The 248,706-nt window shown below is 44.0% G+C and overlaps 11 protein-coding genes and 1 long non-coding RNA gene across 26 annotated transcripts; 3 read left to right on the forward strand and 9 right to left on the reverse strand.

Annotated features, from left to right (window-relative positions):
* Positions 1 to 24,924: 24,924 nt before the first annotated feature.
* Positions 24,925 to 33,348, reverse strand: LOC111850144 (mycolipanoate synthase-like). The gene is made up of 6 exons (XM_072701125.1): positions 33,291 to 33,348; positions 32,827 to 32,980; positions 32,211 to 32,371; positions 31,765 to 31,968; positions 30,769 to 30,950; positions 24,925 to 30,663 (listed from the first exon to the last, which is right to left on the reverse strand). The coding sequence occupies exons 1-6, from the start codon at positions 33,346 to 33,348 to the stop codon at positions 25,075 to 25,077; spliced, it is 6,348 nt and encodes a 2,115-aa protein (XP_072557226.1). The 3' UTR covers positions 24,925 to 25,074.
* Positions 33,349 to 35,569: 2,221 nt separating this feature from the next.
* LOC111850027 (ATP-dependent zinc metalloprotease YME1L1) lies at positions 35,570 to 45,668 on the reverse strand. Its single transcript, XM_023823434.2, has 18 exons — positions 45,476 to 45,668; positions 44,025 to 44,144; positions 43,260 to 43,425; positions 42,987 to 43,088; positions 41,015 to 41,124; positions 40,631 to 40,781; positions 40,292 to 40,375; positions 39,583 to 39,756; positions 39,323 to 39,475; positions 39,092 to 39,224; positions 38,932 to 38,994; positions 38,480 to 38,592; positions 38,242 to 38,397; positions 37,851 to 38,002; positions 37,615 to 37,741; positions 37,449 to 37,522; positions 36,955 to 37,041; positions 35,570 to 36,799 (listed from the first exon to the last, which is right to left on the reverse strand). Exons 1-18 carry the CDS (start codon positions 45,506 to 45,508, stop codon positions 36,656 to 36,658), a joined length of 2,142 nt encoding a protein of 713 aa, XP_023679202.1. The 5' UTR covers positions 45,509 to 45,668; the 3' UTR covers positions 35,570 to 36,655.
* A 429-nt stretch (positions 45,669 to 46,097) lies between these two features.
* Positions 46,098 to 53,941, forward strand: mastl (microtubule associated serine/threonine kinase-like). 2 transcript variants are annotated; one of them, XM_023823432.2, is made up of 13 exons: positions 46,098 to 46,456; positions 46,672 to 46,852; positions 46,954 to 47,091; positions 47,199 to 47,338; positions 47,434 to 47,522; positions 48,009 to 48,115; positions 48,266 to 48,431; positions 48,681 to 48,838; positions 49,537 to 50,643; positions 50,751 to 50,889; positions 51,761 to 51,874; positions 52,024 to 52,125; positions 52,248 to 53,941. In XM_023823432.2, exons 2-13 carry the CDS (start codon positions 46,676 to 46,678, stop codon positions 52,403 to 52,405), a joined length of 2,595 nt encoding a protein of 864 aa, XP_023679200.2. In that variant the 5' UTR covers positions 46,098 to 46,456; positions 46,672 to 46,675; the 3' UTR covers positions 52,406 to 53,941. The 2 variants fall into 2 exon arrangements, with proteins under 2 accessions (XP_023679200.2, XP_023679199.2); XM_023823431.2 differs by lacking the exon at positions 46,098 to 46,456 and having other exon boundaries at positions 46,465 to 46,852.
* Positions 53,942 to 54,114: 173 nt separating this feature from the next.
* Positions 54,115 to 64,130, reverse strand: acbd5a (acyl-CoA binding domain containing 5a). Of its 2 annotated transcripts, none has more exons than XM_023823448.2 (13): positions 63,976 to 64,130; positions 63,486 to 63,601; positions 62,900 to 63,020; positions 61,698 to 61,770; positions 61,492 to 61,609; positions 58,214 to 58,360; positions 57,917 to 58,132; positions 57,685 to 57,779; positions 57,076 to 57,295; positions 56,802 to 56,995; positions 56,306 to 56,356; positions 56,044 to 56,153; positions 54,115 to 55,552 (listed from the first exon to the last, which is right to left on the reverse strand). In XM_023823448.2, the coding sequence occupies exons 2-13, from the start codon at positions 63,559 to 63,561 to the stop codon at positions 55,540 to 55,542; spliced, it is 1,434 nt and encodes a 477-aa protein (XP_023679216.2). In that variant the 5' UTR covers positions 63,562 to 63,601; positions 63,976 to 64,130; the 3' UTR covers positions 54,115 to 55,539. The 2 variants fall into 2 exon arrangements, with proteins under 2 accessions (XP_023679216.2, XP_072569216.1); XM_072713115.1 differs by having other exon boundaries at positions 63,891 to 63,990.
* A 354-nt stretch (positions 64,131 to 64,484) lies between these two features.
* abi1a (abl-interactor 1a) lies at positions 64,485 to 96,588 on the forward strand. 10 transcript variants are annotated; one of them, XM_023823445.2, is made up of 12 exons: positions 64,485 to 64,686; positions 73,223 to 73,390; positions 82,070 to 82,246; positions 85,825 to 85,839; positions 87,039 to 87,139; positions 87,743 to 87,883; positions 89,259 to 89,362; positions 90,068 to 90,163; positions 91,509 to 91,724; positions 92,526 to 92,612; positions 94,053 to 94,235; positions 94,471 to 96,588. In XM_023823445.2, exons 1-12 carry the CDS (start codon positions 64,570 to 64,572, stop codon positions 94,644 to 94,646), a joined length of 1,581 nt encoding a protein of 526 aa, XP_023679213.1. In that variant the 5' UTR covers positions 64,485 to 64,569; the 3' UTR covers positions 94,647 to 96,588. The 10 variants fall into 10 exon arrangements, with proteins under 10 accessions (XP_023679213.1, XP_023679215.1, XP_023679204.1 ...); XM_023823447.2 differs by lacking the exon at positions 92,526 to 92,612 and having other exon boundaries at positions 90,068 to 90,136; XM_023823436.2 differs by lacking the exon at positions 90,068 to 90,163.
* On the reverse strand, positions 96,560 to 104,567 carry pdss1 (prenyl (decaprenyl) diphosphate synthase, subunit 1). Of its 4 annotated transcripts, none has more exons than XM_023823450.2 (11): positions 102,569 to 104,309; positions 99,396 to 99,457; positions 99,149 to 99,281; positions 98,765 to 98,895; positions 98,517 to 98,658; positions 98,175 to 98,286; positions 97,905 to 98,014; positions 97,736 to 97,816; positions 97,488 to 97,601; positions 97,138 to 97,218; positions 96,560 to 97,056 (listed from the first exon to the last, which is right to left on the reverse strand). In XM_023823450.2, exons 1-11 carry the CDS (start codon positions 102,851 to 102,853, stop codon positions 96,916 to 96,918), a joined length of 1,392 nt encoding a protein of 463 aa, XP_023679218.2. In that variant the 5' UTR covers positions 102,854 to 104,309; the 3' UTR covers positions 96,560 to 96,915. The 4 variants fall into 4 exon arrangements, 3 of the variants coding, with proteins under 3 accessions (XP_023679218.2, XP_023679221.2, XP_023679219.2); XM_023823453.2 differs by having other exon boundaries at positions 100,019 to 102,710; XM_023823451.2 differs by lacking the exon at positions 102,569 to 104,309 and adding an exon at positions 100,084 to 100,185.
* On the reverse strand, positions 104,459 to 121,134 carry apbb1ip (amyloid beta (A4) precursor protein-binding, family B, member 1 interacting protein). Its single transcript, XM_023823435.2, has 14 exons — positions 120,665 to 121,134; positions 116,933 to 116,992; positions 115,596 to 115,692; positions 113,889 to 114,142; positions 113,359 to 113,436; positions 111,907 to 112,066; positions 110,853 to 110,974; positions 110,129 to 110,203; positions 109,654 to 109,797; positions 108,691 to 108,801; positions 106,017 to 106,115; positions 105,644 to 105,758; positions 105,427 to 105,515; positions 104,459 to 105,024 (listed from the first exon to the last, which is right to left on the reverse strand). Exons 2-14 carry the CDS (start codon positions 116,990 to 116,992, stop codon positions 104,590 to 104,592), a joined length of 1,839 nt encoding a protein of 612 aa, XP_023679203.2. The 5' UTR covers positions 120,665 to 121,134; the 3' UTR covers positions 104,459 to 104,589.
* Positions 121,135 to 125,641: 4,507 nt separating this feature from the next.
* On the forward strand, positions 125,642 to 132,068 carry nell3 (NELL (neural EGFL like) family member 3). Its single transcript, XM_023823430.2, has 5 exons — positions 125,642 to 126,827; positions 127,175 to 127,840; positions 128,598 to 129,112; positions 129,271 to 129,337; positions 129,623 to 132,068. Exons 2-5 carry the CDS (start codon positions 127,192 to 127,194, stop codon positions 131,143 to 131,145), a joined length of 2,754 nt encoding a protein of 917 aa, XP_023679198.1. The 5' UTR covers positions 125,642 to 126,827; positions 127,175 to 127,191; the 3' UTR covers positions 131,146 to 132,068.
* Positions 132,069 to 137,161: 5,093 nt separating this feature from the next.
* Positions 137,162 to 138,990, reverse strand: LOC140591706 (uncharacterized). The gene is made up of 3 exons (XR_011992013.1): positions 138,744 to 138,990; positions 137,802 to 137,861; positions 137,162 to 137,675 (listed from the first exon to the last, which is right to left on the reverse strand). It is a non-coding gene; the product is annotated as an uncharacterized lncRNA (long non-coding RNA).
* A 4,190-nt stretch (positions 138,991 to 143,180) lies between these two features.
* On the reverse strand, positions 143,181 to 159,808 carry gad2 (glutamate decarboxylase 2). Its single transcript, XM_023823751.2, has 17 exons — positions 159,383 to 159,808; positions 158,634 to 158,872; positions 158,151 to 158,213; positions 157,807 to 157,947; positions 157,046 to 157,279; positions 155,880 to 155,970; positions 155,051 to 155,163; positions 153,486 to 153,601; positions 152,847 to 152,926; positions 152,688 to 152,742; positions 152,112 to 152,228; positions 151,014 to 151,078; positions 150,642 to 150,720; positions 150,050 to 150,199; positions 149,140 to 149,247; positions 147,833 to 147,922; positions 143,181 to 145,991 (listed from the first exon to the last, which is right to left on the reverse strand). The coding sequence occupies exons 2-17, from the start codon at positions 158,704 to 158,706 to the stop codon at positions 145,818 to 145,820; spliced, it is 1,749 nt and encodes a 582-aa protein (XP_023679519.1). The 5' UTR covers positions 158,707 to 158,872; positions 159,383 to 159,808; the 3' UTR covers positions 143,181 to 145,817.
* An 871-nt stretch (positions 159,809 to 160,679) lies between these two features.
* Positions 160,680 to 207,813, reverse strand: myo3a (myosin IIIA). Its single transcript, XM_023823466.2, has 34 exons — positions 207,634 to 207,813; positions 205,870 to 206,004; positions 196,791 to 196,895; positions 195,396 to 195,495; positions 191,976 to 192,052; positions 190,638 to 190,783; positions 188,736 to 188,801; positions 186,942 to 187,097; positions 185,345 to 185,444; positions 183,565 to 183,681; positions 182,987 to 183,091; positions 182,823 to 182,906; positions 181,843 to 182,045; positions 181,034 to 181,132; positions 180,817 to 180,931; positions 179,776 to 179,902; positions 178,983 to 179,193; positions 177,237 to 177,384; positions 175,515 to 175,668; positions 173,716 to 173,804; positions 173,474 to 173,603; positions 171,533 to 171,612; positions 171,184 to 171,261; positions 170,349 to 170,554; positions 170,149 to 170,260; positions 169,878 to 170,040; positions 169,209 to 169,289; positions 168,962 to 169,085; positions 167,716 to 168,688; positions 167,444 to 167,588; positions 165,671 to 165,762; positions 165,073 to 165,113; positions 163,021 to 163,170; positions 160,680 to 162,681 (listed from the first exon to the last, which is right to left on the reverse strand). Exons 1-34 carry the CDS (start codon positions 207,799 to 207,801, stop codon positions 162,567 to 162,569), a joined length of 4,995 nt encoding a protein of 1,664 aa, XP_023679234.2. The 5' UTR covers positions 207,802 to 207,813; the 3' UTR covers positions 160,680 to 162,566.
* A 21,779-nt stretch (positions 207,814 to 229,592) lies between these two features.
* anxa13 (annexin A13) lies at positions 229,593 to 238,545 on the reverse strand. Its single transcript, XM_023823693.2, has 11 exons — positions 238,338 to 238,545; positions 236,673 to 236,748; positions 235,836 to 235,930; positions 235,374 to 235,544; positions 234,973 to 235,006; positions 234,504 to 234,583; positions 234,240 to 234,308; positions 233,878 to 233,979; positions 233,464 to 233,539; positions 231,573 to 231,685; positions 229,593 to 230,708 (listed from the first exon to the last, which is right to left on the reverse strand). Exons 1-11 carry the CDS (start codon positions 238,350 to 238,352, stop codon positions 230,589 to 230,591), a joined length of 951 nt encoding a protein of 316 aa, XP_023679461.1. The 5' UTR covers positions 238,353 to 238,545; the 3' UTR covers positions 229,593 to 230,588.
* Positions 238,546 to 248,706: the final 10,161 nt, after the last annotated feature.

Here is a 248,706-nt window from a genome sequence, read left to right on the forward strand (position 1 = left end):
ATATAGGAACACATTCTTAAACATGAATAAAATTTACTGGTAACTGAAGAATCTAAATATCAATTAAAATTTAAAAATGCCCTTCACATGCCAATTCATAGTTTGTTACATGTGCTGAGGTACAGTGGCTTACATCCACATCCTAATTACAACTGTACTCATTTATAACCTTCTTTCCAAACATGCTTGTCTTCTCTTCCATAGAAGTGAAACATAAAATCATTAACTGAAAGACACTTCCTTCTCGGAACAGTTCCTGGTCATAAAGGATTAGGAAGTCGGAGGAACCTCCACGTCAGTAACATACTCTGGCCCCATCCCTGCTAGACGTGGCGACGAAATGTACAGCAGATTATCGTCGCTGCATCGCTGGCTGTCGGAATGGTGCCTGATAAATGGTGTGGGTTATATAGACCATTGGCGGACATTCTGGGGTAGGCCTTGGCTTTTGAAGAGGGACAAATAAATATACAATCAAAATTCACACACACCCCCCCACCTGTACTCCCCGATAATCTGCTCTACATGCCAGGTAAGTGTGACGTGATCCATCAGGACAGAAGTCCCGTAATAAATCATAGAAAATAATAATAAAATAAAAGTCTCAAAATTATATTTTAAACAGTCTTCCAAACAAATCTAGTGTATCCAAAACACTCTGGTACATTAGCACCTATGTACTATTTGTGGCTCTTTAAATTGGTCCTACACAGTACTGACCAAACATTGTCTGTGGACTTGTTGCTACAGTGTTTCTATGTGCAAAATGAAATAAATGGATGATACTTTATTGATCCCCGTGGGGAAAGTGTCTTTACACCTACCCCATCTTGCTCTCCATGACACACATGTAGGTGAGAACAAACCTGGCAACGAAGGGCAGCCACCTACGGAGCTAAGGTTTAAGGATCTTGCTGAAAGGCCCACAGACACAGACTATTCTGCTAAGGTCTTGAAGCAGTGACCTTCCACAGGGACAAAGGCTTAGCCCACTGAGCCAAACACTGTCCCCAATATCAGCTAACAATGGATAACAATGAACTCCATTGAACCTGCTGAGTAGCTGCACTTGGCCTGTTCCTTATAAAAGCTCATAACAGATAATACATATTATCTTGGCCTGCAGAATGACAGGTAATACAGGAATTCAACGTTTCGATACTTCATATTCAGCTTCCTGAGAACATAATCTTATAGAAAGTTCCAATTCCTTTTTACCATATCTATGTCACGTGACCCTTCTTACAGAGAAAGTACTTGTAAACATAAAATCATTAACTGATTCAAAATAAGTTAAATTGGGATTTGTTCAAGCTAGTTGGTTTGACAAAACTAGAAATCCCAAATCTGGTGTTTAACAAATCTCTTGCTGCTTTGTCTATATATTTTGGTGTGCATTTACATAGAAACACAGCTATAAAAAGTGACTTTGTTCATGAAAAAAATAGCAAACAATCACAATAAATGGTTTGGAACATTTCATGTAGATCATCCACATTTTGACAGCATTGATTTTCTTTTAGAGTTTAACACAGAAATAATGGTTTGTCTTAGAATCGGTTCGTGTTTGTTCCCTGTCTGGCCAGCCTCATGGCATCCATGACAAAAGGGGAGCCTAGAAGACAGCCACCCACTCTTGCTAGAAAATGCTGTTTCTATCCCGTTACAGCAACGGAAAAACTTCTTTATAGTCGACTCATCTTTTTTGAGCTCACAACAAATAGATATCTTACATAAGAACATAAGAACATAAGAACTATACAAACAAGAGGAGGCCATTCGGCCCATCGAGCTCGCTCGGGGAGAACTTAACTAATAGCTCAGAGTTGTTAAAATCTTATCTAGCTCTGATTTAAAGGAACCCAAAGATTCAGCTTGCACTACGTTATCAGGAAGACTATTCCATACTCTGACTACACGCTGTGTAAAGAAGTGCTTCCTTAAATCCAGTTTGAAATGTTCTCCCGCTAATTTCCACCTATGGCCACGAGTTCTTGTATTTGAACTAATGCTGAAGTAACTATTCGGTTGAACAGCATCCAAACCTGTTAGAATCTTATAGACCTGGATCATGTCCCCCCTCAGTCTCCTTTGCTTGAGGCTGAACAGATTTAGCTCAAATAACCTTTCCTCGTATGACATTCCTCTAAGACCAGGAATCATTCTTGTGGCCCTACGCTGCACCTTTTCTAAGGCCGCTATGTCCTTTTTAAGATATGGTGACCAAACCTGTACACAATATTCTAGGTGAGGTCTCACCAAGGAATTGTATAATCTTAGCATTACCTCCCTTGACTTAAACTCCACACACCTGGAGATATACCCCAACATCCTATTGGCCTTTTTTATTGCTTCCCCGCACTGGCGAGAATGAGACATGGAAGCATCAACATACACACCAAGGTCTTTCTCATAATCAGCTACCTTTATTTCAGTAGGTCCCATAAAATACCTGTACTTTATATTTCTGCTCCCTACATGGAGTACCTTACATTTGTCTATGTTAAATTTCATCTGCCAGGTGTCAGCCCAGTGTTACGTGCCGTAAGTTCGGGTTACGTGCCGTAAGGAATTTGTGCCGTATGTTTCGGGTACGTGCCGTAAGAGTTACGTGCCGTAAGTTTAGGAGGATGCCTGCAGGTCCTTCGGACGTCCTGCCCACTCGCCGATTGGTCAGCCGCCCCCTCGACTCCGCCCTCTGGACCTGACCCCGCCTCCCTTGCCCTCGGAGCCGTTTCCGGTTCATCGGCTGAAGAGATCGCCGATTCGTCCCTTCGTCGCCCGCTACTTGCTTCTCGTCTGCTAGCTCGCTCTTTGTTCGCTTAACTTTGTTTGATTGATTGTGTATGACTGTTTTGCCCTTGACTTTCGATTCTCGCCTCGCCCTTATTTGTACTTTCGCCTTGGTTTCTGATTGCTTGGTTGGTTTTGGACTTTCGCCTGTGTTTCGACTTCGCCTCTCGGTTTTCCCTTTTGATACCTTTGCCTCGGCTTGGTGTTTCGTGTTCACTAGGTGTGTAGGGAGTGTCTGCCTTTTTGGTTTATTCGTTAACGTGGAGATTATTGTTTGTTTGGTCAGGGAGATAGATTTAGGCATTGTTGTTTCGTTTCACCATTTTCTTTGTGTTCACTTAGGTAGTTCAGCTTGGGTTACTCGGTAGATGTGCTTTTGTTTGTTTCTTTGGTCTTTGTCACTCCTGACGTTCGTTACACCTAGTGTTTGTACTGTGTTTGTGAAAAACTATAAAAAAAACTATAAAAAAAGACTCCCTCTGTGTCCCGTGTTCCCTTCTCCTAGCCCTAGTTGTCCTGTCCTCCCCAATCCCTCCTTCCCTTTCACTTTGTTGCGGTCCAACCCTAGACTGGATCGTAACAAAATTGGGGGCTCGTCCTTTCCTTCTTTCCTTTTCGTGCTTGTCTGGCGGATTTTTTTTTTGTGGGGGGGGGGGGTGTTGTGGTAATTGCAGTAATCGTGATGGCCCAATTCGACCTTGTTGCGTTCACCCTTTACCCCACACTCGAACAATTTGATGTGTGTCGCAAGGATGATCTGCTACAGATAGCAGACTTCTTTAACATTTTGGTTCCCGCTGAGGCTTCCAAGCGGGTCGTTAAGAAATTTTTGCTCGATGAGTTGGTTCAGCAAGGTATACTGCCTGAGTTGGGTGGATCCCCTAGTGTTGCTGCCACCCCGGTTCGGATGTCTGCTGTAGCGGAGGCCAGCAGCGACGATCCAGGGAGTGGACACCGCATGGATCTTGGGGATCCCCGCTCAACTAGGGAGAACCTACTGCTGACGATTAAGCTACGGGAGCTCGAGCTTGAGATTAAAAGACAGGAGTACCAGGCTCAGCTACTCCGTGTCCGGGCTATGGAGATGGAGGCTGAGAAGGAGCTGGAGTTACGTTGGATGAGCATGGGCGACCAAAAACCGATGCCTCTTCCGCGTAAAGCACCCACACCAGGTACGCCTCCACCCGCAGCTCGCTCCGCCCGAGACCAGGCTGACGCCCAAGACGCTCCTAGACCCCGTCCCCGGTCTCCCTTGAGCTCGCCTGTCTCCCCGGAAATTGGTAGATCGAGCTTTGATGTGAGCCGACACATCGGTCTTGTTCCTGTGTTTCGGGAAAACGAGGTAGACGCCTACTTTTCCATTTTTGAGCGCATTGCTATGACATTGAACTGGCCCAAACACCTTTGGTCACTGTTACTGCAATGTAAGCTTGTGGGTAAGGCACAGGAAGTTTGTTCGGCTATTGCGTTAGAGCAGAGCCTGGATTACGACATTGTGAAGGCTACTGTACTTAGGGCTTATGAGTTAGTGCCGGAAGCTTATCGGCAGAACTTTCGAAAGCTTCCCAAATCCGCCAGCCAAACATACGTGGAGTTCGCACGCGAGAAAGCCGTCTTATTTGATAAGTGGTGCGGCGCTAGTGGTGTGTTTAGTCACGACCAGCTTAAGGAACTGGTCTTGTTAGAGGAATTTAAGAACTGTGTTCCTGATCGAGTGGTAGTGTACCTGAATGAGCAAAAGGTCACTTCGCTAACTGAAGCTGCCACCCTCGCTGACGAGTTTGTTTTGACCCACAAAACTGTGTTTGCTCCGATTCCTTTGCCTCGTAAAACTTGTCCGATTGTAACCTCCCCTTCGCAAGCGTCTCCACCACCTGTGGAGAAACGCGAGTGCTTTTACTGCCACGAGGTGGGCCATATCATTTCTGTGTGCCCTGCGTTAAAGCGCAAGGAAGCTCGTACAGCAGCTAGAAAAGTGAATGTTGCTGCCTGCCCCGACAGTTCTTCGCCCTCGTCCTCTCGTATTGACGCTGCTTTCGAACCATTTGTATTTCCTGGGTTGGTTTCGCTTAGTGAGACAGATGCTCGGCACCCTGTGACTATCCTGCGGGATACGGGAGCCGCTCAGTCCTTCATGGTGGAAGGAGTTATTCCCCTATGTGACGAAACGTACTGTGGTACGGATGTGTTGGTGCAGGGAATCGATTTGTGTGTGGCTGGAGTTCCCCTGCACACCGTTTATTTGTGTACTCCCGATTTCTCGGGATACGTGCGAGTAGCTGTCCAGCCCCAGTTACCTGTCCCAGGCATTACGTTTATTCTTGGGAATGACATAGCGGGGAAGAGAATTGTTCCTCTACCCGAAGTCGTTCCGGACCCTGTGCTCTGTGAAAATGATGTAGCGGTGCAACACCCGACGGTGTTTCCTGCATGTGTGCTTACTCGTGCACAGCGGCGTCAGCTCGCCGACATTGACCTCGAGGACACGTTCATGTCCGTGCCAGTGTTGGACAAACCTTTGAAAATTGAGTCTGTGGCCCCGGTTCCTGATAACTCTGTTACCTCCCCTGAAGTTCCGTTCTGTTTGTTTTCTTATGTTTATTTTGTGGTTTTTGTTGTTTTTTGTTTGGGATCTGTGTATATTGGTGACCCGTGTGGGTTCACTCTTGTGTGGGGGGGTGTTACGTGCCGTAAGTTCGGGTTACGTGCCGTAAGGAATTTGTGCCGTATGTTTCGGGTACGTGCCGTAAGAGTTACGTGCCATAAGTTTAGGAGGATGCCTGCAGGTCCTTCGGACGTCCTGCCCACTCGCCGATTGGTCAGCCGCCCCCTCGACTCCGCCCTCTGGACCTGACCCCGCCTCCCTTGCCCTCGGAGCCGTTTCCGGTTCATCGGCTGAAGAGATCGCCGATTCGTCCCTTCGTCGCCCGCTACTTGCTTCTCGTCTGCTAGCTCGCTCTTTGTTCGCTTAACTTTGTTTGATTGATTGTGTATGACTGTTTTGCCCTTGACTTTCGATTCTCGCCTCGCCCTTATTTGTACTTTCGCCTTGGTTTCTGATTGCTTGGTTGGTTTTGGACTTTCGCCTGTGTTTCGACTTCGCCTCTCGGTTTTCCCTTTTGATACCTTTGCCTCGGCTTGGTGTTTCGTGTTCACTAGGTGTGTAGGGAGTGTCTGCCTTTTTGGTTTATTCGTTAACGTGGAGATTATTGTTTGTTTGGTCAGGGAGATAGATTTAGGCATTGTTGTTTCGTTTCACCATTTTCTTTGTGTTCACTTAGGTAGTTCAGCTTGGGTTACTCGGTAGATGTGCTTTTGTTTGTTTCTTTGGTCTTTGTCACTCCTGACGTTCGTTACACCTAGTGTTTGTACTGTGTTTGTGAAAAACTATAAAAAAAACTATAAAAAAAGACTCCCTCTGTGTCCCGTGTTCCCTTCTCCTAGCCCTAGTTGTCCTGTCCTCCCCAATCCCTCCTTCCCTTTCACTTTGTTGCGGTCCAACCCTAGACTGGATCGTAACACCAGTCACTAATTAAATTAAGATCCCGCTGTAGCTGCTGAGCCGCTAGTTCAGTATCTGCTACACCACCCACCTTGGTGTCATCTGCAAATTTCACCAGTTTACTGTATATATTGGTGTCTATATCATTTATGTAAATTAGGAACAAAAGTGGTCCTAAAATTGAACCCTGCGGTACCCCACTATGAACGCAGGCCCACTGTGACATTGAGCCTCTTATAACTACTCGCTGCTTCCTATCCGTTAACCAGTTATCAATCCAGGTCGCTACAGTTCCTAAAATACCTGTCGCTTTGAGTTTAAGTGAGAGCCTCTTGTGGGGAACAACATCAAAAGCCTTTTGGAAATCTAAGTAGATGACATCATAGGCCTTCTTATCATCAACTTCCTGAGTAGCTTCCTCAAAAAACTCCAACAGATTTGTTAAACAGGATCTACCTCTCCTAAATCCATGCTGGCTATCCCTCAAAATGTTATTTGAGTCCAGGTAATCTACCATTTTCTCTTTGATTATAGCCTCCATAACTTTACCAGTTATACAAGTTAGACTGATTGGCCTATAGTTTGACAAATTACTTCTATCCCCTTTTTTGAAAATGGGCGTTATGTTGGCATGCTTCCAATCAGAAGGTACCACACCTTCAGATAAGGATTTTTAAAGTGTTTGAGCAGGGGAGAGGCTCCGGCAGCAGGGCCTTCGCAGCAAGGCGAGTGGGTGACGACCCGGCGGCATAGCCGTAAGTCCAAACAGGACTCACACCGGCACCATTCACCCATTCGCGTTTCCAACAGGTTCTCCCCACTCAGTGAAACACCCACTGAGCCGACCTGTTGAAAGTACTCTGGTAATCGGCGATTCTATGCTAAGAAATGTGAGAGTAGCGACTCCAGCGGCCGTAGTTAATTGTCTCCCTGGTGCCAGAGCAACCGACATCTTATCAAACTTAAAAGTGCTGGCTAAGAGTAAACGTAAGTATTCGCATATTGTTATCCACGTCGGCACTAATGATGTCCGATTGAGGCAATCGGAGATCACTAAAGCAAATTTCATAAAGGTGTGCAGCCTTGTGAAGAAGATATCTGCGTCAGTAACATGCTCTGGCCCCATCCCTGCTAGACGTGGCGACGAAATGTACAGCAGATTATCGTCGCTGCATCGCTGGCTGCCGGAATGGTGCCCGATAAATGGTGTGGGTTATACAGACCATTGGTGGACATTCTGGGGTAGGCCTTGGCTTTTGAAGAGGGACGGTATTCACCCCACATGGGCTGGTGCCAATCTCCTGTCAAAAAGCATAGCTCACAGTCTTAGGGCAGATCGCTGACTAACCAGAGCCAAGCCAAGGCGGCAGGCAAAACGGCTTAACCGACCGCCTGCTAGTCGCTTAGAGTCGTCACCCAGGCTTCATATTATTGAGACTGTGTCTGTTCCCCGTGGTTTTAATCGTGGGGGGTCATTCCACCGTAGTTCGTGTCTTAAAAACCTTAGAGAAATTAGACCTATTTCAACTCTGGATAGTAGGTGTAATGCAAAACTAAAACTTGGACTCCTGAACATTAGATCGCTAGCTCCTAAGACATTGCTCGTAAATGAAATCATTACTGATTCTAATCTTGGTGCCCTATGTCTTACTGAGACTTGGCTAAAACCGAACGAGTTCTTGGCACTAAATTAATCCACTCCAGCGGAATATAGCTATAAGCATAATCCTCGACCCAATCGCAAAGGTGGCGGGGTTGCTGCAATATTTAAGACCGACCTAGGAGTGCGTGAAAATACTGGTTATAGCTTTAGTACGTTTGAATTTATTATTCTAAGTCTTGCTAACACAGCGAAGTGTAGTTCTACACCTCCAATCACCATTGCTATTGTGTATAGACCGCCAGGCCCCTATAGCAATTTCCTTAAGGAATTTGCAGATTTCTTAACAAGCTTGGTGGTTACTACTGACAAGGCCTTGATTGTTGGTGATTTTAATATTCATATGGAAACTGAAAGTGATCCATTAACAAAAGCATTTACTGCCATTATTGACTCTGCCGGTGTACATCAGAATGTAACTGGGCCAACTCATGCCTGTAACCACACCCTAGACCTGATTCTTAGTCATGGTGTCCTGGTAGAACACATATCAATTATCCCTCAGAATCCTCTACTTTCAGATCATTACCTTTTAACATTTCAAATACAACATAACCCCCCTAAGGCCCCAGGCCAGAGGTACAATACTAGACGTTCCATAGCCTCATTATCCGCTGCAACTTTTCTGGATCAGCTCCCACAGTACTTTAACCTAACCTCTGAAGCGTCAAGTGTAAATGAACTTGAACAGGTAACCGTGAACATAGTGGAATCATTCCGTACCACTCTTGATCATGTAGCACCACTCAAGAAAATAAAACATAGAGATAAGAAACCTGCCCCCTGGTACTCTAACCGTACACGTGAACTTAAACAAGCTTCACGAAAGCTAGAACGCAAATGGCGGTCAACAAAATTAGAAGTTTTTAGATCTGCCTGGAAAGAGAGCCTGTCTAAGTATAGACATGCACTAATGACTGCTAGGTCTATGTATCTCTCTAAACTAATAGAAAATAACAAAACCAATCCTAAATTCCTGTTTGAATCTGTATCTAGGTTAACAAAGAATCATTCAATTTTAAACTCACAAGTCCCAGAAGCTCTTGGTAGTGATGCCTTTATTGGGTTTTTTAATAATAAAATAACCACGATTAGACATACCATCACGAGCACGCCCACGGCTGCACACAACCACCAATCCTCTGCTAGTGCTAGTGTTATTAGTACTAATGATAATACCTTTGAATGTTTCACTCCTGTAGTGCAGACAGAACTCCTTCAGTTAATTTCCTCTTGCAAACCCACTACTAGCCTTGTTGACCCAATACCCACCAATCTACTTACGGAAATTGCACCACTGATTAGCACTACATTGTTAAACTTGTTAAACTCATCTCTTAGTCTTGAATATGTTCCTAAATCTTTTAAAATGGCTGTTATTAGACCTATCCTAAAGAAACCAAATCTTGAACCTAGTGACTTAGGAAACTATAGACCCATCTCAAATCTTCCCTTCATTTCTAAAATTCTAGAGAAAGTTGTTGCTCACCAGCTGTCTTCCTTTCTTCAAAATAATAATGCTAACGAGCTATATCAGTCTGGTTTCAGACCCAATCATAGCACAGAAACGGCCTTAGTCAAAGTGATAAACGACTTGCTTATGGCTTCCGACCGTGGCTGTATATCGCTATTATTCTTACTGGATCTAACTGCAGCATTCGATACTGTAGACCATAATATTCTTTTGGACCGGCTGGAAACATTGATTGGCATTAAAGGGACAGCACTACTGTGGTTTCGTTCGTATTTAACTGATCGTTTCCAGTTTGTCCATGTAAACAATGAGTCATCCATAGCCACTAAAGTAAGATATGGTGTCCTGCAGGGATCAGTGTTGGGCCCACTACTGTTCAATCTATATATGCTACCACTTGGTAACATTATTAGAAATTACAGTGTTAATTTTCATTGTTATGCTGATGATACACAGTTGTATCTATCTGTCAAACCTAGTGACGCATCCCAGCTTTCTTCTTTAGTCGACTGTCTGCTAGACATCCATTGTTGGATGGCAAGGAATTTCCTCATGTTAAATACCGAAAAAACTGAGGTTCTTTTAATCGGTCGTAAGGATGCTCGCAATAAGTCTGTAAACCCCAACCCTAGCGGCCTCCCTACTCAATTTAAAACAGTGGTCAGAAATCTTGGTGTCCTGGTAGACTCCGACCTCTGCTTCAGTGCTCACATAAATAGCATTACCAGTACGGCATTTTACCATCTACGGAACATAGCCAAGCTTCGGAAGATGCTTTCCTTTCAAGATGCAGAAAAACTAATACATGCCTTTATAACTTCTAGATTGGACTACTGTAATGCCCTCCTTTCGGGTTGTCCATCTGGATCCCTACATAAACTTCAGTTAGTACAAAATGCAGCTGCCAGAGTTCTCCCAAAAACTACAAAATTTGATCACATTAGCCCTATCCTGTCCTCCCTACACTGGCTACCGGTCAAGTTTAGGATTGACTACAAATTACTGCTATTGACCTACAAAGCTCTGAATGGCCATGCACCACAATATCTTAATGATCTTCTGGTCCCTTACAACCCTTCTCGCCTGCTTCGATCGCAAGGAGCAGGATATCTATTAGTTCCTAAAGTAGACAGGGCTACGGCAGGCTGCAGAGCATTCTCTTACAGAGCTCCGCAGCTGTGGAATGGTCTCCCGGCGGATGTGCAGGATTCAGGCACACTCTCGCTTTTCAAGTCTAGATTAAAGACGCACTTGTATAGCTTAGCATATAGGAAACCTAGTTCTGGTTCCAGCTAGTCGCTCACTCCCAGTCAAACTAACAGTATGAGGTGAAGAGCTGGGTGGGGATCGGTGTCATTGGCTTTGGATAAACTGATGCGTCAGTGCTGTCACTCTAGCTTTACACTAGAGTGCTGATGTTCAGGGAGTCCCCATGCCTGTGTTCCCGCCTGTCTCTCCCTCTTTCTCATGCTGCTATAGCCAGATCTGCCGGAGCCTAGACGAATATTGCACTCGATCATTTTGCTTGCATTGCCTCTGGTTTCCTCAACTCTGGCTAATACACTATTTTTCTTACTTCCTCCCTCACCCCTTCTGGGGTGTGCTCCCTGGAGCATCATGTCATTGAAGAATTTATGCCTCTGCTGCCTGCAAGACAACTACCTCCACCTACGGCAACTACCCTCCGAACCTGCCTGCCCTTGGCTCACGCGATGCCTCTCCATCCTTCCCTGCGGCTGTGCCATCGTGCATCAAGCCCATCAATCCTGCCATCGTGCATCAAGCACCACGTGCCTGCACCGGTCGGCCGCTGCATTGAGACTGATCTTTAAACCCCTGTATTAGCTTAGTCATATCATCTTGTTTTGTTTGACTCATCTGCCGGCCCCTGGAGCCTGGCGGGGTTGCTGCAATATTTAAGACCGACCTAGGAGTGCGTGAAAATACTGGTTATAGCTTTAGTACATTTGAATTTATTATTCTAAGTCTTGCTAACACAGCTAAGTGTAGTTCTACACCTCCAATCACCATTGCTATTGTGTATAGACCGCCAGTGTCACGATCCGCTCCGTTTGATCCCGATGTGTGCCACCCCCACCTCGTTACCTCGTGTGATTCCCTGATTATTCTCACCTGTTGCCTGTTTCGTTTGCCTAGTCTTTTGTATTTAGTCCGAGTCTCATTCCGTCTTCCCCAGATCCGTCATTGTATTGTCAGTGTAGTGTTGCTGTGTTTAGTCCTGTGTGCTCAATTAAAAACCGTTTGCCCGTCTCACCGGCTGGACTCTCCTGGTTCACCTCTCGCCCGCCGGCAACCGTGACAGCCAGGCCCCTATAGCAATTTCCTTAAGGAATTTGCAGATTTCTTAACAAGCTTGGTGGTTACTACCAACAAGGCCTTGATTGTTGGTGATTTTAATATTCATATGGAAACTGAAAGTGATCCATTAACAAAAGCATTTACTGCCATTCTTGACTCAGCCGGTGTACATCAGAATGTAACTGGGCCAACTCATGCCTGTAACCACACCCTAGACCTGATTCTTAGTCATGGTGTCCTGGTAGAACACATATCAATTATCCCTCAGAATCCTCTACTTTCAGATCATTACCTTTTAACATTTCAAATACAACATAACCCCCCTAAGGCCCCAGGCCAGAGGTACAATACTAGACGTTCCATAGCCTCATTATCCGCTGCAACTTTTCTGGATCAGCTCCCACAGTACTTTAACCTAACCTCTGAAGCGTCAAGTGTAAATGAACTTGAACAGGTAACCGTGAACATAGTGGAATCATTCCGTACCACTCTTGATCATGTAGCACCACTCAAGAAAATAAAACATAGAGATAAGAAACCTGCCCCCTGGTACTCTAACCGTACACGTGAACTTAAACAAGCTTCACGAAAGCTAGAACGCAAATGGCGGTCAACAAAATTAGAAGTTTTTAGATCTGCCTGGAAAGAGAGCCTGTCTAAGTATAGACATGCACTAATGACTGCTAGGTCTATGTATCTCTCTAATCTAATAGAAAATAACAAAACCAATCCAAAATTCCTGTTTGAATCTGTATCTAGGTTAACAAAGAATCATTCAATGTTAAACTCACAAGTCCCAGAAGCTCTTGGTAGTGATGCCTTTATTGGGTTTTTTAATAATAAAATAACCATGATTAGACATACCATCACGAGCACGCCCACGGCTGCACACAACCACCAATCCTCTGCTAGTGCTAGTGTTATTAGTACTAATGATAATACCTTTGAATGTTTCACTCCTGTAGTGCAGACAGAACTCCTTCAGTTAATTTCCTCTTGCAAACCCATTACTAGCCTTGTTGACCCAATACCCACCAATCTACTTACGGAAATTGCACCACTGATTAGCACTACATTGTTAAACTTGTTAAACTCATCTCTTAGTCTTGGATATGTTCCTAAATCTTTTAAAATGGCTGTTATTAGACCTATCCTAAAGAAACCAAATCTTGAACCTAGTGACTTAGGAAACTATAGACCCATCTCAAATCTTCCCTTCATTTCTAAAATTCTCGAGAAAGTTGTTGCTCACCAGCTGTCTTCCTTTCTTCAAAATAATAATGCTAACGAGCTATATCAGTCTGGTTTCAGACCCAATCATAGCACAGAAACGGCCTTAGTCAAAGTGATAAACGACTTGCTTATGGCTTCCGACCGTGGCTGTATATCGCTATTATTCTTACTGGATCTAACTGCAGCATTCGATACTGTAGACCATAATATTCTTTTGGACCGGCTGGAAACATTGATTGGCATTAAAGGGACAGCACTACTGTGGTTTCGTTCGTATTTAACTGATCGTTACCAGTTTGTCCATGTAAACAATGAGTCATCCATAGCCACTAAAGTAAGATATGGTGTCCTGCAGGGATCAGTGTTGGGCCCACTACTGTTCAATCTATATATGCTACCACTTGGCAACATTATTAGAAATTACAGTGTTAATTTTCATTGTTATGCTGATGATACACAGTTGTATCTATCTGTCAAACCTAGTGACGCATCCCAGCTCTCTTCTTTAGCCGACTGTCTGCTAGACATCCGTTGTTGGATGGCAAGGAATTTCCTCATGTTAAATACCGAAAAAACTGAGGTTCTTTTAATCGGTCCTAAGGATGCTCGCAATAAGTTTGTAAACCCCAACCCTAGCGGCCTCCCTACTCAATTTAAAACAGTGGTCAGAAATCTTGGTGTCCTGGTAGACTCCGACCTCTGCTTCAGTGCTCACATAAATAGCATTACCAGTACGGCATTTTACCATCTACGGAACATAGCCAAGCTTCGGAAGATGCTTTCCTTTCAAGATGCAGAAAAACTAATACATGCCTTTATAACTTCTAGATTGGACTACTGTAATGCCCTCCTTTCGGGTTGTCCATCTGGATCCCTACATAAACTTCAGTTAGTACAAAATGCAGCTGCCAGAGTTCTCACAAAAACTACAAAATTTGATCACATTAGCCCTATCCTGTCCTCCCTACACTGGCTACCGGTCAAGTTTAGGATTGACTACAAATTACTGCTATTGACCTACAAAGCTCTGAATGGCCATGCACCACAATATCTTAATGATCTTCTGGTCCCTTACAACCCTTCTCGCCTGCTTCGATCACAAGGAGCAGGATATCTATTAGTTCCTAAAGTAGACAGGGCTACGGCAGGCTGCAGAGCATTCTCCTACAGAGCTCCGCAGCTGTGGAATGGTCTCCCGGCGGATGTGCGGGATTCAGGCACACTCTCGCTTTTCAAGTCTAGATTAAAGACGCACTTGTATAGCTTAGCATATAGGAAACCTAGTTCTGGTTCCAGCTAGTCGCTCACTCCCAGTCAGACTAACAGTATGAGGTGAAGAGCTGGGTGGGGATCGGTGTCATTGGCTTTGGATAAACTGATGCGTCAGTGCTGTCACTCTAGCTTTACACTAGAGTGCTGATGTTCAGGGAGTCCCCATGACTGTGTTCCCGCCTGTCTCTCCCTCTTTCTCATGCTGCTATAGCCAGATCTGCCGGAGCCTAGACGAATATTGCACTCGATCATTTTGCTTGCATTGCCTCTGGTTTCCTCAACTCTGGCTAATACACTATTTTTCTTACTTCCTCCCTCACCCCTTCTGGGGTGTGCTCCCTGGAGCATCATGTCATTGAAGAATTTATGCCTCTGCTGCCTGCAAGACAACTACCTCCACCTACGGCAACTACCCTCCGAACCTGCCTGCCCTTGGCTCACGCGATGCCTCTCCATCCTTCCCTGCGGCTGTGCCATCGTGCATCAAGCCCATCAATCCTGCCATCGTGCATCAAGCACCCCGTGCCTGCACCGGTCGGCCGCTGCATTGAGACTGATCTTTCAACCCCTGTATTAGCTTAGTCATATCATCTTGTTTTGTTTGACTCATCTGCCGGCCCCTGGAGGATGGGCTCCCCCCTTTGGGTCTGGTTCCTCCCAAGGTTTCTTCCTCTTAGGGAGTTTTTCCTTGCCACCGTTGCCTTTGGCTTACTCACTGGGGGGTCCTTACAAGGCAGAAATGTCAGAATCAGAATCAGAATCAGAATAAGCTTTATTGCCAGGTATGTTGACACATACGAGGAATTTGTTGTCGTGACAGAACTCTACAGTGCAACAGAAAGACAGAAAGACAGTGACAAGACAAGACACAGGTAATAAAAAGAGTTATATACAGATATACAAAGATATACAAAGTAGCGTGCAAAATAGCAAGAAGACATTCCAGTATGATGTGTTTGTATAGGTATGTTGATATGTGAAAATATGAAAAATAAATAAGCGTGTGTGTTAAATAAATAATTTGTTTTAGTGTTGTGTGTACCACGTGTATTGTTAAGTGTACATGACATTGTTAAGTGTTCATGACATGAACTGCCTGGGGGAAGAAACTGTTCCTGTGTCTGGTCGTTTTGGTGCTAAGTGCTCTGTAGCGTCGACCAGATGGCAGCAGATTAAAGAGGGAGTGTGCTGGGTGTGAGGGGTCCAGGGTGATTTTCTTAGCCCTTTTGCTCACTCTGGATAAGTACAAATCTTGGAGAGTGGGGAGGGATGTTCCAATGATTCTCGCAGCAGTCCTGACTACCCTCTGCAGTCTTCTAAGGTCAGATTTGGTAGTTGAGCCGAACCAGACAGTTATAGAAGAGCAGAGGATGGATTCAATGATTGCGGTGTAGAACCGTATCAGCAACTCCTGTGGCAGGTTGAATTTCCTCATCTGACAAAGGAAGTATAACCTCTGTTGGGCCTTTTTCACAATGGAGTCAATGTGAGTGTCCCACTTCAGGTCCTGGGAGATGATGGTCCCCAGGAACCTGAATGACTCTATTGTAGCCACAGTGCTGTCCATGATGGTGAGTGGGGGGAGAGCAGGGGGGTTCCTCCTGAAGTCCACGATCATCTCCACTGTTTTGAGCGTGTTGAGCTCCAGGTTGTTAAGACTGCACCAGGCAGCCAGCTTTTTTGCCTCCTGTCTATAAGCAGACTCATCGCCATCCTGGATGAGGCCGATGAGTGTAGTGTCGTCTGCAAATTTCAGGAGCTTGACAGAGGGGCCTTTAGAGGTGCAGTCGTTGGTGTACAGGGAGAAGAGCAGTGGGGAGAGAACACAACCTTGAGGGGCGCCAGTGTTGGTCATACGGGTGCTGGATGTGATTTTACCCATTCTCACTAGCTGTTGCCTATCTGTCAGAAAGCTGGTAATCCACTGACAGACAGAGCTAAGTACAGAGAGCTGGGTTAATTTGGGATGGAGGAGTGATGGGACGATGGTATTAAAGGCAGAGCTGAAGTCCACAAACAGGATCCTCACGTAAGTCCCTGGTTTGTCCAGATGTTGCAGTACATAATGCAGTCCCATATTGACTGCATCATCCACAGACCTGTTTGCTCTATAAGCAAACTGCAGGGGGTCCAGTAAGGGTCCAGTGAAGTCCTTCAGATAATCCAACACCAGTCTTTCAAATGATTTCATGACCACAGACGTTAGAGCTACAGGTCTGTAGTCATTAAGTCCAGTAATTTTGGGTTTCTTTGGGACAGGAATGATGGTGGAGCGTTTGAAGCAAATGTAAAGCGCATTGAGACAATGTAATGTTGTGATAATGCGCTATATAAATAAAATTGAATTGAATTGAATATTTTCAACCTTCAGCTAATGACAGGAGGAAGATCTTACCTCCATTGATTTGCGCGCTTAATTGTATTCTTCAGTCATCCAACATTAATTATAGTCTCTCGATCTTGTCTCTCACCGATCCCGTTCGTGATGCCAACTGATAGATTTCTTCAGTGAAACCTCAGGTTGTTTTGGTTGAATGATGAGGCAGGTTTCTTAAGCTTAAGCAGTTTATTAAGATAGAATGAAGATGTTACAGAAAGATGTTTCACACTGTCACATCGGAGAGCGCTAGGAGCGCAGACAAAAGCACAGGACGCCAGGAGTCGAGGCAAATACGGGGTTTAATCGAGGTGGAAACAAAAGAACAGGCGGTAACGCACCGCGGTAAAGATAGTTTGCAGTTTGCGATTCGGGATTCCATTGAGTTTATCTCGACAGTGCGGTGAGGTAAACTAACAAACACAGTGGCATTTTGTTATTCGTGATTTGTGAATTCGGATGACGTCATTCCCCAACCAGAAATCTGCCGATATTCTACTTTGCCTTTTTATTGTCAAACGCGAATAATATAAGACTTCACCATATAAACAGGTCCAGGCAGGCTCATTCTGACCAGTCTGATTTGTGATTTTTTTCACAGCCCTCAGTACGTCTGCCAGTGACTGATAAGCGCTGAGACAGAAGGGATTAAAACAGGGCTGGACTGGGACCAAAAAATGACAGGACCACTATGATTATTTATAGGATATGCGAAAGCACATGACATACCAGAGGATATATGTGCACGTTGTGTGATTTCAAAAATTTAAATAAAGCGCAGCAGCCTACAAGGAAAAGAGTAACTATGTTTAAAAATGTATATGCTCTTTCACTACTCAGGGATTCATCTTGGGAGAGATGGCCACAGTGTCACAATTCCCACCTTGAAGTGAAAGTGGATGTCAAAGAAACACAGAGCGAGAGAGAGAGAAAGAGAGGCAGGAATGTTAATTTCACTAGTTATGTCTCTGATTACCTATCAATGATAAATCATCCATTTCAGCAAAGCAAAGTTTTACTAATATTACATGAAAATAATAACTGTATGCTGTAACAGCTGCAAATTGTAACTTTATGGCAGCTAAAATACCATAAATAAAGTTAGACACCAAATCTACTCATAGCATTATTTTAAAATGAAGGTTATAAAGGCAAATTTCTCTCTCTCATACACACACAGTTTTTGCATACCTCTCGCAAACAAGGTAGGGAGATTGAAGCAGCACCGGATTGGTGGAGCGTAAGAAGCATGGGTTTTAAAATGGAAATGGTATGTAAATGACAAGGGCTATGAGTAAGTGGCGGATGTTGTAGAGAAAGGGGAAGAGATTGTGATATTGACGGTGTTGGTGGAGTCCCCTATATCGTGGGGGGGTGAAGAACAGAAACAGCATGTGTGGTGTACGAATGGGGCGGCTAAGTATGTCGATGGTAAGCGAAAGTGAAAAGCTGCGGCATGTAATCCATGTATGCAGCAGATGTTGGAAATGACCGGTGAAGGTAAAAGCAGTCAATGGGCTGAATTGCGAGCAGTGGTTTTGGAAGCAAGAAGGGATGAGTGATTGCTATGTTTATACTGATTCCTTGTCAGTAGCGAACGGTATGGCTGTTCGGATGCCTACGTGGAAAAATCAAAATTGGAATATTAGGACCAAAGAGGTTTGGGGTAAGATCGAATTGTGGGAACAAATCTGGAAACAAGTAAAGAGCATTAAAAACACAGGTATGTGGGTTCAACAACAAGTCAACCCACCGAAGCCTGCAGAGGTGATATAGCTGTGGGACGAAATAACACTGTGGCTGTTATAGAGCCAAGCGCCGAAGGTGGCGACATGTCCCAGCTAATGAATGTTATCTACGAGAAAACTAATGTGCATGTGAGTTCTTTCCTTATGTGTGTGAAGGATGACGCAATGGTTCTGTTGATTGGCTTGGCCGACGCTGCTGACGACCTTCGGCTATGCTGCAGTCCCAGGGACCGAGTTGGAGCAGACTTCTACTTTCAGGATCGGATGGAAAGACAGCACGACGGAGCGGCAGCAAGACATCTTCACCTGACCAGCAAACCAATCATGCTTCGTCATTGAACTGACCGCTACTAACGGAAGCGAGATGTACGTCTGTCGAGGATGCCACAACGGGAAAGAACATTCCCATCCTTGCGTCTGCCGGAGTGCCCCTCAAGTGGGTGTAGGAGTGTGACCTAACTCAGTGGAGGAGTTGGACTGAATGCACCATGACTATGTTAAACACCAAAATTCAACGAAATAATGTTCATCAAGTGTTAATGACATTTAATTCTAATGGGAGAAATTCTGGAATATTGATTCTAGTATATGTGATTACATCTGAAGCCTGAAATAACTCAGTGTAACGAGACTTTGTGTACTGGGCAATGGGAAATGTATAATGTAACTACTCCCCAAACTTTATGTAGGTTCCATGTGCTGCCTGTAATAGCTGGAGGGGCATATTGGACTTTAAAAGGAAGGGGAATGACTAGATACCTATACTAACAAAACGTATGATGTACGAGATACAGGATATATATGCATTACGAATACGTTTAGCTATTGGCTGTGTGGAACACCTGTTTATGTATCTATACCCGCAGGTTATATGATCACATTTCTGCACGGGTTATATATTGGTGAATCATGGCCGAGGGGCCGAATGTATTAGGATGAATTCACGGACGATTACGTCACCCACGTGGCACAGAATGAATCCTTTTACCATATATAATATTCTGGGAGGTTGTAATTGTTGATTAATTCTGATCGCGTGTGGACTGATCATCCTGAAATTCAGATCAATCGTCCATGATTCACCCCGAATGTTACTAAACTGCACGAACATGTTATTTACCGATCCCCTGTAAAACCTAATTTTGCCATAAATAACTTGGGTTCATAAAAAGAAGCCAGGATGTTCATCGGGGCCATTAGATCGGCATACAGGATGCTTATCTTGGTTTCGGGAGATAGGGCGGGGGGGGGGGGGGTCGGTATACAGCACCCTATATTGCCTGGGGGGAAGGGGTGAGCCTGGCCAGCTTACCCCCTGCCCACACGCAACACTAAATTTAGTATAAAGGAAGGGGGAGATTCCAGTACTGACCGGAGCTCAGCCGTGGGATCGAGCGCGCATCGCCCGGCACTTTCTCGGGCCTCACGTGTTGGTCTCCTGCCAGGACTGAAAAGGGCTCCCCAGTCCGTGTGTGACGGTGGGTGATGATGGCACGTCCGAGTGTAAATAGTTTTGCAGCTGCTTATACGTTTAATTGACTAATGGGGATTAATTATCACCGCTCGTGATAATAATTTGCATTGTCTATATTTTATTATTTGTTTTCTATATATATTAGTTCGTATGATATATACTATTCTATATCCCTTGTAGTACGAGGTTATTTTGTATTACATTCGATACGATAGCTTGGTATTGATGTTAATGCGAGGTTATTTTGTACTAATTATTAAAGTGTTTTTTTGAGTGAACCTAAGCGTGCCTGTTTGTTCCTTCGAGAGCCCTATATCCTTCTCATCCAAATTTTAATACACACACACACACACACACACACATTCTCCAGCCCTTTGCACTCCCTACATGAAACGTCCATTTTCATTAACATTTCGGATACTTTTTAACGGGCTGGACAGAAGCTAATCTGACCTCTTTCCTCTTTTCCTGGGCCACGTCTCCCTCCTCAACCTCCTCCTCCTCCGTATCTCCCTGAATCGCTAATTCTGCCTCCTCCTCCGGCCCTGCACCAGCTGCTGCAGCAGTAAACTTGTGGTGGCAAACATATTGGTAAGTTGTGCGCATTTTACTGCGTCCACTTGAAGGCTTTTTTTTGCCTTTTCTCTGAGCTTTTCTGCACCCCCCTGTGCTTTTTCGGTTTGTCCATAGCCACTCCTCTCCAACTCCAGTCAGCAAAAATGGCAAAATTTGATAACTTTGGTTAAAAAGGGGAGGCAGGGATGGGCGGGCCGAGGGAGGCTGAGAGATTTCATTGGATTAGCCCAATGTACTTCAAGAAAATCAACCAATGGGACGTCGCAGTCGATAAAAATTATTCATAATATACTTTTTTGGGTAAATTACCGGCCCAAAAATGTGCGTCGGCCCACCGAGCATTGCCCGGTACGCCAGATGGCCAGTCCAGTCCTGGATTAAAACACATGCCACATGCCATAGCAATATATGGGCTACATCACATTCTAGTGGCCAAAACATATAAACGAAGTGGCCCAGAAGGACCGAACTAGGCTCAAATTGATCAGTTTATATTGACAGAATATAAATATTAGTCCTTCATGCTGTCACGTTCTGCATATTTTAGTAGTTTAATATATATTTTTTATTATATATTTTAAGTATAATATACATACCCAAAGTGATTTCCCTGCTGTCTCTTTCAGGTCACACAACTGGCAAACATCATTAACTGGCTCTGTTATTTGGAAGATGGTATATCATTTTTGACTTAATTTCTACTTTTCTATTTCACAGAAATTGAGACTAAATGACCAAGACCAAGAGGACTAAACTAACTATTCTGTAGTTTTGTAACATGTATAATTTTATTTAAAAAAATTCACAAATCAGACTGATCAATTTGAGCCTAGTTTGGTCCTTCTGGTTCACTTTGTCTGGGTGTTTTGGCTACTGGTCTGTGATGTAGCCCATGTATTGCTATGGCATTGGCCATATAAGTAAAAATATGGAATTTAATCGAAGTGGAAACAAAAGAACAGGCAGAAACGCAGGCTGACATTACAATGACCGGACTGGGGAAACAAATGGCAACACAGACTAAATACATTGGGCTAATGACAACGATCAGAAACAGCTGGTAAACACGGGGAATCCACACGGGGTTAATGAGGGGGCGTGGCACACGGAAGGAGCGAACGATCGGGGCAGGACACACACGACCGGTTCAGTGTCTGTCTGTGTCTGTCTCTGCCCCCACTGAGGGCAGCAGGCCCTTTATCTATGGTCTTCGTACAGTTTTCTAGAGCCAGGGGGTCAGACGGCCTTTGTGAGAGTAAGTTGCATGGGATAAGCAAAGAACATAATGAGCGAGTAACAAGGACAGAATGAAATGTAAAAATAAGAAATATGAAAGCCACATGGCAGCCAGGGGAACAGGGAAAATAGGAGATAAGCACAAAGGATGGCCAGCAACATCTGCTTGGCAAACAGAGAACAGCATACTGAACGGAACAGGACAGGGACTGATCCTGACAGGTTTGTTTGTCATTTGTACAAGTATATTGGAATGTGTTAGTTCTCGCATGTCCGTCTTGAGTCCCGTCGGCACTTGACTCCCATCGGTTTTGGCCAGTTTAGCAGGTTGAATCATTGTCAGAGGTAGGCGGTGAAACTTAGCTCTTTGATGGGGCTGTATGTTAGCTGTCACCTCTAATTGTTGGCATGGCGGAGTGATAGACGATCCAACCTGCGGTTTACAAAACAATGGTCTTTACTGGAAGCTGAACTCAAAAAACAAGAAACAAAAAGGAAGCACAAAGGGTCTAACAAAGGCGGGAGTAAAAGTAGAACTACACATGCTATAACTGACACAACAGAAAACTAACACTACACACATTTGGGGAAACAAGCAAGAACGGCACACAGGAACCAAGCAAGGAGTGACGCAGCAACACAGAAACAAACACAATGACCGACAGGGAACGAAAGTGAGGGTAGGCACTTCAATACAGATAATGAGGGTTACATGAGGGACAGGTGCAGACTATAACAATTAATCAAACACTGGAGCTGGGAACAACAAGATACAGGTGAGAGTCATTAACAAATACCAAGGGTTCAAACACTAGGCAATATCAGGATTACAAGACTTGCAAAACTGGAACATAAGCAGGAATAAACTAAAGTACAAAACAAGGAACCATGTCAAAACAAGAAAATGAACAAAATATAGGATATAGGGTACAAAAACACAAAAATATCCAATAACCAATGATGAAATGCTCAGTGGTAACTGTCCACTGCACAGCAGGCTGAAGAACTGGGGAACATACTAGGAACAGAATATACCTGGAAAATGAGAGATGGGATGGCCAGTGACACCTGCTGGCCAAACAGGGAGAAAACAGACTGAATGGGGCAAGATGGGGACAAATCCTGACAGTTCCCCCATCTCTACATGCAAACTTCAGGCATGCAAGGTACTGCCAGAACCAGAACAGAGACAGGGAACATAAAACCAATGACAAGGAACAACAGAGCTAGACAGAGAGACTAATGAAACTGAGGGACAGGGCAAATTGGAACTGGAACAGAGGAGCAACACAGATAAATGGAACACTAGGAGTTGGGTCTGGGCAACTAGACAGGGGAACACCTTGTGGAACTGAACTCGGGGATCAGCGCCACATAGAGTAACCACAGGATGCACAAGTGGAGGACAAACAGCATGGATGTGACCAGGGGGCTTAAATGAGGAAGACAACTGACTCTGGAAAACAATGGGAAACTGACCAGAAGGCATAAGGCAAAGCCAAGGTTGACGGGATACCAGGGATTTAACAACAAATTGGGAGAGAGATACAGGCTATGGGATGGTCGGCTGGGCTGAACGACAGCACTTCAGGAATGGACGAAGATTGGACAGGAATGATCAGAGTGCATGCCACAGGCCCATGGAGAACCAAGGAGGGCCTGTGGACCCTGGGATGGTTGACAACGGTGTCCATGCCCCAAGCACAGGCCTGTTTATGGGACACTGTTGATGCTGGGTTGGAGCAGGGGTTACCAGGGTTGGACCCAGAATGATGCCCATTGGGTTCCACTCCTTCTGAAGGGTCATCCTCTGGGTCAGACTCTGTGACACTTGCCATTGGTCCAGATTAGGACCTGGCGGGGCAGCTCGGAAGACAGGTACAGGCGGGGCACCCTGAAAAACAAGCGTAGGTGAGGCAGCCCAGGAGACAGGCGCAGGTGAGACAGCCTTTTCAGAGTCTGGAGCTGAAAGCTCTGGGTCTGGAGCTGATGAACATGAGCCTGGCGAGACAGGTGCAGCAGAGGCAAGGATGAGGAACCAGGGTCTGGTGGTGCAGCAGAGAAGTCAGGTATTAGCAAAGCGGCCCCCTCTTAGGTACTAGCAACACGACCCCTCTGGGTTGGGCACTTGGGTGAAGTGTCGGTCACCCCTGGGCAGGGTGCTGGAGTCTCAGGTCCAGTTACCATCCCCAAACCAACGGGCTAACGAAGAGGACAAACGAGGAGGTTATGAAGACCCCGTGACTCCTGTACGCTGCCCATCCTACCCCCTAACCCTATATCTTCCCTGGGAGAGTACTAATATATTTTTCCCCAAAATGTATCCTGGAATAGTCCTTAGTAGTCAAAAATGAAGCAAAAAGGACATTCTCTTACTTTATGAATGAATGAATGAATGAATGAAAGTTACATTTATATAATACTTTTCAAGGCAGCCAAAGCACTTTACAGTAGCCATTATAAATGACATACACACAGCACGCAGGTGCACACAGGTGTTCTGTCACCATGTACCACATGCATTTTCTTGGTAGTGTTTGGAAGTGGAGAATCATGCACTTTATTGATGTTATGGAACAGGCATCGTCAACCCGTTCGTACATGGGCAAACTGATCAGTGGTAAAATGTTTCGACTGAGGAAAAATCTATGTAGCCTACATTTTTAAATGTCATATCCATAAGTAAAAGTTGCATTTTGATCAAAATGTTTATCAGAATGGTGTGTCTAAGACTTTGTGTATAATAAATTACACAGTGGGGGTGGTAGGGTGGTGCTTGGGTTAGCACTGTTGTCTCACACCTCTGGGACCTGGATTTGAGTGTCTATCATGCCTCCATGTGTGTGGACTTTGCATGTTCTCTCATCATGGGATTTCCTCTGGGTACCCTGGTTCCCCTCCCCCACTCCAAGATCAGGTTAAGGTTAATTGGTGTTACCAATAGGAATAGGAGCAGAATGGCTCCATAGTCTGAGGTCAGACCTGCCAAAGATCCCACAATGAAGCACAATTAATTCATCAGAGTAGCCATTTAAAATGCATGCTTGACATGACAGTGTTTGCAGTGATGCTGTTTTCCTTGTTCTGTCATGGAGATTGTTATTGGTGCAAAAAGTTTCAATTTCACTTTCTAGATAAAACTCAAATAAATGACACAATTTTTCCTCTATTTTTGAGATATACATATTTTTATTTTTGTGGTTAAAATACAGATGATGCATTACTAATTTGCACAGTAAAGTCTAACGACTGCACTTGAAGAACGACCTCCACTAGGTGGGGATGTGGATACATACAGGGGAAAGCACCTGACCACAGTGCCGATTTCCACAACCTTTGTTATAACACAGCTCTCCCTGCATCCTGATTACAAGTAATTATCTTCTCATCATAAATTAACTTCTATTTATTTACATGTTTCCATCACTGTTTATGTTTCCCTTCATGGTTAACCCAAAGTCCTGCTCGTCATCTAGTTTATTTCCTCTTTCTGAATTGATGATGGTAATCAGGGTCAAAAGTGTACTATTTGGGTCCAACAATTTAACAAGGGGAATGGTCACTGCTTGTCCCTGGAAGAAGACATTCTGCAGGGTCATGGCCAGCATTGAGTCGATGCCCAGGGCAGAGAGAGCAGTGTCGTCACTCATCTCCTGCAGGTCCATGTTGCACGTTTCGCTCAGCACGGACTTCACATATGTTTCTGCTGAGAAGGGAAATGTGGGCTGCTGGAGTCTGGTTTTTGTTACTCGCCTGGTTTTCAGTTCTAGCTCTATGAGGGTAGATAAGCGTGCCTGTAGGGAGATGTTCTGAGAGAACACGTGGCTCTTGAGGTTCTTGAAATTAAATTTGCACACTACCTGTTGGGCTTTGCCGAGCAGCAAACAATGCTCCAGGCTCTCGTGAAATTCTGGCACGCCCATGACCTCCATTCCCTTGGACTCCAGGAACCTTTGAAAGTGCTGCCTATTTAGCAGGAGGCCCAGGTTCAAAGCGCCCCAATTAATGGACTGACCCGCAAGCCCATGGTTCCTCCGGTAATGACAAAACAGGTCCAGGAACGAATTAGCCGCAGCATAATTCGCTTGGGAGGCATTTCCAATAACTGATGAGATAGAAGAGTAGCATACAAAGTAGTCTAACTGAAAGTTTATCGTCGCATAATGCAAATTTAAAGCACCAGTGACCTTTGGCTTAAGCACTCTCATGAAGGCGGACTTGTCAAGTGTCTCTATCAGCCCGTCTTGCAAGACCACGGCACTGTGGAACACTCCTCTGATTGGGCAAGTAGGGAATCTCTGTCCAGTGACTGAGATGGCTTTCATAACTTGGTCTAAGTCAGAGACATCGCACTGCAGACACGTAATTGACACATCATATTGACTCTGTAGAACATTAATTTCAAGTTGCACTTCTGTAGAAAGACCCCTTCTGGACAGCGTCACAATACATCTACCTCCTCTATGTGCAATGAACTTTACTGTCTCAAGACCCAAACCTGAAAGGCCCCCAGTCACTACATATACAGAGTCCTTCTTGAAAAGTTGTTTTGATGACACCAAAATTGGAATGTCAGATTTCATCCCATTTGTACCATTATCTAGCACAACCACAGATATTGCCTTCGATCTAAAGTAGGACTCAGGACTCTCAAGAACTGAGGAGTCACAGTCTCTAGATACAGATTTTTGAAAAGTAATGGCTGGCAAGTTTAAAGATTCTTCATACAAAAGCATTGATTTCAGCCATTGATCGATCTTGGTTTTCTGCCTTTTTAGGTAGGCTTTTTGGAATATATTGGCCACCTGAATGTTCTGGATGTAAACATTTTCATTGTTAATTCTCATGGTGTTGTCTGAGAGGGGACTTGACCCTTTCCTGTCACAAACAAAAATTATATGTTTCATGGTGGAAATACTGCACATTTTAGCTACTAGGCTTGGGTTGAACGGAGGCAAAAGAATTAACACATCACATTCATTCACATTGTCTATTGCTCCATAGTGGTCTGTTCCTACAACAGTAATCCACCCAGATTTTGTTGCTGTATGCACCAATATCTGGAGGAGACTTGAGTAAGGGTCAGAAGAACCAATGCCTAACTTTCTCCCTGGTTTTACCCCTGGCATCGCAATATGCAAGATCTCCCATGCCAAGACAAAGTAAGACATGCACGGAACTTTCTTGAGAAAAGGCAGTTTCTTTGTTCTGTAGCATACAGCTTCAGGAATCACGACTTTAGATGAAGCAACAACAGGGTAGCATGAAACGACATGATCTCCCACCTTCAGCTTGCTCACATCCTTCCCTACAGCAGTAACTCTGCCGCTGAAATCTAGGGCCATAAGCTTGTGATTCTGAGATGTATGTTTGTTCCAGTAAATTGTCTGACCAAAATTCAAGTCAGAGTAACTGACAGGGAAGAAATCCGAGGAATGAACACATACTTTATCCAGCTGAACCTCAACAGTTTGCTCAATCACACTGTTATCCATACTATGGGAGGGAATAGCAGACAGAGTTGTCACTGTATACGGATCAGCAGTCTGCAGAGTGAAAGACTCGGAAGTAGAGATCTTTTTCTCAAAACTTTCAGTATTTTTGAAGAGGGTTCGAGTAATAGTAGTTGAATGAATCTGCCCTTTCTTTATCATGACTTCTGGATACTTACTGCTAGGATATGAGTAAATAACATCAGCAAGGGCACCAATGTCCTCACTAGATACAGATGCAAGATCGATTAATTGTAAGGAAATATCTGAGATTTCAACGGCACACGACCTTGTCATACCAGAGAGCACAAAACCTGGACTGATGTGGTCCACACTATTCTCTGCTGATCTATAGGTTATGACTCTGACCGTACAACAACACTTGTCCTTCTTCGTCATCAGGACAACCTGCCGGTAAAACTCACAGCAATCAGCCAAGCACTCCAGAACCTCCTCTGCTGTCAGTGGACTAAGGTCCTGCATGCCATGCATGAACAGTACATTGTCAAAATCCCAACTGACACCTAAATGACTGATGGTACGAAGTTGCGAGCTTAACCATTTTCCAGAGTCAGTATATGAGATAAAAGTGGACTGCGGGTCCAAATGATCCTTCAATGCTTGAACCAGTCCCATTTGATCTTCAAAAACTAGAGCTTTTGGCTTGTTAGGGAGGATTTCATCCTCAGAGATAACATGGATCTCATTGTGATAGAAGCATTCCTTAACACCACCAGAAGCATCACCTACAAATGTGATCCTCACACTTCTTAACTCAACCAGAACATTGCCTTCTTTGTCTGCAAAGCAACCACATATCTCAAAGTAGTCAGCTGTCTTTCTGGTTCTTCGGAAATACACGACCATCTCCTCCAACATTGGCTTAGAGATTATCATGCTGCCTATTTCAGAAGGGAAAGCAGGTCTAGATGTGAATTCACTGAGAGCAATGACAGCTGTCATTTGCAAAAAACAGTCCAGTAGCACTGGATGGACACAGTACTCATGCAGGTGTCTCAGTGTTTCTCCAGATGCCTTAATAACTGACACTGCTTCCACAAGGTCCTCTCCGTAGTGGATGCTTTCCAAGCATTGAAACACAGAGCCATACTGAAACCCTGCCTGGGAAAGAAGTTCATAAATCTTCTCTGTCGTTATAACGGACTTACATCTTCTAAAAACTGATTCTAAAATGATGTGCTTCTCATCAATGGAATCTTTGGTGCATTTATGCCCAGCTAAGCTCACATGACGAATGACACCTGATGCATATGTTGCTATAGGAGAATGAATAGTAAAGTTTGTTTTTCCCTTTTCGGATTCAAGCCTTATTTTCATTTGCCATGAATTCTTGTCAAGAACACATGGGTTCTGGAAAGTAATACTGAGCTGCAGTGAGCAGAGGGCCATTTTGGGCCTCACACTTGCAATAAGGGATGCCAAAGCCAGCTCTACATAAAGTGCACCAGGGACAACAACAGTGCCATTGTGTTTGTGTTCCCACACATATGATGCTGCATCAGATGAAAGGTTACTGACTAGTCCCTCTGCATCCTGTCTAGTCTGTATTAGCAGGGGGTGATGCGACTGACTAGTTATCTCATTGCCTTGCCTGACAGCCTCAAAGTACACCTTCTTATTTTGACGGTCAAACTGATAGACTGGGAAAGGTGTTGGCACTGTCTCACACCCTTTGTATAACTGATCCCAGTCGACTTGCACGCCCAACTCAAAGAGTTTGGACACAAGAGTGAGGAGTGTCTCGTGGTCTTTCTCTGGCTGCACAGAGGAGAACACTGGGGTGTCATTTCCCAGTATCTCCTTGATGTTCCTTTGTAGGACTCTTTTTGGACCTATCTCTACAAAGACAGCATTCTTCTTCTCCCTTGCTGCTGACCTTACAGTTTGCTCAAATGCAACTGTTTGCCGAACATTTCTTGCCCAGTATGTCCCTGTAGTAAAGTCCCCTTCACCATATGCCTCTCCGGTCACAGTCGAAAACATTTCTGTCTTCATCTCATTGCCTTGTAAATTACCTATATTTTCCTCTATTTGTGAGAGAATTGAGTCCATCATATGGCTATGATATGCAGCAGGAACATCCAAACTGTGGAGGAAAAGATCCCTATTTTCTAATGAGGTTTTCAAATTCTGATGGAGACTATCCACAGCATTTGAATCTCCAGACAGAGTGCAGGACTGAGGACTATTGATGGCAGCCAAGCAAATCTTTCCTGAATAGGCAGGGAGAAGCTTCAAGATTTCTGATACTGGCATGTTGCTGACAACAAGCATTTTCCCACCAGTGACTTGACTCTGCAAGTTACTGCGAATGTAGATTACCTTCACTGCGTCCTCTAGGGACAGCAGACCAGAGCAATGGGCAGCAGCAACCTCTCCAACAGAATGCCCAAGAATGGCATCTGGTCTCACACCCCAGTGCTTTAACAGACTGCAAATAGCAACTTGAATTGCAAAGAGGAGAAGTTGCACAATATCTGGCTTAGAAGAGTCATCGTTGTCATAATCACTTTCCAGTTTTTGCAGGATGCTCATGCTATTGTACTTCTGTAAAATGTTCTCAATCTCTAAGATTTTTTCTCTGAAAATGCTCTCCCTTTTTAGCAACTGCTTGCACATGCCTCTGTAAGTAACCCCATTTCCACAGAAGACAAAAACTAATTGGGGGTCTGACTTTAATGGCAAGAACTTTTTGTTAAGGGATGATTTAAGTTCAGCTTGTAGTTCACTAAGAGAGGAGACCATGAAGACTTTTCTGAACTTGTGCTTTGCATGGCTCCTTCTGCAGGCTGATGTGTATGCAAGTCTGTTCAGATCTACTGTTTTGTTTGCTTTCAGCTTTTCAAAAGTATCTACAAATGCCATAACAACTGATTTTTCCGAGGATGCGGAGAATACAAATAACTTCAGTGATTTCTCTAAGTCTGGTTTAGAAATACATGGTTGCAGATACTGTTTCACAATTGCATGTGCATTAGTCCCACCAAACCCAAAACTGTTGATTCCTGCGACCCTTCCAGCTGGACCAGAAATTTCCCATTTCTCTGCTTTGGTAGGAATTTTTATATTCAAAGCTTTGGCATCTATACTGGCATTATCCTCAGAATAAAAGACGGAGGGAACTATGGTTCCATGGTGCATCATCAGAAGTACCTTGATGAGTCCCGCTACTCCAGCTGCAGATTCGGTGTGGCCGATGTTACCTTTGACGGAGCCAATGTAAAGTCTTGCTGATCCTGGTGGTCTGCCTTTGGCAATAACTTTAGAGATGCTGCTAGCTTCTGTGGGATCTCCCACTGGAGTTCCAGTCCCATGAGCCTCTATGTACTGAACCTGTGATGGATCAGTCTGTGCAGAATAAATTCTGCGCAGAAGCTCTTCCTGCTGAACCATGGATGGCTTGGTGATTGGAGTGACGGAGCGGCCATCTTGATTGACCGCAGTTTTACTAATGATCCCCCACACATGGTCGCAGTTCCTTAGAGCCTGTTCATAAATGATAACATATTTGCATCAGCAAAATTGGTAGGAAATTTCTTCTGCTTATTCATCTAAGGTTACTGATCATACTGAATAATTTTAGCATATTACCTCCTTCAGCGGCTTCAGGAGGACAATCCCACAGCCTTCTCCCCTTCCATATCCATCTGCTCTACTGGAGAACGGCTTGCTGGTGCCATCAGGTGAGATCATTTTTGCTTTGCTAAGAGCAACAAAGACTCGTGGTTCCATGATACAGCTGACACCTCCACACAGCGCCATCTCACAGTCCCCTGGAAAGATATAGAGTATGTCTAAGAAGATATTGTGCGTAATGCTTTAGCAGAAATATACTTAGATCAAAAGATATATACACAGTATTGTAGTGCGGGGCAGACCAAGACATCGCAGGAGCAGGACAAAGATATTTGCTTGCCAGGGAAAATGCACTCTTTAATAGCAGTCCTTAACAGGATTATAACAAGCACCCAACAAGTACCGAACCAATTACCCAGAGCAGAAAAACAAGGTAAAGTAAGGTGCACACATGGTGGGAAAGTTATACAGGCTAAGAACACACGAGGATCATACAGGGTACACACAAGACATGGGCAAACGCATGCGCAACAATAGGGAAATGCAACCATTAACAACAACAATACAATTACAATTAACTACATGCGGGCCATGTTGGCACATGCTGGCGTTACAGTATTATAAACTATAGTAATTTGGGACCCCTTGGCATCTAAAATTTTTCAGCAGGGCTTACTCAACTATGTTTCACAAATTCCACTCTTTCCATTATTATTTTTTGCTCAATGTAAAAAGATATTACCGGCATATTCCCTATATCTTAGCTCCTGTAACTTAAACATGAATAGATCCCTAAAATTATAATATTTTCCTAATTCCTATGATTCCAAACAGCTTGATATAAAGTTCAAACCAAAATAAACCTGCCAGTTGAACTTGAGACATTTAGCCATCCCCGTTGGGGTATTGGTGTTGCCATCTTGGGAGAAATATTTAATGTTTACAGTTTGAATAAACTAATTTTCCCAGCATGTAAAGAGGACAGAGGAGATTGTGACACAGTATGGTTACCTTGTCTTATGGCTTGACAGGCAGAGTGGAGAGCCACCAGGGAAGAGGAGCAGGCACAGTCAATGGCGAATGACGGCCCAGTGAGGTTGAAGGTGTAGGAGATCCTGTTGGCAGCTATACTCATAGCTGTCCCTGTGCTATTATAGTGAGTTATTGTGCTAGGACTATTGTTCAGAAGTGTTTCATAGTCCCGGTTCATGAGACCTGTTCAAGAGATCAGTACACAGAAAAGAGCTGAAGAAATATCCAATTTAATAAGCTGTTCAATATCTTTAAATAAAATATCAGGGTGTATAAATCATACTATATGAGAATTTGTGATAGAACCCACATTTTAAGGTCATTGTTATTAGACAAGGTGATAATTATAAAGTTGAACTATTGACAAATACCAGTAGAAGAGATGACAGGTATTTCTGTCTAGCTGAAAAACCTCTTTTCATTACCTAAAAACACCCCTGTCCTGGTTCCGCTGGCCTTCTCCATCGGTATCCCAGCATCCTCTAGTGCTCTGTAGCTACACTCCAGCAGGAGCTTCTGCTGAGGGTCCATGTAGTCGGCCTCTGCCTCAGTGATGCCAAAAAACTTGTGGTCAAACTCATTGAACCTAAAAATAGGGAGAATTAATGTCCAAGAGGTCAATGAGTTAATCCCAAACCAGAAGATGTTAAGAGAGATGAGGTGGAAAAGTCCTCGATTAATGGTAAAAGACTGAATATTAAGACGCTAGGAGGGGAAATGCTGTATTACCCATGGGAACCTCATTTTATTAATAAAATAAGAAACTTAAATTTCACATGTTTATTCCTGCAAGTGGGTGTAGCACCAGCATCAGCCTCTATGGTATAAGAACATGCATAGATAGATGTATGTTCTTGCAAGAGCAGAAATCAAAACATCGGAAATACAGATTTTTTACATGCTAATCATACTGAATATGGTGAATAGCCAGAATTAATAACTTAATTTATTATTAAACTATTACATTTTTATTAACTGTATTATATTACATTATATACAGTATTTAATGAATTTCAACTTCAACAACACCGCCTGAGGTACCTGTCGATAAGCGCGGCTTTGGCTGTGCGTGATCTTCCAGCCTTGCTCTCATCAGGATCATACCAGTGTCTGACATCAAACCTCTCCTCTGGAATCTCAACAGCACAATTCCTCCCTTCCAGTAGAACTTTCCAGAAGTTCTCAAGACCTTCACCTTAAAATGAAGCAAATCATACTGCCTGATCTCACAGAAAAACGTACAGGACTTGCACGCCATTGTGAAAGTGAAAAACACAGTATGTACAGATACTACATTCACATCCATCATGCACACCAGCCAGGAGCAGTGATCATGCATGAAACATATGATAGTTCTCTGTAATGATTAATAATAAGTCTTAGTGTGCCATGACAATGTTTCAATAGCTGGTTTAATTATTTCTTTTCAATGCTACGTTCAATTTAACTTTGCTATTTTACACAGAAGTACTAGCTTCACTCATTAAAAAGGTTCACAGTCTGACCTCCAGGGAAGTGGCACCCAATCCCAATCACAGCGATGTCTTGTTCGGCTTCCCCCATTCTTAATTTTCCATGATAGACAGAAGCTACAAGACAAACAAACCATGATCACATACGTTTTCCAATAGTTATTTCAGGTGAAGAAAAAGCACCTTTGTAGAAATTGCACTCAACTTCAAAATGCATTTTATTACCACAAACTGCGTATCACACTGAGAATTTTAACAACCAAAATTACACTATGAAGCTGTTATTTAGACATCAATGACTGGAAAATTATACAAATACACATATAAATATAAATATATAAAGTACATGTATATACAAATTATAAGGGTATACCTCTTAATCAAATCTGCAGATACAAAGGTAAAGCCCAAGCTGTTTATCCATTACCTGATGTCTTTGCTCTGAAAAGTCCATCTTTTCAGGGAGCGCTTTATATAATTGGACCCCACAACCACAGTGGGGGTGGGGTCCAAAAATAACATGAAAAAAGGGGGGGATGAAAATGATGTCTAACTGAGGCCATTCTTTTTCATTTTGGGAAGCACAGACATAGCATCCTTGCTTGTAGTATAATGGCCTTTATTGTATGGAGGGCAGCCTCTGTTTCAGTCCCTAAAGATCTTGCTCATTATTCTGTGGGTCTATAATTTGACCATGTGTAACAAAAGAGCTTAATCGAGGCCTGGATGCAGCTGTGTGGTCAGTCCCTGGGGCTCTAGTGCATGAATGGCAAACCACAGGCTGAAAGGTGGCCACCTGTCTTTCTCATCAGGCAGTAGGGTTTTTCCTGTTCGCTTGTGCATCAGCTCGATCAGGCTCTGGGAACAGGGTTCCACAAAGGCATTAATATTTCACTACTTCCAGGTCCATTTTAACTTATTCCGTGGATGGATTGTGAGTCCTGGTCCGATGACCCATCCAGGTTGTACATAAGCTGACTGTTTCCTAGGACAGCAGATAGTATGACCCATACTGAGTATGTGATTATTAAAAGCATACAGAATGATGGATTATGGGATATGTTTTTCAATTTAAGATCTCATACTTAATTCAGCTATCATGCTTTCAGGCAGGGGAGTTTCCAGCTATTAAAAGTTTACTTGGGGCTTGACTTTTTTTTTCTGAAGGAAGATTGGCATCAGGGATAAAATACTCGGGGCTATAGCCTTGGGTGCTCTGACCTAATGACATCCATGCTTTCAGGTCACTATAAACTGCTTTCATCCCAGCACTGGCAAAAAGAAGCAGAAATTTCCAATGGGCAGGAAAACCAAGTCAGGTAGTAATATGCTTTCAAAGGATCAAACCGTCCTCCAGAAGACACGGCCCGTGGGCGGCACGGGCCATTAAAGTCACCAAAACCAGGACCAGAACCACCAATTAAACTTCTGAGGACTCACTGAATTGAATGAATGCTTCTTGTTATTCTGAATCACAAGCCAGTGGTTTCTTTTGAAACTCCAAGAACTTTCATGGAACTGATATGCTTGATGGTCAACTGGAACATTTGCATGTGATGACAGAGGTGGAAAGTGACTGTCTTCCTATCTGAACGTGGTAAATGAACACAGAAGACTGGAGAAGCCCAGTCTGTCATATAAAACTGGCATGAAAATCTGATTTTAACATTTCTTTGAACGTTAAATTTGGTTTAAATGCACTGGCATAAAAACTAACAGCTTATGGGCCTTTCATAATTAGGGCGACTAAACCCTAATCTGTATGCATTCCTTGAGCTTTCCTTAAATGTACCATCACGGTATTTGAATAAAAAAAAACGACTTCAACGAGGAGGGAAAATGCATGCACGCATTTCTGTGGCTTTAACTTGAAATTCTTTCTAATACTCAGAAAATGCTATTAAACCCTGCAAAGTGCCATTACCCAAAACACTCCAGCACTCTTTTCTTCACCATCACATTACAAACACGGGGGCTCTGAAAGACCATCACACGTCCTCCATCTATGCAGGTGCTATGCAGGTATTGGGAAGCTGTTGGCTAACACCCCATCCTTAACCATTTTGCAGTTTGGTGCCATTTTGACTGTAAACCAGGTTTACATATGGGACAGCAGAGATTAATTCACCGTGAGAACAGTTTAAGAAATGCTAATCATCACTTCCTCAACTTTGGATCATTATTCCATTATTTCCTGATAGAGTTCAAATAAATCTTACCATTTTAAGATTTAAGAGTGTAGCTACTCATCCCACCTTCAGTGCAACATCTGGAGTAATGTTTATGGGGTATTAAAAGAAACACACCAAACATGCTTTGACTTTTGTTTACTTTAACAGTTTCAAAGAATGCCGAAACAGTTTAAAATCCATGGGAAGCCTCCCTAAATTCCAAGTCATACATTATATACAATAGTCCCATACACATCCAATGTGTACCAGAGCAGAACAAGAGCAAAGAAAGATGTTCGGTTTGGATAAATCCTATAGTACTTCATAAAGTACATAAATAGGTCACAGGTTATTACAGAATAGTTCTACACCTAACAGTGTCAAATGCCTAAAGCGAATATACAAATATAATTAAAATTCAGAGAAATTCACATATACACCAAATTAATCCCATTCCTGCATTGCACTGGTAGGGCATTTCTGTCACAACCTTCAAAATTTACCTTTTAAAAATCAGTAATGTTACCCACTCCAGGCACACGAAAACCCAAGTCTTCAAGCAGGACACTTCTCCCAAACCAAACATGAGCAGCCGTATCATGACAATACTGCCCATTTACAGAATATGATCTGAGAAGAGGAGAGCGCATGGAGTTCCCCTTCAAGGTAGTCACACCAAGCTCTTGATTTGGGACACGGTACAGATTATCAACTGACCAATCATCAGCTGAAATCAGTGCCAAACTTAAAACAAAAGCAAAGGAGCACACAAGGCTTTGCTTAAAGGAATATCCACATAGTGAAGGGCCTGGTGTTTAAAGCCCCAAGAACCTCAAATCAGCCCAAGTAGATTGTACACAGGCAGGGGACACATGTAGGACGAAAAGGGAGATCAGACAGTATGCTTATGCTACAATATTCAATAAAAGGGCCAATTTTGCTAACCAGAAATGATCAATTACTATATAAGACCTCAGAGAAGACATGTGACCCTTGAGGAACTGGAGGGGCTCAAATTTTGTGCCCCCAATATACTCCAAAAGAGTGGGACAGCTTCTGAAATTAGTGTCAATGGTTGAGAATAAATAAAATCCAAGGTGACTGAATTTCAGGTAAGAATGTGCTCAGCATGACGTCAAATCAGAATTAGTTTGTCTGGGTAAAGGCCACTGCTCCTCATCGTGCCTGCATATTGACATGGAAGGAAAGGACAAGTCTCTCAAGGCATCATCTGGCCTCCAGTTCCTTGCCCTCGAGGACCATCTGGATTTCTTTGGCATCGAGGGTCTCGTAGGTCAGCAGGGCATCGGCCAAGATCTTGTGCTCCTTGCTGTAGGTCTTGAGGATGTGTTTTGCACGCTCATAAGAGTCCTAATTTAGGGGGAAATTTGTTGAATAAATAAAAATCAATTCCAGGCACATTCAAATGTGCCTCATCACAAAGTAATAAAGCATGAATGCGAATGACCAGTTGACTATAGGTACAGTTTAAGTGGCCAGGAGGAAGGCAAAAGAGTTAAGCCTACCTTCAACAGCTTCCTGACTTCCTGTTCAATAGCAGCCTGTGTCTCTGGGCTTTGCTTAGACAGATCCCCGTAAGTCATGACACCCAGCTGTGTTACCATGACAGAGAAAAAAAAAAAACAATAAACTCATCGACTTCAATCAACTGTAGCATCTATTTGTGACCTTTGTTTATATACGACTTGCAAACACCCCATTAGCTACAATGGAGCTGTCATATACAACAGAGACTGTTAAAAATGGGGGAAAACCAGCAATGCAAATCGCATGCCATGTGACCTGAAATGCATATTCGCATTATGATTACCCAACAGATCAGCATGTCAATGAAGAGCAGGATTGTGGGGATTAATGTTTAATCTTCATGTATGTGACCTTGGAGACCTAGCACAGTGTATTTGTTTAGAAGGAAGTATTCTAGGAAATCCTGCGGTACACTGGGAAAAGCAATGCAGGCGAAGCGGAAAAGAAGTGGCTTAAACGAAATAAATGTCACCTTGTCGCTCATCCCAAAACGCGTCACCATCATGTTGGCTATCTTTGTGGCGCCATCAAAATCGCTTGATGCTCCTGGAGAGACAGAGGCTATGTTTCAGGGTGATCAGAGAGACACGCTGGCCGGGGGGGAAGCTTGACCTTCAGCAAGTTCATTGAGGCCCTACCGGTGGTGACGTTGTCGTTCCCGAATATGAGCTCCTCAGCCACCCTGCCGCCCATGCTAACGTCCAACTGTGCCATCAGTTGCGACCGGGTCTCACTCCAGCGGTCATTCTCTGGCAGCAGGGACACCTAGGGGTGGTTGGTTGCTTAACTAATGTGTCACATGACTATATATAAAAATAAATGCACCAAGAGCTGTCACTCATCCACCTGCCCATTGACATCACAGGTGACTCACATGGCCTAGGCTGGGTCCACGAGGCATGATGGTAGCTTTGTTGATGGGCATAGCATCTTTGGTGTAGTAGGCCACAATGGCGTGGCCAGACTCGTGGTATGCAGTGATGGTTTTGTTCTTCTTGTCTATCTCCACGCTTCTGCGCTCAGGGCCTGCAAAACGGTGTGGATGGAGAGGGAGGGCATTCATTAAATCCAGGCTATCAGTGAGGTCAGCTCTGGTCTGAAAGTAGTATGTATTTTACCAAGATGTTCAAACTACAATCTCAATTCCAGCACCTATACTGCATAAAGGAATCAACTTCATACCAACTGAAAATCTTAAAGTATCCCTTTAGTCACTAAAACATCTTTCAGATTTTCTATTATGAGTTGCTATAGCAACTGCTGACCCATGAGAATCTTGTCCTTCGCGAACTCCAGCTCCTTCATGGTCACCATGTCTTTGCCATCAACCGCTGCCTTCAGAGCTGCCTGGTTGACCAGATTCTCCAGCTCAGCACCAGAGAAGCCAACTGTTCCCCTGGCGATGATCTCCGCTTGGACTGCTGCAAGGCCGTGACATCACACATTACCATCGGCACTGTCAGGAACCTCAGCTGTGAGTCTGCAACGGCGCCCTCTACCTACCAGAGTCTACTTTTATTTTTTTTAGGTACCAGTTGAGGATTTCTGTTCGGCCCTTTATATCAGGTCTGGGGACAGTAACCTGCATGTCAAACCTCCCAGGTCGGACCAGAGCACTGCGTGAAGACACGTGATCAGAAGTTTAAGTTTCCATAAACCTCGGTGTAGCTGGAAGCTTCAAATACAAACTGCAGAACAAAGCTTGACAAAAATCAGCACCTTTATAAAACTCTCTACAATAAAAGGCCCAGGTCTCTAATTCATGCAAATAATCATAAAACAGGGAGGAAAAAAAAAACAAAAAAAAAAAAAAAAACACACCACCATTAAGAAAATTACATTTCCATGTGACTGACTAAAGGGTTAAACCAATGATGTTGGAAGCAGAGTGACACTTATGAGAAAGACTGAGCTAGCTTCAGCCCTGGGAACAAGAATACAAACAGTTAACGTACTTATCAAGAGCTTCTGGGAAGTTTGTGGCCCCAATGATGATTATGCCTTCATTTGGCTTAAATCTGTATAAAACCAGAAGAATCAATGTCAGTGATCTCAATGCATCAGAGCACTAATTCACTGTGTGCTTCAGAAGTGTACTTCTCATGACACACATACCCGTCCATCTCTGCCAGCAGCTGGTTAATGGTCTGTCTAGAGTACGGGTGCATTGGAGATTCAATTCTCTTCCCACCCACGCTGTCGAGCTCATCAATGAAGATCACGCAAGGGGCATTAGCTTTTGCCTCTTCTACAAAAAAAAAAACGAAACACGTCACAGAGCTAGCCAATGCACACTGTGGTAAACCAAAGGAACATTAGAGCTACACTGGTTCACACAAAGCTTACTGAAGAGATTCCTGATGCGGCTAGCTCCCACGCCCACAAACATCTCGTCAAACTCTGAACCCGAGGCATAATAGAACGGGACATCAGCCTCTCCGGCAACTGCCCTCGCCAGGAGGGTTTTGCCAGTGCCCGGGGGTCCCACGAGCAAAATTCCTGTGGAATGTGAATGGGAAAGTGTCATTCTGACGTGTCAGGTCTCCAAACCAAATTCCTCGAAAAAACCTTTGACACCGTGACAAACGACTTAGTGGTATTCTCACCTTTGGGCAGCTTCCCGCCAAGGACGGTGAACTTTTGTGGGTTCCTCAGGAACTCCACGACCTCCTGAAGCTCATTCTTTGCTTCCTCCACCCCCTTCACGTGCTCAAAAGTAACGTTCTTCATCTGGATTGGATCCACTGCAGAATCCAGGCCCGAAGTAGTCCGGAATCTCACTGTTGGAAGCAACAAGAACAGAGCTAACATGCAAATACCACCTACCAATGGTCTTGTTACTAAATTGACATCAATGAGCAGGACAAAGCAGAAGGTTCTCTAAGACGCTAAGAACCAAAATGTAAACACATCTGTCTTCAATGCGGCTCTGGTAAAAGGACACTCATCTAACTTAGTGCTAATGCGGCAAACCCAAAGTTTATCCAATTTTCCAGAAGTTTCAAATAGTTGTAGAGAGCTGCCAATGCTATAAGCACGTTACAGCCCATGGACCTCAAATGCTAACCAGAACAAATCTCTTGACGTCAGAGGGTGAAATTTTTCTGAAAACCTACAGCTGCTTCATGAGATAAATCTGCATCAATATTTAGAAAAGAGCGTGGAGATTTTTTGGCGGAATCCTTTCATTACTTAAGGGAAAACCTCAAACTATACTACAATGTGTGGTGATTTATAAACGTGTAACGTGATCTGCACATGCAAGGAAAATTCAGTAAATCTGAAACAAACCAGTATTAGAAAATGAGCCTTTACCTGATAAAAACGGGGTTCTCGAGAGGCCATAGATGCCCACCAGCAGAAGGACAAGCAGAATCAGCCGCGTCCTCCTCAAAGAGTCTTTCAGGAAAAAAACCATAGCATGAATAAAACAGAGACAACACACCCAACAAATTCTATTCAACGGCACCATCTAGTGGCAGGTTCTTCAAAATATTTTGAAAACGTTTATTATTCACAAAGGGTTCCCATTTTGCAGTAAAATATAGCAACAAATTTCAGCTTTCATACACACACAAAATTTTTCTCCCTTGGCAACCACTGGCCTAACGTGACACACAGCCCTGAAGCCCCCCAGGCACAGATACAAGGTACCTTGTGTCCTCTGGGTCAGTGCTTGAGCTTTCAGGAAGCCCTCTGTGAATCCCGTCTTGAAGGCATCTCTCTGTGCCTCTGGTAGGTTTTTGTTCTGGATAATCTTATCTAGGCTCTCCGTCTCTGGGGCTTTATCCCTCATGAGGAGCCCCTGCAGAGCAGCACACGAGAACTGGCATCAGAAACCACCTGGAGGGGCCAACCTCACAAAAGTGGGGCCATATTCACTAACCTGATTCATTTACCATTCCCTCAGACAACCGTACAGTAGCCATTGAAACATTTACAATATTGAAAATAAACAATTCTTTGCCCCGAGGGCAGAGAAACCTAAATAAAGCTTTGAGTCTTGTGCCATTTTGGGAAGTGGCAGGGAGGGCAGACCTTGAAGAAACTTGGAGTGAAGCTTTCGGGTTCAGGGGTGCCCTTATAACCGGCTTGCAAGCGCCTGGTTCTGGATCTTAGGGTTTTAAAGCCTCTTCTTTGGATCCAACCTTCATAGTGTGAAAGGAGGGAGAGGGAGACAGTTTTGAAAACCATACACTACCAGTCAAAAGGTTGGACACATTCTCATTCAATGTTTTTTTTTTTATTGTTTTCTACATAGTAGATTAATATTGAAGACTTCAAAACATTTAAGTGACACATGTGGAATTATTCAGTAAACAAATAAGTGCTAAACAAACCAGAATATCTTTATTTTAGATTCTTCAAAGTAGCCACCTTTTGTGTTGATGACAGCCTTGCACACTCGTGGTATTCCCTCAATCAGATTCATGAGGTATTCACCAGGAATGGTTTTCCAACCACGAACTTGAAGGAGTTCCCAGAGGTGCTGAGCACATGTTGGCTACTTTGCCTTTACTCTGCAGTCCAACTCATCCCAAACCAATCTCAGTTGGGTTTAGGTTGGGTGATCGTGGAGGCCAGGTCATCTGAAGCAGCACTCACTCTCCTTAGTCAGATACTCCTTACATAGCCTGGAGGTGTGTTTGAGGTCATTGTCCTGTTAAACAAATGCTGGTCCCACTAAGAGCAAACCAGATGGGATGGCATGTCGCTGCAGAATGTTGTGGTAGCCGTGCTGGTTAAATGTGCCTTGAATTTTGAATAAATCACCAACAGTGTCACCAGTAAAGCACCCCTCCTCCTCCATGCTTCACAGTGGGAACCACACATGTAGGAACCATCCGCTCACCTTTTCTGCATCTCACAGACATGGCGGGTGGATCCAAAAAACTCAAATTTGGACTCATCAGACCAAAGTACAGATTTCCACAGGTCCAGTGTCCATTCCTTGTGTTTCTTGGCCCAAGAAAGTCTCTTCATCTTGTTCTTCCTCAGTAATGGTTTCTTTGCAGCAATTCGACCATGAAAGCCTTCTTCACGCAGTCTCCTCTGAACAGTTGATGTTGAGATGTGCCTGCTACTTGATCTCTGAAGCATTTATTGTGGGCTCTAATCTGAGGTGCTGTTAATGTGTGGTTTCTGAGGCTGGTAACTATAATGAACTTATCCTCTGCAGCAGAGGTAACTCTTGGTCTTCCTTTCCTGGGGCGGTCCTCATGAGAACCAGTTTCATCATAGCGTTTGATGGTTTTAGTTGAGTGGCTCTTGCCATAGAACAGTAGTTGAATAGGGCTATTCACTGTAGAACTGTGTACCGACCCTACAACACAACTGATAGTCTTAAACACATGAAGGCGGCAAGAAATTCCACAAAATTAACTCTTGACAAGGCGCACCTGTTCATTGAAAACCATTCCAGGTCAATACCTCATGAATCTGACTGAGAGAATGCAAAGAGTGTGCAAGGCTGTCATAAATGCAAAGGGTGGCTACTTTGAAGAATCTAAAAATAGAAAAAATATTTTGGTTGTTTAAGACTTATTTGTTTACTGCATAATCCCATGTGTTTCTTCATTGTTTTGAAGTCTTCAATATTAATGTACTATGTAGAAAATAATAAAAATAAAGAAAAACCATTGAATGAGAATGTGTCCAAACTTTTGACTGGTAGTGTACATAAGCAGGAGAGATAAACCATGCATAATGTCTAACTTCTGAAACAGAAACCAAAGGGAACATCACATATTTAAAAATAATACACTGAATGAAATTCAAATATAAGCAGAGGGGTTGGAGCGTACAAACACATGACTGGAATGGTAGTCAGAGAAACATCCAGAATAAGCATTCATTTGGTTTCTTCTTCCACCATTATAAATCAAATTATCAAGGCAATTTTCGCCTTTTGATCATATACCAAAGTGTCATAACAGAGCCTTCCATTCTATTTCAAAGCGATATCTGCCCTTGAGCTCCCCTGTGCACGTTCCTGGGCTCCTATACCGACCTGGCCAGTGTTGAAGGTCTGAGCAGACTGCCTGCAGAGGACCGGGACTCCGTCTGCACGGGAGCGGGGAGCTGAAACCATGCCCAGGTCTCAGGGAGAAACCTGGCAATAAAAGAGCAGCAGCCAATGTGAGCCTAAACTGCATGAAATCATTTAATGAAATTTCCTTTTAAGAGGGCAAAAAACAGCCAATTACGAGTGGGCTGACATTTGTTTAACTCATTGGTCCTGGTTCAAAGAGGAGGAGGGGTAGGCAGACAGCCAGGTCCTCACCATGCTTGTTTTCGAAGAAGGATTCTGAGGAGATATGGGACTCCTTCCAGGAACTGGAGCCAGGGTCCTGTTGAAGGGGCAGCCCGGGCAGGAGGCTGTTCACCAGCTCATCCAGCTGAGCTGACCTAAGCTCCAACAAACCAAGGTCCCTCAGGCTGAAGGTGGACTAAAAGCAGACAATTCATGATGAATATAATGCTTTAAGAAATTATATCTATTTACACTATGAAAAACAGAGTGTGGTTTCCCTTATTAACTTTAAATTTTATAATAACTTTATATTTTCCTTTCACAAACACAAATGAATACAATCCTAAAAATCACAATCCATTATTACCCTATCATCTTCTACATCAGGGGTGCCCAACTCCAGTCCTGGAGGGCCGGAGCCCTGTGTAGCTTAGTTCTTTCCCTGTTCCACCATAAATGATTCAGCTCAAGAGCTGTGTGGTAATTAGCACAAGGAGTTGAATCAGGCATTTTAAATGAGGGGAAACCCAAAAATGTGCAGGGCTCTGGCCCTCCAGGACTGGAGTTGGGCACCCCTGTTCTACATTTACACCTATGTAGTGCATTTGCTCCCTCTAGTGGTCACTATTAAAGTCTTAGATGTCAGACTTCTAATCATTTCGCAGTGTAAGCACTCATTATGAACGTGCTAAAGGACATACGTCAGGACTACTGGTCTGCCACAGCTACAAAGCAGAGAAGAAAGCATTTATTTCCCTTAGATGTGCTGAGGCTTGTGTTTTTCAGGAAGCCCACCTCACTGATTGGCAGATCATGTTCTAAATGATGGTCCTTCTGCAGACTCCGGATAGACGCACTGGCTGAATTCTTGAAGGAGTGAAAGGCGCCGAGGAGGTGACCAAGTGGAACAGTTACCTATGTGGTGGAACAAGAGGGTGAACATATTTAGAAAAGGAAGCTCCTCTGTAAACATTCACCTCACATGCCATTCACATGTCAAACAATTCAGGCTGCCCCTTTTTTCAAATGTATTTGCTTCTCTCCCCCCATAAAAACAAAACATAACATTTAGATAAGTTTCGTTTATAACAAGAATACCATATGACTAGAACAAAATGTTCTAGCAAATGAGAGAAGCACAGTACTTCAGACAAAGACATACATATGACACACCTCCACAGACACGTGTATAAATACAATACAATACAAGCCTACAAAACGAGGTGGCCAGTCATAACCTACAACAGGATCAGATTAACCATCACTTGGAAATTAAGCAGTGCCTTGATTTTCCTGCTCGCAAATCATTGACTGACTGGACCATATACTCCAAGGTTTCAGGTGTACTTTCCATCCAAACAGCGAATTTGTATAATCAGTGCAGGGATGACACAGAACGATAGGTCTGGGGTTGCCAACTTTGGTCAGCTGGCGGGCACACGTATTTACATGTATTCAATAGTTTTAAACCTTTATAACATGTATGTAAGTTTTAAAGCTTGAAAATTGTCTGTAGGGTTTGCAAACTGCCCCCAACGCTTTTGATGCAGCTAACTTTAGGTTTATAATGGAATAACACGGATTTCTTGCGTGAGCGTGAGAGTGTGAAAGCGTCAGTGTGGATACAGAAAGTGATGTAATACAGAGGCAAACGTGCAGTTCCAAGTCAATGACGATAGTTCCACCAAGGGAGGTAGACACACCGGTATTGGAAATTTATCAAGAACTCATCTTAAAAGATAAAGATTGCGTACTGACAAAGACTGCGAAACATTTATCACACCATCATGCAGCCCTATTGAAAACCAATTTCCTTAACATATTACCCATATGACAGCCTGTGCTTATTAATCATAACCTACAGAAAATAGACAAAATAATATGGTAATACAGTAGACAATCAGCCGATATTGTTGGTTATCGCAGTTAAAGCAACAACCCTCATCAAAATGACATCTTCAGATTGCCATTTGGGCTACAGGGGGAAGGTGTTAAGATAGGTAGCCGGGCACCATGTTACCCTGCTAGCCAGTTAGCCGGCCGACTTCCATTGTACTGGAAATCCTTCTCCATTAGACACAGATTCTTACACAAACTTTCATTACATGGTGTTATTAGCCGTAGTAAACAGCAAAATAAAACCGCAACAAACCGGTTAATTCTGAACCTCACTCTCAAGCTAACGTTATGCCGCAAAAACACGGTTAGGTAACGTTGTCGGCTATAAACAACTATGAATGACTTACTTGCGGCTGCAGCGTAGTCGAAAGGGAGAACATGCTTCCAATACCATATATTTTGGCCGACTCCACTTAGTTATTATGTGTTACCCGAACGAAACAAACGTGTTCCGCTGTCGTCCTTTGAAAATTCCCTTCTTCTACAGTGAGTTGTGAAAATGGCTTCCATAGGAAGGTCGACCGGAATCTGTCGCAGCTTCACTACCGGTTTAAATAATTACGACATGACGGTGATGGAAAACCAACGTAGAAGACATCAATATGGCGGCAACTGCACCCAAACCTTTTCTTTTCTATTAATTCTACACGGAACACGATAAGTTTATTTTAATTTTTGCTTTGCATCTCAGCATGTCTGGGACACCTGTGGAAGTGGATATTACAGCATCGCCTTTGTCAAGAGCCCATACTCATTAATTCCTTTATGCGGTCTACAATTTTACGCATCAACATAGTATTTTACTGGAGAAATCCAAAACACCTTCAAACAGGCTCCCTTTTGGACATGAGCACCACCTTTCAGTATACAAATCAGCATTAGGAATAAAGTTCAACTATAGAGTACCAATATCAATTTTATCTAATTAGCAATACATAATTAAATTCTCTACTTGCAGCCTAGTACAATGTGTAGTTACCTTCATATAGTGAATTATGTCACGTTTAACTATGTAGTTCTAATATCCACAATATTGAATATTTCTGGGTGGGTCTCAGCAACTATCACGTTTTCGAAGAAGCAATGACGCACGTCAGGATACAGTAGATCATTTTTGGCCGTAGTTAGGTGTCCATAGTACTGCCTATTTTTATTGCGCGTTAGTTCTTTGGAAACTCTTCAAAATATTTACCTAGGGTTTTAAAAAGCGTTTACAAATATCATATATTACTTTGTGCCGCGAAATACGTTTATACTAAAAATTCAAAGTCGTTAATAAGGCGGGGTTCTGGTCATGAGGCAATTGCGTCATGAAGGACCTAAGCCTGGTACGGATTTCAAATTTTCAAAACAAGTCAGGCAGCTGTGTACTGAGAGTATGAACGGTGTCTTGCTTTTTTATTCCATTAAAATCCAACCTAAACAGTATATGTGGATGACGATCGGCTTTTGTCATTGTTTACTTTTTAGAACAGGGATTTATCGTGCAGTTAATCAGAAATAAACTCAGTTCGTTTTTACGTTTCTGACGTTGGTTGGCTAGCGACATGGAGGGAGAAGAAAAGGCTGACGATGGTTATCCACCCTGCTCCGTCAGCACACTGCCTGTCTCTAAGCCCCCTTCCATCGAAGATTTCGTTGTGATAAAGCCGATCAGCCGAGGGGCTTTTGGAAAAGTGTATCTAGCGAGAAAAAAGGGCAACTCAACATTATATGCCATCAAGGTAAATTTTAGGTCTTGTAACTATTTTGCGCGATTACATTACTGCCAACGTTTACCCAACGAATATCTTGCTCTTGTAAATTATTATTGTTGTTTTTTAAGGTAGTGAAGAAGGCAGACATGGTGGACAAAAACATGACCGATCAAATGAAGGCAGAGAGGGACGCCCTGGCTCTTAGCAAAAGTCCGTTTATAGTGCACCTGTTTTACTCTCTTCAAACGGCTACTAAAGTCTACCTGGTAAGATGCGCTGTTTTGTCCTGCATAGTGAAGTCACAGTGAGAGTGACTGAAATATACGAAAGAACATGTATATATAATGTTTGTCTTGTGTCCTTTGTCTCTGAGGTGATGGAGTACCTCATCGGTGGTGATGTCAAGTCTCTTCTTCACATCTATGGTTATTTTGATGAAGACATGTCAGTGAAGTACATCTCGGAGGTGGCTCTTGCTTTGGACTATCTTCACAGGCATAAAATCATCCACAGGTATCGGAAGACGGTGCACTCTGTGCTGACATCCTAATATATAGGTCTGGTTTGTTTTCTGTGGACGCTTCCTGAAATTCTTATCGTCCATTTAGAGACTTGAAACCAGACAACATGCTTGTGTCCAACGAGGGACATATCAAGCTTACGGACTTCGGCCTCTCCAAAGTCAAGCTTGATAGAGGTCGGTGTACACGGACGGATTTTATTCTTCTGTGTAGAATATCAACATTTTACTGTGGTTTTTCTTTCTATTGACCCTTCAAGTTAATAATGTATTGATGATACATTATTACTAGATTTTATGTGGTTTAAATTCAGTCCCCCCTAATTAATTACCACTGATCTGGTACCTGGACACCCTCAAGATTAATTTTGCTACTAAATTATTTTGAACCCGATTCCACTGTGACAGAATACTCCTCCCGTGATGTTACGTAACAATTTGCTTATGATAAAAACATGCTATTTGATGTTTTTGAGTCATTTGATTAACCTTATTCTTTAATTATTCAGTATGGCTAGCACTAATGCAACTATAGAAAGACCTTGGGGAGTGTAGCATGTTTATTTTAGCCATCATCCTGACAGATCTGTGTTTATAAACAATGCATGTAATTTATGCAGTTCATTAGCTGCAATCTTCCATGTTTTTGAACTTCTTCCTCAGAGCTGAGACCGGCAGACATCCTGACGACACCTTCGTTAGTGAAGCCCAAGAAAGATTATTCCCGTACTCCCGGTCAAGTCTACTCCCTGATTAGCTCCCTTGGCCTTGTGAGTACTTGTGTTTTAGGTGTGAATATAAATAAAACCTTGTAACAAACCGTGTATATATTATGGCATGCTGTCGTTAATCATCAAATATTTTAAGTCTTTGGTAACAGCATGTATATATGATCTACCTTTTTTATTATTATTTTAAAGAACACGCCAGGGATGGAGGCCAATTGTCGCAGGACCTCCTTTGGCATGTCCAGCCCCATGTCTTGTGGTAAGACACAGCAGTTCAGGAGGTCCTTCTACTCACCTGTGTTGAAGAAAGCACCTCTGGACTCCCCAGCTTGCTCAGCCCGGACACAGCACGGCTCCCGTGAGTGCTGACGTCCGGATCATAGTCTGGTTTTAGGCATTGGGGTGGGGGAACTAATTCTCAAATCAAGCTGGTACCTGGGCCTTGGACATCAGCTGTGAATGGTTGCCTGGGAAATTCCTGGGTTCCCTGCCCTCTTGCAGCAGGGCAGAGTCCTTCACGGCAACTTCTCAACAAACCGAAAAAACCGAAGTGTCGGCATTAAAGCTTTAGGTCAGACATGGTCTTGTGTTTTGGTTTCTCTTTCAGGTGTGTTTAGTCCAGCCATTCTGGCTAAGAGTCTGACTCCACGGCTTCTAAAGTCTAGGAAGCGGTTTGGGACGTCGAGTGCCAGCAGTCAATCCTGCCTCTTCCCATCCACCACGGATTCAGAGGCCTGCGTCAGCCCACTGTGGGAGAATGAGCAGGTTGGTGCTATTGCGTGCATGCTGGGAATTTGAGTTCTCCTGTGTGAGATGCATCCTTTGTCAAATTTAGGTGTGTTTAGTTAATTTGTCACTTTAGTATTTTTACAGAGGTGGACTTTTCAGGTCTAAAAAGTAAAAAACTAGACCAGTACGCAACTGGTTGGCTGAAACAAAATCTTGGACTGTGTTTTTACTTTCTGGACCTGAAATGTCCACCTCTGATTTTATGAAATTAGTGTTTGAACTAGTACTGTCAAAATTAACACATTAATTATTGTGATTAATTTAACATAATTAATGTGTTAATGTGATTAATGTCATGGCACAGTGTATTATGGGGCAGCCATAAAAACCATTTAAATGGTTGCAAGAGACACTTATTTTTGTACTGTTGTTATCCTTGTGATTATTCTACATTTAATTTGGTGATTGATTTTTACATTTAAATATGCATCATAGCAAGTTTTTGTCTTAAGAAGAAAAGTTTTTAATTGCAATTTATTCATTGCATAATGTGCGATTGACAGCCCTAATTTGAACTCATTCACATTTTAGAAATTTGTTTTGCTTTCCTTCATAAAGATTAGATAAATATAATACATTTAGAAGGCCTTTTAAATAAACTATCCCTGACTAATACTGAATAAATCAACACGACAAGTTGGTGAAATATTGAGGGAGTGGTGATGTTTTTGAAGGAAATCAAGGATGTGGAGAACCTGCTGGAGAGTGATGTATTTGACAAAGGTGGCAGATCGGCGATCGTGACCAGTTTGCTGGGAAGGAGGATGGCCAGTGACTTTCACAGGCCGGGTCGAGATCCAGCCCTCTGTGCTCTGGACAACATTGACATGAATTTGTGTCAAAGGGGACAGCCGACACCTGTGTCTCCAAAACCGGAAAACAGTGCCAAGCTGGAGCCTTTGGCGGCAAGGAAGCTGTCGTCATTAGTGAAACTGATAGGCGAGAGAGCTTCTCCCACAGCCAGGGAAAAAGGAACGCTGGGAGTCCTGGAGAAAGCCGTGGGCAAAGCGTCCATGAAAAGAGGGTTCGAGCAGTTGGAAAAGAGTCCTGATCAGTACGAGGCACGAGCTAAGAAGAGCGACGACTCATACAAGCGCTGTTTTCAGATCCCGAAGAGCAGCAGCTTCAGCACCGGCCTGACAGCGGTGTTTGCCACCGTTCAGGTCAGCGCGTCTCCAGCGGATGTGGAGTCAAAGCAGTCTGGACCAGCTTTCATGGTGAAGAACCTGTTGCACGAGCTGGACGGGCCGTGCGAGGGTGGTGGTTGCAGCACCGGCGGTGAAGTGACTGCGGACTCCAGTTTTACATTCATTGAGAATGATCGTGAGGACATGGGTCCAATAAGGAATTTGAGCCTAGACTCTGATGACTCCCTTCAGGACATGTCCATCATTCCTGACAACGCGCAAGTCGCGGAGCTGGATGGCGCGAAGGAGTTGTCTGAGCAGGCTGAGGAGAAGGATATCTTTTTGAGCTTGCAGGACTGCTGCACCTCATCAGGGGTGGTGACCCCCAGGCAGCATAGAGAAGAGCGGTCCAGGGATCTCCTGCCTGTGGAATCCAGCAACTCTTCACCATTCCTCAAACCCCGGAATGTGGTGGCCTTCAGGAGCTACTGCAGCGCCATCGACCGGTCCACCGCATCAGGCTGCTCGCGCCGGAGCATGGGCTCTGTCGACATGATGGACGTCTCCAGTTCTGCCTCCTTCTATAGCTTCCCTGCGGCGGTAACCCCGGTACAAAAGAGACGGGGCCCCAGTTCCCGCAGCTCGCCGTACCAGGTGGGAGGCCAATTTCCAGAAGTTTCTGTACTCTCCAGTACTTCAATGTGAATGTGTGTCTTTCCATGGATCAATACAAGGTTTTTTATGTTGGGGGGGTTTATTAGACGCCACAGCAGACGACCAGTCACACCCCTTTTAGGACCCCAAAGAGTGTCCGCAGAGGGCCTGAACCTGTAGAGGGGGGCCCGCTCCTAGGGACCCCTGACTATCTGGCCCCGGAGCTACTTTTGGGAAAACCTCACGGTAAGTGGAAGGGAGCTTCCTTTAGCCCTGTTCCAGACTCAGATCAAAACATGCTGCCATTGTATACCTTGCAGGGGTGAGTTTGCTGTTTCTGGGGTCCCACTGAAAACATCACTTCAGTGTTCCCTGCCAGCCCCTAGTGTAGTCACTATTTGTGGCCCCATGCAAATGTATGGCTTGAGTGGTGGTAAACAGCACCACTGCCTGCTTGTACTGTATGTGTTGTTTGGCTTGTTTCGTTTTGTGGGAGGCCCTGCGAGAAGTTTGATACTTCTCCTCTCTAAGTTTCAGGGTCCAGTCACGGTAAGTACGCAGCTATCAGGTTTGGTTGCTCAGTGCATGTTTGAGACTTCTCTTGCTGCAGGACGTTTTGCCTTTCTGCATTTTCTGTTTAATCTACACCCCCCCCCACCACCATATTATGGGTCATGCTGGGTCCGCAGCCACCTTCAGGTGTGGCCAGTAACACCTTAAAACCCTCATCCCTTAGGGTGCTGTCACAGGCGATTGGACCCATTTAACTCCAAGGCAGTCGATTCACTTCCGAGTGAATCGTTCATTCGTTCATTTCGTTTTAATCTCCTAAAATCTGCTTGAGGAAACTTTTCAGTGCTCTAAGATGCAAACTAGTGTGGCAATGCTTAATAATAATGAATAACAGTATTCAAATAATGCAAAATTACCTTAATTAAACTAATTTGTAGCTTTAAGCACACTCGGCTCAATGTGATGTTAACGTATATGTATCAATGTGAATTTGTGTAGATTTTTAACCAATTTCCATAAGATTATTATTTTTTTTGTAATTGGCGGGGAGGCCTGAACAAATTGAGGATGACAAATTCAAACATTTTTGCTGCCATTGTTTCAGACTTCATGGTGGACTGGTGGGCCCTAGGAGTGTGCCTATTCGAATTCCTTACCGGGGTGCCCCCATTCAATGACGAAACTCCACAGCTGGTGTTCCAGAACATTCTTAACAGGGGTGGGTTTCCCCTTTTTCTTATCTCTGACTATGGCGTCCTGTTGGTGTAGATGACAACCTGTCTATTGGGGAATTTATACAGTTAACAAAGATGTCAGCTTATTCGGTGTGTATTTTTCATGGATTCCGATCATTAAATGCCATCTAAGACATTCCCTGGCCGGATGGTGACGAGGCGCTGTCACAGAACTCGAGGAGCGCCATAGAAAGTCTCCTGACGACAGACGTCACCAAACGGGCCGGCCTTAAAGGTGACCACGCCTCCTTCAGATAAAAAGCTCCTTGACATTGGTCTCTAAACCTTACCATGCGGTCAGATGTGTTGAGAGCTCTGATTGGATGTTTGTGAGCTTAATAATAACTTTTGTTCCAGAGCTGAAACAGCACACACTGTTGAAAGGCCTGGACTGGGACAACCTGCCGAACCAGCCCATGCCGTTTATACCTCAGCCGGACGACGAAACAGACACCTCTTACTTCGAGGCAAGGAACAACGCACAGCATCTGTTCATGTCCGAGTTTAGCCTGTAGGGGAAGCCACCCCTGCTCACCACCTGCCCTCCTTGTTTGGGGGCTGTTGGGGGGCGGGGCGGGGGGCAGCTCAATGGAATGTGTTGAGTCAGTTAGGATATATCTGTACCTATAGTTTAAATCACTAAATATGCAAAAATACAGAATGAAGGTATTCATCAACGCTCAGGAATCACTGCTGCTCCTCTGTTATGAAAAGATGCTCGCTCTACACTAGGGATGCCTGAGACTGACCCAGGTCTATGCAAGCTAGGCAGGTCACTAAGTGGTTGGTTTTGTCTAAAACTCTTAAATCATTAACTATTTCTGTGGGTCTTCATTATGCATGTTCGGTCTGTTGGTTGCTTCATGTTTTAAACATTTTGTGGGGTTTATGGCTTAGCCCGTGCTGATGTGGTTTTAGACTGATTTATCGCTGGTCAGGCATGCGGCTTCTTTTGAAGCAATAATGTCTTTTATTTATTTTCTCTTAATTTTATTGTAACACATGGCTGCTGCGTCTTTATAAATTCACTGTAAGCCTCTTAATGGCATAATTCAGTTCTCATTTTATTGCAGAAAACGAATAAAAGGTATGTAGCATTTAGGAACCAGTTTTTCCCACATTTAACGAAAACAGCATCTAACCAGACTCACTGAGTACTTGGAAGTGAATGTTATGAAATCCGATAAAAAATATCCAGCATCCCCCTGCAACTCATATAGGAATTATTGCGAATTATAAGTAAACAAATGTAAAATCAGACATCTAGGACATCTGGTTAACTGAAAGCGAGGGATGCGTGTGGCATGTTCTGGTGTAATGGCCCCTGAAGATGAAGCTCAAGGAAATGAATGGAAAACTAGCTGACAAACCCCCATTCCCACCGAACAGACTGGTGCATGGAGCACCATTCTTCATGGAGAGGTGTCAACAGGCTCGGACCTGAGAGGCTATTGGCTGAGCTGTTAGGACACCTAGGCGCTACAGTTCACTGATTCCAATCACAGTGGGTTGTGTAGCCCTGCTGCCCATCATTACTAATTCATTAATTGGCTGATTTTCTCCAATAAGGAATCACAGTGCACAGATGATTGGTTAAGTAATCACTTTTGTATTTGACACACTTTACTCACTTGTTAGATTTCCAGTCTTGGGAGAAAATGGCCAACTTCCCTTGATGACTAATACTGACCACATAATACTTTGTGTGTGTGATACAGATTTATTGGGTGCCTGCTATTTTTTTTTTCCATGTGCATACCATTATCAGAATTCCATATTAATGTTTTATTTATGTATTTTAGGATTTTTTTTTTAAATGAAAGGTGAATTGTGACTGATGGACAAAAAGGCTCTCAGTTGAAGCGTAATGAACAAACGTACATAGAGCAGTAATTTTATAAACTGCTTTTTCTTGATATTCGGCCTTGTAGTACATTCATGTTGTAAATTGTGTGTGAAGTTGGTATTTTCTAACCTGTCATTTTAAAACGTGTTTAACCCTGCTGTTCAAATTTATTAAAACCTTTAATTAAAACTTTTGAATTATAAAAGGTGCTACTGATAGGTTTTTGATTATAACCAAAGCTCTGCGTATCCTAACTAAATAGTTGCCCGATTAGGTAATACATATACTGTACAGGAATTTTAAAGACGAGCGCTACTGCAATACAACTATAATGATCAGAAGCCATTTGTTTCCTGCAGGCAAAAAAAAGGTAGAAAATTACCAGGTGGTTCAAGGAAATTTTATTCATGCTTCAGGCTGCACTAATCTCATGCTAGCCGCCCCTTTCTGAAGGCAGAGAGAGAGAGAGAGAGGGAGGGAGAGATGTAGTTCATTTCAACAGAAACGCACTACAAGCATCACTTAAAGGGAGGCTTTAAATCGATACATCTCCACTGCCAATGCAAATCTTATATTACACAAGTATAAATGCTCATACTCTGCTAAGTCAACAGTAAAGTGCAATGAAAATATTGCACCTTGTTTTAGAATCAACTGTACAGCTATTAACAGTAATTAACGCTAAAAGAAAAATTATGTTTTAAATCTAAAACAGTATTAAAGACACTGCAGAATCGTATTGCCCGTTAGGTTCAATCTGCCACAGCCGTTTTACCCACTGCTGTTTTTTGGGGGGATTTTACAAGTTTCTTAAATCAGTATTTAAGAAATGGACTTTAACTGAAAAGTACTGGGAGAACAAAAACGACATACTGTTGTCGTCTACCTCATAAAGCATCCCCCATATCCTGCCCCAGATTCATCACATCTTAGCAGAAATAAGTCCAGTAGTACATCTGCTATTAGGATGATAGCGATCATCCAGATATCACCCAAAACAAACTGGTTTAAAGAACGATTCAAAAACCGTTCAGCCTGAAACCAATGACTGACCACAGAGGTCCTCTCACATCCCCCTCCACATACAGACATTTCCCCATTTTAATTCTCTCCAGCCCAAAGCCGTACCGGCCCACAGAGCCTCCTCCCCACCCATAATAAATAGACACCGATCGGATCGAATGTACCAGCTTATCGAGACAAGCCCCACTTCGCATTTAACTGCAGAAATGTTGGTACGTTAGCAGCAATGTCAGCGAAACTTCAATAAAATGCTGCATTTTGTTCCCGGCGCAGCTCGTACCCACGACCATACAGCAGCTGCTGCAGGACCATAATGCCCTTTTAACGTTTTAACATTTTTTTTTTTTTTAAATCCCTTTTTTTGCATGCTTTAAAAAAAGTTGGAAATCAAAATTAGGGCCATTATTCTGTTAATGTTGCTGTGATCAAACCATGGAAACCAAACATCTCTACTTCCAATCTGTCAACTACCATCTCAAAGAAGGAAAATTAAAAGATGTAACCAACTACCTCTACTTCTGTTTACAAAAGCTTGCGTGATTATGATTCGCAATTCCGTACATTCCCGTTTTTTCCCCACCCCATTGTAGGAGGATCTGTTTTTAGTTTATCTAGGTGCTAAAGTAGTCGACATGTTACTCATAGTGTGGTCATTTTAGTGCAAAAGCTAAGGTTAGACGAGTGATGAAGCGGTGACCAGCTACGCCTCGCAGGGAAAAGACGACCCTGAAGCTTTCATCCCGGGACGGGTCCTTCCTAGGCGATGGGCGGGACATGTGCTCAGTTCATTCTTCTGCAAGGAAGAAGAAACAAATTAAACAGAGGTGTACGGCTCTCTGTCCATGTCCAGAAGGTCGCCAGTTCAAATCGTAGCCAGCAAGGCCCATACCCGCCCCCCCAGTTGCTCCTTGGATCATCCCTGCTTTCACAACTGCACAAAAGTGTCTGCTAAACCAACATAACGCAATTATTCTTCACAGGAAGCATGTCAACAACCCATCTAACCACCTTTCCTCCATATCACTTCAGGTGGTGCCTATCCCAGGATGCCCTGGGAGTAAAGCAGAGGTTCCCACTGACCCTGAGGGGCAACTCAGATGCCAGTTCACATAGCTACCCGACACTATTTGTTCACCTCTACAAACCCTGATAAATGGCCCACCCTGTCCTCTTAATGTGCTTTTATTATTATGTTTCTTTTTTACTGGGGTGTGGTCTCCAGCCCCAAGTCCCCCCTCCCCCACCTTGGTGGACCGGGTCATGCAGGCGTGCCGCCACACTCACCGTCTCCTCCGCTGCATGTAGAGACGCATCAGCCACTGTGCCAGAAAAGGCCAGAGCACGGCAAAGGCCACCGTCGCCGGGGAAACGTCAAAGGGCCACCATGACGGCTTCTGCAAGGCATCACTGCAGTGACGCGTTTGTTCGGTACTTATTGGTAAACGGAAGGCAGAAGTACTGCTAGAAGCTTAATGTCATCATTGACAGTCTGGACATGACAAGTCTTTCAAACCTATTTAAATCCGTTAAAATCATACTTGCCTACCTTATTTGCAGGTGGTGATGGATAATTTGGTTGAAATGCTAATGACCTTGCCTTTGGAACAAAGGAAAAAATAAGGTGATATCTAGACATAAAACACAATATTCAAAAACTGCACTGTCTTAGTAGTTATATAAAGAGGTATAAAAAGTAGAATCGAGTTCTACTTACACATTGAATACATTCAATTGAAAGAGGAATTATCCTAAAGATCAATTAAAAAAAACTCATGAAATCCTATCACAAGCACATTCTTATTAAGATGTACAATGGCATTCTGGACCACTTGACAATACATAGTCTTAGACTATAAAATATACTATAAACTAATGTATTGCTTGGCTGTATGACTCAAACAGTAACACTTTTCACATTCACATAAATCTGAAGAAATGCAGGGCAAGTGCCTTTTCTCAGATGATACTAGAGCCCCTCTTGGGACTTGATCCAACAACCTTCCAAATAAGTCCTTAATTGCTATGCCACCCCCTGCCCTCACCTGAGTGGCGGTGAGGGCCTCCAGCGTGTGCAGCCGCTGCAGCACGCTCTGCATGTCCTCCTGGAGCCGCGCCAGGGCCGTAACAATCTGCTCGTTCAGGCTGCCGGCGGCCCCACCCTCGGGTCCCCAGCGCTCGCCGTCCCCGCCGCCACCGAGCAGTCCCCCGCGGCCCCCTTCGCCAGGCAGCCTGGAGCCTAGCGGAGAGGAGCCACCACGTCAGATGCAGATGCTACACTGAAGCTTTAACTGCTAAGGAAGTCGACCGGAGGCTTACTCTTTCCTCTCCTGCTGAGCGAGGTGTCCATTTGGCCTGCGCTCAGCCTCTCCCTGGGGGGCCCGCCCCACTGGGCACCCCCGTCCTCGCCGCCATGCTGGACCCCATGTCGGTCAGGGCCCCGCTGCAGGTCGCCCTTCCCTGGCCAGTCTCCCAGGGCTTCGGGCTCTTCTAGGGTGCTGCTTGTTACCGCAGAATGGCTAAGGGCGATTTCAGAGCCCTGAGGAGACAAGCGGCAGCCCCCAGGTTACAAACGAGATCTGTTCCCTAAGTCTGACTAAGTCAAACTTGTATGCAAGTCGGAACAGGTGCAGTACATATGGTTCATATTTAGTGTCAGTTAATCAAATGTTTGTCTCAGTATATAGTAAATATTTTACCCTTCTATGCATATAAAACACTTAATCATAATATAGTGCAAAATAATACAGTAATAGTGCAGGTAACGACATATAGCACTGTACCTTGAGCATATTGTAATATGTCTTAGGTTGTGTAACTGCTCAAACTGTGTGAGTATGGGTTGTTAGTAAATCGGACATTCTTAAACCAAGGATGGCGACTGCCTTGTACTCTACTAATAATCCCCCCTGCTTGTGCATGACCTACCTCCTCGAGACCAAATTGATCCATCGAGTCACAGTACACCTCGCTGTCAGAGTCACTGGCCAGATGATGGTGGCTTGATACATCCTCATTGTGATCTGGAGATAAAACCAAGGAGATGAGAACTTGAAATGAAGTAGAAGCCACCGGCACTGGGAATCAGAGTCCATCTCGTTAGTCATTAATACCCCCTACTGGTATCAAGAAACAGAAGGTAACGAGGCATCATACATACCGCTGAGGTGGCCGTTGAGCTCGCTGCCGCGTTCCTTGACCTGGGAGGCTGGGGTGCTGTGGGCGAGCTCCTCCTCTGATTCCAGATCACCGTTGAGGTCAGACCTGGAGCCGTGTGTGCCGTTGGTCAGGGACAGCACTTCCTGTTCCATGCTGCCGTTGGGGATCAAGGGGTCGACTGATTGCCCGTTCTGCCTCACAGTCTCGGCTTCCTTCTCTGGTAATTAATGTAAACACAATAGCTGGTTAAATGCAGGTATTGGTTATCATTACTCAATATATGAATGCACAAGCTTACCAGCCACCGACTGCTCCGCCTTGGTGTTCCTGCTCTCCAGTTCGGCGCAGTCCCCGTGGTTCTGCAACGTGCCATTCATCGCCAGGCTCTTCACTATGCTTTTGGCGACGCTTTTTGGTGCTGGTGATGCCAGCATGTTCCCAAAACCTGAGAACAAGCCATCATACAAAAATTGGCCTAATTTTCCATAATATATGTATAGGAATTAATAGGATATATGTATTTAATATGAACACACAAGAAAAACTCTCAATCTCTGAATAAAGCAACAGGGTTGTAACAATTACAAAATTAATTAGACACTCCTCACTTAACGACCAAGTTCCCTTCCAACAACGACGTCGTTAAGTGAATTAGTTGATAAGTGAGGAGCTGCTCCTTACCGATATTTCAGGCATTACTATGTCAACCATCTTTACATATTGTCTTAATGTTTTAATTATCTCAATGATTTCATCAAATTGATCAACAAAATTCTCTTCTGCTTCTAAATCTGCACTTGCCACCTCACTGCTGATACTCAGATCTCCAACCATACAAATTTATAAACAAGATATGAAATAAGCCAGTGCAGGGAACTGCAGGAACAAAACAGACTGAGGAATGGTGGTACGAGATGAGATGCTTGACGCTGAGACGCCAGGCTGCCATTTCCACAACCAAAGTTCTTGTACAGTGTACGATACCGACTGGTCAGAGGGCTGGTCCAAGGTCCAGGCAGTCGGTAAACAGGTAGGTCATTAAGTGAGGACTGTCGGCACAAACATTCAACTAAAAAAAAAAAAATCATGATACACTATTCTAATAATTTCACAAAGGCTGGTACTTTCATATGGCGCATTTCCACTGCCACCAAGAACCGGGCCATACCATCAATGTAAATTTTGCGAGCTTTACCCGACCTTTACCTGCACTGACATAGTCCTGCTTACTATCAGGGCCGAAAGCGTGAGCAAACCCAGCTGGTTGCGTCACCACCATCTGATTGGTCGAAATGGATGGAAGTAATCCATGTGCTGAACATGAGTATCTGAAAAACGTATATTCTATATATTATTCATTAACAGTAATATCATACATCGCCATGTATTGACGCTTTCCCGATAACTTGGAACTTGAACATTTCCAGCCTCCTAAAGTACTATAGAACAGCTGAACGGAATGGATTTGTAATGCAAATTTATGCAAGCGAATGCTAATTCTGCTAGTGTTTGATACGGCAATTCTCACAGACATGCTACCTGAAATTAGCACACAGTAAAAAATACATAAATGCACATAGTAAATCATGATGTACACCATGTGAACAATAAATGAGCATCTCTTTGGTTTTATATCACTGTCACTCCAAACCCGGCAACGCTTTTATCGAGCTGGATCGAAGTGAGCTGGAACCGCACTGGAACTAGTCTCTCTTTGCAGTTTGTCTCAGGTACACGTCAGTTTCTGTATGCCAGTGGAAAAGCGCCGGAATAGTCTCTTCTAAGCTGTAGAAAAGCTAGAAGCAGCACTGAGGATTTCACAAAGAAACACACTTGCCTTCCAGTGACCTAGCAAATTGTTCCAATCGTGCTGAACAAAATTAAACGGAAAAAAAATAATACAGAGCAGCATTATTTTCAATTTTCATTTGAAAAACATTTTTTAAATTACATATATAGAGTGGTACCTCAGTTCTCAAACTCATTAGAACTCAAATTTCTTAAAAGTCGAACCAACCAGTTTGAAAAAAAAAATTACCTAGAGCTCGATCTGAATCTCAGAAGTCAAACCGTGAACGCCAACCTAAGATAACTTGTACGCGCAGGGAAATGAGTCACGCGGCACATCTCTCAGCGGAAACAAAGGGTAAAGCTTCAGTCTCAGCCTCGCATTCGCTGTGATAGCATCGTGCATGTTTACACTAGCTGAATACATATATTTAGACAGTAAAAATACATTTAGACAGTGATAGACAGTAACAGTAATTATTATTATTATATAATAAAATACATTTTAAAATAAAGATTTCTTATTCATTATTTTAATATTAATAATAAACCATTAATAGTTTTAATTATAATAATATTGTCGTGCCCAGCGGGACGGAATGGAGACAAAGGCGCAGACGTCAGGGTATCAGGGAATACGGGGTTTAATTACAGGTAAGGCAGGCAAAACGCAGACGGACAATACAATGACCGGACTGGGGAAACAAACTGAAACGCGGACGAAATACAGAGGACTAATGACAACAAACAGAAACAGCTGATCACACGGAGATTCCACACGGGGTTAACAAGGGGGCGTGGCACACGGAAGGAGTGGATGATTGGGGCAGGACACATTGCTTGGATACATTTATTTTCTTACTTTACAAATTACTGTTTTGATAAATGTGCTTAGATGTGTTTAGTACAGTATATGCTCTTCTTGTTTTATCCGGTTCATTTTGTGTTTAAATGTTAAAAAAGAACAAAAAAATAAAAAACATATTTAGGTGTAATTTTTTGGAGCCGGGAACCAATTAATTGGTTTTCCATTATTTCTTATGGGGAAAATTCGATCACAACTTGAACTTTTTAGGAGTTCTGAGGTACCACCGTTGACGTAATCTTCAGAGAATCATATATGAATATATGTACTGATGTCCGAAAAATGGATATATATTTGATGTTACTTATATATTCTTTATATCTTACTTCAGCTTATAAAAATCTTTTTATGTACCTAGTTTTAATTTTTTAAATTTTTCCATTAACAATAATAACCCTGATAAAGAAGCAGAAAATACAGAAGAGAATAAACCAAACCAAACAGCATTAAAACATTTTAACTCCTTTATACCTAGTATTTGTTTAAACCCTTCTGCACAGCGTGCACACTGCAACATTGTCATTATCCAGTTTCTGGCATCTATGAATAATTCCTAGACATCTTATAAAAGAACTTTGTACTATTACTTTCAAAGTTAAATGTAAGCTAGCCGAGAGGCGATCGGATCATGTTACCGGTATGACGATGGACTCCATTCTCAGGATACATTTACACTTAAATTTTTTTGTCTGGTTACACAGGGCTGTCAAGCCGACATTAACACAGAGCAGTAGCACAGGGGGGTATTCCACTTCTTCATTAGCCAGATAACTTGAGCCAAATGTAAGGATTGCCCAATAGGAATGCCACTTACCCATCTTCCTATTTGACAATTTTCAGGTTTGGCTTAAGTTATCCAGATAACTGGGAAATTCTACTTTGTGGAATAGCCCCCAGAAGAGGTACATGTTCGGCGCCCATACCTGTGGTCAGGTCAGACACCTGGCTGATCTTCTTTTTCTCATCTACAATCTCGTAGAATGGTCCCAGGACCTGCAGCAGTTCCTCTACCTCGTTGGTGACCGGCATGCTCTCCAAGATCTGTGTGGTTGACGCTCGGAGTGGATTCCAGCACATGATGACAACAACACACAACAACAACAACAGGTAGCCACCTTTGAACACTTACTAGCTTCAGCTCGTCCACATACGCCACCATTGCCTCCTCCCTTGGCATTTCTCCTAGAGAATTCCATGCGTCCCTGTGGGCATGGAATGGCCATGTGTTAAATTAACTGAAGCTATATTCCACATCTGCACAACTATGAGTACAGGCACATTGGAATGCTTGTTTTTGCATAACCCATCGTGTTTTCAAAAAGGAGAGCAAGATATGCAAAAACAAGCATTCCAGTGTTGGAGACATTCACACACACACACACACACACACACACACACACGTATATACAAAGCTTGGGATCCGAGAATTGGGTCAGCCATTTATCCGGCACCCCTGAAGCATTTTGGGGGGGGGGGGGCTTAAACGGCCTTCTCCACTGCCCATCATGTGACTATTTTGCTGATCTGAACCAGCGATCTTCTAATTACAAATACAGAGGCCTAACCCCCTGAGCCACATGGCCATTCCCTGTTTTGCCATGTGTCAAATGTGTCACTGTGTTGCTAAATGGTTAATAAAGAAACTCCACCCACTCTACATACACATAAACCAAATTATTTCCCTGTACAGCTACCAAATGGATAAACAATAATCAAACAAGGTAGCTTCCAAAAGCAATTCATTCAAAACAGCAGCAGAACACAACGACAGCCACAGCACCACCATGTCCCTGACAGCAGTACTGCGGCAACTGTGACCTTTGTCACATTTAGCAGTTTTGGCAAGTTCCGAATGTAACATTCTGAACAGTAATGACACTCCATAGCACTCCTCGAAGGCAGGTCTCTCACCCTAAAGCAAAAGGAGGGATCCATGTGTGCTCACCAGTAGGTGAAAAAGGACCTCAGCCTTTTGTGAAATTTATTAACAAAGACTCCAGCTGCACTCTTGTTCGGTCCATATAATGATATTAGTCAGTTTTTTTTCCTTTACAATTGATACCGCTTTTCCCACAGCTTCTAAGAATTCATAAATTTGAATTCATTACATATGGTTTCCCAATATATTGTTGAAATACATGCTAGAAATTTCCAGTTCCATATTTTAAACTAGACAGACAATAACAAAATAAACGCAGTAGTCAACAACTACACTGTGATGAACGGCACTGGAGTATTTGGGGTAAGAAGGTGCTTATTATTTAAGCTTAAATAATAAACTTACTGGACAAATAGTTTAAGCATACAATATCCCCCATTCTAATATTTTACCATTTGACTTTGCCAACAGGGTCCCAGAAGCCTGGCCTGGGAATATCACATGGGCCTCGGGTGGCCTGCTTGTAGTAACTGTAGAACTTCAGCATCATCTCATTGGAAGGCTGGAAGGAGCCTGTGATGGGCATGAACATCAGAGGAGAAGCAGAAAATGATGCGGACAGCCTATTCAACATGTCTCCTCAACTGGCTTTCCTGGAAAAATTACTGGATCTAATAATCGAATTATAAACTCATTCAGAGCATGGCAAAACACTGCGCTTTCGTAACACGTTAATTTTGATTAAATATTTCTTTCTTTGTCAACAAAGTCAGTTGTTTCTGGTATCAACAACTAGGGACAACGCCAGGTGCTTATTTCAGAGTAGCGGCTAATCATTGCAGCTAATTCGGTGGAAAACACGCCACTCATATTGCAGCTAATTATATAACATTTATTATAGATCTCATTTCTAATTTCTAAATGGACCCAAGTATACGGCGTTCAGTCAATGCATCCAATTAATTTTCGCGAAAACACGCAAAACAATAACAAGTGAAGGCATAAGCATACGTGAAATTTGCACTGTTGATAATTTACCGTTTGGAGGTAAACTCTGAATCACTTTAACCGCGGCGTTAAACCTCCGTTCCTGAATCGGCTTGTCATCCGCCATTATGACACAAATGCAAAGTGTCAGCAGCAAATCTTTGGACCTGGAGATTATAAATAACGTCTGTCAATTGAATGCAGCGCTCAGCGGACGTAATCGTCCACGAAACACAAAAGGAATACGATCATTCACAGGTATGGACACACGCAGTTATCACGGACATGGAGCGATCGACAAAGTTTCCAGAAGGTGTAAATGTCGAACATTTCCTATTGCAAAAACGCATAATAACGTAAGCTGTCAATAGAATAGTCTTTCACTTCGTCGTACCAATATATCCAACACTAATACAATCACCTTACATATGACACCAATACAAAATCACACTTAACTGGTTTAAGTGAATACAAAGCTAAAACAACCTGCACCAGAGTATTTACTTGTACTTGTACCCTACATAACAATTTAATAATCTACCTGCTGTAAGTACGGTGACCTCTCAAATACGTCCCAAAACATAAACGACACGGACTGCGATTCTTCCTGTATGCTCAGGGAACTGTAGTTTAAACATTTGTGAAGACGCGTTTATTTTGCTACGGCTTTACCGAACAGAATCACTTCAATGCCCATAATGCTTCATAGAAGGCGGGGCATTTTGGGAGCTGTAGTACTTGGGACGTAAGTCTTTAAACCATCCAATTATGACCTTAACATGTGTTTCCTAGTAGATAAAATAGTAGAAAGCAGAATTCACTCCACGTTCTAAAACTTTCTGGCATACTGAATTAGATATACGTGACAAATATTGCAGTAAATGTAGACATTTGCGCACCAAAACACTCCGTTGGTTGCGGAAGACCAAAGACCGAGAGTCTCTGGGCCTAGACTTTTAAAAGACTACATATCCCGTGATGCAATTCTTGGGTTTTGCGTCTTGTGAGGTCAAGAGTCGTCCTGACAACGAGGTTCCAAATCCCACAATACTGTGCGGCGGAGCTCCTTTTTCGGGGGCAGAGCTTGCGGTCTCAATCGATGTGAGGACTGAGGAGCGATGCTGAGGGATGTAAGATGGCAGAGCTACAAATGTTGTTAGACGAAGAAATTCCAGCCGGGAAGCGAGCCCTGGTGGAGAGTTACCAAAACCTCACCAGGGTCGCGGAGTACTGTGAGAACAATTATGTCCAGGTAAGGGGCGAAAACAGTTAATTGTGTGCTGGTGACGGTTTACCGGGGATGTTTTTTGGGGGTCCGCATGGGAAGCTGGCGACAGGAAATGTGGAGTATTCTCGCTGGGCAGACAAGGGAATTGGAAGAATCACGACCAGGCAGGAAACACGCTATGCCGTTAAATATGTCACTCTTAATGTCGTGTCCATTTGCCGTCTGTAGTGCGTAACCCCCTCCAGCGCGGCATGGAAACGGGGAGTTATATGTCTCCCATTCATTTCATGTTTGGTCGCGGAGGGTGAGCCCGAAGAGGGTGTGTCTCTTATCAGGTATTGTCGTTGCTCGACCGATCGCCCTCCTTCGTTGCTACAGCCCACATGGAGATCACCTAAAGCCAGCTTTGCAAAATAGACAGGAATCGCCTTCCTGTGCCAGGAAATCACATCCATATACTGGTTAACTTGATTTACATAGGAAAGCGCCCCGCAGAGGACATCAGATAACCCCCCCCCCCAGCGTGTCACAATTAAGACACAATCAAGATCGATCGTTCACCAACTTGTAACTTGTGTATCAATATATCGCCTGCTCGTGAAAACAATGGGATTTATGTGTGATCTTTTTTTTGTTCAGCAATTCGGGAAATCATTGTAGAAAAATCTCGTTAATTTGATCGCTGTCACATGTGGTTTTCCTGGCGATTTTCTTGCCAGACTGGGGTATTTATTTAGAAATTGTACGAAAAACACCTTTGCAGACGTTAATTCCCTTGCATTTACCAAAGCCGGTATTTTTCATGCGGATATTTCGATATTTGTGCGTGTGGGGCAGCTGGACCACCTATGTGTGGGTTGATCGGTGCTGTATTGTAATAATGTAATGTAGTAAATCCTAGAGCACTATGACTATATAGTGCCCAGGGCACACAGTTGATCATGTTTTCACTGTAGTATCCCAAGGCAATATTCGAGTTACAAAGCTATGTTGTAGTAATTACTAATGTTTTTTGACAGACTACTATGCCAGGCCCTTTCAGGCTATACCGGTTTTTTTCTGCAGTGGAAAAAAAATTCCGTGTCTGGATTAGTAAAATTTATCTTACGGGAAAGATTCGCACTTCCTCTGCTACCGCAGAAGTTGCCTGTGTATTTTTCAGCGCATGGTTGAACTTAAAGTCTGTGATCCTGTACCGCAGACCTGTAACGACACTCAGAGACCGTATGATACGGTCACGTCCCCAAACATACATTTATATGGGCAGATTCGAAGAGAGAACGCGATGCATTTAATCAAAATACCTTTTGAATGTGCAAATGACCTAACGTCACCAGACTTTGATTTTTTTTAATGTTATGAAATGTGATATTTGTTCCTGAAACGGTGTTTTCAAGGCGTCTTATGAAGGCAATCAAACAACTTTCTGGGCTGTTTGATTTGATAAAAGCATTTTATTATGTTGTCCTGTGATAGACAGGTATCCTGTCCAGGAGACACCCTTGTCCAATACTGTCTGGAATAGGCTCACATCCCACCCCCTAAATAACCCTTCCTTGGGTAAGTGACTGGCAAATGGGAGGGATTTATTTTTACATAATATGCATATTTACACTAAGATACTGTACATAAGACAGCAGTTAGGTAAAATAAATGTTTAAATATAAATATGTAAATGTATCGCAGTGTATAAATATGGTATGGAAGCTATACTGTACATGCATAGCAGCATGAAGATTCTGCAGCTGTTTTTGAGGATTAGTTCACTGTGGTTGGGGACTTATTTTATGTCTCTTTGCCCCTAAGTTTGGTTTTGTGGTGATGAGCACTGGGTTATAGAGGTGAAATGGACCGATTTTGTCATTTTGGTCTGTTTCACTGCTCAGAATCTCAATGCGACATGAGTCAGCCACACATAAAGAGATCAGACGTGAGGCGTGGTCAGTCCACTGCATGCAAGGCACAGTGGGGCGTAGATGGGTATTTCACAGTTTGTTGCTGTTTGGCAGGCCCCACCCGGGGACTGAGTCTTCGCTGGAATGCAGTGGCAGAACTCTGTAAGGTGTGACTGTTTGCGGTCGTGCGCGGTGTGCCACACTGGCAGAGAACCTGAGCAACGCTCCTGTTTGCTGCGTGCAGTTTCGCTTCTCCTTTTGCTTGCAAAAAAAAATCCTCTGTGTATGGATGGCGCTTAACCCACTATAGCCTGTTTATTTGGACTTTATGGCCTTCTTAAATGGGCTGGACAAACTATATCAAAGTTTTATTCCTCGGATTTAAGTGTTTGAAAAGCCACAGTTGCGGAGAGTTCACAGGAATCTGCAGGACCTCAGCAAGTGTGTTTACGTGACGTGTTTCTCACTGCAATCTCCCTTTTTAAATGCCACACATAACCGCCCTCTTGCTCTGGAATGAAGCAGCCTCAGGTCGACATGCCCCTGCTTGCTCTTCCCCATCTAACACTCATTCTCAGGTTTGAGTCTGTTTCCCGTCCCCCCACACAGCTGGCCGCCTGGGGGCTGTGTCTCCTCTGTCGGGGGGTTAGTGCAGCTCGCCGCCTCTGACAGCAGTTTGTTTATTATTTTATACATGGCGCTTTAGAAAACTGTAGCTTCCCCCTGTGAGTCGTCACGGTCAGTCCCTTTTTCCTTCCTGTGTCTGGAGGGACAGGTGGGGTCACGTCAGCGACAAAACACAATGTGTCACTTTCCACCACAGATGTCTATCTAGCAGCTCCCTGGGTGATCGTGGTGGTTGTCTGCAGGGCAGGAGAAGTGAGACCTTCTCCCTTACGACTTGTGTTTCCAGGGTTCACTGTAGGTTGATTTCTGCTACCTTGAGGTACTGCTCTGGTGGGGGGCTTACAGGCCATGGCCCCTCCCCAGAAATATAACGGGGATGACAGACCACTTAGGAAGGAAGCTGCCCCTCACCGTTTTTCTTGGCCTTGTTCTTCATGACGGGAGAGTGAACTTCCTCGATATGGAATGGCTCAGCTTTGTGTAGCTTTGGGGCCCTGCTATACTAGCCCGGTGATGATGCCCCCCCCCCCCCCCACCACCTGCCATTAACACCTAGCTGGGCAGAGTACTTTACACAGCTGGTGTTTTTAATCTGCCTCTTGTGTATGTCAGGGAGATGTCATCACAAAGCAAACTACTTCAAAAAACACCCTCAGACCTCCTGCAGGTCACCTGGCAGTTCAGGTTGTCTGATTTTAAGCAGTAGGTTGCTGGTTTGAATCCTGTGGGTTTGGCTTTGTGGTGTTAATGGTGACCGTTATAGAGGAGAAATGGACTTTAATATTCATAAACATGAAATATTTTCATAGTTGATATTTTGTCATGTTTCATAAGTGTTCAATTATGTGATTGGGATCCTGCCACATCCAGGTAGCTGCTTCGGACATTTTTCTTTCTCTCATTTGGTCTGTGCCATGATAGAATGTGGCTTTTTCTTATTAGCTAAAGAATTGCATAAAACATGCAATGTTGGCACCAGAGTGAGGCAACGGCTGAGTGTGAGAAGCCCTGGGTGAGGCTCCACCCCTTCTCCCTCGGACAGGCTGTTCATCTCTATCGTAACCTGTGTAACTGTATCCATCATGGAGGTGGGCAGAAGTCTGTGATTGGTTGACAATATCTGATTGAAGTATGGTTCAGCGAATCAAGTGCAGACCTTTGTAAAGTGAGTTGTAATTCCCCAAAAATGTTTTCCCCAGTCAATCCCTGGAAGCTCACTCGAGCTGCACTTGCACCAAATTGTCCCCTTTGACAGCTTAATGCTTGTTATGCATTATCTGCCTTTCTTGTATGTCGCTTTGAACAAAATCAACTGCCAAATAAATAACTACCAATGTAAGAGACTCTCCTGTTCTATACCTCAATTTTTGGGCAGTGTGGTGTTTTAATGTTTAGTTTTAATTGGAATATCAACACTGTATCTTTCTATCAGATTCATGAGGTTTCCTGTTTCACTCTGTGGGAACTCGTGAAAGATCTTAAAGTTACCAAAGAAGAGGATCATTCTGGTATGTTCAATAAACCCACACTAAGCCATTTTGCAGGTTGTGCAATTACGCTCTGCCCTTGCATCACCTTTCTTCATTAACAAAAGTTTAATTGGCGGCAAGCTTTGTAATGCAGGCCTTGTTAGTGTGTGCCTCTAGAGTGGAGGAGCAGGAACCTACCAGCTTGGCTCCCGAGCCAAAGCGTGATCACGCTCAGTGATGCCGACGTCGTCAGGAAGCCACCGCATAAATGCAGCATGGCTGTGTTTTTGAATAATGGGCGGATCCCCCTGCTTGTCCTATGTTTAGCTGATCGCTCATGGTGATCTGTACACAGCCATCCTTGCCCTTGCCAAGGCTGGGTTTTATGTCGTCTGACCTGGCTTCGTTTAATTTGGATGCTCAGTTCCTCACTGGACCTTGAAGGTCTGGGGAGGTAGCCTTCTTTAATCATTTTTTTAAACTCCCCCCCCCCCCCCCCCCACCCAAACAAAGGGGTTTTCAGAAGGTTGCATCATGCTGAGATTCGGAACGCAGGCCAGGCGGGCGCAGATGGCCACCCGCCGCAACGGCGGGGTGTAAATCAGGGATTTTCAATAGCTGGCTGACAGGTCAGATGGAGGCACGCTTTGGTTTGTCCCCCCCCCCCCCCCCCGAATTTCCAGCATTCAAAGCAAGAGACCCCAAAGACTAGCAGCCTCCCACCTTCTCCTGTGCCTGGATAGCCTCATATTGTCCCTGAAATCAGGAAGAATGGGCCACACGAGACATTTGGTGCATCCTTGATGCTGCAATCTGCTTAGGGGTTGGGAACAGCCAAGAGGTGGTCAGGCATCTGGTACAATTAAAAATTTTTTTAAAATAAATGACCAACATGTAGTTTCCCACCCTGATTCCACTGAATCCCTTTCTGGTGGCTAGTTCCCCCCTCCCTCAAAGCCAGGGGTCCCCATGTGGATCGATACTCGCCAGACAGCTGGCCCTGACTGGGCATGTGGAAGAGTGTCTGCCCAGCTGTACCTTGGTGGGTCATATTAGACCCCATGGCACCACCTTCATGTGGCTGTAGAAATGAGGGTGTAAAATGGCCCTGGGATATGGAGGCTATGGGCAGATCTGATATCCAGTGCTGCTTCTTCCTCTTATTTGGAGTCATGTAGCTACTAGTGAGTTTCGAGACATCATGTCCCCACCTCATTCTGTAAGGCTCAGACCTATCTGGGTAGCTGTGGTGCGTCTAGCGAGTTTCCTTCCAAATCTATTTTATTTTTAAATATTGTTTTTTGCGGACAGTGTGTAACTTTACTGGCAGCTGACTAACTGCAGTGTACATCTCTGCCAGCTGGAACCCCAGTCCCTCTGACTCAGTCCTTCCGGTGGGCCGGGTGGGAGTTGCTGATTTTATACTTTTTTTTTTGTGTGTGGGGGGGGGGGGCAATTTCATTTTGGCTGTGATTTCCTCCCCCTTTGACCTCTCTCCCTGGCATATGAGGGTTGTGTTGGACGACTTCCTTAGCATCACAGTTTGGGTCCGGACGGAATGGTGCCTCTGTTTAGGGTAACGAAGACGTGGGTTTCATTGTTGCTGATCAGCTTGGCGTTAGCCTGCTGACTGTAATGCAGTTTTAGTTATGTGGGCTTCCGATTCCCACCCCTCCCCCAGGATGCTGTAAAGTTTAGAATAAGCCTGTGATGCTGCACTGATGTTGCCACTGTGAGTAAAACCAGCATAGGTGAAGAGGATAAACAATAGTGGTGATGGGATGCAGCAGTCTCTGTGATCTGGCCTAGTGTTGGTGTCTTGTCCTGATAGCCACCTCGCTGGCAGCTTGTAATGAGTCTCGACTTTGGAAGTCCTGGTTCCTCATATTTGGCATTTGGGAGGGGGGGTAACCTAGCATTAGCATTAGTCATCGCCTTTGTGTTATATGTAGATTTTTGCTTTTGGAAATGGGTCTTACGTTTAGCATTGGACCTTGTCCTGGTTTGGGTGCTGTGCTGATCACTGGCAGGGCTTCTGTATCGCTACCCCCCCCCCCCCCCCCATCTGTGTTGTAACAGAAACTGCACGCCAAAGTACACCTTGTGGTTAATTATTACCCGGCTCAGGTAGTCTTTTTGACAGACTGATTTATATGTATGCCTGTAATAAGACTTCAGAATGTTAGTCTGTCTATATGCGTGACTATATATGACTACATTAAACATGGATTCTTTGTGATGAAGATATTTTCTGTATCCACTTTTAAATCAGGCAAAGTGAGGACGGGGTTGTTGCCCTGGGTCACTTTTCCCCTCCAGGCATGGTGTCTTCAGGCATGAGTTTCACCATTTTAGGAGTTTAGTCACGGAGCTCTGCTTCAGGTCATAAGTTGGGCTGTCACCAATAACCAAGGTTGAGATCCTGAGCAGCCCCCTCCCTTCCAACGCCCTTATCTCTGTAGCTTGCAACGCTCTGTGAATTGGTTGTTCATTCTGACCCTCTCCACATTGAATTTCACCTAGGGCTCTGTCCTGCTTGCTCTCTCCCTGGCTTCTCCCTTCACCTTCTCACAGTTTGCCCTTGGAGATTAAATGATCATGCTTCATTGGGTAGCGTGTCGGCTGGGCCTAAACTGGCGTTCTGGCTGTCCGCGTCGATGTGACAATAGTCTTGGTGGATCCGAACCACGTCTTCCCTCATGCGCTCTGCGTGGATTCCCTAATGCTTGGCCCTGTGAGTAGCTGTAAATGATGCGGCAGATCGTAGCTCTTCTAGTACGTCGTGAAGAGAGTATGGAACAGAAAGGAGACATTTTCTGTGGCTTTTAAAAACTTGCATTTTATTTATCTTTCTATGCTGTCAGGGAGTGAGGATGCTAGAACTGTTAACGGGCTTGTGTACGTCCAAAGGACTGGGTGATCACAGCCCACTGGTTCAGCCCACCTTCCTTCCAGAGGCCCTGAAAACACATCTGTTATATCACTCCTCTCTGGAGGAGGAGCCAAAGTGTTGTCGTTTTCCTGTGGCGGTAGGAGACATGAGGATCCGAAACCCACGGTGGGCATTGCTCACTAGTTTAACCCATTAGGACCCAATTGGCTGATATGGTCGATGTTTCAATGTACAGCTTCAAGAGGAAAATGACCCAAACTTTTTTTTTGAACCACACGCACAAGTAATGGCGTAATAACAACATAAGTGTTCCAAATCAGTGTGGCAATGAGACGGCTACTGGTTTACCCACTTCTTGTTGGTTACGTTACTTGGTCTATGTTATCTCTGTGACCCTGCACACCACTTGTTTGTCATCTCCTCAGTTTGGTTTCATACCCTTTTCGCCATCATAAGTCGCCACGTATAAAGCCAGCAGCCGTAATAGCCGAGGACCTTCACTGGGAGTTTCCCCATTCCCCATTTCCGACTAGCTAGTGCTTCTGCTTGGGTCTGAAGCCCCACACTCTTAATTAGCGCATTTTTTAACTGTAATTATCCAGCACCCTGAGTTGCCCAGTAACGCGTTCGCTCTGAAAGCCTGGCACCCATTAAAAACATCCTTCATTTTTATTTGGCTGCTTTGAAGATAACTCCTCTCCTTCTTAACTCCCTAATTGGCTTCCTGTCTTCCTGGCTGATGTGTGAATTTGATTTACAATTTTATACATATTTTTCCCCCGGACCTAGGGAAATCAATCGCAAAATAAGGTCCAATCACATTATCTTCATTGTTTTCTGTACCCCCCCAACCCCCCACAATTACACGCACATTACATCAGTCCTCCTTTTGGGGTACTTCTTTAAGTTCTTGTTGATGTTAAGTTTCGCAATGCTGCTGGTTTGGCATGGCGCCGATCTCGGGGACAGCAGCCGCAGACAGTCATGTCTGATCACATGGCTGTGTTCCTGTCCACTCAGGATCTTACATTACAGGAATTCTTTACATTCTTTGGAAGCTGCCATCTGCCGCCACCTTTGTGACCTCCCCCGCCTCAGACCCTTAGTTCTCGGAGGCTTTTCTGACTTACTTTGGAAGGTTTCACCTCCAGCTGCCTTATGGGTGAAATGTATTTGCCTCGCAGGATTCCGAGACAGCAGAACATCTTCCTGGATCTGGATTCCAAAACTGTTGTCTGCAGTTGGATTATCCGTGAAGGGAGTGAAGGAGCCAAGACTACAGGGCTTCTTGCCTTTATAGCTCCATGCTGTTTACACAGTTATAATTTTAATTCAATTTATTTGGTAAACACATCCATCCAAAGAGAAAACATGGTCAGACAATCCCTGGAATTTGAACCAGCTACCTTTCCATCATGGGCATAGAATGCTAACCCACCGAGTCACACATTGTCCCATAATTATGTATATTTTGCTGCTTGTCCTGTAATTACTCAAATGACTTGTAATTTTTATCCAGCATATAGACCCAGATGATGGATCAGGTTACACGAAGCACCTTCTCTACTTCAGCTTGCTGGTCTTTAGGTCTGCAACTGTTGCCATTCCCAACCATAACACGACACTCTCTGATCAACATGTGCTGATTTTTGCCTTCTTCCACCCCCTTTCCACAGGCCCAGGACAAGAAGGCGGCTCTGGAGGAGACCAAGGCTTACACCACGCAGTCCTTGGCCAGCGTCGCCTACCAGATTAACGCATTGGCCAACAATGTGCTGCAGCTGCTGGACATCCAGGCATCGCAGCTGCGCCGGATGGAGTCCTCCATCAACCACATCTCCCAGGTGGGCCTTTTCTTACAAAGTCCACGTGGAAATGCAGCCCCCTGCACTGCTGTGCTTCTGGACAACCGCAAGTTGGACAGAAAATTAATGTATTGTACACATTCTAATGTGTTACCGTAATGTACCTAGTTTGGCCAGAAGTATGTTTTTGGCTGGTCAGGAATAGAATCAGAGGGACAGCTGCCCTTTCTTCTCTGAAGAGATGGATGCCTTCCTCCTTGAAGGTTTTTAAAATCCACAATCTGGTAGTCTGGTGGGTGGGGGCAGGAACCTGGCTGCATTTACAGTCTCCGTGGAAACAGTTTGAGGAATCCCAGACAGACATGGATGTGTGGCAGGCAGAAGCCTCTTTCAGCACTGTTTCTATGTGTGTCCTCGGCAGAGCTCAGCTCCTGATCTCCCAAGAGTCTGGTGTCTCTTTTTAATAACAATAATTTCCAATATACAGTCTGGACAGTAACCTACTTAGCTGTTTGACAGCTGTTTTAGCTCATAAGATACCATGGATTTGTTGAATCCCTTGACGTCTAAAGTGATTACGATGATGGTCACCATCATACTGCTTCTCCTGGTGTGGGTTGCGGTGGGAATGTGCCAAGCAGGTCAGAGACCATAGCTCATCCTGCAGTATCCACAGATGTTTTATGCTTGGTCAGAGAGAGAAAATCCCCCCCCAATGTGTCCTGGGTCTGTGCCGGGACCTCCACCCAGTGGGACATGCCTGAACAGCTCCCTAAGAAGCCTTCCAGATGGTGTTCATCTGTAGATATGAAGTTGCAGCGGCTTTATTTTGATAAAACTGCGTTCCAGTATATACCCGCATGAAAGGTACCAAGAGTAATCTGCCCCGGACAGTTGGGTTCCACCCCTGAGCCCGGCCTGGGGATGGTGTTCAGCATTTGAGATCACATTATGGGCTCACCACCGATAAGGTGAAGGGCTATGTGGATGCCAAGCATGAATGGAAAGGACCCAAATCCATCTAAAATAACTCTATAAATGTGATATATTAAGTAACAAAAATGATTCTGTTGTGAGTTGGGCCTCAGTGGAACGACGTTTGGCTTTGCTAGCCTTTGAATCCATTAAGCTATGTTTTACAAAGCATGAGTCTGTCTGTCTTGTCTTGATGCCCCATATGTGAGGAGTTTTAGTGGGTCGGAACACAAGGCAACGACTTGCCGTCAGAGCAGAATGGCTGTTTGATTCTGAAGGTTACAGGCACGTTTGCGTGTGACGGCGGTATCCATGGTGATCTCGAGGTCGGTGGAGGCCAGGGCTTTCTGGGAGATGTTTGCCTTTCATCTGCTGGCCTCCTGTGTTAATTGCTGTCAGACGATGCTCCATGTCCGGGGATGACGACAGGTTCTCCTTTTGCAGAATAATCCTTAATTGCCTTTGTTGTCCACAGCCCTCTGCTTTGTTCTGTTGGCTTAACTTCAGCCCAGCGAAAATGAATATAATTAAATGAACCCCAGCCTGGTAGCTTTTTAAATTGCTTTTCGTAATGGTGGGTGCCATCCCCTTCTGCCTAACTGTTAGAGGCTGCCGTGTACCAGTTTCTTCCTGTCTAAGGCTACAAGAGCAGAACAGGCCCTCATCTGACCCTCCACCCTGTGACCCATGCTGTGACAGCACATGCCTGCCTGTCAGCTAAAATCTACCCATGCCTGTCACACTCTCTAAGAGTGGGATTTAAAGCCCTTAAAAGTTTGTTTTGTTCACTCTTTTCCTGATATTTACGTGCTAATGAATCCCTCTCTCTCTGGCACCATCTGAGTGTGTGTGCCTGGTCATCCCTATCTGGGTGGTTTTGAGAATGAGGCCGTTAACTTAACATTTAACAAATATCAATCAATGAAATGGACCCTGAATGTGGAGCTGGAAGGCTGGTGTCTTGTGCTGGGTGTTGGCGCCGCCGTGCCCATTGTCCAGCTGACACTGCCGCCTCTTTGGATGTAGGGCCTGGTAGCCCATCCCTTTCCCAGGGCACTCCGCCAAAGCCCTGGGTCGCCAAGTGTCTCCCCTCTTTCCACAGCCCGGCTGCCACAGGAGATCCGCTGTGAACAGTGGGGGCTTTGTTTACCCCTCCATGGGATGTATGGTGAGGAGGGGGTCAGACTTAAAGCATTGTGGGTGTGTCTTGACTCTGTCACCTCATTTTTTTAATATCCGCTGGGGATTTTTTAGTGGGAATTGGGGCTGGGGGAGAGACCTCTGAAAAGATACAGGTTCTGGGCACCTCTACACAGTTGGTTTGGGTGACATTGTGTGACATCACATGTCAGCCCCTCCCAACCCGATGATAATGGCTGTCACTGGCTCTAGCGCATCTGGGAGCTGCTTAATTGTACCTGTTGTGACGGCTTGTACGCTCCAATATTGGGAATTCCATTTGCTTGCCATGCCAATTAGGAATATGTTTTGGCATGGTGATCTTGTGACCAGGTTTAGGTAGGTATTTGATTGGTCTACAGAACCCCTGAGGGACATTCTGAGAATAAGCGACAGGTCTTTCTGACAGTGCGAAGGAAAAGCACAGACTGGTAACCTGATTAGTAAATGAAGCAGTTTCAACCTGGAGAACGGATTCACATGGAAACCAGTGACCACACACAGCCTGTCACAGGGCAGCTGGAGATCACCGGACTTCCTGTTGGTAATAGGAAGCTGGTTTTGACATTCCTCTGGTCAGCAGTCGGTTATCTAATGCTGCCTCACTTCCAGTGAAATCGCTCTGCCCCTGTGTTTGTGTAAACGTGTAGATGCCACTCATAGATGAAGAACAACCAGGCTTTGGTGTCGGTCCTCAAAGCCGGTGGTTGACTGTGACGTGGGAGGTGGGTGGTGGGAGTCAGGCCGGCTGTTGTGTTGAGGGTTAGGTTGGCGTCTTGGCCTCTAGCCCACATTGGCGGACTCACTGTGCTGGCCTCCTGGTGACTTTTGGAGAGCTTATGGTTGGTGTGTCACCGCATGCTTGGATTTCCACTGTGACTCACCGCTCCCTCCACCGATCCTCGTTTTAGTTTGGAAAGGTTGACCAATGGTCCCTGTGGTGTCTTCCCTGGAAGCCCAGAGTCATCACACCAGTCGTTCATCAGTGTTTCTTCAGCCAAGATGTCCGTCTTCTACAGGAAATCCTTTTCGTTCAAGAGAATATCGGCTTGAGTTTCCTCTCTCATGCAGAAGCCAGGAAGTCTACGTGGGTTTATCTCTCCTTCATTCTCGTCACCGATGGACCTCTGCAACCTTCAGGTTCTTGAAACTGCTGCCAATTTTTTAAAATGTGAGTCATTAGTTGGCAACACCTTAACAGAACAAACTCCTTGATTCAAGTCCTGCGTTCATTTGGCCCAGCCATTCTGTCTTGGCTTATATTTAATGATTTCTTTGCTGTGAGCATCAAATCCACAATCTTCCCAACCCTGGGAGCCCTTCAGGAGCAGCGCAGATCGCTTAGCCCCCTCTTACTGGCAGCCGCTAATGCTGCCGTTGGTCATTTCAGGGCATTTGTAGCGGCTGACCCCTCCCTCTCCCAGCCCCGACCATCTTGCAGGGTTGGACCATCCCTGAGGGCTTTTGCTTGAAAACACATCCAGGAAGTGGGTGGAGGGGATCCTATTTGCGCTTGCTTTTCTGGCTCCTTATTTTATTTGCCATTGTTTTGTGGGTGGGGGTGGGGGATACCACCGTCACACACAAAAGGTGCCCACCTTTTCCCTCCTTACTTTGACACTAAATCAATTTATTAATCTTACTATTTTTCATTGTGTAAGTCCAGATGAGCGTGAGGAATTGTGGCTTCTGAACCTGGCATCCGGAGAGCTGTTAGTGTGGGATTTTGTTGTCTTCCCTTTGTTTTTTCTTCCCCTTGAAATGCTGATTGCTAAAGGAGGCACGTTCTGGATTAAAATTTAAAATCTGACAGGCCCGCCCCTACCCATGAAAGTCGCCTCATGCTTCTTAAACCTTTTGCTGTCTCTGCTTGTTTTTGAAGCCTCCTGAGAGCTGTGTTAACGGGGTCTCTGGTGGGGGGTGGTGTTTGGGGGGGGGGGGGTTGAACAGATGGACCTTCTAGAACGTTCAGCAGGCCCCAGGGCAGCGAAGCTGTGAGGTTGTTTGTCTGCCCTGTTCCCGGGACAGAGGTGTGTCTCTGCTCGGCTCAGCTGCAGACAGTCCCGAGGATGTACCCCCCTACCCATGAGGGGGCTGCCCCTCATTCGCACCCTCAGCCTCGCTGCTCTCGTCATGGCAGGAAACTGCCGTCATCGGTTCCACCCTGTCAGTTGCTGGAACCCCTGGGTGTGACTGCGTTCCCCCTTAATTTTTTTTTGTGTGGGTTTTTTTTTTTTTTATTATTTTTTTTTTTTTATAAATGTTCTAAAAGTGCTTGTGTTATTTTTTACCCATCACCATGTTTTGCTTGCCGGATTAACTGCACCATGACATTCAGAGAGCGTTACTCAAGCTGTAAGCATTTTGCGATCCTGTCTCCCTGGAGAGTGCAAGGCTACACTTTGCGGCAGTTTCTGTGTGTGTGTGTGTGTGTGTGTGTGTGTGTGTGTGTGTGTGTGTGTGTGTGTGTGTGTGTGTGTGTGTGTGTGTGTGTGTGTGTGTGTGTGTGTGTGTGTGTGTGTGTGTGTGTGTGTGTGTGTGTGTGTGTATATATAATGTATGTGTGTATATACAGATGGGGGGGGAAATTTTTTTTTTATATATATATATACACACACACATACACACACTCACCTAAAGGATTATTAGGAACACCTGGGATTTTCACGCACAACCATTTCTAGGGTTTACAAAGAATGGTGTGCAAAGGGAAAAACATCCAGTATGCAGCAGTCCTGTGGGCGAAAATGCCTTGTGGATGCTAGAGGTCAGAGGAGATTGGGCCGACTGATTCAAGCTGATAGAAGAGCAACTTTGACTGAAATAACCACTCGTTACAACCGAGGTATGCAGCAAAGCATTTGTGAAGCCACAACACACACAACCTTGAGGCGGATGGGCTACAACAGCAGAAGACCCCACCGGGTACCACTCATCTCCACTACAAATAGGAAAAAGAGGCTACAATTTGCACGAGCTCACCAAAATTGGACAGTTGAAGACTGGAAAAACGTTGCCTGGTCTGATGAGTCTCGATTTCTGTTGAGACATTCAAATGGTAGAGTCAGAATTTGGCGTAAACAGAATGAGAACATGGATCCATCATGCCTTGTTACCACTGTGCAGGCTGGTGGTGGTGGTGTAATGGTGTGGGGGATGTTTTCTTGGCACACTTTAGGCCCCTTAGTGCCAATTGGGCATCGTTTAAATGCCACGGCCTACCTGAGCATTGTTTCTGACCATGTCCATCCCTTTATGACCACCATGTACCCATCCTCTGATGGCTACTTCCAGCAGGATAATGCACCATGTCACAAAGCTCAAATCATTTCAAATTGGTTTCTTGAACATGACAATGAGTTCACTGTACTACAATGGCCCCCACAGTCACCAGATCTCAACCCAATAGAGCGTCTTTGGGATGTGATAGAACGGGAGCTTCGTGCCCTGGATGTGCATCCCACAAATCTCCATCAACTGCAAGATGCTATCCTATCAATATGGGTCAGCATTTCTAAAGAATGCTTTCAGCACCTTGTTGAATCAATGCCACGTAGAATTAAGGCAGTTCTGATATATATATATATTATTTTTTTCCCATCTGTAAACTGCTGAAGTAGCTTGTAAATTGACAAAACGATCCATCCGGAGTGTTTTCTGGCGTACGGCCATGTGGCATATGAGGATAAAGCCTCATTTCCCGTGGCTCGTAAATTCCATTCTTTTGTAGTTTTCTTTCGCTGGTGTGATTGACCTTTGACCCCTCACAGACGCGTGTAACTCGAGTCTGAGCGTGCGTGTGCCCAGCCGATCGCCGCAGGCGTGCGTGGCTTACACCAAATCACAGGTCCAAAACCGTGACATGGGAACTGTCTCGACTGACACTTTAGGCCAGAAGTCTTGTCCGAGAAATCTAAAAATGGCCTCACGCAAACAAAGCCCTAGATTGTTGGAGATCAGCTCAGAGTCCTGTGAGGCTCTGTGTCGTCATGTGACCTTGGCCCAGATGGAGCCGCTGAAGAAGTTCCGTTTACTTGCTGGGGCGGGGCCTTGAAGTCCCTGGGCATCCAGGAATGGGGAAGTTTCCCCAAACATTCCGCAATCTCCTGCCCCCACACACCCACCCTCCAAGGGGATAGAGGTATGGGGGTAGGCTTGGGAGGGTGGGCTGGGAGCTGGACTGAGATGAGGATGGAGTGGGCTGAGGCAGGACAGCTGCTGGAAGGCCTTGGCAGTGCTGGTATGGGGACGGCAGCTGCTGGTGCCCCCCCCCCCCCCCCAGCCCAGTAAGCTTCCCTGTGGAGGAGTGGGGCATTCATGATGTCAGTGTTGCTTGGAATTCTGGGAGGAGATGAATCTCAATGGCCGTGCCATTTAAGAACTTGATATCTCCCCAGAATTTTAAATCTCAAGTGTGTCTCTTCGCTGTAACAAGGAACATGTTGTACTCTCAAGAGAACAGTTAGTTGGTTTCACATTTTCCCCCCAGGATTTCAGTATCTTCTGGACCCATCTACCTTTTCATTCACAACAAGGGTTCATGGGAAACGGGGTGGACAGTAAGCAGGTATCAAAGGACAGAAACACTTGAGCAAATTGCAGCATGAAGGACAGGCTTTCCTCTCCACCTGTGAGGAGAAACGCACCCACCTAGATCTAGATCTTTCACTTCCTCCTGCTTCTAGCTGTGCAGATGCTCACTGTGGGTTTGGCTTAACCCTGCTGAGTGCGGAGGTGTTTGAGGGGAGCCTGGGGCTGGTTGGCATCCTCCCTCCCCATGTGTCCCTCCCCAGAGCCTCTTTAGTATACATTTACTTTTGTAGCTCCTGTGTTGTAGCTGGCTTTGGTGCATAGGCTGGCTCAGATGGGGGGGGGGGGGGGGCGGCATCCCACCTCCCTTCTGAGACTGTCATTTACATGTTTCTAGGTGAGCTCTTTTGATTCCTCAAATCGAACTGCCACCTTATTCCTTTGCTCTGGGTGGGGTGGGTGCAGGGTGTGTGGGTGGTGTGTTCCAGTTCAGTGGCTGCCATTACAGGGGTGTATGTCTGCAGCTGTGTCCCATGGAGGTCTGTGGTTACACCCAGTTATGTCACTGGACTTCAAGAGTGTGGAGGTTTGTTTTCAGTCTGAACTTCCTAGTAGCTCTGAGTTGAATGGATAGAGTCTGGCTGTCTGGTAAAGTGAATTTACCCCCACCCCCCACAACAGAAGCAAACATTAACTGGGTTATAGCAAATTGGCATGCCAGGTCACTGATAGGAGGTGCATATCTGCACGCGAGGGCGGTGGGCGCCAGGGCCATCAGTCAGTGGTGAGACCATGAGGCGTGTTGAGGGATCTTCCCGTCTTGAAGAGACAGTCATAATTTCTCTTTGAGCGCCGTGGTGCTTAATGAGACTTGGTGAGGAGCTGGCCTCGGCATCGAGCGGCCCTGCCTTAACGTGACTTGGTGAGGAGCCGGCCTCGGCATCGAGCGGCCCTGCCTTAACGTGACTTGGTGAGGAGCCGGCCTCGGCATCGAGCGGCCCTGCCTTAACGTGACTTGGTGAGGAGCCGGCCTCGGCATCGAGCGGCCCTGCCTTAACGTGACTTGGTGAGGAGCCGGCCTCGGCATCGAGCGGCCCTGCCTTAACGTGACTTGGTGAGGAGCCGGCCTCGGCATCGAGCGGCCCTGCCTTAACGTGACTTGGTGAGGAGCCGGCCTCGGCATCGAGCGGCGCTGCCTTAACGTGACTTGGTGAGGAGCCGGCCTCGGCATCGAGCGGCCCTGCCTTAACGTGACTTGGTGAGGAGCCGGCCTCGGCATCGAGCGGCCCTGCCTTAACGTGACTTGGTGAGGAGCCGGCCTCGGCATCGAGCGGCGCTGCCTTAACGTGACTTGGTGAGGAGCCGGCCTCGGCATCGAGCGGCCCTGCCTTAACGTGACTTGGTGAGGAGCCGGCCTCGGCATCGAGCGGCCCTGCCTTAACGTGACTTGGTGAGGAGCCGGCCTCGGCATCGAGCGGCCCTGCCTTAACGTGACTTGGTGAGGAGCCGGCCTCGGCATCGAGCGGCCCTGCCTTAACGTGACTTGGTGAGCAGCCGGCCTCATGCATGTAGATGCTCCCGCGTCCGCTTGGGTTTGCCCTCAGCTCTAAAATATGGCGTTTCAGTGATATAGGGTAGGGCTGGCATCCAGCCCATGGTATTCCCCTGCAGAATTCCGGGAAATGCTTCAGGCTATATTCACTCAGTAATGTGTAAGGTACAATGGATGGATGGACGGATGGTTGGATGGATATTCTTTGGATGGAGTCCTTGAAAACGTACATGAAAGAACAAACTTGATATTAAAAGGTATAAGCCTGTATTCAAGGTAAAACTCATGAGGCCATTGTGTTGCATTTTCTTTTTATAGCTGTTTTATGACCTGTGGTTTTACTCTGCCAGCATTTGTGTATGTTATGGGGCTCAGAAGTATTTGAAGAGTGTATCTGTCTGTTTGTATGATTTAGTCACTGTAACATCCCGTATACCCCCAGCTCTCTACATGTCATGTTCAAGCCCTGTTCTCTCATCCAGACGGTGGACATCCACAAAGAGAAGGTGGCCAGGCGAGAAATCGGCATCCTGACCACAAACAAGAACACGTCCAGGACCCACAAGATCATCGCCCCCGCCAACGTGGAGCGGCCTGTGAGGTACATCCGAAAGCCCATCGACTACACCGTGCTGGACGACGTGGGCCATGGGGTTAAGGTGAGTGCTTGGGGAGTCACGCCACTTAGCAGCTAACATGCTAAATGCATCTTTGCAATCCTGTTGACCTGAAGATTTTTAACATGCCTCTATATTTCGGGCTGAAGCTTTTTTTCTGAAGCTCTACTTTATTGAACCTGGACTCAACAGCAGTTAGTTTCATAATTGAATATTTTTTTGTTCCTTTCGCATTTAATTACACAGTCTCGTGTCCACAGTAAGACCTTGTAAGCTTTTAACTTTGTACATTTATTTCAGGGTTTGAATATTTACTCCCAAAAAAAAGATGATGCGATAGCTAATGGAGTCTGCATCTCGATAACGGGAGTCTGGTTTGCCTGCCACTCGCGGAACCAATCTGTTGTCGTTGTATTGAATTAAGCGGCCAGGCTTTGCCCGGGATGGCCGTTTTATGGAAAGATAAGCGGCGGTAATGCCAGTGAGAGCCAATCACAGGTCAAAAAGGTCTCCGGAGAAGATGGATGCTTATTGTATTGTCTCTTGTAAAAAGTTTGTATGCATGCATTTCAGTGGTATCTGGGAGTGCATTCCTAAATTAATGAAAACTGTTTTACTAAATTAAGATGAATCTGTCCCTAAAACGTGGACTGGAAATATTGGCTGATGCTTTGGTGAGGTAATGTGATCTTGTGTAGAAGGATCCCCTTCGAGCAGAGCTGTAGTGCTGGTGTGTGGTGTCTATGTATACCAGTGCTGGCGGCTATACCGATTTTAATGTCCTGTACGGTATGAATTTTATATACCGCCATACCATAGCATAACTGAAACAAGAGCTTTAACACTTCAGTAGGCAGCAGATGATATATTGTTCCCTGCTACAAACATTATGGATCGCTGGGCAGAGAGTATTGAGAGCATTATTTCAAAATACAGTACAGCTGTTTCAATGCTTTTCAAATTACTGTACTGTACAAATTAAATTACTTAACTGTGTATAATTCAAATGCTATAATACTATACAGTACTGTATGTAAATATTCAGTTCAGTTTAATTTATGCAGTGCATTTTTACATTACATTGTCTCAAAGCGCTAATTGTAGTTTCGCTGCTGCATCTCTGTGGCTTGTTCTATATTTGTCATTGAGAGAAAATAACTTTCTTTTTCCCGTCATGCTTTCTGTGTACGAAGCATTAGCCTAAGGTAGCTAGCCAGAAGCAGACGGGCTACCGCAAGGCAATGTAGGTAAAAGGAAAAAGAAGAATTATAGCAGTTTTATTTTTTTCCATATGTTGTCATTTTTAAAAAGACCAAAAAAGAACACCGCTATATACTGTATATACCGCGATATACAGCAAGACAACCAGAATCTTAAATACCGTGATACAAATTTTTGCTTATACCACCCCACAACTACTGTCTGCCCATCCAAAATGTTGTCAGAAATGCATATCAGTCAGAGGATAAGTGTGTGTACACAATTATACGGTATAATAGTATACCTACATACCCAGTCACCACTACACCACTGCCTTAGAGACACAGATGACTTGTCTTAGGATCGAAAGACGTTTTCCCAGCTCGTATTTAATTCTGGGCCAGCGTTGGTTATCCTGCGGGAGAGCAGAAGGAGGAGTTTCCCTCTCCATTTGAACAAGCCACTGCAGTTCCCAGTTTTAATGAGAATTTCCCCGATGTGTTAATGAATGGTCCCTTATAGCCCCCCCCCCCCCGAAGGGCTATTCCCTCCCCACTCGCAGGCCCTTCATCGTGCGGGCTGGATTTCAGAGGGGCAGCGAGCGTGAGAGTGGAAGCCAGTCTGTTCAGCGTAGATGCTGATTGAAAAACGGGCCCTGTCAGGGGTTTGACAGGCCCGGGGAAAAAAGCTTCATTTATCGTCTGTCGGCGTTTCGGAAATTACATTTCGAAATTAGCTCTATGCCTCCTCGGGAAGAACGCTTCCCATCGTCAGCTTGTGTAGGGCCGTGCCGAAAACTCGCCCGAATGCAAAAAGCCCTCCGCTGGCTCCGTCTGCTGTGTGGTGTAATCACGCCCGCCACCCCTTAGAGCCAAGGAAAGGGAACTGTACATGTGTCCTGGTAATCCTGCGAAAATATAATTCTACTTACTGAAATCCCTGCAGCCTGCCAAGAGTCGTCCAATTCAAGGATTATCAAGCCCTGCAACAGTAGCCGTGGCATTTGCAGAAGGGTTTATTTTATTCCATCAGCTCTTAAAGAGCATGGAAGGGCTGGGGTTGTTTCTAAGGTTCTGAGAAGCAGTTACATGCATTATCAATAGCAAAGGGATTAGCCTCAATGCAGACAAACTGGACCTGGAACAGTAAACATACTCCGACTGATCTCTCTCTGCCTCAGTGTGATGTTCAAGTCCACTGTAAGCTATTCCAGTTTTCCTTGGAATTGCGAGTCCTCCTCTTTGTATTCCTGTGGTCGTGGCCAAGGATGCTGCACAATGTCTCTCCACACCTTAACACGTTTACACAGAGCTTTTAACGCTTTAACAGGCTCAGCAGTTGCCATGAGACTCTCATTTTGCCTTCTGATATTAGTTTTGTCTCTAGCACCTCTGTACCCAGCATTTGGGAAGCTGCTCGGGTGGCCCCAGGTTATATGCCCTCCCTAGGGTACCACACCTGGCCCTTCCATGAAATCTAAGGCTGCCCCAGTCACACCTCGGCTCATTCTGCTGCTTGTTTTGCAAGTGTGAACGAGGACACTCCTCCCACAGGCTAGAGAGATTGTTCAACCGCCGTAAGCTGTCACATTCCTGACCTGGAAAAGGTGGCCCCCGCCCGCAGGGGGGTGTGGGAGCGTCCCTGAACCTGTCAGGGCCGGTTCTGCCAGGCGTTGTCTCCTAGGCTCTGAGCACCGGTGCGTCAGGCTGTGAGCAGCTGAATTTCCCAGGGAGGTTTTGCAAAAATTTAATGCTAAAATGTATCAAGTGGTGATTCAGAGGAAGTGCTTATTATGGCTTTTATGGTTTATTTTGGATGTGCTTGGATCTCATACCTATATGGACTTTGAACACTGTGTCGTCTGCCCCACTCGCCTACTGTCTTCCCCATATCTCAGTTGCGTTGTTTCTGCTTTATCTCCTGTCCTGCTCGAGCACGCTCGCCTTTCCATGTTACCCCTTAGTAATCTCTTTGCCGACGGCTGCTTCTGAGACGTTGTCTGTTCGAGGCCACGGCCGTGTACTGAGTCACGGCCATTCTCACGGCACCCTGGGTGTTGAGTAAAGCAGCCTGGCTGTGAGCACCAGGCTTCGCGTTTGTGTAGCGTCGCTGTAATGTTTAGATGCCCTGCTGGCCCTTTAACACGAGTCACTGCTGCTTTTATGCACCGTGTTATATGTCACCAGTGCCCATCTGGGGGGCTACAGCCAGGTCCCTGCCCGTGCCAGTGCCACCTGCTCCCTGAATTGTCAGGTGTCCTGTCTGTCTGATCCGACCTCCACCCTAAGACAATTTCTCCATCCGTGTCTCCAGGACCATTCAGAAACTTGTGAAAAATGAATGTTTACCTTCCACTGTACCTTCTTTTTTCCCCTTTCCTTTGACATGTTCTTCTTTCTTTCTTTTCTGCCCACGTTAAGTGGCTGAAAGCTAAGGTAAGTGATGTTTGACTCATGCCCCATAATTCTGTAGCTCACTTCTGCTGCTGTCTCTGTAGTGTGGCTCCTCTGCCTCTTAGTTCCTCATAGATGCATTGTAGCCATACTAGAACTGCCATGTTTCACTCACCTCTAAATGTCATTAGTGTAATGACTGTAGTCTATACCACTCTAGTAGTACCTATAAAGGCTTTTCCATATACAGTCAAACCTCGGATTGCAAGTAACTTGGCTTGCGAGTGTTTCGCAAGACGAGCAAAATTAAAAAATAAATTTTAACTTGATAAACGAGCGAGGTCTTGCAATAAGAGTATTATGTATACGCTTCGTCTGTCTAGCGTCACGTAATCTGTTTAACGACAATGCAATGTCCACATTTCCACGGAATCGAAAAGGAGGCAAAAGCAGCCGTCATTGGATGGGTTCCTTGTTAGTCACACAAAAAGAAAAAGATTCCAGTGAGCCAACAGATAGCAGTGATTCCTTTAGTTGTAGTGAAAGTTGCCCTACAAAATAACCCTCCTCTTCTCCTCTTTCGTCTCCCTCACACCATCCACGATTCTTTTCATAGGTAAAGTGCAGGTTAATTTGTTTCATGTACTTTTACTTTATATTTTGTATTAATTTTTAATGAAAATTTTGGGTTGTGGAACAAATCATGAGTTTCCATTATTTCTAATGGGAAAATTCGCTTTGATATACGAGTGCTTTGGATTACAAGCACGTTTCTGGAACGAATTATGCTCGCAATCTGAGTTTTTACTGTATTTGTATTTCCCAGGTTAAAGTATTTTAAAAAGTATAAATAACTGCATGAAACTGTTGTTCTCAGTGGCAATTAAAATTTCAATCTGATCTTCTTGACTGGGCTGTGTTGTGAAAATGGCTGGGATTCAGAATATTGTGCTTTTTTGTTAGGCTGGGCCTTGTACATTGAATTTTATCATACGGAATGAGACTGAAGATTTAGCTTGTTTCAACGTTTAATCTGACCTTGAATTATAAACAAACCCAATTTGTGTAATAAGAAGGACTGCCAGTTATTGTATAAGTGTGTGTAAGAAGTATAAGTGTTTATAAGAACAAAATGAATTTTAAGATTGCTTTATATCTGGGAAGTACCATTCAGTTATCCGTATGGGCCGCACTAAACTTTTGGGTATCACAACATTATGTCCTTGATGTTTGCATTGCAGCATGGAAGCAACCAACCGGCGAGAGGGGGAACGCTGTCAAGGACCAATCCGCCGACACAGAAGCCGCCCAGCCCGCCTATGTCAGGCCGTGGAACCCTGGGGTAGGCCGTTGCTATGGGCCGTCTCTCTGCTGCCGCTATTGTTGTGGGAATAGCAGTTTGCCTGGTGTTGATCAGAGATGCCCGATGGGCCAGCGAGTGGGGGGGCTGTGGCTGGTACCTGTTAGGGTAGCCAGGCTCGTGTGTGTGTGCGTGTGCGTGTGTGTGTGTGCGCGTGTGCTGAGCACAGGCTCCACACATCTCTGCAGGATGTGCTGACTAAAAATTCTAAGATGCTAATTTTGTCTGCCTTTGCTGCTGGTTGCTGGTTAAGTGAGCCCACCTGTGCTTTAAGAAGAACGGTCCGTGTGCGACGCACCAATGCACGCTCATATTTGCATCGCTGTTCATTTTGGGGACGCATTCGCTTGTAGTTCGATGCGGTTTGGATCTTATCTCCTCTCAAACCCCAATTCAAGTAGGGCTGAAAATTAACGGGGCACTTTGTTCTTTGGGGGGGGGGGGGGTGTACAATGCCCGTTTTTCCATTGGCTGTCTTTGTGCGGCCATTTTCCCGCAGCAGGAGCTTCACAAAGACGGGGAGGCTTTTTTTTTTTTTTTGGGTTTCCTTTGCATGACATCGCTGAAACCCCCCCTCCCCCCCAGACGCAACACTCCCTACAAAACCCTGGAGCCCGTCAAGCCCCCCACGGTCCCCAACGACTACATGACAAGCCCTGCCCGTCTGGGCAGCCAGCACAGCCCGGGCCGCACCGCCTCGCTGAGCCAGAGGCCCCGGACTCACAGGTACCCCCCCCCCCCCCCCACGGGCTGCAGCCTGTACGTCTTTCCGCAGTCACTCTGCTGTAGTGATGGATACGTGTGTATTCTGAGAATGCGATACCTTTAGAGGAAATGGGTTTTCTTAGCGTTGCTGCCAGATGAAGTAAACGTCAAGTAAGTCAAATGTTGTCACTGTTGGGGAAGTTACAAAAATACTCCATTACAGAAAGAGGTGGGAAAGTTCAGGTCACTTGAATATAAAGAGTCACAGTCACTCAGCTGGTTGGTTGAAACAGAACCTGGGTCTGGATTTGTACTCTCTGGACCTGAACTTTCCACCTCTGTATGTAATGGAGTATTTTTGTAATTTGCCCAACACTGAGTGTTGTTACTGGTTTTCATGTCACACTGCTTTGTGTATGATGCTCCTCTCTATCGTTTGGGGACTGCTGGGTCTCAACAGATCAGGAGTGTCTGCAATAGCCTTTTATTACTTAATTAGCTTAGCTGGTGAAAGGTGTTACAATGACTGTGCAATGAAAGGCCTCCCCCCATAAGAAACGGATCATGGATTCATGCTCCTCCGTAGTTATGCTTTTCTAACGTTAGGAGTGTGACAGCAGAACATTCATTCATTAAAATACTCATTCAGTGATTCATGAAGGATGTTTAATTGAAGGGGTTTAGCATGTCATGGGACTTGAATCACCAACATGTAAACAATAGCAGTAAGGAGTTCAGCTCTGAACGCAGCCAGCTCTGTGTGATTACAGTGTGACTGTCGGAGTGCTCTGCCTGCCCCACCCTGCCCAACCCCCCGCCCCGGCATTACCCCAGCCTATGGAGGCTGCCTCACTTCCTGTTCCTGCCATAGAGATACGAGTGCGTGGAGAGGCAGGCTGCAGTGCACTCTGCATCCGGGGGCGGTCAAACTGCGGTAGAAGAGCAGGGATCGGTGGTGATTCTCTTGGTTTAGTGTGGTTTATGAGCTCTGTTTAACATACCAGCTCTCGTTTGGAAGAGAAGAATCCTGTACCTTGTATTATTGTCCAGACCCTCCACTATTACCCTTCATTTAAATATGTCCATTTCTGCATTAAGTTTAATTGTATTACACAGTCCCTATTGTTTTATCTCTGGGTGTATTGTCTGCATTCGACTGCAGATGATCTACTCCATTTGTGCGTCATTTAGAAATGTATCCAGTGAAACACCCTGCTGGTTAGCAGCCAGGCTGTGAGTTCATTAATCTCATTTACCGCTTTCAGTAGAGCACATGTTAACGGAGGCTTTCGGCTGGCTGTGAGTTATACGCCTCGGCCGTGATGAGCTGCCGGAGGTGGCGGCTCTCCGCATTAGCGACACCGTCACTAACGACTCTCTGTATCCCCAAACGCAGTGGCAGCAGCGGGGGCAGCGGCAGCCGGGAGAACAGCGGTGGCAGTGGCAGTGTGGGAATCCCCATCGCCGTGCCGACGCCATCCCCCCCCACCATGGGACCAGGTGAGACCCGCCTCATTCTCCTTTAGCCAGGTGGAGGCGGCAGAGGGCCTGACTGCATTCGTATACCATTACTGCACCAAAATACACCAGAGAATGGAGTCAGATTATGAGATAGACTCATGCTGTGGGACATCCACCATTGGATGAAAGAGCAGCCAATCAGATTGCCCTTTGTGCCCGGCATGACTGTTTCTTTGACTTTAGAGTGAACTTCCCCTCGCCTCTGCGATGGGTACATTGCTCTGCAGGTGATGTCAGAAAGAGGAACTTCAATTCCCATCGGCTCATTCACACCCTGCCTGCTCTGTGTCGAGGGCATTTATGCAATAACATCACGACTCCTGCATTCTGGAGGTCATTTGTTTCGCTTGCTCTGCCTTTGCTTAGAGTATAATAGTGTCACACTTCTTGCTGGATGGAAATGTGATGGAGGAGGTGGCACTATTCGGTGTGTTGGCCATCACCAGGGGAACACATGGCGATATACAGGAAAAGGAAAGCACTGATGCTGAAATGGGACTTTCGGAGAGCGTGTTACTATAGCAACACCCCCTTATGTTTACTCACAAAGAAGTGTGTGTGTGTGTGTGTGTGTGTGTGTGTGTGTGCGCAGGTAGAGGAAGTATACATAAATGTAATAAACATTATGAGGCTTTGTGTTTTTTTTTTTATCATTTATTTATTTATTTTTTTGACACTGCCCAGTGCCGCCCATGTTCATTCCTTCCGGAGCCCCTCCACCTCCCCCTCCCCCACCCCCACTGCCTGGGCAAGGTCCCTTCATGGCAGCGTCGCCGATAGGTGAGCCCCGCCCACACCATGTGGACTCCGCTGGGATGATGGCGTCCCCGCGGCCGCCTTCTCGTCCAGCTGTCTGAATCGGGGTCTCCCAGGTGTCTATGGTGATATGTCTGTCCCTCTGCCACGGTGAAGTCTCTAATGGCACGCTGGCCCCTTAGATGTGGCCCCGAGCAAGTAGCATAGTAGCAGCATTGGTTGCCCTTAGCCCTGTTGGCATATCGGCAGTGGTGGTGGAATTTTGACTAGGTTTTATTGACCAGTCATCTTGATTCATGAGACTTCTCCTGAGGTTACTCACGCGGTTCTGGGGCCTCTTATACTTTCTGGGTGATTACCAGCATGATGTTTGCTTGGTGGAGGGCTCTCCTACGCCTCGGATCTCTGCCATGTGTATGTTTGGGAGGGATTTGGCAAAATGGGCTGGTCAGCTGGAGAAGGTTGTGCAACATGACACCTTCAGATCTTTCTTTCATTTCTTTTTTTTTATTTTTATTTTTTAATTTGTGTCATTTGTTCAGATGTGTTTTTAAGTCAGACAGCCAACGAGAAATCTTTGTGACAAATGCTGGTAATGTGTCTTTCTGTCCCTCCTGGATAAGACGCTCTCCCCCAACAAGCCTCCCCCCCCCCCCCCTTCTGTTATCTGTGAGTGTAAACAGGAAATGTTTGATTGGGGCGTGGGGGTGGGATTCGGCATCTCCCTGATGCCCTGAAGTTAATCTGAAAATCTGATGAGGTCTGGTCCTACAAGGGTCTGCCACGTGAAGCCCTATGGGGGGGATCTGCAAAAGGGGGGGGGGGGGGGGGGGGCTTTTTTTGGTGTTGCGTCTTAAAGATCAGCTCGCAAATCCAGGCAGGTCCTCCGTCACCCTCCAGGCCGGGTGTCTCCGCCACCATACCTCCTCATGACCGTCCTGCACACCCCCCCTCCGACCCCCACCCCCCCGTGCTTTTCCACCTTGCTGCAGAGCAGTTGACCTTTTCGCCATTGCAGGGCCTTGCGCAGCTGCCAAGATACAGCTTCCCGCTGTTGGTGTGCCTGCCTGCAGCCGGCTGCCCGCTCTAATGGTATCGCCTCAGCTGGTGGTGGGGATGTTGGGGGTTGATGTTGCAGCCTGGAAAGTGCTTGAATGTTGCTGTTTTTTGTACTTTCCACACCTCCTCAGCAGTCCTGTCACCTGTTGGGTGGTAAGCTGGCTCTCCCCCTCTTTGCTGCTGGATCAGTAGGTCCTCTCGGTGGCATGGGTTGGCTAATTGTCCCCTCCTTGCTGCTCTCTCTCTCTCTCCGCTCCTCCCCCGGCTCCTCCCGTGGCCCCTCCCCCGGCTCCTCCCCTGGTTCCTGCAGCTGCTGCTATGGGCCCCGGCCTTGGCCCCGCCCCTGTGTCACAGTTTGGCACCGTGTCCCGACATATCTCCCGGCACGGTTCGGCCGCCTCATCTGTCTCCAACGTGTCGGCGACAGGGACATACAGACGGGCGCCGTCTGTCTCTGCCCAGTTCCCCCCGCAGCAGCAGCAGCCGCACATTAACGGGGGTCCTCCTCTGTACCCCCCGAGCTCAAGTAAGCAGCCTCACCCCACCCTCCTGCATGCCCCTTCCCCGCCAGACTGCACACAGTCATCCACCCCAATCCAGCAACCCAGAGCTGCCTGTTTAGGTTGGATCGCTGGCTGTTCGGCCATGTTGACTGAAGACCAGTGGGAATATAACCCCCCCCCCCCCCCCCCCCGTGACAATTTCACATACTATTTAATAATACACAACAAAAAATAATCAATGTTGATGAACACTATTATTAATCTTACTAAATCCCCTAAGAGTTTTACACAAACTCAGATGATATAAGATGTCTTCTGAATTTGTTGCTACAGTTTTTCACCCCCCACTGATACACCTCCCTTCCCCCTACAACACGTTCTCACACACGCGCACACACACACACACACACACACACACACTCCTGTAGGTCGGGACCAGTATGATGGACAACTCGGGTATGACACCGACCCTGAAATGAGCTCCCTAGCGCGCTCTACACCAAACTCGCAGTGTCTGCCTTGTCTGGGTACAATAAGCCTATGAGCCTTTGCTTCCCCTGCTTGAGCAACAGCGATTTAGTAGAGAAATGGCTGTGCTGAAGCCTATCCTGCCTGCCTGCCCCGTGCTCCTCGTCTTACTGTGACTGACATCTGGTTATGTTTGTCTCCTCCCAATCCCTCCTGATCTGTCTTTCCTGTGTGTGTGTGTGTGTGTGTGTGTGTGTGTGTGTGTGTGTGTGTGTGTGTGTGTGTGTGTGTGTGTGTGTGTGTGTGTGTGTGTGTGTGTGTGTGTGTGTGTGTGTGTGTGTGTGTGTCTCCCCCAGTGTCCATTGCCCCCCCTCCTCCCCCAATGCCCCAGCTGACCCCACAGATCCCCCTGACAGGCTTTGTTGCCAGGGTGCAGGAGAACAGTAAGTCTGCATGCTCCCACCATGCCTTGCCACGTCACGTCCCCCTCCCTTCCTGCCCCAACAGGCCAAACATTTCCCTCTGCCATCAAACATCCCCCCCCCCCTCTCGGGTGCCTATTGGCCGTTGCTGCTGACAGCCGACGGACACACATCGGTAACGGCGTGTAGCTTCCCCATGCCAGGCCGTCCACCTCCTGTCCAAATGGTGGTGGGTAGGTGGGGGCTGGCAGCTGGGACGTCTGCAGGGGGCCCAACAACGTATCAAACCTTCTCTCAAATGCTTGAATGGAAACGTGAACTGCTTTTTGTAGGAAAAATTGGAAAGTTTAAAAAAAAAAAAAAAAAAAAAAAAAAAAAGAATACAAATGATATTTGGCAAACAAGTGCTGTGGATCTGGCAGCCAGAAATCCTGCCTTCAGAAGATGCGGTGGTGATGGCGCATGTCGTGTTGAGCCGGCCATGTGATGCACTTTCCTCATGGCCCATCAGTCATCTCTCTTTTTCAGTCTTACACTAATCTGAATGCTGCTTCAAGTGTGATGGGGCCTTAGGGAAAGCTGCTCTTGCTGCCACCGCCACCTACTGGCTATTCAGAGAACTGCTTGATAAATTCACAGCAGGATTTTGTGGCTGGGTGGTATTACTGTGTGATTTTGTTCAGGCTGTTAGTGTGCCCAGTGGAAATCCACACCCTGTTCTCTGACGAAATACATTTCTGGCTGTTCAGGGTGCAGTTCTGTGTGCTGACACTGCCATCTGCTGGTAACAGTCCAGTACTTCATGTCTACCTCTTTCACTAGATCAGTGTTTCCCAACCTGATACTTGGTGACCCCAGACAGTTCATGTTTTTGCTCCATCCCAGCTCCCAGTAGGACTACAGCTTTAAATGCAAGTCTGTAAAGCATAGGCACAGATGTTTTCACAGTCTGATTTTGCCGAGTTAAATTAAAGTTCAAGTGCCATTCTGATATTAAGTCGTGCCAATTTTTTGAAAAGGTAGGCTAGATTTTAAAAGAGAATTTACATATAACTATGTTGGTTTTGCTAGTCAATGATGGTGATAGATGTTGCACTTTCTTGTCCATTTCATACAAGGGCGTAGGTTTGGTTTCAGCACTGGTAGGGACCGAATCAGCCCCGCTACTCCTATGGTATTAGTAGGGGCGTGTCCCTACCAACTATACCCAGGTCTACGCCCTTAATTTCATAGGTATCGCTCCAAATGCCCTCCTCCCCCAAACTGTTAGTGTAGCATTAGCTGCATGCAAACCCTTTACTAACCACCCCTCCCGCTGAAATCAAGCCTGCATGGTGACCGCATGGAACAGAGTATGCAATGCATGACCTGCCTCTGTTCCGCCCACACAGGCCTGCTCAGGCCGGCCTGGCCTAACAATCAATCTGACTCTCGTATGCCTCGAACGCCCTCCCTTTGCAGTCGCGGACACCCCGACTCCGCCCCCTCCCCCGCCGCCTGATGACATGGGCATGTTTGATGACTCCCCACCCCCGCCACCCCCACCAGTGGACTATGAGGAAGAGGAGCCAGCCGTGGTGCAATTCAACGACCCCTATGCTGAGGGAGACCCGCAGTGGGCCCCCAAGAACTACATTGAGAAAGGTGACCAGTGCCATACAGTAATTAGGGATTATTAGGGGGCTGCTGCTACTCCATTTTTCCAAAAATATAGGGAGCTGTTCTGGGTGGGTTCCTGGTCCCTGGAAGTTGCCAGACTCTGGCCTGGTGTTTGCATTGCCAGCCTGTGTTAGCATAGCATGGGTAAGTGTCTGATCTGCCTTTTCTCTCCCTGCTCCTCCCTCTCTCTTCCTCTGTCATCCTCGCCCCCGGCCATCAGTCGTTGCAGTTTATGACTACAGCAAGGACAAGGACGACGAGCTGTCGTTCATGGAGGGCGCCGTCATCTACCTCATCAAAAAGAACGACGACGGCTGGTACGAGGGCGTCTGCAATGGCGTCACCGGCCTCTTCCCCGGCAACTATGTGGAGTCCATCATGCATTATGCCGACTGAGCAAACTCCGCCAATCAGACACAGAGCACCAATCCACAAAAGCATAGACAAGTGCATTAAGATGAAAGCTCGTTTTGTAATTGCATCTGAGAATAACAATCTTTTTTATACGAGGATAAATATGATAAAATGAGATGTGAGATGTTTATTTGTATTCTGACCGTAGATAGCTGTCAGTTTACTTTACTGTACTTCACCTCACAGGTTGCCCTGGATTTTGTGTAGTGTGTTCCCGTGAGTGTCCATCCTGCCATCTCTTTTAATTATTTTTTTACCAGAAACAGGGGCAGACTGGGATAGGTGGGATTCACATGTTTTGGATCATAAATTTTCTGACTGTGCCATTCCTATAGCCTTTTACCGACCGACCAACACTAGGCGAACATTTTTTCAAATAGGTTTTCCAATAGAAAAAGTACATCAAGGTACTACTGGTCTTTTTTGATTCCTGAAACGTAAATTTTAGTGCAAAGCATGCGTACAACTTGCAAAACATGAGAACTGTATTGTAACATAAGTACACTTATGCTTCTGTTGTGTCGTAATGCGTATCTTGAGCGCTGTTTTAAACAAAAGGTTCAAATTATTTTTTAATGTTTTTTTTTTCTAGATGCTCTCATTTGTATTTTTTGCATTTAGTATCATATTTACACCATGAATTTGTACATCTGGCCCTGATTTTAAACAGTCTGCCAGCAGACTGAAACTCCTGCTTGGGTCTGTGTGCTCAGTGTTGGGTTTGATATAAAAATATATATATATATATATATTAAAAACGCACCTTCACAGTGATCAGTTACTGCTCTGTAAAGAGGATGTAATCCTAAATACTGTGGGACTTTTGGATGTCAGTACCAACTGATAATTGCAAATGGCCAGTCTGGTGACTCTAAAGGTGTAGTTTTATCATTTTTGATAATGTTAACTAGAGCCTGACCAATACAGAATTTTCCAATGATATTTGAGGTTTTAAAAGTCCAATAATCGGCAATATTTTTTTTTCTCTCAAACTTGTACAGAAGATTTTTCCTTACATTTATGTGTAGTTATTTAAATTCCTCACCAAGATAACATGACATAATGCAGTTTTTGTTTTATTGTCATAGATAGTACTTTGAACAAAAATGCAAGAAAATATATAAAAATTTTGATTAAATGACAGTTAAATATATGATCCGTCTGTTTGTTTTTATCATTTATCGGCCGTTATTAATGCTGATACTGATTTATCTGCAAATCAGCCGATAATATTGGCAAGCTGATTTAATCCGTCAGGCTCTAATTTCCACAACCAATGACAGTTGACCAATGCAATGGGAGTGGGAGGACATTGTTTTTCCATGTCAATCAGTGGACTAGCCAATCATTTCTTGTATTCATATATATTCATAGAGAATTTTTCTTCATGACTTTAGGTTGTCATAACTCAGGTTTATTGTATAAAAGTTGGTCCCATTCTTCAGTAGTAATTCTGAGGTGTATGTACAGTGTAGGTTTTGTGAATTTGGCATTTTAGCAGGCAGGCCAGAAGCTGGAGGAGGCTGGGTTTGTTCAGCCCCGGAGATTTAGCGTGATGACTGTCGGTGGGCCGCTGTTTTGTACAGACACCTACTGGGGTGTCTTACTGGATCTGTACCTTTTTAATACATGTCCAGCCTTTTGGCCACATTTCTTCCCAAAGCAATGAGGACCATAAGTGAGGCACTTGGTCATGGATCCTTTTCAGAACTGTGTTGAATGCCTTAGCTACTGGTCAGCTTTGGAAAACGCTGGAAGTGTGGAGCTACATGGGAAAAAAAAAAGTGCCACTGTCCCCCTTAATTTGTATATATAAGTGTTGAAACTGTATGTACAGACTTTTATAATAAATAACCCTTATATCCAAATGTTACTGTAGTGGATGGAGAGACAACTTAATAAAAATCATTTTTATTCGAATACATGACAGAAGTGTATTAAGGCCTTGAATATCGAAAACATTGAGAAGCACCGCACCCTCGTCATACAGGTCACAGCTGAGTAATCTCTCAGGCCTTTGACCACACAGCTCTCCAGGGACTTCGAATCCCCAGTGACATTTCCACTCCTGTCAACCCCTGGAGTCAAAGACCCTCCCCAGTCATGGAGGACAGAGCATGTAGTACCGTGCTGCCTTAATCATCTTTCGTTCCTCGTTAACCTTTGGCAGGTCAAGCAGGGCGGGTTCCCCCTGCTCCGCCACACGATCCTGGAGCTGCCTGGGTTGTCGGTGGGATGGAGGGGGCGGCGATCACTTGTCCCGGCTCAGGACCAGCCCCGTCAGCTGGATTAGCGCCTCACGCTCCGAGGATGGGCGCAGCTGGCTGATCTGCCGGATGGCCTCTTGGCAGTAGCTCTGGGCGAGATACAGGGTCTGCTGGACGCCATCGCTCTAACGAGACGGCATATGTAAGTGGCCTGGCAGACCCACCCCCTCAATAAAAACAATCTGATGTCACGAGTTTGACCTCACCTGAAGAACGTACTGCCAGGCCCGGTCCACATCCCCACTGGAGCCAAATCTCCTCATGATCATGGCATGCAGCTCAGGAAACTGCCAGTGGTGGGAAATATTATTTGTAGAGCTAATCAAGTACATATCACTATGCAAAACGGATTGCATGCCATCAGAATGTGGTACATCCAGGTCAAACTGATAAGCCAGTAAACAATTCTGATATTTAGACAAACCAAATTAAATTTAGCATTTCAAATCAGTAAATGTCAGCTTTGCATATTAAGTACATCTGGACCTTGTGGTGTGCCAGTACTGCTCAGTTCCAAGATGACAGATCAGCAAGTCACACGCACACACAATCCTACCTGCTGACAGGCAAACAGAACTGGTCCTGTGGCCAGGCCAAGCTTGAGGTCAGCAGCAGAGGGCTTTCCTAGCTGGTTTGCACATGATGTGAAGTCCAGTATATCATCCACCAGCTGTGGGACAAACCACCAAGGTTATGTACCAAGACAGACAGAAATTTAAAGTCTTCATGGTACAGCCATCAAAGCCTCCAGGTAGTACAATTCAGCAGGGCACACTTATGCTGTACAGCTAGAAACACAATTACCTGAAATGCGATTCCGATGTTCCTTCCGTACTGATACGCAATTTCATGGATCTCAGGGTCAGAGCTAACAAGAATCGACACCTAATGCAGGAGAAAATGGCCAAGTTACTACATTTGACACCGTGCCCACCAATCCCACACGGTCACTGCAATTACAGGACGTACATACTGCTTTACAGCTGTTCGCGATCAGACTGGCGGTCTTCTTGAAGGTTTTCTCGAGGTAGTGTTTGAATCGCTCATTCTCGTTTTCTTTGGATCCCAGCTGCATGAATTCACCTGCGAAGTTCAAATCTGGTATAAATCCCAGCTCTCAATGTCAGTCTTGTCCAGAGGAAAGGGGATAGTGTTGTGATTTTTGTAATTATGTAAAGTATAACCGTCACGCAGACTAGAATGAAGTCCTTTCCAAGCATAAGCACGAAAGGGGCTGAATTACCTCTCACCAAGTCCTCAATGACTTGAGACAATACTGCTACCACGGTGTTGTTGCCAATCCGGGCAAGAGCCATGGACGCTGCAGACAGGATGAAATCTCCAGCCAGAATCGCCTGCAAAGCACAAGAGAAGAAAACCCTTGGACCAAATCTGTCCCTATAAAAACCAAGGATTTAAGCCCAGTTATAGACAGTATCGGATCCACTTGGTACTCAGAGACAGGTCTCTCTTTTAGCCAATAGAAACTGTGGTTTCGGCAGTAAATTTGGAAACACTGAGAAGTTGTGGAATATCTGAGGGCACTTAGGAAGCCAGAGAGATGACCACATGCTCACAGGCTGACCTTTCTCTCGCCCCAGACATTGTTGATGGTGGTTTTGCCTCTCCTTATGTCAGACCCGTCGATGACATCGTCATGCACCAGACTTGCCGTGTGGATCATCTCTGAGATCATCGCTATAGAGCGCTGGGCTGGCAGAAGATCACTAACAAAACCCAACGGGCAAAATTATTTAGTACCATACGTGGGTATTTGAACCCTTCTAACCCTCCCACCCTATAGCATTTCACCTTGCTTTACTGCATACCTACCCATCTCGGTGGCTGTGGAGGTTACAGGCACGAGCCATCAGTACCACTATCATAGGCCGGAAAGCTTTGCCCTTCCCGTCAAAGTAGTAGTCACACAAAGATTTTAGCTCTGCAACAGATACAAACATCTCCTGCAAAGGGCACATTAATCAACACACAGAAACACTAATTAGTGCAATGGATTGTAAAAAGAGTACTTGAGTATTAGATCTGAGTCAATCACAAAATGATTACTTGTGTATTTAAAGTTACATAAAATTGCCTCGATATAAAATGTACAACAATAAATGTCACAGCTATATGCTTTATTCTGTACACTTTCACCTGGAAAAATTATACTACATCAAGCAAATGTTAAACTTCATTAACACCAAAGACACTAACCTTCTTGATGTCATCGTACAAGTTCCTCAAGTCTTTCTGTGCGAGCGCAAATGGGTCTTTCATTTTGGCATCGCTGTGAACCTCGCTGCAGGTACAGGCGCTTCCTGAACTGGGGAGCGACCGGAAATTATCCCTGAGTGATACAGGGAATCAAATTAAACCCACGGTAAGACCCCCCCCCCCCCCCCAACGTCACCTTTGCTACATTTGGAGGAAAAAAAGAAGCCATAAAACGTCGTGAATTTACCTCGAAAGACTCCTGAATTTCTTGACTGACGCTAGATTCACAAGCCTGTCCCCAGACAAAATCTGAAATAAATTAGTTATATGAAAACCGATCATTTGCCATAACCGCCTATGAAATGATTTATAAGACCACTAAATATATATTTATCAGCAAGGCTTGGTGCTGTCCAACTACATGCAGAAATGAATGGATTTTTTTTTGTCAGCGTGAAATTTACTTTGAATTAAACCAGCCGGCTACATACAAGTTGACACCGACTTCACCTGGTTAGACTAGCTGTCTAAGCCAACAGCCACCGAAGAAACAATTTCAAGATATTAGTGTTGACCTTCCTAGTTATAAACAGTAATAACGTTGACCGCCAGGTTGCTGCCTAAAAAATCTCTAAACAAATTAAATGAAGCCACCTAGCTAGAAGACAAATATTAATACTCAGCGGTTATACTGCCGCGATTTTAACACATGCAGGTAGTCCCATAAGCAACTAATAGCTGCATAGTATTGCACTGATACTAGCTTACTACCAGTTGACCTTCTTGGGGCTGACAGTACGCCTAGTGAATGTCTTGCACTTTCCTAAGTCAACTCGTTCCCCATATTAACTGTTTAACCCTTCTCCTCACCGACGCGGTCGCAATAGCAGCAGGACGTCCATTACCGCTACATACAGTATTTAATAAGGATATACCGGTACTACTCCCTAAAGTCCACCTCCAGCAGCGGCTCAATGGGAGCGCCATGTTGCCCGTAAACGCTCCAGTGCAGGTTACGAGAAGGAAACGGAATTCACGTTCGGAGCGTGACCAACCAGGAAACAGAAAAGTATAAACTACGCACCAATCACTGACAAGAGTAGTTACGACACAGCAATCCCAAACAGCGAAGCATTTAACTGTACCAATCAGAGAGAACGATACAAAATGTGAAACCAACGGAGGACGGTGGAATATTATTAGGCGTCAATCAGGGATAGTTGAATATAATGCGAGTAAATAATATTTACTCGCTCATGAGGTTTGAGTGACATTTTGTATGTTTTACACAGACTCGCCTTTGAGAACTTAATAAACCCATTAGAGTTAATTGTCTCATTGGCGTTAATCGTCAATAAGGAAGTAGCGACATATATTCTTAAGCATGTCGTTTTAAAAAATGCTTTCCCATGACAATATTGGGCGTTAACTTGATGAGTAGAGTAGTAATTCAGTTGTAATAATTATCTTTAATAATGGTCCCTAGGACGATCTATAGGTTGGAGGATTTCATTCACTACTTAAGTAATAGTGAACTACTACAACCCCCTTACGCTCCGATATTAATGCCATCAGGTATGGTACAGCCTGTTCCACAGTTTTTTTACACCTGTATTTGTTCTTTATGCACTGAAACCATCTTCAGTCTCAAATGTATTTTTTTTCCTCATAAAAGTTAAGCTGGGAGATTAAGCTGGCCCATTTACTTGGTGAATACACCAACACATAAGTAGCATTGTAATCATACTTACAAACCATTATCTCCCGAAGGGGTTTGTATGTCATAATTTCTCAGGCAGCCATTCACCTGGGAATCTGGAAATACTGTGCTAGATTATAAACCGAATGTAAATGTGAACTTCATCAGTGCAACTGACCTTCTTCATGCCATTACACAAATTCCTCAGATATTTCTGGGCAAATGTGAAGATTGGAGTATACAACCCTTGGCAAAATATTCTGGAGTCATCACTCTTAGAAGATGTTCACTCAGATTTGTTTATACTTTGTAGCAAATAAACAAATAACAGGACAGAAAACGATTTTTGTTTAACTGAAATTTTTGGCTTTATGGAACATACCTCAACAAAAAAATGTTAATTTTTATGGAAGGTATATTTTTGTCAAGATCGAGTAGAGGAAAAAAATATGGAGTCACCTTGTAATTTGCATTTCTAAAACAATGCAAATACAAATTAGTCTGCAGTTAAAAGAGAATACTTACAGACCTTAATTAGCTGTTGGACTTGACTAATTGAAAAGAAACATGGTCCCAATAAGATAGCTGTCATTTAAAACAATGGAAAAGATTATAAAACTTCAAGAAGAAAATCCAGAATGGTGTATGGCAAAAGATGTTGGTTGTTCCCAGTGAGCTATGTCTAAAATTTGGTGCAGTTATAAAAAATGGGAAGATTATTCATTTAAGAAAAATATGTGGTTAGGCCAATGAAGACATCAAAGTGTCAGGATTGAAAATCAAAGCAATATGCCTTAAAAATAGAAAATGCACAAAAAACAATTGAGAAACAAATGTGCTAAAACAGGAGTCAACGTTTGTGATAGAACTGTAAGAAATCAGCTGATTTACATACAGATAAGCCAAAAGAATACCATACAAGGTTACAGTGGGCTAGAAGCAGTCATGGACTGTGGATGACTGGATGAAAGTGATATTCAGTGATGAATCACGAATCTGCATTGGCCAAGGAGGTGATGCTGGAACTTTTATAAAGATGACTGCCTGAAGAAAACAAGCAAATTTCCCCAATCACTTATGATATGGGGTAGTATGTCATATTAAGGAGCAGGGGAGATGGCAATCATTACCAGTCAATGCACAGATGTACAGCGATACAATTTTTTTTTTTTGGTGATGATTCAGCGATTTTTTAGGATGATAATGCATCTTGCCACAGAGCATAAAGTGTTAAAGCTTTTCTTCAGGAAATGCATATCATCTCAATCACATGGCCAGCAAACAGTCCAGATCTCAATCCAAATGAAAATTTATTGTGTCTCCTTGGCCAGCAGATGTCGTTGGCCATTTCTTAAGCATCTAATTATCATCAAAATAATGTGTCAAATGTCTGCACCTGTCTCTACGCTTTCGGAAAAAAAATCCTTGTCACTAGGGTTGTACCCTCAAGGGTCTGCCAATTCTACCTTAGTTGTAGATATTAATGTACCTTTTCGTCTAATTTAAGGTACCAGAATGGACGCTGAGGAACATTTTTGTACTATTGGGGGTACATTAATGTTGTTTGTACCTTGGGGAACAAAACTATACCAAAGCTACAACCTTTTGTCAGACAGTAATCGTGCTCCATGTGTATATTAACCTTCCCTCACTGTATTCCCCAGCTTGGTCATGAAGGTCAGTGTTATTGTCTTCGTCCATGTAGTCACCCCTGTATCTACCTGTGAGAGTCCTCCGTCTATGGGTCCTGCCTCGTACCTCCTTGTATTCAGTTCTTGTTCCCTTCCACCTTTATTTTCATCCTTAGTTCCCAGTTTAACCCCTCGTGGTTCTGTTTTTTTTCTGGTTCTGTTTTGTATAATAAAACCCCTTTGTCCTGGGTCCACGGCTGGATTTGGGTCATTCCTCTCTCCCTGAACGTGGAAGAATACCGAGCTCTGTAATCGACCCAGCAGTCCACCCCCTTGGATCCCCCTGCGGGGCTCCGTATTCCCAGCAGATGGCATTCCTCATGTCCCAAGCCCTGAGAAGTTCAGAGGGACTTCTGAGGCTCCTCCTGAGGCAGTTGCCCACCCTTGACAGGTTAGGAACAGGCTGGCAGTCCTCTTCCCTGATTCAGATCCCCAGAAAGTTGAGAGGATCTGGGAGAACCTGCTGGAGTTCTACCGGCTGCTCTCCCGTGGCTATAAGCCGTTGCCGCTCCGCCCGCTGCAATCCCGCAACCAGAGGTCGCCGCTCCGCCCACTGCAATCCCGCAACCAGAGGTCGCCGCTCCGCCCGCTGCAATCCCGCAACCAGAGGTTTTTTTTTTTTTAAATGGATGATTACATAATTTTTCCCTACTTCATCTGGACAAAAATTTAAGGTATGTTTCCCGAAGCCAGAATGGATGGATGGATGGATGGATGGATGTATTTCTGCAACATTTTTTTAACATCTGTGGAAATGTAGATGGACTGTATTTCACTTTGCAGACAATTTGAATACCACTTTTTCATTATTATTATTTTGTTTTAATGTATTAATGTATTTAATGTATTTTACTGACCAAGTCAAACCCTTACATATACATGTAAAGACACAGCAGTCTGGTTATCCTGGAGGGCTATTTCCACAACCTGCTAAGCAATGTCACCAATATGTTATACTGTACAGCTTAAACATGTGCTTTAAACTCTGGTCTCAATATTTTTCAACTTAATATGCATTCTGCAATATATCTTTGAATCTGTATTGGACAGTTATAACACCAGTCTATCGTTTATAATCTGTCCTAGACAAGATGCAGCGAATATGGATATTTTTGTGATTAATTAACTACAGACTGGAAATAATGCCTGGATCAGCGCAGTAAGTCTGGATGGTTCTGCTGCAAAGTCGATTTGAAATTATAGTCAAGGGGGAGTGAAAAGTGGGATATCAGTAAATCAACAGTGGTGACATCAGGTTACGGAAGATGACATCAGGAAAGCACCTCCAGCTGTTGAAACAGTACTTACAGCTTGTGAAGGGTGTTATTGCTCCAGCAGAAAGAGGGCCAAGCGCAGCGGGTTTATACGGTCCAGTCGGAAATCGGGAGACAAAACTGCCTATGGTTATCATTGTGATGAAACACAGACCATGAAAAATGTTTTGTTTTGGTCTGTATACTCATGGTTGGCGATGAGCCTGTGCGCTCAGCCCAGCTATATGATGGGAGGGGTAAGAAAGAGGGAGGTAAGGCTGGGGGGGTGGTTATTATTAGTAGACTTCAATCCTTTGTTGAGTTTTTAAAGATTTGGATTACTGGCACACATTGTTCATTATAAACTGAATCGTCAGCTGTTCTTCCCATAGAGATCTGATTGGCTGTTGATGAACCTTTTCTTCCCCACTGACCTTGGGGTCAGCGGATGTATTTGGCCCATAGACTGATGATGCTGGTTGTTTAGTGGTCACTCGACTTCAGCCTGATGGAGTGAGTTTTTTCGCCTGGCACAGATGTAGTGGATCGTTCACATCCAGGAAAGCAAATTGACTGAGTGTCTTTACTTGGAATATTGTCTTCAAAATGTATATACAATGACTGTCCGAGTTATGTTAACAGATGTATGGTAATTTAATGAACTGTGTATGATTTAAATGTTACATTTTATTTTCAGTTTTCTGCGTTTTCCTTTTTAAAAATGATACATGCTAATTATCATGTTGTATTAAAATATGTATAAATATATTTCCCAGACCCTGAACATCCTGACCTCCTTTATAGGGGTTTTCGCTTCTTCTGCATCGCTAGCATCAGTTCTGACATTAAGTCTTCACCGGCGGGCGCTGTGGCAACAGGGGTCATCCTCTGTGGGGGAGCAGGGCTCATCTTCTTTGGTGCAGGAGCTGGATTTGGCACCACTGCGGGTGCGGGTGGGGGTGGGGGAGGGGGTGGCGGAGGGGGTGGGAGAGTATGGGATTCCTGTTCACCAGGGGCCGGAGGAGGCGGTGGCAGGAAGTCGGGGGGCAGCTCAAGCAGGTGGTCTGGAGGTGGGGGCGGAAAGTCCATGGTTGGTGGTGGCGGTGGGGGGAAGTTTCCGGACTGCGGCTGTATGGTAAGTTTGTCTTTCTTGGGCAGAGCCGGTGGGGGCGGTGGCGGTGGTAGGGTGGGGTCCGGAGGTGGCAGTGGCAGGGAAGACAGGTCACTGTGATCCTGTTAAGGTGGACGAGAAGTGCATTCGCCGTTAGATAATGTCATACTCGCAGGGGACTGGTAATCTGGCAAAAGACACCGGCACGCCCTGAGAGTCACAACTGGAGTGAAACTTTGACTCGAAGTGGGAGTCCTAACTGTAGCAGTAGCTGAAACTAAACTGAGTCACGGCCTACTGATATATGACACCCTGGGCCTCTCCTTCTGCCTGGCATTAAGGAGCATCTGAGGGGGGTCGGCGGAACAGCCCCAAGGTGACTTTTTCAATGGGGTCCCAGAAACAACAACCCCCTCCCTGGCAATGTCAGATGTCTCACTTCATGGAAGCTTGTGGATGCATAGATGTATTCAGCATAGAACCAGTAACATTTCATTGTCATGCTGTAACAACGGTCCACTCACCTTATTCTCAGCCTGGGTCCAGGCTTCAGAGAACGCCGTGGCGAGGGGGGGCGGCCCTGCGTGTCCGTTGGCCTGAGCCGGGGTCTTAGCTGGATCAGGAGGGAAAGTGAGCTGAGAATCGCCCGTTTTGAGCAACTATATCCATCCATAGATCTCAAGAGAGTGATAATATTGAAGCAGGGTGTAGAGAGGATATTGGGAGGAGGTAGGATCTTACCAGCCGGGGCAGCAGAGGACGTGGAGGTGGAGGGGGCTGCACGGTTAGCGAAGAGGGACGACGTCGTTGCTTTCGAAACAGCGGCCTTGTAATTATCGTACAGCTTCACCCCGTACTGAGAAGAGGGGGGAGGTAGTTCATCAGGTCATGGGAGTGTGACTCTGTACTGAGTATGACTCATTAACACTTTGTTCCTTTCATTACTAAAGTTTTAAATGTTTTAGATGAGTCGTACGTTTGCATCTGTAAATCTTGATAATGCATGAACCACATCCCATGAAAAGCGCATGTATTTTGGGCCTCAGACAGCCAGGGCGTGTTCTTAGTGTCACATTATCGCTGCGCAGGTCTCGGTTCCAGGTGTCGGGCTAACCTTAGCGATGCGAATGCCGGTCACCCAAAGCGTCATGGTCCATGCATCATCACAGCACAGGTACTTGATGTACTGGGATTCTTTCTGGATCTGCGGGTGCTGGGAGGGGAAGATTTGAGTCACTAAGGATGGGAAACCTGCGGCGACATGCTAGCGTGACACCCTGCGATGGCACCTCCAGCACTGGCGATCACTCTCGCAGACCGCTGGACCACTAATCGCTAATGTGGGTAACACCCACATCGTCATGGTTCTGCAGTGACATAGCTCTTCTTGACCTTTTTGAGTAACTCTCTTTCTGAGACAACCCCCAATATCCCCCCCAAAGATCCTTATCTCTGAAAACCACATTGCTGCTCTTCCCCATAATGACCACCAGATGGCGCAAAAGCGTCGCGGTTTAGCCCCCAGTTCAGTCAAATCCGTAGAGATGGAAGTATAAATATTGTTTGCGCCGCCACTGAGATGGTTCCGCGTACTGGAGCTCAGTGAGTACGCTGAGCATGCTGGGAGCACTGGTAAATAACCCTTGTATGTGTCCTGTAATGCATAAACGTTTGTGCTCCCGAGTTCGCGTGTACCCTGACCTGTGTTGTATGTGTAATCCTGGTGTGCTCTAGTGATGTGTAATTATCCGTCGTGTGTGCTCTACTATCCTTAGCGTCACTTCCCCGTGTTTCTCGGCCGTTCTGTGCTTCTGTGTATTGCTACTTTGTGCACAGTCCTTTTCTGGACTATATAAAGAGAAACTGCGTGCAAAATCATCCCTTCTCGTCTTTCTCCATCGCTGCCCCGATGCGTCGGTATGCCAAGCGTCACAATATAATGCCGATGTCAGAAAACGAAGTCTCTTACTTAAGTTAAGCTTTCAGTATTTATTTCACCGGTTTTGATGTACCCTCCCCAAAACATCATTACTACAAAGCGATTTCTCAGAGTGCGTGGGTGTGGTTCCGTATGACGCATGCTCATCAGAATGACGACGGCGAGACGAGAATGGACTAGAATCAAAATGATTCCCAATTTGGTCCTTAGGGACCCACAGACAGTCAATGTTTTTGCTTCCTCCCAGCTCCTGGTAGGGAGCAAAAATGTGGAATGTCTGGTAAGGAGCTCAGAGGGAGCAAACACATGGACTGACCGTGAGTCCCCAAGGACCAGATCGGGAAACACTGATCTAAATACATGATTTTGATTCTAGTCCATTCTCTACTCATAGCAGTAGTATTGATGCTTCGGCGGGTTTTATAATGAGCACCAGAGTAATACCAAGTACAAACTTTCTCATCACCTCAGGTTTGTAGCAATGTAAGAAAAGTATATTAGAAAAGAAAAAAGTACATTCAATTTACCCCTAATGCCCCAGTAAAACTGTGACTTTCATTATTGCAAACATACATGTTAACATCTTTATCATAGTGTTGGGTAGAAGTTTTTTTCTTTGAAACAGAGAGCTGGTAAATACGCCAAACATTTGCCCAGCAAGCTTGCGAGTCGTAGGTGTTAACCATGCTGTGAAGCGTGCATTGGTGTGGACCGGCATCCCCGGTTGCCCTGCAGTTCTGTGAACTGCGTGTGGTGTGATTGTGTCGCCCTTGGACCCACAATGGCAGCAGGAAATGTCATCAGCCTTTCAACCGTCTTGTTTTTCTCAGACTGCGATGAAGCAGCACAGGCCACGTCATAAACGGCGATTCACAGTCTCTTCGCACCAGAAACAGAGTGTATAACCCATTTCTTAGCCCTGCTTTTTTGAGCGTTTGTGTAGGATGAGATCATTGTTTGTTCCGGCACCCCTGTACAGGTGACCGAACATGCTTTTGGTGTCCTGCTTGACAAAGTGATGCCCACACTAAACTCGAAGTAACCCAGGGTTTCTCAAACGCACAGTAGGAAAAAAAATGGTGTTTGGAGGACAGGGAAGGGGTCATACTTAATACTGATGGTTCGTGCCTTTGGCAACATCTGTGTGTATCAAACCTTCCTGCATTTTGTTTTTGCTGTAAACTCAACCTCAGTTTCATTGTTGTAAACTGCAAGAGCAAAGCAGTTCAGATTGTTGATCTGGTTCACATCACCCTTTTGTTACCCCCCCCCATCAATATTATCACATCCTTCAGTGACCCTCGCCAAAATCGTCTTGCAGATATCAGTCTGCTTCAAGAGAACCTGACCAAGGGTTTCAAAATCTTACTTTTCAACTGGGCTGAAGCAGACTTGGTAGCACGCCATGTTTATGCAGTGAAAAACCCACCACCAAGGAGTTAAAGCAGCTCTATAGCAATGCTGCTTGCATATGAACAGGAAATTATTTTGAATGGTATTATTAGCTGAGGTATCCTGTACTTTGCTTATGCGTGGTGGAGAGACCCCCCCCCCCCCCCCCCCCCATGAGGAAGAACTTGTTTAACAGTGACATGATCTCATCGTGAACTTTTTGGGCATTTGGTTCATTTATTTATTGACAATCCACAAAACAATAGTATGTGTGTGTGTGTGTGGAGGTGGGAGTTTGACAATTTTACGAACACGTCCTGGTAATTCTTCATATTACTAAACTTTATATTCTTTCATATTGTTTGTCCATATGAAAAACACATTACCAAATCTATCAGTTATGCTGACAATAGGGAATGAGGTGGACTAGTGGTCTTGCTAAGGAGGACTGGCTTACCTTGAGGACAAAGCAGAAGTCCGTGGGCGCCTTGTACTTGTTCTTGTACTCCTTGCCATAGTAAATGTTGACGTTGTCGAACTGCACGAAGCACGCCAGGTCACGGGAAGTCTGTCCAGAAAGAGGCAGCAACTCTATAAATCGCTATCAGTCCCACAAATCTCCAGAAGATTGTATTACCAGCAGTGCACAGCCCCTGTTCCTCCAGTGCACGCTAATGTCTGCACACATTGCGTGGTTCAGCCAACTTGATGCTAAAATTATGTACTCTGTAGAAAGCATAAACTAAGATGATGATGTTCAATGTAAATGTAATGTAGTGTGACTCTGGTATCTTAAAAGGTCACTTTAAATCAGCCTCTGTCAGGCTGTCCTCAGGGGTCATCTCAGACCAATAATGGTATGACCCTCTCGGTCCTCCTCTGTGGTGTCTGCTTACACTGGCCCCTTTAACCCCCCCAGGACAGAAAGGCGGGGGCTTTGGGGCAGCACAGTGCCCACGGCAACCAACACAGATCTTCTCACTCCTGTTTGTGAGTCTTTTATTCGAGCAGCACCACCATATGGAACATCATGGCAATTACAACTCAAATTGGTCTCTAAAAAAAATCAATACTCATTAGGTTTAGGGGAGTATAGCTGTCCCAGCAAGGGCAGGACTGGTAAAACCTAAAAGTGAACCTGGATTCTTGGACCTTGATGTTTTTCAATATGCCATACTACTCTCAGTGTCTGATATCTAGTTTGGGGGGAAAACCGAGATGTTTTAATCAGCCTTGGGCTAGAAACACCCTCCTGTCAATTCCACAATGTTCTTGAGCTCATGGCTAATGTTTATACAAGTGTTTTTGTTTGGGGATGGGGGTAGGTTACGATCCTGTCAACCGCAATTTGTGGGGGGTGGAGGGGGGGGGGGGTGTAGGTTTATACCCGAGCTGGGGGCTACACGAAAGTGTTCCTCACCTTGGTTTTCCCTTTTGGAACATAGTAAATTCCGGATGCCCGTAGCAGAAAGTATCGCTGCTTCCACGATTTCTTCCCATCCTCCTTCAGATAAAGGACTCCCTCCAGGTCTGGTACAATAATGGAGGTCCCGCAGAAATTCTCCTACATTGGGAAGCAAGCCGTGATGTGGCAGCTCACTTGACATTTATGTTCCTGAGCCTCATAGTTCCACTATACCAGGGGTGGGGAACCTGATCCATGGAGGGCCGGTGGGGACCCACTGTTATTGGCTGATTGAGAGGTCATCTCAAAAATCTGCACCCACACCAACCCTCCATGGACCAGGTTCCCCACCCCTGCACTATACCGAAGGTCATATTCTTCATGACCCCCCATTCTTGGGGTGATAGACGTCTGTTTTAAGACTAAAGAGAAAATAAGCCCTCTGCTTTCTAGATGTGTCTCCAGGACGACGAGCAATGGGAATCCTTACCTTCAGGAGTAACTCCTTGTCTTTGTCTTTCACGTCCTGGAGAGCTTTTTTGTCTTTCTTCCAGAGGTAGAAGTTCTACAGAGATAAATGAATGAAACAACATGTGGCCACTGTGTGAAGAACTTCACTGAAACAAAGGGCATGATAGTGACCGATGAACGGACATCATCCTCGCTAGTAACCAGGAAGCACTAATGGAATCTATAATCATCTATAATCACCTGTGGTATAAATATCCAGTAATGTGCTGCATTAAACCTGATCATACTTGTTGTTAATTATACAAAGAGTTGCTTATGGTTGTTGTGTTTATCATCACTAGTTGCCAGCAAGTATACCGGAAGTTATAGGCATGGTCAGGTTTAATGGCACTGAAATGTATATTCTTAATGGTTAAAAAATGTTCTTCTCTTGCCAAATTTTGAATCACCCTCCTGGATTTTCCATAAGCCACCACTGGAGGACATCTGAAACATCACTCTGGCAACCATATAGCACTTTCAGAGTTATGAAAGTGGAGAAGGTGGAGCTGTCTGCAAAAGCTTAGAAGGAGGTCTATGTAAAGGGAGGGGCTCTTCCACGCTCTTCTTAAGGGTCAGAAATCACTTGTGTCAGAGGGCTTGTAGCGCGTAATTCTCTGTACGAACGTGTTCCATGTCTGCCCCACTGAACACGATTTGGGCGACACACTTTCAGTACAAGAAAAAAAAATTAGAAAGATTACCTGTGGGTTTTTAAAGACTGCATATTTGTCAACCTTCTCCAGGAAATAGATTTTGTTTTCGCTGTCTCTCGTCCATGCGGACAAGGTCTCCACTAAATGTTCATGGTCTTCAAATCCTCTTTCTGATAAAAAAGAAGGTGATGTTATTATTTTACCCTCCAACAACTATATCAAGTACACACACCAACTGTTCTGAGGGGTGTCTATTAAGGCACTTCCCCCCCCTCGCCCTGCGGTTCACCACAGAGACTTTTTCTGACTTTACAGCATCAACAGGGGGGGGGGGGTTGGGCGTGGTGCCTCTTATACTCAGTGCATAATGTACTAAACTAGTGGTGGCTCAATCAAGCCCTGTGCTTGTGTCGACACCCATAACTGCTCATTGCCCATTAGCAGAAGACAATAAGGGGCAGCTTTGGAAATTTCCACAAGGCTCTGGGATGGAAATTAGGGAAATTTATCATTGGGTGGTGACACTCATGGTGACACGGCAGCCTTAGCGTGCCACTATGAGTAACTCAAGCTCCACCCCACCCTGCCCCCATTCCACTTATGGTTCAAGTATGAAAATGGGGCAAAATGCTGTTGTGTCACACCCATAGATAATCTTGTAAATAGTCACTTTAATATTCAGCTCACAGACCAAGCCCCATCTTCCTTCCTATAGAAGAACATTGACTTTAGCAATTGTGGGCAGAGTTGGGTATTTCAGGTTCAGAGAGTAAAAGTCCAGACCGGGATTTTGTTTCAACCAACCAGTTGAGCATAAAGAGTCACAGTCACAGAGTACTCAAGTGGTTGGTTGAACCAAAATCCCGGTCTGGACTTTTACTCTCTGGACCCGAATTACCCAACTCTGATTGTACGACATCATTATGTCATGCAGTACAAAGTAGAGAGTTCTAGCTGTGGACATTTACCAGTCACTTTTATCCAAAGTGACTATTAGAGGGGAAGGTTACAATTATGCATGTTCTCAGGGATTCGAACTCATGATCATTATTCTCTTAGCAAAATGTTCTACTTGCTGAACTACAGGAGCGAGTCGTCTTACCGGTGTTTAGCTCAGGGTTGGTCTCAATCAGGGTCCAGTCCACGCTGCAGTTGCAGTGTGTCTTCTCAAAGAGGTTGTCCAGCACATCTCGCACCATCTGCCTTTCGTCCACCATCAAGGTCTTGGAAGATTCATCGCTCATGGTGACCTTAGTGACGAGCTACGGCGAGATGTCAGGGAGACGTGGACATGTGGAAACTGGAGGTATCCTTTGACATTGCTCTCCTGGCTCATGTGCTAGTTAAGATCATGACCCTCGAGGGAGTCATCCACTCTAATACGGCCCACAAAACCCCAAAGAGCTACTCAAATGGAGGGACCTTAAATGATAGGGGCAATATTTCAATGTAACATTGAAAAATAAGTATCCTCTTAGTCTGGAGACCAGTGAGCTGGGTCGTTTGATGGAGGAAAATGTGCCATATAAAAGTAGATTATGTCACATGATAACTGATACTGATAACTGGACCCTCACGAGGAGAAGAGGTGGGATGATGGGAGATATTCCTGGAGGGCTGTTGCAAGTGTATATTGCTTCATTGCAAACAGAAATGGTTACTAAACAAGTAGAAGCACACAGACCGAAACTACACCAAGGAAACATGTATAAGAGATTAGAGGGAATTTCTTCTGAAGAAGCCCTTTCACAATAGAAACTAGGTGTGCTTTAAGACAACGTGTGGGGACCCAGCTTCCTTTTTCTTCTACTTCCTGTATTTCCCAAAACTGATGTCAGCCATTTTCATGCTAAGAGTCCAATGAAATTCATTCACAATGACTTGTGAGTGGTTCTTGCAAAAAAGATAAATATTTTGAGCTTCTGTCATATAGCATTATGTCACACTTAAAACCGCGTGCCAACTCTTCAGCCATGACCCAAGAATGACATCACCATGAACGATGGGACTTGGGGTGAAGGAAGCTGGATTCTCACTCATTCCCACTAGGCCTCTGAATTGAAAGCGATGTGAAGATGTGGCCCCAGGACTGGTCATTCCATGAGATCACTGTGATCATATAAACATAAGGTAACAGATGCATTTTCTTCTTGTGATTACTGTGATTGCAACCCTGAACTACCATTTGGGTTACATTATTTATTGGAAGCAAATTATCTACTGTAGCATTTCTCAACGCAGTCCTCAAGGACTTCCAGGTTGTCTACATTTTTGCTCCCTCCCAGCTCTCAACACACCTGTACCAGGTATTTAGTGTTCTAAGTGGGGGGAGCCAAAATATGGACTGACTATGCATCCCCATGCACTGGGTTGAATCTAACCTGTTATAGAAGTTGACTGTTCCATTGCCAAAGACGCAATGTGCTACCAAGGGTCCGTCCAGAGATGCCTGTTTTATTTTCACATGCCAGCCGACTGACTCCCCAGGCCAGAGGTGCCAGTAGGACCCTAGCACACACTGATGTTCTCCCCCACGCCTGGCCCCCATGCTCACCTTCTTCACTTTGGCCTCCTTCAGCTTCTCCAGAGCCTGCTTTATTTTATCTGCTTTGGCCTGAGCCTCAGCATCCTCCTGGAAAACAAATAACCGTGGAATAAAATGTGTGTTTTACATTCACCTGTCACAGAAGATTAAACAGCACTTTCCCAGTGTTTGGGATATGATCTCTTCCACCACCACTAAGGATTAAATTTGTTGCTAACAATAGAGGATTTCTTTTGAGATCTATATATATTGAGATTTAAATATGATCAAATACTGCCAACAGATCTTTTCTATTTTTCCCTTCTTCCGTATATTAGTGTTTCTTTACCATAGTTCTGGTTTACTGCACTGTGATAATCATTACGCTACTTTACCATAGTTGGCCAGCATTGCTGTTTAAAGTCACAGTGTCTTCTCTGGAATGCAGCATGTGAATGACAGCTCCATATACATGCTCTTAAGGTTTTTTGTACCATCTCTTTAAAGATAGTACCACATCATATAAACAGCACCGAACAGGAGCGAGGACCCCAATTTACCGGCAGTTGTGGTTTGAGTGCCGGAGATAGGGTGGTTAAATCCGGGGAGGGCGCAAAGGCCGGGATGCTGGGGCCGAGGTTGTTCTGCACAGCAGGGTGAGGGGCTGCATGGTCTTGAGTCTTTGCCGGGGGTGGCTTAGGGGCCCCACCAGCACTCTTTGCCTGCGCCACGCTCTCCTCCACGGCATTGATCTCCGCCACCAGGTCAGCCATCAGCGCATCCAGGTCATTGTCCTCCAGCTCGTTCAGGGATGCTGGTAGGGTGTCCAACACAGGATTGAACGAATAATGAATTAGAGACTTCAGGGCACAAGACTTCCAATTGCTTGGGTCAGTAAAGACCCACAGTCCAGGTTTTGTGTTATTTAGCACTGTCTTGTATTGCTCTGCACTATCTGCATCATTTTTTAACTTTTCTAAGCGAGTAAAGGCCTTTTCGCACCAAACGCGGCACAAAAAATTGAGTTGAATTTGTGAAAAATTTGGAAGCGAATTTGACACATCGAAATCTTTCACACAAAACATAATGTGAAATTTTCACAATTGATTTGAGAAAAGTTTGTGTACCAAAAGGAACTGTCAAACTAGCAAGCAGCACTGAGAGCAGTGAGAAAGTTTTTTTCTTCTTCTTTTGAGTAAACAAATAAAAATAAAAAGACAAATATACTGGATACTTCCAATTCAAAAAAGGTTTATACTTTATAATGACTGGTTCACATGGGAATAAAGAGCTTTGGGTGTATCGATCTATTATCAGTTAAATAACTTCAGGGAATATTCCAGAAAGCGGGATTATCAGTATTTCAGGCTAAGCTAAATTAATAATAAGAACATGGCAGCAACATCATCTAACATCAAACATCAAAACAGAGTTTATTGACTATTTTTAAATTGATTTTATTTAATATTGATTGCATACATGTCTATAAATCAAGCAAAATAAAAATATTAATAAATAGCTACAGTCTAATATAATCCAAGGCACATATTATAAAACCTTAAAAAAAATAAAGAAAAATCAACAGAAACACAAGCAGCCAGAACAGCTGCAAACAGCATAAGCCTCATGTCCCCAAAAGACAGGATAGTATGGATTCTTTCGATCTTAGAATATTAACATTTTTAACTTTGTAAGTTATAGATTTATATTATTATATGGGGCAGGATATGAACCACTACTGGCCAGGGCCGCCCATAAGCAGGCAGAAAGGGATGTCAGTGGTGTGTATGGCTTATCATCAGGCGTGGGTTTTAAACCAAACCAATGGTTTTCTTTGTATTCAAAAAAAAAACAACTGATCATGTGTAAAAACCGACATCCTATTGGTTGTTTTTTTTATAACACATCTGAATACTGCAGAAATTGAGCTCTTTCCGAATAAAAAAATCATGGATCTCGACAATGCAAATTTGTCAGACTTGGTATGAAAGCCATCAGAGAAATATGTTTATTCATTTCAGAATAGTGTCGTCAGGCTTGCTGTGAAAAGGCCTTAAGGCTGAACAGCATTCCAGTGCAGCTGATGCACATAACCAATAAAGCTCCTTTATACTTAAATCTTCAAGTGCTATTGAAATTGATAATCTAGGCCCTGTGTTCTAAGATAGACTATATCACAGTCGAGAGAAAACACAGGACTGCGAGGTGTCACTCCCCTTTGGGAAGTAATACCACAATGGAACTTGGTGAGCTGCTGTGCTGTTTACCTTTGAGGTCTGTAAAACCCACGGAGAAGTCCATGTCTTCGGATGAGGCAGGCGGAGGCTGCGGGGGCTGCGGCGGCTGGACCTCAGCGTCGAGACTCTGCAGAGGGAGGACAGGGACGCTCGTCACAAACCCATAAAACCAGCACCGTTCCCATTGGAATCAGTTTTTCTTCTCATCATGAAATACAGGAGAAACTCACATGGGAAGGGGCACTTCCAAACCCCCTAACACCATACTGAATGTCTTCCCCAATGAGAACAGAACTATAGCTACAACATACTCATGATTTTTGATTTGCTGTATCCTAAAAATCAGTGTGTGATTTTGAATGACAAAAATATATTACATATAAATGATGTAAATTGTGGTATGATGGTATGGACTTGGATGCAACCTTACGGCAGTGTGAAAAAACTGAGGATAAAGCTCTACTAGCCTGACCCCACTCTGTGCTCCCTAGATGTTTGCTCAGCGAATAGCAGCCTTTTTGGGTTCCTGCTCTGTTTGGAAGGTGCTGGGTAGCTTTCCTTACCATACTAATTACACTTATATCTGGGCATTCATTGGAAGCTCAGCCTATCCGCCTTTTGCCCACTCAACTCTTTGACAGCACATATGTTTGTAATGTGCTGTTTGTTTCACTTGCCGTTTGCTTTAGACAAAAATGTCAGCTAAATAAGAATAAATGGAAACGTAAAGCGATTTATTATGTGGGGGGACTTAAAAAACCATCACCCAACATTCTTCTGGACGAACTCCTGAATTCAGTAATAGTGTAAGTTCAAAAATTGCATGTGAATTAATGGTCTTTCAAAGGGGAGTAATGGACGCAAGTATTTTATGTGTCATTTCAATGAAAAAGTAAAATTGCCTCAAGATGTTTCTTTTCCCCTAGTGGAAGAAGAGGAACAGATTCACACAGTACTTTTCCACTTCTCATGTCTCAATTTCATAGGAAAAAAAACACAGGAAATTTGGGTATTGGAGGCAATCAGAGCAGAGTTCAGAGCAGCGTCATGTGTTAACACTCAGCTACAAACGGAAGCGTTAAAATGTGAGTTTGACCCCCCAACCAACTGAGGAAAGAGGAGGATATATGATGATCTGTCCCTACTGAGCTCTTGGTTGTATCTGTAACTTTTTAAGACGCCCAAACATTATCAGGAGAAACAAGACACATGGAAGATGTCAGTTTGGTCACTAATTCTGTTACAGTCATAAATAATGGAAGGTGGTTGAATCTGATTTGAAGCTCCTTTCTGTTTGGCTGCATTCCCATTGGAGATCTGCCCAACCAATCGCGTCATCTGAGGCCAGCCGTTCCCGTGGAGCTCACCTGGGTCAGGGCATCCATCTCCCCGAGGAGGTCGGAGAACATGGCGTCGATGTCTTCCATCTGTCAGAGACAATGAAAGGGGTGGAAGGTCTGCTCAGGTCTTCGTGTTCATGAAGACCATCATTGGGAACATTGGGTGACGTGTAAAAATACCCAGGATAGATTTCTTATATACAATATGCTGGTCACTCTATAGTAATCAAATCAACAACTAGCTGTAGTCATGGTGCATATCAAAACTAAAGCTAGATACTAAGAAACAGGATCTAGCCTTGACCACAGAGCAGGAAGTCTAAGCACCTGGACAGGGACGAGATACACTGAGCCTTAGATGCATTAATCAGATACCAGGTGAAATAACCAGCCTCCCGCAATCTCACTCTTCTGTAAAGCTCTGCCATCGAGCTAGGAAACTTGCATAGTCTTGCTATGCTCTGTTAAGACATGTAGCCTTGGAGAAAATCCTATTGCTTATGAAAGATTTAAGCACGCAGGAAACATGATTTTCGTGAAGCCACAAAGACCTGTTTGAGCACAAAAAACAGGAGAACAAGCTTTTCTGTTAACATTTCAGGGGTGAAAGATAATGTGTTGTTTTGCTTGTCTACTGAGACAATTTTAGGGCTTTGGTTGTAAATACGCTGCCCAATTTAACAGGACAAACACTGCGATGGCCACTAAAAGCAGCATGAATGCGGTTTTGTTTATAATAGTCTAGTAGCCTCTTCTGTGCATTGATGTGATGCTGCCCTCGGTCTCAGAAGTTCTCAGGAAATAAATCAGTTAACTCTAGATCACCTCCCTCCCCCCACCAGGCCCCTCCCTCCTGTCACAGCCTCTCCAGGGCCACATATGTGGGACTTGTGCTACTTCACCATTTCCACAGACAGCTCACAGTGCCCGGGGCATCGAAGGACACTGGATCTGAACAGACTACAATGGTTCTGACAGTGTAAGTAATCCTAAAGTGGACCTGGAATGACTGAATCACTCGAAATATTCCCTGGAAAACAGCTCAGATTATCACAAGGCCCAGACAGTTACTCTGTTGACAATAATCACAGGACTCAGATCGCCACTGTGAAGACACTATTTAGAGTTCTTTTACCACAAGGTGTCAAATTTCACACACCATGATAGCCAATTGATGCCATCCTTATATTCCAGAACAGATATGCTTGTTGTCCTGAAAAGCGTTGTGTCTTTGTATGTATGTAAACAGTAATGCTTTGCATCGCACTGTCAGCCAGTCTGAACAACATGCCCTCAGGAAGTGGTTTTGTCACACAGCTGGAGGAGCAAGAAACAGGAAACAAAAGATAAGTAGAGTATGACTAAATACTCAGAAAGTGAAGAAATTTGAAAATAATTAGTGGATTTTTTATGGATTCTTTTTAAAAGAATCCTGACAAAATCATCATCACAAACAATGGAATGTATAACTTTGATGTCTTGTACCTTTCTGCCTCTACTGATTAAATTGAAGATAATAAAATGACATAAACAAAGAAACAATACCGCTTATGGTTTTTCCACCTGGGCTGAGTGAGAACCTAATTTTCCTTCTCGAGTAGAACGCCATAACTTCTTCTCAAGACACTTGGTGTGCAGATGAGGTATGACATGCAAATCAAGATTTTTCATATGGTTGTACAGAACCACATCAACTACTGGCCGGATGAGTAAAACCTCGGCCGAAGTTAAGCACCTTTTCACAGCTAAACTGTCTGCAGCAAATCCCTGCTAGAAAAAAACATTGAAATCTTAAATAATAGAGACTTATGTTCTACAAAACAAAATCAAGACTGGACAACTCAGCAGACAGGATGGAGAAGCAGCCAACGACTGAAAAATCATGTAGAGAACAGAGATTGTTACAGTTTGAGAGCCTGCGGAGGAAAGGACACCTCTATGGTAGCCATTTGGGTGCTTCTTCAGAGCTTCAAAGGAACCACCATTCTCTCAGCACGTTCAGTAACGCAAATACAATCCAAGTAGAAATTATTTTCCTTGAGGGGAAAACTAAATGTATTTCATGTGTTTTCTGACTTTAATATTGGGGAAAAAAGCTAAATATTTTTATGGACACATCATGTTTTCATATATATTTCTGACAAAGGCTCTCCAAATGGCGTGTTTAGATTTAAAATTTAGTAAATCTAGCCTCATAAAGTGGCTCTATGTGGGGATTTTTAAATGCTAACAAATCAACTGATCCGAATCCGTAGTCACCAGTATGCTGACAGTCGCATGCATGCATGTGAAGTTCTGCTTGCAGCTGGTCTGCAGATCAGGGTTGCTGCTGAACCAGAATGTGGCACGCCGAGGTTGTGCGAGAGACGCCTAGATGGGTCACATCCGTCGACTCTCCACATCAGCATGCAGCCAGCCAACGACTCACGGAAGGGGGCTTTCATGGTGGGGGGGCACACTGCCATCCCTGATTCAGGAGGGAATTTTATACAATGTGGGGGAATCTGACAACTGGCTGTGAGGCTCGAGCAACTTAAAGATGGACGGAATTTTTATAATTTGGGTGTTTTAGAAAAGGAGAACAACAGAAAAGAACGTAAGCAGGAGAAAGGCTTTTCTGAAGATCTTCACAATGCATCCCATCACCTGTTAGGTGAACCGTGATCAACAGAGGTTGCGGTGGTAAGCCGATGTGAAACGGCCTCCAGTGTGTTGTGATAACCCTCTGCTGAACTCACTGCTTGTCACTGAAGAAAGGCAGGGGGCTGGTGAACGTCTTCCCCAGCCCACTGAGGGTTCCCGGTGGGACAGTCCACAAACCCAAACTGAAACGCGTGTCATTGTCCTTCCCGAGGTTTGTCTAGATGATCTACGCCCCATGGTGATCACAGCGACTGTTGGTGAAGTCAGCCTCATGACAACGTGCCAAAGTACAGGTAAGACACACGACCGGACAAAATTAATGAATAAATCATCCTTCTGAGCTGCTTATTCTGCACGGGCCAGACTGACACCTGTCTCAGGAAGAACAGGATTTCCAGCACACTGCATAGCCAATTATTATTATTATTAATAATAATAATAATAATAATAATAGACAAAAAGTTCTAGAAAAATATAGATGTTGGAAATTTACCATCCAGCTTGGCGAATGTTCATGAATGCGGGTTTTCAAAATGTCGGCATGAGCCCTGAAAACGTGTCCCGAGGGAAGGGACATGCACAGCGCTGTCACATGACCGCGGGCCGAGTTCACACGTGCCGGCTTTGGCACAGAGCAGATGGAGGGATGCAGCTTTTTTGTCATGCAGCATGCAGGGCCACATGCATCACCAACTGCAGCCATGCATCACTGCTGACAAACCCCTGACCAAAATAGTAATATTTACCAGCTAATTTTCTCTCCCAGTTCAACTTCAAATACATCCCCACCACCCCACCGCAGTAAAATTCATGACACCTGCTTCATACATGCAGTTATCCAGTTATCACACCGCTAAGCTTCCCCCGTAATTGTTAACTTTTGCAGTGGCCCATTTCACTGCACAAGGGCATACCGTTACCTTAGTTTTAATCTTTAGGTATAAAATCACACTGCTGACCTGCATGGTCATGCCAGTGCTGAGAGAGAACATCTCAACATCGAAAGCGATAGCCCAACCAGCATCAGACGCTCCGAAAGTCGCACAACACATTATCTCACAGCATGCCAGACACCAGAAGGCAGAAAATGTTCAAAAACTATAATTTCACACTTACCTTTGATGTGAATCTTCTTGCTTAGCTATTTGAAAGTCACATATAACAAGGTATCTACTGTGTGTATATATATATATATATATTTTAAGTATATAAGTTCACCACCGAGGCGTAACACCACAGTGTTCTGTGTCTGCCTGCCAACGGTTAGCGATCAGCTTCCTGTATTTTGCGGAAGTCAGGTCTGGACCTGTTCACATTCCAGCAGAAGCCTGAAGCTGCCCATTCTCAAGGCGGGGGGGCTCTATCTCTCATGAACGCATTCCCATCCCTCTAACCAGTGAGCCAGTGAGAAGCTGGAAGCTGGAGAACCGGGAAGCCATGGAGTTCATGCGTTCGTTGAGAGACCTCCTCCTCTTTAAACAGAACGATACCCCCATCTTAAAAAAAAAGAAGACATTTATCTTTGTTGACCACCCAGCTTTCTCTGCGCATAACTGCTTTCTTTGTTTTTAGGTCTGGTACACTGAGATAAATGCTTCTGACAGCTGAAACAGCAGCAGGAAGGTGGGGGGGGGGGGGGGGGGGGCATGCAGAGATACGAGTGTGATTTATTACAACACACTTACATGTCGGTCTGTTGCGACACAGCCAGAGCTGTGCCTCTCTGGTCCAGCCATGTCAACTACTGCAGAGCACTGGATTGCAACAGATATGTCGCATTAATTGCACATTTTTCAGCTGGTCAGTGGAAGAGGAACAGGGGAAAAATGATGAAATGGAACAGAACAAAAATCCCCAATGAGGGGAAAAAATAAGAGAAACAGCCAATATATTAACTCAGTTTCATTTTAGTTTTTTTGCATATTTAACTGTAAAACAGAAAGGCTACGAATGGCAGTTTACTGGGGTAGAAGCTAAGTAGTAGTATCTAAGTAATTAGCCCATCTAATAAGGGAATATTAAAGACATCAGTCATCCCTCCTGTGATGTCATGCCAGCACAACCAGCAGCATGTTTCTGGGATCTAGCCAGTAATGGACAAACCCCCCCTCTCTTCCAGAAGGCACTTTCAAACTATTCATTAAAATATATAAATTTTGTTCAACATTAAGGAGGAGAAAAGAGGAATCTCACCAGCACATTTGCTGTCCATTAGATATCCATCATTAGCTCTATCGTTCATTGTTAGGGTTTTCAGTGAGCCCTCCACCTCGGAGGACAGGCAGACCATCCTCTGAAGAAGCAAGCTGTCAGTATAACAAGGCCCAGCCATGCCACAGGGGCAACTCAAACATCACCAGGTCACTGGGCATTGACACTTTAAAAAAACCCTCCAAGGCTGAATCAGCGGCGGAATTGGTCAATTCATGTGGCAAGTGCCAGAAAGATAGAATGCACATGGCATATGAGATGAAATATTCTAAATCACCAGCATTCACCTGTTTGCTAACAATAGGACTACGGCCTCAGATATGGGAGTCTACTCTGCTCTGTGCAGAACCACAGATGGACACACTTCAGAAGATATGAGTCCAGGTGGTCACGGGTGAGCGGTCAGCTGGACAAACCGATGGTGACGTGACACCTGAGTTAGGACTGTATAGTAATCTCATGGCCTACATTTTCTGATCATACACAACAAGAGTAATTTGGTCATATGCGGAAGCAATCAGTCTTAGAAAAAGAGGAATCGGATAAAAACGAAATCTTGTCAGCTTCAGCTGAAACTCCTGTTTTTGCTAAACCCATTAGAAACTAGGAAAGAATAGAATAGAATAGAATAAACTGACTTTATTGTCATTACACATTTCTTCAAATGCTTTAAAATTTTAACCAAAACCTAAAAGACGTGGAAGAAAACGAAAAACTACCATTCGAATGGATCGAAGAATAGTCAAGATGGCAAAGACTCAACTCCAGGAAGATCAAAGAAGGACTAAAGTTACCCGTGAGTTCTGTTACAATCAGATGACGCCTATATGAAGCCAAGCTATTGGCAAGAAGCCCCCGCAAAATCCCATTGCTGAAAAAAAGACGTGCTGAAGAGGTTACAATTTGCCAAAGAACAAAGGTGCAACATGGTGCAACATTTTCTGGGCTGATGAAAGAGAGATTGTTCTTTTTGGGTCTAGTGGCTGCAGGCAGTTTGTCAGACGACCCCCAAACACTGAATTCAAGCCACAGTACACTGCGAAGACAGTGAAGCATGGTGGTGCAAGCATCATGATATGGGGATGTTTCTCATACTACGGTGGCGGGCCTATTTAGGGATCATGGATCAGTTTGAATACCTCAAAATACTTGAAGAGGTCATGTCACCTTATGCTGAGGAGGAAATGCCCTTGAAATGGGTGTTTCAACAAGACAACGACCCCAAACACACCAGTAAATGAGCAACATCTTGGTTCCAGACCAACAAGATTGACGTTATGGAGTGGCCAGCCCAATCCATGAACCTTAATCCAATAGAAAACTTGTGGGGTAACATAAAAAATGCTGTTTCTGAGGCAAAACCAAGAAATGCCAAAGAACTGTAGAATGTAGTCCAATCATCCTGAGCTGGAATACCTGTTCATAGGTGCCAGAAGTTGGTCGACTCCCTACAACACAGATGTGCAGCAGTTCTAAAAAGCAGTGGTTATACAACTAAATATTAGTTCAATGATTCAAAGGAAAGCAAAATCTTAAAACATTTTTCAGTTCATACGGTGAATCTCTGAGTTTGTAAAGAAGAATGTGGACACTAGGGGTTGCACCGACTAGTCGACTAGTCGACTGGTCGACCTTAATACTCTGTCATGACGCTTTTTGATTGAAGTCGACTAGTCGCGCTGCGTGGATCATGTGATTTTGACGTGAAAAACATGGCAGCCTTACACGACACGTCACACGTGCACCGATCAGGAACCTAGTGGGTCATTTCAGAAAAGCAGCGGCATATTAGCAAAAGCTACTTAGCTGTTCCAGCTACCAGCACCCCAAGCGAGAGAATCTTTTCACTCGCTGGGAATACAATTATGCGACAGCGTGCGAGCCTGCATCCAGCCCATGTCAACGCCCTCATTTTCTTGCACGCAAACCAGGATAAAAAAGTAAATTATGTGACTGAGCAGGACTCTGACAGTGAGTAGGCTTATAGCCTTTCTCGTTCGAGAGTTATGAAATCACTTCATATGAATTAGTGTTCTGTTCTGACGACGGTATGCATTACTTTTGCATAAACTATTTGTCGTTTTTATATTTTTAGTAAGTGCAGTGTTTATTGTGTTGACTGTGCATTTGTTGGCACTAAAATTAGCCAGTGCTGTTGCATTGTTTTTGCAATGTGTTATGAGCTGTCTAACAGCATTTGTATATTTTGTTCCTGTCAATAAATTACAAATTGTGGCATGTTGCAAAACTTTTGCATCGTTTTAATGATGACGTCACCAGCGACTAGTCGACGTCGACTGGACTTCAATCACATAAAAGTCGACTTTAAAAAATCTAAAGTCGTTCAACCACTAGTGGACACTGCTATTTTTTTGAACAGCCTAATATTCCCTTTCCTTTACTTTCTGTAAAAGAATAACACAAATGTGATGAATGTCTCTTCTTGTTTTGATTTGGGGTAGAATGTGTAGTGTTCCCAATGCATTTGCTTGTATGGAAATAAAAACTATTATAAGGATTTTCAGCTTTATTCACTTTTTTAGACACATTGTTATTATTCTGAACACAACTGTACATATATCTAGTTACCACAACATAAGAAAAATAAAAACACAGTTTAAAGAAAAGGAAAAATCCTATATAAATATAAATAGATGTGCATTGTTTTGCCAAGTTATTGCACCATAATCACAATTATTACATCTTGCATTTTTTTTCATAATATTGCACAGTTTTCATAGTATTGCACAGTTATTGAACCAAGTGTGTCTTGTTCCTTTTAGTCTGACTGGAGTTCAGTTCAGTGACAGCTTTGGGGAAAAAACTAACTGTTTTTCAGCCTAGTAGTGTGGGTCTTCAGGGTCCTATAGCGCCTCCCAGATGGTAACAGGGGGAAGAGGTGATGGCAGGCGTGAGTTGTGTCTCTCAGGATGGTGCTGATTCTGCAGAGGCAACGTGTCCAGAAGATTCCTCCAGTGAGGACAGAGGAAGTCCTATGATCTTTCGGGCTGTGTCAATGACTCTCTGTATTACTCTCCTGTGTACTCTCCTCTCTTTCTATAAGGAACTATAGGCGCTTTCACACCATAGGAACTTTTTCCAGAACCATGCAAAAACTTTTGTTGTGTTCACAATGCAGAAACTCAACCTGACTGTAGTTCCTCGAAGGCAGTTCCAGAACCCTTTTTAGTACCAACTCCAGACTAGGACTGTGTTCAAGTTTTGGGGCAGCATCCTTCAAGGACATGGTCTGTACAGTAGCTGTGTCAAAATTCAGAGGCTACATCCTTCTAAGGCTACATTCGAGGACCGAATGCATCACAGCAAAGGAAGGCTGTCCCATTAGAAATGCACCCTTCCTTTGCCGAGTCACAAAGGATCCATCTGATTGATCCTTCGCAGCCCAACATATCCCGGGATTCATTGTGCAGAGGTAAAGTGGGTGTGTCACACGTAGGTGATAGGACTGGTGCTTTGTGACTAAAGGGTAAGGGTGGGAACAGCTGGTGATGCAAATAGGGAATTACCAGACCATCTCATTTGAGCATATATGTTGTATGCTCAAAACACGTACACATAAGCATCATGGTGAGGTAAAAAAATAAAAATAAAATAAAATAAAACGTGAATTTTAACATGTAGAATACAACAAATTTTTCAACTCGTGGAAAATTGACGCGGAGAATACGCTACCTACGCGTGGTTAACATGTATTCTACACGTATTCTACGTGTTAAAATTGACATGTTTTTGACCTTCTTGGAGTTCCATGGTACACTGCTTACGTTGCGTACGCGTTACGTATGCGTCGCAACGCGTGAAGTACATTGTGGCCCTTATTGTGCCGAAATATGGCGGCGCCCTCTAGTGACTCCCTGCTACATTCACCGTGTGTGATTCGGGTAGCATCTGCGGTGGGTGGTGGCGCACTGCTGCCAAAATCATTGAGAAATGACACCGCGATAAAAAAAATGACGGAATACTTAAGCCGTTAAAGGGTGGTATACTTCAGAGGAAAACGTTGACAGGTGTGTCACCCATTTTGGGCAGCGGTGGTTCCATGTAACCTCGAAGTGGATGTGCCTCTTCTTCATTCTCCATGGAATAATCCTGGACTGGATAGAGAAACGTCAATATGTGGCGATTACTGGAAGTCCTTGAAGGAAGAGCGGCTTTACAGTGATTTATCTTAAGATAATGATCAGTACCTTCTCAAATCGTCATTACTTAGTCCAGATTTATTCCATCAGAGCATGGATGGGATCCCAAACATCACATCCATACTATGGAACCAAAACGTGAATGGCAGACAATCCTTTAAAATTATATTACCAACGTGCATTCATAATGAAAGTAAATGGCACAGGCAAAACGGTGATCTTTCAACAGCCCAGTGCAAATTCCTGAGCTTCACCCGAGGTCTCTGGTGACCAGCTTAGGTCAGTGACATCCGTAAGCCTTGGCTCCATGCTGACAGGATACGTCCTACACGAAGGACACAAACTAAAAGAATACAGCTGTATCAATAAACTTACGGTTAAAGTTTGGCTCTTCCCACACCACGGACCAATAGGCTACTTGTGCGCAAAGAAAAGTATATAGCAATGCCAATCTACACAACTGAGATTAAGGTGAAAAGGTTTGCATATGTTCAAAAGAACGTTTCGAATTGATTTAATTTAGCTGGGAAATGAACGGGACTGGAAAAAACCAAAGACACAATACTTATACCGTCGGTGCGTTTCATGCAAAACCCTCTTTTAAATGACTGACGGAGTGTATTTGATAGCGCAAACGGTGAAACGAGCATCCAGACCCCCCAGCTCCAGTGCCAGCTGCAGCCTTAACAAGCGAGCCTGTAGGAAGGTAGAGGGTTAATGTAGAGACGGGGAAACCTGATGCTAATTAAGTCCCTGGAATGCCACATCCTGACGTTCCCGTCCGGAATCATCCAGGCTGGGTCAGAAGCCCTGGATACGGCTGCGAGCGGCGGGACATGGACACGTCCCGTTATCTGAATCCTTACTGACGTCCGCGGGACTCACGAATTGTAACCCAAAGGCTCAAGGCAAGTCCCCCTTGTTTATAGTCTGCTGTTTTTTTTATTGCATTTACTTATTACCAGCTTATTTTCTGATGAATTATTCAAACTGTTCTGTGCATCTTCGAAGTATTGAAATAGACCTGTATGTATGTATGCATGTATATTAAAAATCATATCACTTCTTAGTTTGGAAAAAAAGTAGCTTGTAATGATTACAGATTATTACAGTATAATAACAAAATGCCAGACATTGAAAACATTTAATTCATTTAATTATAACTGTTTTTTATTGTTGTATTATTCTTAATAATAAGTTACCAGTTTGCATTAATGTGTTAATCATTTTCCTGCACTTTTGCCATGAATTGTAGGAGGAAACACCTTCAAAATGACAACATTAAAAATCTGGCTTTTGCTCTTTTGCTGGACCGCTTTAACATTTGCCAACGTGAGAAGCTTTGATGAAACATGCAGAGGAACGCACTGCTTCGGCGCGGGGACCGCGGACCAGAAGCCCTGCTCCGGGACCCATTGCTCGGGGCGACTTGTCAGACCCATTCGGCAGTTCCCGGCAGGGACGCAGGGCTGGTCAGCACACATCGCTCCCAGCCACCACAGCGGCCATCCGAGCAGCCATACCAGGGTGCATTCAGAGCCGTTTACGATCGTAAATCCTCATCGTGGAGCCGGAGATATGGGCAAGCAGGGCGCCCGGGGAAGACCCACCGACGGATTGGGTGCGGGTTGTGACGGGGCGGACTGCGCCACATCGCACCGACAAGGGAGCAACATCACAACGGATTGCAGGGGGATTGAGTGCAAACTGCCGCTCAGGATACGACCGAAGCCCAGAACACGACCGTGCGCAGGAGAGGGATGCTCCGCCAGTTCCGACCACCCAGAGAGTCAGGCTCCTCTGCTCCACGTGCCGGACAGGGCTGCCCAGTTCTTGGGGGAGATTCCAGACTTCGGATACCCAGCGTCGGATCTTGGCGGTGCCCCCCTCGGAGTTCAGCTTACGTGCGACATTAAGCCAGGTTAACCTCTCAGCGCGCTGTGTCAAAATATAACCAGCTTATGACAATTAACTGACTCGCCAGTTACTCCATAACACATAATTATTCTTCACCTCTTATACATCGAAATCTACTAGCAATCCAGAAGAAAGTATTCTATTTTAACAGAAAATTACCGATCTAAATAAGCTTCAGCAAAAGAAAGAAAAAAACAAAAAAGAAAAAACAGATTGCTAACATGTGACATGTGCAGCGAACGCTTTGACAGCCCGTCCAAAATGTTGCCCCCCCCCCCCCCCACACTCCCATTTGTGAGAGGGACTTCTGAACTAGGAATACATTTGACAGGCGAAGTGGCTTGATGCGGGCTGGCTTGCGTGTTGAATCGTCTCCGATTCCACCTTGGGTTTTGCGTTTCACTGTTGGAACAGGACTTATGAAAAATTTCAACACGAAATACTTTGATGTTCCTCTCAACTCTGCCCTGCGCCCTGGTTACGTGTTGGGGGGGGGACTGCACCTTTCTCACGAGAGATTGAATGTGCCCCCACCTAAGTTATGAATGCCCCTCTTCGAATTTTACAGAGGGGACCTTCCCCCAGTCCGCAATTAGTGCCCGTTTTTGATTTTCTCTGAGTTAATACAGTGAAGTATCTTTGCTAACTTTTACAGCAAGCTGTAATATCTTTTTAAAGGCAAACTGCCACATTTCATTGCTCCCAACACCGCAGACCTCTGGAAGGAGGTCCTAAGTCACCGTTGTCCCATGTCCTCACAGGTGAGAATGAGGTGCCCTCAGAGGATGCCCTGGTCCTGCAGCTGCAGCTAGCTAAGGGGCAGGAGCAGTTGGTTGAGGCACTGCGGAGCCAGACCACTGCGATCCGGGAGCTGCAGCAGCGGCTGGCGGAGCAGCAGAGCGCCCTGATTGGCCAGCAGCGTGAGATCCTGCAGCAGCAGCAGGAGATGCTGGAGCAGCTGGCAGCGGTCAAGGTGCAATATGGGACGCTGACTGAGATGCTGAAGCAGGTGTCGCCGCAGGGTCTCCAAGGCGACATCCAGAGCTACTTCGAGAGCCACCTGCAGAAGTCCTATGCTGTGCACAAGGTGGACGTGGACGCCAAGGTGATGGATATCGGGTCCCTACCATCAGCACCGCAGCACTGCGGAGCCTGCGAGCCCGAGGAGTACTGCGATTTTCAGAGGGAGCCCCCCCAGTGCGCGAGGTGCACCATGTGCCCTCCTGGCTTCTTCCTGGTGTCGCAATGTTCGCTGAACGCTGACCGCATTTGCCAGGTAATCCCGTCCATGTCCTGAGACCGGCTCAACCCGAGTCGGGGGAAGAGGTTCTGCCTCCTTTCTGTTTTTCCAGCTCTCCGAAATTCCGAGTTTACTTGGTTTTCCATTGTTAGGTGGCACATTGGCAACTGTAACCGAGCTACGTTTCTCTGCAGGACAGAGATGAATGCCTTGAATTACCAAACCTCTGTGGCGAACGAGTCAAATGCCTCAACACTCCAGGTAGGTCTCACATGCAGGTACAGGTGTGTGGGCTTCAGAAAGGGCAGACAGACAGCTCCCTGTAAAAGAAGGTCTTATACGACCTTCTTATAAGGAAAACACAACTTCACCACTGTTGATCAACACATTAGTTCACATAGGCGGCTGCCTAGGGCATCATCTTCAGTGCTAACTTATCAAGCCAATTTCTCTTTGTCCTGGATTGTGAAGCTTGCCTAGGGCGCCACGTGGACCTTGAGCAGCACTGAACCATGACTGACCTCTTGGTTGGGGTGTGTTGAACAGGTGGATTCAGGTGCCTGGGTGTCTCTGAGAGGGATGCCAGTGCCGGTTTATGTGGACACGACTACTTCTACAACATGGAGCTTCAGGAGTGCCAGGCGTGTTCTGATTGCGACGGGGAGTCGGTAGCCTTGGCCTGCTCATTGGTCAGCGACACTGTGTGTGGCGCACCCTCTGAGAACAGGCTGTCCCGGGCTTGGGCCGCGGCGGTCCTCCTGCCCTTGGCTAAGGAGTCTGCCGGGCACATCTACCCCGGCATGCAGCTCAGCATCCAGGGGAAGGAGGAGAGCCACGGCCTGCTATCCAACACGGACGGAAGCCTGGTGTTCCAGCAGCATGGCCTGCTGTGGGGCGACTTTAACTTTGCCCTGAGACACAGCTGCAGGAACTTCCTCCAGGTCTCCGTACGGATGAACAACAGTGAGGAGGGCCTGGAGCTCAGCGGGGCGCGGGTCGAGCAACCAGAAGGGAAGTACTACCAGAGCGTGAGTGTGAGCGGCACGGCAGAAGTGGAGCCGGAGCACATGCTGTCCCTGTCCCTGAAGAGCCCCAACCAGTACTGCAACCAGAGCAAGGACGTTCACGTCTACGAGCTCATCACACCCTTCAGCCTCTTCTGGCTGTCGCACGACACGGGTGCCGTGGCCATGACGGCCCAGACATCCATGTCAGTGCAGTACCAGACAAACTACCGGCCCACCTTTAAGGTGACATCCATCTCGGACCCCTACATGGTCAGTCTGTCGCATGACGGCCGGGCTGTGAGGTTCACTGACAGAGGGGTGGTGAGGTTCGTTTTCCAGCAAGCTGTCTACTCCATGGGACATACCTGTGTCCGGGACGGCTTCTCAGTGGCAGCCTACCTGAACTCCAATGGGACCAATTCAGAGATCACACAGGCGTTCAAGTCGGGGGTGAACTACCGGGACACATCCGTCTCCGTGTCTGGGGCCAGTGTGGTCGATGCTGGTGACACACTAAGCTTCGAGATCCACTCCCCGGCACAGTGCAACGTCCGCTACTTTGGCGACAACTCCGGCATCAGCACGATGAGCCTCATCTGGATGCCCTCTGCTAACTCCGTCGCGCTGTCCGCCACTGTCTCTAAGACGGGGCTGCCACTGGGTGCCGTGCGCAACAAGGTGCTGCTTTTCCGCCAGGTGACGCCTGCAGTGGCACAGGTGCAGCTGGTGGCTTCCGGCCAGTGGGCGAGCAGAAACTTCGTCTTTCGGGAGACTGGCGTAGCCAGCATCAGCCTCAGCCTCAAGTTGATCCATTCCTGCAACGTGGTGAAGCTCACGCTTCACCGGCAAGGCAGTGATCGGCTTCAGCCGGCGCCACTGGCCCAGCAGGTGGGCGGACACATGCCCGAGGGTACTGAGTGGACCAGCGTGGGCCTAAGGGCCTCCTTCGAGATCCAGAATGGCACTATGGTCTTTGTCACGCTTGACTGTGTGCGCGGACGTGTCAACCAGATCGCTCACGAAGGGGCCACCGATATCTCCATCCTCTGGATGGCTGCGTGATTCACAGCAACTGGTTCCGGAAAGATGCTGTGAAACACATTTATGGTCCTTGGGACCACAACATGTGGCACAAAATGCATTTTTGGCGTGCATCATGTCACTTTCTTCAGTTTATATTGTCATGTTTGTGCGACTTGTGGATGGGTGTAGTGTTTTATCTAAAGCTAATGTACAATGCACATATTTACTGATGTAATCTAAAAAAAACACTTCAGTATTTTATAACACTGATACTCCATTTTCTTTCACAAGTAAATGTCTTTCCTAAGGGCTCTTTTCTCTATACATGTAGGCTGGTTGATGACTGACCAAAATCTGAGGACTGTTTTCATTGCATTCACTTCTGTGTGTTATTTTCTATACAAACCAAGTATCAATTGTACATTATTTTGTGTGTGCATGTTTTAAGAAGAAATATGTAAAATGTTTTCATTCAAGAAAATATTTTATTCATGTAATCTACTGTAAGTGTACAGTACAGTAGTTGATTAGAAAAATGCATCATATGTAATTCAAATAAGCTAATTTAAAGGCGTGATATTCAATCCACACCATTGTTTCACAGATAAAAGACATTTAACAATGACAAATGTCAGTTTAGTTTACAAAGGTTATCTGCAGCTGGAATGGGCAGTTACATACATGTTTACATATGTGTAGCCCTGTGGTTAGGTATTGGCAGTTTAATAGTGTTACCTGGTGCTATGCTTTGCCAGTGGCATGAGATTTCACCCGATACAACCTCATGACCTTATTTATCAGCTTTTATGGGACAGAAATAAGACTGCATCTTATGAGACTTGAAACACATGGTAAGTATTTTATGGGTAATGTCTGGAAATTATTTACCTCTATATGTAATTAGTGTTCATATCCCTTTTGCAACTAATAAAATTCACATTTATTTTGACAGATATAAAACGCTTACTGTATTGTTAATTTTCATTATTGCAATACCAAATTTGTCCCAGGTTTGTTTACTATTTTTTTTCTGCTGGTCTAAGATTCCCTCTTTTCTTCTCTCACATAACAATATGAACTCAATGTTCTAATTAGTTCATTATTTTTTATAGTTTTAAAAATGAGTTGTACATCATAGGGGCCCCAAAACCTATCCTCCCCCCGACAAGGTAACATTTTGCCAGGTGGGCCATAATTTCTAGGTACACCACCGGTTCTAAGCAAAGAGGGCTATTTGAGCCCAGAAATATGCAATATATGAAACCATGCTGACCCCAAGGGAAGGTAAAGGTGTTGACCTACAGTCAATTTCTCGTATTCGTCAAGAATGAAAAACAAACCCTGCGTTTCATGCGTTGGAAAATAGTTTCCGTTATTGCGTACTGCATAAGGTAGAGAAAAGGTCAGGCCACATTTCCAGATTAGAAGCAGGTGTGGGACATGCCAGATGGATAGAGTGAGATCCCAGTGAGAGAGGCAGAGAGAAAACAGGAGGAGGAGAGAGCGGGAGAGGCACCCTGGGAAAAGAAGTGGCTGAACACACGTCACAGTGGTGTTACCCCGCTGAAGGGCACGCGGGAGCGTTTAGCCGAAGGCCCTTTATTTACATTTGCCAGCTAGGTGTAAATGCAGAGTGACTGAGCAGGCCAGCAAATGGGGGATGAGCTCAAAGGCTTTGCAGGCATGCTGTTACAGCAGGAAACCATCTGCTTTTTCTCTCCCTCAGATCATATTGTACAAGCTCCCAGTTCCTAGTTTGGGCTGACATCAGCTTGCGCAGAAGAAACACTGGAATTTGCATAAAGTGGTCAAACTATTTGCTGTATATGACCTAAAGTTAGCCTTCCTCATCATATGTTACAGTACTGGGAACTGAAACTCACTCAGTCCTCATGTACTTCAATGAAGAACTTTTCTTACATTTCCAAAACTCATAGAAGTCCACAGAAATTTTTCTCGTAAATGTATCTCATGGACTGAGTTTTGTTTTTGTATATGTTCGGGGAGAATTTCGGAACATACCGCAAGACAGATGCACTGGTAACTCCCCCCAGACATCTAGCCATGGTTCCTAATGGTGAACTCTGTAGCATAAATTCAAACTCTGTTTACAGTGTATTTCAATCATCCACTGCAGGATCTCACCAAGCACCAGTAACCATTGTATATGTACAATGATGAGGGTATAGGTCTTCCAGTATCCCAGGGGGCTTTGCAACATTTTTTGTCCAATTCCCACATGGCATAATCATATAGTCATAAATTATCAATTCTAAATTACCTGACAAAACATATCATATAACACACTGCTGCAACTACACTGGTTTTGACTACACACAGCACTGCTATGGCTATGAATGAGTTTGCCAGACCTAAACCCTGAATTAAACTGTAGCTGCTTTGCCCATTTGTCTCTAGCTAGCACGTCGGTAGCTCACTTTCGGTGAAACACAGGACATTCCCAGACATCTATTCATGAAAATCCGCCGTTTCGGATTACATTATGAGACGGGGTTCAAAGGCTCATGTCGCGCCGTTAAACGTCGGCTGGAGCTCGAAATGCGACCAGCTGCTTCCAGGGGACAGCAGGAATGGAGGCGCTTTCCAGAAACACACCTGCCCCAATACTCGTACGCTCAGTGAATCGCGACAGCATCTGTGAACGATCCGCCAATCGGGCCAATTTGAATTCATCTCAATGACCTCAGTCTGGATGTAAATATAAATCCCGTTTATCATCACTGTCTAACTGTGATAGCTGAAAACCTGCTTATTTTAACAGGACATCCCAGGCATTTCAAACCCACACAGTAAAATGTCTCAAAAAACACTGTGGGATTTCAGAGTATCTGGTAACACTGTCGTCTAAATTATTAAGCGGTAGCTCCGTCGAATGCATTTCTTCATGCTGTATAAACCACCGTGCAATTGTATTCTGTTGATTTCGTATTCTGTGTTTATTGTTCACCTACGTGTGGAATTATAGGGTACGCGTATGTGAGATGCAGCACCTCCAAACATCTTGGGGGCAGTATGGTTACCTTTTGTCACAGAAGTATGTATTTATATGACACAGTTATCAAATTCAAATTCAAAGAACTTTATTTGTCCCTGAGGGGGAATTAAGGCACAGTGACGGAAAGTGCAACAGTGATCACAGTGTTTAGAAGTAGCCTCCAATTTTTTTTTTTAGAATGAGTGACCAGAAGATATTCAAAAGTGAATATTTTCAGAGGCAAAAGAAATAATATTCAGAACACTATAGTTTGCCTGTGTACAGTGTCTTCAAAATGTATTGGCAGTTTAAGATTCTTCTGCTTCCCAGTTCAATCTGAGCTAAGAAAGCAGTGTCATATGTACCAAATACAGTGTACAAAGTAAGATGAAATTCTTACTCGAATGCCTTCTCCACAGACTGCAGACAATTAACAGGACAGTGTAATGTTACAATACAAAAAGTACTAAGTAGGGCTGGGTGATGTGTGATATTAATATTGATTTCTCAAGTTATGCACATGCATCTCTGACAACGCAGCTGGGCTGAGATCAGGCTTTTAGATACCTTCATACTATACGGACATTATACGGTATTTTCATAAGCAACACTATTTTCCAATACAGTTCCAATATTTAGAAATCTTGATGAAAACATTTGCTGAGAACTAGGGATTTATGTTTCGATAGAACATTCCTATTCTGTTATAGGAAATTTAGCAAGATTTGCAGTTTTAATGATCGTTCCTTTTCAAGATTATCTAGTAGGCTTATATGTTTAAAATTAGTTTAAAATTTACCGTTGCTACTTCTGCATGAGCTCTGCATACAGTTGGAATCATATTCCTTTTCATCCTTGCTGTTTAAATCACTCATAGATGTGTTTGTGAGAAATGTATTTATTTTGAACTCCTTTTTGCTTCATTAATATTGGGGGTGTGTCAGAGGGGGCTGATTCATAGACTGCAATCATGGATAGACTGATTGTTGAAAGGAATAATTTGAAGTTGGCCCTTGTTTAAGAGTTAGAAAAACTTGTGTAGCTTGTATGTAGCAACACACATAAACTTAGAGTTTTGTTAAGTTTAATTTAAAGCAATACACATTTACCTAAGCACATGAACCCTCTCCAGTATAACAGGTTCATAATAACTTGCATGTTTAAAGTATACATTTGTTTTGTTCACCACACAGACTGACAATGGACTCTCTTCCAAGATACGGAGCAAAACGTTCCCCAGAAGATATGCAAGACTATGGCTATGCCCCGGCGCCCCCCCCCCCCCCCCGCCCAAGCAGAACCATCCCACGCTTACTGCGGTTAAAGGAAAGTTTTGGATTAATTCTTAACAACTACATCCACAATCAAAACCTCAGCCAAACATTAACATAAGCCAAACTACAATCCCCCACCCTCGTGAAAAATAAACACGGCCGTCTTCAACAAAACTTACTTTAATCAAAACGGGGAATGTAAAGCACATTGCGTTGGAGCATACACTGAACTCCTGAACAGCACCTGACTCTCATTTCACACTGGAATTTCACATCTTTACTGAGCGGGTACAGATAGAATAATATTTTAATAGGCCTATTTTATGCAAAACAGTAAGATACATGAATGCATCTTTTAGTAATTGGCCTACAATGTGTTAATTATGGACAGGAAAAAGACAAAAGCAGATCTCATCTTTAAGGGCCTGTTTCATGAAGCAGTATTTCTTGCTTAGCCAGGTTACCTTAAATCTGACAAGTTATCTGGGATAATGTAAGTGAACGAAGATAATGTTCATTTCAACTGTGTACCTTAAACCTGTCAAGTTTTCCCGCTAAATTCTGGGGGGTGTTCCACAAATCAAGATTCCTCAGTTAGCTGAGTTAACAGCTAACTGAGTTAAGTTAGCTGAGTTAAGTCATAATTGTCCAATAAGAGTTTAGGTAAGGAGCATTCCTACTGGATCCAATCATGACTTCTAGCTTAAGTTAACCCAGCTAACTGAGAACTCTTGATTTGTGGAGCACTCTCTGCTTCACAAAGCATTCTGTTTCAACAGAAAGTTGGTAACTAGTTCTCTAGTTTCTACCTGTTTACTCAATGTGTGCTCATACTGTGTCATAGTCATATACAATTCAGTCCAACTCTGGAAGCACTAAAGTAAAAGATGTCAGTTAAATGGGAGCCTTGTCTGCGGTCCAGATCACTTAAAACGCTGACAGCGCGAAACTTTCGAGGCGGTAAGGATGCAGATCCTCTTTGTATTTTTAAACCGCGCCGGCGAGAGCTGCGAGGTTTTACTTTCCCTCTCAGGCGCGGAGATAAAAGGCTTTCCGATGCATCCTCACATGTTGCCTTGAAAACATTCAGCTGGTTAAAATTACGCAGCGCACGCAGCAAAGCAAATAATATACACAGTCCGTATTACATGATGCGTGATCATTTTTTCTAGACAAATTAATGCTTACAAACATTTTCAAAACACGAACACTTTCTGGTTTAAAATGAAATGCAATAAAAACCTTCAGACAAAAACAATGTCGAGATATTATTTTTTGTAAGCGTGCATGATTTCATGTTCTGGTAGGGCTGACAGATACGGTCTTTACAGCCATTATTATTTTTCTCTATGGGTTTCAAGTGAACAAGGTCTCAGCGTTGATGACAATCGCTTCATTTAACAACCGCTCATGATTAATGCGTTTTTCCCCTATGATTAGGAAATGCTGCCTTCACCACTAGCCAGGGGTTTAGTGAAAATCAGATGTTTGGCCTAAACATAGTTTTTTTTAATCAAATAAATAACCATGATGGGTTCCAGTTATCAATGTGTAGCTTAAAAACAGTGTGAGGTCTATGCGAAAATTAAATAATGTTTACTCTTAACCTCAATTTAAATAAGAACAAATTAAAAACATACAAAAGGTTTCCAACATAATTCGAAATACTTAGGGAAATAACAAACACTAAAATCCAAGGGCGTAGATTTGCTCTGGACATTGGTGGGGACCTATGACTCCACCCCCCCCCCCCCCCATCCCCTGCCCCACCCACCAACCCCGCCACCCCAACTCCGTCCACGGAATGCATGTTTTTTTAATATGCTGCAAAATGCAAAATCACTTTACATTAATACTAGCAATGCTTCGATTGATATTAATCCACTCGAAATGCAATTCATTAAGTTAAATTAAGGAATAGTGTAATGTCAAAGGAATGGAACCACTTAAGGAGTAAATAGTGAGTAAAGTTTTTTGGGGGGCTGGACAATGCCTTTAATAGGCCTCACCTTTGACCCTAACTCTTCCCCTCTGACTGCACTAGTACCTGACAGGATTGCCATCTGATGAAATAGCGTGACAAAAAAGTGAGACATGTCAGTTCAAAACTTTTGCCAAAAACACTAATGAATCACTTACATCCTCAGCCTATCACTCCTCATAATGTTAAATATTAGTATAATCAACATGTATAATACACACACACATATTATATGTTATATATAATCAACATTCAGATTCACCTCCTGTGACCTTGCCTCTTCACCTGAACTACAACATGGCTGATCTGCTTCTGTCCCCTAATAAAAAAACATTGAGGGATTCCTTATGAGCATTGACAGAGAATGTCTCAGCCTATTATTGGTAACAATGTTAAATCTCAGGACAACCAGGCATAATAATATCAAGTCATCGTTCAACATCACCTGTGACCCCTTCTCTCCATCACTGTCTGATACACAGCACAGTTGTTTAGGTTCTGTCACCTGACAAAACAGGATAAACACATGCCATTTAAACAGCAATCATTTTATTTCACTTTTTCTGAGTCTTAGTGTGCAAATCTCGAATCAAATCATTAATGTTTGCCAAGTCAGTGAATGCATTTTAAAAACTATTTGTGCGAAGTGGATTGTCTATTGGTGAACTGTCAATAAAATTCTAGCCATGGCAATATTAGTATGTAGCATATCAATTTCTTTAACAAGACTGATTTCTGACAAATAGTCGTCATTAGATTAGGAGAACTGACAGGGATCATATTTATACTTTTACATTTAGCTGTTTAATCTGCTGTTAGTTTTAAGTCCGTATTCACAGACTATAGCCTGCCCTGCTATAAGGCCACTTAAAATTAACAAATTGTTTTACATGGCCGCCCGCCTCAATTTTTTGGTGCCGCCTCGATTTTTTTTATATTTTATATTTTTCAAAAAATCCGTTTTTTTTTCACCTCAAAAACTGTGGGTGAAAAATCTTGAATGTCAGCCTCGGATTTTTCAATTTGACGCTTCTCGGACAATGGTTTTTATTGTTTGTCAGATTGTGTGTGGGCCCACGGTATTAAAATCTTGGCAGGGCATCAATATACCGAGTAATATTACCCTTCGCGAGCTGTTTGAGAACTTTTCTAGTTTTAGTATATCTCTGTTGCCGTTCGTCTTTTCGCTGAAAATATAAAATATAAAATCCCCTACTCACCAATATTTTAGAAGTTTGAGTCATGTAAAACAATTTATTAATTTTAAGTGGCCTAATGAATGTGCGTCAAAGCGGTAAAAAAAAAAACCCCACTAGTATTAACGTTAACTGTTGTCGTTACTTTGATGGACTTTGATGGATTCACTAGCGAACTTGAAGTGACTTACACTTTTCTTTGAAAAAAAGCTCTTTATGTCCAGCTTCTTTTTTTTTGCTGCCGCCATCCTCACATGTGTCACCCAACACACCTTGCACGGGGAAAAAAATCCACTGCATTTGGCGCTGCTTGTATCTGAACGCAGCCACAGCCTCTCACATGATAGCAGGGAAATGCACAGCCAATCAAAATGTTCATATGTGTTTTGGGGGCGGGAGGACTCAAGGAGAGAACGTGATTTATCCCTTTCTGCGTGTCTAGGTTAATGTTGACAGCACGTTTTTTTTTTTTTTAAGTGGATTAAATTATTGGTGGGGACATTTCAATGGCCGGAGGATATTGGTGGGGACACATCCCCTCCGTCCACCCTAAATCTACGCCCCTGCTAAAATCAAACCCCAGAACGACCCGGCGCATTTGGATCGCAAGGTATTTTAAAAAGTCGAATACAATTTGGAGATCGTCAAGTTATAGACAGATACGTTAAGGCTGGCAACTGCATTTTTATGGCGGTATTAACCCATCCCGTCAAGAGTCTACCTATGCTTGGTGCCCCATACTGCCTAAGATATGTTCCAATGTGAAGATTCAACATAACCTAAATCATACTTAACTGCGCAGAATCGTACTCATAATACATTTGTCCGTAGGCGAAGATGGTCGTGGCCGACGCATGCGTACAGCAGTGATATTCCACCAAACCAGCAGAGGGCAGAAGTATCGTAACTAACAGAAATACAAGCAGTGTAAAGTTTTATGAAGTTAGGAAGCTGCTACTAATTTAATGTAATACGGCATACCACGGTATTTTGAAATCCTTGTGACAAAATAATTCGCACCCTCGCTCAGCAACTTTAATGGTCAGGATTTTGAAAATTACGGAATAATGTTGATTTGAAAATACTGCATACCGTAATGTCTGTACAATATGGAAAATTAGATATTCGGAGATCCTGAACAGCACAGGTCTGTGTGGATCATGGACATTTCTGCATAATAAGGGGTGCTGCCTCAAAAAAAATCTAAAAATGCAATGAATGCAGTTTACAGAGCGTCCCAGGTGCACACAGGTTAATGGTATAGTCCTGTTTTTGTTTCCGTGGTAATATATTGTGTTAGATGTCCTACTTGCAGTGTAACCGCAGAAATGGTAACCAAAAACACATGTGCATGTGCTTTGGGTCTCAGACGCTTCCCTTCAGACCAAAAGGTCCGGGAGGGCCTGTATCTGCACCAGATCTGAAATCCACCAGGGTCGTCCTCTGACTCTACTAAAGTCAACAGGATGAACATTTTCCACATGGTCCAGGAGAATGCATCTCTGGGAGCAGCCAAAGGGGGGCACCAAAGTTCAGATGTCCATCATCCATGCTTACTCTTCATCCTTGACTTTTACTTCTCCAGCAAGGCTGTCCTTTAATACTTATTCCATAGAACTACTTGAAATGAAATAATAGTGAAATTGGTCCCTATAAGTCATCAGCTTTGACAGGTTTCGTTTGTTGAACCATTATCAATAAGGAAAATCAGCACCATTGCTGGGATTTCAGTCTAGAGACTTGATGTGTATGAGGGATCTCAAAATGAGAGCATGGTCGAAAAAATACCTGAGCTAAACAAATATTTTGGGGTTTGTTCAGATTCATTTGGGGCTTATTAATCATGTAGGGGCATATTCACAATATGAACACGTATAAGTAGAGTGGGAAAAATGTGAAGAGAAAAGAGTTCTGAGTGCTTTACAAATTCTGATCACTAGGGTATGATGGTCAGGTCCAGGGAGCAGTGATGGTTCATTCTCGAGGTGTTTCTGTCATGCGATCCTGTTCTGAAAATGGACACGTAACATGTCTTACACAATGCACAGGCCCCTACACCCGTTTAAGTCTTTATTGATCCCTTTGAAACAGACACAGCTCAAAGTCAGACAGTACTAATGCCTTCAAACTTAATCTGACATGATGGAAATGAATTCAGTCATTGGAGCACGGCGCCTCCTTTGTGCAATTGCATTAAAACCACTGTCTGGCAGAATAACACTGTTATTATTAATGGAACACAGTGTGGAGACATGTTTATTGTAATGCAGGAAGGCCACATAGGAGCAAACACTCTTTGCCCCCCCCCCCCCCCCCACCAAAGCTTGTGAGTGGGAGTGGGGCAGTGGCCTACGTTGTTCTTGGCAGCCTCGGTGACGTGATCAGCAGCGCTGTTCCAAATTTCAGAAAATAAATATAGCCTCCCCCACAATGAAAACCATAACCACTGTGCTCCAAAGCTGCACCTCGATCGAACGATTGACGCCCCCCTCGCCTAACGGAACAGCAAGGAGCTGCAGGGCAGTTCCGAAGGAGGCACAGCATCTGGAAGTGCTTCCCGGCGTTCTGAGGAGTGAAGGGTCTGCTTAAGCTGGCTCTAGTTCTCCACCAAAGGCATTCCAGCACATGAAAAGGCACTTCGGCTGGGGGGGATGGTTGCAGTTTATGGAAATAAGGATTTGCAATGGAAATCAGTGACCTGAAGAAAAATTAGCAAATAAACAAACTGATATTTTCAGTGAGCCAACCAATTAAGGCAGGTCCATTAAACTATATGACATTAGAATGGACCTGGCAGAAGAGAGAGAGTGAGTGAGTGAGAGAGAGAGTGAGAGAGAGGAAGGGAGAGAAAGAGAGAGACAGAGAAACGTTTTTTTTTTCCGGAAGGTTTTACGGATGTGGAAACAGTGACACCTAGAGGCATAAATAATGATAACGTCCTCGTGCAGGGACAGAATATTGCTCATAGGAAAGGGTGTAGATTGGGGTATGGACAGTAGAGACATGTCTCTACCAATACTGTGGGAGTACCATGTGAGTCTGGGAGGACGAGGGGTTTGGGGCTGATTTGGTCCCTACCAATGTTGAAACCAAACCTACGCCCTTGTTCTTAGACTATCGACCTTCAGTGTTGCAGCAGCAATCGTAAATAATTTTTTACCTACAGAACTCCAACTGCTCATGAATTGAATCTGGAAATTCACCCTTGTCAAATGTCTGGAGACAAACGATATGTACCTATGTGGTGTATATCCACACAGGGTACAACTAAAAAGAGTGTACCTACATGGTGTGTACCTACATGGTATATATCTACATGGTATGTACCTACATGGTGTGTACCTACATGGTATATATCTACATGGTATGTACCTACTTGGTGTGTACCTACATTGTGTATATCTACATGGTGTGTACTTACATGGTGTATACCTACATGCTGTGCAAGGTATGTACCTACATTAGACACAGGCCAAGAGAAAGTCCAAAAGGGAGTGAAATGAATGAAGAAAAATGTTATATTTGCAGCCTAGAAAGTTTTGTGCAATTAATTCCCTCCACATTCATGGTTAAGCCAAATCCTACATGTCAGGGAAAGAAAAATGTTTTAATGATTGACAGATATTTCATTTTTCCTACAAAAAAAACGAATCCAACCTCAAAACCACATGAAGTTGTTCTCGGTAATATCAGCAGATTTCAGTCATAATTACCTGACTTCTAATGAATCACAACTTCAGCAGAGATCAGAAGTGAATCAGTGGAACAGAAGAAGATGAGCACAGCACTTTAGATCTTTCGCATCATTAAAAAGGTTTGCTGTTTCTTTGTTACTTGCTAAGCTTCACCTTCAGTACTGAGTTTCCAAATTTACACACAGCGGAGCACATTTTCATGGCTAGATGTAGTAATGGAAGCTGGAGATCTGTACCAGCAGGAGATCTGAGCTCAAACAGAGCGGTTTAAATACAGCAAGAAATGATTCACAGATCAGCTGAGCAGCTATGGAAACACACCGCATACAATAATAACAGCCGTGCTGTTAAGTGCCCAAAACTTACAAGTGGTTGGTAGAGAAGCACTATACAATGATGAGTGCTTCTCTGTGGATGTTTTTTTTTAAACCTTTTTGCTTTCCTGAACAGGCACTCGGAGATCCACTCCAATCGAGGAGAGGTTTACTCACATCCGTTGATCTGGGGTCTTATGTAACCCTTCTCCGTTTGATGGTCTTTGCTGCCGCTTAGAGAGCCCCTTTCACGCTCTAATGCACTCAGTCATGCCCACGCGCTGCTCTGTCTGTTGTCAATGTGAGGGAAGGGGAAGAGACCTCACGATCCCAGTTAACTGAAAGTGTTTTCATCTCTTTTTGGCTCCAAAATTGGCAAGAAATTAAATTTGTTTCCGCTAAGTGTCTTCTTGCATTTTGGGAAGGTCACCAGAGTGAAAAGGGCCACAAAATTCAGTCTGTCCTTAATGAATATGGCTTCTTAAGAGCAGGTGCTGTAGTGCATATTGCAATATCCAAGGGACGCAATATATTGTTTTTCAAACGCAGCGTTGCTTGACTCGACTCAGACGCAGTGCGCTCCGGGAAGGACACAAGGAGCACCACAAGATGGCTGGGCCAGTGTTCATCAAGTAGATATTTATTATTTATTCCTTTATTGGTTCCCCAGAGATTTAACACAGCTATTGAAAAATAAAAACACCATTTCACAAAGGGGCTGGCCTGTACGTCAGCGCTATTCAAGATCCTCCCTGAATCAAAAAGTAAGATTTAACCAACTAAATATCTAACATCAGCCAGCATATTGTTTAAAATTTTGGTCCTAATCTTACCCTGTCACACAGCGCTGAGAAGCAGGTGATGGATGATTACAAGGGACATACTGTCTTCATGCAATAAAGTTGGCGTTTATACGTCACGGCCTTCAGCGAACGGGCAGCCAAGGGGGGCTAGAGTGGCAACAAACAGCTCCACTGCCTTCGAAGCCGCGAAAGGGCAGAGGTCACAACACTGAGCGAGAGCCAAGAAGGTGACGAAAAGAGAGTTACGCCTATGATCTAGAGACAGACGAATTTCTACGTTCAGAGCGGAGGCCTGCTAGAGGAAGCAGAAAGGAGAGGCTGAGGCAGAGCGGGGCAGGCCGGCGGGCAGGCGGGCATGCGGCATCGGTCAAAACGGGGAGGGCGGGCACTAAAGGGATCTAGCGGCATGGCGTTTGGCTGAAGCTGGCAAAAGCGGCGGCTTTAATTTGAAGCTGGCGGGGTGGTGGCATTCATGCAGGTGCAAAACGAGCAAAGTCAAGCAGCAGCAGCAGCAAAACAAAAAGTAGAAGGTCGCCGGCCATTGTTACTGCAAAGCTACACATGTCAAAGTGTGATTGCCAATCTAGCATAGAAAACTGCAAGCATGTTCGCTTTGGAAACAGAAGAGGACAACCAGCATTTATATATATATATATATATATTCGCCTTTATAAAGTGACTTTTATCTACAAATTACTCCAACAGACTACAAAAGCAACAGAACAACAAACACAAGGCTTTAAATAAAATCCAGGCTTCCATCTTCAATAGAAGCTGAAGTGGAGATTTTTACTAATCACAGATTACTATTAATTTTACATCAAACGCTGACTAACCATGGACATCATACATAACCACTTACGCATCAGAACTATAAAGTGCACGATCCCAGAGAAAAAAGGACTACATTACACCGGCAACGGTAACCAAGGCAACAGGCGGTCACAAACACACAGAACACGGATTACACATACAACTTTTGGCGAGTATTACCGGCCTTTTCAAGGAATGGCTTCGAGTGCGTGCCTGGAAACGTGCAGTGCAGGGTGTGACCTTGCACACTGCTTTTCTTCAGGTCGGGTTTGATGCCCTCGGAAGCATCTAGAAACTATGAGTCCTTCCCTTCCAGATAGGTGAAGCGGACAATGGACACGCTGGATGACTAGCCTGCCGCTACAGCGTGACGTGCTTACAAGGAAAACTCAAGTATTTATACTAAGTAGAGAAAATATCAGTACCACACAAAATTCTCTCATAATATGAAATATATATATGTACATATATGTATAGACTCCTGGATATGTGATTAAAATCATATTTACAGTAGACAATAATGGCACCTTAACATACACTTATAGACTAATTGTGCTTCTTTTTGAACTTCAGATGGAGGTGACCTCACAGGGTCACATGCAGAAGCTTTCACTACGCCTGTCGAGCCGTATTGCTTGACGTAGGAGTATAAAAATCTGTGGGGCAGTGCAGCTGCCCGTCATTCCTCTCGGATTTAGTGCAAGTTAAGTCGGTTTTCCCCTTGAGTGCCGTGCAAGAGGCCCGGCTTCTGATATTGGCACGTCTCTGATCCATCTGCAGCTCCAGAGCTCATGGTGTTGAGAAAAGGTAACTGCCTGCAACTTTTTTCCCAGAATACCTCTTGCAATGGGGTGAGTGGTTTTATGCACTACGCTTTACGTTAAACCTGTCCGCATCCTCTAGTTCATTCTGCACTGTATCTAGACATTTCCTACTTCCCGGGTCCCTCACGTCGACACAGCCGCGCACAGTTCACCGTTATTACACGATTGGCACAATCTGCCTAGAGCCTTGCCAGCACTGGAACGACCAGCAACGTTTGCTCAGAGGACAGGGACGCTGAATCCCTGCACTGGTGTTTATCAAGCTTCACAACAAAGCAAGACACCTCATCTTTTATCCTCCAGTTACAATCTACTGTAATATATGCAGAATCTATTTAAGGTTTATACCGGTGCTTTCGGAAACAGGATTTTCTCATCCCTGCAAGGACATCATTCTACAAACATCAACGGACGGAGCAAAAGTAGACCTGTGGGGGCCTCTTAATCTATACGCTTTGCATGGTTCTGTTTGTTTCTGAATAAGATCAAGGATCGCTCCTAATTAATATATCTTTTTTTTTTAGTTTTTAACCAATTGCACCAATGTGGAGCAGCTGACTTGTACTGAGAGTGTAATATTTCCTCAACTATTCATGACAAAACATCGCAAATTCTAAATTAGACACGGAAGCTAGACAAAAGCATCAAAAACAGCTCGGGACAACGTTGCTAACAACAACACTACCATATGGAAATATACCTATAATCTGTGTTTTTCATAACTTATATGTCTGGATTTGGAGTTACAACCATGACAGACTGGTACATTCACGACAAACGCTTCAATTTCAAGTTTCTCACAAAGCAGTGCATTACTCATAAGTCTTGTCCGAGACGCTCGATCTCCTCGATGAGAAAGTCGATATCCTCCACAGTGGCTGCGGGGTTTGAGATGACCATGCGGAAGAAGTTGACTTTATCTCCCTGCGGCTGGTAGCTTACCATGGTCGTCCCATACTCCATCATCCTAGCCTTGATGACTGGGGCCACCTGCAGGAGGGAGAGTAGGGAAAATGGTTAACCTCTCCTTTTCCTTGTAAATTTTGTAGGTTTGAGTATAATACCAAGAATATCAGTCCAGGAATTTCAGTCTTAAATACCTGCCTCTAATGCCTGCCACAAATCAAACTGGTGAACAAAGTTATGGTTTTAATCTGATTGTCACTGTCAAAAAACATCTTTGAGTCAGTATGTCTTGAGGCACAAAACAATGTCAGATATCTCTGTGAAGCTGCAGAAGATGCTTTATGGAAGGGCAGTATCTGGCCAGGTTGACCAAGATTTCACAGCATCGTTGACGCTTTATCTTGGGGGAATCGGAGCAAGGAAATTTATTTTCTGCCAGTTTGATTACGGTCTAAGAGACTTTGTGAAAGGAACCAGTGACATCATCACTCTTGCACAGACGCTGCTTTAATAGGTGACCTGAGTTTCCTGCCGTTGACGTTATCTCTCTCAAAGCCAAAGTGAGGTGCCAGAGTGGCCAAGGAGACTTCCATCCATCTAAAGACTTTCCATTGTGATGTTCGAAATTAGCTGTCTCTGTTCAGAAGTTCTGCAGCCTTTCATCCTTCGGAATCTTCCAATGCATTCAGGTCAAAGTATTTTAAATTGGTTTTGCTCTTATACTCTGATAAGCTTTTCGATTCCCACTGTACAGGATTAAAAGCACAGATAATGCGAAGAAATGCCCACTGTGCCTAATGATTATCACAGACCAAAAGACATATTCTATAATGAAAAAAACATTCTGGTACCTTCTGATACACTAATTACCAGAGCCCAGATTATACTTAAACCTTTGAAAATTATTTCATTTCATTCAAATTTTGTTCCATTTCTGTTTGCTTTAGCTGGTTCAGCATTTTCAGAAGCATGAAACTGGATAAAGACCAAAAAAGCAAAAAAGTAAATCTAATTAGCCACGCAGATACACAAATGTTTCTATAGAGCTAAGCTGTAAACTTTATGCTAGCACGTAGAATGTGCGTTCCCATGGAAACAAAGCTATCTTATACTATAGAATTAGTTCTCTGCTATCTTGTACTAAATAAATTGAAAATCTGAATAACGCAGATGATTCCAAGTGCCCCCCCTCTGAAACAACCCCCCCCATGCATCCAAACACACATTAAAATACAAGCACCTTTGCACACACAAACACACCATTAACTGTGTAACTGAGTAAAAGCATCTAAACACCTTGCAGGTGTCCTGTTAAAGAGGGTAATTTTCCTTGCACTAGAGCGAAGGAAAAGCGTAACGCACCTCATTTTCCCTCCTTGCAGAGACGCCAGAGAGGTTTTGCAGTGCATAAACTGCAGTTAAAACATTTTCCCCAGAGTTTAATGGGGCCAAATGCTGGTTAATTTGAGCCTGCTTGGTTGAACGAGTACGGCAGCACATTGGGGTGTCTGCAGCAGGTATAGCGTGACCGTTTATTTTTAGGCCATTTTTCAAGGTTGGAGGGGCTGCAGAAGGGGCCCTTTTGTATGACTGGCACGTATTGCTGTCTGCTCCCCTAATTGCAGATCAGAGGTCCCTCCTCCCAACGCCGGCGTCTGTGTGGAGCTGTCGCCTGAACGTGGTCCATCTCGCCTAAGAACCTCTCTGGAGGCTCCGCCATTTTGCAGGAGCGAATGGGGTGGGAGGGGCTGCAGAGGCATATATATATATTTGGGGGTGGGGCCACAGTGGTAGTGGCCTCAGTAGAAAGCTGACTGGCCCCTTGAGGGCCCCCCACCCCTGTCACTTGCTAATTGGGTGGCCCCTCTGTATGAAGTAGGGCCCCTCTAACGCCCTGTACCTGGGGAGGGGAGGGTGCGTCCTACCTTATGCAGGCGCCGCATCTTCTCCTCCTTGTCCTCCAGGTAGCGGATGCCAGGCGGAAGGTACCAGAAGCAAACGTTGGTGTGCTGAGGCTGTGGTGGAGGGGGATACGCATGACACAAAGACAAAATGAGACAGAAAGAGAGCGCTGACTGACGTGTCGATCACGCCCCGGCGGGCTGCATGAGGAATCGGCAGAGTGCTACATGCCTGCCGCAGCAGGCCATTCCTAACCACCCCAAACAGCATGACGCTGCTCTCCTACAGCCTAATATTCCTGTTTATTCAAAGCAATAACTAACAGCAACACAGTAGCCCCTGTGTGTGTGTGTGTGTGTGTGTGTGTGTGTGTGTGTGTGTATCATGTTTGTAATACATTGTGGGGGCCAAATGTTCCCCACAATGTGATAAAACCCTGTTATTTTGAAACTGTGGGGACCATTTTTCAGGTCCCCACGAAGATCTGTGAATGAAATCAAGAAACGAAAAAAAACAAAAGTCTCGTATTTTGTTTGTTTACTTACGGTTGTCTTGTTGGGATTAGGGTTTTCCCCATACAAATGAATGGAGAGTCCCCACAAAGATATAATTACAAACCTATGTGTGTGTGTGTGTGTGTGTGTTGAGGGGGTGGGGGTGGGGGGCTCTGATGCACCTGGTAGTGCTGTGGTGGCTTTGTGTTATACCATCAGCCTTCCCCCCCCAGGTGATGTCAACCAATTGGATGAAGTGGAACTGGTAGGCGGAGCTTCTGGCAGCTGGAAGGCATGGAGAGCGAGGGGAGCAGCACCCTGCCCCCCAGCACCACTGCAATCCACGGGCGTTTCGGGGGGGGGGTGGAATGCAGCGCTGTTTATATTTTGTCTGAAGCCTACAATTTCTGTAAGATTCTAATTCTAATCATGATTTAAAGCGGGAAAATAACACCCCCCCCCCCCAAAAAAAGCAACAATATACACTAAACCAAATGCTTGCTATGGAGTATTTTGCTTTTCTTCTCCTACACATTTAGTGCATACTGTGTGTTCGCTTGGCACAGATGCCACTCTGCTCATTATATCAGCACGGAGTAATTATGCCTCGTTATGCATAATTGCGGGCCGTCGGAATAAAAGCAGACGACAGGCTGGCACACAAAGCCGCAGCAAAGCCTGCCGTAGTCCCAAAATATGAAGCCTGCTCGAAAGAAACATGCTGGGGTGTCGCGCTAGCTGTGAGGTGACCGTTACATCCCCGGCCTCAGGTTCCGGAATGGTTAACCTGCGTTACCATCATCCGCCATGGGGTGGGGCCGTAAGAGGAGACTTACTTTTCCATCGAACACCATCTGGTATCCCTCCCTGTTCCTGATGCGGTTGTACAGGTACTCGGAAAGCTCCAGGCACTTGTCGATCTGAGCCTCGAACCCAATGGTCCCCTGGGAGCAGGAGGAAAGGTGTGATATGAAAAGATTAGAGAAACAATGCGAAGAATAACAGGGACTTCAGTAACTACACAACATTGTTCGCCCATCTGAGGTTGCTGGGGAGTGTCTGTCTGTCTGAGTGGGGGCTACGGCACTGTCTGCATTATCCTTATTCTATCTGGTCAAGTCAAGTGAGGCTTGATTGCCACACCAGCTACATTCAGTACACTGCATACAGTGACGCGAAACAACGTTCCCCAGACTGTGGAGCTACATATACAGTATACATGGATAGACAGGATACGTGGGGGGGGGGGGACACATTAACAATATCAACACACAATGTAAAGATAAACAATGATGGAATGTTTCAAATGAGCAAAGGAACCAGAGCAAACGATTGTTTAGTTGTGGGCTGAATAAATGAAGCACAGATCAGTATTTGTTTTTCTTACTTGCACTATATACTGTCATTGCACTTTGTCTAAGAGAGACCCGTTACAATGAAGCCTCCCTTACAGCTGCCTGCCAGGTTCTCTGCCTGGGAAATCAGATCATTCGTGACTTAATGCTAAACTACACTGTCAGGTGAGACCAGAAGAGAACCATGTCACCATGGAGGGAAAAAAAAAAACGCATGTTAAGGGAAACTCGGTCGATGAATATCACTGAGCATTGAAACCCTCAAGGCACTAATGTTTTGGGTTGTCCAATAAGAATTCAGCAATTGACATATACTTGGCTGCCATTGGCTGATTGGCTAAGGGTTGGCTACTGGCTAAATGAACCCTAATTATTTTCAAACATGACCCACCTTGGCCCTCCACATGAGCCACAGCTTGAAGATGTCGACATGCCGGCCGCACTGCAGAGCCTTGTCTCCTGTGTCGTACGATAGGTCATACTGCTTGTCTTGCTGGAAGAGGTAGCAGGCATGCATCTGGTTGCAGTTTGCCATTAGTCCCTGCAGGGGCCGTTGAAGAGCAGCATGAAGGAGACTCTACAGAGCACTTCTGCTCTGCGCAATCTTTTTACAGTCAAATGCTTTTGTTAACCACAGCAAACAGTAAGGGTACAGACCAAACTCTCCTTTAGTAATATTTCTTTAAAAAACATGCCCATGAATCTCACACAGGACATGCGGGTACAGGAAATGGATGGATGGATGGATGGATGGATGAAACAGTAAATGGAAGAGGTGATGACTCCTCCAACTATTACTTCCAGTTGGTACTCAGATGCAAGAATTATTTAAAAGCTTTTCATTTATCTGTTAAAATACACAATGTGGAGATTTTTAAACATCTCCAAAGACAAATAGTCGCTATGGTTAAAGCAGCTAGCTCCAATTAACTAAGGAAGCATGATAACATGAAGGCTAGACTTTGAATGTGTGCTAAGCTTACCTCCTCCTTGACGAGCAGCGCAGAGCATTGCAGGGGAACTGACATCATCTTGTGGGGGTTCCAGGTCACAGAATCTGCCCTGTAAACAGCGACATCGACATTCAACCATCATTCCCATGAATCTCCCCTCCAGCTGTATCTCTCTACCATTGTCATGTTTATTCCATAACATTTGCTAAATTGAAAAGAGCACCATTATTACGTAATTAATTTATTATTCCCAAAGAATTTGATACTGTTGACTGACAGGTTATTACTTCCAGGTTAAGCAAATACAGAAAAATGTGGTACAAGTAAGCAAAATAACATATGCAAACCGAACAGGTTGGAAAGTAATTCCGGCGCAGATAGTAAAATTTTGAGCATAATGACCTTTCCACTCCATTCAGCTTCCACCTGTGCTTCCTGGACATGAGAAGGCTTCCACCCCAAGCACCCTGTGTAGTGAGAGGCATTTAGCACATGAACATTAGCCTGTGCTATCCACTGTCCCCTCCCACACCATCCACTAACATCATTATTATACTTTCCCTGTTCTTCCGGTCAAAAGTAAGATATACTGAGATGTTCCCAACTTAGCAGCAAAATACAGGCGCTTCTTGACTTAGAATGGCGTTACATTCGAATGAACCCATCATAAGTGGTCAATATCGTAAGTCGAATACGACTACAATACGATTAAAAAAATGGCTAACTAAATATATATACGGTCACTGACTAAATAAATAAATATTTAGTGTAACTGAATATCAGTAATTGAAAAGTAAATAGATGAATACAATTATTTGATTAAACAGAAGAAAACGCCGTACGATGTGTCGTTAAACACTGTACGTGATGTTTAATCTGCCGATCGCTACAGAGACTGGAAGTGGATGCTGCTATCACCTGGCATGGGTAGGTAGTATTATACAGAATATCGCTGCCCAGGAACACATTGAAATTCATTGTAAAGTCGAAATACTTTAAGTCAAACCACTACAAAGCGAAGAGCATCTGTATTGGTTTTAGGGCGAAGTGCTGGACAGTGTGTTTTCCTACTTTTTACAGAAAAAACACATGAACACGAGAAAAGCGATCATTGACAAAGAATCGCTCTGTCCAATCAACAGAAGCCCCTATTTACTGAATCACACACTAAATGACCACTGATCTCAGGAGAAGCTCTTTTAGGAAATGAGAAAATAATGATATCTCTGCTACAGTTTTTATTCTAATTTGCAGTGAAGGAGATTCATCCATTGCTGTGTATTCAGGTCAGATGACAGTGGAAACGGGGAAGTCAATACATTCATCGGACTGTTCCGACTGCAAAGTCGGCAAATAGATTAGACAGCAGATATCAGTTTCTGACGTAACTAGTTGCAGTTCAAGGATAGATTATCTGGTGTATCATAGATTTAAAATTACAAAGTATCCTAGTTGTCACTAAGTTCCAGAAGCAGGTGGGTGGTGGGGTGGTGAACTCACATCCACGTGCATCCAGACGCCGTGCTTCTTGCAGATGTCAGCGATGGCGATAAGGGGGTCGAAGGCACCATAGACGGTGGTGCCGGCTGTGGCGCTCACAAAGAAGGGCACCAAGCCCTGGGCAAACATCCAATGGCATTGTCACAGAAAACATGTGGTTACACCATCAATGGGTAGGGGGCGCCAACATAAACAATAGGGCTCTGCGCTCTCGTTGACAGACGGTTTCCTTGGCAATTCACAGTTGACAGGTGAAGGGCTGATGAATATTCACTATGTTAAACAATCTGCAACATGTACTAGCCTGTTCCAGATCACATGAGACATTAGAGAAAATGATTCAGTTCTGGCAGCGAATTAAACACGAACTGGGGGAGTATGGCTTGGTGAAAAATTACAGAGCAAAACATCAGAGGCTTCTAGGGATGTTGTTTTGGTTAAACTCCAGACTATGAAGAACAAAAGGACCCATGTGAGCCTTAGGGGCAGCAACGGAAAATACTGAAATGAGTCATGCCACCGATGGAAGCGTTACACCGTCTGTGTGTGTTTTTTTCCCCTCAGGCAGTCCCCTACCTTTTGCTTGGCTTCAACCAATCGTCTCTCAAGGTCAGATGGTATCATTTTTCCCCTGTGGAGGGGAAAGAGGTTTTTACCACAAGTAGACGTTTGACATGAAAACGGGCCGCACCATTGTGAGGTGCCGGGGGGTGCCGGGCGACAGTTTCCTCACACCTCTCGTCTACTTTGATGCAGATGACGCTCTCTGTGCCAATTCCCAGGGCGGCGGCTCCCTTCTTTATCGAAAAATGGCTCTGAAGGAGAAGGGTAAAATCTGATCCCCAGAATGGAACTGACCAATAAAAACAAGCTATCTACTCTGAATACTCTTAATTATTTCTGTGGAAATACCCAATTGTGGATTGTGTATATATGCAATAATAGAGAAGGAATGCTGAAGGAATTAACTATTTTCCTGTATTACTGCACATAAATGGAGAACATCCTTCAACTATTTAATATAAAGATTCTTTTGGTCTCTGATTGAAATTTGAATGGTGTGATATCCAGCTGAACAAATTTAATTTCCCAAAATGCTCCTGTTCTACTGTTTATTGCCTGCCATGGGATATTCTAGAACATTCTGAGGATGGAACGGCAGAACCACATTTGTAGGAGACATTAGGGGCCGGAACACCCCCATAATGTAACAGAGGCATGGTGGAAATACAGGGCGCCTCTCTGTGTGATTTAACACATGATGCACCATGTGATGAATATCATCTGCACAGCGCCCCTGTGTTCTTGCTTTTAGCTTTGGCCGTTTTGCGTGGCGAGCGCTCGGAAGAAGTGCGCAGGAGAAGCAGGGCCTACATGCTCCGACGTGAAGGCAGCCAGCCTCGGGATCGACGACATCCCTTTCTCCTTCACCTCCGGGAACATCTTGAATCGTGCCAGCAGCATGGCGTACATGTTGGAGATGGAGCCACCTGGAGAGGCGAGACAATGACACAGGCCCTGTAAGATCTCCTGTGGAGACACAGGACTGTCACCCCTTTCCAACTCCGGAGATGCTCAGACAGGCCTTTCCGGGGAATTGTTTACTCACTAATGAGAAAGTGCATTACAGGGCAGTGGGTAACATCACTGTCCCAAATCTTTGGGGTCATGGCTTCAATCCTTAGAGGGCTTCCTTTCCGTAGTGTCATTTCCAATCATGATCTATAGACGTGATTCAAGTGAACCGCTGTCCCTATAGTATGTATTCTGTGATAGATTAGCATCCTGACCAGGGTGTCCCCAGCCGGCGACTGGCTCCAGAATACTTGCAACCACATATAGGCAATTATGCGAGATGCACTGACGGATGATTAAACAGGACCTCTTATTTTCCACGGTGCCATGTGTGCTTGATGGAGCTTTTATGCTTAGAGGAAGTCACATCATTCCTCCTTTCTATTCCGATTAGCTGCTTATTCTATGGCGATTCACACGAGCAAGAGAGCTATCCCAGGAATCGCAGTGCCCACACATGGTCAGTCATGTATACCTCCACTCTCTTAGCCTTCAAGGGCAATTTAAGTTAAGCTGAATGTCATGTGGGAGCAGACTGGACATACAGCCGTGGAAAAGACACTCTATTTTTAAATACTGGTTTAATCCTGGTTTAATTGTGGTTCTGCTGTAAGAAGGCTGTGCTGAGCAGCAGGTTGCTTACAGGCTCAAGGTCTCTATGACAGCAGTACACAAAAACAAGGTGAAGCAGGAGACACTGGGAACGACCAGAAACCAGCCAGGTAAAGGGGGGAAGCGACATTCTAATGCCAGAGACGACTGTCAACTTATCTGACAGTTTCTCATGAATTGGAGGATGACGTCCAGTGACCTTGAAAAGGAATGGGAAACATTAAGTGGCATGAAGTGCACTGCTAGGACAAGTTTGTATCAGGCTCCTAGAAGCAGGAATGAAGTCCCATAAAGCAAGGAAGAAGCCCTTCATGAATGAGAATTTGCACACACACACACACACACACACATATATATATATATATGTATATATATATATATATATATATATATATATATATATATTATTCACAGATGCATGCCCATAAATCGAGAAATGAGTGAAACAAAAAAATGTTGCTGTGGTCTCTTAATTTTTTCCAGAGCTATGTATGTCTGTATTAAAGTCACATGAGCAGGAAGAGCACATGCGATAGGACTCAAATGCCCAGAGGTATTGTGTGACAATGTCAGGTTGCAAAACCTGGAAAAGGTGACAATAATGTCTTTGTTCTGAAACATGATTTGGGGAAAAAAGAAAACAATCCCATCCCCATTGCCTAGGGGACATCGTCAATCCCACTGAAAAACGAAAAGCAGTGGTGACAGCTGAGGACCAAGCAGAGGGAAAATGGGAGGTGGGGGTCATCTACCTGGTGAGAAAATGCCATCGCCCCTCCCCTCTGGCCAGCCAATGATCTCTCTCATTTTCCGCAGCGTGACATACTCCAGCAGCACGAAGACGGGAGCCACCTCATAGGTGAACCTGCAGATGCAAAGCGCATGACTACATGACAGGAACCGGGAAGGCAAGATGCCGGCCATGACCTGCATCTCATGTTCATGCTGCCCGCTGTACGTTCCTCAAACATTAAGGAAATGTTGGGTAATGGTTACACCACAAAACTCCCATTGAGTAACCAAGAGAGTTTAAAGCTCAGATTAAGAAAATTAGTAATTGAAGATTCTAAAGTGTCTGCTGAGGTAACACACATCAAACCTTAATCCGCTCCCTTCCCTTCGTGGTCACGTTTCTCTGGGGGTGCTGGTGATGGTTACGTGTTAAGAATGACACCGCTGTCAGCTGATAATACTCTGTACCTCTGCATTTCAAATGTGTGTTTAATTAGTCCAGACTGAAGTCAGCCTGAAAATTTAAACATTGGCTGTATTTATACCAATTTACAGAATGATAAAAATGGATATATTTGACCTAAATGAGTCAATATGCCGCTAAATTTTGTTATAAGTTATTTGTCTGATTTTTCTAAACACCATTCTAATAAATAGTAACACTTTCACGTCACCTCTGCACTCATCATCACCAGATTATACAAAGCCTTGTAAAATCACTCTTATTGAATGTTTCACTCTTCCGACTTCCTGCTGTCGCAGCCTTACACTCTGTGACAGACAGGTAAGAGAGGAAAGGCCCTGTCTCCTGAAGGTCTGGTGCCGTGAGCGGGTGCTGGCCGTACTCACATATTGGTATTGGCGGTAGAAGTCAGCCAGTCGGCCGCCAGTCCCACCATATCGAGTCCGGTGGAAAGCTGGTTAAAATACCTGGGGTGCGCTAGGATATGAAAAAACGGCAGAACTCTAATGACTGAATTATAAAACGCTCGTATTAACAAGGGCTCTCACGGCGGCCTGGCCGCCTCTTGAGTTTATTCATAGCTTTATCCATTCGGTGTCCAAAGCCGTGGGCCGGGTACAATGCGGGCCTGAAAGCGCACCTGCCACTTCTTTACAAACCAGAACGCATTTACGGTACGAGGCTCGCCGTTCTGGGGGTTTCTGCTACGGTTCCGGTTGTCGCTTTGCGTTTCAGATCATTTAATATTTTATGTGTGCGATTTTAATTCGCAGGTGTTTGAAAGTAGGGAGCGAAGGGTTTCTCCTATTTACAATTTTTATGTGTATTTCAAATAAAAAAGTAACAAAAAATGTACGCGCAAGTAGGCCTATGCGACGATGCATGACTACGCCCTTGTAGGAGAGAGTTTGATACGGGGGGGACCCAACTTAAAGCATAAATGTTTTTTTGGGGGGTTAGGGGGAGGGGGAATGAAGCCAAATTAAATAGGGGTGGGGGGGGGGGGGGGGGGGGCTCGTGCCTTTATCTGTGCTCCGGCAGCGCGGGTTATCGAAGATATCGTGCCGACTTTTTATTTTCTGTATGATGCTCACGTAATAATAAATAGTGTAGAATGAACTTGACCACCTGATCGCTAAATAAGAACGCTAAATAAAAATGTATTTTTCCGATTAAGTGTAAATGTAATTAATTTTAATTTAGACCTACTTTTTGCTCCGTTTCATTTGCAACCTTGTACGGCAATAAGCTAGTAGATTATCGTCACTGCGGTTTGGAGACCAATTTCGAAGCCGAATTTCGTTATTATTGCCAATAGACCAATTTTATTTTTACTTATCACTACTGAAATTTTAAACTCGCAGCTGTAAATTCGAAGGACCGTATCCTCTCAAAATTTCCCTCTGCCTAATTTTTAAATCTAATGAGTAATGACTCGGAATTAAAGCTTAAACATAGTGTAGTTTTGGTGATAAAATGTAAACAATTATCAGGGAAATTAAAAAGCCATTTGGAAATAAAAACGAATGAATAAATAGATAAACATCTCTACCTGTCTTGATGGCATATTTCAGCGTCGCGCGGCAGCTCAGCAGGATTTCATCCAGTGTTTCCGGCTCGTCCGAAAGCTCCCAGTTGTTGGTCTGAAGCAATTCATTTGGGTAATGAAAATCTATTACTTTCGTTGACCTGTCAAACGACTCCAGTATATACGACAACAAAATGTCCACAACTTCTTGCAAGAAGGTCATTGTCTTCATGTCCCCATTCGTCGCGGGCAGTAAATCTGCGGAACAAATTGAGCCAATTAGACAACTGAATGTATACTTAAAATATTACTATAAATCTGTATGTATTATTTAATCTGCCTATGAATTGTTGCATCGATTTTATCAAGGGCAAAATTTTGTTTCCATATCAATTATACGTAAAACGTAAAATGATTACTAAATAGGCCTACAATTAAATTATAAATTAGTGCTTTTACAAAACGTATGTATAGGCTATTACTGTGGCCTAAAAATATGTATTTTATGAGGAAAAAAAATATATCGTATGGTACATTTAATATAGTAACATCATTTAATTTTACAAAAATACGGTAAACAATTTTGGGTAATCAGTTTTGAGATGTAAATAAATCTTTAGAAACCCATTTATATTGTTTCTCATTTGCGATGTATTTATTATTATTATTTTCTTCTTCTCCTTCTTCTTCTTCTTCTTATTATTATTATTATTAGTAGTAGTAGTAGTACTATTAGGCTAGTGTTAGTATTATTTCATATGGGTATTTCCGCATATTTCCCGTACCTGTTGAATACAGATCGGAGAATCCCTGGTTTGTTCTCGAGCAGTTGCATGGCTGGTTGCAGCCGCACGTTTCTACACCGGACTGGGCTTCTTTGGCGGGTGATTCGGCCGACTTGTCGCTCTCTCCAACGTTGAGCAGGGCTAAAGCAGCAATTCAAAAGCGAAGCAAATAGCTATTAATTTCAGCGCTAATTTTCAGTTATATTATCTTTCAGAAAATCGAAGTAAATACGAAGTCAATTATTATTGTCTTTGTTTCTACATTTAACATTATTACATTACATTATTATACTCGATCTGTAGAACTGATCACAATCGTTAAATGACACGTTTAAAACACATACCACACAACTTCGACCCAATGCCGCCGGTGAATTTCTGCGCAGCCGCCTGACACCATGCTCTTGCTACAAAGGCAAATCGAAAATAAAACATTAAATTTGCCACTCAGACAAAAATATTCTCTATTGAACTGAATAAAAATCAAGACAAAAAAATCAGCTTAATATTTTAAAATGGAATGGTTTAAACGGTGATGGTATGAGTACACAGTAATTATAATATATATGCACATTGATGCTGATAATGTATCATCTAATAACATGTTTTTACCTTAAAAAATTAAAATGAACGCAAGGCAATTAGGCAAATATTCTATTACCGATGCACTATTGTTGTCCATGCCTTTTGTTTGTTTAGGAATGTATCGTTTACTTCTTATCAAATTTTACTATATTCTCTATAGACAAGTCATAGTTATTAGATTCACACAGTAATTGTTTGGTTTTCCGTTATATTTCAGCCGCTACGGTCTGGGTTTTACTTACTCGCATTGGGGACCTGGCTGCTGTTATCAGACGAGTCGTCAGGTCTAAGAGACCAAAACCCGTGCGATGCCATCGGAAATAGTCGCAGTAGTTTCAGCAGCAGTCAGAGACGGAGGCAAAAAGCGCCCATCCAGACGGACCGCAGCACGCCAAAGGAGGGGGGGAAAGAACGGAGCTGTTCCGAGTCGTGGTGCTGATCCCAGCGCGTCTATAGGTTTATCCCGCTGGCAGCTATGCACCTAAACGATTTCAACAAACCGAAAAAGAAGAAGAGGAAGGAGAAGAAAAAAACTAAAACACCAACCTAGTGACTGAGTCTGCTGCTCGACCGAAGGACTCCTATCCGGTCAGATTCCCACAGGTACACAGGAGATTAAACACAAAGCATCAGCGGTGTAGCTGCGCAGCGGCTGCCCGAAAAATTCAGATTCAGCCAAACAGCCGGACGAGACCCGCATTTTGGCAGGGATGCGTTTACGGCGCTTCTTTAACACTGGCAATTTATTGCATTTAATGAGGTTAATGTCTGAACGCAACCACGCAGCATAATGTCACGATGCACCCCTAGATTTATCAACATAGATGCAACTTTCTGCAGCCGTGCGTTAAGTGCGCGTGGCGCTGCAAATAGAAATATTTGCGGGAGGAGGAATATCTGAAATGACGAATCCACCTTAGAAATTATCCTGAGTTCACAAGGACCGACAATTAGCGTTTAATAAGTAGCCGGTAGCTGGCGTAGAGCTTACCCATTTCCGCGTCACAGCGGACTTTCTTGCGTGACTCGCTTCGTGACGGACAGCATTGCGTATTTAGTCGTGACCGCAAATGTGCGCCAGTTGTCCTCTTCCTTCTCTCCCGTCCCCCACTCCGGAGAAAAACATCGTGTGCACGACTGGAAGGAAAGTGCACTTGACTTCTTCGGCTGATAAATTGTCCTAAGAGATTAAGACCTACACTTCGCCGCTGTTTTCCCCTAAACTGTCAGGTTGCACGTCCTTCCAGTGGAGAAAATAACTCAACATCATTATTAATAACGCAGGTGCGCTTGCGGCAGAGCAAATTCAATGCCCACCGTAACCGATCCGCAGCCTCCGCGGTGCGCTGCTTGAGGATTGTCTTGTGAGGACAGATCTGACGGTTTTTTCTGTCTCCCTGGGTGGCACAAACCAGAAGAAATGCGCAACGTCAAACGACCTGATATAGACTCATAAACCAAATATAATGCATTTGCTGAACCAAATTAAAATATACAGTATTTTGTACATGCTAGGTAGTCTTTTAAAGGTATTCCAGCATTTTTTGTATAATTTTTGACTATAAAGAGGGTATAGGGCAGTATATATGAATAAATTAAATAGTCTATATAGTTTGCGCAGTTGGTTGTCAGGTATTTGGATTAGTAGTGTCTGGGACCACGAAGCTCGTGTCGATATACTGGGATTACTGGCAATACGGTACCAAGGTGGTTGTACGCATATGTAAGCAGAGCGGCTGCATTTTACTATTCCTGCATTACAATTAGTCACCTTCACGTGTGCATCTGATTCAAATATTCTCCATTTTAATGCATGGTTAAGCAACTCAAAATTTTTCCTTAAACTTGTCTGCTTCTCAGTGTCGCGGTTGTCTTGAGCAAAGTACGGTTGCTAAATTGATTCAGTATTAAAATCACCAAAATGGATGAAGTGAACAGTTTTGAATTATTAGTGTTTTGGATAGGCTGATGATTCTGCAGATAAGAACGTAGTACAATGAAGTCGTAATATGTCTTCCTAAACTTATGTTCGAAGTTTCGTGCCACCCAAGGGCGTCGTTAGGCCTAATTTATTATAAACCTATTATTTTTCTCCTCAATTTAAATAAAACTTTCAAAAGTTAAGGCACGAAGATCAATTAGAACACAAAAATATTCAAAGAAATGTCTAAATAACTACAAAACATTAACTTTAATAAATCTGTATTTTACGACCAGACAAAACTAATTTGGTGTGAATCTGGATTAACATGTTAATGCCTGACCACAAAATCAAAACCAACCATGAAGATTTACATGGAAAAATCCAAACACTTTTAAATTATGGATCCACAATGTCCCACACATTTCCCAAGTACAAAACTTTTCATTGAATTTTTTTTCATAAATTGAATCTCTGATATGTATAATAACACTGAAAGGAGAAACTGGGCGGTGTCCAGACAGCTAAAGGGCGTTTAGATCAGTGGTTTTCAAATTTTTTTGCTCCGCGACCCAATTTTTACCATGCCAGCTCAGTCGCGACCCTATATCAAGTATAGGTTTAAATTAACGCTATGATCAAGCACATATCGCACTCTGCAATTTACGCCAATCAATGCCTATCGCACAAATCTGATTGGATGTGCCAGTGAATTTTAAATTAAGGATCTGTGGTTTGGCTTCATGGATTGGTTGAGTGTTCACTAGCTTTGCCCTAAGTGTTTGCAGACCCAAGACCCGTTTATATAGCCTAGGTTAATTCTACGATAGAGCTGGGAAGTCTGATCGCGGATCATTACAGAAACGTAATGGTTTTAAAATGCTTACGTTTATAAATTGTCTCGAGACACTTTCAGAACTTGCCGCGACCCAAATTTTGATCGCGACCAAAGGGTTGAAAAATCGCTGTTTTAGATCACTAAATCGTTTATGACGCATGAGAACCGATGACAAATGGAGACACATATAAACCACAGCAAAATGCAATTCTCTGCCTCTCCAGCTACACTCATTTAATCCCCGTTTAAAGGTTTGATTACGAGTCATTAAAACGAAACATGGCACAAAGGATGTAACATATTGCGGCAGTGTATACAACATAGTAAACCCTATTGAAGCGAAATAAGCTACGTAACTGTGTTGAAAATGCGTTAAACCTGTCATACATGAAAATTTGTGTATTGTTATAACAGCTTCGAAACCAGCGAATAGTTTCTATATGTGCCAACACATTCTACGTTTCAGCATTTATATACATGCAGTGCAGGACAATGCGTTCTCAACAACCAAGCCGTTAATTTAATTCTGTGACGTACACTCACAAAAATTTATTTTCTGCTTCTTCTGTTGCCTCTTTACGTCATAAAAATATTACTTACTAATTGGGATGTAAACATATATTCTGCCACTGTAATTTTCTAATAGAAAGAAACAGCACATGCAATTACAAAGCAAAAACAGGCCTACATATGGCAAAAAGTATATGCATACAGACTGCATGATCACAAAGAAGTAACACGTATGCCAGAATAAAATACAAAACAATCACTTTACAGCAGGCAACAACAGCCATAAGTGTCATATTACTACAAAGTTTAATTAGTGATTGCAGTCTAGGTCTTTCGATCCCTGTGTAAAGTGATCTCATGAGGTTTAGTCCTGATTGCCTACTTTGGCTCATGCAAAAAGTCAGCCAGACTTTATGATGTCATCATTTTAAGCAATTACATGGTGCACTGGGAAGTCCAACATTCAATATCTTTAGATTCAGCTGGTTTACATATCTGCCTTCAAAGACTTTCAACCAGTGGTTTTCCTAGTTAAGTGTTCGCAAAGTCCCGCCCACTGTGTCTATCATAGCAGCTTCAGAAGATTTCAAACGAAGAACCTTCAGCTGGACATCTAGTCACATCCCTCATGTGAACATCCTCCAGACCTGGACGGGAGGCAGTGAGTTGACTCCAGCTGTGTGACCTCCCAATGGTGGGGCCTGGTGTTGCGATGTCAGCACCTGCCTTGGGCACCAATGCTAACAAGGCCGATGACAATGCTAACGAGGTCAGTGAAGCCACTACCGATTCACATCAAGTGCTCAACAGAGCCCGCGAGGCTGAAACAGCTCATGGATGTGTTTATGAGACACTTCAGATGGATGAACTCCACCTGGAGCATCAGACACTGATCCTAGATCAGCACTAGTGCTGTTTTATGAGCCTTTGTCTTTGAGAGGTCTTCCTGAGGAGCTTCCTGTAGTCGTAGGGGTTGTCATCAGCATTGCTGTCCGTGGATGGCATTCTGGGTAAGGATTGCCTATAAACAGCACAGATTAGGAGAAGAAAATGTAAAGTAGGGCCAAAAATTAATGAGAAGGAGGGAAGAACCCAGACTGAGGGACCACTTCCTTATTCCCCTTTATATCCAGTATCAAACTGTCAAGCACATCATATAGGCCATATAAAAGTAAGGTGTAGAACCTAATCAGCAGCTGTTCTGACTGCTGTTACATGACCATTTCAGGATAACAGGTTCAAATCTGATATCTGCTCATCTATACCACTGTGCTTTGTGTCCCACCAGATGTAAATGCTACATGCTAACTGGACAACTCACACATATCCTACTGTTACACTAGCCATGAGCACGTCACACCTTTTCTCTGTGGGTGTGTCTGGCTCTGAGGCCGGCCTCGGGGTGGCCTTCTCGTCGGTGGACGTCCCCTCGCTGGAGATGGAGGGCGAGGACTTGCTGGTCGACAGCTCCTGGTAGTAAGGATCATCCATGTCCAGGAGCTTCCCTTTGCTGATGCCATAGAAAAGCAGAAGAATGTCAACCTTAGAAATGTATGTGTGCGAAGCCATGGTGCTGGAGTTGTGTGCCACCAGCGTGATCGCTGGTAATACCTATATCCCGAGTAGCACATCAACAGCGTCAGAACATTCAGCTGAAAGTTGCCGTTATCAGCTTTTTGGGTGATGGATAACCAGATGTCATCTTTTGCTTATGGAACCAAACAGAGCTATTTGTTTCTACTTTCTATGTTCATTTATCTGTCATCTTCAGATCGCTGGACCATTGTCTATGTACAATGTGTGTTGCCCAGCAGCCCCCAGGCTGCACAAACAATCACGTCACTCAGACCTGACCAAACAATCACAGCTTCACAGCTCATCAAACCCGGGATGCAGGACACTCAGGGAGGACCATGAGAGCACCGATGCTTTGTGATTTCCGCAAATAAATCACAGAACATCCATCAGTATCCCACCTATCTGTATCATCATATATTTAGGGTTACAGACTATATGAGTGCTCTTAAGCTGCCCAGACAGATTTATTATTATGGGAGGACAGGGGGTTTAGTCTTTCTTGGTCAGCATCCATTTTGCTGTTATCTATGGGGCCTTGGACTTGACGGCCTCCACACGGTGCATTTGCGTATAGACTTCTTACCCACAATGCCCCACGCTCCCCTATGGCTTTACCCGAGTGACTTTTTGCATCGTTGCCTATGAGGCAGATGGGCTGTCACTGTAACACATTTCAGACACCCCCCCCCCCGCCCCCGCCACACATCACACATTTCATCCAAACCATGCTGTCACCATCAGCTTCAGACGCCACTTCTTCACTGACCTTCACCCTCTTAATGATGCATGTCAACTATTTCCTCCATCCCATCACCACCTTTATTTATCTAGTAACAAACGATCACCCTTGATGTAAGCGTCGCCCTCTCATCCTGCTGCAATAAAGCTCTCAGTGTCTGCGCCCTTCTTCTCCAGGTCCAACTGTCAATCTTCAAGGCCCCATTTAAAAGCCCGACCACCCTCCCCCCCCAGCACGATAGTCTATGGGCGGGGACACACCTATATTTTCTGAATCACACGGATGGCAAAGCTTCGTAACTGTCTTTAATTGTCCTTGTCGCATAAAGCCATGCTTTTTCAGTGCTGTAAAGCAATCACTGATAATGACTTAGGGATCAGACAGCAGGACTGATGTTATTTATCAACAGAGAAGGTGACTAGTACAAGTTACACAATGAGTACAAGTAAGTTACACAATGAGTGTGATCTAAACACAAATATACTAATAATAAGTTAATTGTTCTGAATTTTTCATGCCATTTGCTACATCCATCATCCATCCATCCATCCAGCCTTTTCTTTCACACACCACAGATTTCAGATCATTGTACAGGGTCCTCTGAGATTCCCAAACCAGCCCAGGAGATATAATTACTCCAGTGTGTCCCAGGTCTCCCCTGGGGGGCCTTCGTCTGGTCATACATGCCCAAACACCTCCCTAGGGAACTGACCAGGTGGAATCCTTAAAATAAGCCTGACCCCCCCCCCCCCAACTGACTCCTCTTGACTGAGGTCTCCTCACCTATTACAGAGCTCAGCAACCCCGTGGTTAAACCTGTGCTCTTGACACTGTTCACTTAGTCAGGGGCGTGGGAGGGGCATGGAGACCCTGGCAGATTCAGAGAGCCAGCACTTTATCGGGGCCCCAAAATGCACTGTCGGGGCTCCCCCATGCACGGCCGAATCTATCCTAGGTACCCAAGGTGATATTGTGGCCCAGAATTTAGATTAACCAATAAACTATGGGCCATGACTTCACCTCCTTTAAGAATGTAAATAACATTCCCTTTCATTCCCAATGGACTGCCATGACATATGTAAAGACGTATGGTACCTTTGCTTCCTTGGACGCCGTTTATCATCCTGGACTGATCTCTGAAAGCACACAGACAGAACACAGCAAGGGAAGCCCCTTGTTAGCTAGGGAAGATTTCCGGGTACCCGCTTGTTTGCTAATGTAACGTAAGCAGGGGCAGATTAACCTATCAGGGAGGCCTAAGCTGACATCAGTGTGGATACTCAGGGGTTGACAGTTTAAGTCATCAATCCATTTTTTTCAAGGTGAGTTGGGGCCCTGATCTTAACCGAGCCCATAGGCTTTATTATTTGCACATCATTAGGGTACTCTTGGTACATTATTTTTTAATTTGTTATTTACTTAATCTTGTTTATTATTAATTTTATACATAAACATGTCTGTTGTGATGTATGTTATGTGACGCGTGTTATATGAGGTTACATGTTGTTGCTATTGCTGCTATAATAAGAAAATTTTCCTCTAAGGGATTAATAAAGTTTCTCTCTCTCTCTCTCTCTCTCTCTCTCTCTTTTTAGCCTAGGACAGACAGTGTTTTAAAAAGTGGAATTTGTGGAGCCCATAGCAGGTGGCCAGCTGAGATGTAACCGGCCAATAGAGTGACGGAGCCACTCACGTGTATGAGGTTGTAGTATGTGGAGTCCTCGGGCGTGTTTAGGGTCTTTGGTTGCTGCGTCCTGCGTGGCGCCCTTGTCTGCTTCTGCTCAGCTGCAAACGTACAGGTGATGTGTCATGGGCCCATCGGCATTGTGGGAGCACAAACATCACCCCCAAGAGAAATGCAAGCTTTTTAAAACAAGCAGTAAAATCTGGACACGGTTTGGAGTCGACACATAGCTCAGCATACAGGAAATCACAGGCCGGTCACATTATGTCCTGTGACGGAACCGGATGTCACTTCCTGTCAGTCAAAGCATACCCCTGAAAAGGGTTCCATGAAATCCTGTGACCTTTATGGACCGACGTAATGGTTGTGTCATGTGTGGTTATATGAATTTGTTTTTGAGGGTACACACACATGTGGAAGCCTTCCCTGTATGATATCCCTTTCTCACGTGGACGTTACACCATAATGAAACACCATCAGTCAATGTCCATGAAACCTAATTGGCTGCAGGAAAGGTGGGCAAATTTATCAAATGAGGCGTTTAAAAGGTCGTCATAAATATCGAATCGTGGGGATGGCAATCGGAGACTTGGACTGGTTATTATAATCGTCACCATTTAAATGAAACATGATTATTTCATTACCTTCCAGCAAAGATAACAATGTTACTGGCATTCAAACTTCAGGGGAAGCAATGCCCAGCGACTGGTGCTAAATATTAAAATGGAAGTCTCGAATACCTCATGATTAAATTAAGAAATTATCAGAAAAGGGCTTGGATGGTAAACCGATTGCTGAAATGTTTCTAATTTCCCCAGAAATCTGATCCAAACAAAATGTTAGTGCATCTGTCATGTCAAACAGTTTCTTTCATTCATTATATGTTCAATATAAGACATACAAATGCCACGTAACGGGACAAACGGACTAACAGAACAGCACAGGCTCCCCAAGATGTCGTGAAACACATCATGGACAGAACTGTATCTGTACTTTTGGTAATATCTTACTGCACCAGAGACAGGCAAGTGTCAGTCATCATCTGTAGAAAAGCAGAGTTTGGGAGACAGGAAGGTTTGTCTTCCACTGTATCAGGGCCTGACATGTCCTTTAAATACTTTGATTTGATTCTGGCTCAGAAATGTACCAAGAAAAGCAGAGAAAAACAAGTGAATAAAGCTACATTCACTAAGAAAAAAAAAACACTACAATAAGCCTACAGATGAAGACGCAAAGATGTGCTTAATTCCTCACGTGAAGCTGTGAAGCTTTGTGGGATGTTTTCTGTACAAGCTTTATAACAGTCATATCTAAAAACACATGGGATGTTTGCGTACTCGCCTGACTTTAGTTTATATCCCATGTGCATTTAAGAGTGTGCAGGGAAACTTCAGCGAGCGTTTGCTCCAATAAATGTCAAATAGCTTTCTCGCTGAATATGTGCCAAGCAAACATTAAGAAGCTACAACAACAAACATTCTTCATTACAGTGGCTGATACAGGTATTGTCTGAGTGAAACCATTTCACATTTATTTTCAATGCTCAGAAATTCAAAAACTACTGAAAAAGACCTCCCTCTCTTGAGGTAGGTCATATCAGGTCACCAAATTGACATACTAAGGGTGAAAAGCCTTCAAGATAGACAAGAAAACAAAAGGAGAGCTCTCACTAGTATTGGTGCTCAGAGGCAACCATAGTATTTGGTGCATGATATGGACATCATATGAAACAGTCAGGACTGAGGAGTGGAAAGGAACAGGCCTTCAACCAGGGCTACATACCTGTTTGGTGCTGACTTGTTGCATAACGGTTGAGCTGGTTCCCTTTCATAAACATACCGTTGCTAGATGGGTTTACCTGGTGGGCCAGAATGATTTCATTCAGTTTCCTCTGAAGAGCCATGTAGTCTTCAGATGCTTCAGTTACCTGTGGTAGGATGGAGAGAAGGAGCCAATCAATGCTGCCATCAATGCTAGAAGAACATCTTGTAGTAAAAGCATTACCGCGCCTATTCTGAAATCATCCTCAGACACAATTCAGAACAACTCCTTACTTGCTTAGAAAAATGCTCCAGCTCCTCTGCCTCTTCCTGTGCTGTCATCTTTAAGTTCTTCCGGTCTTTATAGCCCCGGAAGTTGCTCTGGATTTTCACTGCAGCTTTCTCCTCGTCCATTGAGTCATCCTGAAGTGGCTCTGTACTATCGAGTGGAACATCAGTATCCTCGGGTATCTCTTCCACGACTTTTTCAGGCTGTTCTTTCACTTCATTCTCCTCTTTCAACCTCTTCCTCTCCTTATGGCCCCTGAAGTTGCTCTGGAGCACTGTAGCAGCTTTCTCCTCATCCATATCAGGGTCCTCACTGGGTGACCCTGGCTTCAGTTCCGGTTCTGGCTCTGGTTCCTGTTCTTGTTCCAGCTCTTCTTCCGGTTCCAGTTCCAGCTCTGGTTCTGGTCCTGGCTCTGGTTGCGGCTCTGGCTCCAGCGCCTGATCTGTTGCCTGGTGCTCCTGCTTGACCTCCTTCTTCTTATTGGGTATCTTCCCCTCCTCTTGCAGCTTCTTGCGTTCCTTGTGACCGCGAAAGTTGCTCTGGATGACGACGGCGGCTTTAGTCTCCTCTTCTTGGTCATCATCTTCCGGGACCTTCTCTGCTGGGGACTCAGCTGGCCCTGGAGAAGGGGGCCTGTCCTGCTGAGATGTCATATCCCCTTTGCCCCTCTGAGGGATCTTCCCCTCCTCCTTGAGCTTCTTCCGCTCCTTGTGTCCTCGGAAGTTGCTCTGGATGACGGTGGCAGCCTTGGTCTCCTGTTCAAGGTCAACTTCCTCCCCTATATCCTTTTCACTGTGGGGGGGTTCCTTAGACCCATTCATGGACTCGCTGTCTGACACTCCTAGTGAGTCCTGCCGGTCAGCTTCCTCTTTCTTGTTTTTTCCGTTTAGTTGGCTGGTCTCCTCTGAGATGTCAGTCTCCGATGGGGCACCTTCTCCCGTATCGGACTTGGTTTGGTCGTCTTTCTGCATGGCCTCCCTAGAGGGAGAACAGTATGGTGACATTTATAGCTGGGTTACTGAAGCACCTCAGGGCTTCATTTCCATTTTACCTCACTTTACCCCAACTCAACAACTGCAGTCATTGCTATAAAAAAAAAAGCCTGCAAAGGAAATAAGATGCCTTTTTTAGGTACGACAGGAGAAAGCTACAGGAGGGCCGTCATCACAAAAGACCGGCTTGTTTGGCAAAACCGTCCAATTTGCAGCAGTTGTCACAGAATGTCCAAATCATTCTGATAGCATGACGTACTTTTTCCTCTTAAAGCTTTTCCTCTCCTTGTGGCCCCTGTAATGGGCTTGAATCTTGGCTGCAGCTTTATTCTTCTCATCGATTAGCTCCTTGAAAAGGCGCCTGGCAAGGTACCCTCTGCAAACTGACACAGAAATGTAATAAATTCAACTCTCTGTATAAAGTGGATGGGAAGACCCACACATAGCATCTACCATAAAGATATATGGATTCTGTTGACAACAAAAAAGATCATGGAACATCTTACCCGCCTGGAACTTAATGATGAAGCCCTCCACTTTATCCTTATCACTGGTGACTTCCTTTCTGACTTTGTATCCCCTGTAAGCTAATGATGAAAACGATAGTCATGACGTTAGCGGATAGCCAAATAGCCATAATAAGTTTGCGATATCAAAGTGTAACTGAGGACCCTCTAAGTCAGGGGATATTCTCTAGGTGGCAGGGGGCATTATAGTATTACTATTATTAGGGTGGAAACAATAGCAAGGCAGGAATTAATGTTGATGTCATTACCTAACTAGTGTTAATATTTTCTGCTCATTTCAGGGTGACAAGTAATATTGAGTATCGAGTAGAGTATTGAGTCAAGTATTGTTTAGAGTATTTTAATATCTACAGTGTGAGTTGGGGGCAGAGCTAAGCCTCTGTGCCTGTGATCGGAAGGTGACTAGGTCAAGGCCATGCTCAGCACATCTGTGGGCCCTTGAGCAAGGCCCTTAACCACCAGTTTGCTGGGTGCCACTACAGGTGGCTGCCCTTTGCTGCTAAGCTTGCTCTCACCTATGGAGTACACGATGGGGTAGGCAAAAAGAGACTTTCCCTACAGGGAACAACAGAGTATAATCATTTTCAGGTCACAGCAATGAGCAGACCTGGCGGTATCACAGATCCCATCAGCGGATAGTGAGCTCACCAGACTGTAGGACCACAGCGCTCTGTTCCCTCTTCTCCAGAATCTTCCGGTACCTCCGGGCCCCCAGCCAGCCCTTCACGCACGCCTGCAGGAGGACCACCCGGTCCGTCACGACCCGCACAGCCAGGTTCAGCTGCTCCACATGGTAATACTTCAGGAACACCTGGTCACCACGGAGACACACAAACCCACACACACCACAGATTTAGGTTCTCTAGCCAGTGACTTTGTACGATGGTAAATTCATTTTTGTTAATGGTTTGGGTGTTACTTTTGTTTTCCCCAGGACCCAATTCTCCAGTTTCATTTTCTCCAGAATGACTGCACACGTTTCTGGGGTCAAGGTGGGCTCTTCATTTGCTTTGAAGGCCAGCAATGAATACCTGTAGCAAGAACAGTCTAAGCAGAACCATTCGACTCATAAAACAAACCTCTGAAGACCCTTTGGAGAAGTGTCTTTGGCCTCCTCACCTTTTGATGAAGTTGGCAAACAGAATGCGATGGGAGTAGCCCTGTCTGCGGATTTTCGCAGTCTCCAAGACGCCCGTGTAGCGAAGCTGGACCAGGACCTTCTCCCGGTCGAACTTGTTGGCGTGACGATCGTTGTTCGGTTTGATACAGCGGACGAAATGGGGCTGCCCAGCCACCATTTTGGAAAGCAGGTCCATGAGAGAGTACTGGGGGATGGGAACATGGCAGGAAGGGGGGGAACGAAAGATTTTCAGCAAAGGAAAGATGCAACGATTCAATCAGGTGGTGCTTTTAGGGCTTCTAGCTTCGACTGTAGTGTTGCACAGCACGGTGAGAGGCAGTGTGAGGCTCATTGGGTTAGGCTGCTGTGCCTGCGGCCAGAAGGTCCCCAGTTTAAATACCAAGGTTGGAAATTTCACCATTGGGCCCCTGAGCTGGACCCTTCACCCCCAAATGCTCTAAGTCAGTGGTTTTCAACCTGTGGGCCGACGGTATTGCAGGGGGGCCGCCAATTATTATTAATAGAAATTGTAATATTGTTAATATAATAAAAAAATGTCTAGTCAAAATCAAATAAATCATAATTTGATATATAATTAAAATTTATTCAATACATTACCAGTTTATTCAATAAAGACAATTAACAGCCTTGCTTCCGAGTACTTAGTTAACCCGACACAAAAAGCGGGATCGTTTAAATTCTTTTGCAGTGGGCCGCGGAAACATATGTGTTTGGCTGTGTGGGCCGTGAGTTAAAAAAGGTTGGCAACCACTGCTCTAAGTACTATCCGACTCTGATCCCTTTACAAAAAAATGCAGTAAACTTGTGTCTTACTCTGAAATAAGATGCTACTGTCTGCGTTCTCATGTTGGTCGTCTCTCTGGGATGATGTGAAGTCTCACCTGTGTCCGCCTCAACGTAAATAAAGAATTACCAGGTTGCACTGTTAATAACACAGATGGACCCCGTTCATTAATCACACACTCCATACATATGCAAATGCCAGAGAGGCGAATGCACCCAAATTGTTAAACGCTATACAATGGGAGATAATGAGCCAAATGACATTAGCATTTGTGTCATGATGAGGGGACACCAAGAGAGGGATAGATGGGGGGGTACAGAGTTAATCTGTCTCAGTAAGAGACAGTGGTTTTTCCCATAGCAGCACAGGAGATGGTACCTTGGAGAAGTTGAGGGTGCGCTGGGAGGGCTGGGTGTGACTGGACCCCGTCGTTTTGCCCTTGGTGTGAGCCAGGTTGCCTGAAAGAAAGAAGGAAACTTCCATGTTAAGAGAGAAGGGGGGGGGGGGTCATCCCAGGAGGTTTTCAATGCTGTTGGTACACCAGCAAATAACCACAACTATCACAATAACTACCTGGCATAATGTAAAAACAAATATGTTAGTATGTTTCCAAATTTTATTTAGTTAGTATTAATTTCAGAATCAGAATATATTTGCCAAATATGTGATTTGTGTGGATGCCTATGGATCTGCTCAACAAAAAAATACAATGGTACTGACTGAAGAATTCAGACTTTCAAAAATGGATGTATGGTAACCACCCTCTGTTAAATGGAGTAAAGCCACTAACATTAGAGTGTGACGTATTATGTTTGTGAAACGGTATCACTTAAAGTCATGGCGTTTTGTCTGACAAACCCACTGTAAAACAAAAATAATAGCTTCTTTCCCATGTTTAACCAAGACTTTCACTCCAAAAGCATTTCAACTCTCACTGTTATTGTCCCAGTATTCTCAGCGTGCTTGACTCGGCAGGACCGTGTTCGAACCCGACACGGCGTGACAGCAGAGGCGGCCGAGTGTGCCGGGAGCAGGGATGATAAGTCCGCAAGATAAGAGTTTGGGGGGATATCTGGTGACTGCTGGCCGATGTGGAATTAATTAAGATGAAGAAGAGGAATGAGGAAGTGGCGGGCGGATTGGATGGGCGGAGCACGTGGGACACCCAAATCAACAAACAAACATACAAACAGATGAAGAATTAATAAATAGACAAAAAAGAGGCTAAAAAACAAACAAAATAACGCACCAAGTGTAAGATGAGAAAACATACCAATGTAAGTAACCTATAGCTATCATCTGTAACCAGTGCTCTAGTCTATTTTAAGACGTAACATACAAATTGCAGACAGATCATTGACAAATTTACCTTACATGAGCATTTGCTTAAATTTTACTTAAAGCGATAGCAATTGGTACCAGCCCCCCATATCCAGAGACAAGCTTGGCCTGGGACGGATGGGGGTTGGGGGAGCGGGGAGCTGCCTCAGGGTGATTAATGCCCCCATGCACGGCTGATTCTTCCAGTGAAGGGTAACAGAGCAGAGTGTATCATAACAGTTTTTATTTTATCCCTTGTTTCAATTAATTTCTTTGATTGTTTTCCTTTCACGGGGTCACATGGGGTGACTTCCTTAGAGGGAGGGAGAGAAATCTGCAGCCTGATTTGCTTTTGAAAGGGTGATCGCTATCTACTTGATTGGTTGCACATTTGCAGGCCCCCTACCCCCACAAAGGGTACTCACTCACAAAAAAACGATGGCTTCCTGACAAAGGCAGACACGCTGAAAAAAATCAAGAGCAGTTCGCAATACTCCCCCAGAGATTCTGTCCTCAAAATCTGAGTAAACAATGTAGTAATATTAATAATAACACAACTCACTGCAGCATGAAAAACTAAACAAAAAATGATCTGCTTCCTCCTAATTTTCCTTTTCCAATGTACCACCTATTTGTTGCATATTTATCGTCATTTCTAATAATGCCTTTAGTCTTGCACTGGTTTGTCTCTTATTTCACTATTTGTCCTATTATTCCCCCGAGTACCTGTTTGCTCTCCTGCAACTGTAGCTGTTCCTTGAAACACGTGATGACAAAACTTGAAGAACAGAATCTCACAGTCATGTGGTGTTGCTTCCTAATTTGATGCTGAATTGGTAACGTTATCCTTTATTTGATGACATCATCCAGAACTGTGAGGTACATTCTGGAGCACAGGATGCGTGGTTCATGCTGGGGATGTGAATATAAGATCTCTGTGTTGTGGACGTCTGTGAACATAAAGGACGTGGTCTATTTTGGCAGTTTGGGTTACTGTACCTATTCTGGTGAGCGGGTGTGTGACCAGCTTGCGGATCAGTTCGTTTTCAGAGGAACGGAGCAGAAGAACGATGTCGGCTGGAAGCGCATCTCTGTTCTTCGCCAGAAATCCATCTGCGTTATAAATGACCTGCGGAGAACAGAGCTTCAGTAAAATACACATATATAAGCCATCAATCTTTTATTGCAATAAGCAGTGATGTTTCCGCAGTTGTTACTGCGATGCCTGTGATTGTAGTTACCTTTCCTGCATAATGATGGATGCCAAAAGCCAAGTCTACTCTTTTTGGCCTCCAAAAATTTTTGGACTTCAAGTTGTCTTCAAACTTCTCTAAGGAAGTGAAAAGTAGAAGATATCACACGCATGCATAGTATTATATTTTCATGAGAAGACGTCGGTCTTCGTACTACGGGTTTGAAATAAATCAAATTTCAAAAAAACATAATCTGCTTGGAGTTATTCTGTTATAGGATAAAAATATAATGATAATACTGGATTAAACAAATTCATGGTGTCTCACATTAGCCTGTAGAATATTTATGTGACACTTTGATAAGTGGGAATCGGGTGTAAACTTAGCGTGGTAGTAAATATTTGATGACCATTTAGATATTTTCAGTTTGGGTGCCTGTAATGTGACACCGAGTCAGAATGCTTGGTGCTGAAAAGGACCTCTGTGCGTGTGAAAGGACAGCAAGCTTCACAGAGTTGGAACCAAAGGCCTGTAGGGTTGCCAACTGTCCAGGTTTACCCAGGATTGCCCTCTTTTTTGAGCAAAATGAAGTTTCTTTCCTGGCACATGAATTGTTCCCGATTTTTGTGAAAATGTACATCTAATTTAGAATTTCGTAGTTTCAAATAAAACCTTATTTGGTTTCCTTTTACCGCTATTCTTTTTTTCTTCAAGATTATATTTGTATATCCAATCCTGTGTCTGTAAACGGTTAAAAACAGGTAAAACACGGCAGTGACGGCCAAGTCTATACTTTGATTCGTAGCAGAAATATAAAGTTTACTAAATTATCTAGCAACTGCGTGGGCTGTCAGTCTGCTGTGCGCATTCACATCCACGACCCCATCGTGACTTAAACTGGTAGCTAGATGTAACATTAGTAAAAAAAAGAAAACTTATTTTGTCAGTTTTGTGAAATGGGGGGAGTGACAGACGAGCCACCAGCATCAAAGAAAATGTGATTTACAACATACAACGAGAAAACTTTTCTGCATAGGTAAGGTCCAATCAAGGTGACTTCCACAAAGCGGAATTTCCCAGTTAGCTGGATAACTTACATTTGGCTTAAGTTATCTGGCTAACAAAAAAAGATTGCATGGTGGTATGCCCCCCGCCCCCCCGTTCTCCACCCCTCGTGTTTTGGGTCCATCCAAAATTTCTGTTAAATATGATGGAAAAGCACCGCTGGATAACCATGCAGAAACAAAATGCCACCAGAGTTTTGTATTAACCAAACGCGAAAACAAACGAACAAATAAATAGGTAGGCAGCAAAAAGGGATGAGAAATATACATGGAAAAGAGGTGAGAAATGTCAGTGTTAGGTTGTCCAAATTCATTAAGGTAAAAGGTTGTTTATATTTTATTATAATATGTCTAATAATGTTTCCATAGCTAAAGGGAGTATACCTCCGGACACATTAGGGTTAGGTTTTATAGTCGACTATAAGATTATAATTATACTATATAATACTATACTATACTATAAACTATACTATATAGAGTATATAATATATAGAGTATTATAATTACACTATATATATATATATATATATATTTATATATATATACACATGCACACACACACACACACTCTTTAAAGCAAAACGTAGAAAGCAGCAAAGGGGTCAGACTGAGTCTGAGAGGCAAAGAGTATATTTGCAAAAAATGGTTTAATCCCCCAAAGTGTCCGAGTGTCCTGGTTTTTCAAATCAAAGGCGGCAACCCTAAAGACCTGAGAACTGGGGATGCCGCTAATAGCACATGCTAACAAAACAGGCTAGTAGCACAGGCTAATGGGGAACTTGCCCACAAGTGTCTGGTCTGTTGCCTGGGGGAATCGGCTCTCCTCATCCAGCAGCGAGAGCAGGCCCATGGGCTTCTGCAGGAACATGTCCAGAAGCGGTCGGTTGTCCTCATACTCTATCACACGCGCGTCCACATCCTCGTTCAGGTACTCATCCTGTACAGTGGGAGTGGTGAAAACGTGCCATTAGCACATTAGCATTAGCCTGTAATGTTATCGCTGGTCACACAAAAGCCTCCATGGAGGATCAGGCGACGTTTAAGTGGCACAGGTTTTGGGTGGCACTACTGAGGCTCAGGCCTGGACAGGGGAAGGGGCTGAAATTTGTGTGGAGAACAAGCTTTTGTCTGGTATTTATGGGATGTGATAAAAATCACAGTCACTGGCTGGGGAAAACGGAGCGCATAAATCACACTGGGGACGAACTGTCGACAGACTCCCGCATGCAGACAAGGTGTAAAGAAAGAAAGCAAATGTCTGCTATTTCTAGCCTTGCGGATAGCTAGAATGACCCCCCCCCAACCAAAAAAAAAAAAATACCCAGTGAAATGTTATGTGGTGCTTAGCCTGAGGTGAGGTGACTCTGTAGTCACAATGCAAGCTCCTTCCAGATGGGCACCATGGAATAGGCCAGTTAAATCCCAAATGAAGCACTCTGAAGCAAGATAATGCGAATCAAGGGAACACACTCCATGTGCGTCTGCTTCCTCAGACGTCTTTGCTGGGCCCGTTTTAATCTCTTTGGGAAAATAAATCCTAGATTTAAAATAAGAAGGTTTAACTAGGAAGAAACGCAATCACTACTAAAATTTCACAATGACACTTCCTTGAACAGGAGATACACACTTTCAAAGGTGTTGGAGATAGTCTGATTTATTATTTTTTTTGGGGAAAATACAAACGCAATTCCAGGCCTGATTCATCCATCCATCCATTTTTCAATCCGCTTATCCTTCTGGGTCGCGGGGGGTCTGGAGCCTATCCCGGAAGCTATGGGCACGAGGCATGGAACAACCCAGGACGGGGGCGGGGCAGCCCATCGCAGAGGCCTGATTCAGATTGAGCCCATTTAATGTGGTCTATGTCATTTCTAATTCTGCCACAGACCTTCACTGCAACACTTTTCTCAACAGGAAACAAACCTCTCACTTCCTGTTGGCATAATACTAGTAACTGAGCCTATTTACAAAACTAACCTTTTTACATACAAAACTAACCTTTCTTACCTATGTGTTGGGCTTCACAGTGAAATGAGAAACATGTTAGAGTAACAGCTTAAATCACCCCCCCCCCCCCCCCCCCCCCCGGGGCTGAATGCACTCTTGTAAGAAAGGTCATGGAATAGCGGCGATCTTCACATGCTTTAGTTAGCAGGTGCTTTTATCCAAAGGCTCATACATTTTTTTTTAAAAGCAGAGTCAGTCTGTCCCTGCAGTTGCTGGGCCTTGCTCAAGGGCACAATGGTGAAATCACTTGGCCAGCCTTGGGATTTGACATGATGACCTGCCAGGCGCAGACCCAGCACCCTAACCCTAACCTCCCCCATCAGGAAAACAAGGAGGATATACTTATGCTTTTGAAAATTTTAGTACCAACTTAACACAGGACATAATTCCATGCCATTATGTAGATGGAAATGAGGTCATTCCAAGGTGAAAGAAGTCACAGGCCTTTCATATTCCTTGTGGGCAGTTTAATCTGGATCTGGACAGGAAGTACTCCACCTGCTCCCAGGCAAAGATGTGCTGAATGAAGTAGAACTGGATCTGCTCATTAGCAATGTTGATGCACAGCTGCTCAAACGAGTTCCTCTTGAAGTTCTCAAACCCGAATATGTCGAGGATCCCAATGTTCAATCCTTTCTCCTCCTCACTGTGGGGACAAAAGACACAGAGGGGGAGGTGGCGGCACAGTAATGTAAAAGGCAGGACTGTTTCACTGGAAATTCCCTTTGATTGAGTTATGAGAGGTCCAGGGGGTGTGGGGGTGGAGGATTACTATATATGCCATGAACCCTTAATACAAAACGTACAACTTGCATCCCCAGAAGCCAAATTCTGTTGATTCTATTTCAGGAAATCATAATTGTTGAACTGTTGGCCAAGTTAAGGGGCACTATGTATTATGATAATTACCCAACTCCTTGGAGCGACCCAATCATTGCAGACATCTGTTGGATGAATAAAGCAGACAGACACCAGCTAAGAGGCCAGTGCCTCTTTAAAAACCATCACAGGAGTGATTATAGATCATCACGGACAGGCACTGTGACCAGGGACTGCAGGAAGGTCACTTCGGAACGGTCAAACATCTCTTGTGTTTAGCTAGTGGCGTGACTCCATTAACCTGAACTGAATTTTATTATTTATTATTACGGAATAAATCTCAGCACAAAAACAGTGACTGCAGGATCATCACGGAACGGCCTTCTCCGTAGGGATCATTTCACCGTGCAACTGCTGTATCAGGGAGATACTTAGATCAGCCTGTCACCTCTCCTGGTTTTTTAGGCATAAACCAGGTGCTGATTCGTCTCTCTCCCTCAGGACCAGGGATGGCCATTCCTGGAACAGCATGTAGGACGCAGGTCACGGGAGTCAAACTCCAGTCCTGGGGGGCCAGAGCCCTGCACATTTTTGGGTTTCCCCTCATTTAACACACCTGATTCAACCCCTTGTGCTAATTATCACACAGCTCTTAAGCTGAATCATTTGTGGTGGAACAGGGAGAGAACTAAGCTACACAGGGCTCCGGCCCCCCAGGACTGCAGTTTGACACCCCTGAGTAGATGACAGCAGCTTTTCCTACTCTAGTTCCAAGTGGGCTGCTTCTAGGGGCCATTCTTGGCCTTTTAAGTTGGGGGCATAGGAGGGGTCAACCTTATCATTAGCCAATGATATGTTTTGATTTGGTGAGTGACAGGGGAAGGGGCACGTTAAATGAGGCTGGTGTCGGTGTGGCCCCACCCCTGAATACGCCAGCACACTTAACACCAGTTCTAGGAAATGCAGCTGGTTCAGTTATAGAGCAATGTCATGCTCAGCTGAGTGGTTCAGTGGTCAGGAAGCAGAATCAAATTGTCCTTGAAAAGCCACCAACTCGGTGGCCCCCCACAGTATAGGGTTTGCAACTCGTTAAGGTACAGAGATTTCGTACATTTTTATTTATTTTGTAGAAGCTTTTATTCAATTGAGAAGGCAGGGTCAGAAAATCCCTGGACATATTGTGTGTGACTTGCTCAAGGGCCCAACGGTGACATCAATCTGCTGACCCAGGGATCTGAACCGATGACCTTCTGATCACCAGCTGAATTACACTCCACCAAACCATGTTTTAGAAGAAGGCCCAGGCTGGGGGTCTCCTTGTACCTCTTCAATACCTGGCCACCACCTGGACCTAACTGCATCCTAAGCACTTCCTGTGTTCACCTGTTCCAACCCCCCCCCGGCACCCCCCCACCCCCACCCCACCTGAGTTGGCCATCGGGTTTCAGCAAGGAGTTGATGCGGTTGACGATCCAGCTGAAGAGGCGGCCGTAGAGTGCCTTTCCCATGGCATCCCGCACCTCGCCTGCCTTCTCCGCTGTGTTGGGCCGTACAATGGTCTCGCCGCGTGTCACCACGCAGTAGGACGTCAGTGCTTCCTGCAGTTCGTCTGGCCGGATGAACAGCAGGGAAGCCACTGCACGGTGTGGGGCAAACGTCAACAGCCACGTCACCATCCAATCTCAAACGGCAGCCAGCGAGCAGATTATCGCTCCGTGCAGAATATCTGGGTCAAGCTGCTTGTCAGGATACTTACAGAACTGCAGCCATGTGTCCCCCCATTATGAAACAGGAATGGTACAACCCAGAACAAAGGGGTGGGCCAAACCATTCAGTCCTCTCTGCCATATAAATATAATACAAAATGGCTTCTGTTTAGTCTCCTTGCCCCAAAGTAGAGTCAGCTGATCAAACGGGGATTCCACATGAGGTTAACGAGGGGACGTGGCACACGGAAGGAGCGGACGACTGGGGCAGGACACATGTAACTCTATTTTCCATCCAGATTGGAGCAAGTCTTACAACATTTTACAATTATTGGGTAAAATCACTGGCTGACATGTTACGAATATATTCACGAACACACAGCATGGGCAATCACACCCACCGCCGGGTGAAAGGTCGATGTGAATTTTTTCATTATAGCAGAAGGCAGGTTGACCCCGTTTTTGCAGGAACACCTGGGGCATGGTGAGTAGGCGAAGTCACCATCACTCACCACTCTCCAGCACGCCCATGTTCGCGATGTTGCTCTTGTCTGTCTGGTGCTCCGTGGCGACTGACGTGAACTCGACGTCGCCGGCATTGAGGATGGCAGCCAGGATGCTGTAAACGCTCCCCAGCTCCTAAAGCGTCACGGAGAAACAGAAGCTAACAGGCAATGCAGATTCGTATTTAGTTGCCGTGACAAAATCGCAACGCAAGTACTTACGATGTTCATCGTTCAAAGCTGCGCAAAGTTGTAAAGTTGGCTTATCACAAATGTTAATAGAGTCTCTCTCCTGCTAATATCTGGTTCTGACCCAAATCTGTATGTTACTCAGCAGATTACATAAACAGCTTAACCAATCACCAAACCCAGAAATACTCAGACAGGAGAGCTGCATAGGGGATCCGATTTGCAGGGCCTGCGTCCTGCCTCTGCTTGATGGGACGTCGGATCACGCAGATAAGCACGTGTGGGTCCCACAGGCAATGTACTATGTATAGCTCGCTAAGATGCTCCACTGCACCCAGCGACCCAGGCAGCCCCTGGTCTCCCCCCACCCCCATAAAGGAGGTGTATCCTCATTCTTCAGAAACACCGCTGATGACTGCCACAGCTCTAAAAGCAGACTTGGTTGCACGTACATTTCCTAGATTCACACAACTCCAGTATTCCTAAATTTCACACAGTGACAAATCTATGGTTTTAAGATGGAGGGGCATAAGAGGGGCCATAATTCATACAGAGGGGCCAACCCTATAATTAGCAAATGATATGCTTTGAATTGGATGAGTGACAGGGGAGGAGTACTCCAGGGGCCAATCAGCTTCCAGCTGGAGTCAGTGCGCTTGTGGCCCTGCCCCTCTATACACCTCTGATTTCAGGGCTGCCCTGTAACTGAAATGCAGTAATGGCATGTGAAAGTGAAGGTGGAGACAGGTTAATCACACAGGAAATGGGAAAAGGACTGGGATCTGCCTCTTTCAATTGTGGTGGAGAACCCCATTTATATCTGAGCATGTCTCCCCCCACCCAACCCCCACCCCTGCCTACCTCGAGGGAAAAGCCAATCACTTTAAAGCACTGCTCCACCGCCTCAAACTGCTCGCCGTAGTATGTGCTGCTGACGATGTCGGGTACCACCTTGATCTGCTCGTTCTGCAGGTACCTTCAAACAAGAAGGAACGGTGAGGCCATAAGGAAAGAACCACGAGGAGCAAAGAGCACAAGCAGTACATGTGAATCGTGATGGCAGGAAGGGCACGCTGACTTTGGCGTCTTGCTGTCCGACAGCTTGTAGTGGCCCAGTTTCCTCCTCTCAGCCAAACCGGCATAGACGTAGTAGAAGATATGGAAGTTCTTTTCACCTCTGTGAAAACAAGAAGGCATTTGAGGGTGGGCTGGGGATGGCTGCTTAGGAATCACAGTCACACTCCTTAATTATATTTTATTTGCACTATTTCCATAAACTGGCCATGGTTTCTATGGTTTCTATGCTAGAATTTTTTTTAAATTTTTTAAAGGATTTTTAAGTTCAGATGTAGAGATTCACCCTGCTAGCTTTTCCCACCAAATAAGAGTTTTCCCATTATAACTGAAAGAACATCAAGCAGGCCAGTTTGAATTGAAGCGATTTACTTCAGGTGCAGAGTGGGTTAAATCTGAATTTGAAAGCAGACTCCTCCAAGCTGCTGATTACTCATTAGCGGCATGATTCAACATGAAACAGAAATCTTTAATTGACAGTCCCGGCTTTCATTTATATGTAAGCATGATCTTGTTGGCTTAATATGCTTACAAGCCTCATTTTCCACGTCAACTGCCTTTATATTTCAATCCAATATCTTACCGTTTTAGAGATATTTTGAAAAGTCGCCAAAATGGCTAAATGGTCCCTTATTTAATATTATAAAAACAGCCCGGCTAGACTCCAGAATCCCCATGTTATATAAAATGACAAATAAAAATACCTTCTCATTTATTCTGAGCTATTATGAAACAGGGTGAGCAAATACCACAGGCTTTTGCTGCCTACTTTTGAGAACAAAACTCTGGGGGCAGAGGGTCTCCCCAACTTACCCGGCCTGGTGGATGACCCTGGACTTCTCCAGGAGGTACTCGGAGATCTGGGCACCAACTACGGTGCCGCCGTTGGTGAACCTCATCTCCAGGTACTTCCCAAACCTGCTGGAGTTGTCGTTGATGACCGTGCGGGCGTTCCCGAAAGCTTCCACCAAGTTATTCACCAGCAGGATTTTTTCCTGAAGAGTTCGGTTGTTCGCCTGGAAAGATGAAAGACGAAATGGAAAAACACCCCAGTGAGATACAATAAAACCATATAACAATTATATTTATCTGACATTTAAGCGTCCAGTCATATAATTTAAAATAAATCAAATGAAGCGTGAAAATATTTATACTATTGACAAACAATATGCAGGTAATATGAAGCTACACTCAGCCCTCTATTATGTGCAGAGAGAATATGATTTACATTCGCATCTCATACAGCCTAATTATTCAGCCTTTTATCAATTTATCACAAAAGACATCCCCCCCCCGGTGCACATGCATTCTCATCCAGTCCATATTAAATCACATTTGATGAACTGCGGCTAGTTGAAATGCTAATTTCACATCGTCATGCGGAGTCAGTGCTGTCGCTCTCATCATCCGCCACGGGCTCCTCTGATTGGGGTCAAGCGTGGCTGTTACTGGGGCAAACAGTCTTATCAAGGTATGCAGGCCTTAGCCGTCTAACATCTGCAGACTGCAGATCTTAAACACAGTTTAAATGTCCTGGATGGGATTTGCCTCTTTGCTTGGAATACCCACCTATGAACCTCCATACACCACTTATAAATATTCCTATAGCCTTTATGACCCTTCACAGACCTCTTATAAACTTTCCTATACCCTTTTTGAAGCTTCTCATTGAGAACAATAAGAGTAGCAAGTGGTAAACAGGAAAACAACTCCTAGAGTCTATGTAATGTTATGGTCAGATGAACTTGGTGCATTTCATGTCAGATGAAGGTGGATTTTGGGAAATGACGCACCTTTCCCAGCACTGTGAGCTGCTGGACCAGCAGGTGGGCACTCTCCGTCTTGCCAGCCCCACTCTCTCCGCTTATGACAATACACTGTGGGGTCAAAGGTCAGGTAAGCAGGATTTAAGCACAGCTCTCCCACCAGAGATGCATCCACAAAGATCCACATTGACCTGGTCAGAATTGTAGGACACCATGGACTGGTAGGCGATGTCGGCAGCAGCGAAGATGTGGGGAGGGTTCGCCGTTCGCTTTGCCCCGATGTAATTCTTCTGGAACTAGAGGAGAGAGAGGATAGCTCCGAGGAACTCGTCACCTCAGGACATTTTAAACAGCACTACCACACTGGCAGGATATCAATCAATCAGATTGCTTGAGAAAAACCAAACAAGAAAATCCGAGTTATGAAGAAATTTATATTAAAGCAGTACTGGTAAACCTATTAGGTGACATAGGCGGCAAACAGCAACGGTAGAGGAGCTTGCCTAGGGTACACATGGGCTTTGACAAGTGCTGTATTAAAGTCAGCTGACCTTACACACTCCTATTACAACCAGTTGTTCAAAGACTGTGGTGGTGCTGTGTGCAGTGCATTACACTCTGAGTACCAAGCACAAATAACGCAAGTACAGCAGTTTTAGATGTACAGGCTGAGGTAGAGCAGAGCATTCTAGGAAAGAAGCAAAGGGGCACCGGGGTTAACGAGTCCCGCCGAGAGCTGAAAGACGAGGGAATGGAAGAGCGAGCGCACCTCGCCAGAGTACAGGTCCATCTCACGGAAAGGGTTGACGGCGATAAGGATGTCGCCCACATAGGTGTAGATCTGGCCTTTGGCGTAGCGTTTCTGCAGTTGATCTGTCACTGTGTTCTGAGGATGAGGTGGGATGAACACCGTTAGCGTCCCGAGCTACATGCAAATCTGAGACCAGCTCCGAAGACCTGGCTTTGCAGTCACATTTTTATCATTTCAATACACAGCTCCTTCTCTTTGGAAAAACTCTAGCAGGGAGACCTTGCCTCTTCCATAGCTTTCAAATTAAATCAAATCACTTTGTCACATCTCTTGACACTTCGTAAGTGCAGGTGAGTGAAACACTTGTGTGCAAAGTCCCACAGCAGCAGTGATGAAGTAGTGGAAATAAAACAAAACATGACATGACAATACTGCAAGTAGGAACCATAGAGGAAATGGCATTGCACTCATAAAGTTTTGTATTAATAAAGTTTTAAAGAGCAATGTTTTCCATTTTAAATATATTTAATACTGACAATGGCCTTTTGATTACTTCTGCTTCAACAAACCAATAAGAAACATAGAAACATTATGGATTCAGCAGCTACGCTGCTTTGATTCCTAATGATAATGGTCTGTGTTTATGTGCAGAATCCTGTATTGTTCTGGAAGGAAATTCAGATGCTCCAGACAGTGCTGAATTGGGTCTGCTGTGCTCATTGTTCCATCTGGATTAATCTTTACTCAGTCACAGACAGGATGAATGGCATGATTCAAAACGATGTTAAAAAAGGTATAGTTGTTGATAATTATTGTTGTATTTTTTATTCTGAGGCATTTAAAGTATCTTTAGCCCGACAGCAATCCTGTCAGGGTTCGATCTACCCAAGTTCTGTTCAATAACAGTTTAATGTTTTGTTGTCATAATCAAGGGAACAAATTCAAAGCACAAAAATGCCAGCAGCGCAGTTTAATTGTTTAATGATTTAGTAATTATTGATTAAGTGAAAATTAAATCAACACTACTTGCTATTACTTGTTTTAAGAGACAAAAAAACTGATGCATGCCTATGTACTTGGTTTGTCTTTCAAAACCTCAAGAAATTCCTACATGAACATGACCCATGGATTTAATGTTCTTGGATAACTGAACCACACATTGAAGTTGGAGAATGTATCCACCATAGCAGAGGTATTTAAATGCTGGGGCATGGCCCAGGAACTGCAGGAAGACACAGGTGAGGGGAAAAAAACTGGGTTGGGGGGGGGGGTGTTCATCTTGGGGCAGATCTACTTTGAAATTGCAGCCTTCAGAAATGTTAAACATAATGTGAACATATTATACATCTGTACACATTATATGATAACTAACAAAATAATAAAAATGTGCAAAGTAGACAGGCACCACTTAATGACTACATCAAACTGTTATAACAAGCAACATAACGAAAGTTTACGTGGGAAAGTTGCTCAGTTAATGCTCTAATAGGAATCATGGAGAAATTTCTTCCTGTTCGTAGTGTTAAAAGAAATTGTGACGTCAAAGCAACACCTAAAACGAAGAGAAACAGAATATATGATGAAACATATCCAGAACTCCATCTTGTGTGTATTTTGGGGGGGGCGGGACCAATATATCAGCCTAGGGGGGCCCTGTCAAAAAAAGTTTGAATGCTCTACACCAGGAAAAAGTAATTAATATCCTTGTATTTCTATTTTAGGTTTCCCTTTGTTGACATCCTGTTAGCACACTGTTTCCAGAGCATGACATGCCAGAGGCGTGTTGTGAATTCCTTACTTCGTCTAGCACTTCCAGGACAGCGAGGTCATCGACGTCGTCGGGGACGGGGCTTAAGGACTTCATGTGGCTCCCTTTCTTCGTGTGGATTCGCTCATGCCTGGAACACCCAAACAAAGGATCAGCCTTTCTATTGGATGCCGAAATGGACCCTTGCAAACCAAATACTAGACATGACCCAAATTAGTACCACAGCTGGCCAATAAAGTGAAGATTAAAGATGCCGACAAGCAAAGCCTTATCAATCAGTTTTACAAAACTTTAAATTGTTAAAATTATTCAAGACAATCTGAAGTAGGCACAGCACCCACATAGCATGTGATGGGTGTTGGGTCTAATCCCCTCAAACAGCTTCGAGATGAAGGACCCTTTCTAAAACCTTCTGTACCTATAGGATAAACACCAGTAGCAGCCTTGCCCTTAATACCATTGCTGAACTGTAACTGCATCTTCTCCAGGAATTGAACTTAAATAAAACTGCTTTGATTCTACCTTCATAGCCATTAAAAAAAAATACATAAAAAACAATGCCGATGATCTATTTGCAGTAGTTCATTTTATTTGAGTGGATCGATGGACATTTTCAGTTCATTTCTTAGTAGTTTTAGGGTTAGTGTGAGAACAGGGGCTAAATGCAAAGATGAGACAGGTTTCTGGGGTGTAAATTGACCAGTCAGTGCGGGGAGAGATGGGGGGGTTCTTCTGGTGGGGATTCTATTCACTAGATCTAGATTAAATTACAGTACGGAAAGACGGCCCAATCAATGAGCTCAAACACCTTCAAGTTCCTGGTGAAGGGTGACATCAGCAGGCATCGTTGTACCTGTCATCGGTGCTACTGCTTCTCTCGGTTGTTTCGCTTTGGCTTGAATAACAGAAAGGACATCGACATAACGTGACATCTTTTTGGCCTGCCCCCTCCTCCTCCCTGCGCAATAAGCTTTCGCCGAGCTTCACAGAGCTGACTGACCCATACTGAGCCCTGGATGACGGCCACAAATGCCTCGGACCACGGCATCTTCTTGGGACGCCTCAGACGGCCTCCGTTTAATTTGGATTGCTGTCATCGGTTGGGAGAAAGTGGCTTTCTGGACATTTTTGTGTTTCGCTTAATGAGGGCAGCTGTGTAACACGGAATCATGGTGAATAAGTCAAGAAACTCCCAGAACGGCAGGGAAAATGTGATACCCTTCCTCCGCTGCCGTGCTCTGCCGCTTGTTACATTACTTAGAGCGCACCGTGGTATCGCACATGTTTAATTAAACATGGAGCGTAGGATCAGACCTCATAGTTGTGATTATGAGGAAGACAATGAGGGATGTCAGAGACATTTCAAAGGTATCTGGATTAATGACGCTTATACTGTTATAAGAGCACATATAAGGTTAAAAGCAGAACTATGGTGAAGCCTTAAAAGTGTTTAAAAATGTAGTTAAAAATGAAATGCATGGAACTTTAAGATGATGGATTTCATGATGTTGCTCTCATTGAGGTCAGCTGACCACAGCCAAATGGCTTGGGAGGACTTTCAAAGGATTAATTAAGCACCATCCGCCGGGTGCCGGTCAGCCGTGACGGCAATCGACGGGAGAGGTACCTGGTCTTCTCGATCACGCCCATCTGCTGGTTGAGATCAATGAGCTCCATCAGCTGCGTCTGGAGGAGCCTCTTCTTGCCGTCGATCTGCTTGATGAAGACATGCTGGAGGAGGTCAAGGACATGTGGGCGCAGCTCAAAATCCTTTATCAGGCATCTGCGAGTGGCAGGACACACAAAAAAACACATCAAAACATCTCCCAGATGCAGATCAGAAGATGCAGGACCGATGCCGCAAAGGCCTTTTCAAAACGGAGTGCTCAAATGACTGAACCTTCAGTGAAGCCAACAAACACAGCTGTCTAACAAGGATTAACTGTCAAGGATTAACTTATACTTGTGGATTACACCAGTACAGACACTCCTAACTTAATGACCGAGTTCCGTTCCAATGACTAGGTCGTTAAGCAAGTTCGTTGATAAGCAAGGAGCCTCCACTTACCCAAGCATACTGTACTGGTAATTGGTCAACCATCTTTAAATATTATTTTAATGTCACCTTTAATGTGCACAAGTACAAAATTCTAGACAAAATATGCAGTCTTGGAGATTGCGAACGCTAGTGTAGTGAATGCTGAGCAACTGCGGGAACAAGACTGAGACTGAGAAAGGGTGATGAGAGATGAGATGAGATGCTTGACTTTGAGACGACGTGCTGCAATTTTCCATGACCAAAGTTCTCATACAGCATACGATACTGACTGGTCAGAGAGCTGGTCGTAAGTCTCGGCGATCATTAAACAGGTAGGTTGTTAAGTGAGGAGAGTCTGTACAACAAAATTTAGTAGCTGCTTATGGAATGAAACAAACAGCAAACATAAATACAAATATATATAAATATATATATATATATATAATCAACCTAGTTTTAAATAAATATTATACAAAACAGGACATTTACAGCCGTGGAAAAAATTGAGACCACTATATATTTTTAAATATATCTGCATTGATAAATCCTGGTTTAATTGTGGTTCTGCTGTCAGAAGGCTGTGCTGAGCAGCAGGTTGCTTCCAGGTTCAAAATTTCTAAGACAGCAGTACACAAGAATAAGGTGAAGCAGGAGATACTGGGAACAACCAGAAACCAGCCAGGTGAAGGGGGGAAGCTTTCTGAAGCCAGAGACGACTGTCAACTTATGGTGATTCTCATGAATCAGAGGATGACATCAAGTGACCTTCAAAAGGAATGGGAAACACTAAGTGCAGGTGTGTAGTGCATTGCTAGGATACTTCGTATCAGGCTCCTAGAAGCAGGACTGAAGGTCCATAAAGCGAGGAAGAAGCCCTTCATCAATGAGAAACAGGGAACAACCAGGCTGCAGTTTGCAAAAGAAATAATATATTAATCACAGACACATACTCATCAATTGAAAAATGAGTGATACAAAAAATTGTGCTGTGGTCTCTTAATTTTACCACGGCTACATATGTCAGAATTTTCTGAGAACCATTTTCAAGAAATACATCGTACATGCCGCATTGTTGTGAAGTAACGTGCACCATGTACGCAGATGTCACGTGGCTTATATATAAGTGCCTTACACTGCCTTCTGGGTGCCTAACACAGCTCTTGAAGTACTAATTTTGTAATTGTAATTTATTACAAGTGTCGCAATGTTTACTTCCAGTGTTATGGGACGCAGACGTTTTTGCTCACATATAGACAGAGGCGGTGAAGCCTGAGTGATGCCCTTAAATAAGTCCATCTTCTGTACTCAGTAACATGCTTGTGCAAGGATGTGCACAGAGGCCTGTACATGTACGGGGGGGGAGAGGGGGGGACAGCCACTTACCCATGGATTAAGTCGTTGAAATCTTCAGACCACAGCTCTGGCTGGCGGAGGGTTGGCGGGGGATTCCTGGCGGGGCAGAGATAAAACAGAGGCATTGTACACGGCCAGTGAGGGGGGGCAATAAGATGACATTGGTCGGAATAGCGGGCAGATGAAGCGGGGGGAGGGGGGCTGCCTGTATAGAAACAGTTATGAGGGAATGTTCCAGAGAGCATGGCAGAGATTAGGTAGATTTAGAAGCCCGGTGTTTGGTTATAGGCCCAGGAGAGACGAGCACAAGAATCTGGCCACGCCCCCTGGATCACACGGTCCCGTGGCCCATGTGCTGTCTACGCATCACACCCGTCGCGAAGAAGAATGCACACCGCCCGTCTTCACGGGGGAGCGCTCCGTCTCCTTAAGCGAAGGAGTACGAGCGCAACTGGGGTGGGGGGGGGGGGGGGGCTGACAAGGTAGTAACACCAGAGAACAATTATGCTAATTTGATATAATTTGCCGTCCCATTTAAATGGCTTTTTAAAAGACACACTCAAGCTTTCCCTCAGTGCTGGAGTCGAAACTGAATGCTAATGACCAAGAGGACCCTTGCTTTGTTGCTGTCGACAACGATTAATTACTCTAATGGGCGGCATACATCTTCCGGTTATCTGCCTTTACGATCCCACCCTGAAAGAAAAAGCAGAGACCTAAAATAACCTGGAATATGTGTGTGCTTGGCAGGGAGCATTATGGGGGTTCTCATGTAAGCCACCATGTGGGATCTGGGTTCCACAGCTTGTCCAGAGGTTGGTGGGGTGGGGGGGGGTCGTTAACCTCATGCTGGACCTGGTTGGACCCCTTGTCACTGGTCACCGTGTCTTCAAGGGGGAAAATCCCACAACCCTGGTTAGAGGCCAGCAGCCTCTCCTCTCCTCGCTGCCGAGGTGCCCTGGGCGCATCCAGGTGGAGATCTCAGGCCCATAAGATTGGGGGGGGTAGGTATGGCTGAGGGGCCAGTGAGTCCCTTCACATTTCCATTCTGAAGCATCAAAACACGACTGGATGCGTTTTCTGCCAAACAGGCTGAATGAGACTCAATAAAATTGCTTTTATTGTGGCTGGTGCGCGTGTATGTCCATTACGGATTCATTCTGAGAAACCGCTGATGGGGCAAATATATAGATGAATCTACCCACTCAATTATTTTGATTGGCTTTCTCAGAGTCTTAATGACTGTTTTCACTTTAATTATTATTATTATTACTATTACTATTACTCCTAATACTGCTGCTACTACTACCTTATTGTCATATCTAGGACTGACAGGAAAATTGAAATGATGTAAATTCTCTTCACTTTCAGTTATTACAAGAACATCCATCCAGCTTCCAGCTGATTATCTGGTGTAGGTTGGAGGGTATGACCAACATCTTAATTCCCTCATCCACAATAGCTTTTAGTATCAGTTATTTTAAAGGGCTGAAAATAGCCTTAAATACACAATATATACAAACACATGTTCTATTGTCTTCAGTTTGTTTTATAGGTTGTACTGTATTGTTTAGTCGGATAACTTGACGGATTTAAGGTAGCCAGGGCTAAATGCAAGTGAATGAAGATAAAAGCCATTTTAACTGCGGTACCTTAAATCCAAAAAGTTATCCAGATAAGTGAGAAATCTGGCTTTGTGATACTGGCCCCTGGTGTCTTGATTGTTTATCATTACATTACATTTGTCTATTAGATGCATTTATCCAAAGCAATGCATAACTATGAGAGCAGGGTTGACCTGTCTCTGAAGCATGGGAATGGAACCACTGACCTTCTGATACCCAGTACAGCAGCCTATCCACTGAGCCATACATGCCCCCTACAGCCACTTGTGGATGAACACAGAGTGGACGATGGGGTGAGAGCCATTACCTGGGGATTTTGAAGAGGGCTCTCATTGGGTGGAGGTCGGCCAGCGGAGGGTCCCCATCTCCCAGCTCGATGGCAGTGATTCCCAGCGACCAGACGTCACAGCGGCAGTCATAGGTGGAGTCCAGCTGCTGCTCGCATGCGATCACCTGCAGCGCAGCCGGGGGAGAGGAGTACGACTCCGTGAAAACCTGAGGCACCCCTGGTCCGTGCAAGGCCAAGTGTGCACAGGGCGGGCAAAAGTGCAAAACGACGGGGGTATTAATGAGGCTGACCCCTTTCACACAAAAAAAAAAACTGAAAATCACCAGCAAAGAATTGCAAAAATGGCTGATAAAAACACAAGCAGGAAAGATAAGGTCCTAAGAGTCAAGAAACCTGATTTCTCTAATCATAAATACTCAAGATTTCATTGTGGGTCCCTCCTTGTTTCGAACGCTTGACTGCTTCTCCATCCTGACACTTCAGCTGCTGTCAAAGCCATCGATACGGTTGGAAGAAGCAGCAACGCCGCTGCGATTGAAGCAAATACAGATCCTGAGATGATTGACCTTCAGGTCTCTTGTCTGCCCTCCATGATGGATGAAATCACAATGCTCCCTATCCCAGGATATGACCAGGAAAAGCAGGCTCTTACTGCAGCTATCATTGTTTGTATGTCTAAGAAAATTTCTCAGGCTCCTCTGCATATGTAAAACGCCCAGCCTGTGCAAAGACGCTGCCCACTGCCAGTACGCCCTTAAGACCAGGATTTTTCTTTCAAATCAGTTTTAAATAGGTTATGCAATGTCTGTTGAGCTTTCATATCACTATGTAAAGATTATGTAAATATACGAAAAGTTTCAATCAGAGGAAAATAGGGAAAGATATTTAAAAGAAACACAAAAAGCAAAAAATACCACATGTACATAAAATGATTACCTTTAAAGGGCACGGTAAATAAAAAATGTCAAATATGCAAAGGTCAGACAAATGCACTTATATAAATATATAAGAAATGGGGTATAAAAAAAATAAATAAATAAAAATATGTAAATGAGCGCATTAAGACAGTGGCTGGATGAATCCTTGAATGCCCCAAATCCATGTGCATGTAATATGTAGTTATTTATGCTCTAATGCAGTATTTGTCAACCAAGTCCTTGAAGACCCCCAGACGGGGGGTCACATTTTCGCTCCCTCCCAGCCCCCAGCGCACCTGTACCAGGTATTCGGTGTTCTGTGGATGGAAGCTGGGAGGGAAACACTGGCCAAATGTATGAGATACCCACAAAAAGGGGGGGGGGGTCGTGAGTGGCCTCCATAATAATGGAGGGGGCCCCCAATGGAGGCAGGACCTACCTCCGGGGCCATCCAGAAGGGGGTCCCCACTGAGGTGTTCCGGCGAAGGCGGGTGTTCGTCAGCTGGGCAGAGACACCTGTGTGAGGGACCACAGCGATTCTGAGCGTGGGGGCCGGGGAAATTATATAGGGATTCTATTCAGAAATAGTATTTCTGACCTGTATACTCACTCCTGCTCAAGGTGGCTGTGATTTGCTACTGTGGCCCTCAAGCTTGCTGATCAATTAATATAAATTAATCGTATCTCTTTAACATTCAGGATTATAAGCATTCACAATAAAAAATTAATCTTACTGTGACATTACCTAAGACTAGGTAGTGCGATATCTACAGTCAGCATTTCAAGGGGTCCTGCTCAACATCCACAGAATCAATGCCTAAACGTAGCTGGGCCAAGCCACTAAACTGGTATGTGGCCACTGTGGATTCACATGGCCTTTAAACCGGCCATTACAGATGACATCATCGAGCAGTCTGGCAGATACCGACCACACAGCAGCTGCTTTTCATGCAAAGGATGGAGGTGCTTTGCTTTTCAAAGCTTGGCCTCTGTACTACTTTAAACATGACTGAAAGAGGGCGCAAATCAAAGTCATTCAAATTAATGCGGCACAGAGGATTTTTTTTTAAATTGTAAATATGCCAAGGTGTCAAGGTGATCAGACAGGTGAAGATTCATTGGGGGATGTTTTTGTCCAAGATGGTCCTTTAGCGTTTCTTCTGTAAAATCGCTCACATCGCCGAAAGTTCTCAATTACCATGGCAACTACAGGATAGCATATATGGGAACTAAATGGAGAGTGGACTGGCTACAATGTCAATGCAATCAAAAGACCATGGGAAACACAAACACGGACCAATCAGAAATCACAAACAGTCCACTCATCAGGACTCTAAAATAACACGGCATCAATAGTAAAATAAGCTTATAGAGAAATCAGAGGGTTCTTACAAAAGTTGGTTCTTCTTGATGAAAGAATGCCGGCAAAAACATGCATTTTGCAGATACAAATACGTATATGTGATACATATACACATTATACATAAGTAACACATATGTACTGCATTACATACCATCTGCCAGCAATGTACTGAGGCCTTTGCACCACATTAGCAATTAGCCTGGTCCTGGGACAATGCCTAGCAATTATCAGCAACATAACACTGTCAATTAGAATATTCATGGGCCAACTGGAAAGCTTTCCATTTCCTTGCCTCCCCCCCCCACCAAATAATGTCTTTTTTCTCCTCCTGTGATGAGTCACTGCGGGGGCTTCATCAATTCCACGGGGCAGCCATCCGTACGCTCCCTCCGCAATGAAAAAAAGACACCCAGCTTCACGCTTGAGATTATCAAGGGGCCACGTGTCAGGAAGGAGGCCCAGTCCCCCCCCCCCTTCATGCCCCACAACCCCCACCCCCCCTCTCGGCATGGAGGCAGCCGGAGGAGACAAACCCCGCAAGGTGGTGTCTGCCCCACCTGCCTGCATGATGCTGCCGGCCATTACTGCACTTTAGTTAATTATACCATGCCCACAATCAATGGAATTAGCAGAAAAAAACATTTATTCACAAGCAAACGCAGTAACTGTAAATCTGAATTTGCCTTTTCAGAAAATTAATTGGTTTTAATAAGGTTTTGAGGTCCATAGTTTCCCAAAACACTAAGAAATGATGCATGATAACAAAATGTAGGTATTTACTTGTGAGAAAAATTTATTAAACATTTCAGTCAAAATGAACATTCATTCAGCCCCTGACAGTGTAAGATATCATGGCATGACCATTCAATTGTAGTAATATTAATTCAATTGTTTTCATTTTCATTGCATCTGAAAACAGATAAACATACAGAAGTCTTGGTGCTCTATTTATTGTATGGTGAAGTACAATAGGTTCAGATTCCCCTGATAAATTAAAGTACATTCATTCATTTTAGCTGATGCTTTTTTCCAAAGCAAGACCCAACTGAGAAAGCAGGGTCTGACAGTCCCTTGAGCCTTACTCAAGAACCCAATGGTAAAATTACTCTGCCAATCAGGAGAATAGAACTGGTGACCATTATAGACACAGCAGTGTAAGCCACAGAACCACACAGCACTCCCAGCACACTACTACCGTAATCCTAAAATTCAAGTGTCTGACGAATATCGTCCAGCACAAAAGTTGAAATACGCACTTTGCCAAAATTAACATCAAATTACCGCGTGAAAACGTTACACTTCGATGTCATAATGTGGATGTGCATATTCATCGCAGGAAGCAAAGGGAGGGCTTCCCACAAACCAAATTGCAGCACGTGGCCGCAACTGATCTTGCGAACACAAAAGCCCTTTCACACAAATCGACCGCGCTGGCAACCAGAAGCCCCTCTGGCCGGGTCTCTGATAACTCGGTCCAATGTTTCTGCAATAGCGCCAAGAAAAAAAAATGTCCGGCCCATTATGAAGAGCCCCGGACAGAGACAATCACTCAGCTGACTCTTACAGATAAGCTTAAATGTTATGACTCATCACTTCTTTCATTCTCTCTCTCTCTCTCTCTCTCTGTTCCTCACTCTCGCTATCCTCACGGCAGAGACTCCACAAACCAACCCTCAGAATTCCTTTCATCTCTCCGCTACCTGTGATTACACAAATTAGATATTTTATCACTGTATATCCTGTGCATCAGAATCATATTAATCAACTCTCTAATAAGCACAGTTCATATCAGCTACAATAAACCAAAAAATGTGTGACCTCGGAAACAGAATAATTAGCTGCTTTCAATTAAAACGTCTATATCCTCCTGAGACCCAAGGAAAAAAGTGTCCTTCAATTGTAGGTTATTTGTCTTTGGAGGAAATAAGACATCTTACAATTTAGATTTTTTCAAATTTATTCTTATTTTAATTTCACAGCATGTCCTCTTTAGTGCACAACAAGGATAAATATGTTTCCCAACATCAGTGAAAAAATGAATGCAAAAATACAATGTCCACTACAATGGACATAAATGAATGGGTCGGGTCTCAGGAGGATATGCACTCTGTATGTGAGGCTGTGCTGATTGACAGAGCCTGAATCCCTTTGTGGAGTTTTTATGAACGTTCAGCCTTCCTGCTGGGAAGAAAAGAGGCATTAGGAACTTGTGTCAGCAGGAATGTCTGTGACTCATCGCAGTTGTTCCCTATTAGATAGCCAATTTCAGCAGCAGGTCCAGAGAGAGAGCTCCGGAGAGCGTTTGAGCTTTCAAGGCATGTCCAGCAGATCTGAACCACAAAGCACCGCGTCCCTCAGCAAGGGAACTGGCCGCATTTCATCAGTGAGGGTCCCTGGATTCTTCTTAGCGGCCATTAGCCTCCAACAGAGGAGGTGATGCACGGCACATTACCACCCTCCCGACAGGGGCAGGGATGGACAGCAGCTGACACATACCGAAGTCCACCAACTTGATGCCCCCTTGAGTCGTCACTAGGATGTTGTTCCCCTTCACGTCACGATGGATCGTCTTGTTGACATGCAGGTGCTGGAGTCCCTGTAGGATTTAATAGAGGGGTGAAACCAAAGAATGCTGTGGGGAGGGGGGTTATGACCTCTAAACCATAAGCGCTTTCACACCGAAGTTCCGGAGCCTGGTGCCGGTTTACAAGTCCCTGGGCTCGACTGGGGACCTTTGTACTTCTTGGCCCCTTTTGTGTGTCATTTTCACACCACACAACAGGAACCTAATAAGTATGGAAGACTCAAAAAGTTAAACCTCACATAATTTCATGCGAAACTACACCACCACACCAAAACAGTGAAGGATAAATAGGTTGTTTTGTTATTTATGGAGGGATTGATCATGATCAAAATGGGACACAGCTTTTTATTTTATTTTACTTATACATGTTCATGATTCTTATTAAATCTGACCAGCAGATCAATCTTTCGTTTATCACAGAATAAAAAATGATGTAACATTATCCCACTAATAAGTGCTGACAAGTTTCACTGCCGGTACCAGCAATATCAGACAAAAGTATATTGGTTATCGAATGAATTTTCTGATGAAGAAATATGGAGACATAAGAAAAAAAATTATTAATTAATGCATTAAATGTAATTGGGGTATAAAAATAATTCTAACTGCTCAATTTTTGCTCCACTAGTTTTATTTTTTTTACACATAACTTCTAAGTCAGCACTGGTGCTTGTGGTTAATCATCAAGGTATTACTGTAAGTGCCTCTCCAGTAGTTCGTGTTTGAACACACAGTACCTCCGAGGAGCTACAATCGGGCCGAGTTCCAGTGGTGTAAACATGACAAAAGTCCCTTGCTCCAAAAAAGTCCTAGTTCCAGAAAAAAAGTTCCGGTCGGTGTGAAAGCAACTTATGAGGCAGGTCTGTGGTTCTCAGATAATGCCTGCGGTGTCCTGAAGAGTGCATTCAGGAGCAGAGCATTCCACCTTATTTTTCGGACAACCAAGTTAGCAATTAGCAGCAGGGGCCATAGACACTAGCCAAACACCTCCTCCCAGCTCCCCTGGGGATGTCATGGGGCCTTATCTGCCATGGAAGCTCATATTTTTGAGTCCAAATTTTAATCATTTTTATATACCGCACATTTTCCTCAGGGGAAAGACACAGAACCACTGCATTATGTCTACAAGCTGCACCCAAAAGAAGACGTTGGGTTTGCAAGAGAACACATATAGATCATGTGTAGAATGTGTATATTGAGTGGAGGGGGGCACTAAGGAGCCAGCTGCCAGGTGGACAGTACTCATGCCTCGTGTTCTTCATGCTCTGTAATTTACCCCCCCCCCCCCCCCCCACCGTTCTCCTTACCATGAGAGCTTCATGCAAGATGTAGGCAATTACAGCCTCGTCCATTCTGTCACCCCTCTTCAGCAAGCCTTTCGCAAGGTCTGTGACGGAGCCACCATTGCAGAGCTGGGATTACAGAGGAAAAGGAGAGGAGGGGAATGACTCAACACAAGATGAGAAGCCAGAGACGTTAAATCTGAAGCAGTAGTATCTAATTCATCTCCAATTGGCTCGCATTTTAGATCTCAGAGTGAACCTTCCATGATGTCAGGCGAAACCGTATTCTAAACACATTCCGTAAATTGTTCAATCCTTTAAAGAGCTTATCTTTCAAAAACAAGCATAGAATATATATAAATACATTTCCATAAGAAGGATTTGCTCAGATTTTGGATGACAAATCTTATCTGTATCTTTGAATTAGCCACCCTGGTAGTTCACCAGGTTTTCTGCTATTTTACCACAGGGTGCGAGAACACAGAATTAACAAGAATATTTTTTAATAATAAATGAACAAAAGGTTCTGTAATTTGATTGAGTTGGATTATTCGTTTCATCGTCACATGAATCCAGCTCTCTGATGTCTTTTACAGAAATCACAGGTAATAACTCAGACTACACTGTAAGAGGAGGCTCGTCAGCTAAGCAATGGATGCAGTGAACATCATGAACAACACTAAGATAACTGCTGGTTTAAAATTGGCTTCATTGTTAGAGAGGTATAAGTACAGGTATGCAATGACTGAGTAGAGATTATCTCTGGCAGTCATGTTCCAATTTTATTTAATTTTGTATCTTTCATATTTTAAAAACATCATTATGATAGGAAATTTGAATTTCAAAATTAATATGACCATTGTTTCAAACCTTAATAAGCACCAAGATGCAAAACTGCATTTTTTTTCTTGTCTTGCATTTTAGCCAAGCTAGCAGATAATTCCCTGTGTACAGGAGGAAAAGCAGTGTACTGCACCATGCCATTGTTTTACAGGACTCAACTGAGGATCGTGATCATTTTTTGTAAAATATAATTTGGTTTAGATCACAACAAAACACCCAAATATACTGTACCAGTGCGTCCTCATAGTATTCAATAAAACTGAAAAAATGTAGAAATATTTTTTTTCCACAGAATTTGCAGTCAATTATCTCTTGATAATGATGAACTGAGCTGCACTGAAAATTAATTATTTTAATGCTACGAAATCACATTTGCTCCGTCTTTGTTGTGCTGTCATGAAGTAAACAGAAGCTGCATCACAAGCAGTATTTTTGTTTATGAAAGACATACTAAACTTCGTAGTGTGCCGAAAGCCTTTTAAGAAAATTGCATGAAATGGTCTGGCATGTTGTCAAGGCAACAACGATAACCAGCAATTTTGTGCTGCCTGCCCCAAAAGAAATGAGAAATAAATGCCATTTAATGAGACCCAGCTCTGATACAGAACGATTACCGGATCACACACAAAAAGTCACCTTATACGTATGTGTACATGCTGAACCTAAATCCAAACGTACCGAAAATGGTCTTCGTTTCCGCTTAAACCATCACTCCGATTTCATGAATAGAGTTATTGCATCATATTATAATTATCAGCTGTGAAATAATTGTATTCTCATGGGACGTGCCTGAGGAGTCATTGTATGTGTATTCATAATTTTAGGCTCGAAAAATTGAGTAAAGCGCATAAGGGTAATGAGCACGAGTAAAAGTTTACGGTCTAATGTTCAGTAATTGTTTATTTATTTATTTAGTTCTGTAGTCTTAAATGCTGAGATGAAACTTTATTGACTTAATTTAATAGGTGAATGAAACACGCCTTTGGGGAAAGCTTTACTTTTGCTCATCGTTTACAATAACTAGGTGCAGTTATTTTTCCTCTAAAGATCATAACACCGCTATAAGACATTTTTTTCTGCAGCTTGTCCAGCAAAACATGAGAAATTTTGTGGAATGCAATCACAAAGCACAGGCGTCTAATTCCACATATGATATTTTGAATTTACGTCTGTCATAATACATCTAAAAGATCTAGCTTATGAACTTTCTTCTATTAATGCAATAAAAATATAGTTTTAGTAAGAATAAAACAGATTTCATAATCTCCAGGGAACAACTAGATCACTCCATGAAACATCAAAATGATTAAGCGTATATTGGCAAACATCATGATATCTAAATGCATACAATTCCTATTAGACGAAAGGTCTGGTGTACAGGCTGTGCAATACGAAAAGCTGGGTGCCTCTGGGCCATTTTGGGTTGAATTCCCAGATACCGGAAAGCTCATTACAAGCATCCCCCGGGGGCTGATTGCGACTCTCAGACGTGCTCTTTTCTTTATGCTTCCCGGGCCATTTACACCATTTAATTTAGCAAACCACAGGGAGTTCTGAATTGTCCCAGGCGTACTGTACAAACAAATAATTCACAGTGATAAAACGCACTTAACACTTCTTAATCTTCGTACTGATGTCATGACACGCCATTTTCGCGTTTTTCTGGTTATGGTATTTTATGTAGGACAGCAACTGAACTTAAATATCAGAGAACTTATACGGTCAGACTGTATTTTAATGACGTCCAGGGGATAATTTATGTCCCACGTTTACTCGCTCTGCACAAGTCAGTAGATATCTCATTCATTTTAATGGAGATAACCGTGAAATCCGTACGGAAAAGATCTTCCGGTGGACCTAAAAATATTTCTTAGTAAGATAAGCACACGAACCACTAAAATGGCACCTTCCTGATTCATGGCGAAGTCCCAGTTACCATGTTTCTTTACAGACAAATGTAAGCAAAGGGCAAAGCAGTGTAGTCAAGACCACCTTCATCCAGTCTAAGACAGGTCCAAGACTAGGACTACTCGATTCTAGCTCAAGACCAAATGATCCTCTTTCAGACCATTTATACTTACCTGTTTATAATCTTTGTGTGACGCTAGAGACATGGTACTGTATATCTTCAATTTTAAAATGATCTTTTTTCACTATTATTTGTTATGAATAAAAATCAACTGCAGTATAACTATACTGTAGGGTCAAATTAGGCCATATTATTTACTTTAAGTTTTGCCACTTTACTTAATATCAAACTCAATACGCTCCAGAGACAAAACAGCACATAACTCCCACCCAGAAAAGTGTAAAGGTGGGGCTTGAAGAAAGAGGGACAATCTATGTAGCGGTTCTCAACAAATACAGTTTATTAACCAACAACTAATGAGGCAGGAGGAGGAACAGGTGTGGGCCATAGACAATTATGTAAACACTGGGAATTTAGATAACAAGGGACAGGTGAGGGGAATCACAATCAAATTCACAAATTCAAAACCCTCGGGGCATTTTCCCACTGTATCAAAGAGAAAGTACCAAAAGTACGGTACTTCAAGGTGTTGGTTTTCCACTGGCGTAAAAACTGGTATCGGCTCCAAATGACATCACAACTCAAGGCGAGGTTATTTTGTATTGAATTCGAAAAATGGCTGTAGTATATTATACGGCTTGGTGATGTGCAAAATTAATACCAACATTGCATGTTATGCACATACAAAGTATCGAAGTACCAAAGAAGTACCCCAGCTGGTTTGGTACTTTCATTACTGGAACTTTTTGTACTGGTACTTAACTGGAACTCAATGGAAAAGTGAAAGTACCAAAAGTACCGTACTTGGTGTGGTGGAAAAGCGCCGCAGGATATATGGAGCACAGGCAAAACAGAACATAACTAAACTAGACAAAGGAGGGATAAATCATAAACAAAGGCACAAATGCAAGAACCCAATATAGTAGAGTTAACAAGGGACAAAACCAAACTCAAAAATCTGTAACAAAATTGGTACTGGCCCATGGTGATGATGCCTGGTCCATAGCCACAGATTCACCCCACATAGTTATATGGCAGCCCAGGGAACAGCGAAATATGCTTGGGTAACACCAAACGGGATGGCCAGCGGGGGCTGCTGGCCAAATGGGGAGAAGACACATGGGACAGGGACAGGCGGGTACCCATCCTGACAGAAAAGGGTGATGTGCCATATTTGTGCTGATCCTTTATAGGCCCAAGATTATAACGTATATGCAGTAAACATACTGATTAGCAGTCTTACAATAAACATACAGAACAACTATTACCTGTTAAAACCTTTTAGTTTAGAACAGGGGTGGCCAATCTTATCCGCAAAGGACCAGAGTGTATGCAAGTTTTTGGGACAACCTTTAGGTCAGCTGTTCAAACCCAGGTGTGAAGACTCCCTCAATGAAAACATTTAGGGCTGTCCCGGTATCAGATTCTCACTACACGATTATCATAGCCAATAGAATTCATGATAACGATACTATTATCTGTAGAAAATTTGAACAAAATAGTAATAATGCTATCAATCAAATTCATATTTACATTTGTTTTTTGTGTGTTTTTGTCTCTTTTTGGCAAATGAATTATACAAAAATACAAGTTTAATTAGGTGGAAAGTCTGTAACTATAACTGTACAAAAGCATGCGAATAGAACAATTACACTACTTAACAGAAGGTGAAAAGACAACCAGAGCTAAAGCTCCCTTTTGTGCTTATTGTTGATCGGTACTGCATGCTGACTGGGGTCTCTAATACTCTAATACTAATACAGATAAACAAACAAAGCAACCGCGGTAGTTTGCTGTAAATGCAAACGATATGTAAATGTAAACTTGAGAAAAAAAATTTAAGGCAGCTGTACTCCGTGAACACCAACTATTCCAATAGCCAAGTCCACGACAAATCCAAGTGCAAATACCAACGAGTCGAAGACAATAGAAGAACATCTTGAGGCCGGACTCGAGTACTACAGCCCTGGCGAAGAGTAAAGTAACGCTGACATGTATCTGTGACTGATGCTGGTTTATTTTTGGTCCTCACGCTTATCATTTCCAATTACCTTCACTTTGCTGGGGGCATGTTATTAATGTCAACCCATCACTTTAATTCCCCCCGTTTTCTTCAAATCTCCCCAGGCACCACAGGCTCCACGCAAGCCGTCACTAAGCATCCTCTCCTGACATGCTGCTGCTTTCCGTGTTTTACATATCAAGGTCAAATTCGGTATCGATAATTGTTTATTTATTGCACGAAAACTAATAATATGAGACCTACAGACAAAGTCCATCATAGGGTTTCAGCAGACTGCTTGGGAATAAAAATTTTCAGCAACGGGAACATTTGCTATTGAAAATCACCTCATTGCCTTACAAATGCAGGTGGTAGAAATGAATACATTATGCCGGGCACATCAAAGGAAACGAAAGATCAAAATGGAGCCACCATCAATGGATTTTCCTCCCTTAGAAATTAGCCACTGCAGCTTCAGCGGAAGCTAATTTTATCGTGTGTTTGACCTTTAAAATCCGTGTGTTTACAGTAAATCGATTACATATCATAGCTCTCAGACCTGACACATCCGACATGGAAGAAAAAGGTTTCAGGATACGTACAGCAGTTCAGACTACATTTGTTTTAAAACACACTGTCTGTCATAAATACCGCTTAGCATCTGCTGAAGTTTCCCGGAAGATGACATTAATCAGGGATTTAGTGCATACTTAAACTGCTAAGGAGAGAAATAAATAGCGTTGACACCCCCTGTACCTCTGTGAGGATGTTTTATCCAACATCTCTCATGTCAGCCCTTCTTCTGTAGTGATATGTTGGTGAAAATCTTGGAAGGCTTGTGACTAAATGGTCGCCCTCGAGCTGCCAGGCGCAGACGACCCCCCCTTATCATCTACCCGGCAAACAGCCACTGTCCACATTTTACTGACATCCGGTCAGACGGCCCAAACACAAACCTCATTGTTAATTGATATCACCACAAAAGACAATGGCCTCTGACACTCATTCATCTATCAAGAAACTGGTTTATCTTTTTATCTATTAATTTCATGCTAAGAACCTGAATACATCTTTCTTTCTATATGTCATAGTCTTGTCTGTCGTTATGCGTTTGTCTGTTGTTATTAAATCATGACCAAGGGAAGCATGCAAGAATTCCAGCATGTTTGCACATTTGTATCTGTGCAAATGACAAATAAAATTTCAATACAATTCTATTTAAGTCATTGGATCATGGGTCATTTTGCAAAGTCTAGGAATCAATGAAGGTATAGTTGTATATGAAACTGATCATTTCAATAGCTTAACTATTGCTCTGTTAAAGAAACGCGAACTATAATCACACAACGAGAAAACAAGGGATACAGTTCCCCGTGCGATCAGGGTAATTTGGGGACGTAATTTTATCATCTCCAAGACTCCGAGACTCTGAGAGTACCTCATCTCTCTGCCGAGCACTGACCTGTTTGCCGTCAAAGCAGTGGTGTGCCGAAGAACGTGTAACGGGCTTTCAGGAGACGCAGCCCTGCACGTTATCAGCACGTTCTGTGGTCTAGGGCTTTAATAATAACGTGCATCTCTCTGCTAATGAAGAGCTCCACAGTTTAATGCATTGCACAGAGAAAATGTGCAGCCCAGTTCACCGGGAAAAGAGAAATGGGCGTCTGGGAGAAGATCCAAGCAGGTGGAAGCGTCTGCCATTACAGTCCTACCCGTCGCTGGCAACCGACTGGACCGTGACCAAATGGATGGGCTAAAACTTAACCAGGATGAATGGACAAAGATCAGGATTAAATTAAGATGGGGGATCTGGACTGTAACCAAATGGATGGGCTAAAACTCGACTAGAGCGGATGGACAGGGACCAGAATTGAATAAATGCAGAAGAGTGGGATTGTAGCGAAATGGATGTTGTGTGAAAATAGACTTGAACAATGTGAGGACCAAAAAACTGTAGTAAATGTGCCTTATGAAACCTGAACGATTTGGTTAGGGGACACTCCCTAAGCCTGTGGACACATATAGGCAAATGGCACAGGTCATCATGCACGAAGCACAAGAAAGGAGAAAAGTCTTCCTTCCTGTTTTGTTGTTAATGGTCAAACAGCACACGTTATGGCACGTTCCACAAGGATAGAACCAAACGGTAATTCCGAGGGTGGTGTGTGGCTCAGCAGGTTAGGAAGGGGTGTCTGTGATCAAATGGTCATGGCTCGATTTCCAGCGTCAGCAGAGTGATTTCACCATTGGGCCCTTAAGCTCTAAATCATGTGAAAAAGAACATATATTTTTTTATCAAACAGAAAATGCAGCTATATTAATTTGTTTGGAATCCTTTTCTGAGAGTTGCAGTGTTCATTAATTTAATTAAATTAGGCAGATTGAACATTTGACTGATTCGGCCTGCAATATCAATTTATGACAATTATTTTCAATCCACGGAAGGGAAAATAAGCCATTAACTTCTGTTTAATGGAACCACAACAATGAATGACGTCATTTAAACAACTAAAAATGGGATGAATATAGCGTGGGTTTGAATAATGCTGTACAAATGTTTTCATCCAATGCCTCTCATCTGCCGCTACCTTTCTCCTTTATTAATATGCAGCTCTAAAGTATTTACTACTACGATGTAAACTCATACTGCGAGAGGAGGACGACGCTCCCCCCGTGTCTGCTCTCTCCCTGGGCCGTTTTCTGTCCCTGAGTGGGCTTCTCCCTGCCACTGTCACCTCAGGCTCTCTCTAGGCACCTCAAATATGTGCATTGGTGACAATGCTCCTTATACAGTAAAAACATACGAAACAAACTGAACTGAATATTAAAATGGTTTGTTTTAAAGTAATGAGGAAATCTACCACCACCTCTACTACTACTACTACTGTTAATATTACTATTATTATTATTAATAATAATAACAATAGTAATAATAATAATGATTTTATTAGCAACTCGCATTTCTAATACCCGATGCACTACACAGTATTAAAAAAGCAGTTAAAATATAAAAGACAGATCACAATAAAAAATTAAATTGCAAGTAGATCAAGCAGGCAGAAAAACAATACAAGAAAAACAGAAAGAGTAAAATAAGTGTTAGATGCAATAAAAGAACTGTAGCCACTGTGGCTGATAACAGTTCATTTAAAGCAAGTTGACATTTGTCACCCATGCGGCATGCAGTCGTGCGTGTTCAGCTGTTATGTAACTGCATGGGGAGTACAGCTCCAGTGCCCTCGATACCTTCCAAAATACGACCACAATCCCTGCGGTTAATTATGCCCAAATCGCGTGGTTATCTAGGCGACCAGGCTTGGCGCAGCATGCAGCGCGTACAGGCGGCCGCTGGGAATGGGGAGGCTGCATGGAACCCCCCCCCCCCCCCCCACACAGGCCCCAAAGCTGGAGGGAGGAGAGGTAACCATAGCGACTGTCAAATCACTGTGGCAGGTGCTGATTTTCAGCGTCAGGATTAGCCTCCTGGATTTTGGCTGTCTATCTCTTCTTTTTTTCATTGGTGTTTTGCGTACAGATGTCCGAGGGCTCGTGAAGAACCACAGTCAAACGCAAACGGTATGTTTTTCCACTGTCTTTCAAAATTTAACTGGGACACCTCAATTTTTGAGGCTTGTATATAATCATAAACGGGCAGCGTCAAATAAGAAAATTACTCAGTTCTCTTCAGTACCATAAATTTCAAGAATAATGTTTATAGAGAAACTACCTGCATGGGTTTTACCGTGTGTGTGAAACGTTTTATGCATTTTTTCCCTGCGAGAAATCTGGAGCCCCTGGGAAGGATTTCCATCAAAACACTGTGAGAAACTGCATTTAGTCAGCAATTACAGGAAAGGTATCAGTGTGCTGACCTCCGCGGCCACGGAACATGCAACACAACCCAGTGTTTGGACGTTACCTGCTTAAAAACATAACATGGTCACTAACTCTGATGAACAAATTTACACCCTCCGACCCCAACGTGAGCACGGGGCCCAAGGCGATAGCCTGGAGACGCAGACAGTGTAGGGAGGGTTTGCACCCCACACAAACACAGGGAGAACATGTAAATTCCCTACACACACATAGGTGTAGGAATCAAACCCACAACCCTGGAGGTATCAGGCTAGAATTCTACCTGCTTATTTTCTCTCTTTGTTCTAACCTGGAACAGCAGCTATAGCTTCTGACCCACTGTGAAAAGGGAACGAGACCCAGGTCCCCGTTACCTCCAACACCAGCCAAAGCTGGTCCCCATCCTTCACGTCCTTCTTGTAGAACATCCCAAAGAACTTGACGACGTTGGGGTGGTCCGACAGGCCCTTGAGGATGCTGTACTCGGCCTCTATCTCCTCATCTATGTCCTGCATTTGGAGACAAAATTGCACTCAGAGCCAAGTCCACCAATGGCAGGAATAGCTGTAGGCAGGACCCTGGGTCACAAGGGCCCTAAATATAACAGGATTGTTCTGGATTGGGGGTTCAACATGATTTGTCTTCATGGGGTCCTAAATCTCTAGCGGCACCCCAACATGAAGGTGAATGGATAGTTATACTATACTATGCTATACTATGGTATACTGTACTATACTATACTAGTACATCTGTTCAGTGTGACACAATAGACAGTGATGGAAGAATCTGGGACTCTGTAACCAGGGAGATATGGGTGACCATGTGCTGACCAGTTTAATTCTATGGGAACCAATAAAGTAATCACTGGTGGACAACTAAACCAGTCTGTGACATCATCAGCAAATACAGCATCACAGCTACTCATCCTCAGAAATAAATACATCAGTTAAAATGTCAGTGGACATTTCTTCTAATGCTAAATTGCTTGATTAATGGTACAATTGCTTAATTACTGAGAGGGAAAATTAGAACAACTAATTGAAATGGGCCTGAAAAATGAAGTGGAAACAGTTTGCTATTAGAACATGGAGCAGTGGTGTGTGGCTCAGTAAGGTAAGGTGCTGTGCCTGTGATCAGAAGGTTGATGGTTCAAATCCCAAGACTACCCAAGTGGTTTTACTATTAGGCCCCTGAGCAAGGCTGATAACACCCCCCCCCCCCCCCCGCAAATTGCTCCAGAGCCTGGCTGACTCTGCTTTCTCAAAATAAAAATAAAAAAACAGAAATAAAGTACTCAGCCTGTAGGGTGATAATTCAAGCTAATGGAACAACAGCATGCAGAAATGCCATATTTATGTGGATAAGATGTTAGGTTATAACTCAAGGTTTATGCCTCAGTGTTATTTGATTCATGGTAATGGAAAAGCAGGGAACCAAGTGAAAAACTCAAATGAAACCAGAAAATGTACTGACATGGAAGAGGAAGACATGGAAAATTTAGAGATCCTTAAAAAATGGGTATGGAGAAGCCTTCAGCGATGAAAAGGAGTGACAGCCCTCCACAAGGAAACCCTTTCTTTGTGAATAGCCCTGTGATGAGAGTGAGGGTGGTGTTTGAGCTGGGGGGGGGGTGGGCTCCTGTTACATCATGCAATTATTCATCCACTCAGAACCATAATAGATCTCTTTCTACTTCAAAATGCAGTTCAGCTAAAGCTGTAACACACAATATTGGAGCCTACGGGGGCAATACTAAGGGTGATAAAACGAATGGAAACTGGTGGATGGAAGAGGCAATGCAGGCTGACCCCTTCAGAATACCAGTAAGTCTAATTGAGCAGGGGGTTAGAGATTGCCTAAAGTGTAGCAAATTTTATCGCCTGTGATTTGAGAACACCGATATCAAACATAGCTAAATTTCTTAACGCCAAACCTGTAACAGGTACACCAGATAAGACTCACACACATTTATTTTTTTAATGATAACTCCAGCAAAACTAAATTAATTCTCTATCAACCTTGTCTGATTGTTTCTGAGAAGACAGATACCTTGTGTAATAGAAATGCTTAGTATTTCAGTATCATGATGGGTTTTTATTTACACAGTATGGATAGCTTCAAGCAGGCCTCCTACTCACATGGATTGGGTCGAGTATTTTGACGGCGGCCTTGCTCCCGTTGGCCTTGTTGAGCACTTTGTACACTTTCCCATAAGTCCCCTTCCCGATGGTCTCGATGATCTCCCAGGTGTCGGAGGGGTCGGGAAAGTGGTCGAAGACGATGGACTTTCCTGACTTGGGGAACATCTCCACGAGAGACCTCCTGTCGATGTAAAAGATGGCTGTCAGTAGCTCATGCGATTCTGGTCTAGACGCCACCATACGTCATTGAACCACGATGCGCAAAAGAAACTAACAATCTAGGAGCGTTTCTAGCTATTGAAAAAAATCTGGGGCTAAGTCTTGACTTCAGGGGCTTGACTTGTATTTTTGAAGGAACACTGGCATCAGGGCTAAAATACTCAGGGCTATAGCCACAGGTGATCGGACCTAACGACGCCCATAAAACAATCCATGTGTCATTAATCTTAAAAAATCTGGTATATTGTATATTTTGTATACTGTATGTTATTGTTTGTTATTCTATTATTGCTAACCATTGTGTATTGTATAAGTCTGCAGGGAGGTAGACCAGCAAATATTTCACTGTACTTGTACAAAAGGCAATAAAGCTTTTGAATCCTTCCAGGTATTCAATGCTGATGGCCACTTATCTTTTTAGGACCTTTGCTTTGTGGTATCATCTTGGTAAGGGGGTATTTATAAACAGTAATCAATTCAATGGAGGAAAAGCCTTTAAGAAACATTACAACACAGTCAGTTTTGAGGTGATATTTGGTGAGTAATGGAGTTAAAATGAGGACAGCATTGAGTAAGAGGAGCTGGACATCCATAGCCCCAATGTGTCAGGAGTTCTTTTTGAGGTGCTGTGATCACTCCCACATTTCAAAATTAAAGTACAGTATGTGTGTATAATGGGGGCTCTGTAATAATCTGAAATCCCACTCAGTGTGTGTCCTGCCCTATAGGTCAAATGTTTCAGATGATAGGCAAATCCTCATTGTGTGTGTGAATGGTTACTGTGAGGTTCAGGATTGGATTATAAGAACTGCTAATAGTTATTAGGCCTCTCCCAGTGTTTAAAGTCCTGAAAATGTTCCAAAATAGCCGAGATGCAATTTTTTCCAGACTTGCAACAAAAGCTGGAGCGCCAGAAGGCTACCGGATACAACTGAGAACTGAGACATTGCACTGAAGTGTGACGCGTCAATGGCTGGCTACTCTGGCAGAAAAATGTCTCGCCACATATAATTGGTCAATTACACGATCAAAGGCTTCAGACACAGAAATGGCAGGGGAGCCTTTATAGCAGAGGAGAGGTAAACAGGATGGTGTGAGGGGGCTCCCTTCAGGGGGCTCAATGCTCAGGAGCCTGCTTCACCACATGCTATGATTTTGACACTGGAAACAATGAGCTACAGTAATCAGAGGCTGCTTTCCAAAAATCGATAATCCTATAAAACAGAAACGACCTCTGTGATGTGAAGTGAAAGTGAAGTGAAAGGAAACACAAAAAAACACCAGGAAGAGCAGGAGAAGAAGGCAGAGCTTCACGCCCTGCCCATTTCAGGCAACCTCATTGTGGTGTAATACTAAAAAATGCTGCATATCAATAAACAGTCACACAGCAAAAAGTGACATCCAATATGTATTCTGTCCACGTTCTGTATGTATAAGGCCACCTAAAGCCTTTATTTTAGCATTTAAGACCTACTTTAAGAACTATGCTTTTCTGAGTATGTTAGTTTCAAAAATCGAGATCCAGATATATCTTTTCACGCTGAATGGTCAGGATCTGAGCTGAATGATCAGGACAATCAACTGCTTTCAAAAAATTTGGTGGATTTAAATCAAAAAGGTTTTGCCCCAAACCCGGTTGTCTTTCTTTGTTTTCAGATTGTGGATAAAAACTTTATTCAAATAATTAGGAACTTGAGTGAACAATTAAAAAGAGTGACATGTGAGCTAATTAATGAACAAAGCTGTGCAAAACTGCTGTACCCCTGCGTGATAAACTAAAGTATCTTAACTTTCATCTAAAGTGACTTTTCATATTCACGCTTTTCTAGAGATGGATATATTTACAGGGTCTGTCTGGAGAAGATACATGGTTAACTTGTGGGAATCCTTGCTGCCAGAGTTAAGCTGCTAAACCATCTGAAAAGCATCCCAGTGTAAACTGGATAAAAAGCTAATCAAACGCCACGCATGCTAAATGAGTCCAATGATGGCTATTAGCTTTTGTCAGTAACGTTCCGGTAAAAGCGAAACCATGGAAAGACCTCACAATCCCCGTGACAGTCAGAGGTCTATCCCTGCTCTCTTGTGCAGCCCAGCACAGATCTTTGTGACAGACGTTACCAGTGGAAGACAACGTGACCTCGTTAATTTCCGCAAAGAGGAGACCCACTCCAAGAGAGGGTTTTATGAGACCCACATAGGCTATTATGATTTTTTTCTCTACTAGTTTCTGTCCTTCTCTCTCTCCCACACTCACTTTCCTCTACCTTCCTTTGTCTCCCCCATTTTTATCCTTTTCAGAAAACAGTGTGCGTGCACCCCCCACACCCCGTCGGAAATTGCAGTCATGCAGACCACCGTAAACAAATTTCACGGCTCGCATGCAAATGCGAGCTCTCGTGCTGAAGCGCATCCGAAGTGTGGAGCATTTATCGTCTCTGCAGTGTCGGATTGGACGCTCAACCACAGTCAGTTTCTTTTCCAGCTGAGAATCCCGCAGATCTGAACCACAGCAGCCCCATTACTGCTTGTTGTCTGATGACAACCAGAGAGTACAGTCACAGAGACACCCCCTGCATCTTGGGCTTTTTGAACATGCCTGAACTGACTGAGCTCTCCAGATCTGACCAATGAAAGCTGCACCTGCAAAGGTCTATTATAATTACAAATATTAGCATTAATAGAGACAAATAATAATATGAGTATATAGGAGTCTATGGTTGCCATTTTTCCGAGCAGAGCCAGGCTTTCAGATGTGGACAGGAGGACAGACATGCTTTTATTCAACCAGAATCCTCTGGCAGCTGGAGGTGCCGTTTCAGATATAGCAGGAGCAAAGTTATCAGTGGTGGTGGAGAAGCAACAGCAACAACATTAGCGGTAGCGGACGTATAGCATTAGCACTGGCAGTGGTAATAGCTGGAGCGGTAGCATTAGCACTGGCAGTGGTAATAGCTGGAGCGGTAGCATTAGCACTGGCAGTGGTAATAGCTGGAGCGGTAGCATTAGCACTGGCAGTGGTAATAGCTGGAGCGGTAGCATTAGCGGCGGCAGTGGTAATAGCTGGAGCAGTAACATTAGCAGTTACAATGGCAACAGAATGACATGCATTAACACCCTTGGCCAGCATCCAGTTTACAGCCACGGATATCGCCCCGGCAACAAATTTCCCCCAGTATATCGCTCCCATTTAACATGTGATGCCTTTCAGAGCCGCAGCATACAGTGACATAGATGAACGGCTTTCATTTACTGTGACCCAGAAAATAAAACAAATAAACCATCCCCTGGAACTTTGGCTGCGATAGATGACACATGCTGAGTAACTATCAAGCGGGTCTAAAATATCAATGATAAGCATCAAACAAAGGATGGCGCCCTCTCCTGTGACCCCCTCCTTTATGCATGGCCGTTGTTGTGGCAGGTATCTGTTACTGGCAAAGCCGAGTTTGCAAATACATTTCACCATCCAGTAGAAACCTGAATACACTGTGTCTTAACTGACACAAACCTTGACGTGGAATTGATTTCATTAAAAAAAAAAAAAAAAAAAAAAGGTCCTACTTACATTGTTTTTTCAAATGGCCTCTGGACATTTTTCATGCGGTCGCCCATAAAGGTGTGCAGAGGGGTCACGGTGGGTGCGGAGTGCTGACGAGATTGTAAACAGCTCCAGGAGGACCCTTGTTGCTAATCTTGGCAGCAATCCCCTTGACGGCTTTGGAAGCTAAGCTAATCAGCAGTAGCTATACTCTGATTAAGGGAATTAGCTGAGGTTGCGCCATGGGTCTTATCCCTGATAGCCTCCTTTCATTCCCACCAAACTTCGCTAACATTGACTAAAATACAGCCCTGTCAAACATCATGTCATGGACACATGACCTTCCCTTTGTAGGAGGGGTCACTGCTCAATGGGAGTCATCATTCTACTACCCACAATGCAACAGGCAAACTTCATGGCCTGTGCATTGGGTAGCACTCCTCGAGATGGTTGGTCACACGAACCAGAAACAATGGGTGGGGGGGGGGGGTGTTCCTGTGGGGAGGGGTTTAATGAATTCCACGTAGAGGGCTCATTATAGGAGTAGGTGACGCGGCACTAAGTGCAGTGAGATGTGAGCTGGGGCTGCCCGTGTGCTGACAGAGAACTGGAAGAACCGCTGGCCACGTACGCTTACGTGGATGTGGGGATTAGGGTAACCAAGCAGCACAATACGGCTCTTTGGCTGTGGGGGCGGGGGATGGAGGGGAACTGAATCTAAGTGCCAAGCACATCGCTGGCAACCTGTTGCACAATGAGGAGAGAAACACATTTATCAAACGTAGGACACAAGAGTACCTTTAATAGTTTCACTTCAGGAACCTTTCCTCTTCTTACCTAGGGGCGCTGTTGGGGGCAGGAGGAAGAACCCTATCCAAGATGTATCACACAAAACATTTTATAGGGGCAATTGATATCTGACATGGTTTTTTTACCAATAAGTTCCTAGACTTGTTGAAGAGGTTCTTGAAAATGGATTCACTTTCAACTTCCCCTGCAGGCAAGCATAGCTAACTGCTGCATATAACTTCTAGGACAGTGGTTCTCTCCTTGAGATACCCTCCTTCTATATATTTCTTACATTTCATCTCCAAAAGACTTGGTTCAACTTATGGAATTGAAGCTTAGCTGATTCATTTAATGAGATAGTCTGGTGGTGGATCAAAAGAAATGTATGGTATGGATGAGGAAGCATAAATAGAGGTTCAGGGATCACTGCTGTAGGAGACCAATATTGACATGTTCATGTTACCCAGACAGCTGATCCTTTGCCACAGGCTGAACGTCATTTCAAAAAGGTCAGCAACCTTCAGAAGATGTTCCTGTAACCTCAAAAATGAGTTCCAGCCGTTTACGTCCAGAGCGATGGTGATTAAATATAATGGAGATCCATCAGAGCCCCACTAATTAATTTAACAACCAAGCAGCTCACGTGACAGAAAAACGCACGTACCAAAAGTCCAAATGAGAACCTGTCAAAGCCTTCTTTACGCTCTACTTCATGGTACAAGCGTATCCATTATACTCATAATTAATTCATCTCTTAAATTTGTCCCTGACACCTGTTATACACAGAGTATCATGTTATGGCAAAATCTCAAGTCTCAACAAAGTATGAGATGCTGACTATGTTAAAACATATTAACCTATAAAAGCTCCAGCAATCACTTGCCATCTTCTTATGGAAACATGAAATCAAACATATTCTACCCCCGACTACTGAGCTCTCCCCCTCAAACTGCTCAGTTTCCTCACTCAACAACTCATGCCTGGCTAAACGGATGCTTAGATGTGGTATATTTCTCATCATAAACTGGCCATTACGCATCCTTGAGGGAAAGTAGCTATCAGCTGAGTCAGCAGTACCCTCAAGACCTGCACAAAATGCGTATAATTACTTTACAGGTGACTGGCTAAGGATTGAGCCGCGATGCACATTTGAGGGTTGGTTTCCCAGCGAGACACTGACCTGTACTTGAGGCAAGAAGCCCGCGGATGGATAGGTGTCCCCCAGGGCCACCACGGCTACTCCAGCTAAGGAGACCTCTGCTCAGCTTATGACCACTCCCCTGGCCGCGTCTTGCAAATAAGAACCAAAACCAGCAGCTAAGCAGCACTGGTAGGAGTCTAGAGGGCGATGGCCTCGCTCCTCAGAAACCGCACCTGCTGTCTCACAGTCTTTGCATAGCCTTGGGCAGCTTGTCCAGATAGATCAACAAAATGTACTAAAAACAGTCAAAATCCGCAAGATCTTGCAACAGTGCTGAATTGATCTCCAGCTCAATCCTTTACAATACTTCTGCCTTGACTTTTGTCCCCATTCCATCTTCTGTGAAGGGATGTCATAGATTGGTAACCTTGCTAATACTCAATCTCCTTGCAAATATTCTGAACACAGCAAGTACCAAGCAAGTGGATTACCTACAGGTCTGGATGTTCTGTAGAACTACATGGTTGGCTACCATTCCTTCATATCTGTCTCTGTCGGCACTGTGTTTGCTGTGGGGCCTTCCCAGGACCATGGACTGGCCTCCTTCCTCCATGCATTATTCATCAGCAACGGTAACACAATGCTACAGAACACGCTGAAATATTTACGCTGCCAATCATTGTAATGGTCAGCGGAGGTGCTGTGCTGGCCAGTGGCCAGATGGGTGGACAAAATATGACGTGGACTTCAAGAAGGCCGTGGAACAATGCCAAGTGCTCTCAGGTGACCGGGCTTGGAGCCTTGTGTGGGCATCGTTCAAACGCCTGAACGGAGCAGAAGACGTGTCGACTTACGACGCGGCAGCAAGACAAAGGAAGGAAGTCACCACTGGCCAGCGGGTCCGGTTTCAACCCCGTTTGGCCCGTTTGGGTTCCTTTCAGAGGCCGGCTTATTTTTTCACCTCATCTGGCAGCGGTTCTGTTTAAATTCACCTCTTAATGATTCCATCAAACTGGCAGATGGTGCCTGGAACATTCCTTGCACAGAATGTGCGACGAGGCCTGCTGGTAATGATCCTCATCGAAGGAGGGTTCTTGCGCCGACCATCTCAGCCATTTCACACATCTAAATCAGCCCAACCGTGCCAACCCAGAACAATACACTCGATGGATATTTAAATATTTTTTTTCCAGTCATTTCTAATCCTGAATCTGACACCTGGCCTATCTGCCACACCCCCACCTCTGATAGACACTCCTGCCAAGACAAGAGCTTGGAGACAGAAGCAGAGGCACATCACTCACAGCTGGTCAGCCATGCAGAATTTCTCAGCTGGGATCAATAAAGTCTCTCTCTCTCTGTCTGTCTGTCTGTCTGTATGTCTGTCTGTCAGTCCATCCATCTGTCTATCTATCAATGTATCTAGTCTATTTACATTTACATTTAACCTATTTATAAGACTTTTTTATCCAAAGTGACGTACATCATTGAGAAAGCAGGGTCAGACAGTCCCTGGAGCAAATGTATCTGATCCAAATGACAGCCTGTCTGTGTCTTTTCTCGTTGTTTTTCTTTTTTTTTGTTCATCTGAATCGTCCAGATCAGGTAGGGGCGAGTCGGTCTCCTCCAAGGAGCTGCACACCCTGGGACGGCACTGGTAGGGGCGAGTCGGCCTCCTCCCAGGACCTGCACACCCTGGGACGGCACTGGTAGGGGCGAGTCGGCCTCCTCCCAGGACCTGCACACCCTGGGACGGCAGGGGTAGGGGCGAGTCGGCCTCCTTCCAGGACCTGCACACCCTGGGACGGCACTGGTAGGGGCGAGTCGGTCTCCTCCAAGGAGCTGTACACCCTGGGACGGCAGGGGTAGGGGCGAGTCGGCCTCCTCCCAGGACCTGCACACCCTGGGACGGCAGGGGTAGGGGCGAGTCGGCCTCCTTCCAGGACCTGCACACCCTGGGACGGCACTGGTAGGGGCGAGTCGGTCTCCTCCAAGGAGCTGTACACCCTGGGACGGCAGGGGTAGGGGCGAGTCGGCCTCCTTCCAGGACCTGCACACCCTGGGACGGCAGGGGTAGGGGCGAGTCGGCCTCCTCCAAGGAGCTGCACACCCTGGGACGGCACGGGTAGGGGCGAGTCGGCCTCCTCCCAGGACCTGCACACCCTGGGACGGCACGGGTAGGGGCGAGTCGGCCTCCTCCCAGGACCTGCACACCCTGGGACGGCAGGGGTAGGGGCGAGTCGGCCTCCTCCCAGGACCTGCACACCCTGGGACGGCAGGGGTAGGGGCGAGTCGGCCTCCTCCCAGGACCTGCACACCCTGGGACGGCACGGGTAGGGGCGAGTCGGCCTCCTCCCAGGACCTGCACACCCTTGGACGGCAGGGGTAGGGGCGAGTCGGCCTCCTTCCAGGACCTGCACACCCTGGGACGGCAGGGGTAGGGGCGAGTCGGCCTCCTCCAAGGAGCTGCAGACCCTGGGACGGCACGGGTAGGGGCGAGTCGGCCTCCTCCCAGGACCTGCACACCCTGGGACGGCACTGGTAGGGGCGAGTCGGCCTCCTTCCAGGACCTGCACACCCTGGGACGGCACGGGTAGGGGCGAGTCGGCCTCCTCCCAGGACCTGCACACCCTGGGACGGCAGGGGTAGGGGCGAGTCGGCCTCCTCCAAGGAGCTGCACACCCTGGGACGGCACGGGTAGGGGCGAGTCGGCCTCCTCCCAGGACCTGCACACCCTGGGACGGCAGGGGTAGGGGCGAGTCGGCCACCTCCCAGGACCTGCACACCCTGGGACGGCACTGGTAGGGGCGAGTCGGCCTCCTTCCAGGACCTGCACACCCTGGGACGGCACTGGTAGGGGCGAGTCGGCCTCCTCCCAGGACCTGCACACCCTGGGACGGCAGGGGTAGGGGCGAGTCGGCCTCCTCCCAGGACCTGCACACCCTGGGACGGCAGGGGTAGGGGCGAGTCGGCCTCCTCCCAGGACCTGCACACCCTGGGACGGCACTGGTAGGGGCGAGTCGGCCTCCTTCCAGGACCTGCACACCCTGGGACGGCACTGGTAGGGGCGAGTCGGCCTCCTCCCAGGACCTGCACACCCTGGGACGGCAGGGGTAGGGGCGAGTCGGCCTCCTCCCAGGAGCTGCACACCCTGGGACGGCACGGGTAGGGGGGAGTCGGCCTCCTCCCAGGAGCTGCACACCCTGGGACGGCATGGGTAAGGGGGAGTCGGCCTCCTCCCAGGCCCATCTTCATTATTAATTCACCCTAGGATATGTACTCAGTACAGAGGCCTGTATTGCCTTACTCCATGTTTCAAGGACTTATCTTGCTCACATTCTCTTCTCGGTCCATGGACATAAATTATGGGGGGATGAGGGTTGCAACCCCCACAACAATCAAAATCAGCCAATACAATCCCCTGAACCCCCTTAAATGGGTGGAGACCCATTAAATCCCCCCAGTGCTCAACCTGAAGTTATGCCCTTGTCCTGGTCCCGATTAACGTCTCCCTGGTGTCCTTTTAACCTACAGCTAGGACCTGCATTGATACCATCTCCTTTCTCAGAGGACACCTCTAATACTTTGTGTCCAGCGATCGCTGGGCTGTGCATTACGTGGCTTCCAGTCCTCACTGCCTGTGAATTACACCCTCCCTACTACCATCTCGTGAACCATAAAGGAGATGTCTCAGACCACTACTTCCGTCAGGATGAGGCAGCGACCTCTGTGTTCTTTTTGTTCTTCTCCAGTGCTGGCTTGCTTCTTCATGGTCCTGGTAGCCCTTCGTAAAACGTGAAAGGGGTACAGCGTTTCGGGCACGTCCAGCCGTCAGTCTCACACGTCCCCTGAGCACGTCACCCACAGGACACACCTAACCCAACCCTGGTGAGAGCACAGACAGGAAGATAAGTACCTTATGTACACATCATAGCCGTCTGGGGAACCCCCAGACCCAAATGACCCAGGAGCTTTGTTTCCCTGTGCCCTTTTGAGTGGGGTCCCGGTTCCATTGAAGCTTGTGTTCTCACAACCGGACCCCCAAGCTTCTGTTACCGGTGCAAACGAGGCAATTTCCTGCTCCAGTGATTTACAAATGGCAGGAGTCACTCCTGGCTGCGTGGGGCCATGGGCACGACAACAGCGGGGCCCTAATCACCAGCTGCCCAGCCAGGCATGGCCAGGCTGCCATGGCGACACACCAAGAGAGGACAATCTAATAATTCACCCTAAAATGTTGCTGCCATTTTTATCATGGGCGGCACAGTGACTCGATGGGGAGCGATGAAGCCTTACGCTTCCAGCTTTATTCCCGTATTTATGGAGTATCTGTTCTTTTATCCCAGACAGGACTCAAGGTGTCCCGCAAGGTGACGCTTACATTTACATTCTTAGCTAATGCCTCTATCTAAAAATTTATTTTCAGCCTTTACTCGTTCATAAAGCTTGATCTGTTACTATTCAGGATCCTTCAAAGGAACCTCTGTTGACCTTTTCTTGTCAAAAGTCATTGTACAATGAGCAAAAAACTTATAATATTAGATTAGATTAGAATCTTTATTGTCATTGTAGCAATGAGATATTGTACAACGAAATTAAGATTCAAGATTCAAGATTCTTTATTTGTCACATACATAGTTATAACAGGTAAAACATGCAGTGAAATGAACCCTGACCGATCCAAAGACTGTGCAAAAAGAGAAAGATAAAGGGCAATTTCCAGTGGAAAAATAAAAACACAGTCACTCTGAAGGCTACTAAGTAAAACGTAAATGCAAAATAAGAGTCTGAACACTAAATTGTCATTCATTCATACATACAGCATATTGCACTTGTCCCCTTAGCCAGTATTGGCATGAAACTTAAAGCTGTAATGTAAACATAACACTATGTTGTACTGTAAACATGAATGGTGCACTAGCTCAAATTGACCACTTAGCAGTGTTCAGCATGGTGATGGCTGTAGGATAAAAACTGTTTCTCAGTCTATTTGTTTTAGTTTTTATGGATCTGAAACATCTGCCTGAGGGCAGGCGTTCAAACAATACATATCCTGGGTGTGATGGGTCCTGAAAATCTTTTTTTGCGTTCCTGAGACAACATGAGCTGTGAAGTTCTTCGAGTGAGGGGAGAGGGCAGCCAACTATCCTCTGAGGGACCTTAATAATCCTGTGGAGCTCTTTTCTCTGTGCCACTGTGCAGCTGTAGACCATAATGCTCTCTACTGTGCAGCGGTAGAAGGACACCAGCAGTTTCTCAGGGATGTGGTTCTTCCTGAGAACCCTCAGGAAGTACAGTCTCTTTTGGGCCTTCTTCACAACCTCTGAAGTATGTGCCCCCCAGGTCAGGTCCTTGCTGATGGTGACTCCTAGGAAGCGGGAGTCTGAGACCCTCCCCACACAGTCCCCATTTATGATGAGTGGCTGGATGTTGTCTGCCTTTTTCCTGAAGTCCACGATGAGCTCCTGAGTCTTTGCTGTGTTGAGGAGCAAGTTGTTATTACTACACCACGCTGTCAGTTTTCCCACCTCGTCCCTGTAGGCAGACTCATCTCCCCCCGAGATCAGCCCTACGACAGTGGTGTCGTCAGCGAACTTGACAATGTTGTGACTGCGGTGGGCAGGAATGCAATCGTGGGTGTATAGGGTATAGAGCAGGGGGCTCAGCACACAGCCCTGTGGAGAGCCAGTGCTCATACTGATAGGTGTGGAGTAGTAGGGGCTCACTCTAACCCTCTGAGTGCGGTCACTCAGAAAGTCCTTGATCCAACGACAGGTGGAGTGTGGAAGTCCAATGTCTGACTAATATGGTCTTATTTTGCTGTTCGTGTTCATGCCGACGGTCAAGGGGGGCCCAAAATCACTCTCTAACCATCAAACAATCTGATGGAATAATTTGTCAAAACATACATATCTGTGAAAACTTTATATTGCATCTGTGAAATAACATTATCTTGCTAATTTTCCTTGAGTGCTCAAAAACAATTTCTTTCCCTCCCTATAATATGAAAATGACTTGGTCTGCTCTTTTAGAACAAGTGTTCAGCCCTTTTTTCCTTCCCAACAAAAACGGCTACCTAGCGCTACAGCGCATGTGTAAATCAAAATGACATCACATGTCTACAAAGTCTGAAAATTTTTGCTACCTTTGCATGTTAACGTGATTTATCGCAAACGCTCTTCATATTTTGTTGATATTCATTGCTCATATACCATCATTTCCCTAAGGGTTAGGGAATCATGCTTGTGATTCTAAGGTTGCTGGTTCAAATCCCTGACCAGCAAGGTACCGCCCCCTAGCACTGCTCCCCAAGTGCTAAATAATAGCTGCCCACTGCTATATCACATATGGGTTAAACGTAGAGGACACATTTTGTTGTTTTCCACTGCCTGCTGTGGTGTGTCAAGAATAACAACTAATCACTTTCACTAATTTAAAAAATCAAGGTGATTGTTATTATATTGTTTGTGTAATCTAATTTCTTATGGACTCCAAATTCTTTAAATACTTTGCTTCTTGTTAAAACTACTTTAAATTGTGGTCTTTGCGTTAATTAAATTACAACTGGTTAATTTAAGTAACAACTAACAAGATGTATGTTTCTGTTTTATCTGGAACTGTTTGATACAAAAGCATTGAAGCTATATTGTGTTTTGTGAGTGAGTCAAAAAATAAAGGCAATTTTATGTTCACTGGGGAAAGAAAGTTATAATTTTTGATATATCTTTTAACATTTCATAGATTTCCAGAAATTGTAGTAAATGGATTGCGGCAGTCAGACTGAAAAATTGACAGCAGACTGAATACACGCGTTTGCGTAGTATTTATATGCATGAATTATGTATGTTTTTGTATGATTTATTCATTAAAAATAAATTTCAGTCTGCAGTCGATTCAACTTGTTGCTTTTTTCATCTTCTGAACCTGTTTAAGGGCAATTGAAGGGAAATTTTAAGGAAAAATGGAGCATTTAAGTAAAGAAATAATTACTTGGATTATGACGATTGTTAATATTGATAGCAATGAAGGGGCAGCATGGTGATGCAGTGGTTAGCACTGCGCTCGAGTCTCTGCTAGAGGTCCGCGTGTGGAGTTTGCATGTTCTCCTGGTGTGGTGTGGAACCACCCCCCCCAGGTACTCTGCTTCCTTCCCTCCCCCCCAATCCAAAAAACATGTTAAAACTTCAGTAATTGGAGTGGGCAAATTACCCATAGGCGTGAGTCTGCCCTCCGATGGGTTGCTTCCTGCCTTATGCCCGTAACCTTCAGAATAGGCTATAGACCCCCCACAATACTTAATAGGGTAAGCAGTTTCAGAAAATGGATGGATAGGTTTGATATGGAAAAAATAATTATGATAACATATTTTACCAGATTGCCCAGCCTTAAGCTGATATCAAATCTAATTTACACATAATTGTTTTACGAACTCTTTGTCTGTCATTAAACATTGCAGCATTAATAATATAAGAATAAAAGTCTCACCTTTGGTACAATTAGGAAGCGATCTTTTCCGGAAATTTCCCATACACCATTCCCGTGACATGACCAGCCAGAAAATACTTTTATGCATCTAAACCAGGGGTGGCCAATCTTATCCGCAAAGGGCCGATGTGTGTGCGGGTTTTTGGGATAACCTTTAGGTCAGCTGTTCAAACCCAGCTGTGAGGACTTTTCAGCTAATCAGTCCTCTAATTAGTGACCTAATTAGGGAGTTGCAGCGAAAACCTGCATACACACCGGCGCTTTGCGGATAAGATTGGCCACCCCTGATCTAAACTTTTAAAAGCTTTAAGTTAAACTGCTCACGCCTGGGTCGAGCCTTGGCGTGAGCTATAGCTAGCTGATGATGTCATAATACTTCAGGTCAGGGATGTCGCCCATGCTGCAAAGCTGCAGACGTACAAAAAGACTCGGTAAGGAGTATGGATTGAGTATGGATGGAGTTTCTGCTGATATGTGGTGTTACTTGAGATTTATAAGTTATCTAAAAAACTACGTAGATAAAAGAAGATCAAACACAGGTATGTCACTAATGCAATTAATCATTATTCTGACCGATTAAATGGCGATGTAAACATTTCTTTCAAGCCTTCTCAGAACTAAATTATCATGATATCATGGGAACAACTAATTCATAACAACTACTGATTTTCCCCCACAGTTAAAACTTATTCATAAATCTAACATTTATCAGCTGGTCAACATTTCACTGCCATTATAATATAGATTATAACTGACCATGATAAGATCTGTTCTGCCGAAGCAGGCACATGAGTGGCATGGCCTCAGGGACTGCAGTGTGGCAGTGAACCACTGGCACAGCGGTTACAGTCAGAAATGATTATGTTTTTGCAGTGGTAATATGTTTTCTTCTAAAATACATCAATAACTATTAACTTTACTAAATTTCGACAAAAATGTATTTTAAAACATTTAAAAAATACAGTCACACAAAGCAGTCACTGTTTTCATTGTTTCTCAGTTCCAACAGCCATTTAGAAAACATTTCCGTGATTTGAATCTGTCGACACCACCTATATCAGGGGTGCCCAACTCCAGTCCTGGGGGGCCAGAGCCCTGTGTAGCTTAGTTCTTTCCCTGTTCCACCTTAAATGATTCGGCTCAAGATCTGTGTGGTAATTAGCACAAGGAGTTGAAACAGGTGTGTTAAATCAGGGAAACCCAAAAATGTGCAGGGCTCCGGCCCTCCAAGACTGGAGTTGGGCACCCCTGACCTATATGTATACCATCTACAGCATGGAACGTACCATCTACAGCATGGAACGTACCATCTACAGCATGGAATGTACCATCTACAGCATGAAATATACATCATGGCATACACTATCTACAGCATGGAACATACCATCTACAGTACAGCATGTACTATACCATCTACAGCTAGGCATATACCATTAATGGCATGGAATATACCACCTACAGTCCTACGGCACAGTATACTGTACATCATCTACAATATGGCACATACCATCTACAGCATAGAATATACTATCTACATTCTACAGCATAGAATACACCATTCAAATCATTTTCCCACCATAACGTGCAGTATTATTTGCTTTATGGCATATTTCTGAGAGTATTATATTTCTTGATTTTTCATATTATTCTGTGTAATACATAGTTTTTATCAAGCAATGGTCTGAATCATAAATTCTGAAGCCCTAAACATATAAATAAAATTAATTAAAAACATCATTATCATCAATAATAATAATAATGCTTTAAAATAACCTTTATGGCCAAGATCACATCAAAACATTTGCCTCATGTTGTAACAGATTATGGTATTCTTACCGGGAGTTGCTGATTGTCCGCTCCTGACACATGGGAAAACTTCACGGGCACCAGTAATGTGATTCAGAGAAGTGCAGGCGTTTTTAAGCAAGGTGATTATCCCATCCAGGTTGGAGTGGACCTGGTGGGTTAAGCCTGACTGCCATCTGAAGCCCACGCAGCCCCACTTTGTGCATTGTAGTGGCTTTTACAATAATGCTTGTTCCCATTTGCTGTTTGTTAAAAGGGCATGTAGGCATTAGTGGAACAGAACAAACCCAACTTGCTTGTTTACATGCAACATGGATCCAGGGCTTCCAAAAGTTACCGTCATATAACCACCACACGTGTGTTGTGATTGCTGTACATAAACTCAGCAGTTTAAAAACACCAACACATGAAAAAACAACAAAATACAGGAAGAGCTTCTAGAATGTTCTTACTGGCTACAAGATCTACAATGGGAGATGAGGGTATAGCCTGATTTCTGCAGTATACTTAAATATCCATTGAATGCATCAGTTTACATGTCGGTGAGATGTTCTGATGTAACTGAGACTGTTATTATTCTGTCATAAACTTTGGGTCAGTCTTCACATCCCCAAGACTACTCAAGCTGACAGATAGACCAGCTGTGGTTGTCTGCTTCATCTGAAGATTGGCCAATACCCAATTTTTCTGGAGGCTGGACAGGTTACAGTTTAAGTGGGACTTTCAGTTTGTGGCTGGCCTCACCTGAGGTTGCTAATCTTCAGCCAAACAGATGTTGCTTTATTGACATGAAGGGCAAGTGTGTCAGGTCATCTGAAGGGCATAGAAGCAGCATCCATCTTGGCGCGGGTTTCGGGTGTATGAGCTGAATTCTCACCACCAGGGTGCACACGTCACCCCTGGCTGCCAGAGGAAGCTGAAGCAGGACATCAGAGGTGACATGGGGAAAAATCACCAAAAGAAACGGTATCCTTAAAGAAGTACAATAGATACTCTGAATGACTCAGAGCGAGAGAAGATGAATGAGCTCTGTAAAGATCAGGTATCTGAGACATGGCAGTGAGTAATATTACCAGTTTCCGTAACTGCTTATCCAGTACAGGGTCAATGGGAGAATAGATGCACAGCACACACCCTGGATGAGATAAGAATTATATTACCTGCATATATTAATTAACAAACACTGGGGCTGACAGGCAATCACAGCATTTCAATTAACACACAAATATCACACGGGCAACTTCCTTACAAAAATAAGTCCAGCTGTCAAAATTTAAGATAAGCCACCCGGTAACATGGTAAAATCACAGCAGAGGAAGGAGAGACCAGGAGTGCAGTAACCGCCACATTCTACTCACTTAAAGTAACATTTCAAAAAGAAACAATGAAAAATAAAGAGCATAAATATGTATCAAACATTTAGCTGGCAAGTAAAAAAAAAAAGAAAAATTAAAAAACACAAAAAGTTCATTGCGTCTTAAAAAAATAAGTAATGTCAGTTTATGTGGCGGTTAAATGAATGGACGGCTTTGCTGTAGACATTCACAGGATTTATTTGCATTTGATGTGCCGTGCTTGAAGGCATTATTCTAGCGGTGATTGATTTCATAATTTTAACTCACTTTGATGTATACATTCATAATTAAATCTCCATACAGAAAGCCCTTTGAAAATTTACAGGAGACCACATTATTTATTCTTTTAAATATGCTTCAGTATGGTTTTCTGGGACAAAACAAGTTATCCTGCAGTCCTTTATGTACCCTGCAGCTGATTAACTGAATTAGACTTTTTCCAAGCTCATTTCAGTATGTAAGCATAGTCCAGTCACAAATTATTATTAGACTAATAATAATTATTATTATTATTATGTCAAGTCCTACCCGCCATGTCCACCTGACCCTCCTGTATCCTCCATCACGTGACTCTGATTGGCCACGCCTGATACTTGTTACCCCTTATTAGTCTATGTATAAAAGTACCTGTTTGTTCTGTTTTCGTTAGTCCGGTCATTGAAGTTGAACCTTCTCTTTGCGTGTGCCCTCTCGTGCTCCAGTTCCCATTTTGATCCCTCACAATCCAGTTTCTTTCCAATCTTTGTTCCGTTGAGTTCAATAAAACCCCTTTGTGTTTCACCACAACGCCTGCTGTCAGGTCTTTCATTTCAAACATCACGACAAATAATAATAATTGCTATTTTGATTATGTTCAAACAGAAGAAGAAAGCTTTGATATTTCACCCTAATGTTTTGAAATGGAGTTACCAAATTGTCCGTAAGTGTGAATGTGTGCTTAAATGGTGTGTGTGCCCTGCGATAGGTTGGTACCCTGTCCTGGGTTATTCCCTGCCATGTGCCCATAGCTACTGGGATAGGCTCCAGACCACTGCAACTGTGCAGGTATACATACGGAAAATGGATGGATGGTTGCTTATGTTGACTCTGGTCAGTGTAACACACCATTTACTAAATGTACACACACACTACAGAGAGGTGCTGAAATAATGACTTCAATAGTGACCCTGACTGAAGTCGTCTTTGTCACTCTGGGGGGGAGGTGAGAGAAACAGTGCCTCTCCGTTTTGTCCACACCACTGTCAACACAGGGAGAACAGTAACGTTTCCCAAAGGCCACTTTCCAATGTCTCTTCTCAAGTGTTCCACATTGTACCACCAGAAAGGACACCAAGGCCTGGCCTTTCTGAGATCATGTGACCAGTGTCACTGTGACCCCATCCTGTCTCCACCCTTATAACAGGGCAGCTGATTCTGGTACTCTGGTAAGTTCGGGAGGGGTTATTGTGGATGATGAAAAAAAATGGTCATGTGACAATGGAGTGGGGCAATTAATAGACCCCAGGAAGAGCAAAACCAGAGGATTACAGTTTAATAAAACCCGTGCATCAGCAGAACCTCCAGGGACATTAATTCCTTTTAAAAACACATTTAAAACTACTACACACAAAACTACACTAGTTTGAGGATAAATGAGATTTAAAGATAGATGACATTTAGTTGCATAGACCACATAGATATCCAGCTACAATTTTGTTTTTACCGTCCAATCACAGCAGTCAAATACAAACATACTCTAAGCATCAGGCAAACCCTTCAATGTTCACAGGGAATTGTGGGGGGGGGGCTGTGTCATTAACATCTGCTAGCATGCCAAAGGTCAGGCTGGACAGGGGTGTGAGTCTGGCCCCCCTCATCTGCAAAACCCTGCCAAGCTTCTTGGGGTCTTCCTCCGGACAAGAGGGTGGAGCCACCTTGAAGTCTGAAAGTGACATCATGGAGCCCAGCCTCGTGCTGTCCTATTGGAGAGGATCGCCTGGGGGAAGTGAGGTCGTGCCTGAATACTTACGGCCAGTGGTGCCGTCCTACCCATAATCCTCTATGCCATTTGGGCATGTCGTATAAACCAGAACCAGGCCACAGACTCTCGCTACAAGCACCCCCCACCCCACCCCCCCTTTGCTGTCGTCACTGGCATCAGCCCTTCTGGGCGAGCCTGATTGTTTCGAATTTGGTCTCCATGACGTCCACATTGCATCACTCTGTGGATCAGCCAATGGGAAGGGAGGAACCAGCGCCTGCCTCCGTGTTTGTGTGCCATCCCCCTTGTTATCGCCAGGTCACTCCTGTACGTGAATTACAAACAAAGGAAATGTAACAATAACAGTCCACTGCTGTTACATGCTCAAACAACATCAGAACGCATCAAAACCAGTGTCAAAAGAGGCCTTTAAAAAATGAAATCACACCCATTTAGGTAGTGATATCTCCTATTATACTATACATATGTACTTACACACAGAAGCAGAGAACAGTAATATGGATACGCCTGTACTCAGACTTTACGAAGGCAGCCGTGAGTCTTTCAGCCGTACAGTACTTTAACCTTTTTTTATGAGATGAGCAATTTTCTCTTAAAAAAATAAGCGCCCTGTGTCAATCACCACCAAAGCAGCTCAGACCCCCCCCCACTCCCCCGTAGGGTGATTGTTGCCCAGCAGGCTTTAATGAGACAGCATTATAGCTCCACTTTAAAGCCGGCGACAGCGCTACCCTGCACCCCCTTCCGGGGTCTTATCAGAGAGAACCAGATGGAAAACGAATCTACGGGGTCCACACACCCTAACTTGCAGCTGGGAAGGAGGCGGCAGCCGCATTTTAAAAATGTAATTAAACAGAAATCAGGGGGCCACAGATAAGAATCGGGTTTTAGATATTTGTATTGGAAATGTTTTTGCTTGCAGTTTTGGGTTTCGAATGACGCGAGAAGCCAAATCCTGGGTGGGGGACGGAGGAATGTTTAGTTTTTCCGGAAACACTGTCAGGTAACCAGGCACGCATTTTAAGCACACATCTCTCGGAAGTGCAGAAATTGATGTGGCCTCATTGGAGGGTGGGGGCTGGCTGCCCAAGCCTAGGTGCGTGGGTCTTTGTTGGGTAGGAGGTGGCAGATGGCTCCCCCTGTTGGCCACAGCTTGCACTGCCTAAAATGGCCACTCCATTTCCAGTCTGTTCAGCCATTAAAAGAGGGACATGATGTACATTCACAAGATGCTGCATTCCAGTGTCCCTACATGTCCTCCAGCTTCCAATGGATGGGTCACCGAACAGAGGCAAATGACAAACTGCTGCCACATTCACACTGATACACAGGCATATCCCACAATGCACTATGGTAAAATAAAAACCTTTCTTCATTCCTTTTCTCTCCAAAGCAGAGATACACCCTGGACAGGATGTTATTCCAGGGCAGGGTACAGTGTCATATATTATTTTTATGTAACTTTTAGATTTAGAGCCAAAAAAAAAAAATCAAATAAACACAAAGAGCGAAATATTATGTACTGTTACATATCAGCAGAGCATTGCAGAAACAATGGTCTTACGGTTTTATGTTTTGTATGTACAGGCCTGGGGGCTGGCTAAAACAGCCGGAAATATTTTTCTTGAATGGCAAGTGATGTGCACTTTCAGGTGGGGGGGATTTTCAGATCCGTCGCTTCTAACAGACCTGAAATAGCATGTCAATTAATTTCATGAAGATGTATCACAGAGGGGACCAGGCTGAGGGGGGAGGGGATCTCACACACACAACTGCCACTAAACAAATATCATTATCATGTTTGGAAATATAAACACAGGAAGAAGTATGGAGCTAGCAAGAGTCTTGCAAGACTCAATCACGACTGATGAAGACCCCATCAGGACCCAATCAAGACCCCATCAGGACTCAATCAAGACCCCATCACACCGTAATGGGCTTTCTTTCTCATCACCCTCAGCCAATTTAAATTGCAACGTGGCATCTGGGTGTGAGTCTTCAAATTGAAATAATGGATTTTCCGTCAAAAAAAAAATAACTTTGATTTAGCTTTCCCAGCACCGAGCACAAACAAGCTGCACAGTTTTAATCACACTTTCAGGAATAGGCCTAATCCTAGGAAGATGAGCGACTGCGCGAGCGCTTAATGGCAGGTTAGCGCTGCGGTTCGATGTAGCTCTTCTGCGTCCTCTTGCCTGTGGATTTAATCAAACACAAATAATCTATGCTGCAAAAAGGTTGCGACTTTTTAAGCCATAGGGGGCTGTGGATGATTAAAACAATCTACCACATGGCCAATGAAAAGCACAATCATTTATATCGATTCAGCATTTACTTAATGTCTAAGTAAAGAAGAATAGCGCTGTTTGTCAGTATTTTGCTATTAATATACATGGTTTACATCATTTAATACAATCTCATGGGAATGTGTCAAACAATAAAAAAAAACTATAGCTATGTCTTTGTACATACACCCGGGGAAGATTCCAGTTCACTCCTTTTAAGCCAAGTGAAAACAGCCAATCGGAAGGAGGCTATGAGACTGGCCATTCGAATATACCAGAATATTAAGCACGTTATAAAGAATCATGAACTTCGAAGTCTGTCATAAAGGTTTTGAGCACATATGTCAATTTTAGCTTTATAATTATATTAAAAATAATGTACTAACAGTAATATAATTATATAAATGTATTTACAATGATGCAGTGTTTCAATAGCATTTGGTTATATTACTTTGAAGAGTAAATGTATACTCAAATATTGCAGATATTTGAAATGAAGTTCAACCAGGCAGAATTAAGCCATGAAAACGTGTGCAGGGAAAATGGCATTTTTGTGACCTTATTTGTACACAGGTACAATTGTTCATACTAAATTAGACAAAAAATTGTCACGTTGTGCGCCTTATAAGTCAAATTGTTATCTACACAAAAGACAAGTGATGATCTTTTCAATCAAAAACAATCATTCCTGAAATCTACCCAACACAAGCCGAACACTAAAACGGCAACGCTAATGTAATCCCAATTCTCTTTTCAAGTTATGCGACACCCCCACCTAGTGGACACTGTGTAGTAGTGTACAAGACATCACTGTGGATGGGATTACAGTATTAATCGCTGAGTTAAAACCCACAAATATTCTTTGTATTGTAGCTATACTTGCCCTTTGCTACTGTAGTTCAACAAGTAGTGCATTGGGCTAACAACGCAAAAGTTGTGGGTTCAAATCCAAGGAGCACATGAAATTTGTAAGCCTTTGCTCTATTATGTCATTTTGTGTAAAAGTGTCACACATTTTAATTAAAAAAACTCCTTCATTCATGTTCATACACATATTTAAGGCTAATCACCGAGAAACATTACGGGTGATCAATGGATTCAAGATTTTATGTCAATATCATTTCATGTCATACAAATACAATAATTAAACAGAATGTTTTAGAATGTAAGGCATTCTACTGAATCACTTGGTTCTTTTTTGCAATCTCATTATAATCATCTTCAACATAAATTATAGGGAACAACAGTCGTATGATGAATACTAATTGATTTGGGATATTATTTAATCAGAGAATGGGTTTTATGATGAAAACGCAATTTTTTTCTCAAATGTTTCACAGAAAACACACCAATGTTAATTCGCTTTAATTTATTTAGGAACTGCTTGTTTTTGCGCACAATGAGTTGGGGGTCTCTGCCTTTAAAGTGTCTTGGTCCCAATCATGTCGTTAACATTTAGTCTGATATTAACGTTTGCGTTGACCTGCGTTTCACAGCGTGAAATTGCACCGCAATGCTACATGATAACCACTAGGTGGGGTGGGGGGGAAACGTTTCAGAAACACAGTGAACACAGCTGCCGTGGTGGAATTAACTGCTAGTTACTGTTAATTTCCCAGTTAATACATCGTACAAGAACAACTAAAAAACATATAAAATTACAACTGTTCTCTTCAGTTTCACACTAGACACTTTGTTACTAGGTCAAACTTGGACTTCATTATCTGGTCTAATACATATTTCATTTAAAGCTATACGAAATTAGTACAAGCTCACTCTGTAAATGCAATACACACAAGGTTACATATTTTAGTTTCCTTTTTAAATAGATGTGGGGAGCGTAAGCATATATTTTCTGTGCTGTAAGACTGTGTCAACTCAGAATATTGCAGTTAATTATCTGTTATTTTAAGAGCCCAACAACTGTAGATTGTAATCAGTCAAACGTACTGACAGCAGGTTAATTTAGAATCTTTGGTGGTTCTTTCCATTGTCATGTTACATCCATTCACAGATAGTCTTCCCAGTGACATGTGTATAGACACTGTTTTAATGCCCAGCTGTGGATGTGGGAGTCACCAGATTGCTTAAGTTTATTCTGAATCTTAAATTTTACAGAAGATTGATATTGAACTTCTATCATGTGGAGGGAATTTTGTTTAAAATTATGGTGAAATTAGGATTCAATTTATCTGGGTAGAATCTGTTACAAGCCTCCCCCTGGGCAGGGCCTGGAGAGTGTTAAGCCCCTCCCACACACCTGTGATAGAACTTCCTGTTGGACTAGTTGTAAGTATTTTTAGTACACTGAACCCCTCTCTATCCTGCTGCTACTGGCACACTGCACCACTCAGTGCAGAATAGCGAGGAGGAGACGCTTGAAGTCCCCACTACACTCGGAGCGTAGGGCGTCCTTCAGGGACACGTCGTACTTCTCCAGGTACATGTCCTTGATGGTCTCCAGGTCGATCTGGCAGATCAGGAATGCACAGGTTATCAAAGAAAATGGATGCAGGAATATGAGTGTTAAAACCGTTGGACACATCTGTCCCTCAGGAAAACCATGTTTTACAGTCACATGACAGCGGTAGTGTTGTTACTCCTATTCACATTCAAGTGGTTTTTACCGGTGGTCCTTCGTGGGTCATTCTCATGAACTTGAGGACTTCACAAAAACAAATGTTACAATGAAATAGTGTTTGTTTTCTTTTGTGGAGCAAAAGACTATATTAAAATTATGTAATTCGTTGCTTTGATTTAATGTTTTAAAACTTTCCTCCAAATAGGTTACTAAACCCCATACAGCACAAAACTAGATAATTAAAAAATAATGTTAAAATCTTTTAAGTTTAATGCATATATTCCACAATAAATAATACCAGTTGTATAAGATGAATATTTTTTGCTGAATTTGGTAGTTGTCATTTTTTCTCATCTCTAAGTCTTGCCCTAGATTTGATAAAATAATTTTGTTTATTACAAAAATAAATGGTAATAAAATAAAACTGATTAACTACCACAGAAGCAATATTGACAGTTTAGACAATAAAGCTGTATAATTTGAGTTTTACACAATAAAAAAAAAATGAAAGAAAACTGATGTGATGGTAATGAGTGAGAATGATCCTATTGGTGTCATGATGTGACTTGACCCACATACAAACGATGCCTGAAGAGACCTATCTGACAGTCAATGGACCACCTAGAGCTTTCAAACACTCAGAACCCCTGACAGCTTCCACAGTAATGACGACGACAGCAGAAGGCTGAGAAATACCCAGAGTATACCAAGATGGAGAAGCTGGCCAGCATTATGTCGACAAGTGAGACATACCTCAGAACGGCCCACGATGATGCGTACGAGTGTGTCCTCATCAGTCCCAACCCCCTGCATGGCCTTCTGGAGACGACGGGCAAAGTAAAGCTGGGGATGTTTAGCAACCCGGACTGTAGGGGGGGCGACAGACAGCCAAAGAAAAAGCCCAGGAATGAGCCAATGACCAAAAAATCTACTTCTTGTTCTGTCCAGGAAATGTTCATCAATGTCAGCTAAACTGACTGCATAGAAACAAACACACAACATGCACTAAAAGGACAAAAGTATTGCAACACATCTCTTAATCACTGAATCCAGGTGTTTTCATTCAGACCCACTGCCACAGGTGTTAAAAAAAATAAAAATCAAGCACCTAGGCATGCAGTCAGGTTTACAAAAGTGTGAATGGGCCATTCTGAAGAGCTCAGTGAATTCAAGCATGGTTCTGTCATAGGATGCTATCTTTGCAAGGCAGTTCCTCAGATTTCTTCCCTGCTAGAGATTCTACAGTCAACTGTAATCTGTATTATTGTAAAGTTGAAGCATTTGGAACAACAGAAACTCAGCCACTACTGTAAGTGCCAGACAACGTAAACCAACAGCGGAGTCTCTGAGTGCTGAGGCACATACTGCATAAGTCACCAAGGTTCTGATGACAATAACTGCAGACTTCTGAACTTCCTCCGGCATTAACCCCAGCACAAAACTGTTCACCAGGACCTTCATGGAATGGATTCCATGGGTGAGCAGCTATACTGCACACAAGCCTCACATCACCACGTGCGATGCCAAGCTTCAGATGGAGTGGTGTAAAGCACATTGCCACTGCACTCTGGAGCAGTGGAAACATGTTCTGTGGAGTTCGGAATCACGCTTCTCTGTCTGGCAGTCTGATGGACGAGTCTGGGTGAGGCGGATGTCAGGAGAACGTTACCTGCCTGACTGTATAGTTTGGTGGAGGAGGGATAATGGTATGGGGTTGTTTTTCAGCGGTTGGGTTAGGCCCGTTAGCTCCAGTGAAGGTAACTTTCAATGCTTCAGCATACTACCAAGACATTTTGGACAATTGTATGCTTCCAGCTTTGTGGGAACAGTCTGGGGAAAGCCCTTTTCTGTTTCAGCACGACTCTCCCCTACGGCACAAAGCAAGGTCCATAAAGGCATGGTTGGGTGAGTTTGGTGTGGAGGAGCTTGACTGGCCCACACAGAACCCCGACTGGACAAAGAGGCAAAAAAATACCCCAGACACAGTCCAAAATCATGTGGAAAGCCTTCCCAGAAGAGTGGAAGCAGTTATACCTGCAAAGGGGGGACCAACTCCATATTAAAGCCTATGGATTTAGAATGGGTGTCATAAAAGTTCCTGTAGGTATAATGGCCAGGTGTCCCAATACTTTTGTCCATATAGTGTATATACCATACATGAGCATGTATAGGGTTAAAAGGACTATTACAAAAGCTTAACGTTTTGCCCTTACCATAAAGGAAACTCCTCAGAATGCACTAGCAGTCAGCATTCTTTCCACGATCTAACAAAAAAGCTTCTGCAATTCTTGAGGGAAAATTTCTCACCCAAACAAACTCATTTCCTTCCTGTTCTTGACATATTCTGGCAGCTATGGCATACCGTGTTTAGTTTAAGGGATTTCGCGCTGATGCTAACACTTGACACCAATAGTTTACATTTTCTTGAGAAAGATGGAGCAGCTTCAGTCATATTCCTGTTGAATCCCTTTGAATCCTTTCTATTATTAGGATCATAGTTACCAGGAATCTATACTATGTATTATGCAAGCCCTTCAGGACCAGCATGAAGACTGGTTATCTAACAGCAGGCTGTATAGAAAAGCTTGCATTGTATATATTTAGCAATTCATGACCCCATATCCCCCCGAAAACAGATACCAACCAAGAGTACGATAGCAAGTCTTCAGTGTTCCAGAAGTCTCACTATCAATGGCATCCAGGATCTCCGTCCCAGACAGCTAGAGTGCAGAGGGTACAGAAGACTGAATGATCAAAACTGACAGAGCACCAACCAGACCAAGGCCAAAAAAGGCTAATACATTTGAGAATTACAAACTGACAATACCATTATGATGGTTATCATCATTATTAAACTCCATAATTTGTGTTGGGCATTGTTTACTTTCGTTATGCGTTTGATTCATAATTGACAATGCAAATTCAGATATCAGCCCAACCCTAATGTCCAAACTAGTTACCTACTCTGATCATGGCAGACCGAGTAATGGACTGAATCACCGTAAATACCAGAGTATACAGGCAGGTAAACTCTTAGCCAAGTGCCCAGCAGTCATACCGATTCGTATTTCTTAAATGTAGCCTGGAGCTGTAGGTAGTTCCTCTGAGTCAAGATGTAACTGAAGGTTGATTCATCTGTCCCAAAGCAACCTTCTCCAGCCTAAAGGAAAATAATCTGGATTTGGTACATCATCATAAGAACACCAGAACTTTCTCTACTATGAAGGTTAAAGCAGAACTGTGGTTCCTGAGTTATGACAACTCTACAATGTAAGATTAAGGTTTGCCACTTTTGCGTATGCCATAGACTTATTTTTTTCCACTTGCCCATGAGTGGGTAATTACACAGTCCACCTCCATCGTGGCAGTGTGTCCCACCCTGTGAGGACGCATCTCTAAAGAACTTCAGACAATTCATACCTCAAAAAGTGCAGTGGCATCTTGCTCTGCCAGAACTTCATCTACCTCATAACCCTCATCCCGAATACCCTGAGAGAGACAGAGACAAAGAGACAGGAAGAGAAGCTATGCTGAACATTTGTTTATTTAATAAAACAAATTAAGGAGATCAACCCTTTAAGCTGAAGATTAACATTTCTACAAAAAACTAGAAACATCTGAAAGGCAGCAGAGCATGTCTGCATCAGGACAATGGCTGAGAGAGGACCTGTGGAGGTCATTTACCTGAAGTAGAGCAACCAACAGCCTCTTCACATCCCCACTGGTGTCTCCCTCAATGTCTGCCTCCAGGTCTCGCTCATGGACTGGAGGGAGAGAGAGAAGAATGGTGGGGGGGGGGGGGGGGGGGGGGGGGGTTGGCATATCCTGTTTATTCTAATATCCCAATTGGACAGTAACTGAACCGTGAGATACAGAGAAAGGCTCCTGTTAGACTCGAGGCAAACAACCCAACTGTTATTGTCATTAATACACATTCGGCAAACAAAGCATCCGGAAAGGGTGTATCTCCTGGATCCTGAAAATGATGTCAACTTTCCCTATCAATTGGAGGAAGCAGATAAAGCCTGCAGAGAATGAATAATTACAACTATTAGGGACCTTAAACACTTCAGAACTGCAGGATTAAACCAAAAAACTGGCAGCCAAGACAAAAGAGATTTATTATACAGGATATTTCATAATGGGTCCATACCTTGATAGTAGGCATCTCTATATGTCAAGATCTCCTGAATTAAAAGATAAGAAACATGAGTTATGAACCTGAGGACAAACATATTAAGTTGAGTCAATGCCACTGCTTCAATTTCTGTTACTTTTTTAAGCAATTACCCTGTTTTACCATAACTGTTAGTCTCTAAAACATTTCACAATTCTCCACTGGTTGCCAGTGCTGGCCCCTCTTGAAACAACTCCTGCTTTGCTCTACAAAACACTAAATATATTACTCAAAAACAAGGTGTTATTTGATATTAACAAGTTTTACAATCAAGAACACAAAGTATTTAATCGAGAGCCAACCCACAAACAGTTTACTTTGATTTTTATTTTAAGCTAATATGGCTAGAGGTCCTTCTGGATTCAGAGGTGGCATACCACATTGGAGGAAGTGCACAGGATCTCAACCAGGGTGTCCTCATCCGTGCCTAATCCCTTCATAGCCTTCCGTAGCTCCTTGACAGCAAAGACGTGGGGCGGGTCGAGCATGGCGATGACGGCCTTCTCAAAGTTGCCCGACAGTTCTTTTCGCAAGACCTCCTCTAGCTCCTGAAAGATGAGCATTTACCATGATGATTATAGACCATGATTTGAGACTGAAAGGTGACCAGTGTGATGCAAACCTTTCTGAAAGTGCACAACCTGAAATAATGATACACGTTTATACACAAATTTGCTCTGAATGTAAACAAATCACCTACCAAAATTAAATAAAACACTTTATACTGGGGGCTAAAATGTTCTGCTGACAGTTTTTAGGAATACTGTTAGGCCCAGGGTTGACAGCTTGATAAAACATGCATTTCTTTATGGGGAGATGAAGCAGAACAAAACACTCACATCATCGTATTTCTCGAAATACGCCTGTTTGATTTCCATACGCTGGGCCGCTGAGCGATTGGCCAAGATGTCGATGATGGCCTGTTCATCCGTCCCTGACCACAGAGAGAGTGTGAAGAGAGACTTTGCAGACAAGGACAAAACTCTAAATCTAGGTCTGAAACTGCCACGTTTATCCAGCTGAAGATACCACCAATGTACTATTTAGTACAAAAGTGAAAATGATGACATTAATTAGGGGAGGTAAGGCAAGTGATGGACTGTGTTCAGCTTCAACCTTAAGAACAATTGACTCCTGATGTCTGAACAATGAATCCGTGATTTTCCGTGTCCAAGTATATATGATATTTACAGCTATTTAGCAGATGCTTTTATCCAAAGCTCAGGTGCCCAATCACAGAGTCACTCTGTCACTCCCTGGGATTTAAGCTGGTGAACTTCCAATCACGGGACCAGCATCCTAACTCACTGAGTAACACCTCCAGCAGATGTATCTCTCTCTGCTTCCTGGGATACTGGTTCAAATGTTTATCGAAGACTGACGAGTCACTGAATTATTACAGTTAATCTCAAGCACGCCTACAGCAGACACTTTGTAGACGGTGCCTTCATTCTCCAGGAGACTTGGGGCATTCTCTGAGACGAACCGTTCTTACGCTCTTATGACTCACACGTGGCATCACTGAAATTCAGCGTCAACATACAGAGGTGTTTAAATCCTTCAGATAAACCGCTGTGAGTATTGTTGCCCATTAATCAAGAGGGGCTTAGTATTATGGTAACATTCTACTGTAGAGAATGGAGAAAATAAAAATAATTAAAAAACACTAAACTTACCTAGCCCCTTGCAGGCTTTTCGAATTCCTTTGATGTCGGCCACAACATCAAAGTCTGCATAAGGGACGATTGTTGGCTGGGAGAATGAAAGGACAGAGAGATTATTTTAATTTTCTTTTATTAAAAACCTAGACTGAAATGGATCTTACTAATATGCCTAGCTAACAGAAACGTACTTTATAAAAGTATTAAACTATTATGCTATAGATGTGGAGATTGTTTTTAAAAGGTGGCTTTTTAGGCATCGTCATGGAAGTTAAATGGATTGTGTCGATTTCTGCTGCAATGACCATCTACTGGCGTAACTGAGGATTATAAAACCAAAACTTCGCGGATCATTAATCTTAGGTCTATGTTTGCTCTTGTATTTTTCACGTTTTCTAATAAAACATGCGTTTAAGCATCAAGCCAAAGTTTTTGGCAACACATTTCTTGACGGGGCACAAATACTTATTAATAACTCAGTTACTACTTAAGTACAATATATGAACAAATCATGAACATAGTTGCTAATTGAACTAAAAAAAATGTTACGATTCATTAATGATGAACAAACATGAGCAGTATTTAACGTGCTATTCCTAACTTGGTCCTTCAGTAGTTCACAAAGGTTTACAGAATTCACAGATATAGTAACAATTTAGTAACTGCTTGAGGTAAAACATGCATCACGATTCATTAATGATTAAGTAACATGAGATCAGTATGTAACTAATACTTGATTTGTAGTTAATTAATACATAAGTAGTAGGGCCCATTAAGTAAAGTATAACCAATTTTTCAGTACTATTAACAAAAGATGAACCAGTTGAATTCACGTTACTGTGCGTGAATAACATTCTTGTTTACCCACATTATCCATTATAATTTTTGCGGCAGTTCAAATCAGCAGGATCGTCTTCCAAAATCCACAGCTTCAACCCTTTCGGATAGCATACAGTTCTAGCCCAGTTTATTTATGTCTGGTCTGATTTTTAAGCGCACATTGTTCAAACGTCAGATCAGAGAAGCGAACGCTAGGGCACAGATCCTGGATGCCATTGAATCTGAAACCCGGGGTGTGTTTCCCAAAAGCGTAGTTGGAACCATGCAACTGAATATGTCCAACTATGTAAGTTGCTAACGGAAGCTTTTGCGAAACGCACCCCGGGGGTCAGATAGCGGACGCCTTCCACTGGACTCCACCTAACGGGACTTCGGTGAATTTCGCCAAGGAGCGGCCACTCTTACCCCCCGCCCCCTGGACACCAAAAGGGAATATAGGCCTAGCAAAAAGCGACGCATATAGCCATACACCAAACGAAAAAAAGCAAAATATGTTAAAATCATTAAGTTGGCTACGGTTTTAAAACTTAAAACTACGGGGACATAGTCATCGTTAATTCTGTACACAATACACTGAAATTAAAATGTGCGACTACACAGACCAAATTAATGTAACAACGTACCAGCTGGTACGACTTGGCCATATTTCGCCTTTTTTAGTCTTTTTAATCCGCATTAACTTCGGCACGTACGATTCGGGCGATTTAAACAGCGATCCGCAGTAGCGTTTAATCCATCGCGACTAGTATATGGACGTACGTGATAAACACAATCCTCGCATTTTCCCGCAGACACAGACAAACTTTCGTCGAAAAAGAGGTGCGGAGATGCGGTACCTACTTGAACGTTTCCCATTTTGCGGTTTTTCCGTTCCTCAGCTCAATGCTACTCGGCTCCCCTGCGAAGTGCGTCTCTCCTTCCAGCTGATGAGGCCCGGGACGGTGCTGCAGCGGCCCCCCTGACGTCAAGCTCCGGAACCGGCTTTAACCATTTACTACACAAGCACACCCACAATCCCCCAACTTCGGGTCCGGTAATGAGGGTATACAGCGAACCGAACGGCCAGTATCAGAACAATATATGAGTTAACCTGTTTTTTAAAATATGCCAAGGCGATCTGAAGTGTTATCAAACTTATTTTTTTTTTATTAAATGTTACTTCTGAGCACTTAGAATAAAATAAAAACAGTAAATAAGGATTCCGAAAATATTACAAATTTTGGTTGCTCAACAATGGGTCTTTTTTATTGGCTGACTTCGGGGCAAGTCTGCGACATCTCTAAGTATCTTAAAGAAGCGTCATTCACTTTTTAAACAATAAACATAGAATAATCTCCATATATAGGCCTATCCATGCATCCACCCATACACACATCTTCAAAGCGCGAAGTAAAGAATCTTCTGAATTTCGGACGTTTTGCGAACAGGCAGAGGAACTACACATTTGGCAAACACTTGGGTTTCGGGAATGTCTGTGCTTACGCCAGCGGATCTCAGGGGAGCGTGGGGTTAAGGCCGGATCACCACGGGTATTGCCCCCTGCGCCACCCATACACCCGGTGGATCCAATGTCTTTCTGGCTCTCAGTCTTCCATGAGATACACCAGGTTTCACTTTCAGAGTGCGCATATCTGACACGGGAGACGTCTGGCGCTCCCTGCTCATATGGTAGAAGGGCAATAGTACAAAATGCAGGTTATCGGGCAAAGGACTCTGGTAAACCAGGATGGTCTTTTTAAAGACACTAAACTTATGGACAGCACAAAACACGCACAGAAGTTTACTGAATGCTGATGATTAGTTTCAAGTTTTTCTTTTTTTTATATATCCTCCTGAGACCCCACCCATTCATTTACAGGTATGTCCATTGTGGTGGACATTTTGTTTTTGCATCTATCTTTTCACTGATATAAGGAAACATATTTATTCCTGTTGTACACTAAAGAGGGCATGCTGTGAAATTAAAAATTAAAATAAATTTGAAATTTGAAAAAAAATCTAAATTGTAAGATGTCTTATTTCCTCCAAAGACAAATAACCTATAATTGAAGGGCACTTTTTTCCTTGGGTCTCAGGAGGATATTTGCCCTTACGATTTAAGCTTTAATTACCCTTTGTATTCACTCCTACTTGGTAGACCAAACGTGCTGATTTGCCTCTGTTAAGTATTCATTCTCACGGCACATCCATGCAATTAATGTCTGACTCACTCTGCAGAATAAAGTCCATTTAAGACCTTGGGCTTTATAGCACATCTCTGTATAATCAACCTTAGCTTTTGCACAAACTGGGGAAGTTGTCGCGTTTGGGGATGTCGTCTGCTGATGACAGGGAATGTCTCTTAGGGGAACTTTGACAATGAGGACACTGTTTAGAGAACAAGCGTTTGTGCAAGAATGCAACATATCAGCCGAATTTTAAACAGGAGGACAAACTATTCAATCTGGGTTTTGTTCTGCATTGTCTACAATTCCTTGTAGGTAAACATAATACGCTCATTAATGTATCGATATTTTTGGTTTTTAATTCACCAAAGCATTGTTAGTAGGAATTACAAAATGAAAATTCCATTGGCCTACACATGAAATGAGTTTGAAAACATGTCTTATTGTGATACAAGTTTACTAAATATTTACAGGCAAGCAGAATTAAACCTTCCTTTTATCTATCTATCTATCTATCTATCTATGTTGTTATGACTGGTGCATGTAACATGACAAGTGTTGAAATATCTTACGTGTTTACACTATTTGCGTTGTCACACCAACGACATCTGATATATTTTATTCACTGAAAAATAGTTTCCCTATGGGGACATTAAAGTACCTATCCTATCCCATCTCATCCTATCCTATCATTCAGTTAACAAAGATAGAACAGATGTTGCTGGGGGTTATTCAAATGTAACTACATTAGTACATAACATTGTTTAAGAATTTTATTACAAAATCTATTGTATTAGTAAACCATTATCCAAAACACAGCATAACGCCTATTTTTTATTTTTGTTAGATAAGCGTCTTCTCCGCACCACCTACGGTAGGCCTGCTTGAACCATATCATCTTTCACCTTCCAAAACAGTGTAAACCGAGTTCCAGACTAATAAACAATACTTTGGCTGTCTGAAAGACCATCTGCAGACATTGGGAAATACTGTTTTCTCCGGCATTCAGTAGGAGATGGGAGTGAAGCACTGAAACTGGAAAGACGCGTGAAACTTTGCCCAGGATTGATTTGTAAAATACTCGGATATGATGGGAAGTTTAAAAAAATATTGTGCCGTAAAGGGCCCAGTTAATTCCTATGTTTTTTACAGTTCCCTTCCACAAAACGAATTCCTTGGCCCGTTCTGTCTCCCAAAGGGAAGTGCGTATGACCGGAGCCTCAGGAAGGGGGCTGCATGGTCGGCAGAGAGCTGGGGCCATTTTGGCCAGACAACTGGCACCCTTTAAAGAGACAGTACAGGCGTGTGCGAAAGGAGGCTTTGACACTCACGCAGGATGATCCGCTGGGAATTGGGAGAGACCGCAGTAACATCGCCCACTGCTGGTTATCAAAAGCCCAATTTCCCCCCAAGCCTACGTGGCGTCCTGATTGCGAGCTTGCCGCGAAGATGTTGCCATCATATGTAACACTTTTTTATCATTCCTGCTGGACATGTATGTGATTTATCTGGTGACCAAAGTCAATACGTGACGGTCACCAAAAAGTGAGTAAAAGCCTCAGGCAGCCTTCAGGAGATAAAATAAACCAATCGTAATAAAAACGTGTGTAATTACTCCAGATACTTCCCTGCGGCTAGACTCTGATGTTAACTGATGTTTATGTAGCTATTCATTTCTGAATTGTTTTGCATTTAATGCAGCAAGTTTTATTTTAGGCTCATTTTTCAAGCGCAGTCAAAAAAGTGATTTATAGTATATTCCCTGGGGACATAAAACAGAAAAGTAGCTTGCTACTATGGGAAGAACTAAACAGCCTAAATCCCTTGAAGAAGACCGTCGAACAAAGTTCCAGGAAAACTGTGTCTGAATTAATGCGAATGATTTTTGAACGGAAGAATCATGATCAGAATGCATCGGGCAGGGTAATGAATCAGTGAAGCCGGCATGGTTATGCAAATGTTTGAAACTTTTCTAGAAACTCACCTAAGATTTTGCATTTCAGTTTGTAATACATTACAGACGGGAATGTCGGCATTTAAGGGTTTGCCACCATCTTCTGGATATTTATAGAAACTACAACCACTTGAACATTTACTTGAGCCTGTTAACCAGTTAACCAGACCTATTAATTCCAGACATCCCACCTTAGGGACGTTGATTTCAGGGAGGCAGATCAGGGGCATCCGAGAGGGCGGGGGTGCTGGCAAATGCTTGGCTGGTATTTCGGTAATACCGTATATATATCGCCGACTGGGTGGGGGCTAGACAGTGGTGGTAAAATTCTGAGCGAGGGTTTTACCACCGCTGAATAGCGGAACGGCTGATTTCTGGGACATTGCGCATCATATGCGGGTGTCAGGGAGCTGCCTGACTGCCGGGAGATGTGGGACGTCTGTAATTCCAAACGCCTGGATTAACAGATCTGAGCTCAGACCACAGTAGTAAGAAACTTATGCAAGAAGGCTTTTATCCTCTGAAAAACTATACGTGGGGGTCTTTCATGCAACATGAGCTCCCCAGGTGGGCTAATGGGGTCTTTCATGTTGAATGAACACTCAAAGGTGGACAAACGGATGTCGGACCACATTTGGAGAGTCCCAAATTGACAGAAGACCAGCAATGAAAGGCAGCCAGAGTGTCTTATTGGCATAAGAATAATAAAGCTATGCATGTCTTATTATCAATAATAATAATAAAATGATAATTAATTAAAAAAAAATACATCACCTAAGAGTACTAGCAAAACAAAACATTAACTCAACCAGGTCGACAAATGATTTAACACTTCATGGGCGCCGCTACGGGTTGCTGCTCTTCACTGCCAAGTTTGGTCTCTCCTATGCATGTGTCTGAGTGTTCTGGAGAGCATGACGGGGTAGGTGAAAATAGAATTTTCCCACGGGAACCTATAATGTATCATCATTTCATTTCATTTCAGCTGGTTCACAAACGATCATATCGCTCACCACACCACCCCACCTACTGGTGTGGTGACGTACACACATATATATATATACCGTAACCCGCTTGTCAATATGGCTAGTATTAGCATTAAGTGTAATAGCCTAGATACAATTGAACATAAACATTTCATACTGAAAGGCTACGTTCACACTGCCAGGCACATCGTTCAATTCCGAGTTTTTGCTCAGATCGGATTTACCTATCTTGACGGTTCACATTCATAACTACGAGTGACCTGTATCTGACTGTAATGTGAACGCGTCGGTTCTCTGAAACGTCACCCATGCGCACATTGATAAGTTTTTACACGGGTAAAAAGCTGGTCGTAAAATTGGCACGTTGTGCGGCCATGACCGCTGCGCTGATTCGAGTCTTTTGCCTCCTTAAACTTTGACTTTGAGGCTCTTTATTTTTCTTTGGCATTGTAGCCACGTTTGTGTCCGCGCTGTGCCATTTCTTTGACAAGTATTTCAATTACCATTCTATTACGATAGGCTCCTTCCAGTTTAACTTGAACAGATTCATTTCCCAAAATATCAATTAAATCCTCAACTTCTCCATCCTTCCACTGACTGTTATCGCAGCTCTCCCCCATTTTTACCTTCCCGCGCAGCCGGTGCAGGCTGATGATGTCAGCGTATGCGTATAAGCAAAAAGCCACATGAATTCCGATCTGAGCGTTCACATTCAGGTCACATGGCCGCGAATCGGATAGCCTACAGTACGTATCAGATTTAGTACCACATATGAAAGTGACACAAATCTGATTTGAAAAGATCAGATTTGCCTGTCCACACAGCCCTAAAAAGATCAGATCTGTGTCACATTAAGGAAAAAAATCCGATTTGAGTCACTTCAGCATGGCAGTGTGAACGTAGCCAAATTGATTTTAAAATGACATCTTTAAAGGTACCACGAAAGAACCAGTGAACTGGAAACAAACATAATGCTTGGAAAAAGTAAATTAGGAAAGTCAGAGAACGTTCTGAATAGAAGACAGATTTTCCTAGCAATGCTACACTATATGGATAAAAGTATTGGGACACCTGGCCATTAGGCCTACACCTGCATGAACCTTTATGACGTCCCATTCTAAACCCATAGGCATCAATATGGAGTTTGTCCCCCCTTTTCAGCTATAACTGCTGCCATTCTTTAGGGAAGGGATTCCACAAGATTTTGGAGAGTGTTTGTAGGAATTTTTACCCATTTATCCAGACGAGCATTTGTGAGGTCAGACAGTGATGTAGGACGTGAAAGCCTGCCTCACAATCTCCATTCTATTTCATCCCAAAGGTGTTCAATGGGGTTGAGGTCAGGGTTCCGTGTGGCAAGTCAAGTTCTTCCATACTGAATTCATTCAACTATGACTTTATGGAATTTGCTTCATGCACTGGGGCACAGTCATGCTGGAACAGAAAAGGGCCTTCCTCGAGCTATTTCCACAAAATCGGAAGAATCAAATTGTGTAAAATGTCTTGGTATGCTGAATCATTAAGAGTTCCCTTCACTGTAACTAAGGGGCCTAGCCCAGCCCCAGAAAAACAACCCCATACCATTATTCCTCCTCCACCAAACTTTACAGTTGGCACAATGCAGTCAGGCAGGTAACATTCTCCTGACATCCGCCAAACCCAGACTTATCCATCAGATTGTCTGACAGAGAAAGGTGATTCATCACTCCACAGAACACGTTTTCACTGCTCCAGAGTCCAGTGGCAGTGTGCTTTACACCACTCCATCCAGTGCTTGGCATTGTGCTTGGTGATGTGAGGCTTGTATGCAGCCACTTGGCCATAGAAGCCCATTCCATGAAGCTCCTGGTTCACAGTTTTTGTGCTGGAGTTAATGCCAGAGGAAGTTTGGAACTCTGTAATTACTGAATAAACACAGCGTTGGCAATTTTTATACACTATGTGCCTCAGCACTCAACTTTAAAGTGGTCTGACACTTCGTGGCTGAGTTTCTGTTGTTCCTAAACGCTTCCACTTTGCAATAATACCACTTATAGATGATTGTGGAATATCTAGCAGGGAAGAAATTTCACGAACTGACTTATTGCAAAGGTGGCATCCCATGACAGTGCTACACTTGAAATCACTGAGCTCTTCAGAACGACCAATTCTTTAAAAAATGTTCGAAAACCTGCATAAGTAGGTGCTTGATTTTATGCATCTGTGGAAATGGGTCTGAATGAAACACCCTGTGGTACTTCAGTTTTCGAACTCATTAGAACAGGGGCCCTAAAAAATTAGGAAAATAACTGGATTGGTTTGGACTGGGGGGCCTAATATGATATGCTTTCATGGGGCCCAAAATCTCTAGCAACGCCCCTGGTGATAGCATCCTGCATGTTTACACTAGCTGAATACATTTATTTAGACAGTAAAAATATACACGAGGGCGTGGCACACGGAAGGAGCGGACGATTGGGGCAGGATACACTTTTTTTTTTTACTTTAAATATTGTTTGGATACATTTATTTTCTTACTTTACAAATTACTGTTTTGATAAATGTGCTTAGATGTTTAAGTACAGTATATGCTCTTCTTATTTTATCCTGTCCATTTTGTGTTGAAATGCTAAAAAAAAAAAAAAAAAAAAAAACATATTTAGGTGTAAATTTTTGGGGCAGGGGACCAATTAATTGGTTTTCCATTATTTCTTATGGGGAAAATCCGATTGATAAATGTGCTTAGATGTTTAAGTACAGTATATGCTCTTCTTGTTTTATCCTGTCCATTTTGTGTTGAAATGCTAAAAAAAAAAAAAAAAAAAAAAAAAAAAAAAAAAACATATTTAGGTGTAAATTTTTGGGGCCGGGAACCAATTAATTGGTTTTCCATTATTTCTTATGGGGAAAATCCGATCAGAACTCGAACTTTTTAGGATTCGAACCTGAGTTCTGAACGGATTAAGGTCGAATTCTGAGGTACCTCTGTATTTATTAGGAGTCGATATGAATAGCAACTGCGTAGATTTGGGTATGGACGGTAGGAATATTGCGTGAGTATCGTGTATGTTTAGACCGGCGGTGGTGCGGGCTGATTTGGTCCCTACCACTGCTTAAACCTATGTCCTTGATGTACGGCATCTAATAATAATTAAAATCACTCTGCTCGTTCAATGGATCCTTCTGCCAACTAAGCGTTCCACGCTTCTTTGCCCACTAGAGGGCAGTATAATACCGCCCAGTTCCTCCCGTACCTATATCATACCCTTACTCCTTCACACTCCAGCAGAAGCAGCTGATTCAGTTTTTTCTTTCTCGCTTGCAAAATTATGCCGCTGCTTGCTTTTGCAGTGTGATCGTACTGCTAACAATTAAGCCACATTACACTGAGAAGATAACCGCCTTAAGGATGAGCTTAGAACCGCAATATTTTAACCATCTGTGCAGTCATTCTTGGCAAATGTCTATAGGCGAGGGACAACAGCGTGAAAGTATTTTAATTAGAAAAAGTGTTGAAAAGGCCAGGATCATTTAAAGAGAGGAAAAGGACTGCTGAGATACTGCAAATAGTTTGCTGAATGACTTACTGAAAGTTCACTTCGAGTGGAGAAAACCTCATTAGAGTAAGAATTGCGTGTGAGTGTATATATGTCAATGTCGCAGGATAAACGAACCACATTTTAAATAGGACTTGCCCCTATTTGAATATTTCACTTTGCTACAATTAAGTCTATGTCTTCATTAAATTGCAAGCTCAACCCCTCAGTCCGTCTTTTTCTTCTTACAAAAGATTACAACGATGTGTCCAGGTGAAGGTTTTCATGTCATAACAAAAATGACCGGAAAACTGCGTGGTCTTGTGAATTCAAACGCTTATAGCCTATCACTTTTCCAAATGAGCCTGTAATTCTCATACTAACGCGGAAGTACACTTGATAATTCAACTAATATATTTACAGCAGTTCAAATCATTACCAACTAAACAATCAACACATGTAATACTACAAACGTGGAACCCATGCACTTTCCTGCAACACCAGCATCGCATTGCGCTTTTTATGTTACGTTAAGGTGACAGTCTGTGATTTTCCCTCTCAAGTGAATTGTTGACGTTTGCCTTCTGATTTAGCTCTCAATCTCTGCCAAGACAAAAAAAAAAAAGCTACCTGCTATTCCCAGATTTATTTAACGCCGTCCGTGATTTTATAATCGGCCGAAATGTTTAATCTCTGCTCAACAGCACCGAGCTTTGGGAGATGTTGACAGAGACAAATAAGACCATTTGTCCCCATTCACAATGCGATGTCCTCCTATAGAGGGTCGGGTGTGACGCAGCCGTATTACCGGGAGAGCCCGCGGAGGGAAACACAAAAGAGCGGTGAGTCATGGGGATGCTCCACAGTAGGCGGCTCCGATGGTGGGTGTGCGGGAAGGATTAGATTTACGGCACGACCATAGCGATCAGACATTTTCACCACCCCCGAGACTTATTGCTGTTAGAAACACTAATTGTTACAACGAAGAGGCTATTGGAAAACAAAAAGGTGACCATCCCTGCTCACACTGGGATGTGTGACAAATACATTATCTGATTGCAGGGTGACATTTAACGTCCTCCCGTCCACGCATAACGCCCTGGCATATTGGAACCGCATCTCTGATGTATTAATTGCGCGACGCCCGGCCTATTTATACGTCACGCCTGTTCGCCATCCAAAAGGTGTCTTCCATCTACACCTGTATTACAAATAATGCATTTAAGGAGACCTTTGATAGATATAAACCATCAGAAATAATGATTTTGTTAGCAAATGAGAAATGTGTTGTTCTCTAAGTAACATCTGACCACGTAACACAGATAGATGTCCTTGACTATGTCATATAGAGGGAGATTTGAGCTATTGAATAACGATAATCTTGGAATAACACCTACAGTGTTTATGCCTGAGTGTTGACTTATTTCCTGCCCTGCAATGGGTTGGCGCCCTGTCCTAAGTTATTCCCTGCTTTGCACCCATAGCTTTTGGGATAGGCTCCATATCTCCACAACCCTGCATAGGACAAGTGGATCCAGCATAGGGAATATTATTTATGGGAATTCATTATTATATGTGATATTATTTTGTTCATGGTAAGAAGATGTAGGGTGTGACGCATCTTGAATGGTGGTCCGTAACTCTGGGGATGCACATAAAATAAAGCTATTAGAAGAAAATCAGGCTAAAATTGTGCACTAATCACTGTGTGTAGGGCAGATGGTGCCTATGGAACACGCTGCTATCGTGGTGATATTTTGCTAACCTGCTGAATCAGTGCTGTGTGGCTGTGAGCCCCGATCCACACGTGGTGACCTCAGAGGTCCCCAGGAAGGCAAACGCGTTCGGCAGCGTGGTGAGTCAGTCCCAGGCTCCCGGCTCCAGTCCTGCACCAGCCTCCGTAATAGGAATGATTCATCATAGCACAGTGTAACATTTTTAGATGATGCTGCCACAGTCATATTGCATACTAAGAAAGTACTAAGATATTCTCTTTTGGTATGCAAATACCATCATGCATATCTCTCCAGTGGGCTCCGATCACACTATATCACATTAAAAATATATGCAAGCCTTTCTGCTGTGTGCTGTCTGTGGGCTTTTCAGCGTCATCGTTATGTGATAAGTTTGAAGAAGGACCGTTATGCATGTTTTTTCATTTTTGTAATGTAATTTTAAAGTGTAAATGGATCTCATAATATTCGCTATTCGTGCTAATGTTTATTAAGAAATCTTTGTGTATCAAAAACTTTCATTTTATCCATTCAGTGCTTATCCAGTGCAGGTAAGCTTGGAGTGTATCCAGGAAGCACAGTGTGCAGGACAGGGGACACACAGGATGCCAGTCCATCACAGCAGGTGACACCATGGCCAGGATGCCAGTCCACACCCTGGACGGGATACCAGTCCATCACAGCAGGGGACACCATGGACAGGCAGCACACACACAGAGCCAGGGACAGGGTCTGAACCCTCTCATTTGTTTCTGCAATGGCCTTCTGAACCAGCATAAATGTAAGCCTTTAGAGCAGTATTTCCCAATCCGGTCCTCAGGGATCCACAGACGGTCCACGTTTTTGCTCCATCCCA

The sequence above is a fragment of the Paramormyrops kingsleyae genome, chromosome 1 (assembly GCF_048594095.1).
Source record: "Paramormyrops kingsleyae isolate MSU_618 chromosome 1, PKINGS_0.4, whole genome shotgun sequence".
Classification (NCBI taxonomy): Eukaryota; Metazoa; Chordata; class Actinopteri; order Osteoglossiformes; family Mormyridae; genus Paramormyrops; species Paramormyrops kingsleyae.

Bases quoted from the DNA above. Each gene is read 5' to 3' on its own strand.
- LOC111850144 (XM_072701125.1), bottom strand. From the start codon at position 33,348: ATGGGGGAAGCCGAACAAGACATCGCTGTGATTGGGATTGGGTGCCAC. The intron at 31,969-32,210 runs GTAATGAAAAGA...TCTCTTGAACAG, and splicing joins CAGGACAGGGGTGTTTTTAG to GTCTCATGAACCGGGACTAT. The intron at 30,951-31,764 runs GTAACCATACTG...ATATCTTTCCAG, and splicing joins CTGTCAAGCCATAAGACAAG to GGGACTGTGAGATGGCGCTG.
- LOC111850027 (XM_023823434.2), bottom strand. From the start codon at position 45,508: ATGTTCTCCCTTTCGACTACGCTGCAGCCGCAA. The intron at 38,995-39,091 runs GTATGTGTGTCA...GGTTTTATACAG, and splicing joins CTGCTGGCAGAGATGGACGG to ATTTAAGCCAAATGAAGGCA. The intron at 36,800-36,954 runs GTAGGCTTAACT...CCCCTAAATTAG, and splicing joins AAGTCAGGAAGCTGTTGAAG to GACTCTTATGAGCGTGCAAA.
- mastl (XM_023823432.2), top strand. From the start codon at position 46,676: ATGGAGGGAGAAGAAAAGGCTGACGATGGTTATCCACCCTGCTCCGTC. The intron at 46,853-46,953 runs GTAAATTTTAGG...TTGTTTTTTAAG, and splicing joins CAACATTATATGCCATCAAG to GTAGTGAAGAAGGCAGACAT. The intron at 48,432-48,680 runs GTGAGTGCTGAC...TTTCTCTTTCAG, and splicing joins CCGGACACAGCACGGCTCCC to GTGTGTTTAGTCCAGCCATT.
- acbd5a (XM_023823448.2), bottom strand. From the start codon at position 63,561: ATGGCGGATGACAAGCCGATTCAGGAACGGAGGTTTAACGCCGCGGTT. The intron at 58,133-58,213 runs GTAAGCTTGTGC...ATTAATTACCAG, and splicing joins GGCGGAGCAGTCGGTGGCTG to AGAAGGAAGCCGAGACTGTG. The intron at 57,296-57,684 runs GTAGGTCATGCA...TTGTCTCCTCAG, and splicing joins ATCAATTTGGTCTCGAGGAG to GGCTCTGAAATCGCCCTTAG.
- abi1a (XM_023823445.2), top strand. From the start codon at position 64,570: ATGGCAGAGCTACAAATGTTGTTAGACGAAGAAATTCCAGCCGGGAAG. The intron at 92,613-94,052 runs GTAAGTCTGCAT...CTCCCTTTGCAG, and splicing joins TGCCAGGGTGCAGGAGAACA to TCGCGGACACCCCGACTCCG. The intron at 94,236-94,470 runs GTGACCAGTGCC...CCCGGCCATCAG, and splicing joins CAAGAACTACATTGAGAAAG to TCGTTGCAGTTTATGACTAC.
- pdss1 (XM_023823450.2), bottom strand. From the start codon at position 102,853: ATGCCATCTGCTGGGAATACGGAGCCCCGCAGGGGGATCCAAGGGGGT. The intron at 99,458-102,568 runs GTAGATACAGGG...AATTTATTTCAG, and splicing joins TAGACGGAGGACTCTCACAG to ATTTTGTCTGGGGACAGGCT. The intron at 97,817-97,904 runs GTATGTACGTCC...CTCCTGCATTAG, and splicing joins TCGCGAACAGCTGTAAAGCA to GTGTCGATTCTTGTTAGCTC.
- apbb1ip (XM_023823435.2), bottom strand. From the start codon at position 116,992: ATGGAAGACATCGACGCCATGTTCTCCGACCTCCTCGGGGAGATGGAT. The intron at 110,975-111,906 runs GTAAGACGACTC...CTTTTTTATCAG, and splicing joins CAACCCTGAGCTAAACACCG to AAAGAGGATTTGAAGACCAT. The intron at 105,759-106,016 runs GTTAGCCCGACA...CCCTCTTCTCAG, and splicing joins CCGGCATTCGCATCGCTAAG to TACGGGGTGAAGCTGTACGA.
- nell3 (XM_023823430.2), top strand. From the start codon at position 127,192: ATGACAACATTAAAAATCTGGCTTTTGCTCTTTTGCTGGACCGCTTTA. The intron at 127,841-128,597 runs GTTAACCTCTCA...ATGTCCTCACAG, and splicing joins TACGTGCGACATTAAGCCAG to GTGAGAATGAGGTGCCCTCA. The intron at 129,113-129,270 runs GTAATCCCGTCC...GTTTCTCTGCAG, and splicing joins ACGCTGACCGCATTTGCCAG to GACAGAGATGAATGCCTTGA.
- gad2 (XM_023823751.2), bottom strand. From the start codon at position 158,706: ATGGCATCGCACGGGTTTTGGTCTCTTAGACCTGACGACTCGTCTGAT. The intron at 155,971-157,045 runs GTAGAGATGTTT...TTCATATCCTAG, and splicing joins GAAATATGCCATCAAGACAG to CGCACCCCAGGTATTTTAAC. The intron at 145,992-147,832 runs GTAGGACGCACC...TCCCTCCTGCAG, and splicing joins AGATGCGGCGCCTGCATAAG to GTGGCCCCAGTCATCAAGGC.
- myo3a (XM_023823466.2), bottom strand. From the start codon at position 207,801: ATGTTCCCCAAGTCAGGAAAGTCCATCGTCTTCGACCACTTTCCCGAC. The intron at 180,932-181,033 runs GTCAGCGTGCCC...TCTTGTTTGAAG, and splicing joins TCGGACAGCAAGACGCCAAA to GTACCTGCAGAACGAGCAGA. The intron at 170,555-171,183 runs GTAAGACACAAG...CCCATCCCCCAG, and splicing joins CAGTAGCATCTTATTTCAGA to TACTCTCTCATGGACCTGCT.
- anxa13 (XM_023823693.2), bottom strand. The intron at 235,545-235,835 runs GTGAGTGTTTTG...CTCATCTTTCAG, and splicing joins ATTTCGAGAAATACGATGAT to GAGCTAGAGGAGGTCTTGCG. The intron at 234,584-234,972 runs GTATGGACCCAT...CTCTCCCTCCAG, and splicing joins TAGAGATGCCTACTATCAAG to TCCATGAGCGAGACCTGGAG.